Below are 257021 nucleotides of genomic sequence, written 5' to 3' on the forward strand. Positions count from 1 at the left end.
ACCCTATTCCTACATTCTTCATGTCATATAAACTGACAAAATAAGTTTGTGCATTCCCGTAACTCAACTCAGTGAGCAATCCTAGACATACTAGAAACAAACCTCCCCAGAAGCGTTCTGACAACTCAAGAAACTGCACAACCAAGTCTGCAAGCTGGGTGACAGTTCCAAGCACAGATCAATTAGCCATGAAAGCTGAGCAAAAAAATCATGTTTCCAATCAGTGGGGTCCCAGAGCAGCACTCTGGCAGAGGCAGCTGGAAAGAAACACCTACATACCATCTTTTCATGTCCATATCTTGGAAAAAAGGCTTACTTAGCAGCAGTGAGGAGAGCTGAGGCCTTTCAAGTTCATTAACAGCATTTTTTAAACAATGAAGGATATTGCAGAGCAGGTGAGGTGGGTGACAACACAGTTTCAAGAGTAAGTTGGGATGTTTTTAAAGGGAGTTTATGAGATGTGATGAATGCTGCAGCAGAGAGGTGGATTCTGTGATCCAATGAGTCACTTCCAGTCTCACATTCCTGTTCTGCAGGCAGAGATTGGGAAAGTATAGAGAAAATAACAGTAGCAACTTACAGCAAGACCACAGCTGTTCACTGCCTTGGTCAGAATCAAACTTAAATACAAAATAAAAGAAACCTGCTTTTCAGGTTACCCTGGCAGATAAAAAGGGAAAACTGGTTGGCTAAAATCACACCATATAAAATGGGACATAGGCTCACCAAGTCTGCTGGTGGTTACATTAAGTAAAACTCATAACTGAATAAAAAAATAAAATTGTCTCTATCTGCTCTCATCAAACCTGATGTGGAGAAGCCAACAGTATAAACTGATTATTCTGCCATACTCGCTTATTTCCTGCTTTAATTGCTTTTGCTTTTTCCTAGGCAAATACATCAATAGATAGAATACTTTTAAGAAAGGAAAAAACCAGTATCAATGAAAGCACACTGGTGTTGCAGAGGAGACTTCTATTTAAACAACACATCCCTCTATATCCATTGAAGTGAAGCAACAGAAGGATTACACAGACTGTGCCACCAGAGCATTATTTTATCTCAGTGAAAGGGGAAAGGGAAAAAGGAGAGTATTTACAAATGAACATACTGTTCTTAGAACCCTGAAGGAACACTTTCCAAGGTCTATCTAACAAATACTCCCTGGGAGGGACAGAAATCTCTGCATGCCAGTGAGGGAGCTTGCACAATGGGGTTTCAGTCTCACCTGCCCCCATCAATCCTGTCTGGTACAGCCAGTAGGATAAAATGCAAAAAGGAGGAATGCAAATTTCTTCAGTCCCGGTGCTCAGACAACAAGGAAAAGGTTCTTATCAGCCAGTATCCAAAATAACCCAAGGTCAGATTTCCTGGAACCTGGCTGCAGAGGGCACACATTTGAGTGTACAACCCTCTGCCATTCTCGTATCTCCTGGTTCTCTCCAGGTTCCTGATTTACGTCTCCCACCTGCTGGGTAATCATACACCCCAGCAGCAAGATTTGTCCCATGGATTGCTGTTTTCAACATCAGGATTGTTGAAGTTCCAAATCTCAGGTGACTATTCCAGTTGCCTGGGACAGAATTGTGCAGTCTTGCTTGGCGCATGTTTTGAAAGGATTTTGCATCTCATCCTTTCAGCAGTCGGGTGAAAAATTTCTTGAGCATCTGGGATGACATGTATTTGGGGTTTTACACTTAGTCAAAAAGATATTTATCCAACAGATGGAAACATGACAAACTAGTCTCTAAAGTAAGCATGTCTTCTGAAAATCTCATGCCTGAGTCAATATCCGTAGCTGGCAGGAGACTGTTACAATTTCAAAAGTGTCATTGCACACAAGTGAGAAAATGTCAGAATCAATCCTCCCTCTTCTTTATATAAAAAATCTGTTGATAACCTAGGAAACATATGAGTAATCTGAGTAATTGAGAAAAATCTAACACATTAGAGGAGTTATTTATACACAGGATGAGTCAAATTTACATTTGTTTTATGTACTGTAATACATTAATCCAAGCTTTGAAAAATCCTCAATAGGGCCTGATCTACAACTAAAATCTTTTGCCATTCTAGAAAGGCTGGCTAAAAGGATGACCAAAAAAAAAAAAATCACAGCCCTGCTTAGTAGTTTTATGCAGTAATTCACTCCTAAAGACATAAATGTATTTAAGGAAAGGAAATTGCTTTTGAGTTTATTTTATTGAGCTGTAGAGGCAAAAGAATTATCTGTTTAAGTTGCTTTTATGTAAGTGGGAATTGTCAACGGCAGCACAGAAAACTTCAGTAGGAAACAAACTAAACACTGGGCTCAATCTAAACAACACATTTAACACTGGTCATCTTTGATATTTACTTCCAGATCTGAACTTTGCAGGCAGAGTATTTACCTAACTAGTAAGAGGTGGTACAGCTGTGTTTGTATTAGCAGGCACAAATATTACCTTGATTTCCTTTACTTCCATCACATATTGTGCCATCAGAGTTACAGAGAACTGAAAAACATTCGGGCACATAGACATAACAAACTAGGTTTTTTTCCTAGTAAAAAACTAGTGACCCTAGCATTTTGATTGCACAACTTATCACAAGCCAAAGGAAAAAGAAGATGTGACATTTCATCCTGAAGAGCCCTTTGTCAACAATTATTCACTAAGGCAAAGTTCAGGAAAAATTGCTTTCTACTTCCTTACTGATAACATTTATGAAAATTATCAATTAGAGTTTAAGAGTATCTTTAAAGCTTTTGTTCTGCTTCAAGGGACTTCACAGATTATCTGTACATAAAATACTAAGCAAATCAGAAAGAATAATCTCTGTGAATTACCAGAAATTACTTGTCTTTACTCTTTGCACTTGTTTTTTTGTTGTTTCGGGGGAGTTTTAAATTTATTTAAATATGTACTGCTACCTTCTAGAATAGAAATTCATGAAAATGTTCTTGTCAAGACTTCATAAGCATGATCATGCACTTGGAAATCAATTATTTCTGTAATACCTAATTTTTGGTAAAGTAACTTTCACTCTTGTGCAAGACCTTCAACTTGACAGATGTCAAATATCAACTCAAAGGAAAACAAACTAACTAACTAGTCAGATCATAACCTTATGAAACTAGAGAAGTTACACTCAAGCACTAATAGTTCTTCCCCAGGAAACTCTCTCTGAGTTCTACTGGTCTTCTCGGTGAATAATTTTTGTAAAGTTGAGTATTTTTGCAGTCAGACCTCAGTACATAATGTTATACTTTCTTCCTTGCTGCTATCTCAAAAAAAAAGGTGCTTTCAACCTGCATAGTGCACTTACTCATTGCTCATAAATTGGCACATCACAGAGAATTGTTATTCTTCTCCTCCATTTGTATCCAAAATTTGAAAGTAACCTCTGATTCACCATCAGACACACTGAGGAGCTATCACAGGTGTCATGTACCTCAGCAGAACTAATTCACCATCTTTACAGGGCTGCTGATAGATGTTTCAGCCTTAAATGTGTATTGACAGCCACCATTTTTCAAAAGACTTCAGAAGAAACACACTTCTAAGCTTCATTTCAATCAATAATAATGACCAAAGATTACACTGGCAAAAGTGCTGTGTAGTTATTTGTTCTCCTAGGTCTCAAATCAGCCAGCATTAAAATTCCTGACCCTCTCTGTTGCAGGTGTCTTGTGAAAGGTTGGAGGAGAGAAACAGAATTTTGGTATTTTTCAGTGAGGTTTTTTTTTTTTTAACCATAGTTGCTCAGCTGCTGAATACATATAAACATGCAGAAAGATCCAGAAAATAAGATTGAGAGTTGAAGAGAATACAAAAACCTGCAGGGAATTAATTAGTTCTTACATATGCCATTGCCTTTTTTCCTAAAAAAAAGGCCAGACCCTGAGGCACCAAGTAGCACTTACTATTCAAGCAATGGTTAGAATTACTTAGGCCCTAAATATTATTAAAAAGTAGATGTTCACAATAAGATATCAAACCTCAAAAGATCAGGGGCCAGAGAGTTTTTGAATGTGTTACACTACAGCATACTCCTTTTTCCCAAATAAGAGGCTGAGATGCTCATAGACACCCAGCAAAATTTAAAAACATCTCCAACTCAAATAAATTAAATGCTGCTCACCACATGAACTTAAAACCAGCAGCATGAAGAAAGGAGTTCCCAGCTCCAAGGCTTCTGCTGAGCTCTGAAAACATATTGGTTCTCTTAGCAAACTCTCTCAATGCTATAGCTCCTAGCCCCATGCTAACTCTGCTGCCAGCCTTTTATAATCTGCAATCACAGGTTGCCAAAACCTGCTTTACTCTGGCAAGACTCCCACTGGCCACCACATGTGCTGATGTAGTGCTGAAGGAAGTATCACATGTGGAACAACAATATAAAGTGGTTCAGAAAGGGGGAAAGAAAGTTTGGGTTAAAAGAATGCTTACTTTACATGTATTTTTTAAAACACAGCTTTTCAGTTATGGATTGACTTCTTTTATTAAAGGCCAACAATATTAATGTGTGAAGCTACATAAATGCTGCAGCTCTCATGATAAGGCTTGTAAAAGCTTTGGCACAAATTTCTACATGGCTCATTACCTCTGCTCACCTGACCACTTACCTATTTTAAGTAAAGTCTATGTAAAACGTGCCATGGCCTCTGGCTTTGTGTTTTCACCTTGGTGTTATATACTTACGTTACTAGTTTCCACTGAGAGCCATACCAAACACAAGTGCAATACAGCATTGTGCAGACAGTTGTTTAAACAGAGTTTGAATACTAAGATGTAGAGTTGGATTTCATCCTCCTTTGTAGTCCATTTTTAGACTACCTCATGAAAATGAATGCATTCATCACTTAGAGCAAGTCCTGCTTCATCTGAATGAAGCAGCAGAATCAGCCTCCTCATCTCGTCTTTCCTCACGGGCTTCCGTGCTACAACTCCTGTAAACAATCACAGTCTCAGAAGACAAGCCTTGGCAAGAAAGCCGTAATTCTACTACTTTCACAAGCGTTTGAATTATATAACCTTCTTCAGTTCCACCATTATTACAGGACTATCATATTTCTCTGTATTCACTGCTGTGTTATTTTACAGTACTGACTCAGAAGAATAAAGGCAGCAATAGTATTGTCCACAACTAATGCTATGGGATTAAGCATTTTACTGGATTTCATGCAAGGTCTTCAGTTTATCAGTTCTCATTTTATGAAGAATAGGAATATTTGAAATCACGGAATCTCTCTCAGTTGTAGCTCTAGAAAAAGGTAAATAGTGAAGGCTTTGAAACAGTAAAATCACATATATGGAAGACACACTTCTGTCCATGAACTATGTTAGTTATGAAACAGAATGTCATCACTTATCAGGTGAGTCCTTTGTTATTAACAAGTAGCTTCTCTTGTGAACACCTTTATGTTCTATCATGTTTCCCTCTCTCTCAACCTAGTCCAGAGAATTTATATTGGAATATTTTTTTAAGCATCGGTGGATATAGAGAGAATTTGTTTTCAAAGGGCAGAAGGTACTAATTCCCTACAGTCTGGTAGAACATGTTTACTTTTCAAACCATCCAATCAATGGATACATCTTCATAAATCTGTAAGTTTACATCAGGAATATGCTTTTAAAGGGAATCTCCTGTTCATTCGATCTTACCTTACTTTGTTTCAACCAGCACAAGTCAGAGAGTACAACCAGATACTTCCAAAAGACACAAAGCTGAAAGATGCACTCTACAGACTCTGTAGAGCATCTCCTGTGCCCCAGCTATTACTGGACTTTCAGTTCACAGGAGCAAACTGGAGCTAGTTCAAAGCACATTCCCTACTTTCCACCCACTCACATGCAGTGTGGACATCAGGTTCTTGGCACCAAAGGCAAACTGGCTCTAACTTCACAGCACTACTTGCAAATGCAGGCATGGACAATATTAGCTCAAGGTGGTGGGTAGGCTGGAGCCAAATTTTGCACGGCAGGATGTATTTCCTTCTTGCATCTCAGCTTTCCTATTAATAAAACTTCCTTTGATTAAATCATTTTAAAAATAGATCTTTTTGTTTGCCTAGGAGGAATGGAGCAAGTTAGATTCACCTATGTCAGGAAGCTCAGGATGGAAAGTTGAAGTTGTAGCAACCACAGCCCGTTATCTGCATGTACAAAGATGAATGTACTGAATGTGTGGGCTACGTAGTTCCTTTTATCACATTTCGAGTCTGCTATCATGCTTATCCTGTGAATCCAGCACACTTTCCCTGAAGTCTGAAAGCCTCTGTTATTTATTTCAGCCTGTTTTGTGGCAAGCAACTTCATGTCTCCACTGAAGCACTTAAAAAAAAATATGCAGATTTGGAAATCACAGCTAAATTAGTGAGAGAGAACTAGGAATATAATAGATTTTAAAAATGCATTTATTTAGTCTGGTTATGAACTCACAACTGAAATAGGTTTTGCTATTTTTGAAGCACTATTGTAGAAAGGCTGTGGAGGGTGGATGAACTAGCTCTCTTAGAAGATCTGTTTTTTGAAAAGAACCTGATTTTTCTGTCCAAAAAATGAAAAATAAATGTACTGAATAGAATAGTTCAGTTGGAAGGGACCAACAATGATCATCTAGTCCAACTGCCTGACCACGCAGATACAAGTTTTTATAATCAAGAAATTTAGTGATGTATGTTAAGAAAGTTGTCCTAGAAGAAACCAAAACCTACAGTATTTCTTTCAGCAAAAACAAGCTAACTTCATAAAAATATAGGATTTTCTTAAAGGCATAAAATAAAAAAAACATTAACATTGCAGGTACTATTTCTAATTACTTAATAACTTACCATTTTCATGCTTCCATCTGTAACATCTTAAAGAATTAGATACTTTGCAACAAAAATCTCACAAGTAAACAAAAGGACTGGCTAGAATCAGTAAAAGAAAATAACTAGTGTATAAGTATAATACAATATTATATCAAGAATAATATTTATAGTAGATACAGCTTGGTCAGACATAGTGTTGAGGACATGGTTTAGTAACTTAGTGGTGAACACTGTGGTGGTGCTTGGACTTGGGGATCTTTTGGAGGTCTTTCCCAACCACAATGATTCTGTTGGGACTTCAAGTTGTAACTGAGCAAACAATACCAAACATAATAGCTTCATTTTGTGGATATTGGACAGCTTAGTAGATTCCTAATGGGAGGATGTGCAAGCCTCTCTTTAACCTGAAAGCTCTTTGGTGGCTTACAGGGAATACTCCTGTGCTGTTTGTCTGATTTACATCAGAGATGCAGATCACTGCAACCTGCACTGCCTGTCACCTTTGCAGTTAAAAGAGAGGCTAATTGTTTAATCTAAGAGCGAGATACCATTTCCTCTTTAGAAGTGCTCTCTTCACTTTAAATTGGCAGAAAGGAAGGGAGAAACTTATTCTATTTCCATTTGTTGTGTGTCCTCTGCTGCACAGTCTGCTTTTTTGTGCACCTGATGTAAGCTGAGCACAGGCTGCCATGTGAGCCAGACTGAGCGACCAGTGCCACCAGTATGCCCAGTGCCCGCTGGGCCCCAGCAGCGCTGCTTCCCTCAGGAACAAGGACCAAGTCTCTCACTGCACAAACACCTGTGTTCATCCATACTTCAGCAGGGCTTCAGCATCTGCCTTCCCATCTCCTACATCCTTGGCACCGCCAAAACACAAAGTATGGGGCAGAGCTACAGCTTTCCTCCATTCCCTCAACTGTACTTGCCAGATTGCCTCAGTCCCTAAATACAGCAAGTGAGGCTGAGGAGGTGAGAAAAGCAGTGGTGCCACGTGGGAACCATAAATAATAGCAGTGCTATGACAGCAAAGCAGAAAAGAGAGTTTAAACCCTCCCTTCACCTGAAGCCCCATTCCATGGGATCACCCACAGCATGCGATCATTTCTATTTTTAAATGCAGTATTTTCTAACATGAGTCAGTTACCAATCTATTTCTGATCTGAACAGGAAGGACAGCGGAACATCCTTAATCACAGCTGAACCAAAATTAGAACAGAAAAATGGATCAGTTCAGCTCCTTTATTTATACTAACCAACTTTAGGTGTACCCATATGAGAATATATACACATAAACTCCTTTTGCAGATCCTCAGTAGATGATCAGAAGCTGGTTTAAAGAGAAATTAAAAATGCAGAATTGGGTATTGGAAGGAGCCTGTTCCCTCCAAGGCTTTTACTTGGAAAGCTGTGATTCAGCCAGCCAAGTCACCATCTAAGAGGTGGTGACAGCAGCGTGTCTAAGCAATGCCTGCAAGAGTCACCTCTCGGTCGCTCTTTGCTCAGCACTTGTCAGGCCATAGCCAAAACACCCTTGACTGGAATTCTGTGTCCATTCTTGGCACTCAGCATAGGAGAGAGAAAGAACACAACAAGGCCCTGAACCTTGGGGATTAACCATGCCTGGAGCAGGACTGTGAACTAGACAACATCCACACGCCCCTTTCTGACCTTAATTCTACACTCCTGAGATTCCCACACCAAACGTATGTTAAAAACACATCATGAACTGGTTAAAAAGCAATCTAAAATAGTTTAAAAAAAAAAGGTCATGCCAATGTGTGACATCAGAAGTTGTCTTCTCCATGGCAGAACAGCGATACTCTAGCAACAAAAATAATGTTGAAGAAAATAAGAAAAAAATGCTTAGTAACAAGACAGTGATGTTACAGAGAGCATATTGTTAGAAGATCACCAAAATACACTGGATGGCACTGGAAATGCAATCAAGCACCAAGATGGCAAATAAGAATTCAATAAATTATTAAATGTATAAGCTTTGTAAAAACTGCAGAAAGACTGCTGTCACTACAATCTGCTGAAGCCCTGCTGCTGGTTTTCACATAAGTGCTCTATCTCATAATTCCTTTGGAAAACTTGCAAGCAGAGAATCACAGTAATCAAAATCTTACAGAGGCATTAATTGAATTAAGGAAATATCCTGATGTAAAAAAATTGCAGTGATTAATACGTAAACCCCTGTATTTTTAGTCATCCAAAAGAAAGAAGTAACTTTCAGGACCAAGGCTGCCCTTAAAGCTAGTTGCATGTGAGGGAAACTCACCTAAAAAGGGGGAGGGGAGAATCTGTGCGTTTTTCCAAGCTGTTTTGACTATTAACAACTCCGTTTCAAGATAAATTCAATATGGGTAAGATATGCAGCATGTTTACCTTTGACATTTACAGCTGCACTTAGGTAATTTTATAGATGTATGTATAGATAAACAGAGGGTCAGGCATGGATACAGCAAACTACTTCATACAGAGATGGAGATTTGTCATTTAGTTGCCTAGCAATAAGATCTGACTCCTGGAAGCTAAAAAATACTGATTAGAAAACAGAATTATTTAATATATCGAATGCATCACACAAAAAGGAACATAAGGCGATTGAAGAAAGGAAAATGTTAGGCCAGAAAAACCAAATTCTATTCAGTGAAATCTATCCAGGAAATAGATGATACTAAGAAACTGCAATATTTACATTAAAGAAAGCCTCAGTCTGTTCATTCTGTCAGTACTTTTCACCATTATTCCTTTAGCAGAAAGTCTAATTCCATCTCGGGTAATGGATCTGACTTTTGAATTGCTGTGTTGAACTTTGTCCAGCCTCCTCAATAGTGTTTCAAAGCAGAAGACAGAGAGAGAGATCTTTTTAAAAATTGAATGAACATGATGGCATTCCTCTTCCTGGAAAACACAGCATTGTACTAATGGAAAGTTTGATGACATTGTCTACAGTGGTGGAGAGGCAAAAGTCCACATTTGTATTTTACTTTTTACAAAGAGCTTTAAAACTGCACTGATGCCTTTTAGCACATTTGTAAGGTCTCTCTCAGTTCTTTCAGTGTAACAAATGTTTTTCTTTCAGTACTTCAGCAGTGGAACAGGAAGATCACAAGCCAAGGATGGGTAGCCTACCACAAGTCCAGCACAGATCAGGAGTACCCACGTCTTGGATCAGTACTAGTATTGGTCTTTCCCCCTTATAGTCTAAATTTAAATAGATTAGTCTACAATAAAACTGGGGAAACAGAGGCCACTGGATAGTATTCCAGCATTATAAGCGGCATGGGCTTGTAATGCACTACTCAGGCATTATTTAAATTGAAAAAAGAACATGACTCCTCTTTCTGCTATTTCCAACCTTTCTTTAAAACATTCTCCTTTAACTTAGCCTTTAAAACAGTACCTCCCAAATCTGCTCCTGCTGGAGCTGTCACTTAATAGTATTCCATCTGCTTGAGACAGAAAGTCATAAAACTTCTCTCATGTCCTGTTACATCAGCATAAATCTAGAGTAACTCCCCAGACTTCCTGTGTGACGCACTTGCTTGGGGCTTGCCTCCACAAGGAAGTAAACATAAAGGAAAACTCGCCTCAATCAGAGCCCAGTACCAACCCTGGCTCAGTCCTGGTAGAAACATTCTTACCAGACAGAAAAGAAAAGCAACTTTTCCCACTCTGGATATGGGTTAAACTACTTAGAACAAGGACAATCCTAGTAAAATCCAAAGGTGTAATCACATTCCATAATGAAGTGCTTTATAAAAACGAAGTTTCAGGATCAGAAGCAGCATGTCTTCCATCCAGTCAAAAATATCCTGCTTCTTGAACTTTCCCTAATTCAGTTTAGAGGTACTCTTAGATACTGGACACAGCTTTGCACTTTGGCATGAAAATACCTTTCACTGTCTATAACATACATTTTTACAGAATGGTCAATAACCTGGTACTTAAAAAGCACTCATTTTTCCATGAAGACAATGACTTCATTTCTTAATCTTCCTTTCCCAGTCGCAAAGGCTATCACACAGACTAATTAACTACATCTTAATTTGGTCTTGTACTGTGTCTCCTTTGTCCTTGTTACAGCAGTGTTAACACCCCTAAATGGGACATAAGTTATATTTACTACATGAAAGGTTGTATTAAGATGGCAATTTACATTAATGTTTCTTTCTGTGTTGGTCAGACACTATAACAATAGGAACGACACAAATATCTAGAAAAGCAAAAGCAGACAAAAATGAGGGACACACAAGTGAAGATTCTGATGTGTGAATCATGGTAAGTTTTTCAACCAGGCCTAATTTACTGAGATGCAAATCCATTAGTAGTTTCATTACAGTATTCTCTGAATAATAATAATAATAATAATAATAATAATAATAATTGACAGACTTCTAATAATTTAATCACATATGTGACCACCACCTACATGCTTTAAAAGCTAAGAAACAACAGTATTTATTTATTTGCACACATTCCTTAGAAGGCACTTGCTCTTTACAAAGACCTACCTGTCAAGAAAGAACAGACAGTCTGGGATGAAAATCCTTGCTTCTAAGCTTTCCCACACAGATATACAACCCAGAATAATCTGGCACTAGGGAAAGTCCATGTGGTCAACAGAAAAAATCATCATCTCACAGAAAAAAACTGTAGAGGGAGTAGGGACACAGAGTTGTCTTTGATCTCTTGTTGATTCTCACAAGTTTTGTACACATTCTGTGCTATAAACACTGATTTCAGTGAGTTTCTGAAAAATGACAAATTGGACAGAAACCTCAAAGGTGAAAGTAATTAATTTTCTCATTTGGAGCCATGTGGTCAGCTTTTCATCTATTCTGATATCCTAAGTAGAGAATCCAACTTTTACTTTTTTTTCCCTATGTCATAAGAAATAATAGCTTGAGCTATTGATTTAAATTATATGCACTGTAATTTGAACTCTGCTCTTCACTCCGTTTTTTTTTGTTTTGATCTCTTTTGACAAGTCACGAGAAAAGTAATATATGAGGTTTGAACTCTTAATTCATTGTGAAAGTAGTGTACCATCTACCCCACTTTGTATTTCTATGTCTTAAACAATATTCAAAGATCTGCTCTCAATTACATAGCAAAGATCATACCTAATTTGTAAGATGAATTGAAAGGAACTGGTATTTATGAATGTATGAACCAAAATACTTCATGTTCTCAACCAAGATTCAGTAATCCTGGTTGTTTACGGATACTCCAGTGTGGAGAATAAGAAAAGGAGATGCTCTGGTAAGTATTTATATATTCTGTATGAAGTGTGACTACTCTTTTTTATCTTTTTATCTAAATTATAACCAGCAAATAGCCAAGAAACTGTCTTATCAAATAAATTCCATAATAAAATATAGATTACACATATATGTAGCTCAAAACATGTTCTGTTTTGGCCTAATAGCAAAGGTTATCAAGCAAAATGCACCATAAATTCTCACAGTATTGCAAGCAAGGCAGTATTGCCACTCCTTCTTCAATTGGACATCAGTTTGGTGTGTACTGCTTTAGGTAGTCTTATCCTCTTCCTTTTTTACCACCCAAACTATAAACCTTGCTTTCACTGACTACTTCTAAAATTCCTTTCAAAAATTAGTAACTATAAGGCCTGCACAAATCCTGCAACTCAATAACGACCAAAAAAAAGACATTTTGGTGCAAGAGCATTTTGTATAGTTTTATCTACAGGTTTGTCCTACTGTATCTACTCCTTTACTAAGTAACCATACTTAGAATTGCGCTAAATCATGTGTTGTACTCTCTCACTGTAAGCAGGAAATATCCATCCCACTCTCTGTGTTTGTTGTCCTGTAACACAAGATGTTGTCCTCTGAATTCTCCCTCTCAAAAAACACACCCTAAAAGCAAGATTCAATATTATAGTAGTCTGACCATAGTTTTTTAGATTACAGTTAATTCAAGCAGTTAGCTGTAATAGGTTGTAAGACCCCACAGAAGAGCTGGCATCATGTGAGGCCAGATCACTGACTGACATCAAAAGGGGCCAACGGTGTTCTCAGTTCTCTTCCTTCAGGCAGCCCCAAGTTGCATTAGTAGTGATTTCTTTTCAAAAGCTCAATGGCAGCAGGTCTTAGAGGGGACAACAGAAGTGACAAGTTTGCATCTTGTAGAAGATCAAATGGCTTGAAACATCAGTGCCAACCCTTTTCAGATCAGCTCTAACAAGCCTGAGAAGTGAAACTTCTGACATCAGTTTTGTTTACTTTCCGGTAAAGTTTCTAGCTGCAAATCCCTCTTTTGAATCCTGAGGTTCACTGATTCTGAGGTCTTGCTGCCCTAGAGTATAAACGCTGAAGTGTTTTGTTGGGTGTTTTTGGGTTTTTTTTCCCTTGCTAGTTGGCTAACCCCCAAAAAAACAATTAATGTCTCTCAGTAATATTTACAGAGATTTTCACATCTGTAAACATAAATACCATGGTGATGTTCTGCATTTTCTTAAAGAAGCCCGATGACTTCTTTTAGATTCTTTCTACTTAAATCATGCAAACCAATGAAATAACAGCTGAAATAATAATTGACTGAACAAATTTTCCATACCAACTAGGATGTGTTTTCTGTTGAATTATTCTTGGTATTGATACAGACTTGTGACGTGTGAAACCCTACTGTCCTGCAAAGATTTGTGGAAAGAGACCACTATCAGAGTGGAAGAAGCCATTAATGAATTTAATATATCAGCAACACAAATATCAGCTGTCCAAATTCTGTGTCTTATCCAGAATTTCTGTGGATCTGGGAAGTCACTGACATGCATATTAATTACAATTTCTTTTAAAAGACTTTTTGTTCTTATTTCTGTTGAGAAGTGACAACAATCTCCAGCAAGTGGAGAGTTAGATTTCCTCTTCCACTGGCACTGAACTAGATAAGATTACACTCAAAGGTTTAGAGGGTCTAGGAAACTTTGATAAGAAGAGAGAAGGGACCTCAGAAGCATCCAAAATGTAGCTGCTAGAAGGTAAAATACCTGCCCAGGTGTGCTGGGGTTTTTGCCTGTATTCTATCTGATGTTTCTGTAGCAGTTATGATACAATTTGGGCAGGATGAAGCTTGTAACAGATAAAATCTGTCTTCCATAACTTGGCTTCTACTGCTTTGCAACTTTTGTGAACACAATACAGAAAGAACTGTTAGAAGGGAGTGCTCTGCACCCAGAGTTCACTCCAGTCAATGAACTTGGAGTGTGACTGTTCTTGGCACCTTTCTTGGCCCTGCCTGTTCACGCTGTGCTGCTGCTCACAGTTCATAGTACAAAGCAATTGTCAGTCCCTTTTAAGTCTTCTTAAAGAAAGGATCTTTCCTGTGAGCGACCCTCTTGGCAATGCATCATCTGTAGATACAGTGGTGTGTTACACAGGGACAGTATAATGTTGGTTGGTCACACGATAGATAATCTCCTTCCATTATACAATCTAGCTTTGTATGAGCTCTTCCTCAGCCTGTCAGCTGGTGTGACTACACCTGTTGCTACCAAACTTCATGAAAAGTGAAACTGAGAAATACAGCCTAGAGTACTGAAAAAGGATGAGAGTTTCATGAAGATTCACAGAATGTAGCTATTGTTTTACTCCACTTTAAAGGCAGCTTTAGTCCTTATTTACCTATATGAGATGAACTGCTCTGCTTAAGTCCTCTGTTGTTTCTGTGTAGGAATACACAGGAAGTTATCTTGATCGTCTTTTTAAATGACCAATTAAACTGCTTTATTTCTAACTGGACATTCTTACTGCTCAAAATTAATTTGGTTTAACGGTTTTTGTAATTTATTTAGAAAGTACTTTAATAATTTAATTTAAGACTCCTGGCTGAAAGTATCCAAGTTCTAATTTCAATTAATCCATAAACTCTCTGTGGTTGGATTCATCTTCCAGAGTGTTCTTCTGCTGACACATCCTCATCCTTGTACTTTTTCTGTTTGTTACACTGCTATCATGGTTCTATATCTGTTTTACTGAAGGACATAATGTGAGTATATTTACCATATGGTTGCTGGGAGCAAGATGAATGTGGAGCTGACTAAGAATGTATTTATTACTTAAGAAAATCAGAGCCAAGGAAGAGAAGGACAAGTGTAAAGAACTCCAGAAAGCTTTCACCAAGGTAACTGAGGATGGAAATACCCATTGGCAGGAATAGTTTTAAAACATCATTTGTGTATGTTTTGGCTTCTCTGGGTACTTTAACCCCTTACAGGAGTGAGAATATGAGCTTGGCTGAGGTTTTCTAGTGCAGCTTCTAACTTCCAAAGGCGGACAAACCAAACTGTCTCTTTTAATCAGAGCAAGCTTTAAATTGAAATTACTGACTCCTCTTTTTCTTAAGCTTTTCTACCAGTTATTTAGGAAACAACCATAATAAACGTGTTATCTACTAATGGAACCAGATGAAAATCAGGACTTGAAGCCAGCACCCTATAGCTGTGCTCTCAGCTAACTCTCTGAGAGCTACTGCATTCAATAAATGAGTCAATAAATTATACAATATGGATAAAATGCTGAGTTAAATTAATCCCTGATAAAACTGACCTTAAGTCAGTGGTTATGTCCTTTAGTGTCTGTTTAGGGCCTAACAGAGTTCCATTGCTAAAAACACAATGTTAGGAGTTTGTAGAAGGAATTGAAGCTTTTGGTTAGCTCAAGAGTGGGGTTTATGTCTCCTCAGTACTTCAATCCCAGGAGGCTCAGCTCTTGCAGTATCTGAAAAATGCTTAACCCAGAAATTACCTGTAGAACTTACCCTGTATAACCTCTTGTCAATTCAAGCCAATATTGTCTCAGTCTAGGGACCCAGCTACTCACATGTGAAACAAACGTGTCTGTGGGCAGAGGAGGTAACTCGGATTCACGGCATGTGGGACTTCTGCTTCAGACACACAGCATATAAATGCTAAGCCTGAAAGCCTCACAAAATTAGTATCATTTCAGTAAATCCTTTATGTTAACCAGAATAACTACCTAGGATGAAATTATGCTTATTTATATTGTTTCCACTTTTAAAAAAAACCCCAACAACAACCACAACTCAGCAAAACCCAAAGCAAGCAAACCCTAAATTTAAACAAATGAAAAGAAAAAAAAACAGAGACAAACCCACTTCCTTTTTACCAAGGAAATCCGGGAAAAGAACACTCCAGCTTCTTCTGCTGCTAATTCTTCTGCTTACAGGTATTTTACAATAAGCACACATGCAGCTGAACTCCCCCATAACCTGATATTCATCTTGCAACCCTTCCTAAGATCGCCCCCCAACCAGAACACAGCGATTCCCACAGCTCCATGTGAGGCTGCAAAGCCATACCAGCTCAGAAACTTGCAAAAGAACTAGGTTTTCAGAATCTTTTCAGACCTTCCATTTTTACTCAAAATTTCACAAGTGCGAACCCAGAGAAATGGGATCATGCTATTCAAATACATCTCTGAAGTCTTTTTTACCTTTTGTTAATGATTATCCATCCATTCCCTGTTCGTTAAACTTGTGAAGCTGGCTAACAGGAAATAATTCTGTGGTGCTGAAATGGCTTGTATTGCCTCAGAGAATGAATTCTTTTCAATCCACAGAACACATTAAACATTTTCATAGAATCGTAGAATACTTTGGGTTGGAAGGGACCTTTAAAGCTCACCTAGTCCAACCCCCCTGCAATGAGCAGGGACATCTTCAACTAAACCAGGTTGCTCAGGGCCTTGTCCGACCTGACCTTGAGTGTTTCCAGGGATGGGGCATCCACCACCTCTCTGGGAAACCTGTGCCACTGTTTCACTACCCACATGGTAAAGAAATTCTTCCTTATACCTGGCCTGAATCTGCCCTCTTTTAGTTTAAAATTATTGTTCCTTATCCTATTGCTACAGGCCCTATTAAAAAGTCTGTCCCCATCTTTCTTCAAAGTGCCCTTCAAGCCACATTAAGCCCTCCCCGAAGTCTTCTGCAGGATGAACAACCTCAACTCTCTCAGCCTGTTCTCATTGGAGAGGTGCTCCATCCCTCTGATCATTTTTGTGGCCCTCCTCTGGACAACTGAATTTTTCCTGTATGACACAAAGTCATGCCACATGAAGCCAGAAGTACCTACTGGTTAATAAAAGCTATTTTCAAAGTCAGATGCAGCCTTCTTTTTTTTTTTTTTTTAAACATTTAACAGTCTTGCAATGTTTGTCCTGACTTAGGTCATGTTCTAGTAGTGGCTTTGGTTCTCCCATCTCTCTTCCCAAAATGCCTCCTTTATGCAATTTCTTTAAAAACAAGAGAGATTTCACCAAAATAGGGAAAAAATTACAGCTGCACTCGAGCAGCTGCACTTGCTTTAAATGGATTAGGGACTAAAGAATGACAATATAAAATTAATCTACAGAAAAGCAAAACAATTTTAACATACCCTAAGTAGGCTGGATTTAATAAAGGGAACCATAGATCAAACAATGGAAATGCTGTTTATTGTAATCTAATGGTTTAATGTTCTTGAACATATTTAAAAATACAGGTTTGTAATAACATGCTTATATGTACAAGTAATCATCTTTTTTTAATTAAAGAAAGGTTTTGAACTTTTCAAATGGGTAACAAGGGAAAGCAGAAGAACTTCACTGCCTTCCAAACGTTAATTTGGATTTGTAACTATTTGCCTGATTTTCCTGGGTTTTTGCTTCCTCCTAAGGACTGAAAAGGCAAAGTAGCTTTTCCTCGTCCTTTTTCTAGCTCAAGTGGATCTTTGATCCCTAAATAACAGAAAATGTGGTCCTTACAGAAACCTAACAGAGAAAGAATGCTCCCTTTTTTTCATTAATAGAAATTATATTAATGGCAAACCACTGATAACTATTATGCCTGAGTATTACCTTAAATTGCAAGTAGCCATGCTGTGTTTCTGCCCATGGCAAAGTAAGGCAAACAGCAAGGAGTAGCTCCCTATATCCAGCGAAAGCCCTTTGCTACAAGTAGATAAATGTGTATGAACGTTCTGTGGTGAACTCCTTCTGTTCCTTCACCCACAAACCATGACACAGCATCTTCTGTACTGAAAAAGATAATACAAAATTAGTTTGGTAAGATCATGTGCAGCATTTCAATAATAGTAATTTCCCATCCATGCTTCTGAGTTCATCAATAATACACATTTTTTAAGGAGTAGTGCAATGCGGCTATAGGACATTCTGATGATCTTCCAACTCAACTAACTGTACTGTGTGTTCAGCTGCAGTGCGTGTTTCTGAATATGATAAGTATTCCATATAGAAGATGATTGCCACAAAACCACTTAAGCAGGCAGATTACAATGGAATCGAGCCAATACATCCTAAAACTAGTACAAGGATTATTACTTCTTAAACATCATACAATTAAACCACAGGACTCACTAAAACATGCCACTGGAGGGCCTAAAAGCTGTCAAAATTAAACATGAACATAGAAAATCAAAATTCTAATAACTATAAAAATTACAAATTATGGACGTGCTTTAAGGTAACTCAGACGTGAGCTGGCAGTGGTTAGGAGAAAGAAAAGCTCTTCTCCTGGCAAATAATGAAAATTATAAATTTGAAATCTTTCCTACTTTATTGTAAGGCTGGTGCTAACCAATGCCAGAAACAGAACACTGCAGCACAGCACACTCACTCTGCTGAGCTAAGGACCATGAACAGATCTGTCATTTTAGAAGACTAGAGAACGTGAAAATTTTGCAGCTTATGTATTTCACTGAACTGGACCTGATGAGCAGACAGTCACTGCTGGGTTTATTTTTTGGTTGGTTTGTTGTCCTAAACCATTCTGGGAATACACATGCAATCTTCCTCTTTGCAAGTTATGATGATTATGCATTAGTACAATTATTATCAGCTAAAAATATCCCCTGTTCTAAATAGGCCTGTGAAAGCAAAGCAAGCTGTGCTGCTATGGGCACTGCCTTGCTTCCCTCACGGCATGTACAAACATTCCCTGGTGAAATCTCACTATCTCTGACACTTGACTATTCCAGGCAGTTTTCACTGGCTAACTCTCAAGTCACACCCCAAGTTATCTTTCCAGACTTCTGAGGGAGAACCACCGTAAGAGTCCTGTGCAATTGTAACTGCCAGACGTATTGTTACACTTGAGAAATCCAGCAAGTCTTCTGAGTCTTAAATTGGGAATCAGGAGGTGGATTTTTTACATATATATTTTTTAGTATGTCTGGTTCTGAGCAGCAGGAATCCAGCTGGTGAGTTAAGGTACTGGATGCAGCATTTCAGAAGACAACAGAATGAAAGCAAAATAATTTATTAGATAAAAGACTCAGTGAAATCTACTGCAAACGATTTTCCAAAGAAAGGGAAAAGAGAAGGGACCTCCCAGGTGGTTAAAAGTCCACCACTGTCTAGAAGGGTTGGAATGCTCTTGCCTCAGTAAGTATTGTTAAATCAGTGTCACTCAAAGTCACCTCTACAGATATTCAGAATTTTAATACCAATACTCTGCAAATTAAAATCCTGTAGAGAACAACCACAAAGCCTTCTGCAATACTTTGACACCATCCACACTATATTGTACAATTTAAGCGCATACCAAATATATTATTAGTACATTTCTCCAAGAGACAATGCAAACAATTCCTATAAAAGTGAATCTGCACAGTATGAATAGGTTCACTGTTAAGAACATTCTGCCTCAGTAGAAGTGCCAAAAAAAATGTTTAAACATGTAAGCGTATCTTTCAGTTTGGGTTTTGCTTTTTTTTCTTCTTTCCCCAGGCCTTTTATTCTACAGTACAGCTCTCCTTGAGACAGGCTTCTATCACAGGAAAAACGAAATGAGTACATTTCACATTTGGTTAAATGTGTGCGCCAGCTCCTTCATTCATTGGGTGGGTCAGGATGGCTTTGGAGAAAAATAAGGCTCCCCTGAAAAGGCACAGGCTAAAAAACTGTTTGGAAAATAAGAAGGTGCAGGAGGTGATTACGTTGGAGAAATTAACATGGAATAAACTAGGGTGTGAATTGCCAATGAATTACTTACTCTGCAGTAATTACTCTCTACATGGATGCTTCGGCTCACATTATCTGCATGTCCACATTGCATTAATGGGGCGCTCTGAATAAAGCCAGCCCAGCCAGCCCCACGGCCAGCAGGGGATGAGGTGCAGGATGCACTGGGGTGGGGCGGTGCAGCGCCACACTGCCCCAGCCACTCTGTCACCAGCACTGTCTGGAACCCCCACCCAGCAGGACCCAGCTTTGGAATCACTGCAAGGCAGCCTATTACACTGGGTAAGTCGTGGTGATTCCAGCGTGGAAACAGTAAGGGAAAGCTCCCTGTCCTGAAATCTCCTTTCGCTCATTTTGTGGGCTGTTTTCATAGGAGCCTGTCCAGGTTCTGAGCTCTCCCATATGTGCAGCGAGGGGCATCTCTCTTCCCCTCAGCCAGATGCTGCATCTGTGCAGCAACTCCTGCTCCTGTGCCACACTGCCTGCAAGGCAGAGGGTTCCTCAGGACACTTGACAGACATCTCTTCTCCAAATAACCAGTGGCAGTGCACTCAGGCTGGAATTATGTATTGATTCTGCAAGTTCAGACTCGCAGAAACAAATCCAGAACTACCACTATGCCAATTGGAAACCACCTGATTTGAATTAAAGCATCACTGGTGTCCAGCACAAGTGGAAGAGAGAAAGGGGCAAAATACAAAGCGGGTGTAGAATTTGGACAAATCACAAAGGGGACTGATGGATGCAAGGTGGTGCTGCAACTGGGAGCCATAAAATTACTTTTTGGTTTTTTGGTGGTTTTTTTTGTTTGTTTGTTGTTTGTTTGGGGGAGGCTGTGGGGGCTTTTTGTTGGTAAAGTCAAGGGCACAGACTGGAAGAAATACTTTAGGTAAATTTGTTACTGAATAATCAAACAAACAATTGGGCTACTACATTCTCAGACATGAATAATGGTGTCTTCCACACCAAGAAGCGAAGGAATTTAAGGAGAAGGTGAGGTGTATAAAATAGAAGGCATTTCACAATCTTTTTTGTCCTCTGCATTACAGTTCACTGCCTTCATCAATTGTACTTGTGCAGCAGGTCTCTGAGGCTGACAAAGTGTGGCACATGTGAAGGGATGCTATGAGCAGCCAAGCACAGAAACTTCCTTGGTTCCCACCTGCTAAAGTCAGTGTGAACTATGGAACACCATATATCCTGCTGAATCCTTCAGCATTGAGTCCTAAAAAAACAACCACAGCTTTAAGAAAACATTGCTATTCTCTTACTGACCAAATGTGGGGGGATTTTCTGTTGTTATGGTAAAAAGTAGTTTACAGTATGCTTTAAAATAAACAATGAAAGGTGACACTTCGTCACTATGTACCTACTGTATTTGGGAGGTTTCCCACCCTGCCATCTTCCCTTCCTGCCCCTTCCCCCCCCCATATATATAAATTCTTAATTTTCACTTACAGTTTAATGGTATTGGAATGCTTATGCTGGAAACACTGAATGAGAATATTCTGCCATCCAATGCAAAGCAAAATCCCTGCTTTCACTTCCATTTTTAAGATTTGCAAGTAATTTTTATTGCTTTTTACTCTGAAAATGTTCAATAACATTAATCGGTTTTAACATTGGTTTAAATCTTGTTGACTTTGCTGTTTCCTCTGTGCCTATTGTCACCTCCTTTCAAGCTGGATTCCATGGATTTCAATGGAGCTCTGCACAGTTCTGTTCTTGCAGATTTACTCGTGAGGTCCAAGCTCTTGCAGTAGTGTGGTTATTGTTACATGTGGCAAAGTGTCATTATATAAAAGTTCTGGTATGACAAGTACTTGTCACAGTTGTGTCACCTTTATTCAACAAGCATGCGCTCTAAACTTGCTTTCAGGTAGTTTGCTTGTTTGTTTGAGATTTTCCATAACACAATCCAGTGAGTAAACTGTGCTTAATGCTTACAGGTATGAGAGGAGGAAACCTACCTTGAACAAGCTTCATCCCAGATACGATGCAACATAAGAACTCCTACATGACAGCCCCCTTTCGGCCTTACATAACCCTTGGGACATAGTGGCACGCTGTGTTGAAAGCATTAGGAATGAGGCTGGCTTTGGGAAACTGGAAGTTATGCAGGATCATGTGTTTGGACTTGCCATCTGCACAGTTCAGGAGTTACTACATGGATCACTTTCTCCCAGTCATCTGCACCGTGAGTCACACAAACTGCAAGCGGAAGGCGGATGTGTGAACAAAGCAGATGTGGGTGTTTGTGGGACTTCTCCTCACCTTTCCAGTGCCCTTGTTTTCTGACCTGCCCCATCCAGGGCAACTACGCTTGGGAGGCCAGGGTGGCAGCCACTTCAGCCACCACCTGGGATGGAGACCGGGCTGTTAAAGGATAAAAGCCCTCACGGGTGAGTCTCTGGAAGTCTCCATGACTCAAACTTCCACCTACAGCGGAAAGCCTGGCCATCTTTGTTTTGTTTAACTGAGCAGGAGCAGGAACACCCCACAAGCTGAGTGCTTACCATGGTAAACATAAATGTCTCTCCCGAGCCCTGGTTGTGCGAGAAGTGCCTGCAGCCCCGGACAGGCCGGTTCACGGCCAAAAGCACATGCAGAGAAATAGTTTCCAAAACCCAAAAGCAAACCTGAAACTGGATCCGTCCACACAGGCTCCTGGAGCTGACACGGCAATACCTCCTCCTCCGGGTCTGATTGCAAGCCCAAGGCTACCGTTTGCTGTCGCCTCATTTTTTTACCTCAGCCAAATCCGAAATGTGGTCTGACAGAGGGGGCTTAAATAAATCTATTAAATAAATGTTTTAAACACCAAACTAACAAAAATCTTACGAACATCTATATTACCATATATATATTAAACTATCCTTCTGTGAACGTGCCTGAAGCTCGCACGGCAGAACCCCGGCACTGGAGCTCTGTGAGGGCTGCAGCTCGGCAGCGAACGGCGCGGGGACGCGGCGGCCAAGCGGCCGCCATGAAGCGGCTGCGCCACTTGCGCAGGCCCCCATACCCTGCGCGGCGGCACCAGAGGCCTCCAGCGTAGCGGCGTTCGTGAATACCGGTGCTGCACTGCGGCGGCAGCACGGCGCAACCAAACCGCCTCCCTCCGCCGCCCACCCCGGTTCTGGCACCGCCCCTTTCCTCGGCTGCGATTGGCAGGGCGGGTGGAGCGCTCGGCAGCGATTGGTGGGTGCTGGCGGGAGGTGGGGTAGGTTGCGTGAAGGGTGATAAAGTTAGTGGGGCTGCCGAGGAGCGCCCGAGACGCGGCGGCGGTGGTCGGCGCTCTATGGAGGTGGCGGGGGGAGGCGTCGGGCCGGTGCTGCTGCTGCTGTGGTGACTCGGAGACTCGCCCTGTCCCGCGCGCTCCCCCCTTCCCCTCCCCAGCCCCGGTCCCCGGCTCCCTTCCCCTCCCCCCCCTTCTCTTGCCTTTTCCCCTGCCCTTGGTAGCCGCCGGGACCCGGGGAAGCTGACAAGGCCTTAGGGAAGGTGAGAAATGCGGGAGTGGCGGGAGAAACGCGGGTCTGGGGCTGGGAGTGAGCGGGTACTGTTGTAGCTGCAGCTTAAAATGGCGGCTGCCCGGAGTGGCCGCCATTTTCTTGTCGGCTGCTTGTCTGTTGCTCCCGCACAAAATGGCGGCCCGGGCCGGCGGCCGCTCCAGCTGCCGGCTTTGCGAGCCCCGCCGCTGCTGAGCGAAGGGCTGGAGCAGCTCGGCGGCCCCCGCCGGGCGCGGAGGGGAGGCTGAGCGGCAGCTTTACTGGTTAGAGCGAGGGAGATGGGATCGGGCAGTGCCGGTCCTTACGGGCGATACGTTTAGGGGCTGCAATATGGTGGTCTGGCCGCGGTCTGCGGGCGCCTGCACTGTCCCCCAGGCTTCCCTTGGAGGGAGTAGGTGCGGTACACGTAGCGGTCTGAGCATCCGTATTGCTGGTGGGGAGGTGACGAGAAGATTTAAAAAAAAAAAAAAAATATTATATTATTCATTGCTTTCCCCTCGCGGGAGGGAGAGCGGGCGCCGAGGCGCCGCGTCAGCCGGCAGCAGCCTCGCCCACGTTTCCTGTTTGGGGGCTCGGGCGCCGCGGTGCGGGGCGATACCGCCAGCTTCCCCCTCACGCCTCCCCGGGCGGCGCGGGGTGGCCGGCGCTCCGCCGTGGTGCGGGGGAGCGGGTCCCGCCCGGCGCCCTGGCGGAGAACAAAGAGCCGGGTGGGTGCGGGCAGCGGGCGGCGCCCGCCGGGCGGGGCGGGGGGGGCGGCGGCGCCGCGCGGAGCCTGCGGGGGGCGCCCTCCGCGGCCGAGCCTTTTGTTCGCCGGCGCCGCCATGTTGTCCCCGCTCCTCGTGCCCGCGCCGGGCGGACGGCGGACACTCGTCGCGCTCGGCTCTGGGAGGGCTCCGAGCGCATCCGGGACACTCCCTCCCCAAGGCGTTTCTGTCCCCGTGATCGCCTTTCTGCTACGTGAGCATTGCAGTGGGGTTCTTTCTGCGAGCTGAAAGTTGAGGTGGTGGGTGGACGGCACCTTTTTTCATTACTGGGTAGCTTAGTACGCCATTTGGACGGAGAATACACGCCTTATAGTACATTAAGTGTGCGTTTTGTCGTCTGATGCTTTTCGCTTCAGAATTCGGCTGCTTCGTCGTGCTGTTCTAAATCATAGTTTCTAAGTCACGTCAATAAAGGACTCATTGTGCTGTATACTCAGAAAAAAGTACTTTCGTTTTTTTGTGCAAGTACTCCTGGCTTTTGGGTAAACTTGAGTGTTTTGCTCAGTCCGTGATTACTTTACCTCTTTCCCCTCACCCCCTCTGGAAAATATGGCTATGATTATAAAATCGGCCTTTCTGCGACTGTCCCAAGTATTGCATGAATGAAAGTTTTCTTACTTTATAAAAAGTTCAGTGTTGGAGGGTTCTTATTCTCAAACAAACATTTGTACTTTTTAAAATAAGATGCTGTGGCTGATAGCAAAACAGCTGTAATATGAATGCTTGGTTTGTCTTTCTAGGTTTTGTTTTTCCCTACCCCGTCAATTTAATTTTATTCTTTTGAAGATTCTTCGTTGTCAAGCCGCCAAAGTGGAGAGTGCGATTGCAGAAGGGGGTGCTTCTCGTTTCAGGTACCAGTGCCTATTGTTTGTTTAATGAGCAGTTAGCAATGGAAAGTCTCCTTTGACAAGGACTTTAATTAGTGTCATGTTTATACTAAACCCGAGATATTTGAAGGCATTGAGTGTTTGAACTTACCCAGGGTTCCATGGTTGTTTTTAACAGTGCTTCTTCAGGCGGAGGAGGTGGTAGGGGTGCACCTCAGCACTATCCCAAGACTGCCAGCAACAGGTGTGTCATCTCACTCTTTGAGTTTGCATGATTTCAAAGTCAGAACATGCTTGATGGTAAACGCAGAACTGAAAATAGGGTAGCTTTTAAGTTGTACAATGAGTACATATTGAGTTAAAGACCTTTAAATGTATTCCAGTCTGTGCTCTGTAAAGTGTACCTCATGGGTGGTAGGTGGTGTATGGGCTTGTTGATGTATTTAACTTAAAATGTGTAGAGAGTTTCTTTGGGTGCCTGGGGTTGTTGTTCAGTGAGTACTTTCCTGTGCAGCAGTGTTGGTGGGGCAATTGTGCGCTCTTAACAAAGGAAGGAATAGAATTGGTCTGAGTAAGGCAGCACTGAAAGGTTAAAAGGGCAGTTCTTTAAATCACTTGTTTCTGGTTGAACAACCATATTCTTCAAAATTTTACAGCGAGTTCCTGGGGAAAACCCCAGGGCAAAACGCTCAGAAATGGATTCCTTCACGAAGCACTAGACGAGATGACGACTCCGCAAACGACAAAGAACGACATGATGCAATCTTCAGGAAAGTAAGAGGGTAAGTTCTTCATAAAATTACTGACTTCTTTCCTTACTGTTTTCATTAGCAATGTGTAGCTAAGAAATGGGCTGGAGGAAAGGGAGATGTGGGTCTTGAGTTTGGGGGAGGTGTGTCCTTTAGCAAGGAACCAACCTGATAATCTAGCAGCAGCAAATGCTTAAGGTAATTCCTGTAAGCAGATTAGTGATACTTCACATTCTGAAGATCTCAAAAAACCCAGTTAAATGGAAAATTACACTTGCAGTTTTTAATAGACTTAAAAAGTAAAGATAAGTTGAGTCTAAAGTGACATGTAGCGTGCTTACAATATCTGTATATTGTGTTTTTGGTTTTTGTTCCTCTTTAGCATACTAAATAAGCTTACTCCTGAGAAGTTTGACAAGCTATGCCTTGAGCTCCTCAATGTGGGTGTAGAATCTAAGCTCATCCTAAAAGGGGTCATACTGCTGGTAAGCTTGCTGCATATCTTTTAACTACAATTTTCTTGCAAGGGGTTGGTTGGTTTTGATGGGATACAGAAGTAGCATGGATAATGCTTTTGTGTGTTTGGATTATCCAACACCACCTCCCACCCGTGCTTTCTGTGTGAAAAAGGATCTCCTGGGGAAGAAGTAGGTTTAATGCTTGAACTTTCTCATTTGAAATCTCCACGATCACTAAATGTGACTGGGGATTCTATGATTTATTTTTTTAATAATCTAAGATGCTAATTAGTGGTCTTATTTGCTTGCACTCCCCACTTGCCCCTTCTTTTCCTGAGGACCAAGCCTCATGGTTTTGGAAAGGCTACCACTGGTGACCTCTTGGGACACTGATGTAACTGTTACATCACTTTTTTTTAATCTGAGATCAGATTGGTGATACTAACTTTAGTGTTGTGATGATAAACTTGGGTTTTGTTGGCCAAGGATTACAGAGGCTCTTCAGTAGCATGCAATAGCTTTTGTCCTTTGCTTCAGCATTAAGACTGGTGCTGGATCACACTATTTTGGTATTTGATTTAGCAGAAAATGGGATGTTTTAGATGAGAATAGTAATAATCCATTCTGTGTCTTGCAACTCATTTTCCTAGTAACCTTTGCACCCTACTGCTGCCTTACTCAATGTGAATCTCTGCAGATCGTAGACAAAGCCCTTGAAGAGCCCAAGTATAGCTCGCTGTACGCTCAACTATGTCTGCGACTGGCAGAAGATGCACCCAACTTTGATGGCCCATCAGCAGAGAGTCATCCAGGACAGAAGCAAAGCACAGTGAGTACACCTCTCAATCTGGAGTGGTAAATTTTGCTTGCATGTGTAGCTGACCTGAGTAGCTGAATTATTTTCTTTGTTCTCTTTCCGTAGACATTCAGACGCCTCCTAATATCTAAACTTCAAGATGAATTTGAAAACCGAACCAGAAATGTTGATAGTAAGTTCTAAAACCACTTTAAATGCAGAATCTATTTGTCATCTTTTCCCACAGCCATGTAAAACAGGCTTCTTTGTTTTCCAGTCTATGATAAGCATGATGGTCCCCTCCTCCCTGAGGAGGAGGAACAGAGAGCCATTGCCAAGATCAAGATGCTGGGGAACATCAAATTCATTGGAGAACTTGGCAAGCTTGATCTTATTCATGAATCTATCCTTCATAAGTGCATCAAAACAGTGAGTATTTTAGATTGGGTGGGGGCTAGGAGCAAAACAAAACTTAAAAACGAAAAAAAAGTGCAAATGTTTATGCTACTTTAGGAGCATAAAATGCCACAAAAATATTTCCTGACGATTGCTTACCCTCTACTGTTATGTTTTGGCATGATTGAACAAAGTTGATTTTTACTTCTTAAAGCCATAGGAATTGCCTCCAAGGGAAAATGTAGTTTGGCCTAGATGTGTGCTGTAGGTGCTTGAAAGTACACACTCTTAAGAATTGGCAGTACTTAATTTTTAAGTCTATTTGCCTTCAGAGCAAAATGATGTTTTTGTATTTGTCAGTGTACAAAGTTAGTTGCTTTTTATAAGTCATCTTTTATAAAATTTTTAAATCCTAAATTTCCCCTTTAATATTTCAGCTTTTGGAAAAGAAGAAGAGAGTTCAACTCAAAGATATGGGGGAGGATTTGGAGTGCCTCTGTCAGATAATGAGGACAGTGGGACCTAGATTAGATCATGCGAAAGCCAAGGTATGTGCCTATCCAGTGCAGTCATTAACCTAATTAAATTATGTGGCTGAGACTTCTGATGGCCTGAACCTTCTGTATTCAGTATTCATAAGTACAAAACAGAGGTTTGGGTTTTTTACCAGAGAAAAGAGTGCCAAGTATGGCTCCTACACCAATTCTCTCAATAGGAAAAGGAGCCAATATTGGAAAGTTTTACACTTCTCCCAGGACGTAGTTAAGGGTCATCAGGCAGTCACAAAAGTGAGACTGCTGTTTCCCTACAAGCTGTTTGAAAAGATGTGCTGAGGAACTATTCTTAGCACAGCTAGGTGATTTGAGAGATGGGGAGTTTGGAATGTTAAGCTTAAAATGAATGAGAATTTGGGCTGTGTTGCTTATCTCTGCCTCAGATGTCTTAATGCATTAGATCTTTAATTCTGTCATCAAGGAGATGAGATGGCAGGAAAGGGCAGCTTGTTGTATTGTTTAATTTCGGATGTCTTGAGTAAAAACACTCAAGGCACTGACAGAAATACCCTAACTTGTACCTTCTGTTCCCCCAGTCCTTAATGGATCAGTACTTTGCCCGTATGCGCTCCTTGATGTCAAGTAAGGAATTGCCAGCAAGGATTCGTTTCCTGCTGCAGGTATGATCATAAAATGGTTTCCCTTCTGCTTTCTTCTTGCAAAATTGTCTTGAACGCTTTCCTAATATCCTGTTCTGATCCAAGGATACTGTGGAGTTGAGAGAACACAACTGGGTTCCTCGCAAAGCTTTTCTTGACAATGGACCAAAGACTATCAATCAAATCCGTCAAGATGCAGTAAAAGTAAGTGTTGCATCTAAGGTCCAGAGCCTGGCTTGGTGCTGTGCACTTGGGAGTAGTTTTCACACAGTGTGATGGTTGGGTTAAGGGTTAAAACCAGGTGGACTTCAGTAGTTGGGGGCTAAAAGCTTGGCTTTCTCAGGGACTGTTACTTAAAGCTGACCAAAATTATAATTCCTGTTTTAAAGGATCTGGGAGTTTTTATTCCTGCTCCTATGTCTCAAGGGATGAGAAGCGACTTCTTTCTGGAGGGACCCTTTATGCCACCCAGGATGAAACTTGACAGGGACCCACTCGGAGGGCTTGCTGATATGTTTGGACAAATGCCAGGTATAGACACTGCAGGGGTGATGGGATGGCTGTAACTGCTGTGCTGAACAAGAACTAAAAGTGTCATTTGTCTCCTTGCTAATCCAGGTAGCGGAATTGGTACTGGTCCAGGAGTTATTCAGGATAGATTTTCACCCACCATGGGACGCCATCGTTCAAACCAGCTCTTCAATGGCCATGGGGGTCACCTCATGCCTTCTGCTCAATCCCAGTTTGGAGACCTAGGCAAATCTTTTCTGAAAAGTCAGGTAAGGAAGATGTTCACATACTGACTTCAGCTTGTTTAGAAGCTCTTCCTGAGATGCGTATGTTATGGATTGTAGACTGCTTATGTTGAAAGACCTATTCAGATTTGATTCTGGTAACTGATGCTCAGCTGATACAAAAATTCTAAACCACTTTTTAAATTGTACAAAAGATGCAAGAAGTACACTTTTTGGTTTTTTTTTTAACTGCAAGGAAAAGGTGCATGTGGCTTTGGTGGGTCAGAACGGTGTGTTTTATTTAAAAGATAGCCCTGTTTTTAGGGATAGATGCTATTCTCCCACCACCCCTGCTCCTTCTTTCTCCCTTCCTGGCAAATAGAATCTTTGTTCCTCTGGTCCCTCTGGTACTACCATATGATGTACGCCACTCCATCATCTGCACTTCTTTCTCTATATCTCCCTTTCTGAAATAGGGGCAAAGCCAACTCTACCATACCCAGAATCAGGGACTCTTATCCCAGCAACAAGGACAGTCGAAGGATATGCCACCTCGGTTTTCTAAGAAAGGACAGCTTAATGCAGATGAGGTACATGACCTGCCTACATTACTTACAGCCTATTCTAAATATTGCCCAATGATTATAGCAAGACGCGTTATTATGAGGACTAATGCTGGAACTCTTTCTCCTCCTCCTCCTCCTCCTTCTTTGTCCCTTCCTCTTTCACCTTTTACCCCCCTCACTTTCTATAGGGTATCCAGCGTCCTATGAGCAAGACTGAGATATGAGGGCAATTCTTTGGGGTGTCCCTTCCTTCCCACACACTTCCAAGAGCACTACTCTGACATCAGTTCCCATGCATCCTATTGATAATAATACATTTAATTAAAACTTCAGAAAATCCTGAACTTTAGAAACCCTGAAGTGCTGGACCAGGTTAATTTTTTTTTGTTTGTTCTCTTTTGTTTAGAACTGGCTAATACACAAAATTTCAAATGCAGAGTAAATTGCATTGTGATTTTGAGTGTTAACCAGACTTGTATCCTTGATTTCTGAGCAATTTGGTAGAGTTTTATCTTGGCTGTAAAATAAATCAGCAAACATGCTGATTATCTTCTTGGGTCTCTAACATACTGCATCTAAAAGGAGCATTTCCAGGTTTTTATACCAATTGAACTAAATGCCAGTAACTTGCTTTTGGGGGAATTTCAGAACACATGTGGCTTAATCTGTATTTAAGTATTGTAGAAATGGAGTCACGCTTCAGTGAGATCAGTTGGAGAGAGTCCATGGCTGTGTATTGTTGGTCAGAATACTTGAAACAGTTTTTTTCTGACTTACTGTTTACAGATTAGCCTGAGACCTGCTCAGTCTTTCCTAATGAATAAAAACCAAGTGCCAAAGCTTCAGCCCCAGATAACTATGATTCCTCCCAGTGCTCAACCACCACGCACTCAGACACCGCCTTTGGGACAGGTAAGTACAAAAAATTCCTGTATATTGTTGGCTATACTTACCTGTTTGTGCTTGGAAAACTTAGTTTCTATTGTGGGAGGGGAGAGAGAAGTCTTTGATTGCACAGAGCAGTACTGGGGAAAAGAATGTGTGAAAACAGTTTCATCTGCTTTTGTATGTGTAGTATGGTTAAACTTGATATAAGCAAAGGTAGATGTGCTGCAAAGAAACAAATTCTGGTCTCTTTTTCAGCCGCCTCAACTTGGTCTTAAAACAAATCCACCACTTATACAAGAGAAGCCTGCAAAGACCACCAAGAAACCACCTCCTTCTAAGGAAGAGCTACTTAAACAAACTGTAAGTTAGTGTGCAGTAGTGAGTGTTACAGCTTTGGATGTGCTCTTCAAAAAGAACGCTTAGCTCTACTTCTTTCCTCTCTAGGAGGCTGTTGTGACTGAGTATCTGAACAATGGAAATGCTAATGATGCTGTCAATACTGTGAGAGAAATGAGAGCTCCGAAACACTTCATTCCTGAGATGCTGAGCAAAGTAATCCTTCAGTCCCTAGATAGATCAGATGAGGACAAAGAGAAAGCAAGTACTTTGATCAGCTTGCTCAAGCAGGAGGGAATAGCCACCAGTGACAACTTCATGCAGGTACTGTGGTCTGATAATGTTGCACTCCTTGTTTCTTGGCTCTTCATGGGGTGTAGCTGCTTGTAAGGGCAGTGTGCAAGTATTTTTTTAAGTCCTGTTGATCTGAGGAGGTAAAAATAGTATATGAACCTGTGAAGGGCATAAGAAGCAACGAAAGGAAGGAATGTAGTATTTGGGGAATTGGAACCTGGGATCCTCTTTGCAGGTGAATACAGAAAATGTACTATGAGTATTATGTTGCACAGGAACAAAATTACTGGAGAATTTCAGCTTGTTGTGTATACTGTTCCTTAGGCGTTCCTGAATGTATTGGACCAGTGTCCCAAACTGGAGGTGGATATCCCATTGGTGAAATCCTACTTAGCACAGTTTGCAGCCCGTGCCATTATTTCAGACCTGGTGAGCATTTCCGAACTGGCTCAACCACTGGAAAGCGGCACCCACTTCCCTCTCTTCCTGCTCTGCCTTCAGCAGTTAGCTAAGTTACAAGACCGTGAATGGCTAACAGAATTGTTCCAACAAAGCAAAGTGAATATGCAGAAAATGTTACCAGGTAAGAGTTGCCACAGAGCTCTTCTGTCACCTGATCTTAGAGTAAACAAAATGTTGTTCTAGTTTATGCCAGAGTGAAATAACCTGCAGGGTTACCTGGGTGGAATCAGCTGTCATTATTGTTAGGAAATGGTGTTGCTTAAGGGATGGCTGGAGCCATGAACATCACTTAAAGCTCTTGACGAGCACAAGCACTTACATGTGTCTTCATTTCCTTGTCAGAAATTGACCAGAACAAGGATCGCATGCTGGAGATCTTGGAAGGGAAGGGGCTTAGCTTCTTGTTCCCACTTCTGAAACTGGAGAAGGAACTGCTAAAGCAAATAAAATCAGATCCATCCCCTCAAGCCATCTATAAGTGGATTAAAGATAACATTTCACCCAAGCTTCATGTAGATAAGGGATTTGTGAATATATTGATGACCAGGTGAGATGCTGTTTTGATTTCTTTTAGGTACTTGTTTGGTTAAGCTACCAGTAAGGCACTTACTCTGTAAAGGCTGAAATGTAGCTCTACAGACATCTGAGATGCAGTACACGGGGAGACAGATTGTTCTGAGTGAACCTTCTCTGTTAAAATCCTGTTGTATTTGAGAAGAAAAGCAAGTCTCCAGGCTTGTATCAGTGTGGAGTAGTGTTTTGTTTGGGAAAAAGTCTAGACCCGTGTGTTTCTCTAAAATGCAGAGCCATAATAGGCAAAACAATTTCTGTGGTGTGCTGTCAGCCACAATACAAATCCCTGTGCATGCTCCTGACTGCAGGTGCAAGCAGGAGGATATTGGTGGTGATAGCTATTTGAATTTGAAGTGTAAAGTGCTTGATGTCTTCGTTTACAGAACTTAGCTTGGCTTTTCTGTTGTCCAGTTTCTTGCAGTATATTTCTAGTGAAGTAAACCCACCCAGTGACGAATCAGATTCTTCATCTGCTCCATCTAAAGAGCAGCTTGAGCAGGAAAAACAGCTGCTTCTTTCCTTCAAGCCGGTGATGCAGAAGTTCCTCCATGACCACGTTGATCTGCAAGTGAGTGCTTTATATGCACTCCAGGTGCACTGCTACAACAATAATTTTCCAAAAGGTAAGTGCATTGAGGTCTTACATGAATTGGCTTGTCAGTGCATTTCTTAGTGTCCAGTAAGCTGTTGAGAAGGTTACGGAGCTAACCAAGCTTAAATTTGCTTTGATAGGCATGTTACTGCGCTTCTTTGTTCATTTCTATGACATGGAGATTATTGAAGAAGAAGCCTTCTTGGCATGGAAAGAAGACATTACTCAAGAGTTTCCAGGGAAAGGCAAAGCTTTATTCCAGGTAAATGTGCTAACACTAGAGACCTGTTTTTTGTTATTTCTGCTGCACTGGAGTGTTTGAGAAGATTTTCAAAGTGTCTAATACTTAAAAATACCTAGAAACTTCTTGGAATATTTCACTAGGAAGGAGTTCAAAGCAAGGTGAACTGAATCTTGCCTATTAACTGTAGGCCTACGTGTAGTGCAAGTGTGGCTGAAAGGTTTTTTAAAATGAGTTGGGGGGGAAGATGAATGTTCTGCAGAGGTACCTAATGGGGAAACAATTCCTGCTCCCTTAAACCAGTTTTGTGTAACTGCAGGTAAACCAGTGGTTAACCTGGCTGGAAACTGCTGAAGAAGAAGAATCTGAAGAAGAAGCTGACTAAAGAACCAGCCAAAGCCTTAACTTGTGCAAACATACTGTTGCTATGATGTAACTGCATTTGACCTAACCACTGCGAAAATTCATTCCGCTGTAATGTTTCACAATATTTAAAGCAGAAGTATGTCAGTAGGATATTCTCTGCAAAAGGTTTTTGTAGTATGTCTTAATAGTCTACAATAAAAATATTTTAGAGTATCTTTAATGTTTAGATAACAGTGTATTAGCAGCATGCAATAATTACATCATAAGTTCTCGAGCAGAAGCAGTCTGTTGCAAGGGTCTTTGCTGCCATTTATCATAGGCTGTTTTTAAGTTAGAAAACTGAATAGCAACACTGAATACTGTAGAAATGCACTTTGCTCAGTGTAATACTTGAGTTGTTGCAATATTTGATTATCCATTTGGTTGTTACAGAGAATCCTTAACTGTAATCGATGGTTGTTGCCGTAATAGTATATTTGCCTGTATTTCTACCTCTAGTAATGGGCTTTATGTGCTAGGTTTTAATATCCTTGAGCCTGGGCAAGTGCACAAGTCTTTTTTTAAAAGGAACAGTTTACTTGCACAAAAACTGATCGGCTGAAGAGATGGTTTAATGCCCTTTGGAAGAGGTTTTTGTGGGTGTGAAACATGACATGGTGAGAAATTTGAATTGGTCCCTCTTATAGTACTGAAATTAAGTCTACTTAATTTATCAAGACATGTTCATGCCCTGATTTTATATACTTGTATCTATCAATAAACATTGTGATACTTGACTTGTTTCTGAATGTCTCCCAGTAGAAAAGCTTTGGCTGGCGACTTGTTTACTTAAGAAAGGAAACATCAGTGGGAGTTGCCTTAGGTTGCAACCATCCTGAAATTTTTTTTACACTCCTTGTCTGGATATGCAGATGGATTCTAAATAAGCTCACAGACAAGATTAGACACTACAGATGTGTTGTGATAGGAGGAAAATGATGGAATTCTGCTGAAGAAGTGGTAGGGGTTTGCCTTGTGGTCCAATGTATGCTTTATCAGTGAGTATGTGCTTTTGACTTGGTAATGCTTTGAGCTTCCCCCAGGCCACGTGCATGTTTCTGAATCAAGTGGCACTGTCTGTTAGCTGCCTGTTTCTCAAATCAAATTGGCAAAAAAAGTCCCTACAAAAGAGTTGAATGATGTTGCATTGTACAGGCTTGAAATGTCATCTATTAAATACTCAAAATACCTTACTTGCTAGAACCTTGTCCCCAGTGAGTTTTTTTGTCCTCGTTGATACTCAAGACTTGACCTGTTGAAAGGTGATGCATTTGTAATGGCAAAAAGGGTAGTGGCTCCTGGACTGGAGCTTTGTAGCCTATAAACTTATGCACCACAGGAGGTAAAGAAGTGGAGCCCAGAAAAAGGACTAGAGCTGATAACAAGGCTTGCTTTGAGGAAAGGAGTAGTTGGAGTTGGCATGGAGCATCTTGTAATGCTGCTGGAAAAGCAGGTCATAGTTTTCTTTGAAGGGCTCTCTAACTCCGGTCACAGCTCTGGCCTCCTGAGTGTTTGTGAGCCATGGTCTGGCAGGGAGTTCTGCAAATGCATTTGGGAACTTCGGGACAGTGTGGAGTCCAGGAAATCCAGGTACTGTGCTCTGCAAGCCAAGTGACATCAAGGGTATTTAACTGGAATTGCTGGCAAAATTCCATAGCCCCACCTCTGCATTTCAGAAATGGGGTGTATTCAGCAGTGTGAGGGAGAGCCAGAATACTGGTGTGGGGTTCAGAAAGACAGGAATGCTCCAGCTGCAGTTCAGTGGCTCGAAGTTGAGAGCTGGCTGTGTGATGGAGCTGCAACATGTGCAGAGAGATGTCACTGCTAGAACCACAGGGGAGCAGAGTTCACTCCTCACTCCATGTGCAGGCTCAGGTGCATGGCTGCTATAGTCCTTAAGGTTCTGCACTTCAATACTCAACAGGATGCAGGAATACAAGTACAGTTAGAGGGTTCATTTAATCCTAATTAATTCAAAGTTCTGTTCCAGAATTGCATTTTTGAGTGTAATAAGGTGCTGTGAAGTGAAACTTAACCATTGTTTCACTAATAGTGTTGGTGTTTCTCCCAGTTTGTTAGTTTATCCTTAAACTTCCCTGTTACTGCTGGTTGGTTTAGTGGTGTGGGGTGCTGTAATGCTACTTTTGTGTATCTGGTAATCTGTATCTGAAGCACATGCTGCACTTTGCAGTGCATGGGAGCAGAGGGAACATGGGGAGGACCCACACCTCAGGAATGACAGTGGTTTCCAACTCAGTTTGTACCAGAGGTGAGAGGACCAGGTAGAAGGATGTGCAAGTAAAAATTCCCATTCAAAACTTAAAAATAGATCCAGAACCTGCAGCTAAGCTTTTCTGCCACATTTTGGAGAAGGCTGAGCTGGCAGCTCTGGGCTCCTTGAACAGAGTCACTAAAGCCTTGTATTGCCCAGTCTAACATGTCCTTACCACAGCCTTACATACCTGTGCATGGAGGCTTTGCTGCTTGGCTTGTTTCTGACTAACCACTGTGTTTGGAACTCTGGTAGAGAAAGCTATAGAAAGAATGACTAAAAATGGAGAACAGGACATGAACAGTAGAAAATGCCACTAAAATGTGAAATGAGTATCACAGGACTTGGAAAAACCTTGTGCAGTGTGAACAGGCCTGGGTTCTTCAAACTGGTATGAAAATGGTGCTTTACTGCCTTGTGCACAGAGTGGTGTCTCCATTGCTGAGGAGAAGTGGTAGCATCTTCATGATCTTTAACTGCTGCTGAGGTTATTAAGTGCTCAATTGCAGAGCTTGTGGCTAATCTGGAGCAGGGGATGGCTGTTGTGTTGGTCTCACTTCTGTGTTCCTGTTGACTATGAGTGGCATTGTACTTCAAATGTAAACAGAGTGCTCAATTCTACATAGTAAAGTCACAGTCAAAATTAAACCACTCTAACTGATAAATGAGAATGGCTTTTATTAATATTAATTTTGTTAAGTATTAGGTATACTGCCAGGAGCATTGGAAGAAACAGCATATTGCACACAATTCTTACCAGTTACAGTTCCCATCCCAGAGCCCTGCCCCTGTCAGGTGTGGGTTGGTTTTTGAAAAGGACCTGTCATGGTGAATTCTCACCTGCTCCTAGGCAGTGCCAGAGTTGGACAGGTGCTGCCTTGTCACTGATCATAGCAGTAGGGCACCAGCTCCTCTCCAAGCTGCAGTGGTGCTTAGGTATGAAATCTGAGAATTCCAGGGCTGTATCCTGATCACAAATCCTGGAAAAGGTCATCTACTTCCAACTGCCCAGTGATGGGCAGGGACACCTCCCAAGAGCCCAGCTTGCTCTAAGTTTCTTTGAGCCTGGCCTTGAACACTTCTAGGGATGGGGCAACCACAGGTTCTCTGGGCAACCTGTTTGGTGTCTGCCACCTTCATAGTAAAGAATTTCTTCCTTTTATCTCACCCAAGCTCAGTTTGAAGCCATTCCCCCTTGTCCTGTCAGTACCTGCCCTTGTAAGAAGTCCCTCTTCAATTCTCTTGTAGAAGAACCTTACACAGGCTCAACAACCCCAACTTCAGCCCCTCCTCCTGGGAGGGATGTTCCAAATCACCTGATCAGTTCCGAAAACTCAAAACATCTTCATAACTCCTGTGCAGTTCTGTTTCTTGGGGAACAGTGAGTGCAGGAAGAAGCCTTATGGTGTGTGGGGAAAAAGAGGAGGCTGGATCCAGAATAAAATTTTTGAGAGTGACTTATCTAACCTGCTTTTTTAGCAGATGGAAGCTTTCCTCTGAATGCTATTTGGACTTGGAGTGCTTTGTCCCTAGAGCAGTGAGTAAATCCAAACAATTTGATCATTTCAGCACACTCCTGAACTGTAGAAATTCAGAGCACAGCTGAACCATGAATTATCATGGCTTATGTTGCAATCCAGGCAAGCAATTGCAGAGACTGATTTAAAAAAGTCTATTGCTAATTCATGCTTGTTCTCAAAAGTGAATTCCCAGGGTGGTGAGCTTGTGCTTACAGGTACCTGAGAAACCTCCATTTATTAACTGTGGTTGCTGCAGTGTTTGCCTCAACTGCTGCTCAGCTCCAGCCTTGTCCTGGTAAGGTGTGTGCAGAGGCTTGGGGCATGTGGCACCACTCATGTCATAAGTACTCCCCTAAATTTGGGAGGAGGTCAATACTTTGAAAGCTGATAAGTTAGCCATGGTGCATCTCCTACATAAAATGATTTGAATGAATAGGGGAAGTGACAAGAGTGTGATACTAGTGGCAGAATGGGTCAAAGTGTCACACAAAGGTGGTGGCTTTTTCCCTCACCTCACATAAATTGCCATATCTTGTAACTTTATTATTGTTCCTTTTTATCTCCAATGATGTTGGCCAGAGCACACATGTGGCAAGTCCTCTTGCCCAGCAGGCAGATCCAGGCTCAATTCAGGGGCACAGCTCTGTGCCTGGAACAATTGTATCTCCATGCATTGTATCTGCAACAGCAGAACAGAAACAGAAGCTGGGGCTGTGAGCTGTGCTGGGTCCCAGCAAAGGGAAAAGCTGCCCAGCACAGCTACAGTTGCAGACATCAGGGTGTAACATTAATTTAGAGGAGACTGTATCAGTATGGCTTTGAGGTTTTTTTATAGCAGGGTGGTTCTACATCCAACACAAGATACCCAAAAAAAGCTTGCTGTTACTTCAGAAATAGCTGCATTTGTTTTTCAGCAAGATACAAACCAGTTACTGTATCTGCCTGGATCTGCCCCCCCCTCCTGGCATTCCCGAATAAGCTTCACTTCTAAAAGACCAAGAATTTTCTCAAACAGGTTCAGGCCTTTCCCTCTGATGGTCAGGGACTAAGACTCTTTAGGGGTAGGAGTTCCTTGAATAATGTGCCTTTTAAGTGGTGCTGTAAAGGACACAGGCTTGCCTGGGTTTGATTTGGGGAGCCCACAGCCCTTTCCTTTAAGGGAGGGTAGCTGGAGACCAGTGAACTGTTATTTTTAATGAGTTGACGAAGCAGCCATGGCAACAGTTACACTTGGCACGGATACATGGCTGGAGTGAGGAAAGCAGCCAGCTGAGGGGATTTTTATCTTTAAATATTTTGCAGTTTAGAACAACATCAATCTTGCATTTAGTTTTTGTTTATGTTAGCAGTAGAAGTGCCTGAAGGATCTGATGTGTGAAGCCTTCCCAGAATTTTAGTATCTAAGAAGCTATGCAAAAACAAGTTTGTGAAAGGAAAAGGGATCTTTAACTGGTTTGATAAAGTGTGGAGGAGTTTATAGAGCTTGTTCTGTTAGAAAGTGGATGCTTTTCTTTTTGGTCAGACAGAGTGAAATTTGAGAAGTGGAAGTACATAGAGTTAAAACTGAAAGACAGGTGAAGGCTTGATCTGCATTTCTTTAGGGATTTTGTTTAACCCTTTAAGAAATGATTGCATGTTCTTTCAGATGTCAGGGACAGCTGCCTCCACAGCAGAGTAACAAACAAGGCTCCAGGCATGTGCACCAGGCCAGCTTTGTGTTCCTTCCCACTTCCTTCCCAGAGGCGTAAAGCAGGGGAAGGATTACAGCCTTGGGTTTTTCTATAGGTACATATATACACACATACATGTTATGTGTATTCCCATTTATTTTTATTCCTTTTGTTCCTTGTGGAGAAATGCCATTCAGTTACTCGATTATTTTAAGCTTAGGCTGTTAATATTTCTGAGTAACAGTAGAAGCATTAGTGCTAATCCTCCTTCCCAATATTGACAACAAAACAGGAACTGGCCTGGGGTTCAGCTGCCATGTTAACCTTAAAGAGCCTTGGCAGGGCTCTCTGAGTTCCAGACAAAGAACATTTTTAAAGTCAAGAGAGCCCCAGCCAGGCTGTGGGGAAGAGGGCCTGCATGACACAGCCCTGAGAGGCAGGGTAGGTGCACTGCTTTTAGGCTGTACATAACTGATTACTCACTTGATCAACACAGCAGTTTCATTTCCTGCTCCAGTGAATGTGTCCATGGTGACCTCCAATTTCCCATAGTTTTCCATCTATAGAATTGCTGTAATTTAATTTGCAAGACCATCAATTATTTAGCTGTGATGAAAGGCCCTTCACAAATTCAATTAGATAAATATCTCAGTAGATTTCCCATGCAGGTAGGGGCCATAATGCAGTAAAACCCCAGCACACACCTGCAGCAGGTGGAACCTGCAGAGGCCCACTGGAGTCAGTGGGAGTGCACTGATTGTGGCAGTCCAGGGGCTGGAATGGCTCTGACAAAAGCCATCAGTTATGAGTACAGAGCATGCTATTCTATCAGCAATTCTTGTGGAATTCTTGCCAGTGCAACTTCCATAGTAATTTTCATAAAGGACTGAAGAACAATTCAGGAATAATTTAATATTTAACATAATCTCAAAGACTCTACACACTTAAACTGGTTTGTAAGGGAAAATGTCATTGATTCAAACTCTTCCTTCCCCTCTTGCTTTAGAAACAGGCAGCTCCTTGGATCAAACAATATAAATCTAGGTAATCCTGTTATTTCTGACATCACATAAGCTTTGGATTTAATCTTTAAATAAGGAACATAAAAGGCACTATGGATTGAGTTGAATCTTGGTACTACACCCATTACCTGTACAGTAAAACACACACCCAGCAGCTAAGTTAGACACTAGAGCCATAGAAAGATGGGGATGGGATTCCTGCAGAACGTGGTGCAGGCACTGGAACAGCTCAGGCTGAGCCTTCTGGCCCCCAGCACGTGCACCACAGAGAAAGAGTCTCCCTGCACTGCAACACCATAAACACTCTGCTGTCTGTGTGTACTCACCCAGCACCTCCAGGAGCTCCCAGTTGCCAGATGTTGTTTGCTAGGCACTTTCACGGCTCCACAAAAAGTAAGCCTTAGTTTGGCTGACACTGAATAAAGCTTGCTGTTGACATTTGCTGAAATAGCAGATCTAAAGTACAATTTGGGGGAAAAAACTTAAAATGTAATCAAAAAATCTCCTAAAAGCACAATTAAGAAGGGAACTGGTAGATGAATGCCAGCTGTATTCATACCTCTTCTCAGTAATCTCCTTCTCAGTTCCTCACTGTGATAAAGGTTCATGTAAACTTGATCCTACTGGATTGGTCTAGGGAGGAGAGAGGGGAAAATTACACCTGAAGTGGAAAATAATTCAAGCGAATAAAAAAGAAAACATCTGAGCTTCTGTGGTGCTGGGTGGGATTCCTCTTACTTAACTATCCAAATGCTGGGTGTCTAGACATCCATGCACTCCTGGGGCAACAGACAGGAACAGGTTCCTCAGAGTGACTCATTCCTCCTACCTCACATAGTTACCTTGGGATGGGATCATTTGCCCCGTGGGGATGCCAGGCCACCTCTACAAGGTGTCTAGACTGCTAATTTTGAGATGTCTGAAGATAAATAAAATTCACCTAAATCACTTGGCCCTGTAAACACTGAAATAAAATGTGCCAGTGTTGCTAGAGGAAAATTTAAGAAAGTGATTGATCCAGCCCTAACTTTCTTTTTTTTTTTTTTTTTTTGATGACAGTATGGGATGGATGCAATTTGGAAGTCAACACAGGAATTTTCTCTACACAGCACTTACAGCAACCCATTTAATTAGAATTTCAAATTTAGATATGTGACCTGTAGGATCTGATGCAGGAAATACATAGATCTGTATGGGAAAAAACCAAACTAGCAATATACATAATGAAAATCTCAGGCATAATGTCCCTCAAGGTCTCTGAAATCATTATTTTATTAATACCACCTTTCAAATGCTCATTTTATAAATTTGGTAATCATAATTTACAGATTTATTTTGTCTTTTTGTTTTTCCTTCTTGATTTTTCTGCTTCTGGAGACTCTGGGAGTTTCTCCAAAACACTGCATTTCTGCACCTCTAACCCACATTCCTTCACCTTCTCTTCTTTGCCCTGTTCAAGGGTGTCAGCCCCACTTCCCTACAGCCTCTTCAGCTGCTGCAGCCCTGAATTGCTGAGACAGCTCTCTCTGAGCCCAGGGGAGACAATTATTGTGGAATTTAGAACCACCACTAAGGAAAATAAATGCACACGTGCTTCTCCACACATCACCCTGTACATGTGCTACCTCCCTCCTCATTTTCCACCCTAACCATTCAAGGATGTGAGATGAGTCCACCAAAACCTAAATCCAGAATGTTTGAATTAGAAATCTTGACACACAGTAAATTCTGGTTTGTTTTTCCTTGCTTTTCCAGTGTTGTATCCCTGAGGCACTTCCCTTCAGACATCCAGACTTTTCACTGCAGCCACAAAGGCTGAACAATTAAAACAACAAACAGCCAAACAAAAAAAACCCCAACCCAACCAAAGACAATAAAACAAAACAAAAATCCCCCAAAACACTGAGGAGTGTTAGTTCCCATCATTCTTGCAGGTGAGGCTTAGAGAAGGCAGCAGGTAAAACAAGAATCAGGATCAAAGAAGGTGGAAATACTGAATACAGAACTTGATGCTCTGCTGCTCAGAGACAACTGTATTAATCAAAAGTAACTCCTGTGAAGCAGACAGTAGGTAAAGAAGCCCTGTAATCTGACAAAATTCACTAGATTTATTAATATATCGATACCTTTTATTTCAGAAACTTGCTTTGCTTTAAATTTAGAGTTTTCCTCCCCTGATTCTCTCAGCTGGATTTTTAGCTTATCCTTTTCATGTTCTACATGACTGTTGTCCAAGATAACTCTCCATTATTCTGTGCAGTCCCAGCTCGCCTTCAAAATAATCCTTTTCCACTTGACACTAATCATGGCTGTAATTCCTTTAACTGAAGTGACAAGAACAGTCCCTTTTACATCTCTCAAATTCACAGCTCAATCTGAAGTAATAGAGCAGCATTTTAGTTGTCAGATTAATGTTACCGACTGCCTTTGTTAAAAATAGAAATTAAAAAAATCACCAAATAAAAAGTTTCTAACCATTATTCCCAAGATTAGGTGTGGATTTAGCACATTTGCTACCAGGGGCTAAAGCAGCACCCATTGCCTCTCAAGGCACAGCAGTTCACAGGGAAAGGAAGAAGCACAGCCAGGATGTGGCTTCCACTGCCCTTCTCTGCCCCTGCTCTCAGCTGAATTCTGCTCACACTGTTGATTTTTAAGTTGACTTTGTTTTCTGGGCCCATAAGCCACTTAGAGCATCCACAAGAAAGTATATTCCATGTGTTGATCCAAATGGCCATCTCCCTCAGAGAGATGCAAATCAGAAGGACTTCTGCTTCAGGAAAAGCTGGCTATGGAATAACCAGCTCTGCTGCAGCCGTTCTCCTGTAGCCCAAAGTTATACCACTGGCCCATTTTAGTCATGTTAGAGTCACTAATTCTTAAAAAGAGGTCACAGAAATGCATCTTCCTAACTATTAATTGAAGCAATGTCTGCATTTGTAGCAATTAACAGTTGAGACAGCTGACCTGGGAGTTCACAGCAAAAACCATCACAACTGGGCATTAAACTAAACCCAAGTGGAAGGCAGGAGGAAGGATGCTAAATATTAGAGTAAGACCATAAATCTAGGGAGATACAATCACTGCAATGCACCTAAAGCAGGTCTGATTCTCTGACTGGGACATCTGTGAGCCTGCAGGTTTGCCTAGTGAAGCATTTCCAGAAAATCCACATAACGTGGAGTTTGAGAGGGATTTTCGTGGCTTTTTGGTTCTGCATCCCTCACTCACCCCTCACTGCCACCCCCAGTGATTGGTCTGTGGTTGTTTTGGGTTTTTTAAACAAATCATCACAGGAAGTTTTCCCAAACAAAACAAATGCATGTGATTATTTGGCAACCTCAGTGATTGAGCAACTTTAACCACAGCCTCTGCTGAAGCCCTCCAGGAGATATTGATTAATTGCCTACAAAAAGTACTCAGTGAAAGCAAAGCAGCTTCATAGCAGTTTAATTTGGACAGGAATTGAATCAAGGCATGCCTGGCCAAAACCCAGCTCTTCAATGTTGGGATCAACAAGGATGGTCAGCTTTTAGCAATAAATGTTTAATTCTGTAAGACAATTCTGGCCCTAATTTGTTTGCAAGTCATACTCTTGGCCAGCACTTCAACCTTTCTAATAGTAAAATTATGTGTTTATAGTCTTCTTTATTTAAATTAAACCATTCAAAACCAAATGCAGATCTTTTTCACTGGACTTCGTATTATGAAGGATGAGAAAGAGGCTGTGGTTCTCTTACTAATCAAGCAGCTATGTTTGTAATTTTTTTAATCAAGGTACAATTTATGCTCCAAAGACCTTGCAGATCAGACAAAAATTCGCTCCAGCTCAGTAAGAAATCATCCTGCCCAAAGCAGCTTCGTGTCAGTGCTACATGAAATGCAGTCCTGATGTACAATCTGGATCCCACATCCTCCCCCACTCCCTTGCCTACCATGTTTTCTTACACATTTCCTAAAGGCAACATTGATGGCAAAAATGTATGAAAACCCTGAGAAATACAACATCACTTCAGCTGGAATACATCAACAGGACATTCTGCAAAAGTACAGCTGAAGGGAACTGCTGCTGTTTGGAGGCAATTTAGGCCAGGATGCAGAACAATTTAAAAGTTGCAATTCCTTTTCACTGAGAACCATTTCTATGCAAATATTATAGATACCACCACCCTCTCACGTAGAGCTTGCACTGCAGCCAGCTGAGGTGAGTCTTCTAGGATCACAGCACAGTCTGATTGGACTGGACAAATCCTTTTAGATCCTTGTGGTTTTTATGTTACATTTTTAATCTTTTTAATGTATATTTCACTTGATTTTACTGTTACAATTTCCACTCTCCAGTTTTACATTTGGATGGATCAGTAGTTCTTCCATTCGCACTGAATAAAATGTCCTTTCCCTGCACTGTTTAAAGGCAACAGAAATTGAAACACTCATGGGCAAGGCAAGTGTCTCTTGGGGCATTAATTAGAGATAAGCGAGTGCAGAGCAAAAAAACCAACACAGAAGATCCAAGATAGAAATATAGAGACCCAAATAATTAAGGATCAGGACTATAAATAATATCTATCAAAGCACTGATCTGACAAATCATTGATTTTCTTTCCTTCCTTGCCCCTCCCAGTAATACCATTCTGTTTATATGGCACCTCCTAATTACCTCATAGCCAGAACTCGTCTACTGCCTGGATAAACCTTGAGCAGCCCAGACTGCAGAAGGAAATGAGGAACACCCTAAGAGTTAGGGGTTCAGACTCCTGCAGTCCATGCCAATTCCCCTGATGCAGTGACCATAAAACAGAACAGCTGCATGAAGATGAAATTGGCTGGATGGACACTGACTAAAACCATCACCTTGAATTTGTGCGTGAACATGCTGTGTTCCTGCAAACCCAAACGAGACCTAATTCCTCTCTCCTTTTTAGTATTAGTAAATAGCTGCTGACAATAATTCTTCCTCTCCAGCTGGTCTGGGACAGCTTCCCACAAGAAAAAAGAATGTTACCTTTTGGTTAGATGGATTCCCATGAGAATAGGAATAATTTAGCACAGCATAACAGATACAGACAGTTTAGAGCAGTTCAAACTCTATTGAAAGCTGGAACAAAGCAGTTACCTGTCTTTAGAGAGGAGATGGATGAAGAGATGTTTCATGTTCTCTGAGGCATCTTCAGAACTGGTAGTAACTGTCACCAGCTCAAAGCAAGACTGGTATTTATTAGTATTTATCAGTATTAGCTCTGCCTAAAGGAGTCTGTGGTTCAGCACTGTCTGTACAGCCAGAACCTTCACGTGCAAAGGTGAGAAGATTCCAAAACCAGTTTCCTCTAATGGAGTTGTGGAACCAGACAGAGGGAATACAGCATTGCATGAGATTCTTCTCAAATTGCAACCTCCTCTGTCCTATAGAATGAGCAGCCAGAAAAGATGGGCTCTCTACTACTGCCTGCGTGTCCTAAATCAGAAAGTCACTTCTGAATTAGCAAATACAGTCTGGAACATTCTGGCTGAGACCTGTATGTCACTGAAGATAGACTGTGCAACCAACTCAACTGCACCTTTGACAGGAGGCCCTAAGAATCAGAGTGGGCCCACAGTATTCCTGAAAGAGTCCAAGAATGTTTTAGATATTCCTCAATGTGTCCAAGAATACTAAAGCTGTTGCAATTAGCATATGGGATTTGCATATGAGAGAGGCAAGAGAGCAGATTCATGTGCTAAGAACTCTGAAGGGTTCAAAAACATTTAAAGACACAGAACCTTGCTCGGAGCCTTCCAAGGCAACTGAAAACACCCCTGAAGTCACTGCCACTAACACTCACTCACAGGTACCTAAAACCTTGTTTCTTCAGCTAAAGCTGGGTATTTGTATCTTAATCAGAAAAGGCTGGGTGGGAAGGTATGAAAGTCTTATGTGCTATTGAGCCAAACAGCACTTCTGAAATTCAGGCAACACCATAACAATGTTGGGGGCATCTCCAAACAGGGAGACACACAAACACATGTAGGATAAGGATGACACATATTTAGAAGCAGCAATAGGGACTCTTCAGCACTGATCCTTTCAAATGGAGCTGAAAGAGACAGGTAAACCCCATCAAGAGTACCAATATGACACAGTTTGCAGGCCAAATACTTCGCCAGTGCCATGCTCTGGAGATTGCAGAGAAAGTAGCTTTGGCCTCAGGGCAAAGGAAGAATTAAAAAGAGAAGGAAAACAACCCAGAGGCACTTAAAGAACAATGTGGCTATGATGAGCATTCTTAATCTCTCCAATAGTTATGAACCAAAGGTAAAAAAGATATTACAAGCTGCCTGACTACACAACTGTACCTTCTATTGGAGCTGCCAATTCTAGAAAATTCTGAAGTTTCAAGTATTTCTAGTATAGAAGTACAAAGCTTGAGCAGATGTGGACCAAAATTCACAGACAGGATGGAAATACTACACGTTTTCAGCACACTGACCTTGAATTTCTCTCCTAAGTATTCCCATTTTTGGTATTCCCTTTGATTCTGTCTCCAAATCCTCTTCTGTAGAGCAATTAGTGTTTAGACAAATAACAAAATACTATTACTAGGAGTAAGTACTACTAGCTATGAGAATAATGAGCATTCAGTTACACACCCTTTTTCACATCCATTTTGCCAACTTGTTTTGTTGCTCATATTAATACTGAATTTATTCTTGCTGACTGCTGCTCCAGCTGTAGGAATTTTTCCAGGTAACTTCTGAACTCCAGATTTATTGACTGTAAAGTAACTACCACTATTGAACAAGGGGGTCATCACAGCACTATATCATAGGAACAAAAAAACTGCAAAACAAAGTAGGGAGGAAAAAAGTAGGGAGCAAACTTTTTCCAGAAAGCCTGCAAGTCTTAATAGAAGATGTCAACAGTATTAATTAACCCCCAATATAAGTTTAAAACTTTGCTGCAACAAACACTGCTCTAAGCAGTGAAATGTTTAACGTGGAAAGCAACTTATTCCCAGGCAGTGGCACTTCCTTAGAGAAAGAACTGATAAAATTTTAGCTGTCATGCTCCTACCATAGGTCTTGCCTTGTCCAAACCCTTCCTTGGCTGCTCATTCCCAGATATATTCCTTGCTTCTATGTGGATAGAGTACTGTGGTTTTCAGACTTAAATTAGCAGAAGTGGACATTTACAAAGAGAATGATCAATTTACATACAGATGCTTTGTCATTCAGCAGTGACAGCTACTCCTTCCCACCAAGTATTGACCTGGAAAAGCTTCTGAAAGAGAAAATTGAGTAGGTGGATTAAAAAAACAAAAACTAAAAAACACATGCCCCAAGGAACTCCCCCCTTACCTCCCCCCAAAAAAACCTCCCCCCAAAACCAGCAATTTTTTTTTTTTTTTTTTTTTTGTCAAGCTACATTTGAAATGTTCTGTGAAAGGCCAAATCTACAAATTTCAGGAATGAGAGCAAATTCTACATGACCTTTTCCTGTTGTATTCTGGAGAAGATGTGCTGCTCACATGTGAGGAGAGAAAAGTGTTGAGCTGCAACAGAGCTCACCAGGAAACACTTCCTACAGTCATGGAACTGTGGATTGAATGATACAATCCACATCGTGCAACTGTGGATGCAAAACACAAACTAGGAATAAACCACGTCTCCAGCAAGGCAGTGTTACACTTCTAACTCGCTGTATTTTATCCAGGAATAGATTACTGCTAAAAATAAAGGAATTTAATAGCTGCAAGCCAACCACACCTACTTCAGAAGGCAAGGAATGCTGCCAAAAGAGAATTACGGCAATGTTATTCCACCATTGCACTTTCAAAAAACAAGCATTAGAAAATATGAATTAAGCTAAAACACAGCTTTCTCTCCAATTACAGCAACACGTGACTTTTTATATAACCTTAATCCTCCCATTAACTCTCCTCCTCAAAGGAAAGAAAAAAGAAAATCTGACTTCTGGTTTTTGGCGGGTTTTTGATTCCTCATTTGCTCCATAAAAGCAGAGGAACAGCGAAGCAAAAGCATCCCTTGTTCCCTTTCTGTCCCTGTTGATCGGCCTCTTGTACATCACACAGTTCAAGCTGTCTTAAGTCATAACCTCTCCTTACACAACTCCTTTCTGTGGCGAGCACAAAAAATACCTCTCAACACAAGAGATGTCTGAAAACCCCTATTATTTTACACTTACTGAAGCTATTTCTCTCCAGTTGGATATTTGGTCTGAAGACCCACTCAGCACTTCATCTAGAACTAACTTTAGCCTACACAAAATTTTCTGTACATACAGCATCAAACAAGACCTTCAGACGTTTCACAAAGAAGACAGAATTAGAAACATGACAGAGAAAGCTATGAAAGAGATGTATTTCAGGCAGAAAAAAGTTTCTGAGATCCCATAGTAAGTGCTGTACATCTTTTTCCTTCCTATTGTTAAGAGCTGGCTACTCTCACACCTGCCACTGCTGGCCATACTCCGTTTGTTTCACCTTACATGGATTAGTTTTCCTTAGTTGCATCCATCTCCTCACACTTCTCCATAGCCTCATAAATGAAGCTGTGTGACATCAAGCACACCCACCTCAGCTATCCACTGCTTCCCTGTGGTTCTGGGTCATGATTCAACTTTGTTCTGACCCAACAAACAACATGAGAGTTGTTCTTCTACTCTGATGCTAAATTTTAGGTAAGACCACAGACAGAAACTTGATACCAAACTGAGCCACAAAGAGAGACATCTCAAGTGTTCTGCATTCTGCTGTCTGCTATGGTTACCAGCAGCCCATAAACACATGAACAAACCCATCCACAGTGAGAACAGCTCATGCTCACAGCAAACCAGAAATAGCAGCATGGGAAACTTCACTTTCAGTTAGTGCTTCAAGTGAACTATCAGTAGTGACAATCCAGGCTTCCTAAAAACAAGGCAACACAGTTTAGGCCATACAGTCTATTGGAACTGGTAGCAATACACTGTCAAGACCTACAAAATCTTCTCTTAGCAAATGCTTGACACAGGCTTGATGAACATTGAAAAAAAGAAAAAGATTTCCTTGGACTGGTACAAACTACTGATTTTTTTCAGAACCACAGAGAGAAATCAGATTTAGTCTACAGCACAGCAATTTTTCATTGTTATTCCTGAACACGTTATGTGAAAGGACTTAGTTCCCAAAGCCATGTATGTACAATACAGTTAGGACCACCTCCTCAAAACAGATTCTGTTGTCAAATTTAGTGTTCTCAGATATTCTGCTTGTACCTTTTAAGGAGTAAAATAAATCACTCCAAGCAAATAAGCAAGAACATTTTATTGTGACACTTGCAGCTTTACCTTTTCAAGTAATACAGAGTTCTCCCAAATGTCTTCACTAGCCAATTTAAATATTTCACCTACATCCGCATCACTAGTTTATAAAATTTCTCTAAGATCTGCATCTTTTCAACTGATTTAACACAAAAACAGAAGCAAAAGAACAAACTCTCGAAAACATAAAAGAGTTACATCGTGGCACATTTATTCTTTAGTAGAAAGTAAGAAAAACCTCCCTACTGACCTTTACTCCAAGTGAGGAAAAAGATAAATATCCACAGCTCTTTGTCCCATCTGGTAGGATTTTAAGATCCATCTATGCATGTATAATCACAGAACACAGTTTTAGCCACACTGAACCACCTAAGCAGATTTTATGTTCCATAGTTTTTAACATGCATTCCGTCCTCGGCGTGCTGACTACAGGACAGAGATTCTGTGTACCTACAGTGGTTTCAAATTAAAAATACACCGTAAGCCAACTTAGAGAAACATCCATTAGTAACTAATAGAAAGAATCACAAGAAGGTCTCACAACAGTTTACTAAAACATTAAGGTTCTTTAAATCACAGTTTTCAAATATAAAAATTCTATTTCCCCTATAACTGAGATCTATTTACACGAACATTTTTAAAAGATGGGCTGTAACTCAGCTCTAATCGCTGTCATCTGAGCCCCCTTCAGAGCCCTCATCATTGGATGCCTCTGGTTCAGACTCGTTCCCAGAAGCTCTGGCAGAGCCCTCGTGGTCAGAGCCTCTCTCGGAGTCTCTGTCGGACTCGGCGCTGCGCGAAGCCGGGCGCGATTCGTTCTCGGAGCCGCCGGAGCCGCGACTCCTCCCCGACTGCACCGACTCATTGTCGGACTGCTCCGACTCCGAGCGCCGCCTCTTCCTCGGGGACCTGTCGCTGTCAGACTCCTCCTCGGATGCGCGGGCACTGCCCCTGCGGGGACTGCCTGCCTCGCTGCCAGACTTGTTCCTGTTATCAGAATCGCTATCAGAAACAATGCGCTTGCTGTGCTGCTGCTCCCCGTCGTCTGAGTCACTGTTGCTATTTCGAGCGTGTCTGTGGGGAAAAGAAGGTATTAAAAGGTGCTCCTTTAACTTAAAAATAAAGCAAGACACCAGGATTTGGGTAATGCTGGAGTTAGAAGAATGAGTGGAATTAATTTGCACTGGGATGTTGTCAGTACAATGAAAGACTTCTCATTATCTTTGTGTTATCTCATTAACACTGCATTTTCTCTTGAAGGCATGCATTGAAACTCTAACCTCATACAAAGTTAATTAAGGTTCTTACCCATCATCAGCAATTTTGAGTTTGTCCTCATCAGAAGAATCATCACTTGATGAAATGATGGCTTTTGATTTGATCTTTCCTTTCATTGAAGGAGGCAGACGTTCTGGTTTGGGCTGTATAGGGGGAAAACAAAGGGCTGCTTGTTCATGTGGCACACGGCCCAAACGTAGAAACACATTCAGAAAACCAGACAGGCTTTTAAAAAATTTTCCATTTACTATCACTTAATTCTAGATGGCTTTGGAAATATCCTTTTCATCCTTGAAGCAGCAATAGCAACAGGGGAGAAGGATAAAAATAAGCTCTAGGGCCAGTTGGCTCCAAGAGGTTTTGCTGTAATTTTCAACACTAATAAATCTCTCTTGACCAGGGTAATGCTGAACTCCAAATGCATATTTAAAAAGTGATGCAGTTATTCAGGGTTTAACTTACAGCCTTCTTCTTCTCTGCTTTGGGTGGACGTCGCTTCTTAGGCCGTGGGCCATTTTCGTGTTCTTCATCATCACTCCCCTCTTCTGCCTTCTGGGGTCTTGAACACAAACACATTTTATATGGCATAAAGCACAATACTGCAAAAACGCCTTAAAACACACAAAAACACCAGTCTCAAGAAATGTCCAGTTCATCAAGTGTTACTCCTACTTCTTTTGCAGAGTGGTTGTTTAAGTTTTATAATGTGTAATGTGTAAGTAAAAAATAATCATGTGACCTCTTGATAAGAGTTTGTTTTTAAACTGTTACAAAAGACTGCAGAGAATTTACTTAAAAGTCCTACTATTGCTCAGGGACTAATATTAAATGAACATTAATTAATAACTAATTAATTAAAGTATCAGCTACCTCCTCCTTTTCTTCTTCTTCCTCTCACCCTCCTCTTCTTCCCCATCTTGTTCACTGCCACTGCCCTTCCTCTTCTTTTTCTTTCTAGAGATGGGCAGATCTTCATCACTGTCATCATTGACAAACTCATCAAACTCCCCTGCTCCTTTTTTGGAACGCTGTAAGAAACACAGACAACACAACATATTATTCACATCCCAGTCACAAAACTACCAGGAAACACTTCAAAATAGAAATTTAACTGAACATGTTTTGGAAGAGATGACAATGCAGACCTTCTAGAGACTATGGCAAAGTTGGCACAAGATGGATATAATTTAGAAACTGATTCCAGATTGGCACACAATAAGCTAATATTCTGTTATTTTAACAATTGAACACATTTTAGTGATGCAACCATGCTCAGAACTTTTAAGTATTAGTTTCCAATTTTGACATTTTAAAACTGTATTAAAACTGTGCAATTTTACTCAGTAGAGCCTAGGAGCTAGAAATTAAAAACCTGTGCTCCTGCAAGAGACCAGATATCAAAAGGGAAAAATTAAGGAGGTTTAAAAGGAAAGAAAAAAAACAAACAGAAAAAAGAGATTAAAAAATTCTGTTCTACCCTGCCTCCACCACCACCACGTTTTTTCTCCTTTGATCCTTCTACTTCACCAGTAAACATCAGAATATTCTTGGTCTTCTCCACATATTGAGCTCTTTGTTCCAGAAGTTTCTTCTGCTCCTCTTTTTCTCTCAGGCGCTTCTCTTCCTGAAACACCAAGGAAGCCAACCATTACCATTGTATTTGCAGCATCACAATGATTATAACAGCAGGCACAGAAATTATTTGCTGTCAGGAGACTGGAAAATTGCTTTTTGATGCGCTGTGTCACAGCAGAAGGTGCACATGGCAAAAAAAAAGTTTTCCACAAGCCCATAGTAGAATAGGTAAAAGTCTGATGGCAAAACTTCTGGCACATCTATTTTATTTAATCATACAGCTGAAAATCTATTTCTGAGGCTATGGGGAAGAAAGAGTATCACCTGTTAGCTGTAATATTTTCAGCTAGCACTTACTATGACTAAGAAAAACAGCTACTAGGGACCACCCCAGAGCAGGAGGAGCACACATATTGTCAGTGTGTCAGTACACTTATAAAATGCAATCAACAGAATTTAGTAGAATAAAACCTGCTCTTTCAGCAGTTTCTGGCGAAGCAGCTCCTTTTCCTGCTCCTGCTTTGCACGCAGCTCCCTCTCCTCCTCATCCTGCTTGCGTGCCCGAGCCACGTGATACTGGGCCTGGCTCAGTAAGTCAGAGCACTGCCTGCAAAATCCAAGGTTCTCAGGTAAGGCAAGGTGACAAACACAAAAAGAAATGCTTTTATAAAGGGCCTGCATCACTACACCACGTTCATATGCCCAATAAACTGAAAAAAAGCTACTTGAAATAGCACAGAGAGGAGCAGTGGAGATTTTTGAGTAAATTAATGCATTTTTAGTAAGCTAATTTATCTTGCAATGTATCATTTCAGAACATATTGCTTCACACTTCACATTCAGCCAATTCACATACAGAAAACCCACACATGAACATAAAAGGAATCGTGCCAACCAATTTGGACAGGTTCAGAAGTAGGGTTAATAAGAGCTTGTATTTAATCACAACACCCTAGCAAACCTAATCAGAAAGGTAAGGCAAAATTCAAGCTTAAAATACCCAATTGTGTAAGAATTAAGGTTGCATAAAGTGTCCAAGCCACATGAAACATTAGAGCAAGGTGCTTTCAACACCCTCTTAGCTGATGTCAAAATGACATTTCTTTTAATATTGAAATTTTCTTCTCTGCACAAAGTGCTTCACTGATACCCATTTCAGATGTACAGGGCAGGATGGCCAACACATGGTATTTGTACAGGGCTGTGGAAATCTTACAAGAATGCACACTAAGTGAAACACAGGAAAAGAATGGAACAGTAATAGGGAGTAACCCTGCACTTGTATTTCTACTGTTCTAACAACCTGACAGCTGAAATTTTTGAATCTAGTTTTAATACAAAATAACAAGACAAAAATATTCCACTTAGTATCTGAATGAAGGATTTGCTTGTGAGCTGGGGGTTTTTCTTTACCTGGCTTCTGTAGCAGCAAGTGCCAAGTCAAATCTCATCTTATCACCTACTTTACTCAAGTAACTGAAGTACCTGGAGGAAATCACAAGAAACTCAAGTAAGCAAATATGGCATTACTTATGTATTTTTTGCAATTTTGCCTTTAAACAAAGCATTTAGTACTGAATTACAAACCTGTAAAACTCAACCAGTTTCCTCTGTGCCACCACCTTTCAATACAACAGTTAAAAAGTGCATTCACAGTTCTCCAAATTTAAAACATTCTAAAGCCACTCTGGAAAGGAAAAATTCTAAAGAGAGTTCTGAGATTTCATTTGCTGGCTCCTACCAGTAAGTACATTGCTGACCCCAGCAGATTGATTTCTTATCTGTCATAGATTACATGCTTGAATTCAGCATAAGAGAAAGAAGGAAAACTTGTTTTTCAAAAATCCTTTCAGAGCAGCCTCCTTGACCTAGTGGACCAGCCCTTGTGAATACAACAAACTTCCAGGTAGATCAGTAAGCTATGATGATCAGTGCTTTGGAAAGTTTCTCCCATTTAAAAGACAATTACTTCTAACTTTCAAGATTGCCACAGTTTCTTCCCATATACCCTCAGACACATTTCCAATGAAGTGTTTTCGTGCTAGACTCAAATTCTTGTGTATATGAACAAAATAATTCCTCTCTCAAGGTCTAGACTATGGAGAGTATTTTCCCAAAAGTTTTAGTTAATAGGTAAAAATAAATTCATGCAACTTCTTCAAGACAATAAATAACAAGCTTCTCACTAAATATAAGTTTGAACTTCTATCCTCAACATAACAGCAGAGCTAAGAATGCACAAAGCATGCACCAGCTACCCCAGCAATACCTAGGAGCAGAATAAATGGCTGAAAGCTCTGTTCAAGGATTAATCACACTGGTGATTAATCACACTAGTGTCTGCACAAAACTTTATATTATGTTTTTTTAAACAGAACTAAAATATCTCAAATGCACTTAAGAAACTGCTTCTGTTCTTAAGCTGTGACAGTACTTGGGCTTTACTTACCAAAAGCAGGGCGAAATTAGTTTTAAGGGACTGCCAGTCATTAATTATGCTTATGTAAGATAAACTGATTTGCTTTTAAGCCCCATAGATTGTTTTGAAAGAAGTCATAAAATAGTATTCAAGTTGTAGAATAATTGTCAACATTTTTTCAACTGTGCATTTCTGGGAAGAAGAGCATCTTGGTCACCACAATAACGAAACGCTTTGAGAAGCACATATTGGCTCCTGGTCAAACAAAACTGGCTCTGGAGCAAAGTCTGAACACAGAGCTTTGTCAGGCCCAATCTTTTGTTTTTCTACTAGAAACTCTGGAGTAACACAGTGCTTTGTAGGAGATGATTGCTCTACTAATCAGATTTGTGCTCAATACTGCAAATACACTGTAAGGGGACAACCAAATAGATTACAATGATTAGAAATAAATGATCTTTACCTGTGGGCAAGCTCCAGTTCTTTCACAGCATTAAGCACTTCCTTCAGATTGCTTTTTTCATCTTTCAGGACAGAGGTAGCAAGTCTTTGCAGCACTAAAGCCACATTAAACATGAGAACTGTATCGCTTGGAGCCACATGCCTGGCCTGGAAAAAAACGTGTTTTTAAAAGAAGCTACAACATGATACAGAAATGACATACAGAGAATAAACACTGTCATTTCAATCCCAGACCACCAAATTTAAAGAAACACAAATTAACCAATTTAACAGTAATTTTATTCTGTGATACATGATGTTCCAGATCCATACCTTTAACAAAGTTTGTTTGCATTCCTGCAATTTGCCACATTTGAACAGTGCCCGGGCCAAATATAACAACACTTCAGTGTTTTGATGCTTATAGAACTTTCTGAGGCAGTTCTCATACTGAAAGAAAAGAAAAAAAAAATCAAAGTAAGAGGTGATAGTGGTTTGCTGTTTCAGTTAGCTAACTCCAGCAAATGTTTCAATTCCTAAAAAGCATGACTGCTAATATGCCTTTTGTTTTTTAAAGAAGTGTGTTATGCTACATGGGTGCCTCCTTTTCATTGATCAGAACACTCTCATATTCCATAGCAAGTACCTGCTTTTTTCTAGAAACTGGCTACAGCCCAAAAGGCTCTGTAGGTCTTAAATACAAAAGAATACCTTTTAAAGTACCATCTACTGCAACAAAGTCCAACCAACATGACTCATTTTAAGACCACTCAAATATTCTCCACAGTACAGGGGGAATAAAAGATCTATTTTCTTTATTCATACAAGATGTTTTACCAATTGAAATACATTTAATATAGTAATTCCATATATCGGATGTAATTAGTTAAAACAAAAAATCCGGACTTCGCATATGACAACAACATCAAATTTGTTCTGTCCACCCAGCTGAGGACCTTGGCCATGCAAAGGGGTATTAGTTTCTCTAAAGAGACTTGTTACTTTAAGTTTTGTGGGTCTAGAATTAAAGGTTTAAAAGTTACCAAATTCATCTTTTTCAGTAACAAGCACCTTCTGTTCGACACTTTTCTCAAGGAATCCTTCACCCTAAGTCTCCAAAATAGCAAGGAATACAAAGTAAGTTTTATTTCCAGCTCAAGTACAGAAAACTGCCCTGAACTGTAACACCTGAGGTTGCTACTCTTGGATCTCACTGTGCTGTGAGCACCCAGTTTTCACTCACCTTCAGCATCAGAGTTTTGTGTTTAGCTCAGGCCTGCCTCAGATTTGTATGCTTTAGGGTAGAGAACTCAGTAGGATAATTATTGTGGCTGCAGTAAGCTGGGCTAGTAAATTCAATTTGTCTCCCTTTGAGTCCAGTATCATGTATCACACTGTGACTGCATAGCAGAACCCAGGGAACAATAAAACACTTCAGTAAACAAACACATTTCTAATAACATCTTTTCTTATATAAATCAGCAAATGAGTGAAATATTTTTTCTCCCAAATGGATAGGTGAAAGTGACACCCACTTCCCCACTGTAATTCACTGCTTAAACAATTGCTAAAATTAGATTTTCATTAGGCTTTTTGTCAATAAAAACAGACAAAGTGCTAAGAAAACAACAGACCCCATTCAAGCACAACAGAGTGAATGTGATTGTGTTGCCAAAGCTTGCTAACAAATAGTTCACTGGAGGACAGTGACTACTGAGCTCCTGATCATGTAAGAAAGGCCCAGTAACACTTCTTTATTAAGCATCACAAAAGCTTCAGAATAGCTCTGAATGAAGCATTTTTGAGCCTCAGTAAGGACTCAAATGACACAAGTTTGTTCTTAGTTTCTGTCCTGTTCAACATATGCTGTATTTTTAAGCTTATTTGTAAGCTTTTGATCAGCTAATTGAGTCAATTTACTCAGAATAGGTTGACACTTGAACATTTACTTGCTTGGGCAGGTCAGGTCAAACTAGCTGACCTCAACAGATTTCTTCCAACATGAATTACTTTGTGATTTTAACTGTGGTGAGTGAAATGATGGCCCAGTCAGCTGTTAAGCAGCTCTGGTTGTTATTCATGTGATCATTTACAAGAACAAAAATATGAACTGCTGCTATTAAAAAAAAAAAATCCCAGCAGCAAATTGTATTTACTTACTTTGGAAACATCTGAATGTAAAATCACATACTGTAACTACACTGACTGAAATCCCTCTGACTAATAATTTATTCCACAACCAAAATTCTAACCCTGCTACCAAAATAAAGTATAAAAGTTGATAGGTTGCTTTGTCACTCCTCACACATATTTGTCAGTCTGTTATTAAATCTAGACTTGACAGCCAAGAGCTTATTAAAAATAGACCTAGAACTTGTTAAAATACTGCTCAGAAATTTTCCCAGCTGCTCTGACAACAGAGGAACATCTAGAAGTCATGTAAACCAACGCAGGATGTAGTTCATTGTGGAGATGTTACCATCTGCACAGCACTGATGTACTGCTTCTGCTCTACGTAGATATGTGCCAAATTCAGCCACACATCACTGATATCTGCTGTTGCCTCTCTCACTTGGGCAAAAACATCACGAGCTTCACGGAAATATCCTTTATGTGCCAAGACAGCTCCTGAGGGGAGAGGAACATGTACAATGTGAGCTCCCAGGTTCATGCACTGTGCACTCCTACCACAGAAAAGTCAATACTGCCTCAATAAAGTGCCCCCTCCAAAACTGACACAGCTGCCATTGCCTGGGCTCCACTCTACAGTGCTCAGGCCCTGAAAAACAATTTTATATTAAAGCATGGAACATAAGAATATGATCACCTCTGAAGGAAAACTAGAGTCTAATATTCACCTATGCCATTAGCAGCATACAAATTCTTTGGGTCATTTCTGAGGACTTGCTTGTAGATGGCTAATGCACGGTCTTGGTGACGTTTCTCCTGCAGAGAGAAATGCCCCAATTCATCACTCACTTCTACAGTGGGGTATTAAAAGATCTACACAGAGGTTTTATGAACTGGAAGATGCTAAACAGATATGAAGAAGAGGCTCTGAATAGCTAACAACATACAGAAAATAAACAAACAAACCCACACACAGGGCAGAGAGATGCCCATTACCTTTTCTCTGTCTCTTGTGGGTTGATGGAGAGTCTGCAACCAGACATTGCCAAGAGCCAGCATGGAATAAGTATCATTTTGTGTGGAGGGCTGCTTCAATATTCTTTCAAATTTCTTCTGTCCTGGACCCCACTCTTGTTTAGCCAAATGAAGATTGCCAATCAGAGACCAAGCATCTGGATGGTCCTAAATAAAAATTCACTGTAAGTTACAAAAGCACTTCTCCTTTTCAAGGTTACTTTTCCAAGTATAAATGTTACTCTTCTTAAATATAATTCCATATTCAAAAGAACCCCAAACAAAAAAACCACAGAGAGTAGATCTGGCAGATCTCTCTTCTTTCCCTAGTTTATGTGAACAAACAAAATAAATATATAAAAAAAGGAAAATTGAAATTGAAGTTAACTTACTATTTAGTGTTTTAATATTAAACACTTATGGGGTTACAAACCTGGTTTATTTGAAGTGCTTCTTTAAACCAGTCAGAAGCCTCATAAAAATTCCCTTTATCCCTGGCCATAGCTCCCAAGCGCAAATAGCCTGAAAATAAAAATAGAAAATAAAATAAAAATCAGGGAACTGGTTAAAGTCATCTTGAACAAAGAAAATATTGTCCATGTATGAATTTCAAAAGCAATCTTTCCCTTGACCAGTTAAAGACAGGAAACACTAAGACACCTTTCATATTCTATTCACAACGAGAAATATGATGTGAAGAGAAACTTGCACCCACAATGGCCATACAAAAACTGCAGGTTTTGAATAGTTAAAGTATTGTGGATGTGTTAAATTGGCTTCATAAGTTAAGAACAACTGAAAAACCACAAAGAAATAAGGATCCATCAGTTACATAATTCTCCTCCCTCCACTTTAGACAGCTCCCCCATCTCCACAAGCTTTGGGAAGGTATCAGCAGGTGACAACAGAAAACAAGCAGGGAAAAGGCTACAGATGAGGCTGGGGCATGATGTGTGCTGCAGCTTGTGGCAAATAGCACAGGTCAGCCCCAAAACTACTGTGAAAACAAGGGAAGACAGACATAAGGAGAGCAGAAGACACTGTCAACCAGAAGATTGTTGGTATTGTAAGGACGACTGTGGAACTGAAACACCAAATGTTTCTTACAATCAACGTAATTTGGATGTTCTCTCAAAATGTTCTTATAGAGCTTTTCCGCTTCATGAAATTCACACATGGCCTCATAGAGCCTGGCAAGGTTGTAGGATGTTGTCACAGAGATGGCATTGTAGTAATGCTCATCGTGCTCAGCCTCTGCTTTTGCACGATCCAGCGACGCCAAAAAGTATTTCTGAAGTACAGAAAGAAAAGAGGAATGAAGCACTCCAAAATATTCTCAAAGAGAAACTTCTGTTTGATCAAGAAACTCCATTCAAACTGTGAGTAACTGTATACCTTTGCTTCTCCTAGGTTTCCCAGCCTGAAGTGCAGAGCACCCACATTATTCAGGATCTCTGGAGGGACATCAGCCTGTACTTTCTCCTGCAGAATGCGTGTGGCTGTTCCATAGGCTGACAGAGCACCCTTTGGAAAGAAACAAACAGAAAGTGGATGAAAGAAAGAAGAGAATGACCTCTAAATGCTCTTATGAAAAGCACATTTATAATTCACCAAGTGTGTATTAATAATACCTGTATATCAGTCTGCTCTAGAATTTGGGCTAGCTCAATCCATGCCTCTACATCATCAGGATACTGCTCTGTGACTTTCTTTAAATGCCCCTGAAAAACAGCAGAAAATAATTACGCCACTTCAAAGGCACACAGCCTTCTTAAATAAATGGAAATAAAAGAAAGAGTGAAGGCATTAACCTTATCTCTAGAAAGATACACCATACTGCAGAAGCAAATGTCCTAAACATTTACACAGTAATAAATCTGCATTAATTTCCTTCCTTCATTATTCTCTTTTTCTGTAGAAGAGAAAACCTGCTTCCAGTCTCAGAAGCAAAAACTAGTACACCAATATGAGAAACTAGAGAAGTGATGTGTAATATTCTTTGCATTTATTTACCCAACATTAGGTTTATAACACCTTTCATTTTAAAAAAGCGTTACAGTCCTTCCAGATAAGCCAAGACAAGTGTTTTCTGAAAATCACCAGCTGATTTGCTGTCTTCAGGAAATCATGAGCTAACTTCCCATCTTCAGAGAATTTTATATATATATGGGAAGAATTCTGCCCTTTTCATGTAGTAAATAGAGACATGAGGCTGGAGCGTCTCTAAACTCCTGGACATGCTTTACCTAGAGCTCAGCATAGTCTCAGCTCTGTCCAAAAGTTGTGACTCTTCACAGAAAGGAAGATCCCTCATGACAACCCATATGAAATATTCCATATCTACAGCCACCTAACCCTGGGTTTTAACTTAAGGAACTGTCTGATTTCAAGTCTGATTTCTACTCTTGCATGTAAACACATGATGGTGGCAGAAGGAAAACTCACCTTTGCAATATCCCGTTTCTCCTGATCTTCTGAAGCTGCATAAAGAGATCCAAGGATTTTCATAGTCTCATAATTGTTAGGATAGGCTTTCAAAACTTTTTCAAAGCATTGTGAAGCATTCTCTTTGTCCCCTCGATAAATGTACATTTGACCCAATCCAAAAAATGGAAGTACGAAAGAAGATGAGGCAAACTGAGTGGCCTGGTAATAATACTGGAAAGCTTGATCATAATCTTCCTAATTAAAAGGAATTAAATGAAGAACAGTCAGTGTTTTTAAAGGCAACGATTGCATGACCTTTTATAACAGAGACTTTTTTAAAGTGTGAGCTCAAAGGGGACTTTTAAAAACTGCCCTACCTGCACATGAAAAGACCTCGCCAGCTGGTAACAGCTCTCTGCCTGCATCGCTTCCACTTCTGTGTTATGGAAAGCATGAAGAGCCAGGTGTTGTACTTTACCATAGTCCTGAAAAAAAAAAAAAAAAAGGAAGTTAAATGAAATCAACTTCCTTCTTCACTTTATTATGGTCAAGTGATTTATGATTTAAACATGGATAGCTGGAAAATATAACAAAGCTTTAGTCACGGCACTGACTAAATAACAACAGATTTAGTTTTAGCTGTTACTGTTCTTTTCTCTATTTCATATTTTAAAGCATGGGAGAGTGAGGAGAGGGAAAAACAAACAAACAAAAGCCCCAAACCAAACTAACCAACCAACCATAAAAAAAAATCCCAAACATCAAAAACTCAAAAATCCTTCAGGGCACAAAGGTGACTTTGAGTTAAGAAGTAAGTGTACCTTTTCTTGGTTTTCTTGAGAAAGGTTTATACAAAATTCAGGCCAAAAACCTCACACTTGTCCATCTAGATTAACAGATATTAGGCACCTGATGAAATGAGTTTGAATCTAACACCAGAATTCTTGCTGTTCAGAATTTATCAAGTACTTAACTGTAAAATTTCAGAGATCTCTTACCTTCTTGAAAAAGAAGTGATTAGCCAAGTGATTCAACACCATTGGATTACTGGGATCAATTGTGTAAGCCCTAGAGAGGAGTTGAACACCATTCTTGATGGAATCAGCCTAAATGAAACATTGACAGGTATCAGCCACACCTCAATATCTGTATCTTATTACTATCTTCAAAACCATTTTTCAGTCTAGGCTCCTGCAGGATTTCTGACACCACCACACTGAGCTCACAGAAAAAACTAAGTTCAGCTACCAGCCTTCTTCCTGCAGCATACAGGCGGGAAATAGGAAATGAAGCTACCACACAGGGATGGAAAAGAGCAGAGCAGGACTTTCTAGGGAAAAAAAAAGCAAAAAAACCCCAAAGACTTAGTCCTGATGTCCTTTGCCAAGTCATATTCACAGCCTGACGGCCTTCCTTCTGTTCCTTCTATTGTTCAGTGTCCCCAGCGCCTGTTTGGTTTAGGTTATGATGTTCTACCCAATTCATTCAGCAGTGGAATGAAGATATTTTCATGTTCAAATTCTGAACAACAACTTCAGATCTCATTTTAAAGAAATGATAGAAGTTTGCAGTGCTTACGTAAGAACATCATTGCACCAACTTAACTCTTTTGTAAAGAAACTTTACACTTTAAAGAAAGCTTCCCATGGGTAAAAATGGGACTTACCTACAAGTTCCAATCCAGAACTGATAAAATAATTGCTCTTTATTTAGGACACCCATGAGACCTGTATCACAAGCATGCCAGCTTAATCTGTACTTATTTCTGAACAGAAATACCAAAAATGGTATCTAGAAACCATCTAACATCTGTGCTTTACTTTGTAATTATGATGAACAGAAAGCTGTCTTATTGGACAGATTAGGTTTCAAGAGGTTAAAACATAACATGAAGGCAGCTAAAAAACCAACTTCTGTTTGAACAGGTACAATCTTTCCAGGCCTAGCATAACAATATACCTGGATTAGGAGATACTGAATCATTCCTGCCTTAATTTTCAAAGGTAAATGTGTTTTAATAATCACACTATGCATTTGTCCAAGTTCTCCAATAATCTGAGTCTTATGTCCAACTTCAACCAAATTCAGTAGAGGGATAGAGGTCCCAAAGCTCCTAAGTGCTTTCATAAAAGAAAACCAGAGATCAGACAGACCTCAGCAAGTACAGTGTGATCTCAACCCTGATCTGACATCATAACATCTTCTAGGAGGAAGAAACATTAGAAATATCTAAGCACAGAAAAGATGCCAATTAGTTTGATACTCAGAGAGACTCTTTTCCCCAGTGTTCTTCCCTCCCTGTGTCAACTCTTCAATGTTATCCTAACTTGGAAATAAAAGCTGTGAAAACAGTTTAAAGTAAAGCACAGATGATGTATTTCTTAGAAAGAACACAAAACATCTTTGAGCAGCTCAGCTTTCAATCACAGCTTTTTGAAGCTTCAGGTGCGTGGGCTCATCCCTTGACTTCAGCTAAAAGATCTTCAGGAAAAAAAAAAGGAAGATACCAGATTCCATCAATTTCTCATCTGTGGAATTTATTAAAATTTGACTTTAGAGTATTTTTGACTCTCTCTGTAGTTTTACAAAAAAACCTCTTATGCCCACTTTTTTTAGTTTCTTCATGGAAGTCTTAACAGTTATTTTTTTTGTCCCCATGAAGTAGTAATCCAAGAATTTTTCAGACATTCTGTGCTAACAAAAGATCTTTCTAGGGAACTATAGATTGCAACACACTAAATTTTGGCCACATACGATTATGTAAAAATTTAATTTTTGAACACTTAAAGGTCTCATCCTCCACTGATAATACCTGAGATGGTTAATCCATGCTAAGGAAGTTATGATCCCAACTAAGCTATATTTTCTTATGTATTTTTCTAGTGATACATCATCTAGAAAAGTGGATCACCACTTAATTGTAGTTTTATCAGCCCAGTTAAAATTTCTTCTTGCCTCCTCTTTGGTTTACCATGCAGCATGCATGCCTGAATATAACTTTGAAACTTGTTTGAAAACTTGTTCTTAACTCCTAAACTTTTAAAAAACTTGTTCTAACCTCCTGCGACTGTGTCTTATACCTTGACCTTCCTTCACATATCTCACCATGGATTTTTATTATTTTAAGTAAAATAGTTAACCTAGCACTGTTTTTCTGTACCTAACTCCTCTGTAAATAACAGAATTGAGTATTTTTAACAACAGAAGAAATTCAGAGTGTGCTGCTCACACCACAAGCACGTATCTGTAATATCATTCAATAGTAGCACAGACTTAAAATTATTTAACTATAAAAGTTATTATCCATTTTAAAACTAGACTATCTTTGAAAGGATAAAAGTTTAGCTTTTTTTAGCTAGAAGGAAGTAAACTGAGCATGGATTCTTGCTAAGTCAGACCCACCTCCTTATTATTGAGTTCCAGAACAGCCAGTCCAACCAAGGCCCCGACGCATTTGGAATTCAGCTCCAGAGCCCTGCTGAAGGCCAAGCGAGCTTTTTCCAGCTTGTTCAGTTTCACAAAGCAGTGGCCCATTCCCAGTCGAACCTCGGCTAGAGAACAACATGACACCATTCAGAACCCCAAAGTTTCAACTTTATGCCTTTTTTTCCCAGCCTGGAGTGAAAGCAGAATTTTTAATAGTTTCTTAAAGCCTCTAAAGCCATTTAACAATTTGCTGTTTTTCAAGGCAGCAGCCCATGCTTGGCTGACCACAAAATGAACGTGAATGTATTAGTAAGACTTTATTTCTTCATAAACCCCAGAACACTGATCTATCTCCCACAGACTCCACTGCCAAACAAATAAAAAATTACTTTTATGGGAATGTATTAGAAAACAATAGAGAAAAGCATTAAAAAATTGCCAGATGGAAGGGTTGGAAATTTCTTAGGCAGGTTAAGTTCAGCCCAAACTAAGAGGCCTTCAGAAAACACAGATGCACAAACAAGTTAGCTGGCATTTCTCCTCAAATGATCAACTGATTCACATGCTGTTTATCATCCTCCAACTTCCACGACCACGTACATATGGACTAATACAGAAAATTCATATCATATTGCCCTTTCGGTGTGCTCGTGATCTAAGAGTACAGAGAATTTATAAACAACAGTTTCAAATCTGTGTCTGTAAAAAAGCAGGGAGCAAAGGAAAGATGTTTGTTGAAAAGTAAGGCTTTTGTAGCATTCATTCTTACGGTAAAGCAGACCCTAGAACATACATCAACTTTGCAATAAACCTTTTTTCAGAAAGATTATGGCAAAGTGTATCACATCTCTCATAAGACTTCCAAGTATTTATGATTCTAATGTAAATACCTGGAATTAATGTATTTATATCCCATGTACCACTTTTACAGCCATTAGCAATTGCTTTCCAAGATTTTTGCATAGAGAAAATAATACAACACCGGGAACATTCACGTCGTGCACTATAGGCAGAATTCTACTTTTTATGTCTTGTTTCATTATTGCTACGTCATTTCTGAAGCCTTATTCCAAGAGCTCAGAGAGAGAGAAATTCTGCAAGAGCCTTGAACAGTTCCCTCCCTCCCCATACCACTTTAACTTCTCTTACACACAAAATTCTCATTTTCCAGTATCTTTTTAAAGGCTAATGCTTTGAAAAAACCCCAGTATTTTCCTAAACACAACTTCCTTCTCTAACAATTAAGAAATATTTCAAGTCAATGAATGCCTAAATCCCCCTATAATGAGGGCTGGGGTTCTTTTGATAGATATAGACCACAAAAATGCCCATTGAATTTGAATTAGGAAGACCTGAGTTAGTTTGCAAGCAGAGCAAATACTTCCAGTAGCAGATACTGTCTGTCTTACCTGGGCAGCCTGGATTGGTACGCAGTGCTTTCTTGTAGTAGGCAAGGGCTCCTCTATAATCCTTCTTGTTAAAAGAAATGCATGCCTTACCTATTAGAACATAACAGGAATAAAACCAAAGAGTTATAAACCAGAAGCTCAAGTATTACTTGGTAAACTTGTGCTGCGCCCATTTTCAAAAGCTACAGTTAAAAACTAACAGAAAATTCAATCAACGACAACTTTTATTACCTTTGATGATGTCAAATATACGAAAAAAGCAAACATGAAAATACATGAAATTTACATTTTCATATTTTTCTGCACAAACTTAATTCCTTACTGGTCCAGAGGAAAGACACTTACTAAGACTAGTGAACAACTTAAATTTCAAGTGTTACAGTCTGTTAACTCCTCACTAGTGGTAACTTCACCCTTAACAGAGTGTACAGCTTCATTGCCATCATCAGGGAAGCATAAATAACTGGACTGAATATATGCCCATGGGCCTCAGAAGATGCCAATTAGCATTACACTTTTCCTAGCTCTTCCACCTATGTGTACTTTCCAAATTTGAATTAGTCTGGCATGTGTGTCTTGATCACATTCTCTCTACACACACACTCTTAAGCACATAATTCATTCTCAAACTCAACCACAGAGACCAGGTTTTTACAAATATCCATAAACTCATACCAAGAAGGGCAGGAATATTATTTGGAGACTGGTTGAGCACGAAGTGGAATTGTGCATCGGCTTGGTCCATCTTATCACCTTCAAGCAGACAAAAGCAGGCTCTTCCCAACAAGTGATTCTAGACAAGGAAAAGAATTTGCAATACGTTTATCTTTACAAAATAGGAAGTTTGGACTTCATGGAAGATTAACTGCCTTATAATGCTTTTTAGAATTAAATTATTAAATTATTTCTCTTAGATTTATCAAGCAAGAGAATACCAATCCTTCCTTCCCAACCTCCAAAGTTGACTGAAGTAGTTCTATCAAGCATGCCAAGCTAGAGATAATTACTCCTGGTGGCAGCAGACACATTTCAGATACAAGTTTTGCTTACATGTGACTTTAAAGCCTGAGCAGTTGCTGTCTTCCCATTAGTGAATCAATACTTGTTTTCTTTACAAAAACTAATTTACAAAAATGGGTTTTTGATCAGATAGCAGTTTTACCTGATCATACATGATGATTTTGTCAGCCATAGTGTACAGCAGGGTAGCCTGGGTAATGAGCTCCTTCTTGTTGTCTTTGTTCTTCTCCTTCCGAGCCTGCTGTACATAGTAGGCTGCCAGTGTGTCCAGACATGTCATCTGATCTTTCTCGTGGTCTCTGTAGTCCAGGTTGCCATCGATGCGGGCAGCTTCCAGCAGCTTCACAAAGTCTTCTGTTTTGCCTTGCTTGTAGTATTCCAGCTATAAAACATACAGTTTTAGTGGACACCACCCCAGTGAGTACAGAACATAGCAAGTTGGTGCTTTAGATATCACACAAACTCTTTCTCCAGGATGTAGCGATAAATCAGAAATATATGTAGGGATAGCTGGAGAAAGGTATTCTGATAATGCCAAATATTTTTCTGTCCTAGAATCATTGAATGACCTGGGTTGGAAGGGACCTTGAAGATCATCTCATTCCAACCCCCCTGCCATGGGCAGGGACACCTTCCACCAGGCCAGGTTGCTCAAAGGCCCATCCAACCTGCCCTTGAACACTTCCAGGGGTGACATCTTCTAAAGACAACTTGTGCCAGTGCCTCACCACTTTAAACACAAGTTTTTGAGCTATTTATAAGTGAAGAATCCACTGGTCTTCACCTGAACTTCTTTGACTTTCTGAAATTTAACTGTACTTTCCACAGTAGAGATACTGCCCCCTCCGTTTTTATGAAGCACGTAAGCAAAGCCACAAACCAGGAAAACTATGGACTGAGGGGAAAATAACCTTAGAAAGCAAGCCTCAAGAGGCATTGTTTCAGGAACAAGAGATGAAATTAAAATCCTAATATGCATATGCCAATCAGAAACATCAATGACTGCATGACCCCATAAGGTTCCTGTTCAGAATTCAGTTATCACTGGTCATAAGAATAAGGAAGTAGAAATTATGATTTATGTGAATACAATACTCAAATATACAGTTTGTATCTATACTGACCGCTAGGGCAATCCATATGTGCAGCTGGGTGTGTTCCTGTTTGAGTATACTTATAACTTCATCACCCTCGGGCAACTGATCGAAGTCAAGCTCGATAACCTAGGACCAAACAACACAGATAATCTTTTCACAAAGGATTAAAAACATTGTCTGTCATTGAGCTCAAAGGAAGCTGGACATGTCAGAGCACAAAACATAAATAATTACTTGTGTTTTAACAAGGTTATGGACAAAGAAAGAAGAGATAATGTATTGCATTCTGTACATCACAAAAGCAACAGTCTCTCTTTAGAGTAAAAGACGACCCAATGTTTGGGATACCAGACAGGGAGAATAAGCAGAGATCCTAATTCAACTTCTTTCACTATGGACTTCACACTCAGAATCAGCTAATAATCAACTTGACTGCACACTGCTGAATTTCTACAAATTTTCCTACAGCTAAGACAGAGATTTAGTTTAGAGTCAAAATCTTCCAAGTCATCAGATGTCAGAAAATCAATACCTCAGACTTATCTCAAGAGTCCTGAAATTTTGGAAAGTCATCTTTATGCCCTAGGAAATTAAGAGACTATTGAAGCAGGTAAATTTCTGAATATTCACAGCTGTAGACATGACCAGCAAATGACATCAACAACTTTTCATTGTTCAAGCATTGTTTTGTGAGTACTATTCTCCCACGTTGATCTAATCTTGTGATATTATAAAATGAGTAAAAAGGAACAGGTAGTCCCCAGATGAGATATTTGGGAACACAATTTAACTGCTTGTTAGTTCACCTTACTCAGTCATGCTGCCTTTAATAATTAGTCACCAGCGTTACAAGTTAATTTTACAGCAAGAAAGAGGCGCAGCTGTCATACCCTGATTACCAATGCTGGGACTCCTCTATAGGCTGAGTTAGAGCAATCCAGTTTATAAAGGCTTATAGTTTTGACTATGCAAAACTTTAGAGTACCAGCAAAAATATTTCTGCTTAGCTATTGCTCATTTTAGTTTTGAGTTTGTCTTGCACAGTACCTCCTCTTTGACAGATAATGGCCCTCATCTACCAACTAAAATAGTTATTAATGAGAAATAGATATTATCAACACAGCAAATAAACATGGGAGTAAAAAAAGGGCAGGGGAGAGAGGAGAGGTATTTTATAGCGTTCTTTAGTGATTAATTCAAAACTTTGGGATCCAAGTAGTCCTAGCCTGAACAGCAGCACCAAGATCACTATTCATGCTGACACCTAGCACAGAAATTTGTCACAGAAGAAAAAGCCCTTGAACATGTAAACTCCATAGAATAACATACAGTAATTTTGTGAGACTTAAGAACTCAATGGCAGCCATATAGAAATTTGTTTCCCTATATATATTTGTGCATACATGAATGCCTGTGGGTACAGGTATATATGTATACATGCATGCATATATGTACGATATGTGTGTGTATATATAAGAGTAGGGATACGGATGATCACAGAGAATATTCTTCAACGTGTAAGCAGTGTATTTCAACACCTTACTCAGCTACGCTATTAATTTAGTATCTGCTACGAAATGATTTAACGTCAAACTTTGTTAAACGCTGCAAATTTCCAGATGCTTCTCCTGAATCTTTCTAACCTCGGCTTGTGACAGTGTACCTTAAATAAAGGAAAGTTAAGTAAGTTCCTAGACCCACGGTGAAATAACTTTACAGAGCGGGTCCGCTGCCCTGCCTGTGTCTATGCGCTGCTTGAGGGACACGAAAAAACCCTGACACACCAAAGTACGGCGAGAATGTGGCCGGACACGCACCTGTGACCCCGGCACGGGGGCTGGGAGCGACACTCGCGCCCCGAGCCCGGGGCACAACCACGGGCGGCAGCAGCGACCGCCCGCGCCCCGGCACGGATCGCCCTCCCTGCCCCTCCCCGCCGCCTCCCCGCGCCCGACTCGCCTCGTCGGTGTCCCGGAGCGGGATCTCGATGGAGCCCCGCGACATCCTGGCGACAGCGCTGCCGGACCCGCCACTCGCCGGGCCGGGGCCGCCGCGCGCACTTCCCCTCACGGCAGCGCCCGACCCGGACGTGCTCGGGAACGGGGCGGAGCGGGCCGGGCCCGCCCCCGGGGCGGTGTGAGGGCAGGGCGCCCTTGTTCCGACACACATCACGCAGCTACCCGCGGGAGTACGCCCGTATACATCTCTAGAACACCAAAAGGCAACGCTGAGTGTTTGTGTGTGCGCAGTAGATTTGCCTGGGTGCTCCCTCGTCTTTGGAGCACGACTCCCTCAGGTGGCGCCTCTCCTCACGACATCTCAAAATCATCAAAAGATTTCCAAATAAATGCGTTAAAACGTGCGGATTTTCCCCATACTTGAGGGAAACCAATGTGTAAATCCAAATTAATGTTACACGACTAGCTCAGCTGGTGTAATACTGTTGATGCGTATTTATAATTTTTCAGCCAGAGCCGGGCCAGCTGTTTTCCAGTTAGGTGAGTGTTTTTAATGACAAATACTGAATCTGATAACATTGGAGCCTGGTCTGTGTGCTGTGTGAGGGATTCAGCCACACGGAGATGCAAAGTAAAAAAGGAATTACACAACTGGGCTCCTAAATTGTGTTTTTCCAATTATGATGGCAGACACATAGCATATTTGGATCAAACACAGCAAGCACAGTAACCTATGACGCACCTAGGTCATTTTTGCAGTTGTACCAAGGGAAAAAAGAGGACTAAAAGATCTGTCATGTTTCTACTGAGATGATTAAAAAAAACACCAAACCTGTGACATTATTTACACAGCCTAATAAATCCTAAAGCAAACATGATTTTGTCCTATAGCCATCACCCACAGAATACACAATTTTGAATTAATTGATAGTCACAACTATAAGGCATTAAATTAGTTAATTTTATTTTTAAAATAAGTATGAATTACTATAGCATTATTCTAGTGTTATAATGACACGGGAGGTTGGTGTCATTATAGTGGTAATGACTAGATGACTTGGAGTGTTGCCTGTTTTGTGAAGCCAGAGTAAGTAGGATGTTTAATTATTTAACATTTTGAATGTGAACTTCAGATTTTTATTTATGCAGTAATTATTCAGAACTGAGTTACCTGCTCCAGTGCATTGTAACAAATATTTCTCCTATTCTTTGAGTAGAGTTGTTCCATAAATACCTTTTGTAGAGAAACATGGCAGGAAAGCACAGTGATGTTGAAATTTATAGGAGGGAGAATGCATTTTTTTCATTAAAAACATGCCAGAACCAATGTTATGCAAAGCCAGGTGCTAATTAATAGAGTTCCTAAGCCTAATTTTCTGATTTATAGGCTGATTTTTCAGAAATAAACCACTTTTTTAGATATTTTAGTTAATGCCAAAGCTATTTGGACTGAAAAAGGCAGCCTATTCCTGAGGTATTTGTTCACCAGTGTCTGTAGAAAACTAGATTTCCTCATGGACAGAAAACTAGTTTTAATGAAAGATTTTATAGGGCCAGACCTTAAGAATATTAAGACAAAGTTAAAGAGGGAAAACAATTCTTTCTTCCTGGTACAAACCTGCTACACACATTTTAAATAGCTTAAAATTTTATTACTATACTATTGGCTTTTATATTGTTTAGAGCAGGAAGACTCCTTTTTTCCCCCCATATACACTCATAACAATGAGTCACTATTGGCTATATAAAATCTCTTTAGTATGTAAATTATTGTTCTAGTGAAAAGAGATTTTATTTTCACTTTATGAGTGCTTAGGGACATTTCAAGAGAAGAGGCTTGTTTTATCCTGCTGTCTTTTCTTTTTATTTCACTGGATTTTATTACTGTGTAAATTTAAATTACTACTTTTAAGCTTGGATTGTTAAGAAGATCTTGTTAAACAAGAAATACTTACATGAATAAAGATACAGCAAATTGAACTTTCACTTATCGTATATGTTATATACAGTAAAAAACAATCTCTGAAAACTTCATTACCACATGGAATAATAAGCCTTTTCCAGGAATGAAAATTGAGCTTAACAAAGCTACTTTAATAACATAATAAAAAAAGACCTCTACCTACCTGACCACTACTCTTTACAAGTAAATTACCATTTATGCTTCAGGTGCATGTCCTTAAATAAACAAGCCCCAATTGGAAACAGCTGAGTGGTCAGAGCAGGATATTTTAGTAGCAAAATATCTTTATATTTGATTTTTAGGAGAAAAACTTTGGCTGTAGGTAGGGTAGTGGTAGAATGCACTGGAGGGGGGAGGCTGGCCAGTACCATCAGAACTCATTGATGTACTCTAGGCCCTGGCACAACATGTGTATGTTGAAAAGGTAGTAAGCAGGTTTAGTAAACTGCTGGGCTGGTTAGTTTAAAAAGTGCTAAAAATGGGTTTAATGAGTGTAAATTTTCCTATTAGGTAGTTTAATATTGTGCTGGTTCCAGAGGCTACTGTGTTAGCTGTGTATCTCAAACTTGTTACTTTAAGGAGTTAGGATGTTCTGTCCTGCTGGTAAGGAATGCTGAAGTAGGCCATATTAAATGGATTTTGAGCAATGTTATGGGTTTTCTTTTCCTACAAAACAGTATGAAGTGTAACAAACCAGAGCTGTAAGAATGGATGATTCCTCTAATTTATGTTAATGTTTCACTGGAAGGTGTTGTGTTTTGGCAGACCAAGAAATATTTTGTATAGCTATGAAAAGCTGAAACTTTTATGCTGGATAAAAGGATTAGGAACTTTTGGTACTGCTTTTTGTTCATGTTTCTTCAAATGATTGTGCTTCCCTTATTTTATGTGATAAATATAATTATGTTCTCCTGAGTTAGATGGTCACCTAAATCTACAGAATTGTTTGGTTTTTGTTAGGTTTTGCACAGATAGGCATCTACCACCTCTGTAGTGCATTTAGTAGGTATAAAAGTGTGGTTTAAAAAAATTAATCAGAGAAACAGTCCAGTCGTGGGTTTAGAAAACCCTAGAGAGGCAGCTGTAAGGTGCAGGAGACTTTTGTTCTGTCCCCTGTGGGGCTAGAGGGAAATGAATAGTGCCATAAAAAGTTAGCAGTACCACTGCAATTCTATGGAGTTAGTTTTCTTAATGCTTAAATCCTCCTCAACTTTCTAAATATAAAGCTGTCCGTGCAAGTACAGTATCATTATTGCCACCTTCTGGCAAGCACAAGGATGATTCCTATTCACAGTCACTATCCAGCGTACTGTTTACAGAGGATTTGGGCTCACACTCTGGAGTTCAGTATTTTCTCTGGTTATAGCTTTGCATTTTCCTATTGAGTCATCTTTTTATCTGTGGCTTAGTGTTTTCCAACATGTCAAACGTGTTACTTGTCCCATGAAGATGTGATTGATAAACACTGAGTTGTTCAATCATAGATTTTATTTCAATGATAAGCATCACATATACAAAGAGTTACTGGGCAAAGGCCAATTTTTCTCCCCCTTGCCTTTCTCTTCCTGGTGAAGGCTGTTTTTAGGGATTATGCATCAGCATTACAGGTTCAAAATGCATGTCAGCAATTAGTAGGACAAGTGAGGATTACACAAAAGGCTGTAGAGGTATCAGATGACATTGCAGTGCTGAAATGTAAAGAACGAAGGTATCACTGATTTTTAGTATAGAATGTTTGCTCAGAAAATTTAGTGTCTTTAAGACTTTAAACAGAGTTACACCTAGAGAGAGATATTATTTTTTTATTAATTTACTTATGATGACTTCAGGATTTTTGCCATTCTGTATCCTCTCTCTTTTAGAAATACTTGGTTTACAAAAGCTCACACTTGATCAGAGGAAAACTGAAACGGAACAAAAGTTTGGGGTGGAGACTACACTGATAATTCCATGCCAAAGCTTTCTTCCAAGAGGACTTTTGAGTTCTGATACCACGTTCTTTGAAATGAACAGTACATTTCTAACACATTAAATTATATTAATGCTTCAATGGAAATACTAGTAGCTAACCCAAGAACATTGAGATCTCGTGTCTTCATCATCCTCTAGTCTTTTTGATAAAATTAGCATACCGGAAATGTTGAGGGTTTTTTGACAGGTACTTGGCCATAAAATGTTGGCATTTGATAATGACTGTTGTTTTTCATAAAATGCTTAGAATAAAATACTTTCCCAATTCAATAAAATGTTACTTTTGTACTGAAAATGGAAAGAAAAGACTACAGAATAAATGTAGAAATCAGTGTCTTCTTATAGTATAATGGTACTTTTGAAAATGTTAGAAAGTAGGGGAGGAACTTCATCTTACTTAAAATAGATGTTCTTTGTGTTATATCCCTATTAAAACAATTCTTTGCATTCTGAAATCTGTGCATGCTCTCTAAAACCCAAGTTTTTAACAGAAAGCTTAAGGAAGGGAAAATACATTATAGAAGCAAGGACTTGAGTGCAGAAGTCAGTTCCAAAAATAACAGAGAACACTTGTGCTGATTCTCAGGAAGGATGAAGCCTGAGAACCAGCCTGAAGATGAAGAAAGCTTTTGGGAATATGTCAACAAATCTTTCTCTGTTTCCTGGAGGTGACTGGTTGTTCTAACATCCTTTTCATTAATGTGATTTATAATATAAACTATATACTGACTTCCATGCATAGGAATTAAATAGAAAAAAACCCTGATTTTCATGTATTTAACATCCAAAATACTTTATCTGGTAATTTAGTTTTTTCTATGTCTCCTTTATTTTTTTTCTCTTACAGAACTCTTTCTACTTTCATTTAAGCACTGAAAGGGACAATGTTTAAACAGATCAACATCCTTACTTTTTTTGGGCAGAGCTCTATCCTGCCAGATGAGATTGGAATGGTCTGTTCAATAGCCTATGAATGCAAATATTCACTGATCTAGATAAAAACCAGTAAAGTTGATATGAATCTGTTTTGCATCAATCAGAAATCTGCTGGAAATATAAAGCCTATTTCTAACATTCCTGAAAACATGGAGAGCAAAAACCCAAGTCTGCGTGAGCACAAGGATGAATGTCCTGGATGTTGCCACCATCCTGGATGGGTAGGATTTATATTTTAATTCATTAATGCTTTGGATTTCCTGCCTGTGTAGATGTTCTGAATAGGTAAAGTTTAAGGTGTAAACAGGAGGCCCCACCTGTCTTTTTAATAGTTTTTTTGAGTAAACCCTTAAAATTATTAAAAACTTACTCCCCAACCTTTTAAGATTTTTTTTTTAATTGGTCAGTATATTTTGTATACATTTAAAATAATAAACTGTAAGTAACCTAACTCTTCTATCTATTTACCTACTCATGAACTGAGATTTCATGGATGTTTCCCTTTACCTTATTGGAAGCACTGCTGGAATACATAGCTATAGCTTGACTAATATTTACTCATAACCACAGCATTAATTATCAGAGATGCTGGGACTTTATTAAGGTTTACTTTATGTTCTCATCAGTGTGTTTACTTTTAATTTTGCTCGTCCCCAGTGTTTCATTAACATTTCTTACTTTTCAGATAGAAGTCATTAATTTTTCTTGGACACACTAATAACTTCTGATCCAGGGGAAAAGACACTAAATCTTTATATGGGAGAGAAAAAGAGTAATTATAATTTCTTTCCCCCTCGAGATGGAAACTAATATTCTACTGGATCTAATTACAAGTTGTAAAGTAGGAATATTATATATAATTTATTTCATCCTAGGAAGAAAATGTGCACTTTTAAAACTTGGCCTTTATGCCAATGATTCTATGTCATGTCTTAACATGCATCTTGCTAATAATGCAAAACTATTTTTTATCATCTTACATTGTGGATGAAAAACATTAATCAGATTACTTTAAAACTCCAGTGTAATAGCACACTGTGTATCTAGCTATTAATTTAAGAAATGTCTGTTTTGTGTTTCTGCCTAGCGCCTGATGTGTTTATATCCACATTTTGCTTGGGAGGCCAGGGACATTTTGTTCAGTGATTTGAGAAGTGATGTGGATGGATGCCATGCTTGAAGCCTGTTTTCGTATCTCCTATCAACACGTGAGTTTGCAATTAACTTGATCTGTGCAAGTAGAGCCATTGATTCTGGACTAAGCAGAAGCCTGGCAATCTTCTTGAATTAAGGCCTCACATTGGAAGAGAACCAGGAAATGTTATCAGCCAGAAGCAAAAGTTATTTTAAGATGCAAGGAGGTACTCTAAAGAATGTTTCACTAGATCATTTGGAACCTATTTCCACATGTTGCTTGGGGTAGATGTTCTTGCTCAACTTCTAAAGCCATGTGGCAAGGGAAGAGGTACTCTGAGGAATGGTCACTAGATCATTTGGAGCCTATTTCCAGGTATTGCTCTGCGTAGATATTCTTGCTCAACGTCTAAAGCCATGTGGCAAGGGGATAATGGTGGTGTGTGAGCAGCAAGAAGTATTAATTTAAAAGTAATTTAACTGAGAACCTGTTAAATGCATCTTCCCAGAAGCAGGTAACCACACTTAAAGAAAAAAATGTACAGCTGTGGGTTTTCAGGGATTCCTTTCCCCTTCTCACAGCATCTTCTAGAACTGCTATTCCCTGATAAGTCATGGTGGTTATACTGGGAGATGTTGGCTTTAGTATTCTTGATCCATGTGGTTAATGGAATCTAGGCACAGCAGTAGCAAGCTACTACACTAGAAATGCTGTCTTTGAACTGCCTGGAAATTCTGGGATTTGTGCTTAATAGAACAATATCTACCATCTCCAAAGTGAGTAAGATGGAATAATGTAAGGAAGGAAATCATTGTCTCTCAGTAAGGTGCATACGGACGTGTGCCTGGAGTTCTGAGCTGATTTCATTTGCCAAAGCAGTCAGGTACTGTTAGTGCCTTGTAGCCCTTGCTGCTGGAGCTGCCATCCATGCTTCAGGATGTTTATAAATAAAACCATTCCTAGCTGCAAGCTCAGCCTGCGATGTAAAGTCGTGTTTTTGCTGGCTTGCACATTTAGCACTAAGAGAGCTACTGCTGGAACTCAGTCAAGAATTCTGTTGGTTCAGAAGTCAGTAAAGAAACTCTCAAGACTATGTTGCCTCTGCAAGTATGAGTAAAAGTTTATTTATACCAGTCAAGTGACTATACATGCATACAGATCAGACCATTCAAATGAAGAGAGGTACAGCTTTCACACTTGACTCCTTCTTGTTATCTCACTGGGCTCTCCTTTGCACCTTAGCAGATTATTTCGTAATTTCAGGGTGCACGTATGGTAATTCATAATTTGCTGGAAACACAAAACTTCTAAGAGAAACACCTTTAACTAGTTAATAACTAATCATTGTTTAGGCATAATTCCTTTGTGTTAATCAAATATAATACAATTCAAGCAACAAACCAGATTCATCCATTTTTACTCAGATGTTCTTCTAATATTGAGTCACTTTTTAACAGTGCCAAGGGTCATTGTGTTTTCTAATATAATCTTAAAGAAACAGGTCTCTTTCTTAATTTATCTGTGTATTTTGTGCAGTAGCTGTACCTAAGGAATACAATACTGATAATCATCTGTTTGAAACTGTAGTGATGGAAACCTTTCAACCCTTGTGGTGATCAGTTTCATTGCTTAACTTTGCTGTTGGATTTTTTTCAGAAAGTTTGGCCTGAATTTCCCTTGCTGTTCTGTCCCATTCATCAGTACACAGAAAAAGATGGGGGTTTACCTTTCTTTAGTGTAATTTTTATTTTCCATGGGCATGTAAACAGACCATTTCTTTGCAAGCAGATGTTTATGGAAGGTATTTAAACACTGTGAAGGATACATGAAATCCTTGAATTCATGTACGTGTGAATGGCAGTGTCATTTCTGCAAATATTTTTCCCAATATCTTACCTCTGTTATGAAAATACTTGTATAACTTGCCCTCAGAAAAGTTCAATCATGGTGATTGCTAATAGGCTATTATTCCTGATTAACTAGGGAATACAGTCAGTTTAGCAGGAATTCTTGCTGGCCATTGAGGCTGTAGGAATACAAAAGAAAAAATAGCTGGTTTTAGCAATGATGTCTAAAATAAGAGAAAACACTTCTGCAGAGCACTTCAAAGCTTGGAAATTAGTCTAAAAATTGGAAAAAGGAATAATTTTGCCTAGAAATTAAATTTAAGTACACTGAAAATTTTAAAGGGAGAACTTTGACTCTCTTTTGCAAACCTTTATAGCAGTTTTAATAAAATTTAATTCTCACACAACTGAGAAACTTCTAAAATAGCCAGTCATAATCCTGACAAGTATTTGGAGAAGCTGCCTTTCTGTTGTTTATTGAAATGTTTGTTTTGTGTATACATCCCTTTTAACTGTGTCTTAAAAACCATTTCGATGTTGCCCTCCTAAATACACTCTGCCAAGGCTGATGACAATAAATTACACCAAAATCCTCTCCTTACTAGGGATTATAATAATTATTTTTTTTTCTATCACTTGCACAGTTTTGTATATGTAAAACTACAGCTCAGACGGCTGAAGATGAATGGTTGCTAATTCTGATATTCCAGGTTTGAGAGGTTTCTCTATCATATCCTTTTAAATCTCCTTCAAGTTACCTGCATGCACCTTCTGTTTCTGTAGCAGGGAAGGCTGATAGTTCTTTTTGGAGGTTTTTATGTGTTCTGGGTAGGATTTTTCTGTATCTCTGAAGGCTGCTGTGAAGTATCCTGAATTTTAATGGCAGAGGGAGAAGAGAGGTGCTTTGACCTTAAATATCCAGACAGTTTCCAAACTGACCTGGTAAAGGTGCTGATCACTTACATTCTCTGCCCTATGCTGACTGAAAATGAAACAAGAACGTTCTGCAATTTTCCTTCCTTCATTTGCAGGAAAAGTGTTAACACATTCCCATAACATACCCTCACAATTTTTCCATGCAAAGAGCCAAGCAGGAAAACATCAGCAGGGGGCACTATTGAGTTATAAATAGAATAATAACACATTGACGTTAAAAAAAAAAAAAAAAAAGAGGTGTTGCCATGTATTTTCAGTTTCCATTCATCGAATCACAGCATAGTTTACAATGAAAGGGGCTCTGGGGGTCATTGGGCCAATCACTGCCTCAGCGAGCCAAATTCAAAGTTAGATACAATTAATATGGCCATGATAATGTGTGTCTATGTTGTTGGATCGTCTGTAACAAGCTGCAATCAGATTCAGTTTTTCTCCGAACCACTTTTGTAGCCGTTTGTGAGGCTGGATGCAGAGCATGCCCAGAGCTGAAGCATAGTTATTTCGTATGACTAGAAAAAAATTGTGTAACCGTTTCTGTTTCCAAAGCCAATAAATAGGGTTTTTTTTAAATGACTGCTCCTCAGCTTTAATAATGATAGGCAAGCATAACAAAATACCTTAGTTCTATGAGTATCTTGTTTGTTACTTTTGTAAGGCAAGATTGACCAGCATGGCAATATCAATGTAGATGCTGTTGAAGCAGCATATGGTTGATTGATGGGGTTTTTTTTAAATTATGGTTTCTATAGTATTTCTTACTCCTTAGTACGATTTTATTTCTTTCCAACTACTTTACTGGGGAGCTGAGGTAGACAGCAGCAGGAAGAATTTACAAAAGTGAATACTGCTCTCATGTTTTAAACCTTTTTTCCAAAAGGTGTTGTATTGAATGTGTGGATAGATTTATAGAAAGCAGAGGCTTCTCCGAATCAGTGAGTTTTATTAAGGAATTTTTTTCTTGTTTTAATATAAACACAGTCCTAGCCTGTCATCATGACTTGAATTAATTCCAGTTCCTTTTTTCAATCTAGTTGCTTATATTAGCTAAAATTTTATTGGCTGAAATGGTAAACTGTTGAATTTTGTAGGATACAGCATTTTCCTTTAGCTTATCCAATTCTGCAGTGCTTTTCAAGTGTTTTTGTGACGAAATTGTAGACTTCCAAGCTGAGGAACAAATGTCTGTTATAAAATACTAAACACAGTGCTACTTTAGGGAGTTTACTGACACTCATGTCACATTAAAGAACTTCTGATACTTCCTGAAACCACTGGGATGCACTAATAATTTGTATAATGGCCTTAAAGCAAATGTTTCACTACTGTCTTCAGTCTGAGAAGCAATGCTGTTACATCTCTGTCTAGTTTTCACCCTTTTCTTTGGACTAACTGTTAGTTACAATATTTATTCATACAAAATAATGTGATTTGACATATTAAGTAGGACTACTAAAAAGGGTAACATCTCTTTTTTTAAATTCTCTTTTCACTCTAAGAGAAGTGAATGTTTTAGGTATTGTTATAGTAACACAAATGTTTGCCTATCCCTGTGAATTTCAAACTAGAACAGCTCCTAAAGATATTGTTAGCCTCTTAAAAGCACTTTCCCTTCTCAATTAAATCAACTGTATTTGAATGCTGGTTAGCTAAAATTTTAGCTCCTCTCAGATGCTGAGCTGCCCCTTTAACACAAGCAGTGGGGTTAGTGAAATGTCAGTTTAGATTCCTGGCAGCTCTCCAAACAAATTAGTTTTAACAGGCAAATGGCCTCGTGAGCCACAGGCAGTTATGAGTGTTGCTGTGTGCTATCCTTGCAGGATTCAATACCAGCTGGTGTGGAATTCCCTGGAGGTTAGAGAGGGCTGCAGGGGCTGAGGTGGAACTGCTCTGTTATCAGCACCCAGCAGAGCCAGGGTATGGTGAGTGTTTTGATTGTGGTCAGAACTTGGGCAGGAATTACGTGCTCTCCAGTGCCTCCGGTTCCTGGAGCAGCACCAGCCGGATCTTTCTGTCACTGTTAAAGTGTCTTCTTGGTGTAACAGTTGGAGGCAGCTCCAAACGAGCAGGCAGGATATGTTGATCACTGAAAAGTAGTTTTTATCTTTGATGAATGGGAATGTTTGCCATGTAGGAAGAATACAAATTCAGAAAATATACTCCCAACTAGAATGGTATTTAAAAAAACCCAACAAAACAATACTTTTAAAAGTTCTGCAATATTCCTAGTTTCAAAATGCTGAAGATCTCTTTATTTTTCGTTTAGGTGGCATCAGCAAAGCTTTTATTTTTTTCTATTTTATTTCAAGACTAAAGATTGCTATTAAACACAGCTGAGTAATACAAGCTGTCAAACAGAGGTAGGCATGACCATCTGTGAAGGTAATGTGATGGCTGAGTGTGGTGGAAGATGGTGGTATGGAGGTAAGAAAGTGCTTGTGTAGTGAGTTTTGAATGATGTGGAAGATTTGGGGCACACTTTAAATCAGTTTAGGACAACTGCTAATGACAACACCGTCTTTTCTGAATGCTGCCCCAGACTGTAGAATGGGCTTTAAACAACAAAAATTCACAGCTGGGTGGTCACAGCAGTGCCAGTGTGGGAAGGGCTCCTACTGTAAACCTGTATATCTCCTGCAGAAAATGTAGCTCAAAAGGGGTACAGGGGAGAATGATGAGGGACTGACCAAACCTTAAAAATGTGGAAGTTATGAATGGCCTTTGTTTAAAGGGTTGCTCTTGCCTCCCGGTGGTGACCACCACTGTAAACAGCAGCACATGTGGCATTCCTGCTGGCAGTGCTGCTTGCAGTGAGTGTTTGGAGTGTTCTTGGTGAAAAGGAATTCAAAGTCACTCATTGGATCATCCAGCCACTAAAAGGTGAGATACATGAAATTATGTGGGAATAAGCTGAGTTACACCCAGCAGACTGCAAAAGGCACAGATTCCTAGTGCTTTCAAGAGAAAGGTACTACACCTACAAAGCAGTAAGTAGTGATTTTAGTCACGACTTTGTGATGTCAATGTTACCCTGACCGATTAAAATCAAGCACATAGCACTACAGATCCTTCATGTAACATCCTGTGTTTTAGTGTTCCTCTTCCTCCCCCCACTACAAACCCTAGCACATTGCCGTCAAATGGCTGCCAAGCAATTTTGGACTTGCATAATGAGATTCTATTGTGTATACTCTTAAAAAAAAAGGTAGATATTGCACATCATTGTCTAGTTTTATAAGACAAGTTTTACTTCGCCTTCGTAGCAAATTAGAGTGGAGTTTTGTGATTTTCTTCTGTTACCATAATATTGTAAAGTTGCAATTCTTTGCTGACTTTTACCATCAGGATGACCAGTTGCTCTCTTGCTTAGTTTATATTCTGTTGCTATTCTAATGGGATGAGTGAAGAGAAGAGGATATTGTTTATTTTTACTTTCCTCTGTAGGGCTTTGGTTTGTGACACTTCGCTGTGAAATTATCCATATGTTTCCTTAAGAATTTTCAAGGAAGACTTAAGTTTGCTATTACACCAAAGAAGGATGACATCCAAGGTGCTGCTCTTGTTTTGGCAACCTGAATTTAGTTCCAAAAAATCTGTTTAAAATAAAATCAGTGGGATTTATGTCAAGGTTGTTTAAATGCTTTGTACATTGTGGAACAAGTTAGAATGAATTTAAAATCCTTCATTTCCCCAAATTTATTCTGAGCCTCTAAAGAAAAAAGAAAAGGTGATGGAAGGGAATTTCTTATAAACACTTGTAGGGGCACTTATAAACAGTGTTTCTTGAATTCCTGAAATTGAAAACAATTGTGTGTAGTGCATCTTCCCAAATCCATGCAGCTAATCATCTATAATGAATTTTCTAAAAGCAAGCAGATATGATCAGTATCATAAGAGGAGCTTTACAAGGATGGTCTACCTCTGATCTGGAAACAAAATTGGTAGGAATTTCCCATTTCTTTTCGAAAGACTGGCAATGGTTATAGTGGATTATCTATGGGTTCTCTTACTAGGGATATGTGGACAGAGCAACTGTATAATGGAAGGAAACAAGCCTTTTGCCTTTCATTCATTCATTCATTTATTCGTTCATTCAACTGTTTTTAAGAAATAATAATTTGCTTTTATGGCTATATTTTCAAAAGGAAGGCCAATGGCATCTTGGCCTGTATCAGCAGTAGTGTGGCCAGCAGGACCATGGTGGTGATTGTCCCCTGGTACTTGACACTGGTGTGGCCATAACTCAAGTGCGGTGTTTGGTTCTGGGCCCCTCACCCTAAGAAAGACATTGAGGGGCTGCAGCGAGTCCAGAGAAGGGAAATGGAGCTGGGAAAGTGTCTGGAGATTCCCATGAGGAGAGGCTGGGGGTGTTCAGCCTAGAGAAAAGGAAGCTCAGAGGGACCTTATCACTCTTTACAATGACCTGAAAGGCCAGGTGGGGGTCAGTCTCTTCTCCCAGACAACCAGTGACAGGACAAGAGGAAATGGCCTCAAACTGCACCAGGGAAGGTTCAGGCTGGACATCAGGAATTTCTTCACAGAAGGGGTTGTTAAGCAGTGGGATGGGCTTCTCAGAGAGGTGGTGGAGTCACCGTCCCTGGAGGTGTTCAAGAAAAGAGTGGGTGTGGCAGTTAGTGCTCTGGTCTAGTTGACACAGTGGTGAGCAGTAAAAGGTTGTTCCTGATGATCTTGGGGGTCTTTTCTGATGTTAATGGTTCTATGATTCTGTGCTCCATACAGTGTGTATGTAAAATGTTATATGTAATGGAAAGGGTTAATATTTTGGAGGCAAGATTAGGAATACAAGATGCTTTACAGTCTGAGTGAGAAGAGGGCTTACATGGGATTTAAATGCTGTTGACTGTATGGCAACTTACTGCAGCCCCTGAAATTTAAATGCACACATGAACTAAGCTGGATGCTCAATAAGCAGCAATGTCAATGTTGTCTTACTGTGACTGCAAAAATACTAAGATTTTTATTACCATATTCACAAGCTTTTGTCAACTTTGTACAATTCTTGCATACAATGTTATATGCAGTGCTGCAAGTGTATTCATTTGTAAAATACAAACCTACTACTGAGCAGATGAGGGGGAGAAAACCACCAGGAAATCGATGAAATTCTGTGCTGTTTGTTTAGATGTTGCACCTTCTTGTTATGCTTATGAACCGCTAAGCAGTTTGTTAAATCCATTTACAAATGCAAGACTTTTTACTTGAGGGTGGCTGTGAGCCAAGGCCTGTGCTGGAGGGTAGGAAGTGACAAGCAGCTGCCTCTTCTGGTTAGAAGCTGGAGCCGGCAGTATGGAATAGAGTGTGGTGGCATCTCTTGGAGTGTGTGTCTGGACCATGTTTATCCCCTCCTTAGGTCAGGTCTGAGGAATGAGGCTGACTGTGGTTGAAGAAATGCAGCTTCTTAAAATGAGTTTGTGTCCCAGATGCAGAAGGTTTGGAAGAAAGGGACAACAAATCCGTAACAGCGTGGAAGGGGGAGTCTGGTTTGCTGTGGGCAGGCAAAACACAGGAAATGATACCTCATATATGTGAGTGATGGAGGTGGTGAGGAAAGCCTCTGAACTGTTATGGTCCAGGGAATTATGTACTGTTGTAGATCACAGTGCAAAGCACTTTCAAGGTGTTTACATATAAATAAAATTGTTTTCAAACGTATTGAGGTGGGACTTGCAAGATCAAAAACTTCTGACAGCACACAGTGAAAAATCGTAATGCTTCCATGAAAGCTTAAGGCCAGGCCAACTTATTAATCTTTACAAAAAGAAGCTTACAGCAATTATGTCTTAGTAGACTGAAATGTATGAAAAAAGAAGGCATTCAGAGAGCAAGAGAAGTGCTGGCCTACCTGAAGGCTCATCTGTGTCCCTCTAACCTACCATTTAGTGTAATAAAATATCTCCTGTATAGGAAATGGAGTACAAGTCCAAAATACCAGCAGGTCTAGTAAAGCTGACTGTGTTCTCTGTAGGGAAAAACATCTCGAATTCTCATTAATCATAGAATGGTTTGAGTTGAAAGGGACCTTAAAGATCACGTAATTCCAATCCTCAAGGATATTTGTCAGACAAGGATTTTAAGATGATGAGAGCACCTGGCAGCACAGCTAGAGCAATGTGTGCAGGCAATTGCTGTGGGTGAAGCAACAGATGCTCAGAGAAGAAGCTATTTGTGACAATAGCAACTTACAATATAATTAAGTGATGCATGCAGAGAAGTAGAATTACAGCTGAGAAGTTCTGAAGATTGTTGCTTTCCAAATACCACAAGGTACATGAAAGACATCAGTTTATCCATTTAGAAGCTTCTGTGACCTTTTGGGTACATTATATGACTTGGCCATAGGAATACTCAAAAAAAAGGGAGTAACTTTTAAAATCATAATTGACGAACAAGCCTGGTCCTCTGACTGCTGTTGAGTCTCATTTTCCTTTTGCTGGGTGTTCAGCAGTTGTTTAATTCTCACAATTCAACAAACAAACAAAACCAAAACAAACAAACCCCACCAACACACACAGGAAAATTACGTAGAATTTTGAAAAATTGCAGTAAGATTAAATTCCAATTTTTTTTAATTTTTTTTTTTTTTTTTTTGGTAAAGACAATTTTTAAAGCTTCTGTGTGGAATTCACTGGTTTAGAGTTGAAACTAAGTTTTAGTGAACTAAGCATTTGTGAATGGAGCCTATCATAATGGGATAAGTAAACACATCTTAATAATTTCATACTTAGCTCTTTCGCTGCCACTGCTGCCTCCTGTCCTCCCACCCCTTGCAGACTTCCTGACACTGCCACTTAGCAGGGTACTAATGAATGAGCCAAAAGACCTTTGTCTTCGCACTCTTCCATTGGCTGCATTTGGGTTTCAGTGATGAAACCCAGAGAGGAAACAAAACTCAAGAGCTCAACAGTCTGGCAAGAGTGCTGCAAAGCATCAGATGTATAAGGAATCCTATTACACTCAAGTTTTCCTGAGACAGTTCTTTCCAGACAAGTTGGGAGGGGTGGAGTGGAGCATGTTGTGTGGTTGGATTTCTTGGTTTGATTTTTTTTTTTTTTTTTAAATCTGAATTTGAACTGCAAAATCTGTAGCATGTTTGAACTTGAGCTCTTGTAACTCAATGTAAAACAGCAGTGTAAGGATTTTTCTGTGTATCAAAACAGTAGAGAAGGACAGCAATTAGAATTAAATGGGATTTTTGAAATCAGATACTGTTAGTTTATAACAAAGAAGGTTGATTTCTTTGTTTCTTCCTGTTTGGTTTGGGTTTTTTGTTATGGCATAAATATTTTTGTTGGTTTTGTTTTCCCAGGAAGTAATTATAGCTGTGTTTTCTTGCTGTTTTAACAGGATAATATTTCTCCTGGTCGTAGCTAGCATGGATGACTTTTTTATGGCAATACAATCATGTTACAGCAAGTGTAATGAAAATCCGTAGTGATGACAATGGTATTTGAGACAGTTTATTTGTAGCTGATAAAACACACTTTTACACTTATATTTTAGTTGTCCTTGCACGGGTATCTATTCACACAATAGAACACAAATGTGCTTCTGTTTTTCTAAAGGAAGCAGTTTGCTAGATAAAAACCATCTCAAGCAGCAAAGGGAGAAACTTAATGAACTGTTTAACTGCACTATTTTTTATGAGGGGAAAATGAGTCATAACTAAGGCAAGGGGAGAAAGAAATGCTGCACACAATAGCTGATAATAATTACAAAAAGTACAATGCTGATCTGGGGATCTGGCTGTTGAGAATAATACATTTAATAGCAACATTCCTTGCTAAATTCATCAGAATGAGTGTCAAAATATTTAATTGGGAATGCAGGCATTCCTTCTTGAAAAAATCATCCTGAAAGACCTTTTCACTGTGGACTGTGCATAAGGCTGGGAACAGGACAGTCATGTTCATGTCATCGGTCCCTTGAGGCTCTGCCCAGCTCTTGCTAAAACCAATGGCAAAATTTTTGCTGGCATCACTGAAGGGGATGGGGCCTCAGATATGTGCATTTTCCCCGTGAAGGTGGATAAATAACACTTACCTTCTTTTTTCCAGTGAAGTCTGAGCAGACTTACCTACATCCAAAAATGTCAGTTGTGAAATTTCTAAGTATCATTATTTTTTCTTCCTTTCTTCTTCTTCTGCTTCACCTGCAAGAGACCTACATCCAGTCAGGATCCATGTGTCTCTGTCTGTTCCTGGTGTAAATTTACACTGATTTCATTTAAATGTAGGATTACCCCCATTACATGTCAGCACATACAAAATTTGAACTTTCCTCCATATAAATTTATTACTTTCTCCTTAATTTTACAGAAGTTGTATGTTAGTGTTTGGTAGTGAAAACTGGATATTTACTTTCAAAGGGCAATGTCGAAAGGGAAAAAATTAAGATATACTTGCTCTTTCCTGTTCTGGCACATAAGGTGATCATAACAATGCTTTTGATGGAAAAATACTGTTAGGACAGATATACATACATGATAAATTACATGGTCTGAATTTTGATGGAGATGGCTTTTTGTTCTCCTCAGTTTTGCTTCTATTTAACATAAAGGGAAGCAATGCAAGCTTGTTCTTCAGTCATTTTCAGGAAAAAAATAGAACTTTGTTGTCGTTGCTTTTTTTCATAAACAAATCCAAACAACTTCGATAAATAATGGAGGGAGAAGGAGGAACAGGCAGAGTGCTAACTTATGATCATACTCACCCATCTGTGTTCTGTGACAGTGTTCCTTATTTAATTAACAGCAGGGCACAAAGATCATAACATTGTTGTTCCTGACATTATCAAATTAATGCTTTTTCTGTTCTGAAGAGCTGGCAGTCTAAAAACGCTCCCTCTTGATATATTTAGTCAGTAAGAATAAGTTGAGAGAAATTGACCTAAATAATATTATTAAGCAGATAGCTTTGCCAAGTGAAGCTGGTTTAAATATTTAAAAAAATGGAGATGCATTGTCAAAGGGACACAGATATTTGCTTCAGTCTCCAGAAAACTCTTTATGCATGACTTTGTACACAAATACCTAGAGGGTAAGGACTTCAGTAGTGCTGGATTAAGTCTAATCAACTACAATATAACAAATAGGTCATTGGAAAAAACCCTGTAAGGTAGCAAAGGTCTCATTCTAGATGTAAAATAAGCAGTTTTATGTTTCAGGGAGAAGGAAGATACTGTAAGAAGACACTTTTAATGAAAAGCTTATTGATTGTTCTATTTATGCAGCAAAAAAGATCTCAAAATACAGCTGTAATCTTGAAAAAATCAAATTTAACAAAGGATTTGTCAGAGCAATGTAGAAGAAAAGCAGAAAATCCCATTATTACTGAGACTGTGATGAATTAGAATAATTTTTCTGCCATCTTTTCAGGCCATGTGAACTTTAGTTTTCAAAATAAATCCAAATCCAAACTGAAGTGTCATATCTATTTCATACCAGGTAAAAACATTTAAGAGAAGTATTTAAAGCAGTAGAAGGAAAACTGCAGACTCAGCTCTAAAGGCTTCAAAGAGCTCAGCTGTGACTTTCTGATAGTGAAAAACTTAGGGAGGTTTCCAGAATGCCTGATGAAGGTCAAAATCCTTTCCAAGCAGTGATGAAGGAGAGCAGATCTTCAGCAGGTAGAATGTAGAAACAATGTAGAAATAAGTCTTCCACATAAACATTAGCAGATAAATATGTAAATATGTAGGACTTTAAGTATACTAAATAAGAATGATGCATCCAGTGAAATGGACAGAAGATGTTTCGTTTTCCTCATTGAAGCCATGATATGTTAAGGAAGCAAACAACTTTATGAATACATTTGGAAATTACTGATGTGCTGAGATGTTTTGAGCAGAGCACTCATGAAATTTAAGTAATTTGAAACTTGTATAAAGACTTCTATGTAAAACAAGTAGAGGAAAAGATTCTTTGAATAGGAGTACTTCTGTCCTGTCTTAGCAGGAATAAAAGATTGCTACTTCTTAACTATATTATGACATGTGAGTCATTATGAAACCTGCTTTTGTTCAGGTGAGAAAGGCAATAATTTTACCTTGGCAATGATTCCTTCAACTTTAAGCAGGCAGAAGAGTTGTCACAGATAGTGCATGCTACTGGTAATAACTGTATCCCCCACAAACTTAAAGCAAAACCTATTTTTAAAGTAGTCAAGGGCTTTATGGTTAGGTCCTCAGAAAATTTTATTTAGAAGGCTTTTTTCGCTTAAAGCCTCTTAAGCAGATGTTAACTGGTGCAGTTGCAAACTTGTGTTTATATGTTGTGTAGTTTATATTGGTGCCCTGAGTTTTAGAAACAATTACAACTAAAAGCCACTCTTCTGGCATCGTGCTGTCACCCATTGCCAAAGATACGTTTGTTTCCAGTGCTTTGGATTTGTATTATCCCTGTTTAAAAGGAAAGAGTGAATAACTTCTATAAGCCTTCAGAAATCTCTGTTCATGTCTCATGGCACTTGCTGGGCCTCTACCCGTGTTTCTCCCAGTCTTTCCCAGCCCTGTCTGTCCCTGGGAATCTTCTTAAGCAATTGAAATTTTAAGTTTTGGGGGAAATGAATGGAATAATTACATGTGGCTTCCTGGTTCTGGTTTTGCTTAATTCTTCGTGCATCATGGCAAAAGAGAAGCTCTGTTAATCACATTGGTGTCTTCCAAAACATCTCAGCCCAACATTTTTCTTCCCTAACCTTTCAGCTGGATAGGATTTACACAGCTGACCTTCTCACCTTTAAAAGAAAGTCTTTACTTGGGATTCTGGCACAAGTGCTAAGTATTTAAATGAGTGCTTGTATTACTTTTGGATCATTGTCCTCTGAAGCATGAGTAAACCTGGGAAGTAAAATCAATAGAAGGCAGAAGCACATAATAACAGAGTTTACAAAAACCAAAGCAAACACCACAATCCAGCTGATAGACAGGACTCATATTTCTGTTCTCAGTAGGTGTATTTTCAGAAATTACACTTGTTAAAAACACTTTCTTCATCAAGTCTTTCGGTTTCGTTTGAATTAAAGGCAGTCTGCAGGTAAGTGGGACCAGCTCTTGTTTTCACACTGTAAACAAAGGACATGTTTATCAGCACTTGTGTTTTTCACTGTACATTTTTCATACTGTGGAATTTTCAAAGCGTTTGCTGCTGTAAAATTCGGCTCATTTTGAAAGAAGAGCTCTAGAATTAACTGATTGTCCTGGTGGAGGCATAAATGGGGTGCAAAGTAAATTTCATGTGATTTTCTCATTATTTTCCTGAGTATGTTTTCAGTAAAATCGGCTTGCAACAAGTGTAAATGATAAATGAGTGTTCTGCTTTCTCTCTGCCTTGCAAGAAAAATGTAACAATATAGTACAGTTTTAATGTGTGAAGCACACTAATACAGTGCATTTTAGCAAGAACTTTAGACTTCTAGGATAACTTTTCATTGTATGCTCAGGTATCCAGTTTCCCTTTATCTTAAAATGAAGCTTCCATGTGTATGGTGTTGTTCACAGCAACTACACCCAATCTGTTCACTCACTTTGGATCTGTGGAAAAAACCAATATATTAGCACGTGGAATGGTTTGACCATTGGAAGAGCACTGTATAAGAAACAGGCAGCCTTCAGATATGCTTCAGTCAGTGCTCCTTTTGTGTATAGCAAACTTTTAGCCCCCTGGGGATAGATTTGCTAAGCATCAAACCAATTTCTCACATTTTCTGATAGAAGTCACATTTCTGAGTTTAACAGAGAGCAGACTTTGAATTGGAAAAATAGTTATCTAATTAAAAGCTGAAAATCGTGATTCAGGAAAGTGGAAAGTTAGTTATTCTGAGCAAAATAGTCAGAAAGCTGAGGAAAAGGAAATAAAGATAGATGAAACAATGAAGAATTATGTAAATCAAGAAATTGAATGCTGTTTGGGATGGCAGACAATTTTAGAGAAACAATTCAGGATCAGAACTCTTAATCATGTTTTTTTCAGCTAAATATATGAGGGATAGATGAGGAGAAAGGTATGGCTTTGAAGACATCTGGACTTGAATTACTTAGTGCACTGACATTGTAGCTGTCCCATCCCTTAGAAGATTTTTTTTTTTTTTAATGTGTTTAACTGCTTATTTGGAGATATTCAGTTATTTAAGGACTATATGATGTGGTATGGATGGTATAAGCCAAAAAGCCAGGTGTTGTAGAGCTTAGGCTCCTTGTTTCTGGCTCTGAACCCACACAGACTACATATAAAGTCTCTAAAATCATCTTTTGTGGTCAGAAATGTTTGGACATTGGGTAGGAAGGCTGAAGAGCACATGGCAGCAACTCTCAAGGCTCACTCAGCAGTTGTCACAGGTCAGCTGCTGGAAACAGTGAAGTATGTGCTCACCCACAGCTAAACAGATACTGAAACTGAACAGATTCTGCCATGTGGGGTAAAACTGCTCTGCTTCAACCTCAGAGAGGTACCACTGATCTTTCATCATTCATTAAACTATAATAAAACTCATGTATAACACCTTTTTCTGTGAACCAAGTCTTTGGGAGAAGTTTAAAATGTCCTAAGAATCAATGAATAATGTTTTCATATAAGATTATGGCAGATTGAATTTCGAACCAATTCTCAGATGCCTTTGTCATTCAGCTGATGTAATGGCTGCTTGATTTCCTTTTTTAGTTGCTTGCTACTTCAAAGCACTTTATTGCTCTGTTCTAAAAATTCCATTAATTTATCTGTTGCTGCCTTTTATAGTCTGAAAAGAATGTCAGGCTTGCTGTGAGAAATGCAAGTACTGCAGGGAGGTGATGAAGCAGTAACTGCTCTCCTAAAGACTCAGCTGCATGCTCAGTCTTTTCTCAGGATTGCTTTTGGAAGTGCTCAAGGCAGAGCAACCTGTAAAACAATAGGCAGATGTTCTTCAGTTTCAAGTGTACACACAGGCCAGAGCTGATTGCTGCTGGTTGGAGCTCTCATCCAAGTGAGGTTTAGTAGAGGAATGTAGTGGTAGAAGACTGGAAACTGCTGCTTGTGGTTTGTTAGTGTTTGTGTTTTCTCCTCCTTTTTTCATGAAGTAGAAAGAAAATAGCCTTTGCATCTTGAATTTACTATTCAAGTCTAATTTATTGAATATACACTTGACTCTAATAACAGAAGTCAATCATCTTAGTAGTGTGGATACTGCCTGAAACCTCTGGGCACCACTCTTGAAGTGCCTTCTTTTTATCCATTGCTTTCTTCTTTATAACAATGCCACCAAAATACTCTGTATTACATCAACGGTTTAGGAGAACCTTGATAGAAGTTAGCTTTCATTTAATATGTGATCATTGGTCACAGTGACTTTAATCACTGACTCTGACAGCTGAAAGTTTTCACTGGTGTTTGCCTGGTATTTGAAATGCTGAAGAAAAGTAATCTTTCCTGGACTGGAAGTTTATGCTCCCTTGTTTTTGGAATTTCAACAGTAGTTGGAAAGTTCATTAAGTAATGCTCATTATTTTTGTGCTTCAGGGGCTGCTATGTAGATTTAGTTAACTGTAGTTAAAGAATTTAAATATTTTGTGCACACTCAACATAACCTTGTGTAACACACTCATATTTAGTATGAATTTAATAACTAATTTTTTTAACATTTCAGTGCAGGCTCTATTATATGTGTTAGTAGCCTCTATGAAGATAGCTCATAGAATCACAGAATCCTTTGGGTTGGAAGGGACATTAAAGATCATCTAATCCCAACTCCGTGCTGTGGGCAGGGACATCTCCCACTAGACCATGTAACTCAGATCCCCATCCAGGCTGGCCTTGAGAATCAGGGATGGGGAATCCACAACATCTCTGGGCAACCTGCTCCAGTGCCTCATTGCCCTTACAGTAAAACATTCCTTCCTAATACCTAATCTAAACCTACCCTCATTCATCTTAAGAGAAAATTAAAAAATCTTCAAGTACTTTAAAAGCTGAATTAAAATTAGCCTTGTAAAACTATAAAAAGAATCATTCAGCTTCCATCTATTCCTTTTTACTAGGCCATTGTAGTCTCTTTAGATGAGACATCTCAGCCATTTCAAGCAATCCTTGTATTTACAGAGATGAAATGGTGTGAGCTGTTCTGAATCTGTAGCAAAAACTGTTCTCCTTCGTGATTCATAATGAAAATATTCTTGCCCTTTCCAAATGCTAAAAGGGCATCCTCTGTGCAGAAGCTAATAAAAATGTATTTTGTTTCTGTTCACATGTTGTGTTTTGTCCACTTGGGCATCAAGAGATGTGTGTGTGTGTGTGTGTGTGTGTGTGTGTGCTTTTCTCTTCTGCTGTAAGCATGGAAAACGCTTTCAGGATTTCCTGGTCTTGTATCTTCAGTTTCAGCACAGTAATTGGGCAGTAGAAAGTGAGCTGGCAGTGATTGAGCATGTAATCAAACAGGGGAAAATCTTTTTGCTTTTTTGGCAAGGTAAAATGAATTTTGAAAAGGAAAAGAGAATTAGTGTGTGGACAGATGTGGACAGACTGTTCCAAAGCTATGCTTTGTCTGTGATTCCATAAGAAAAATCAGCACTGTGCATCTTTGTGTATCTGCAGGGCTCTGGTTTGTACATATCTGAAAGCCAAATTTATTCTTATGCAAGACCTGTAGTGTTAGGCTAGTCTCTTAAGCAGGCAAAATATAGTTAAGGGAACACAATCTGCTTCACCTTGTGCATTTAAACCTATTTTAATTTGATAGTTACAGGGATGAAGGTAAGCTTGGGAAACGGAATGAGGACCCAATCTTCTCAAAAGAGGGATTTAGTTTCTTCCTTTCCACCTTACTTCCTGAAGAGTTTCCCTGGGGTGTTTGACTTTGCTTAAATGGATCATTGTGGGAAGACCAGCAACCTTAGATATAAACAGTGAGAACAGAAATTTCCTCTCCGTTAATCAAGTTGCTACATTTTAGGAAGAGAAGAGGATAGTTGTAACAGGTTAGAATTGACGGTAAACGTGGGGTGATACAGTGCAAGGAAACATAAAGTATTTATGTAGGTTACCGGCTCTGTTGTGCCTGTCACCTTAAAGCCTGTTTCTTACCAGAAAGAACAGTATTTCTTCTAGTGTTTCTTTGCAGACAGTGAGGTCATTGCATGGTATCTAAGGCTGAGAATTAAATCTTAGAGATAATGAGTTTGAATGTAAATATGTTACATTTATGCATCCAAAAACCAAAATGCAAGATGCTTTTTTTTTTTTTTTTTGCTTTGTACAACAGTCAGTTTGAGGTCTGATTTGACCAAGATATCTAGATGGACAATTGTTCATTTGTACTTTGCTGCAGAGTAGCATGCTGCCTCGTTTTCCCTGTCAGAGGAATGGTGTCACTGCTGAAATCTTCAGAGCAGTTGCTCACATGACCACTGAAATAAAGGGAATCCAAAAGCTCTTCATTACTGAACTCATGCCTCATGGTATGGTTTAATAGAAGTTTGGCTTCTGCAGGGGGATTAGGCTGTGCAGTTGCAGAAGAGTGGAAGCCAAGGTTTTGACTTATGGTATTAGGAATCTATTAAAATGAATGAGTGGACATGATGAGGATGGTAATGCATTGAATGGTTTTATTGGGGCACGGAATTTAATCCTTTTAGCCTTTATACAGAAAGTACAAAGCTTGACAGGGTTATTAGTGAAGTATTAATGAAATCCACCAAACTATGCAGATGTCTGCAAAGTATAACATACAAAACAGTAGAGTTAATTTTTGAAGTTCTCGGGAAGATAGTGCTGTGAAAGAGAAGGCTAAATGGGCAATGGCAAACAAAATTAAAGGCTCTGTGGCTTAGAGACAGACAACATCTCACTTCACTACATCTAGCAGATTTTTGACCATCGCTTCCCAAATGAGTAAGTCTGGCCTATCAAGTGGGATGATAAAAAGAGATGGATGCTGGATCTAGTAATTTTAATTACCTGGATTTGTTCCATTGAAATGTGGTTGCCAGGATATTGTTGCCTGAGTTATATAGAAGACATGCAGATGCTATATTCTTGCTTGTACAGAGGATGAAAACATTTTTGCAAAGTTTTCCCATTTGAACATTTCTCATGCAATTCAAAAATCCTGTTTAATAGGCATATCCATACTTGAAGCGTTGCATTATCTCCGCTTCATAACGTGAACAGAGAAGTTACTCGGGATGTGAGGAATCCATCTTAGATGAAAGAAACAAGAGAGACTTCAGTAAGGTAAGAGATTGAATTTGAGACGGATATTTTCCTTTAATTTCTGGTTTTATACTTGTATAAATCAGTGTGTTCAGATCAACTGAGCATACTGCTCCACCAGTCTCACTTTTATAGGCTAATATCGGATTATAAAAGGACTAACTTGGAGTAGGATAATTCAGGCTGCTTATTCAGATGTCTTGCCTTGCAAGAGTACATAAAAACATGGCCCCTGCTCGCCATAGGCTGGAGTGTGACATATCAGTACTAAAGCAGCACTAGCCCAGCAAAGGCAGCACAGAGCTAATTAAATTATTGTAATGCCCAGACTGTCTTCAATATCTCACTTAAAGATGGCTTAGCTCTATTTGTTGTAGAGCATTAGGACTGCACAGGTTTAGAGGAGGACTTTTTAAAAAGTCAGTTAATGACTTTTGAGTTTGTAGGGAAAAGAATAAAGTGGTTCCTGCAGGATAAACATGCAGTTATCCCAGAAAAAACAGCACATGGGTTCAAAAGCTAATAGGCTTTAAAAAGAACCATCTTAATTCTTCAGTTTAGTTCTTCCTTCCCTTTCTTAAAATTGCATATATAGATTATTTGAATGTAGAACATGTCTGGGTTTCTTTAATCATCTCTGAATGATCAGAAAGGGCATAAAACAAATCTTCAGGGCAGATAATGTTTGTTTTAGGGGATACACATTTGGGTCTGATTTCAGTGATTTTAGATTTTCCCTGGCTTGTAATTAATTCTCATGTTGCTGAAGGCTTTTTGGGGTGTTGTTTCTGGTTTTGTTTTGGTTTTTTTTTTCCTTTCCTTAAATGTTTCATCAGCAAAACATTCCATAATTGTGTTTGCTAAATATTTTAACTTGTATTAACATATCACACTTCCTAATAACTTCAGGTCCTTTCCTGAGAACAATGTTTGCTTAACATTCCTCCTTTGCAATCGTCATTCTACCATGGATTTGCAAACAACCCTTCTTCCCCACTTCTTGTTCCTGTGCCTTGCAAGAGTTAAATTCTTCTAATGGTCAGAAGAATTGCTCTAAAGTTCCTGTGACTTGGCTAAGAAGTAACATCTATCAGCCTTGGTGACAGCACGGGTGACAGCTCCCAGTTTCCTGTCTGATTACAATTAAGTTTTACTGAAGATTTTATCCACCCACTTTAAAGAAGTTGTTTAGCAAAAAATATTTTTTAAAAAAGTACTTGTTATACCACATCTTAATTAATTTATAAGAACAGTATTCCTGACAAAGTATTAGAAAGCTTCCTCATAAGAGCAAAGCATATGGAATGCTGTGGATTGTAGGTTGGTCTAGATAAGAAGAGGAGCAGAACATGAAAACTATAAGTAAAATCTTACAATTTTTATTTCTCTGCAGCTGGATAGAGTCCCAGTCACCCATTATATAACTAAATTTACTCATGATGACAAATGTTACCAACATGTCCAAGCAAACTAAGGTGCACACAAAAGGCAAGGCAATTTTACCACACTGAGAAGGGACACAAGGTAGTCTGTGGTAAGCACACCTGATATAGGATTATATTTTGTCCAAGGGCATCATTAGATTTCTGACTGAAGTGTTAAAAATTGGATAGTAAAATGTCAATTAACTGTTAAGTCACTCTTTGAAGGAAAATAATCCTAAGCTTTATCTGAGAAAATCCTGGAACTTTTCAAATAGTGCTTCTATTTTGTTAAATTCTCTTGTTTACATGGCACTGATCTGGTAAGGGAATAATTTTGTTTTTCTATAGTGCAAGCATAGTTTGGTTTTAATCATGAAGAAGTTTACATATTTTCCTTCTTGGCCTGAGAAATAAATTGGAATTCCCTGTATGTTTTAGCAAACAATAGATACTTGGACAAGGTTCCTCACAATTTAATGCTTATAAGGCTTTAAACATACGCTCTGCTTTCAAATTGTTCCATAAATGTGATCACACACTTGCTGCTCAGGCTTTTGTTAGGCTCCTGAGCCCACAGGGCTTGCCTGCAGTCAGTTTCCAAGGATTTTGGTATGCACTGACACGCTTTCCTCTTTTGGCTCTGTCATTTTCCCTCTGCTGCTGCTTCACAGTAGTAGAAATCTAAATCCCAGCTGTTTGGAAACATCCTAAATGTTTGGGGTTTGTCTTGTTTGAGGACAAGTAACTGACTAAGAGATTCCTCACATTACTCTATAGATACTTTGTTTCAAGGCTACAGTTCAAATCTTCCAAAAATGATAGACTACAAGAAACAATAGTTTTCAGGGAGTCTTAAAACAACATGAAGCTTTATTTAATGACAGGAAAAATACCCAATTTCAACTACAACAACAAAAAAAGCTTCCTTTTCCTGTGTCTTCTCTCATTTGCCTGACACAGTCTGGGGGTTGAAAGATGTTCATGAATCTGTCATTATTTTTGTCTTCTAAACTATGAAGTTCATCCAACTTAGTACAATTTATACTGACTAGGTTTTCGCTGCTCACCTTGCCTGTTTCTTATTGTTTTCCTTTTTCCAGCTTTGGGAAGCTTGTGCTAGTCTCATCTTTGTTTCTGTGGATTCAGTCATGACTAATGACTTCTTCCCAAGGGACTCCATCTCCTTTTTTTCCTCCTGTTTAAGGATGACTCCCAGACACCATCCCTAAGAAGGATAATAGTAGCAGCTCTTTCTAACTCTGGCCAATATTCTTAATACTCTATTTTTGCAGTCAGAGCAGTAGAGAAATTTCAGCCTTCTCCAATGTTCCTAGCTTGGTGAATATATCTACTCTAGTAGCAGAAAAAAGCCCCTTGTTCTGTGAATCCAGCAATTTTCATAGTGATACTATTGTACAAACTCTTAATATGCACATATACATATAACAATTCCCAAAATTATTACCTATTCCATTGACTTCCACTTAAGTTGCATGTGTACACATGGTTTGTGGTGAAAAATTCAACATCAGTCCAGTTGGATTCCTGTTGGTAAGATGGCTTAGTGCCACAAATCAAAGGAATGCTGATAGAATTTCATATGTAAGATTCAAATCAGTACACTGACTTTTGCAGTTTTTCTTGCCTCCTCCTGATGTCAGGTCATTTAACAATTTAATCACCTAACCACTTGTGTAAACAACTGTTTGTTACCTCTTTTATATGATGGTGAGCTTCTTTCCTGTGAAGAGCAGCAGCCTTTGCATAGAGAGCTTAAAAACCTATTTATATAGCTTTATCTAGCTCTATTTAATGCATCCTTATCAAAGGAAAAGGATGAAGTTATTCTGAGCATTGACTTAGCTGTATCTATTTACTGATGTCTATAGATTGTAAAACTGTATGGTGTTTGTCCATGCTCATTTAAGATTTGAATGTCTAAATTTTTAAGATGACAGGCTGATACTATGAGATTTTGCATCTTAACTTTTTATAATTGCCTGATATAAAATAGTTGTGCATATTCTCTACTCCAGCTGAAATAACTTCTCTGTATTGAGTTGTCCTATTGACTGAATTGCTTCCAATTCATGCTGATCTTTCCCAATTATTTTCTTTTTGGTGAAGGTTTTCAGAGCTTTGTTTCAGTTGGATGTAAACTCAGTCACTGTAAGAAACCATGCATGAAAAGAGAAACCTAAATTAAAGGGGTTTTTAAAATGTATTTTGGGCTACAAAATGTCCAAAGTGAAACACATTTGAATCTATTGGGAAAAACATATTAGCCAGACGCAGCATTCCATTTTTCTTTTCCAAAGAAAGTAAAACAGGGGTAGCTGTGTAATCAAATACCAATAAACATTTTGATGTGATCAGACTTTGAGGAGAAGATAAGAAAACACAACAATCCAGAACAGATTCATGGGTACAAGGCTTAGCAGCCCTGCTAGTTTTTAAAGACTAAAACTGGAATAAAACCAAGTAAGTGTAAGAAATGGAAATGTAAAGAGCATGTCTTTGAATAAAACAGAATGAGCATAGTAGTTTGGGGGATTTTTAGGAGGCGTCAAAGTAGGATAAAAAGCGAGTTTTAAATTATCAGAAAGTACTAGGCAACTGTGCATTTCCCCAGAGAGGGATCAAATGCCAGAGTGAACAAGCAGCACTTTGAAGCCCAGGATTTCAATGTGCTGTCTGAGCAGCTTTTTATGGGGTTCTCTGGACCACAATTTAAAAAATGATAATTGCTTTTATTCAAAATTGCAACTGCATGGTTTTCCAAGAGGACTAAGAATTCCAAGGAAGGGATTGCTAACTTAGTGGCCATTTTAAACAAAAAATCAGCAGCTTCCCTCAAAGAACACATAATTGAATTGCATTGTACCCTAGCCAGGCTTCAGAGAGAAGGGAAAACAGAAACCAGGAGTTTTAAGATTTGACTGACAAGTTGATTTTGAACAGGATGCAGGCAGCTAGGAAAAGGACATGGCTTTTCTGGAAAAAAGAGACAGCACCTAAACCACTGTGAAGTCATGTGATTAACTCAGAAACAGTGGAAGCATTTCTAGGGAAAAGGAATGCTGACAGTCATTTTTCCTAACTGAAGCAATCCTCTGCAAATGCAACCAGTGCTGTCAGTCAAGAGAGCATGATGAAGCAATGCTGAATAGTTTCCTTCTTTCCCCTGGTAAAAGCTATGCAGCTTCTTCTAGGGAAACCATTCATCTGGGAAAATCTTCTTCACTGTCATGTCCATCACTGTGTGGAGGAATGGAGCATGGGTTTTTGTCCATGCTGTGTTTACATTCCTTATAGTTCAATGCTCAGGGGTTCTGAGCACGTGCTTGTGGGTGAATCCCACTTAGGGTGGAAGGAAGCAGCTTTAGAAGCCAAGCTGCTGCCAGCAGTTCTCATCCTTCTGATAAAAGCCCAGATGTTCTAATGAACATCTGTGGGACAGAAGGTAAAAAGTGGAGGGACTTACAACCTGCCATGTTTGATCTTTGTTATAAAAGTAGAACAGCTGTTTCCATTCTGTTCCAACCTCAGTGGAGGGAGAAGGAGGGAACGCGAACTCTCTGCCATCCTGGGACTGCAGGAGTATTGGGGCATCTGTTAACATTGGTATCTTACTCTACAACATCCAGCTGGAGCAGAATAATATGGCACTCTCAGATGCAGCAGTTATAAATCACACTGGCAATTTCTTCTCTTGCTAAACTTCACTACAGCGGCAGCATCAGAATGTAAAATGACTGGATTCAAGGCTAATTAACTTCTTTAATGTTTAGTCAAGCTCTCAGTTCAAGGATCACCACATCTCACCCAGGTTACAGGATTCTCAAACATTATTTATATCTCTAAATAATATTGGAGTTGTTTAGGTTTTGTCTTGGATTTTTTTTTTCTGTTATGGTAGTAGGCGAAAGAAAGGTCTGAAGCTGTTGTGGATGAAGATTCTCTGTTTTAAACAAAGCAAATACTATCTCAAAAAGCAGAATCACTTGCTCTGGTGATTACAACACAGAACTGATGAGTGTTTCATTGCCTTGTTGCAGTATGACTTGATTCAACTTGGAATACACACTTCCTACTAATGGCATGTCAGTCCCTCATTTTGTCTATGCTGTGTTCAGAATATCACAAGGTGACATTAATTTTTATGTAAATATATATATAGGCTAGGGTATCTGTTTATTTGATTTTTTGGTGTTGAATTTCTTTGTATAAGACTGCTGTTAAGCTTAAATTTTCTTTTAAAAGAACAGCTTTTTTAATTCTATGAATAAGTCTATGAAAAATAGAAAATATTGGTTACAATTAAAACAAACAAAATTCCCTGATTTTGCTGGCATTTTTGAACAACATACATCTTTTAAAACTAGGAGATTCACCTTGAGGAGAATCTTAGGAAGAGAACATCCAGAAAAATAGGTCACTGGCTTCTCATTAATAAACACCCACCGGGAAAATATGATCAGAGTGAAGTACAGGAACAAATGTAAAGAGGAGGTTTTAGGCTTTAGATCTGAGGTGAAAAAGAGACAATCTAGTTCAGAGGGAAGGATGAAAAAGGGAGTGTGGAAGGAGCAGGTAGAGAAAACATAATTTTAGTGTCTCATGTTGATAATGGTATATCTTTCCAACAAATCATAAAACTGTGTTTTAGGCAGTTCTGGAGGCATGGCAGAAATGCTTTAAGGGCTATCTGGCAAAATTTCCCACTGAAATGCATCCTGTTAAACAGTGGTAAGGAACGAAGCACCAACAGCTACTTCTGTGTGAAGCTACAAAATGTAAAATGAATTATTCTATTAATCCCAGCTTTGCAAAGGTTCAAGGCAGACAAACATTTAGCTACATGCATATGGTGATACTGACTGTGCATAATCAATTCATGTTGTTTTCTGAAACTGCAAAACTCTTCACATGTGCTCACTAGAAATGTGTTATTTGAGACTTTTTAAAAAATTAAAAATTGGATACTTCCAAAGGGACAAGCAAAAATTGTGGTTGTAGTTCCAAATTCAATCCTTTTTCTGTAGAACATCAAGTAGCTTCTTTAAAATGTTCTTAAAATGTTCTTATATATATTCAGTATATATAACAAATTAAGGATCACACTTCTGGCGTATCTCAAATATCTGAAACTGCAAAGGTGCACTGTTAAAATTCAAAGTGACAGACAATTTTATCTACAGAAATTCCTACTGATACTATGTTTTTTTCCTTTTTAAAATGTACTACCTTAAAATCCTGCAATGTCCCATCCAATGAACCCATCCAATGAACCCTGCAACAGTCTGGCAGCAGCAGTCATCCAGTCAACAAAAATGTATGATAAAGCTTTTCTCTAAAATTCTACTGGTAAAGGTTTCTATCTGTATTTTGGGAAACTTTAGAATAAATGGCAGCATAAAATTGCAGCATTGAAAGTAAGTATTAAAATCAGTCTCTGATCAGGATTTATACTTATCTTTATTTTTTGCTGTAGGAATGGAGGCCACTTACAGTGTACCTAATAAAATCTTCCCACATTGCTTCCTCAGAAATTTATTTTTACCAAGTGGTAAATGTACCCTTCACCCGGAAAATAATTCTTCAAATCTAGGGCTGTTAATTGAGTCTGCAAACATTCTGGATCAGTATGAGTAGGGGATATGCTGGTATCAAGTTTCACTTGAGATTAGCAACTTTTAATGATGAATTCAGCAAGGGAATGCCATCTTAAATCCTTAAAAAATGTCTGTCTTGCATCCTTTTCCTAGAAATCATAAGTATATTCTTGCAATATTTTAATTTCTCTTGCACTAGACTGGAATATGGCAGGAAGTCCAAATTCAATATGAATTCTGTGGTCAGGAAGAAATATAACATTTACTGGTTTGGCCTAGATTAATGTGCAGTACCAGTCTCCTTCACTTGTGCTTCAGATTACCAGAGTATGCTATTATATGTCTGTACATCCATGTGGAAGGAGAAGCCTACAATCCTTTGGAATTCTCTTAATTCTTCCTTTCTGTGTAATTTCCCACAACCAAGGTGAGATGCAGCTTAGTCATAGTAATTATTAACCTCTTCAGCTTTCTAAGAAGATTCCCAGAAAAGTAATTTTAAAACTTAATCCGTTCTCTTTTTCTGGAATCCTGCTATTATAGACTCCATTTTAACCCCTCACCCCCACCACCCCCAAAATCAAAACAGAAAATGAGCTCTGATGGGAGAAGCTCTGTATGGATGATTATTTACCCAATGGCTATGACTGTGTCAAATCTTCTGGAATATTTTCTTTGTTTCAACTTTTCTTCTTTTTTTTCTCTTCCCTCCCCCGCCCCCCGCCCCTTCCCCCTTCCAATATAAAAACTACCAGTGCTTTTCTTTTTTTTAATTGGATGATCTTCCCAGAAGGTTTTTCCCTGGAACACAGGACAATCATCTAACAAGGTATTTGAAGTATTGCTTGTAGGCATGCTAAGGTTTCAATTGGTATTAACAGAAACTAAAGCTCAACCTCAGAAAACAGTTAATTAGACTAAGTGAAATGCATCCATGACCTTGGAAGACTCTATGTGTGCTAAAAAATACTTGATATATTTAGCTTCTTGGCAGGCTAGGTTTTAAGGGCATGGAAACAGAGTAGCTTCCTTGCCCACAAAGGTTTAAATTTCTGATACTATTTTGCTTTCCCGTAAGTTATTATAAACATCCTAATTTGGTGCTTTATTGGAACCTCGTTTTTAAAACCACTTTCTTAAAGGGAGGAGAAAAAAGAAAGACATGAATATGGGAAAAGAAAATATAATGATTGCTGTAAATGCTTTGAGTAATATTTGTCCAGAAGGACTTGGGCATTTAAACTGTGTTTGTCAGTTTGGATCATTTTATTGATCATCTGGCAATGAAAGCTGGAAAGCAGATTGACATTTTGTTTCTTGGCCCCTGCCTGTTTCTCATATAGAGATTATTAGCTGGCTATTCTGGGACTGAGGAAAACATTAGCTTTCTATAAATAAAATGACTCGTGGCTTGATGAGGAGGGGTTTTGCAGGCACTTTGAGTCCTTCACCCTAAAGTCTCACATCTTTCCATGTAACATGCACTGGTTTACAGGATCATCTGTACCTCAAATATGACACCAAAGCAAACTTTATTTCTGTTGTTGTCAATAGAGATGTTTTCTTTAAGATGACTGGGCTCTAGCAAACCTCTCCATACCTCTTTCTGCAGGCTCTGCAACTGCATGTTCTTTATTTTAGCATTTCTGATTCATGGGAAGAGCTCTTCTGCTGGAGCAAATTGGAAGCAAATTCCCTGCCATTCAGAAGACTCATCTAGAAAAGTTGCTGCATAAACATAATTAAAAGTTAATAAAGTTTTGTTACATTTTTGCATAAATGATCGAACATAGCTGGCTGGCAAAGTGAATATTGGCTAATACCACCCTTTTGATCCAGCACACGTTTTAGTTCAGTTTTTGGGGTTGCATTAAGGATTCAATATTCTGCAGAATGAGTCCCAGATGGGAAAATCTTATTGCATGTTTTGCCTTGGATTTTTTTTTGGTTTAATGTATTAGCTTACCAGAACTGTTCTTGGTTTGGTTTTTTTTTTTTTCCTCTTGTCTGGATGAAGCTGGCAGATAAGAATTGCATACATAAATGAGATTTGCATAATGGGTGCCAGCAGATGAGATAATGTGACTTCACTTTTGTGTGCACTTTGATGGTAGCAACATATAAGCCAGAAAACCCATTGAAAATACAAATCTGATGCAGGACTAAATATTTAAATTTGAAAAAATGTTCTGTGCAGGAAAACAAAGGGACACACCACAACTTTGGCATAAACTTTAACTCAGCTAACTAGTTCTTCCATGCAGTTGAGAAATAAGATGATGAGAATAATTCAATAATCAAAATTGTCAATGCTCGTAGTTATTTGTGAGGTGGACCTGAGATGGACAGAGATGCCTTCTAGGTGTGATGCAACTGAAGTTTTAACTGATAAAAATACTTTAGAGATGCTTTTAAAATGGAACATGAAAACTCGTGTCCAAGAACTCCAGTTTTAAGTGCAAATGTTATCACTTCTGCTGCAAATTTTCAGCCTGTCTGATGAATAATCTTTATACTTTAGCCACTGGATAAAAAGTAGAGCATGTAATTGTGACTTGCCATTATGGATGGCTATTAAATATGCACAGGAAGGATAATAAACAACATTTTAATGTGAAGTATCTTTAAGTCCTGAAGCATAAAATCTTCAATAGTAATAATAATAATAATATTAATAACAACAACAACAATAATAATGATAATAATAAAAAGTAAATCTTAATAAATATGAGAATTCTCAAAAGCTCAAATGAAGATACCTTCAACTATTTCTACACAAATATTCTGTTTGAGTTAAAGTTCTTATCTCCCAGACTGCCCAGTTAAAGCCAAAACTAGAAAAAACAAAGATTGTGGCAAGATCACTTTTCTGCTGTTGCTCAGACAAAGCTTGTGCTTGAAAATGGTTGTGCTCCAAAAATGAAATTCATGTACGAATCTTACCTTTGCTTCAGCCTGAGAGGCAGAACTCTCCATTGCTTCAGTATGGCAAGGATTTTAGTGCTTGTCATTAGTGCTGGTTTTCATCTCCTCAAAGGCACAAGTAAAAATCTTTGAACGTGAGGAGCCCAACCCATGAAACTTAACGTTGCTACCTTAAATTTGCTACTCCTGCACTGCTGCTTTCATAGGTCACAGAGCTGTGAAAATCAAGAAAACTGGAAGTTAACTGGTGGGATGGGGGCACACACATCCCATAATCACCAAGCCATATGTAACTGCAGAAAACTGCATCTAGCTACTCTGAAATACTTCAGAATACTTATAAAAAATGATTTCATGCTATCCCAGGAGTATACAATACTCTAATACTGGCAACATAAATATGTTGTGTTATTGGGGAGTGGCCAGCCATCTGTATTAGAATGTTTTTTAAAAAAAAGGTATCATCAGATCTTAAAAAACAAACCAAACAAATGATTTTATATGGTACATGTTACTATGCCTTCTTTATAGAATTTTAACAATCTAGTGAAGATAATTAAATTTTAGTTGCTGATACATCCTCATTCAATAATTTAGATTTTAGCTAGCAGCTTTCACCTGTGTTTGGCCTGAAATCATTCACATTAAACAAATCTCTGGGCAAAGGATCTGCCAAAGCTATAGAACAGAATATACAGAGCAGTTTCAGGAGCAGAAGACTGAGGGAAGCTTTGTTTTCCACCTCTTGTGAGTACCTCCAGGATCCTTCTGTGTCCCATAAATCCTACCTAGACAGCAGGGGTCATGTTTGTGTGGTGCAAGTGGAGGGGCCAAACAAAACAAAACTGAAAGTCTGCCACTATAGGTTCTCCCCAAAGTAGGGGCAGTAGCTTAAATCTGCTTTACAAGCACTGGTTTCATCAGCTCTCTGGGAACTTGAAAATATTGTGAGGCTTTCGTTACTTTAACAAATTTTGGCTAAATTTGGCCAAGAGTGGTTGTAGGATGCTAGACCAATAAACAAGCAACTTCAGCAAAAAGTTTTATTTCCCAGAGGACAATAATGCTAAAAGACAGTAAACAACTTCTTCTTGCCCAAACTGGGCTCAAAGCAGTTGTTGCTCTGAAAGGGATGAAAGCAGATTTAACAGAAACACAACTTCTGTTGTAGACAAATGAAACATTTGACACTTGCAGCCTAAAAATTCTGAGGTAATAAAACTGAAAAATGATGAATTACAGATGAGAGTAAAAATTCTGTAGCTGCAGTTAGCTGGATGGAAGAATGAAACCATGCTGAGTCACGAGAGGCTATTTCAGAACTTGAGTTTGTGGGTAATGAAGTAGTAATTCAAGAAGATGAAAGGAAAGGAGGTATGCTAAAATGCTTTGTCAGAGTCAGTAATGATGTAAAGGACTGTAAGTGGACAAAGGACATCACTACCTGAAAAGATACTGGAAAAACCTAGCTACTCCCATTATGTGGGGAACAAGCTTAAACACAAATGTTAGAGAAGGTTTTCAGAACCATTTTTTTACTATGTTGATTTTTGGAACTAAGAATGCCTTAAGTGCAGATTAACAGACTTTCTAATACAAGCTGGAATCTGACGTGGCACCAAGACCAGGACTGTGCTACGTTTCCATCAACGCATCTTTGCCCACTTCTCCTACAAGCCATGCATCAGTCCCCTATGGGCTGTGCTTTCCAAGTCAAATAATGAAATCCTTACTTTCTTTTGTCTGATCTGTTTCTGCCTTACTGCTCTTATCAGCCACTGTCAAAAGGAAGTTAATTTAGTATAGTTTGCTGCTTTCTCTTAAAACAGCCCTAATATATCCCCTCAAAACTTACTACCCAATACTTTTATATGCAATCTGCTGCATTTTTTTAGCATTACCCACCTTCTTTTTTCTTGTCTCTACTTCAGTTGTGAAGGGATTTTTGGACAGGGTTTGGCTTTCTTACATTTCAGAACTTCCCAGCACCTGGCATTAGAGAATTCTCCATTAGGATCTGTAAATGTAACTGTAATATTCATAAATAAATAGTCTGAAGTAGCTAAAGGGCTGAAGTAAAATCTCTGTCAATTTTAGAGCTGAGAGCTCTGAATCACATGCATGTGATTCCTCTGTAGGTACCTGAATGTACTGTGGTAAATGTTTTGGGTTTCTTTTCCGTCTTCAAGCCTCATTTGTAGCTACATTCTCTCATGGGATACGAGCAAATTCTGTGGACTTCATTGGGAATTATTCCTACTCTGCAAGTGGAGAGCAGAGCCCATGACTGGACTGAAGCCAGCGTTCTTTAGAAGTTCACATGCCTTCTATTTGCTCTCTAATTTAGTCTCCTTCTGACCAAACAAAGGGAGGGGGAGAGGAATGAAAAATAGTAGCATCTGTGTCAGTAAAAAATTTGAAGAGTTAACATAACATGATGTAAACTGTTTCATCTGTTCTTCCTACTTGCCTATTTTAATCAGAAATTAGTAAGTAGAGCTTATATTCACTGAACTTGAAGAATGCTAATGGGATGTCTGCATCATGTTGTACCCAGAGTACTTATGCCAGAACAGGAAAGCCTTTAATTCTGTAATTCTCTGAGGCAAGAAAAGCTTTCTGAAGAGTTACTTTAAATTTAAACTCTCATTCTAATGTTAGGCAGCCTGTTGGATCTCCGAGTTAAAAATTGCTTCAGCTTTAGTTACTAGAGCCAGATGTAACATTGACCTTAAATGGTAAAAGCTCCCAAGAGTGAAAGAGAGGCTGGCCCGAGGGGAAAAAGAGGAATAACTGAAGTTTTAGGTAAGTAATCTCTATAACCAGGAATAAGCTCTTTTTCAGCCGTGAAACAGAACGGAACCATATTTCCTCCTTAAAGGTACAGTACCTTGTTGTTATGATAACGAGGAGCTGGTTCTTTACCTCTTCTCCCCCATCCTCTTCAAATTCTACCTCTTTGTCAGATTTTAGCTGCTTAAAAACTGGGTGTAGTCAATAAAATCTCGTTCTTCTTGCAAACTGGTTGGGGCTATACAAGAATGAAAAAGAAAAAGCTGTGTTAATTATACTGAGACCTGATTAATAAAGGTACGTAGTCAGTAATTCGAGGCAACCTGATTCACAGATACTGTCATCTGTATTGTGCTAAGTCAGAGAGAGTCTTAGTTAGGATCAATACATGTTACAGAGAAACAGATAAGTTTTCTCTCTCTCTCTCTTTTTTTTTTTTTAATTGTATGACTTTCCTTCCCTCATGCTTTTAACAATGCTGGAGGGGTTCATGTTGGTGGATTACCTACTTGTCTGGAACTTATCTTTTAAAAAGGCATTTCCAGAGCCATTTCTTTATACAGTCTGTGTTTGGGTTTAATCCTGTTAGATGTAAATTAAGACCACAAAGTTGTGTTTAATTGAAATGCTGTACAGAGAAAATCAAACATCTTCAAATGTTAAAACATGTTTCCTTTAGTATAGAAAAATCTCATTATTTGGTTTTCCTGATATTTTGGTTTTCGGTTTTATCTATGCTATTTGGGAGGTACCCTGCACTAAAGTGTATTTCATTTTCTTGGCAAATTAAAACACATTTTTGTCTTACTAATGTGTATGTTAAGGTCTTTTGCTCCAGACAGCAGGATGTAAACAACATGAAAGAATGAGGTCAGTGCAAGGAAGTGATAGCTGAAATTGAAGACTTAGGTTTCTGTTACTAACTCACATTAGTAACAACTTGTGTTAGTGAGTTGATTTTTCAAATCTGCATAGCACGACTTCAGCTGGTGAAAAATTCTCTGCAATCAGTAGTGAATTTCCATCTCTGCAGAGTGATTAGAGCATAGTGTTTAGTTTCTGCTATACAAAGATTGGATGAATTCAGAGTTCTGAGTGTAGACAGTGTTCTTGTGAGTGCTGACAGTTACTGCACTTATATTTCATATGGTAGGTGTTGTGTACTCTTTAGTGAAAGTTTACTTCATCCAACTTCAAGAGACTGTGATAAATGAATCTTACTTGTTAAAGCATTTCAGACCTTGTTGCAAAACTTGTAATAGCTTTCCTTTTATTTTTCTCTGGACTATCATTAGTGAACACCTCAGTACTTTAAGATTACACTTCTAGCTGACCTTCATGTTTTAAATCAACAATTACATCCCAGATCAACAATTATACCCCACTTGGAGCTTAATAATCAAATGATACAACTCATAGAAATCTAAGTTTATTAAAATAGTGGAAATTAAGAATCAGTCCAGTATATTACATGCTGAATACTGAGGGTCCTTGCTCATATAATATTCTTGTATTTCTGGCCTCCAAAGACCCTTGTTCTGATTTGTTGGTCTTGAATGCGTTACTTTACTTGTGATGTTTTATGCAACCCTTCAGCTTGTGCAAGGATGTATAACTTTAGATGGTATTCTAGAAGGTGCTTAAGTTTCCATAACTTATTTTTAACAGTGCATAAGGGCTGGAATAACTAGTCTGTGTCTAACTCATCCAAGTCTGAACCAAGTATATATTTCTAATATATGATATAGCACTTCAACAGCTATTGTTCTTATTCCATACAATTCTTTTTTATTTTGTAACTTATAATATATAATAAAGTACCTATGTGTAAATTGTTCTTCAGTAAAGATATTATGATGACAAAAGTGTAATTTAATAAAAAATGTACAAGTTGCTTATTTGTGCATAGTGAATATTGTGTTAACATCAGCGCTGATAAGTACCTAGGATTTTAATTGTATTTAACTTTTAGAAATCCATCTGCTTCACATTCTTCTGGATTAAGTTCTAAATTGTCTGTGGACATGAAACCTGTACACCTCCCTACCTCCTATATTTTTATATGTCAGGGTCAGTTTTCATAACTATAGTCCTATTTATCTGGGACCAAAACACTGGAAATTAAGAATTATCTAACAGCCAGATTCATAACTCCAGTGTTTAGCCCCAGCCTCTTCCATCCTCTTTTCAATCAGTCTGCTTCCTGACAGCTTTTCAGGATAGTTTGGTGTCAAATAACTTTTTGAAAAGTTACTTAAGACAGACTATGGCAAGTGAGGTATAGGGAGTTGGTACTGGGAGAGACCGATGTGAAAGCTTCTCCTTTCAAGGGTTGACATATATGTTCATCACACAGAGTTCTTCTGCCTCATCTATTTGCTGTTCTTAGAGAAGAGTGTAAGTCCAGGAAAAAGATGCATCAAATGGCTTGTGAGTAGAAGGGGAAAGAAAATCCTTGCTGTTTCAAGGTTTGTGGGCTGTTTAAAGGTCTGGGGGATTTGTGGGCAGAGAGATCTCTTCACTGTCTTAACTTGCAGCCTTCCTGTAAACTAAGCAGAAGAATTTCCTTGTGCTGTGCTCTCTGTGCTTCCTTTGAAAAGTGGGTCAAAGAGATGTTTTGGATCTCAGTATCACTGACAGAAAGGAAATCTGAGTGGGTGATGGATCTCTGTAGGCTTCTAAACTAGTGACTCAAGACATGAATTACTGCTTATGTGTAGAGCTGTTGTGGAGAGCTAAGACTGTGACTGTTATGGTAGTGCTTTGAAATAATAACTCAGTTTCCCTCCCTGGAAAGTAGGTCCTAAGGATTCTGAAAAGGAGAGGGGTTTGTTATTTAGAGCAAGAGGGTCTGTAACCCCAGGTTTTGATGGAGAGTTTGGGCTCTAACAGCATCTCTGGATTTAATCCTCTAATCTACATAGGTAGATGTAATGGGTATTTTGCTTTTTATTTCTGTTCCTTTAGGTTAATTTCAATGTGTCTATCGTTAGTTTTAAAATCTCAAAAAATAATTTGAGAATTAAATTTTACTTAGGAATTGCCAAATTTATTAAATATCTAAAAGATTGAAACAACAAAACCAATACCAAAGTCCACACACCCCCCTATTTCATAGCTGAAATTGAGAATGCCTTACCATCTGCTAGAACTTTCACCTGTCCTTAAAACGTGCAAAACACAAAGTCTTTAGGTATCACAAGTAATCAGGGACCTGTAGACATCTGTAGAGATCTGTGGGTTTGGACAAGTAAGGCCTGTAGAATATGATCTTTCTTTATGCCAACGCAAATTGCAGGGAGAGGGGAGGATGAGAGGAGCAGGGAGGGAAGCATGCAAACCTACCAGCTGATGTAAGTCAAGTGAATCTGTAAACCTGAAAGTCTTTTCCCCAGCTAAAACCTATTCTGTTGTGTTTTGTCATGGTGCACATTCATACTTTAGAACCGCTGCTGTCCCCTAATTTACATGTAAATATGCCTGGTGATTGTCCCAAGAGAGCTGCTATCTCTTGGCTCTAAAACACAGTCCGCTGGACTAGTTACTGTGATTTGTGCAAAGAGCAAAGGGGTTGAAAAGTTGATACAACAAACAGTGCTGGTGGGGAAAGCCTTTTATGTAGGAGTTGCACACTCTTTTCTTACCCATTGTAATGAGTTGCATCCTGGAAATGAATGCATGATAGAAATTCTGGGCTGGCGGGGCAAGTACAGCAATTGCTTTGGGGTAGGGACTTGCCTTCTGAGTAAAATTATTGCTGTTTATATAATTCTGCAGAATGTTTTGTAAGGCTGAAGTTATACATGGGGAATTTGGCTCCGAGCCTTTGCTTTTCAAATCATCAGCAAAGTTTCCATTGCCAGTTGAGGCACTTAGTGAGTACCACAAAGGTAAAGACTCTGTCAGTTGGGACAGTCCAAGTAGAAGAAGCAGGTCTATTTTCACCCATCTTGTTTTGGACTTAATTTGTACTAACAAATTACAAGATCTGCAAAATGATGTATTTTTCTGAAATTTTGAAAAAGAAAAATCCTCTATTTCATTTTTAAATATTCTTCGAGTTTCTCTGAGATGTCTCTTTTAGAAGGAGGTGCATTTATGCAGGTAGTGGAATATAATAAGGTCTCATATATCAATTGATGTTTCCTGTTAAAACTTCCAAACTTGTGCTGAACTGTGCTGTAACTGCTGAACAGAAAAATTAAAATTAAAGTGTCTGGCCATAAGTTGAAGGAGAGCTTGTGGAGAGGAAGGGAAATAATTTGACAATGTATGAAAATTGCTTCCCAATTTCAGTTGCTGTATCTCCCAACTTTTTCTTTATAAGTAGCAAATGAAAGTGTCTGACCTCTGGGCTCGTGAAAATACAGTAACATGATTAGGGGCCTAGTTGGAGTGGGGGTGGAGTTTGTCCCAGGAGGAGGTGCTAAGTCAGGCTGATGTTCTACACATCACCTCAGACTGGAAAAGCCTTGGAAGCAAACCTATCCATTGTGCCTGGATCCCTTATGCCAGTGTAGTGGTGTCCATCATCCAGACTTCTCTGAGGGCCGTTGCAGTTTAAAACTTACTCCTATTCTTTGACAGATACAGTTATCAGCATTGCTCTAAAAGCTGGTTTTAGTAAGTGCAATAGTCCGTGGAGCAGACTGTCATAAACCAAGCAGATTTATCATAATTCCCAAGTATCTTAGGAATCTGAAGCAAGATTAGGAAAGCTAGAAAACTACTCAATGCATTAAGTAAAAATATCTGTAAGGGACAGGAGGAAGAATTTGTGGGATATATTCTAAAACCTCAGCATGTAAAACTCAGTTTTTATCTGCATGTTGAGCTTTTGGGATCTGTTTGAAATCTCTTCTGCATTAAACACAGCATTAAAATGTCCCTTCCAAAACTCATATATTATGTGCTAATGGAGTAGAGTCACTGGAGTATTAACAACCTTGTACCCTTATAAGAAGCTCTTGATATTTCCTGTTGGATTAATTTTTTTGAAAGACTTTGACATTTCTTGTTTAACAGATTTTAAATGTTTTCCTTGGTAAAATGGCAGACATCAATCATCTCACTCTCTACAAGGCTGACATAAAGTTGTAACAGAAAGGTGAATAATACCTAAAGATCCCTCAGGAAATCTGTCCCTGTTGCTGTTTGATATTTCCCTGTCTAGTAATGTGTTCAGAAATTTAAATACAGAGTGGTGATTTTACCAATCACTTTAGAAATTATGCAAAAATTAAGGACCCAGAGGAAAAATACTGCACACAAGAAAAGTAGCCTGGGCTACATTGGGAGGAGTATGGCCAGCAGGTTGAGAGAGGTGATCCTGCCCCTCTACTCAGCCATACCTGGAGTGCTGTGTCCAGTTCTGGGCTCCTCAGTACAAGAAAAGCAAGGAGCTACTGGAGAGGGTCCAGCAGAGGCCACAAAAATCATGAGGGGTGTGGAGCATCTCTCTAATGAGGAAAGACTGCAGGAGCTGGGCCTGGTTAGTCCAGAGAAGAGAAGAAAGACTGAGAGGGGATCTCATTAATGCTTATAAATATCTCAAAGGCAGGTGCCAAGAGGATGGTGCCAGACTCTTCAGTGGTGCCCAGTGACAGGATGAGGAACAATGGCCATAAACTGAAACACAGGAAGTTCCACCTCAACATGAGAAAGAGCTTCTTTACATTGAGGGTGTCAGAGCACTGGGACAGGCTTTCCAGTGAGATCGTGGAGTCTCTCTGGATACATTCAAAACCCACCTGAATGTGTGCCTGTGTCACTGCTTCAGTTGACTCTGCTTTGGTTGGGAGGTTGGACTGGATGATCTCCAGAGATCCCTCCTAGCCCTAATTATTCTGTGATTCTTATTATGAAAATGATGAGTTGTATTTCCTTAAACCATCTAGCAGGTCAAACTCCCTTCTTGTAAATCACTGTTGCTGTTTGGATTGTGTGGAGCTTTGCTCATGTGCATGAGCTAAGTGTCTGTCTCAGCGGATTTTGATCCCTCCTGGGAATCTGGCTCCGCTTAATATGAAGACAATTTCCCCTTTTCTGTTTCTTAATAGGCAAAGATCAGAGTTGATGGACATTTTTCCCTTCAGAGCAGGACTTGGTGAATTTCTTGTACAGCTTTTTACAAAACAGGCACAGATCCACCAAGTTTTTCACCTGATTTTATTCTGAGGTAGTAGTTGCTGATATGCTTTGTCAGAACAAAGTCTCTTAAACTCACAACAAAAACCTTGCAACTCGCGATATATCTTACACTCACCTGTCAGGTTATATGATTCAGAAATTGTGAAGCTGGGAGGTTTTTGCTTCCTTTTGAAGGTGGGGTACTGTACAATCATCCTGTGTACTTATCTTCTGAGCATCTGCTTGGAAAATAAAACAACGTGCCATTTTGACATCCAAGAAAGTGCTATAAAAAGTCTGTTGCTATGTTTAAATGCCTACACTCCGTTGCTATAGCAATAAAAATATCAGAAATGATGTACGAATTGCCACAGTGCATTACCAGTCCTTTCCTGGACAGGGAGATTGTGGGACTGAGAATGTGACCGAGGTGCTCAGTGTATTGGAGATCAGAGTTGCCCCATAGTTCCAGGTGCCCTGTGGTGTCACCTGAGAGCAGAATATGTCCTAAGTGTGTGAATCCCAAAGCGGCTGGGTCAAACGGGACAGTTGGATCCATACTTAATTCTGTTGCTTCTTCATGACTTACATGTTGAATATTTAGACCAAGTTCCCATTTCTCTGCAAGACAAGCTGCTGAAAATGTTGACCTTTCTCTAAATTCCTTCAGTCCCATGATAGCAAGTGTGAAAATCAGTTTACAGACTGTATCAGCCTGTGTAGATTTTTCCTCCCTGTAATATCACAGTGGTCAGTGTGAAATGCCCTTGTTCCTGAGGCAGTTATGGGAACCCTGCTATTCAAAAGAAAAGAAATGAAATAGTAGCTAATGGAATCTTTAACATCTCTCTGGGGCTCAAAGCCTTGAACATTCAGTTGCTTCTCAAAGAGAGCAGGAAATTCAACTTCCTCCATAAAACATAGCGAGCAGAGGAAGGCATGTTATTTTGGCAACTGTAAGTTTGGTTATGGAATTGAATTATTTCCTCAGAAATTTCTATGGCGTGTTCTCTTGTCTCCCGAGGAGTGTTAGAGGAAAGACTTGGAGAAATTGGAGCCTTGTTTGACAGCAAAATAACTGGTTCTCTTTATTCCAGTTAGCTTGAAGAATCCTCAAGGTTCAGATGAGGTTGGCTCAAATTGCAGAACAGGGTGCAGGTCAGTATGCATATGCTGATCCATAGCAATCACATAATTGTTTCAAGTATTTTCTTTAACATACTCTTAGAAGTCCAGTTGAGAGGTCTGATATCAAGAATGTATCAGTGGTAGAAATACATATTTTAAATTTTTGTTTCAGCTGTTAGTTATTGATTAATGCTCTCATTCAAGGGTGTTATAAACATGTAAATGAAGTGATTCTTAGAGGCAACTATGATACCCTGTAGTTTGAAGGCACACTTAAATTATGCAGTACCTCCAAGTACCTTTGGGCTTTTTTATTTTTGTAAAAAGACTGAATAAACTACTGCCATGTACATGGATCATAGCTTTTCTCAAAATAAGGGTTGCAATGTTACATACATAGTTGCACCCCTCTCATTTCTACTAGCTTGTATTTGCAATCTCATTACAGTATTTTTCTATAATGAATCTTGAACATATTTGGGATTTAATTGTAATGTTTCAATTTTGGTTTTAAGTACTGAAAAATGTGACAATTTGTGGCTTTACAGCTGCACAAACTCCCATGAGTGTGGAAGCGTTTCTCTCTCTAAACCTCTATGGGGATTCTTTGTTTACTTTCCTTCTCAGCTCTTCCACAAGGAGCACTGGACAATCACCTGAGTTTATCCTTAAACAAAAATGTCAACAGCACTGACTGTGGGTTTGGTTTGTTGGTTGTTGATTGGTTTCAGGTATTTTTTTACAGATCTAATAGGGGAGTCCAAATGTTAGAGCCATAAATATTTATTGATACTTGTTTATTCAAGTCCTGTGTAATTAAAATTCCAAAGGTTATCCTTTTGTGTCAAGCTAGGGAGATGCTTCTGTGGCTGCACATAACGTGCCTGTAAAACCAGCACATCTGTGCTTCATTTACAATATTGTAGCTTTTACTTTTGAGAATATGTGGTCACATGAATAACCTAATTGGGGAAAGGGAGAAGAGAACAGAGGAGATGTGTGGAACTTAAAAACTGTTGCTTTTATTTTTCATGACACTGTCAAATACTTGAAACAAAGAGACCTGATTTCCCTTAGTACTGTGTCTATAACGCCCTCACCACAGTTGTTACGACATCAGTTTATTCTATATTTCTAAGATATCCTTTATAGTCTCTATTTCGGATGCTGTACATCTGAACTTGCATCTGCCGTGGAAATACAAACTGCCTGATATCTGCCAGCTTCTGCATCAGCTTGGCTTAAAACTCATCACCAGCTTATGGTAGTGCAGGGGGAGGAGGGAGAGCTGAACAGACAACATAGCCACGTAAGTTTTTTTCTAGAGAAAAAGTATTATATGGCTAATGATGAGACATGTTTCTCATTATATGTTGTCCACTTCTTTAAGTGTTAGCTATGCATTTATTCTTTCAAAAATCTATTTTTGGTATTGTTTTCCTTGGAATAAAAATTATGCTGCTTTTCTGGTTGTCAGCCAACTGTCTTTTCCCCTTCTTCCCTGCCCTCCCTTCATTCCCCCCCAGTACCCTTTGAACTTGTCCAACTTGTTGAATTTGGCAGGAGAGGACTGCAGAAGCATTATGCTCCTACGAGTGAAAATCAGTGGTGTGGTAAGAGAGGAGAGACCCAGCTTAGTGCTGCTAAGAGTAAAGGCTCCACTGTGAGCTGAAATTATCACTGATTCTGCTTGATCTGCCAGCTGGCAACCTGGCATGTGCAAAGCTTAAAACCAGGCACAGCAAATGCTGTCTCTTGGGTCTCCAGACTGGCAGGAGACTAGGAGACAACTAAGCTTGCTGTGAGGGAGATAAGACACAAAATCATCAAAATAAAATACCCAAAGAACAGGTTTTGATAATTCAGCTGCTTAGAAACAGCTTATTTCTTAATGTAGGGAGACACAGGTTACAAAATGCTCTATTTGTGCACTGCTATCTTTATTTTGGAAAAATTTCATAAATGTCTGTGAAACAGATTGTGAAAGCTGCAGGCTGATAACTCCTGTGATTTCACACCAAGTTCTAATAGTTGGTGGCAGTCCATATGTTTGTCTGCTTTCCAAAGTGGAGCAGAGCACTATTCGTTTGTAACACAGACCCTCATCTCTTTTGCAGGTTTTTCCATCAAGGCCGCAATGCCTAAGAGGAAAAGATCTGAGGTTTCTGAAGTCTTTGGGAACAGGCTATAGGCTCTGCTCAGCCTGCTCTTTAGGCATGTCAGTCAGGTTCATGGGAATGTTGTCAGTGGACAGGTTCTTCCCATGGCAAGCAAATGTCAGCCATCTGGCTAGAGGCAGCCATTCTAATTAGACTTTCCTTATGCAACAGATGTTTTGAAGTTCAGCCAGGGAGAGGAAAGTAATACCAGAGACTGCAGCCCTTATCTGCTTTCTGGTCATTTAAAGGAGGCAATTGGGGCTCAGGATTCTCTTCCCTGAAAATTTCCTTGCATCTGAAGCAGTTTCTCCACCAATTATGTCCCTTTGTGTATGTTCAAGGTCATTAGGCGAGCTCTAAGGCTGACAAAACTCCAGGAGTTCCACATCATGGACACTGCTCACTTGAACTCACTACTTTACATACCCTTTAAATCACCTGTCATAGGTTTAGGTGTTTGGGTTTTTAATATATAGCGAAATACTGGCCTCTTTCTTGGAAGATTACTCAGAATATGCAGATATTTGGTTTATGGATGAGGAGTATTTTTGTTCTTTTCCTTGGTTTTTTTTTAAGTAACATTGGGAAAACCAGCAACACTAAACAGATGCCCACAGAATGAGAGATAGTGATCCTGTTAAAGAACTCCCCCCCGTCTTCAGCTCACTTCAGAAATTTCTAGAGATCCTTTTTGTTGAAGTAAACTTCAGTAAAAAATGGCAGAATGTGATCTCATTTGATCTTAAACAAACTGACTGCATACTCTGTTTCTGTTACTCACTGATTTGTTATTCTGTGATTATTTGAAAGAAATTAATCTGTAGTAACATCCTGTTCTCTTTCTTTGCCTGATCATCTCTTTGGAAGGAGTTGTTCATTTCGCTTGAACTAACAAAAAATCCCGTCCTTTTCGATCTAGATAGTACTAAATTTGTTTCTTTATGTTTAAAACAGGAAGCTCCTGCCTACAGCATTCCAGCCATCAGCCTGCTGAATCTTCATTATCCTTTCTTCACCTGTGCTGCAGGGCACTATGCTGACCATGAGAATTCCAGACCTTAAATTCCTCTGATAGGTAATAAGCTTTCTGGTTGCATTTTAAATTTTACTTCTGTTATTTGAAACAGTTGGGCTAATTTCTCATTAGTGGGTCTCATCCAGTGCAGTGATGAGGAGCCCTGTATATAGGAGAGTTGCACAGGTCACTTGTTATTCTGACAATTTTTAACACATTTCAGTTTTGGGGTTTTTTTTGGTTTTTTTTTTGTGTTGATTATCCTATATGTTGCCCATTTTCTAGTTTTTGAATTAAATGCTGCTTTATAAACAATTTTAATTAAACTGTTCAGTAAAAATTATGGATGGGGTCATAGGTAAGAAGATATGAAACCCTAAGAAAATGTTTCTGGAAGATAAAAATAATTGTTGGATTGCCAAATTAATATCCAGAAAGCTGTATCTTTGTCCATAACTATCAAACATTATTCCACTGAATTGGATGCTCCCCCTAGATGGATGTTCATAAAACTCAGGATGGAACTGTGCATTCTTGGTGACTGGAAGTGCAATGTGGTTGGGGTATGTGAGAAAAGTGAGATTTAGTTCAGAAGTGCAAGAGATGAGACAGTTGCTATTAGATAACACAGTGAGTTTTACTACAGTGAATTTAATCATTTGGATCCAGCCTGAAGCAGCATTTATCCCACAGTACCAACATCTGATAAACGGTTCAGGTGAAGAAGCAAGACCCAGTGGCCAGTTTCACTTAAGTGCATTGGGGAGTGATCATTTCTTCTTCACAGTATAAATCTTTGCTCTATTGGCAAGTGTTTGCTAGAAAGTGGTGAAGAATTACACTCATAGTGTTTTGAATGTTCTGAGGTTCTTAAATAGATCTTTTGAAAAACAAAATGCAAAAAAAAAAAATCATCTTTCCCAAAATATTTGTAGGATATAGTGAAAGATGTGTTGTTATACAGTGAAGAACCAGATCTCTTGAAGAGGTCAGAACTGAACTGTTGTATCCCTCACTTTCTTAAGCACGTGGTTCCATTATTTTCTGCTGCATTTGTGCGATGAAATAATGATTTAAATGGGTGAAATTTCAATGTTCTGGCCAGTTAAAAAGATGGAATAATGCACTAGTGCAAAGCATATTCAGCATGTTTTCAATGTTTGGACCTTCCTCAGGAATATTTACCCATCATAGTAAGGGCTGCAGCTGGGTAGCTTTGTGAGAGTCAGTTGAATGAGTAACTTCTGCCTGTCTTTGCAGAGTAAGCTGACTAGAAAAGTTGTGTGACTTTGTAATGCCCGACTTGTGGGTTGGTGTAGTTGAAGAAATACAAATGAAGACAGAGTATTAACTTAATGAGTGAACTAAATAAAATTCCATTACTCCACCCTGCTTCAAAAAATGAAGAAAATTAAATCTTAATGCCAAAAGCACTAATATTGTGTAATTGGTAACTCTAACGTTGAATATTCATGAAGCTCTGCAGTATGTTCACTTAAGGAACTGATTGTAATTAAAACAAGCTGTGTGATTAAAATTTGCTTTTTGCTTCACCTCAGTACAAAATCACACTTAACACATATTTAGAATTGAAGTGGGTTTTTTCTTTCGTCTGTATGATAGAAAAGTGTGGTGCCATTAACTCAGGTTGGCAAATAAATTGTTATGGAAAGTACTGTAGTTGCCCTGTTTGTTTATCTTCTAGATTCCACTGTTTCTTCAGAAAATAATTTCTGATTTAACTGGATAATGAGAATTTTAGGAAAAAAATCATAGCTGGCTCTGACTTTAAATTTAAATATTTCCTTTAACAAAAGCACATAAATGGCATGTTCAGTTAGTAACTTTATCCTCTTTGTTCTGTAAAAGTATACTTTTTTTGTTTTCAACAAGGTCAAAAACATAATACTTGGAGGGAACACTTAGAAAATTAATTTGTAGGTCATCTTTAAGTGCCATGGAAATTAAAATAAACATTGTTTTATTGTTCTAACTAAGAAACATTAACAACAACAAAAAAGTTTGTGTTGGAAAAAAATATTTACATGCCTTAGAAACATGTTCAACACAATTTGACATCATCTTATTTGCAGAGATCAAACAGTATCATTGGTATTAATTTATCTTTAGATAGATTTAAATTATTTTTTGCATAGATTTAGGCATATATTTTGTTTGTTAAACTAGCTTGGCAATTGTTATTTGTTTGTAGTCAGTTGTTAGGTATAAAGAAGAAATTAAGGGAAGGTGTGAAAAAAGATGAGTAGAACATACATTAAATGTTTCTAGAAAACCTAGAAACTCTAGTTCTAAGTTCTATCTTTCTATTTCTCTCTTATTTCTTTTGATCTGTGAGGAAAAACATTGGGAAGATGATTTCCTAATTACTGCAGCCTGGGATTTGGATAAAAGAGAACATTAATAAAGAGAATTAAGATTTTAATTCTTAAGGATTTAATTTCTTAGCCAATATAATTAAGAAGTAAGAGAAGGATAGAAGTTGTCTCTCTTCAGCTCACTATTCCTTCCACTGTCTCAAGCAATTTTTTTAGAAGGTAACCTGAAGTCACTTCAGGAAAGGCCATTATTTGAAAAAAGGTTAATTTTAACCTAACAAAGTTTGTCTCCCTGGGCTTCCCTGTAGTCATCTGAGAAGAGAGAGGTTCCTGCAGAATGCAATTCAGAGAGCCTAAATGAAATTCCTGATTTTAGGACAGGAACTTAAGTTGATTCAAAAACAAACAAAAAACCCAACCCAACCAACCAAACAGAAAACTTCAGGAGACAGATGGCCTTAGGCTAAAGTGGGTCCTCAGAAAAGGCTTTATACATATTGTCCTGCCTCTCAGTCTGTTGCAGGCATGTGGTATTGTTAATAATATAGTATTGAAGATGATGTACAGAATGAAATAGGTCTAGGCTCTTCTTCTTCTCTTGATCCTTCCCTGCAGAGAACATCAACTTTGGTGTTACTGGTTTTGGTAGGAGCACTTGAAAGAAATCTCAGATCAGCATTTAGCAACTGTATCCAGCCACATGCAAACTGATGAATCTTTGAATGAAAACGGCAATTCCAGCTGACAAGTAAAAGCAGCATTTGCATTGTCCATGAGACAACAATTGCTTCCTTGGCTTACCAAGTTTTGATTGCTTTATATCAACTCTAATAACTATAATAGGACTAATGCAAAGGTGGTGTTCAGGTTAACTGAATTGATGAAGAGACACAAGTAAACTAGATAAAGTTTCATAATGGGTAACAAATCAATGCCTAAGGTAAAACTGAGCTTGAGAGCTTCAACAGGAAGAGGGATGCTGAGGTGAAGTTTTGGAGTTTGGGTGTTGGAAGAACTGTTTTACATGTTCCTTTACTTATCTGTACACCCAGGATTTGATATAGGAAACTTTACTGGCCTAGTCCTGTCCTGCAAGCCATAAAATGGGAGGACAAGGTGTGACCTGATAAAGGCATAATAGCATTGCAGCAAAACAGCACAGGGAAAACTTGCAGGTTTAGAGGCAAACAAAATGTACAGTTTGTCTCTTCAAAGTAGAGACTAAAAGCTTTGATTGGAAGTTTATCTCTTTCTGTAGTGAGTGGAAGCTTCGATTGTGCTTTGTGGAAAAGAAAGCAGATTTCTTACAAAGTTTGCTAGACAAGAATTAAATGTAGTTTGTTTTGATTGTGTGCATCTATGATGGAGAATCCAGCAATAGTGAGTGAAAACCTAGAATGATGTATGTATTATCTCCTTGTTGTTAAAGCAACCTTATTGTGGAATTTCTGTTATAGATTCATGTACTAGGTTGAAACCTACAAACCAAACCATGGCAATTCAGTTTGCTAGGTACACAAGGGAAATAACACTTCCAGTGTGAAATAACTTTTAGAGTTGTGAAGTCAAGTGGCCTTTTTCAAATTTTTAATATCTCAAGAGAGAAGACCATTCACTGTATCTTAGACCAGTCTTATATTTGGTTTTTTACATTTCTTTGCCTAATAAAACCTGATGTTTATACTGGCTGAACTAGTAAGAAATACTAGCAAGAAATGGAGAAAAAGAAGAGATACTTCAAGCCCCTATCCCAGAAAACAGATTTATTCCTACTGCTATATATTCTGTGAGAGAAAACCAGTGGGAGTGCAAGAGCATCTTAAGACATTCCCCCAGTTTGTACCATTGATTTAAGCCGAGATTATTCTCGTGGTTTTTCTGACTCAGCCACACGTGAGGCTTTTGGACCAGGAGTGTAGGCAGTGCTGTACAGCTGAATGTATGTGACAGGGAGAGGTGTCATCTCAAAATAAAAAAGACACATTTTTGCCATGAGAAAAATCATTCACTGGAACAGCCTCCCCAGGGATGTGGTAGTGTCCCCATTGCTGGAGGTTTTCAAGATACAGTAAGACAGGATCTTCAATAATCTCATCCAGGGTCCCTTTCCCACAAAGGGTTGGGCAGGTTGATCTTTCAAGGTCCCTTTCAACCTGGGCTGTTCTGTGATTCAGTGATAGTAAGTAGGAAAAAGATGGAGAACAGCAATAATACTTTGTAAAGTAAATAAAACATTGTAAAATAAGAGGTGTGTAAACCTTCATGCCAGTCTCAGCTTCTTGATTTTCTGGGAGAGGAAGTTTCTATCTTGGTTTGCACCTATGTCTTCTATTAAAAGGTATTGAAGTAAAATGCGATTTTCTTCACACAGCCATAAAATTGGGAATGTCATTTTGTGTGTGTGCAAGCAAATGTGCCTGTATGTGTAAGACTGCAAAGTTTGAAAAGTTCTGCTTTACTGTCATTTCTCCTGTGAAATTGAATTCTTTCTGTATGATGCATCTTAAAGAACTGAAAACACTTTCAGGGGCCTGCCACCCAAATAGCCTCTTAAAAACATCTGAAGATCTAAAACATGACAAAGCAGGGAGATGCCAGACATTCTTCAGCCTGAGATATGTTTACTTCTTCAAGGAAGCTGCTTAGGAATCCAGCACAGTATTGTCCTGGATCTTAATCCTGGCTGTGATCTTAGCATGTACTGTTTGTATTAACTAGAAAAATATAAAAAAAGTCCTTTCTCCCATTGCTTTCTTCTGCCTGTTGTTCTGTCCATCTCTGTCTTTGCATTGCCAATTACTCATGATGGACAAAAAGGCACTTTTCCTTTGTTTACTTTGTCTCAATCAATTTCTTTTAGAAACTGAAGCTGCTTCCACCAGTGAACATAAGGGCTGCACATCCAGGTCTTGCAAACCATTCATCTGATCCCACATAAGGATCATGTTCATGCTATTCCAAAAGCAGAAACCTTCGTTAGCACTCACTGTTTTCAACCATCTGCAGCTCAGGCCTTTCCAGGTCCAGGAGCTGTACAGGATTATCACTGTACCTCTCTTCTAAATGCATCTAATCTCTGTTTGAACTGAATTATTGTGTCCCAGTTCTTTTACAACTTCCTTTAGTAACAAAATCAATTATTTAATTGTATACTGTTGTGAAGGGACTTCTTTTCTACTCAAACCATTGCTTAATAACTGCTTTTGACATCCTTATCCATATGTACCGTGAGCAATTGTGGGCAAATAATTAGTAGACCATCTTCTTCAGTCTATTCATCCTTTTCTAATCTGTTTCTATCCAGAAGTGTCTTTTTTGCATGGAAACCATTTGCAATTTCTGATCACTCTTTCTCCTAGGAACCATTTATTTGGTTTTAAGTTGTTGGGGTTTGTTGTTGGGGTTTTACTGGGGGGGGGGGGGGGGGGGGGGGGGAGGTGGTGTTCTTGTTTTGTTTGGGGTTTTGGGTTTTTTGAGATGTGACTAGAACTGTTTTAAAGTTTTGAGCTCATATTCTATGCTGTTTTCAGCTTTTTACTAGTAAATATTAACATTTTTGCCTTTTTGGCTGCTGCTGAATGCTGTTTTCAGAGAACTATTCAAAATTACTCTGCTCTCTTACCTGACTTGTAAAACACAATGATGGACTCTTATTTAGCTAAGTGTATTCTACATTTGTTTTTTTCCCATGTGCATTGATTTGCCTTTTTCACCTGACATTTTATTATTCAGGTGCTCAGTATCCCATAAACTACCTTGGCTGTCTTTAGATCTGATTTTCCCATCTTGTCTTTAATCATGTGTACAGATCCACTTTTCCAGATTCTTCATGACTATGTTGAACACCTCTACCTGTGGAAGTGTAATCTCTGCAGCACACAGAGCAACTTCTGTCCTTTATTTTCTTCCTTCAGTTACAAGAGGTATTTCTCTTTTGTCCTGTTAGAGCAGTTTCCTTAAGATGCTTGGTAAAAAATTTTGACAAAACCTCTCTTTGAAAAATACATGTGCCTGTATTAAAATGCATGTTGATTTCTGTAAAGGAATTTAATGAAATAGCAAAGTTTAGATTGCTGGACAGTCCTGTATTAATTTATCATTCTTGTATCTGGATCTATTTAGTAATAAAATATTACACTGATTTCTTATCTAGGACAGTTATTATCTAAAAGTTAGGAACTAGGATGGAAGTGATAACAAAATTATAAAGCAGTAAGTCCCTCAAATCATTGTTTTGTTTGGGCAGAAAAACAAAGCAGCTCAAGGTCAACATCAAAATATTGAAGGAGGTGTTTGGAAAGAATGGGTATCCTTCATACTGTGTGCCTTTATCTCAGTCTCTTTAAGGCTTTTTATTTGCCTTCCACTACCTTAGGTAGATAATGCACAGCTTTTTGTCTCGGCATTTGCCAGAATGTTGTCCAGAGGCACTCTAAAACTCCAAAACCTTGATTAACAATAAAACTTTTGAAGAATTGGTATTTTAGCATCTCTTCTATTAAAGATTAGTTTTATCTATGTAGATCTGTGGTACTGTTAAAATTACAATGAGCTCCTATATCTTCTTTAAAGAGGTATTTTCTAAATACTTTACCTGGTTTTGTATTTTTTATTTCGTAATATATTATAGCACTGAATCTTTTTCATTCCACAATTTTCTACAACCATTTTAAAGTTTTAATGTTGGGTCCCATTACTTTAATGCAACCTTGTTCATTTTATTTGATATAAAGAAAGAAAAAAAAGTTCAGGTAATAAATCCTAATGTATGCAGACTGCATACTTATTGTATACAAATTGTTTCTAAATAGGCAAATACAGCATGCCATTTTGATTCATCATATATAGAGTTATAAAATTAGCATAACTAGATACACATCACAATTTCTTAGTAATGACAATAGCAATACTGAGTTTTGGCATAGCTGATAAAGTGTAGTGAAAGAGAGCTAAGGTCCATTTAGCTCAGTATCAAGATACAGCTGATGCTCCTTTCCCACTTTGTCTCCTCGCTCCTCTTCCAGGAGATATCAGACTCTCAGCAGCTGCAATGGAACAGGAGATATTGTACAAACTCAGTCATTTGCCCCAGGGCTGAACTGCTGGTTGTGAACTGAGGGACTGAGCTGCAATTCTGTGCCTTATTCACTGCTCTTACTGCAGACAGGGAGTGCCCTGAAAAAAAACAGACAACAATTGCAGTAGGTCTGCTATTTCTGTGGCAAATCTTGACCCGTGGCATGTCCTGGAGTTTTTTCAAAGTCTCATAGAATATGAGTAACTCTGCTCCTTTTATGCCCTTCTCACATCCCCTATTTTCATTTTAGGTTTTGAGGTAAAAATGTCAAAAGTAGTATATAAAATGTAACCCCCAAAGCACAGAATTCTCTTTGCCTGCAGAAGTAGTTCTCTGGTATAAGCTCATCTCTTTCCTAGGGCCTCCATGCGCACAACACTGCTAAAACCATACCAAATTAGTGTGGATTTTTTTAGATGTTGATGAGATGAGATTGTGCATAAAGCTGGTACAGTATTTTTTTGGATCAGCTCCTGGATATAATCAGGAATGGAATGGTGTTGGCTAAATAATTTTATCAGGGAAAGATTTTGACAAAGGACATGAGGAACATTTTGCTACATTTGGCTTGTGCTATTCCAGAAGAGCAGAGCTGTTGTTTTCCTCAAAGCTTTTTTCTGAACTGTCTACTTACCCAGAAAAATGCAGGGTTTTGGTACAGTATGTGCCAGTCAATGCATAAAAAATTCCTTTTTTGTTATGATAGCTTTGATTTTTGTTATTAAATTTCCTAGTCCTGGGTTTTGAGGAACAATCACTGAAAATGGCAGAGATAAGGTTAGCAAACTATGTTTTCTCAGAGTGTTGTATATGGTAGCCCTCTAAAAGAAAATGAGAAATTACCTTTCTTACCATGTTTTCTAGAAGATGCAAGCCAATAAGGATAGTTTCCCAATTAGAATGCAAATTGTAAAGCTCCTGAATCTAGAATTTAACAAGCAGCCAAAAAAGGCCTCCTTTTCTTCCTGCTGAGAAGAGTTTAAGAGGAATTATGTACTTCATTCGCTTAAATCATCAAAGGTAAGCTTTGATGTTGCACATTTGGAAATGCTGACTTCAGTCTAGTCCATATGCAGAATACATCTGTATTTCCTTAAAGTGAGGAAACCAGAAGTAGATGGTTAAATTCTCCTTCAGGTCCCCAGTGTGAATACCTGGAAGACAAAGTCAAATGGAATGGTTTTGGTGCTTTTGAAGTGGGTGGTGTAAGAGAACATTTAATTCTTTACTTTTAAGGATGCCTGAAAAATAAAACGTTGACTTGTCTTTTTTTTGCTTTTTAGCATTACTATGTGCTCCCAGTCCTGAGATTCTGTGGGTAGAAACTTTGTATGATGTAGTGGAAAGGCAGCTCTGGAGTTGGTTTGGGTTTGTTTGGTTGGGTTTTTTTGGTACTAGCAATAATCCTTTGTTCCTCATTTTGGATTCTGATGGCGTGCAGAACTTCCAGAACACAGGAAATGGGGTCTTGCTTCTCTTTTCTCACAAACAACTGCTTGCTTTCATTTTCAGACCATCCTTTCTGCAAGTCAGCAAATCTTTTTTCTGAAGTGATAAACTAGTATGCTTTCTCCCTTTTCCCCATATTAAAATAAAGAGCTCAGTTTGAATTTTCCTGAAGCTACCTCATCTGTATGCCAAATAAGGACAAAAAAAGGCAAATTATTTACCCTGTAGTTTTGACCATGGATTCTTGACTGCAGCCAGTGGGAAGTCTCCTTCTGGCCACACAGAGTTCAGGCCGAGTAGCTGATTTGGGGATCTAAGAGCAGGAGAGAACCATGACACTTCTCAAGTCAGAGATGCAGCCAGAGATTACCTGAGAGAGGCTTGCAAGTGCTACCTGAGGTTAAGTCTCTCTCTTGGGATACTGGTATTTTCAAGCTAGGAACAGTAGGCAGAACACTAATCAGATGAAGCATCTGTGTAGTCAGTCAGTTGTACTGGTAATATGATGCACTGCTCTGCTAAAAGTTTCAGTCAGAACTCAGCTGTCCTCAGTCTTTTGATTTCAAGGCTTTGTTTGTGTTGGGAGTTTGGAACATGCACCAATTCAGATCAGAAATCTGAGCAAAGTATGAAAAGCCACTGTGTGGGCTGCTTGCAAAAGGCTTAATCTCACAAAGTTCACCAAATGTTATTTATGACTGAAGTTTATCTCAGTGATGTGGCTGTGTTATAAAATAACCTTTTAAAGAATGCAAATCAGTATTTTACTCTGTAAGATATAAGAACAGCCATGTCATGAGCATGCCTGGTGAAAGAGTCTCTGTATGATGTGTGCAATTTGGGGTATTTATTTTACCTCTGTCTTAATTACTACATCATCCTGTCTAATGCAACACCTTTGCAGCCCTCAAAACTGCTTCAGTAAGCCCAATTAGCAAAAGAGGGACTCTGAGGAATTTGTTGCTGATTCAGCATGTGCCTCATTGGTGGGTCATCCAATCCAATATATTGCTGACTTGGCCAGTAAAGTGCACGTGGCATATCTTTGCTAAATGCATCAGTAGCAAGGTGATCTTGCTGTCTCTGAATATTGTGGGTCTTAGCTTTTAAATACCAGTACAAAAAAACCCAAAAAAATTTTTAAAAAATCAAGCTTCATCCAAGCTACTGAAAGTCTGCCTTTACATAGTACATAAGTTGAACTGTGCTGTAAATATGCTGCCTCTTCCTATCACACCTTCTAAAAATTAAATTTAAATTAAAAACGACATCATTTGTGAATGCTTACTGTAAGAACTTCATACTGTGAAAATAACACTGTGTGACTACATCTGAAGGGTTCTTGTCAGGGTATTTCTAATGTGGTCCCAGAAACGTACTGTCAGTAGCAAGGAATAACACAGCACACAGAAAGCTGCAGATGATTCAGCAATACAGGCAGAAGACCTTCTGCAAGTTGTGTTTGCAGAATCTTGTATTGCATTAATAGATCTTTTGAGAAAGAAAGGGCTTTTGGCTCCAATTCTGCATTGACATCACACCTCAATCACACACTGAGGACTTCCTCCCCCACTCCACCTCTTTGGAGGATACTGAAATTGAACAATCATCCTTTGCATATTATTATTATTGTTATTATTATTATTATTGCTGTTGCTGTTCCTGTTGTGTCTATTTTTAGAGCTAGATATTGATAAGAGAAATTAGTCTTGCTGCTGGCTTCAAAATTGTGTCTGTTTCCAGGAAAAAAGCTTAAAAGGTGGCATTACAAGATGTTACTGCTTTTTCACACTTCTACATCATATGCTGGCAGGAAGGAAGAGGTGACATGATGAGCTTTGCTTTTTCACAGATGACTAGGCCTGCAGATTTAATGTGTACTCTAGGAATAAAATTGGACTTTTTCTAGCAAAAGCAACAATACTTGTGAGCTAATATGCAGCATCCCTAGATCCAAGTTGGGACATTATAACCTGGATGAGTGAACTACCAGATGTGTGGAAAAAATTAAGCAGTCAAAGTCCACACAATGGCTGTTTATTTGAATAAGTTGATATTCTAGTTATTCTTGTCCTGGTATACATCAATATTTGAAAAAAAATAGGTAGACTAGGATCCATAATTCTTTTCTCATAAAAAGGACGTGAACACACATTCATGCTCTTTCAACGTGTGTTCAGTTTTGCAATGCAAAAATAGGTGTCCATGTATCACTAAAGTATGCAAATGTGAATCTGATTGTGTCCAGGAAGCATAAAGTGGGAATAAAATGCTTGTTTTGCTGCTTTGCCATTTATCTGTGTAAGATGGAAAGCCAAGTATAATCTCCCTGCTTAAAAGCCCACAATTGCATTCTAAATCCCAAAGAAAGCTATTTATTGTTGGTTTGTTCAACAAAGTATGCCCTCTGGGATTACCCTTTGTGATTGGGAAAGAAAGAATTTTGTTTAATTTCTTCATTTGGAAAATTTTTTGCTCGATGAGTAACAAGACTCCTGGGTCACTAAGCAATAGTGTTTGACCCTGATTGCCTTCAACTTATTTGTGTTCCTAAGTCAGGCCTTTGGTAGCTGTTTTTTCCAAATTATGCAGTTGATATCCTGCTGCCCTGCAAAGCAGAATAATTTATAGAATGTTTTTATGTAGAAATTGCTTTCAGAAATTTTACTTCATGTAGAAACCTTAAGGTTTTTCTTAAAAAAGGATGAATAGACACCAAGGAACACTATTTTTTTTCCTGTAATCTTATTGGTCTCCCCTCCACACAAACATATTTGTTCTCTTTTTACATTGACTAAGAATATAGTCAAGTGGCAATTTCAGAAAATATCGTCTCAAGCTCCCACCTCTGCCTACACCATAGACAAAAATAAATGTGTAACTAGAATGTGATGTATAATACATGCAGCCCAGACAGCAGAAACATATCCAGGTTTCTCCAAATATGTGAGAAGGAGTAGAAGAAAGAAACCCAAGTGGCTCTGTGACTGAATACATGATGCTCATTTAGGCAAAGCCTGTGGAGTGGTATCATTATCTCCTGGTGCTTTGAATGGTACAATTTCTGTTGGGTGAGTTATCAGTGCAAAGGCCCTCCATCAGAGGGGTCCTTCAGCACCACGCAACAAAGAGCAGCACTGCCTCCTGAATGAGTTTTCTTTGAAATAGTAAGTTGTCTAGGAGGAGGAAGAGAGCAACATTTTTTACTCGCATATAATTTGTTGTTGTTATTGTTATTTTATCCTATTTAAGGTCACTGCCTTATGTTGTAACAGGCTTTTTTCCAGGTACTTCCTAGCTCTGGGTTTCTTTTGAACCACCCTCCTGAAAGCCACTTAGTGTACTGTTCTCCCACTCTTATCTTCACACTTTCTTATATGCTGTTCCTTATGCTTAGAAATCCTTATTCTCCATGCCAAATATCCTCCCACTCTATATTCACATTCTTCCTTTAAACTGCATTTCCTTAAAGTCTATCAAAAATAATCTGCAAGTTAAGAAATATAGCAACTACGCCTTGAGATCTGACAGTCTTCTGATCATCAGATTTGCCGCTGTTGGCTGAATTCTTTAACTTATGCATAATACTGAATAAATCAGGGATTCATTTTTCCTTAATATCACATGTACTGTCTTTATCACTATTTTAAATCTTACTTTTAAAATTTTAATTTTATTTTTAAATACCCCAAAGTTCATCCCAACTGGTTTCCTAGAGGCCACCTAGCTGAACAGTGCTTCTTGTTGGCTTGTTCTTGCTTTTCTAGCTGAAAGTCCACCAATGGATAAAAAAATGAGGTCAGTAAGACATCCTTCTCATAAGAGAGCTGAGTCCAGTATCTTAGGTACAGATTTAACCAGATAAAATTACCATTTTGGAGTTCTGTCTCAAGAATATTTGTTCAAAGAAAAGCCCCAGAATGAATAAAAACTACAAATGAACCAGAACTTTTTCTTTTTTCTGAACTTGTATGCAATTCTTAAAACCATTTGTTTTCACAGGGAGTTAGTGCTGCTTATAACCTCCTTTCCTTACATTCTTTTTAGTGCTAGATAAAAAAAAGCCCTGAAAAGAAAAATTTGCATCCAAAACAGAGTAATTTATAAAAGTTTGATTTAGGCAACATTAACTCCTACCTGCCCCCTCCCCACCCACCCACCAAAAAAAAAGTGGAATTGGGAAATTTTCAGGCTGCCTAAAATAGGCTTACCTTAAAAGAAATACCTTTTTTTAAAATCTGGGTCTACTAGTCTAAAATGCTTGTGAAATACTGCTTCTCAGTGTTTCTAAAATATGTACATTCTTCATCTGTTTGCTGATTGTCTGCAGCATAAAATTCAGCCTAGGATTCTTGCAAGGAAAAAAACAGGGGTTTTAAGCCACTCCTCCAGATGCTTTGCTGCAAGAGAAGTAAATCTAATCACTGACTGCTAACAAAACATAAACTGTAAAAACATTGCTAAAACAAATGAAGCTTTACAGGAAAAAAAAGTGCTATTTTCAAACACAGTTATGATCTTTTAATAAGTCTGAAATTTCCATTTAGCTATGTCAAAGTGATTGCCTGTGAGCAAAATCAGGTCCAATTGCTTTTTCTCTTAATGTATCAAGGAAAAGCTAAAGCTGGGACCAGAATGGATCCTTCAGGAGTTAAATACAGAACTCTCAGAAAACATTTTCCACTAAACTCTTTCAGAGTTAGTTTTCAGATTTCTTTAAACTCTGATGTAAATTTTTTAATTCATAACCAAACCAAATGCCTTGCTGGTCTTGTTGGACCAGCATCACCTTTCACCTCCAAACTTGGTTTTCAAGTCTCACCAGAGTCATGACTACCCATTACTGGAGATATTCTCCCAGGATGCAAATCAGGCTGGACATGCATCAAAACATTTAGTTTCCACCTGACCTAGCTTTTCCTTTCTCTCACTCAAGCAGGTTATTGAAAACCATGCAGTTTTCTGTGTTCCTGAGCTATGAGGAAAACAGGAAGCAGAAAAGGAGATTCTTTCCTGTCATGCTGTTCTGTAAATCAAGTCCTACGTGTGTAGCTTGTAGTTCAAAGGAAGTCTGCAACCACTGAGTTTGAGGGAAGGTTTTTAGAGGTTTTATTTTCCTTCAGCTTTTGCTAGTTTCTTCCTTTAAAATATTTTTGGGACAGAATTATTCACATTTATCCCTTGTCTCTGAGGCTACAACCTGGAAGTGTTCTGATTGTCAAGAAGTATTACTTGAGTGGCTCAGGAATTAATCTCAATGCTCAGGAATTAATCTCAGAATGAGAACAGATCCTTTGAATTCACACAGTGGTTGCATATACACTTTGCATGCCCCAGTGGAATTGTTCTGTATCCTATAAAGAGAAACACCACTTTTTCTTCCACATTTTGCCTTGTACAGTTGTATGGATGTTTGTGTGGGTAGGACTCGGGTCATTAAGGTTATCACAGAGGTCCCCTGTATTACTCCTGGGGCTATGACTCTGTGGTTCAGTGAACTGGCTGAAGCAGGATCTTAGTATCTTGCAAACTTGAGTAGTTAACATGAAAAACCACTCTTTTGTAAGTGATGAAAAATGAGATACAGTAGGAAACTACTAGTCGATTTTTTTCCTGTGTTGCAGACAATAGAGAAAATGTCTTCCAATTTCCATGTAGGACCTTTTGTCACATAGGGCAAGAATGTACATGAGTCAGCTTTAGTTGTGGGGTTTTTTTTCCTTTTCCCAGTGAATGTTCCTATTATACAAAGATCTTGGAGTCCTAATGCAAAATTTCAAAGTATTTCTATTAGGATATTCTGGATCTGGTTTTAGGGGGTTTGTTTATTTTGTTGTCTTGTAGTTTGAGGTTTTAAAAAATTTTGGTGATGGCTAATGTATGCCAACACACTGTATTTTAAGCTGTAATCATGCTTTTTCTTTGAAAACACTTCTGTGGTACAAACATAAGAAAAACACCCTGTTTTGCTCAGACTTTGTTTGAAGTTTACTGGGTTTAAATACTTCAAAAGCTGCAAAACCTAACCCAAATGTTATGTGAATCCCATATGTTTTTACAGCTATAAAAAAAGGAGTGCAAAAAGATACCTTTCTATTATGACAATGTTTGACAACCACTTTGCAGGGCAACAAAGAAAAATTTACAAAAGCCACTCAGAATTGTGCAGTTCAGCTGCGTCCATGAGTAAGCAACTCCCGTTGTTGACAAATGAGAGTTGCTTGACTTGACCTCAGGCAGCACAAGGTCAAGAAATATTAATAAAATGCTTTCTTAACTGTTTATTTCTGCTTTTTTTTGTGTACTCTTGCTGTGATATGACAGAGCATTTAGGGTCAAGTGCCAAGTTATCAGTGGAGATGGAGTAAAGCACCTTTCTCTGAGCCTTCTCTGACACGGACTCAGCCGTGACTCAGCCAGGGGAAGTTAACTGATTATACTTAACTTTCTCTACTATGGTAAAATGAGTTGCAGAGAGAACACACTGAAAGCCAAGGGCCTCTAAATACTTTTCCCTTTTATGGAATAGAGCTCCCAGATCTCCATTTCCTGGAGATTGTAGTCTAAGCCTACACAGTGGTAAAAGAAAGTTCTGTGCATTCACTGATCTATATCTGACTACAAATTTGAGCTCAGGGGATCATTTTTTTCCTAACTATTTTAAGTAGTACGTTTATAATAACAGAACAAAATGTTAAAAAGCACTCCATCCTCTCTTTTATTTCTTTTTCATACTTTTTTTCTTTAGATTATCTCCTCTTAGTGTGGGAATGAGCAGAATTTGGTGAATAGGTCAGGTAATTTGTTTGTGTTTTTTCAACTCATTTTGTAGGTGCACAAGGCTCGTGCAGACTGAGATTGTGGATCTTCACCCACATCCACTCTACCTGTGACCTGTGAGTTAATCTCTACAAGCATTTAATTTTAAAATATAATTTTGAAGCTCTTGCAACTTCTGATAGAATGGAGTTTTGGGGGAGATAATTTACTTTGATAAAACACTACAATAATGTCATGACATCCTTTGATAAGATAGAGGCAGGCCAGACAGAGTTTGATCAATGAAGAAAAAAACGAAATAGAAATAATAGGATCTTGAAATTATCTCAGTGCCTAAGATACTAATATATGCTCATGCACCTTGACTGTTTTTAAAGTGCAGGTGTATTTTTTTGTCTCTCCTTTCAGTGTCTTTGGGGCCAATAATTACAGGTGTTTCAGTTGGTACCTCAATGTATTGTTAACGTATCATTTCCTTCTTTGACTGAAACATGTTTGTGCTTGTGGAAATGAGATAAAGCTGGCAGAGCTAATGATTCCAAAGGCTATTCAGCTGGCAGGTGAGCCAGGCTTAGAACCAGGCTAGTCATGTTCTCCACACTCTAGCTCAGGGTTTCTTAAGGCTGTCAGCTGGTTTTGTACACAGAGGTGTGAATTTCTGTAAACTCCAAGGCTACACTCTTCCCTAATTCTCTGCTGAAAAAGAAAAAATGTACCTTCCAGTGACAGAAATTTTCCAAGGACATTTCTTTATTTTCTATCTACATTTTTGACATCCAGGTAAGCTCCTCTAATTCTTGTAGAGTGTTCTCACAAAGCCCCCTATTTCTATGCATTTTGATGCCACGTGACATTTACTGGTGCTGTTTTTGTTGCCCAACTAAAAAGGCATAAAGTCACTTCAGCAGTGATGGAAGAACATTTATTCACTAATATTTAAGTTTCCATGATTTCTAAACCTTTGCCTTTCCTGCCAGTACCAGAAGGCAGTAATTGATCAGAAGATGGCAGAACTCCTTGCAGAGTGTGGTATATCCATTTGCATTTACAAAATGTGATGTTTGTGCTGGGTAAGCATCATAAAATCTTTAATAAATCTGGACTACTGATTTTAAGAACACTGCAGAGGTTAAAATAAGCTTTTAGACTGAAAAATTAATAATTTGGGAGTTCCAAATCATATGGTTTATTAACTCAACTACATCCTTATACTGAAATACCAATATGTAGTAGCCCTCACTTGGGCAGTGTACTGGACTGCAGCTGTGCAGTTGAGGTGTGCAAAGATGGTATTTGTTTTAAGAAGCTTAAGAATATGAATAATTATGTGCAAGCTTTCACTGCTCCAATACAGTCCTCAGCACTGGGGTTTTCTGGAGTGGTATCAGGAAAAAATGGAAAGTCAGAAGAAGAAATTTTCCTACTGATCAGCACAGAGATTTGAAGCTTATTCCTATTTTCAAGATAGCTCTGTAAGGAAATCAGAGTAGGGTTATAATTGTGTCAGAGACAGCCTGAACTCAGTCCACTCCAAATCTGGGGGTTGTTAAGGTGGCATAAGTTCATCTTTCTACCCTCCATTTTCCCTTGGCTGTACTTTCTGTGCTGCATCTCTAGGACATCACTGCTCAGGATTTGTCCCTTTCTATTCTTAGACAAGCCGGCTGATTTGTTTCTTTTTCTTTTGAAGTTTTTTTGCTTTTTAAATCTGAAAAATGAGCAGAAACTCAATGTGCTTAATAGCTCTTTCTTGTTTCAAGATAACTTGCATTACTTTTTTAAGTTTAGTATGTACAAAGGACTCAGCTAAAACTGGGAATAAACCACTTTGGTGCAATAGCTTCTACAATTCCATGTAGGACTGCAAACATGCTTTGGCCATGACTCGAAGCATTCCTGATTTTTCAGGCCCAGCATTCTGTTGGGTTGAATGTATCAGAACCATAATAAATTCATAAGGCAAACACTAAGAGGAATTAGATAAACAGCCAGATTTATATATCTTCTCTTTTTTCTTGTTGTTGTTTTTTATTTGAATTTGAGTTCTTGCAAACTCAAATTTGCATAGGATGCCAGGATTTTGTTACAGAGATGAAAAGCAAGTCCATGTCACTTTTTTTAGTTACCTTGCTTCCATCTCATCTTCATGTTTTGCTAATAGTTGGTGGCTGTTGTTTGATACAAAAATATTTAATTGTTGAAGTACACAGATGTTCAGTGTTACTGCTATCTGTCTAATCTCTGTGGGGTTATTCACATACATGTACTCATAAATACCTGTTTTCCATCATATTAGGAACTTTAAATATGTTTTGCCTTAATAACCATTTTTTAAGCTTTTTATTCATAGGAAGTTTCCTAATAAAAGCATGGGTCTTAGCTGCTTCTGTAGTCCAAATTTTTCACACATTTTGTAGGTTTTGCAACACAGATTTTTTTCTGTGAGAGCTGAGGTGAGGCACTTGTCACTACTGAGACTGCTTCAGTATTTCTTGTGAATGTTTTTGCCTCTTTTTCCTTTTTTTTTTAAAGCAACAGATGTATTTTGACAAATGTAATTGGCAACATCAATAAACCGACATGTTCCTGAATACATTTCTTTGCCCGCCCCTGAAATGGAAGGGAGAACTGTAGCAGGTTAATTACAATGCAGTAGTCAGCAGTCCCTAGTGCAGGCACCAGGTGATCTCAGCTCTGTGTGTGTGACCTGCAGGCACCGCCGGGGAGTGCAGTGATGAGGACACTGATGTATTGATGAGGACAGTTCCCTGATCCCTGGGCAGGTGCCAACAGTAAGTATTGCAACCCATCCACTGCCACTCTAAGGACTGATTTGTGCTTTGCGCTGCTGATCCTCAGACTTTGGTACAGGCTTTCATGCTGATGTTATCCTTGTGAATGCTGTGCCTCCCCTTGATACTAATAATGAGAATTTTTCAGCTAATAGGGAGTGATTTTTTTTTTCCCTCTTTGGGCATCTCTGCTATTTTGCTTCAGAAGTGTCTTGCACCCTGTTGTCTTGTGCAGAGGTGCACCAAGTCTTTGCACAATTCACCTTAGTCTGGCTCTTGCTCAAAGGAAGAGTGCCACCCTCTGGGGTTCCAGTTTTGGTCCTCTGAGATCTGAGATCATGCTCTGTAGCATTAAGACTATTAGTTACTAAAAGGCATATTATGGAAGAGATGACTGAGAAGGGACCTCAGCAAAGTCTGTAATATCTGAAGGGATGTGCCAGAGGATGGATCCAGACTCTGCTTGGTGGTGCTGAGCAATAGGACAAGAGGCAAGGGCAAAAACTGATGCACAGCAAGTTCCACCTGAACATGAGGAAAAACTTCTTCACAGTGCAAGTGACCGTGCATTGGAACAGATTGTCTGGAGAGGGTGTGGAGTCTCCCTCACTCGAGTATTCAAGAACTTTCTGGATGCAATCCTGTTCCACGTGCTCTAGGATGATCCTGCTTGAGCAGGCAGGTTGGACCAGATGACCACCTGTGGGCCCTTCCAGCCTTAGCCATTCTGTTGTTCTGTGATATCCAGGATGCTGTTTACTTCTTAGAGGATATTTAGAGAAGGTAGTTTGGTCACATCATAGTGACAAAATGAAAATCTGTAAAATGGAGGAAAGAGATGGAAATAGCAACAAGAACGGAAGGTTGTCTATTTTGAATCCATTTGCTAAGTTATACTTGACCTTGAAAGCTTTAGTTAATAAAACAGAAGATAGCATTTTTAATTTTAAACCTTAATACTGCTTGTTATTGTAAAGTGATCTCAGTTTTTGAGCATAGAGTTTTAAACGGATTTGATTTGTATTTTTGGCATCTAACCCAGCCTGCAGATCACGAGGCCTCCCAGCGCTTATGCCTTCAGGCTAACTTGAAACAGATACTCCCAGCAGTGCATGGTCCTCTTAGTCCACATTGCAGCTCCACGTGCTTCACGCTGCCCACCATGCCAACCTTACCTGAAGACAAGGGACAAGCAAAAGAGGCCCAGCACAACAGTTCTCCTCCAGCCAAAGTAAGCTCTCTTACTTACAGAGGTGTTTCTGACACTTGCTGGAAACCTGAGGCTGAAACCTGCTTGTGTATGTTTAGGGGTTTATGAAACTATATCCAATTGTTGCTCTGTATTAATGTGTTTTGCTTAATTGATGAAGCCATGAATGATCCTCCAGTTGATATTCTTAGAGTTCCTCAAATATTTTATAGCCTAAGGGATGACAGCTTAAATTGCTCAAGCAGTTGTTTATCATTTTGATCTGGAGGCTTATAAATGGTTCAGAACAGACAGACATATATCAAAGCTGTCCAAAAATGTCCTTTCTGATGTTATTAAAGAAAACTTTAAACTTTGAGAACAGAACTTGGGCTTGTACTTCAACAACTACTGTTACTTTTACAGATATAGAAGATGTTATGCAATTTGTGTGTGTGAGAAAGAGGGAAGTGGGCTTTTTTGGTCTGTAGTCTTTCCCAGTGCTTTATTTGCCACAGCAGTAGCTGAACATACACTGGAACTATGCAGAGGGCAAGTGGGTGCTCCCCAGGCATATTCATCAGTTTGCCTCAAATTGCTGTGGCCTCTAAATGTTTTTACACGTTTTCTTTCCAGATAAATATAAAAAATCAATAAGAGATGGGCCTTCCCCCATTTCAATAATCTATATCACAGATAAAAAGTAACTTTATGTTTTAATTAACTGGGTTTGGATTTTTTTTTGTTAGCTTAGCTGAAGTAAAGAACCTCACTGTGATTAAGAAATCACAGATTATCCAAACCATTCATTTGTATGCAAACTGATGTAAAGAAAGAGAGGATTTATAGTCTGGCACATCCTCAGTTAAAGATGTGACACTGTCATTGGGTTTGAGGACACTGCATTCCACACTTTAGGTGAAAACATCCGCTACTTTAACATTGTTGGAAAATATTGTCAGCAATGAGCTCTGCACTGATTTGTCATGTCTTCCATCTAAACTGCACAGGGTGCTGAGTGTTAATTTCCTGCCTTGAGATAAACACCCCAGTTGGATAAAAGTTCATCAAAACTACCATCTGATAATATATATTAGCTCAAGAATGTTTTATTGGAGTTTTTAAACTCACCTATGTGAAAAGTATTTTAGTACAAAAGACTTGCTGTGTAAAACATACCCAAAGAGAAAAACATGAAAATCTGGCAGACATCAGTGATTCTAATCCTGAATGTGCTTGTCAAATGGGAGAAAATTTCCAACCTCCTAATATAAAAGCATTACATTTTTAATACATTTTCCAGGCCTTTTAGAGGTAGATCTTAAGTGAACTATGGTAATGTGATAGTTCATGAATCAGTTCACTGTGCAAAATGCTTAATTTTTTAGATGATTATTTTTAGGCAGAAAGTAGCAGTGGAGGGATTTTAACCAACACACTGATCACAGGCCTACTTAAGTTAAGGTTTGGCAGTAGCCAATGTTGTGAAAATTTGATCTTGTTCATAGCTGGTGTTGCTCTGGGCTCTTGCTGCAGATCAAGTTCTACAGCATGACTGTAAGTCACTCTAAGTAAAATGCTTATTATCATGAGATAAGGGCTTGCAAGCAATGAGAGGGCATCAGAGGGAACTAACAACTGGTGGATTTGTTTTCTGCCATTCAACAAAATTTTCCAAGTCTGGAATCTCATCTCACCTAAAGTGCTGTCTGGTGTCTAACAATTTCCTCATTCTATTTCAGGAGAGTCTTTCCTACCTTTTCCCTGCATGCCCAAATGCACACAGATTGCAAAACAGTTCTGACAAAAAGAAAGTGAACCTTACATCACATGTCTCTTTCTGCATGCTTCAAGTACCTTTTACATGATAGGGAGACCTGGGTTCTATGTCTCAAATTCATTTTGAAAAAACAAATGTGGGTTTTCATTTCAGTATTTCTTACATCAGCCTGTGTTTTTCTGAAATTTAGTCCAGACTTTTAATTAATATCTAAGAATATGGCCAGGGTGGCAGAGGAGGTTTTTTCCTTTTTTATTTTTTTCTCCAGTGCTTTAAAGAATCCAGGTGTTAGACAGCCATCTGACTGTCTGGCATGGTAGGTCTTTCAGCAGAGTATTTTTGTATTCCTCCCCCCCCACCTTGCCCCATCCCATTAATGTAAAAATCCATCCAAATTTAGCTGGATTATAAAACTTTCAAAAGCACATTCTCTGTATGCTTGGTGAGGGCCTGGTAGAACTTAACAGCCAGAATGTCTGCAGGTTCTATCTCCACTCTGAGAATCACTGATCCTCTTGGCTATTCTGTTATGGGCCAAACCTTCTGTGCCACCCTCTCAGCGCTGCACACGGCTCCCTGCAAGTCTAGATGGCTCCTGGTCAGCAGGATGATGCTCCTTGTGCAGCAGTTCCCACCTGAGCCATAGAGGTGGAGTCAGTTTTACCCCACGTTTTTGTGGGGGGAGGGCTTGGGACAAAAAGGAAGCAAAGACTTGGGTAGCAGGGAACCACTGGTAGTAGGAGATGAGGCAGCTGTTGGGAATAGCTGAGGAGCAGATGGGTCTGGAAGCTACCAAGGGAGCACAGTTAAAGGCCCACAAATGGGAGGGTGATGGAAATCTTCTGTGTCATCTCTGTGCAGCTGTACAACTGTGAGGCAGCTTAAGCTTCCTTTAAAGCTTCTCTTCCAAGACCTGTGTAGAGCAGCCTGAGCATTCTCAGTCTGTAACAATTCCTTTTGACTGGAGCCAGCTGGCCCTGCAAAGAGCTTCCTGCTCTGGCTCTTCCTGCCCCTCTCCTGGACAGTGTAGGTTGGGACAACAGGGGCCATGAGGTTTCACTTGTGTAGATGCTGACCTCCTGTAGCTGCTGACCAGGATTAATGTTTTCAACCTGACCTGAACTAGCCTTGGCTCCAGCATCTCTTTTTTTCTTCTTTTTATTTTTTCTTTTTAATGAGCTGTTTTTAGTCCTAAAATGGGCTTGAGTGACTTCAAGGCTGCTGTTACATCATTCAAAAGTTTTTACTTTTTGGCAGTCGTGAGATTAGTATAAGCACTGTGTATGTGTATTCAGCTGCTTTGCCCTACAAGCAGGTCAGTCACCTGAAGTTTTGTCATTGACAAAATATATTGTTACTTTTTAACATTTTCAAGGATATTACTAAAAATTGCTTTCAAGCTATTGTTACTTGTACACTTGAATCACATATGCTTTGGCATTCCAACATTTCCAGTATTACAAGGATATTTTTCTTAAATTTAGATCTTCACAGTGCTTTCTTGGCATGTTCCCCAACCTGCTCTCCTGAGACTGACAAGGTGAACTTGCCAAGGAACGTCATATGAGAATTATGAGCATAGAAGTGTGGAGCTGCATGAAAATTTTTTATTTTAGTAAAAAAAATATGCTATTTACAGTAGAATCAAGAAACCTAAATCAGGGGTCCAAATCAAGGCATATTTCATTGCCTTTGAGAGGTAGAAGGGTTATGCTATGTATTTTGATATTATACCATTTTCCAAGTACTTCCAGAATTCTTTGAATTGATCAGAAAACACTTTATTTCAACAAGAAAAAAATGCAGCACTGTGAGAGATGTTGCAAGGAGTTCTATGGTAAATGATAGAAATTAGCTGTCAAGTAAGTGTCAGCTTCCTTATGGAATGGGATAGAATGGTTTAGGATGGAAGGCACCTTAAAGATCATCCAGTTCCAACTGCCATGCTATGGACAGGGACACCTTCCACTAGACCAGGTTGCTCAGAGCTCCACCCAACCTGGCCTTGAACACTTCCAGGATCTAAAATTGACTTGCTAAACCGTGATTTATTACATGCTTCATTCTATAAATACCTCAGTTAGTGCTATTGCAACAGCTTTTTCTTACCTGCCTTACAAATTTCCTGTGAAATTTTGGGATGTAGTTTCAAGAAAATTGTAGACTCCAAATAATAAACTAAAACAAAACACTTTTGTATACCAGTGCCTAGTAGAAGCAATTAGGATTTGAGAATTTACAAATTATTCTTTAAATTTTACAAGTCGATCGACAGCAGTCCACTGCCACTGCTTGAAGCTTTCCCTCCAGCTGGTTTTTGGTTTTAATCTGAATACTGTACTTGGGGTAGAAGTAATCATTTTCTTACCACATATGAGAGATCCACAGTACTTAGGCCAACTTGATGCATCTCCATTTGTGATATCACACAGGAAACTGATTCCTTTTCTTCAGCTGAATGGTGTTGTTATGCAGAAGGTGTGGGATTAAGTTCTTGAGGCAAGGTTTCATATTTTTTAAGTAGGCAAGCACACATTAATATTCAGTGTCAGCTTGCCAGTTTCTTTTATCACTTAAAAATTGTATTTTATTCTATTAAATATTGAAATTATATTTTCTAAAAATATATTTCTAAGTAATTTGAGGGAAAACCATGTGGAACTCTTAACAAGATAGCTCAAATTTATTTTCTGGGGTTTTGGGTGTCATGTGTACACTTAGTACTGTGTTTATTCAAGCTTTCATTATATATTAGTATCATTTGGAAGGTTTGTGTGCTTAATTTAGCCCTGTTATACAGAGTTGCTTTTCACTCCTGCATTCGGCTCATAAATGCACTGAACTCTTGTACATGTACTTCACTAGAGGAATGGTTTTCTGTGTGAAAAACCAGTGTCTGCCTTTTTAAAGCTTTTTCATTAGCTCCATGCTTACTGAATTTAGCTTGCATTAAAACTTTTGAAAGAAAACAGATATTCCAGGTGTCCATTATCTCTTTTGATTAATGTAAGTATAGACTGCTAATTCACATTTGTTTTGTCAAATTAGAGCTAATTCTCTCTTATTTCAGTCGCATTCTTTTTTAGGTAAGTTGAGCAATACACATTGTTTTCCACACAGAGAGTCAATGTTCAGTGGCTTGAATTTCTATTTAATTACATTTTTATGTTTGTCACAAACCATTCAGGACACGGCTGTTGAAGGGACAACATGCAGCACACCTTCCATTGTTCTTCCAGAGAATGCTGTTACGCCAGATGTAGAAATTGATAAAAATCTGGTTAACAGGTACTGTATAATGCATTAGCAATCCATCCATAAATTTGACAGGCTGTGTTTCTAAAACATTGCTCTGAAATATGTTGTGTGAAAACATTATTGCTCTATCTCTGTGATTTGGTCATATTGCCTTTGCATTTTGAGGATGGTGTTCGAGGTGCAGGGTGGGGGAACAGGAATATAATTGAGACTAAAAGAGTAGAGTTACATAGAATACTGAGCCTGACAACCCAACTCATTGAGTTGGACAACTGAAATGTCTAATTTGAATACTGTAATACAATGAGTTTTGAAGCAGTTTTGGGCCCGTTCACATAGATGGGACAAGAATACCACCTTGAGGTTAAGCATATGTGAAAGTAAGTTGTTGAATAGAAAGAGCAATCCTGTTTGAAGTTGAAAACTTCAGTTTTGAGTTGAACTAAGGTTATTATATTTATTCTGATAAAGCATACTTCCCAGGCTTTTTAATTTTATTGAGCTGCCACTAAACTTAAAATATGGGGAAAAAACATATCAGAAAATATATATCATAAATCTATCATTTGCTGGCATTTTTTAAAGTGTACTCCTCCAAATTTCAAGATTAGTTTAGAGTCAGAATTTAAATGCAGCCCTTTAAAAGAAATATTATTTGCAGGATCAGCATTTAAATTTCTGCAGTTGTTTGAGACTTTTACCCAATTTGCTATTTAGAAAGATCCCATGGCAGTGTCAATGTGAGAGCCTAAGGAATTATTTCAGCCATAAAGTTTAGTTTAAGAAGCTGTAACAGTTTACAAAGACTAATTTTTAAAAATTAATAAAATAATTTTTTTCTATATACCATTCTTACATGATTTTGAAGTCATGGTAATAACCTAAAGAAATGTAGAGTTTTTTCTGAGAAACCAGGTTCACAGTAGATGAGGCTAATAGCAAATTTTAGAACTCCTTTGTGAGAACAGTTTCTGCAATTTTCCTTCTTTCTTCAATCTCCTCCATTTTTGAGTTGTTTGGAGATGAGAGGAACAGCAATAAATGCTTTTTGTCCTCATTTTTTAATCAAAGTGCTTTCTTTTTAATATTAATTTTTTTATAGGCAGTTAGGGCCTTTTTTTTTTTTGATGCCATATTCCATAATTTTTGTTCATCCATTTTTCTCTCTAGGCCTCGGAGTCCTCATAGGAGACATTCTAACCGTGCCACCAGGAATTCAACAAGTTCACTGACTTCTGTTGGTAAGGAGTGATTATTCATTTCAACTAGGATGTTTTCTCAGATATTCAGTAAAGACCTAACTAGAGAGTCTGACTATATTGACTGCAGTTTTCCCCTGTGCATACTGTGTAATGCATGCACAGGGAGTACTGCTGGGGTGTGGAATTGTGCTCCTGAGTTTGTAAGTGGACTGCATACAGACCAATTCAGAGAAATACACACATTGCTGCTTTCAGAAAGATGTTGATTGGTGCATTAGCTTCACATTTTCAGAAGGCTCAACATACACATGCTTTAATTTCTTGTAGAATACGAAATACTGTTCAGTAATACTGGTTTAGCTACACTTGAGCTTAGCTGCTTAAGGAAAGTAGAACTTACCATGCTTTACAAATCTTCTTAAGGGCAGAGGGAAAGTGTCATGGAAGGTCTGTCTCTCAAACTTCCAACACACAAATGTGAGTTTAAACCAAAACAGATATTTCACTGAAAATAGATTGCTTTAGAATATTTGATCAAGGAGTATGGTTTTTGACATCCTTGAAATTGAACTAAATGGAAGGAAATTAAAGCCAAAGCACTCCTCCCCCCCACCCAAAAATCAATCAAAAACGCATAGTGAAACAACTCCACACCCACAAACTAAAAACCCTTGAGTTTTTGCTGCTTACTTATGCCCTTAGCTTTTCTGAAAACTGATGGTTCTGTAATGGCTCTTGTCAGATTTCAAAGTATTTTTCTTTTATTACCTGATGGCTTTCCTCCTCCTCATACAAGCTGTTCTTTGGATGCTCATAAAAGCCATTTATACTGACTCACACAGAAAGGGCCTTTCTGACAACTGACTGCCCTCTTTCTTTACCGTAGGCTGGAGAATTGCAAAAATTGGTGCTCAAAGTATACTGTTTTCAACCAATTTGAAAGCCAGAGATTAATAAATTGTTAAATTAATTGTTAAAACTATTGTGCATAAATCTTTGGTGGTTGAATTTGTAGGTTCTTAACCTTGAAAAACTGAACATGCAAATTCCATGGAAAAACTAAGTCTACAACAGAAATGCCATGACTGTTAGTTGAGATGGATCTAAAGGCACTTTTATTTAGAAATGAGAAAAACTGTATTGGAGACACAGCTGGAAAAGCCAGTTTCACATATTCAGAGCATTTTTGATCATAGTGATTAATCTAAGTGGGTTATCTGTGGTTTTCAGGACTTGCTCTAAACTTGAGATTGTAACAACATTAGAAATGAGCAGACATTAATTTTTGTTACATGCAAGCTCAAAGCTAAATTTATAGGTGTAAATTTACAGGTTTGTTTTGTACTTATTACTCTGACGTGCCACAATATACCTGGATATGGGAGGTGCAGCTCCAATTCTGATATTTTCTACACAGACAACAGCGGTCATGTGATTGATCTGGTAAATGATCCACTACCAGATGTCAAAATATCAGAGGAAGACAAAAAGAAGAACCTTGAATTGTTAGAAGAAGCAAAGAAAGTGAGCGAGAGGTTCCTAACACGCAGAGGCAGAAAGTCAAGAAGCAGCCTCCCAGAGTCACCCACAGGTAAGGGCAGATCCTGAAAACCAGATTTTATATTCTCCTTCAAACATCTGTAAAGGCAAACATCACCTGTAATCTATACATTGCTGCTGTTTACAAACACTTTGTTAATTTGAAGGTCAGAATCCCTCTTGTCCTCCTCACAGTTTGACATGAAACAGAAATGACCTATCCCTGTATTTAGATGAGTCAGGATAAAATGGTGTAAAGTTTTTAAGTGCCTGAATGTCCCATTGCAAACAGTGTAACAAGGAAGCATGAATTATTCCCGCTGAAAAGTGAAAAATAGTCACAATTTGTTGTTTAAATGAAATTTTAGTGACAAGATTCATCCTACTGAAAAAGCATTCCCTGCAGACACAATTACACTGCCTCTTATTCTGAACATGGCCATAAACTAAGCTAAATGGACTGGATCATCCTTTAAAAACAGCAGAATAAAATGTTTTGTTCTGGACTGTCAATTGAAATTATAATTCCCTTCATATGAAAACTGGAACAAAATGCCATTTTACCATGAAATACGACTTTCATTTTGCTTTGAAATGCCAGTTCAAACAAAGTTCTGTTTTAAAATTGAGCTGATGCTTTCTGGAGGGGAAAAAAGCCCCCATTACTATACATCACCTCCTTTTATTCCTAAATTCCTCCTGAATCTTCTCTTGTGTTGCATCTCCTCAGTGCTTGCACTATCAGAAAACTGAGGAGAACAAAGATTCCCTGTATCAATAGAAATTTATCCATTTTTGACAACTGTAAGACATGAAACATACTCTGAACTCCTAATTGCCAAGTACAACCTGGCAATTAAAATGGCTTGTCAGGTTCTGGACAAACATGACTGCTGACTATGATATTGATGTTTTAATCTCATCTGAATTCTAAAAATACAGAAGATACAAGCCTAGAAAGTAAAATTACCTTTTTGTTTTGTTTTTGTCTTTGTTCTGATGAAGCAGTTTCCCCTACTCTTAGTCCTAAAGTTTCACCCGTAGCATCTCGGAGCAACTCTCTCACTCTTCCATCAGGTAAAATGATCATAGAATCATTAAGGGAGGAAAAGACTTCTAAGATCATCAAATCCAATCATTTGCAGGCTCAAACTTTAACTTATAAGAGCTCACCAAAAATGTATTTCTTTACTATTTCTCAAGAGGAGTAGATTTAAGCATATAGTCCTGAATATGATATAGCCCATGAATGCATACAAAATATATTTTTGCATATAGATATTTTTATTATATTTTTATTCTTGTGGTGCTGCGGGGTCACTTGTTTTAGTTTTTTAATTTTATTGATAACGAAGTTTTGAGAGGCTTTAATCATGTCTCACTTACTATACATTTGATGGGTTTTTTCCTTTTTAATAGTATTTTTGACATTTGAATTTTTGTCCTTCATGTATTATGGGGAGCTGTGCACATATGTGTTTGTTAATGCTATAGTAGTAAAAACTTTGAGCAAAATATCAGGATATGCCCTAATTCTGAGTGTGTCTTTCAGGGTCTGAGGCATGCACAACCACTAGTGTTGAGTCAGTATCTCCAGGGCAGGTAAGAGCTGAACAGTCTGTGCAATAACCTGGTTATTAAAGTACTATATTATAATATGCTGCCCTTTCATTCCCTGATAAAAATTGGAGTACCATTTTATATACCAAAATTGGATTACTGGTATTTTCTCTGTACAGCAAGGGACTAATAAATGTTTACTCTGACGACAAAAATCCATGAGGTAACAAGAACTGAAAGATCATAAAGATCTGTTAAGTGTAGAAAATAGAAAAAGATCCAACATAACCCTAATCGCTGAAAAAACGAATCCCTAAAGTTATTTCATAAATAAATACTACAAGCAATGTAAAACTTAAGAGATTCAGAGTTCAGCCATTAATATTTATATCTAACATGTGCAGCATAGATGTGAAAGATAACCTTGTAAGGCAATTTTTTCTTCATTTTCTTGCTAGAATAACAGAATTGTGAAAGAGGATGACAGGCAAACTGCAGAGGTAAGTGTTTCACATTAAGAGCTGAACAAAGTGTGCTGGTTTGTCTTAGCACATGTATGACTTATGGATGGGACTAAAAATGCTGGAAGTCTGTTCACTGAGTGAAAAGAAAAATTACACTGCTCTAAGAAATTATGAAGCACCTTCAAAAGTAGTGGAGGACAGTGGGCTTGCAGCTGTCTTTCCATCCTATCATGCACCCTGCTCTAGCTCAATTAAAATCAATATACTGAATAACTTCATAAGTAAAGTAAAAGTATCTACTGTAGCCATTTTAGTTTACACCAGTGTTTTTTTGTCCTTCCATTACGTTAGGATGCTAAGGAACTTGGCTTTAGGTGGATTGCTATAATGGACTCTGGAATGGGAGAGGTTAACTCAAACATTCAGAGAGGAGATTCCCAATTCAGTATTCTTCAAGTGCCTTTTAAAAATTATTTCTCTTGTCAACAGCACATATTCAAAAGCAAATGTCACTGAAAAGGAAATGGCTTTTTACAATGAAAATCTGTCCTTGGGCTGGGGAAAAGAGGAATCTGGACTTGCTTCTGTGTTTCATGTGTTTCCCTGTACTTTCAGAATGCTGCAAAAGGATTAATTGATCGAAGGCAGAATGATCAAAGAAAGATTTCTCAGGGAAGATTGGTTCCTCGTTCTGCTGGCATTGAAAACTCCAAAGAGAAGCACTCAGACCAAAAGGAAAACTTTGATCCACGTAAACATATGGATACTTTACCTAAATGCTCCCCTTCAGCTGGCGATGGTGGCAGAATGTCTCTTAATACTTGCATGAATGTTTGTGAAAATGAACTTGGAAAATCATTCCTCAAGAAAGGAAAAGAAAATGATGTTCCTTTAAGAACCCATCTACCAGGACCAGGAATAGGAAATATGGACTCAAAGCTAAAAATTCCTGTTTCAGAAATGAGGGACCATAAAATTCCATGTAAACCAGAATTTAAACTGTATGGACTGCGTCCTCCTCTGTTACGGGCTGTATCCTGGGATAGCTTGGAGCCTGGACAGAAAGAGAAAGCCCCTTTAAAATTACCATCTGAGGAAGATAAAAGCTTTGTTGGTAATAAATCCAGCAATCAGTTAAAAGCATTCAAAGACCTTCAAATCCAAGTTCAGCCAGTTCGAATGCAGAAGCTGACAAAACTCAGAGAGGTAAGTCCTGGTCACCAGTTCTATCCTGTTTTAAAAAGTCATTTTCATACCCTACTCAACTTCCAACATGTTCAGCATTATTTTTATCACTGCAAGAAACATACAGTGATAAAATGGGAAACAGTTTCGGCATAATCAATACAGAATTGTATCATGTTTGTCCTTTGCAATTTTACTAAATTGTAACCTGTAAGTAAATTCCAAGGAGTTATTTTATTTCTTAGTTCTCTTCAAATATGCATCAAGTGCACTGTGGTACTTCGATGTGTACATATGCATGTGCTCTTGCATGTTTCCATTTGCAAGAGCTCAGAGGACAGGAAATGGGTTTGTAATGATCGGTTGATTATTGAACCTTCTCAGAAAATATCTCAGTGTGTCCAGAGCTGTAAAACTGGGCATCTCTGAGAGCAAGGGCAGGTAGAGCATACCCAGACTCACAGTTCCTAATTCTAACATGCTGCAAATGTGTCAGCTTCTAAAAGAATAGACTTGGACTGCAATATTTATTAACTAATATGTTGTTAAATAATTTTCTAAATGATTAGTAAAAGTTAAGAATTAAGCCATAAGAAAAAAAGCAGGAATTTAGTGAAATTATAAACCACCAAAAGAAAGCAGTGAACATGTCTCTATTACTAATAATGACTTTTGAAAGAAAGAAAAAAAAAAAGAAGTAGCAGGTACTTTCCTGAACAGCCTAATAAGGACATTTTCCTTGACCCCCAGTAGTGAATACAGGGCTGACAAGCGAGGACCTCCAATTCTGCACTTTGGTTAATTCATTCCAATTGTATTGTTTGGGAATGGCAGCTTAGTTATTAATCTTTTCCTGTTTATATAACACATATATTCTTAGTGTGTATGAACTGGAATTTTGATTACAGAGACCCTTGAGCCATATAATTACAGAAGAAATTCTTTACCGTGAGGGTGGTGAGGCCCTGGCACAGGTTGCCCAGGGAAGCCGTGGATGCCCCCATTCCTGGCTGTGTTCAAGGCCAGGCTGGATGGGACTCTGAGACTGAGATAGTGAAAGGTGTCTCTGCCCATGGCAGGGGATTTGTAACCAGATGATCTTTAAGGTCCCTTTCAACCCAAGACATTCTATAATTCTTTAATTCTATAATTTTGAATGACATAGAAGCTGTTAAGCACAAATAAGAGAATCAAAAAATTATTGCAACATGATCTATAATTCCAGTTAGTTAAGATTTGAGCTCTGTCTCCAGTAGGAATTATCTACTCATAAACAAAAGCAGGTATTTGTTTAAGCATATGTGAGAATATGAAAGAAAATGAGGAGATGATAAAAGGAGAAATAAGACAACAAAGTTTAATCCTAGAGTCCATTTTTCCATACCTATAAGGAACAGAGGTAGAACACAGCAACAGTGAAGCATTAACTTGCAGCTGTAGCATCCCAAGCTCTGGTCTTAATAAAGTCAAAGTGGAAAAGTCTCATATATAGGATTTTCTGAATTTTTTCTATTATCTGGGATACTTAGTTATTACTGTGGCTACATCCAAAATTGCTTTTTTCATTGTCAGTTACTAAATCTCTCACTTACCAAAACTCTATTTATCTACTTGAATAAGGAGCACATTTTGAAAATCTCTGTTTGTATGACCAGGAATTTTTCTAAATAATGCCTTTATGAAATTTGAAAGATGTTATATTCTAGAATGTGTGTGAATTTATGAGTATCCATGTTACTTAGCATCTGACTGTAACGTAATGTAAATATCTCTATTATGCTTATTAACTAAAGTAAATGTTATATTTAGTGTTTATGTGGCAGGGATATTTGAGATTTGTAGTTCAGTTACTTAGAAATGTTACTGGTTTTCTTCACAGGAGCATATTTTGATGAGAAATCAAAATTTGGTTGGACTTAAACTTCCTGAACTTAGTGAAGCAGCGGAACAGGAAAAAGGTGCAGTATCATAAAAGCTGGAAGAAGTGTTTGTTATATACTGATTTTTATAACTGACTATTATGTGGGGGTGAGGAGAAAAAGTGAAAAAAGTCTTTTACTTCAATTGCAATAATAGTTGAAGCAGCCATGGAGAACAGTAATAAATGATGAACAAGAGAGACCAATACTGGGCAGTACCTCAATTTCTTGATGATTAGAACCAAGAAGATACTGTAGGAATTATTATAACCAGGGGAAAAGATGCACATGTGGAATGGAGTCTGGTTTGTACCTAATACTTGTAGGACTGAAGTTTCAGTAACTTTCTGTAAAAGCATTTCAGCAGTGATGGATTGAATGGATGTAACTTCTGCAAGATATTATGGTCATAAGGGTGAATTTGATCCCTGGGAGTATAAATAAGAGATGGGATGCTTTATTCCTGCTTTTTTATTTTAGTATATGTGTGGCAAGTATTGAAATGGCATTTTCACTTCTGGCCCACATTTCCATGTCAATGTGAATAAGAAAAAGTAAGGCCAGAGAAGAGTCATAAATGTGTTTGAAGGATTGGAAAAATATGCCTCACAATAAGTGGGATTTTTTAACCTCAGTTTCTGTGATTTTTAAGGAAAAATAAAGGAAAACGCTTTTTTAAGGAAAAGGCTTAAAACTCCACATAAATGAGGAAAAATAAATCTGCCACCAAATGTTTTTTACAATCTAACACAGGCAAAAAAGACTTGATGTAGCTGCATCTAAAAATTCAGAATAAAAATTAAGATAAAGATATAAACCTGAGGACAATTCAACATGTGGAAGAATTAAATAGCAGTAGTGCTTAGCTAAAATACTTAAGCCAAATATATCAACCTAAAATACTTAAACCAAAATATATATTTGTTTGTAAGTAGTTAAGTCAGAATTTGTTCAGTGTGACATTAACTGAAATGGAGATGGTTGCTATGAAAGGAGCTGAAACTGACTGTCCAAGATTTAATCCAAAGACAATTTCAATTTCTCTTAATACTGTTCATTTTACTAATTCATGTATTTGCACTGGAACTAGCTCATTGGGCCTTAAAGTTCCTGTTACACTGAGAGATTGTTGAGATATTACATTTCATGTTATGTCTGGAAACAGACTCATCTTCAGTCTGAATGAATCAAGATTAAAAGAGACTTCTTGTCCTCTATATTTAATGATTACATCTTTGGATTCTTAGATATGATAATATTATTTCTGTCACTCTGCCAATATGTAATTTCCCAGAAATTATTTAGCAGGTTCTGTTTGAAAGTGTAAAGGAGTTGCCATTTTACCAGCCTGTTACATAATTTTCGCAGGTTTGAAAATCTTGAGGAAAACATTATTAAAAGCTAAGCATTATTTTATCCAGCTTCTTGACATGGATCTCATGAGTATCACAACCTTTTTATAGTCCAGTAAGTTATCTAAATGGTAGCCAGAACATTAAGGGTCAACTCTGTCCTCAGTGGGGAAAACAAGCAAGGGGTCAAATTCTTAGTTAATTTGTTAGGGAGACCTACTTCCTTACATTGTCATAAAAACCACATTTTCAACTGGAGTAGTAACTTTGCTTAAAAAATAGGAAATAGCCAGATGCTTCATTATTACTGTTATGCATTCAATGTACTATCTCCATCATGGTTTTAATCAATCACAAGTTACTGTCACCGTCTAAGTAAACAAACTCTGCATCTACACAAGTTTAGGTAAGTGGAATGCATTAAATCTGGAAACACTGTGGTGTCAGGCTGCATTTTATGGGGACACACATGACTGTTCTTAAGTAAATACTGGAATTTTTTAATATAAAGCAAATGCACAGAACTAAAATGTAGCTGGAAAGAATCTCCTTTTCTGTCTTTCATGTTAATGCTCTCCAGATTTACACACTAATTACATGGCAAGTCTGAGTCCTTCTGTTAAACTTATAAACAGGAGAACTATACAAAGATTCCTTCCCAAGTGAGAGATTCAGACTGGGGAATCTGCCTTTTCTACAGGAGAGTCCTTCATTAAATTCTGGCAGGATAGAAGGAGATAAAGGAACGAATATTTGTAAAATTAAATAAAATGAAAATACAGAAGCTGAGTAACATGAGTTAAAAAAAAAAAGTTAGCCATTTCTTGGTCCTTATGAAAGTGACAGAATCAGAGAATGTAAGTATAATCTTTATGTCCTGTTTCAATGAACATAGAGTGCAAACAGGTACAGGATGTAATTTACAACAATAAATGGTGCAAAAAATCTGTAGTATAGTACATTATACTAGACTTCATCTTGGCCGGTGGCACTTAAAGCCTTAGAAAATGACAGTATTCTATTACAAAATCTCAGCTAAAAATTTCCAGAAAGGAATGCATGACTCTTCAAGTAACATAATTGTTTTTAATCTGAAAATGTCTTTAGGCCCTTCACCTCTCCCTTCCCCCACTGAAGAGGAAGAGACAAAGAACAGCTCTGATGTCATGCCCAGCATTCCTGATGTGCTGCTGCGAAAACTGCGAGTGCACAAATCACTTCCAGGAAGGTAAAAGCTCATTAGAAGGGGAAACACATCATTGAGGAGAAGGCACACCAATGGTTTCCAGTCAACTTCCTTACGGAGTTCCATTCATAGGGACACAAATTGTTGCATCTTAGAATGTGCAACACAAATTTTCTGAAAACTTTTGGGGAATGAACCAAAATATATATTTTACTTCTAGTAACTAGCCAACTTTTAATATTAGTTTGTGAGTTCTACATAAAAAGTCTTAAACCTTAATTGCGTCCTACAAGTAGATTTTTATACAGATTTTTCCACTCCTGGTTTCCAGGATTGCTGCTGCAGATATGAACTCATACTGAAAATATTAATATTTCTCTCCCCCATAAAAATAATCAGGCCAGATGATGCTTTCCAATGGTAGAATTTGAGTGTGTAAGAAGTCTGCAATTTTTCTGCAGGTGACAACTTTTCAGGGAAATGGAGTTTATTCTGCAAATGTAGTTGAAGGACTCACTTGTGAATTCATTGATTTGGACTTTCCAAGACATTAAAACAATCCCAAATTTTTCAGCCAAAAATCATTCCTTCATTCACCCACATGGTTTTGTACCAAAACCACCAGAGCTTCAGTCATCTGAAGCAGCCAATAAGGGTACTCTGTGCAGACTAAATAAATATCTAACATTTATTATGAAGGAATTTTTATATACATTAGTTTATATAAATGGATGCATGAGGTGGAGAACTTCTGAGAGACCATTGCTTGATTGTAATCAATACTGAAAAGTAGTGGAAAACTCATAAAACTCAAACATATATTTTGTTGTTGTTTTCAATTAAATATTAGAATAGCTTTGTTTTAAGAGACAAAACTCATAAACATGTGAATTTCTTGCTTTTATTTCTAGCTCCCCGCCGCTCACTGAAAAAGAAGTTGAGGTAAGTATGTTCTTAAGCTCATTGTTTCAGACATATTCTCCAATTTTAAGTGGTTATTTTAAGTCTAAGGGTGGTTATTATAATCCTCATTCTAATGGGATGATTAATAATGGAGTGATTTTTTTTTCCCCCAAATATATTTCTCATTAAAAAAAACCTATATTGCACTCCATCAAAATAACAATTTTGTGAAATATGAGCAATAGAAATTGTAAAATGACAGGATAGGAATAAGCAAAACATTTATTTGTGTTTTTCATAATGAAATACTCATTCACTTTGGAAATAATTTTAATATACTTAAAGTAGTAAAAAAATTGAGATTAAATGAGACCAGAAACTAAATAATTTAAATTGAATTTTTATTGGACAATATGAGCTTTGGGGCAGTTTTATAATAATATCCTGCTGTTAGTTTACATAATTTTTACTTTCTCAGTTCAAGCCAATAATTTTGTTTGCAGGTTGCTCTTTAGCTTGCAGGCTTTGTTTCTTCTATTTTTTGTAATGATCTTTATTTACAATGCTGCAGTCTACTGGAGCTGTTGGTGCCTTGTGCTTTGCAAGGTATTAATCCTAAGAAATAATGAGTCTGGTAGAGAAAGAAACGATCTTTAAAAGCAGGGTGCAAGAGAATAAAAATGTTAGCACTTAATCTTTTGCTGGCTTCAGGGGTAGGCATTTATCCCTTATGTAAAACAATGCTCATGGTGAGCTCATCCCTGGGCTTCCTCTGCACAGACTATGTGTTTAAAAACCTTGGGGACCCTTGGAGGAAGTCCAGCTAGAAAACAGATCCATTGTGATTCTGATGCTTCTGGTAGGCTGCTTCCTTCATTATGTCTCTGCCCTACAGAGCTCCCAGAAAAACATGCAGGAAAAGAGGCAGCAATGCATTTATTTGTATTTTAGTGGAAGTAAATAGCAGTGATTTTTCAAAGAAAATTAATTTAAAAAAATATTTCCAATTTTCTGTTTCAATACTTATTTAAGCAGCAAAGTTTGCTAAACACATATCTTATTCATAAGTTGTTATTGAAAATTATATTATGGTGAGACTTATTGGAAAATGCCTTTTTTAAATCCAAACAGAATGTATTTGTACAACTCTCCTTGGCCTTTAGAAATGATAGTTATACATTGGAATCTAGAATTCACCAGGCAGAGAGGGAGAGAAATCTTACTGAAGAGAATGCTGAGAAGGAACTGGAAAACTTTAAAGCTGCCATTACGGTAAGGAAACAATGGGAATTCTTTTCCTGAGCTCTAGTGTACATGAAAGTGCACACACATTGCAAATATGTTTCACTGTTGTAAATTCAGCCCCAAAGTTTCATTTTCTGCTGCTCAAACTCCTTGCCATGAGCTGCCTACTACTCTAAAAGAGAGAGGGCATATTCTGCCAGAGTGGGCCAGCATTGCTGGAAATGCCTAGAGGATGCTTCCCTGGAATTTGCTGTTCAGTCCTTGAAATAAGCCTGTGAATGCTAAGAGCATTCAAAACTGCAGTTTGAGCACTGACCCATCCTCTCCTGGGCAAGCCTTCTTTGGCAATAAATTTGAGGAGTCCAGATATGAGAGATACCAAAATGTTCTGAAACCTGAGTCCTGAGATCTGTGACTTGAAAGGCCTCTTGACTGCGATACTAGAAGGCACGATATGTGAAAAGAAACAGCAAGGAGTACTTAAGGAATACATACAATCTCAGGAACAGGTTTTGGGCCTGAGTATGCTTTCCTTCCAGTTGTCCCTGTTGTTCCTTTACAGCAGTAGTTTTCAGTCTTTCCTGCCAGCTTTCTGTGGATTTTCTAACTGAAATGACTAAAATATTGCTAAAATGTGTCAACTTACGTGCTGTGCATGTTTTCATGCATAAAGTTAGACACCAGGCTGATAAATGAAATAGCTTCAGACCCAGTGTTCATTATTTCAAGAAGGTGCTGCCATTCTTATGAGAAATAGTGGGGAGAATATATGATTCTCCCATTTACTTTATCAAGCACATCATCAGATAAGAAAATACACAATTGAAGAAAGATTGTGATCTTCACATCTTTTCACCTGGAATTCCAAATCTCCATTTTCAAATTAATTGTTTCTGGAAAACAAAATAAAAAGTTCTGAATATTTTGCTGATCTTCCCTCTGTTCCCTGTGTAAAAAGCAAGCTGAAACAGCCTATTAAATCTCAGGGTTTTCAGACTGAAAAAAGTCTGCTAAATTTGCCATGTATTTCTGTTAAGAATCCGTAATTAGGCACCAGGGATCATGTTGCCAGGATGGGATGGATGTGATTAGGATTTTCTTCCTTTAAGCAGTTCACACGCCACAGCCTGGCTTTTGCAAGCGTTTTCACAAAATTTATAACAAAGTGGAAACGCCTTTCCTATGAAAGCTTTTGTTCTGGACAATGGAATAAACTAACAAGCAATTAAAAGCAGTGGTGGCTTCTGTAAAATCTCTATCATATTAGACCTAGACTTGTTCCAATCTCATTGAGAGCTTATCTTCATTTCTGGAGGAGAGGCTCATGTTTTATGGCTCAATGACAGTTTTACCAGTCTTTCTGATTTTTTAAATCAGTCTTGTTATAATTGATGTGTTATTCAAAGACCTAACTTCAAGAGAAAGCTGGTCTACATGAACTTCTGATTTGCTTGAGAAAATAAGCAGGTTACAATTGCCAAGAAAAAAAGGAAAATCTGAAATTCTGTGCATGACTTTTCTTAAACATATTCCCTTATGCCTTTTTGCTCCTTGCAGTCAAATTTTGGTTGCAATTTATTATCAAAGTAGCTTTGCAATTCTTGAGACTATAATGTCTTATTTTCCAAGTAAGTGAAGTATCATGGAACTGAAAGAACATGCATGGCCTTGATACCTTGTACCCAGAGAATTAAAATGTCCTTTGTTCCTGAGCAATCATTTTTAAGTGCTAGTTGAAATGAACTTAGCATTTGTAGAGTTCATGGGTGGCAAGACATGTTTCGCTGTAAATTTCAGAAGGGAAAATCTTGCAGCTGTGCTAAGCCCACTCTAACTCCTCAAACTGTGTGCTGCAGTTTGCAGTGAAGGACAGGGCAGCAGCACTCTGGTCTGTCTATGGTGGCAGTGCTGGCATCCCTCGGGGGCTAATCTCTCCCTGTGGAGTTCTGCCTGGACATTTCTACCCCATTTTGGGGCTCTGGCCACTCCATTTGAACTAAAGACATGCTGATAAAGCTGCTGTATTTTTGCTTCAGTCTTCAGCTCACCTGTGGCACCACTATGAGCACAGGGAAGCCTACCAGAAGCTCCTGGAGGACATCGCAGTGCTGCGGCGTTTGGCTGCCAGGCTTTCCAGCCGTGCCGAGATGGTTGGAGCTGTTCGCCAGGTGAGGGCATCCTGGTGTTTAACTGTGTCCTGGATCCATGTGGTCACTCTTTTCCAGCCAGGGCTAGAGGTTACATTCACCCTCTGAGTTTTATTTGCCATTTTGACAGATTAAAGACGTCTGTTGTAGTGTCAGGTAACACACTAGTGCAGCCTGGAAATAGAATTCCAGCAGAAGAAGACTGCCCATTAAGCTATCCAACATCTGCACAATGGGAGCACATATTTTATTCAGAACTACAGCTGCAGCACAAGAAACTGATTTCAAATCAGTGCAGCACAAACAAGAAAACTTTCTGGGTCAAAAATCTCATCTAATTCAGTCACCTAACTTTGGCAATAGATCAGTCAATTACAAAGACTGTGAGAACAAAGTGAGTATAAATCAGAACACAGCAATACCCTCCCAGATTCAAGAATGTTCCCTCTGCCTTCTAAAGTAACCAGATTGATGCCAGTGACTAAGACCTTTGAGGGTTTGAAAACAAACGTGGCTCACCACATAACTAATCAGACAGGCACACAGGCAGGGTGTATGGGTATATGACTAAATAAATTATGATTTTCTGTGAAATACGTATGAATGCGCATTTTTTTCTAACTAGTTTAGGAATTTTCAGTCATGGAGGCACCAATACTTCTTGAAGAACAACTATTCCAGATTTAGCCCTGTCAAGGACCATACACATAGAGGCAAATGATGTGTTGGAGATGTGTAGAGGTTACCTGGATATTTCCTTCTTTTCTTCCTTAGGAGAAGCGTATGTCAAAGGCAACAGAAGTAATGATGCAGTACGTGGAAAATCTGAAAAGGACATATGAAAAGGATCATGCTGAATTAATGGAGTTCAAGAAACTTGCCAATCAGAATTCTAGCAGAAGCTATGGTGCATCTGGTAAGGAAAAATAAAAATTTAAGGGTTTGTCTTGCCTCTAATTCAGAGAGATGTTGGTGCTATTAATGATTAAAAGTAAAGTATCATGAAACCTGTTCATGAAGCTCTGATCTACAGAAGCAGATCTTAAAAAGTTACAGAAATAAGTTAAAATGTTTCATATGAGCCATACTTAATGCTATAATACAGTAATTTGAAATCACTACCACTTCCCAAATTCTGAAGAGATCCAGTCATATTTTCTCATGGCCTCTTGCACATCCATGTACACTGCACAATTTTATTGCAACTACCTTTTAGGTCCAGATGATGGCAAAATTTCATTATCAAAAACATTTTTTCTTTTTGCAACCTTTTCTTGCCTTTGCTGTAAACTAAAATATGAGGATTTTCCTTTGCAAGTACTTGTATATGGAGGCCAATAGTGGGCTTTTTGTCTGATTCAGTGAAAATGGTAATGATTCGATTTTTTGGAATTATTTCAAATTTCTTGTGCAAAACCCACTCACCCTTCAAGAGTCCCATTTGGCTGTGCACAAATAGGAAGGAGAATGGAGGTTGACTGTGGACTATCGTGCCTTGAATGAAGTGACTCCACCACTGAGCGCTGCTGTGCCCGACATGTTGGAGCTCCAGTACGAGCTGGAGTCCAAAGCAGCAAAGTGGTATGCCACTATTGACTGCCAATGCATTTTCCTCCATTCCTCTGGCAGCAGATTGCAGGACAAGGTGTAATTGAGAAGAGAACTGTCACCCCAGGACAATGTGTAACTGAGAAGAGGACTGTATGACAAATAAATACATGGTCACTACAGACCTTGTATGAATACAGTGCATCTGAGTTTGAAATACAAGCAGGGGCCTATTAATATTATTTAGAGATACTGATATAGTCTAAGACTGTTCTTTATCTTTGTTTCTATGCAGAAGATGGGGTTCCTCGTTCATCTAGATCCATGTCTCTCACTGTTGGAAAGGTATTTCTATGATATAAAGAAAATGAACATTTTATGTAGTGAAATTTCTTTGTCTACATACACTCAGTTCTTAAGGCTGTGCTCAAAACAGTCCTGGTAAATTCTCAATATTGTTCATGCAGTTTAGTGCATATGCTTTGCAATTTTGGATACATGATTTAGTATGACTTTGTGCAGTTATAGTAGAGCCTGATGTGAAACTCCAGTGTTTTATTTCTGCAAAACTTCTGAGTGTTGGAGATCAAGTCTATCGCAAAACTTGCTAAAACAACCAGTGATTTGGGAGGCATGAATCCCAGTATGACCATGATGAAATTTGGTGATCATGGGCATTATACTCAATCTACTGTTTCTTTTCATATTTTTATTTGTTTGGGTTGTAGTTCTTCAGGTTTAGTTTATTCCTGCCACCTCTGAGTGTTGGATATAAAGAATTACAGCACAGAACATGCTGAGGGCAAGACAGGGTTTCAGAATAAGAACCCCATAAGTTGAAGCAGAGGTCTCAAAAAAAGACTAAATTTAAGTTTAAGGGACAAGTCCAAATAATAAACAGGAGGGGAAAAAGCCCCAAACACTAGAATGGACTGCCTACTGTGCCTGCAGACTTCCCTATGTAGTTTTTCAGGAGCACATTAATTAAAACTGTCATTAATGAATAGGTATGGTTGGTTTCATCTAGAACCAGGATCATGGAGTGACTCCTAAGTATTCACTAAACCTGTGTTTAACTCCTTTCCTGTAAAGCTGTCTAGAGCAGAATCTTAGAAGTGTTTGGATATGCACTAAAACAAAGCTGTTAGATGCTGTAAGTGTTTTGATGTTTTTATTCAGTTGGAAGCATAGATTTTATATAGATTTTATGGGATGAAGCATTTGGCTACTTACCAAATGACAGCAAAAATTTACATAATCTGTACTTGAGCTGGAATATATTGTTACAGTTAGCATGTGTTTGTCATAGAAAGAATTTTTATGGTCTTTGGGAAATATAAGCAGTGTTGCATGATGCTATCTAACAACTCAGGGGTGGGGGATAGGGGGCTGCTCTTTTGTGGAAGGAATGGATGTTTTTTGTTCAGCAAATTATAATTAGTAGGGTTGCATGTAAATAATATATCATAGTGGCTACAGCATATCATAATGGGTACAGAGCAAGGCAAGAGTTTAATGTGTGACTTCATTATTTTCCAGTCATTGTGACACTAGCACTTTCCCCAGTATCATTATGCATCTGCATTAACCAAAGATAAAGGCCTATGATAAGAGCTGACAGCATAAACTCAGAACATTTCTGTTATGTGATTTACACTGCTGGGCTTTCAATATGGAGGGAAAAGAGCAGCATCCCCGTGCCACACCTCCTTTCACATTAAGCACTTGCCATACCAGACAATATGAGAGGAATTTCTGTGGAAAACTGCAGCCTAACAGCCTTTTATCTTACTTTAGCTCCCAACTCTCTTTTTCCCAAGGACCTACATGTTTGCCCCACAGATTAATCCAGAGTTTTTCTTCAGTCTGTCTTGTTGTATGATAGAATAAAAGAATTGTTGTTTCTCCCAGAATATGCCTAGGAGAAGAGTCAGTGTTGCAGTCGTTCCTAAGTTTAACTCCTTGAACATTCCTGGTCAGTCACCAACAGCTTCACCTATACCTTCAATGCCATCCCTGGTAAGTAAACCCCCCATTTTAAAGATACCAGGTTTTGTCTAAACCACTTTTCCATAGGGCCAAGCCATAGTTACTAAAAAATGGAAGCCTTTTCATTGGTTTAACTTGTTTTGACTCCATCCTAGTAAAGGGGACGGACAGAGGTAATTCCTATTGTGTAAGGGACATGTGCCTTCACAATATATCTTAGTAAATTATTCTTTTGGAAACAGCTGAATAGGGCAGGTTGCTGATTCAGAGGCATTACACATTAGTGAGGCAATTTGCCTTTTGATCTAAAGTAACATACAAGAAAAAAGTTGTGAAAATAGTTGTCCACTGAAGGCGGGAAATTTTAGCTAGAAGCTGCAGAACATGCCTGGACTGCTGCTCTTCACTGCCAAAAGTTCACTGAACAGAAATAAATGTAATTAATGTAGAGAAATGTATGTGGTACAAATTTAGAGGTTCTGTGATGATCTGGGATCACTGGAGCTATCAGCCTCTGTGTTGAATTTTTGTTTGTAAAACTTTAATAAATTAAATGAGACTCTAACCTGAACATAATAAATCCATACAAATGTTTTCTGGAGAAAAACTGCAAGGCATGCTCACTGTTCAGAGATGAGTTAAGATGGAACATAACCTTAAAGTTATGCAGTTTTCTGTTAAAAATATAGGATTATTTAAATGAGGGTTTTGCTGAGAAGCTAAATCAGTTTTACCTGTAAGAAAAGCATCTGTTTGTGCAATTTATTTATTATGTACTCAGAGTTAATTGTTTCAGGAACCAGGTGTGTTTGTTTGCCATGGTTTATTATGAATTATTTTTGTTTAAAATTTGCCATTGAAAACTCAGCTAATAAATTAATGTTCTTAGCATAATAGGAGAGGAGCAATAGGATAATTTTACTGTTCAGTGATCAATATGTGAAGGAGAAAGAATTTTCTGGGGAAAAATAAACAGGCCAGAAGGGAATGTCAGAGAAAATTCGTAGTGTGCAAGTCCATTGTTCCCTGTGGTTAATGGGAGCAATGTGGAAGCACCATATTAAAGATACTTGCTCATGAGTGTGAGAAAGAAACCTAACAGCACACTGCCTTTGTCCTTTTATTGAACACTCATTTGAAATTAATTGATGAATTTTAATTGTTATTTAACTATTTAGTCATGAATGTTAACTAATTAATGGATGTAACATTTATTGCTGTGTTTTACTTACAGTCTGAATCACCCAGTAATGGAAGGAGCAACCTGACATCCACTCCTGCTCTGCCAGCACTTCTAGAAAAGTGAGTTTTGCCTAGGTCATCTCATTACCTATTAAATGCTAATACTAAAAGATAATTTAAAGAATCATATTTTTAAATACTATTATATTACTACTCTTCATTAGAATGCTTTACACATGCAAATTAAAGGTTTTAGACTGTGTAGATCACTACAGAATATTGAATTTCATGTATTTTAAATTAGTGCTGAGGCAGGGCAAAATTTATCTGATGTCTTTGTTTTACCTCTGTGCTTTACTAAGAATGTAAGTATGCAACAACTGGGAAAACAAAAATGGCGAACTACAGAACTGGTTGCTACTATTCAAAAGAACTCTGCAAGATCTAGACCATCTTTTAAACTGGACAGAAATTCTGTGAGAAAAAAACAACAACCAAAAAATCTTATCAATATTTGCATCTAAGAAAACAAATCATGGTACCAAGTAACAGAGGCAGAACTTGAAATTCAAGTTTGAGCATAAGTGTGTGTGCATGGGCCAGATGGTCTAATAGTGTAGAATTACCTTGTCCAACAGTTTTGTATGTGTAAGCACTTCAAGCTTATAGTCATGGCTTATTTAAAGTCCAAGTGAAGATAATGTCTACTGTTAATATGACTTTGTGAGAGAAAATCCATTACCCACAGACAGTGTCAATCAGGTTGAATTATTCAGCCATCATTGCAGTGCCAGAAAAATAAGGCCTGCAAAAAGAGTGAGATTTCAGAAGTTGAAATGGGATCCACTGTTGAGCTTATTAAACCTTGAGTTTGATAGATCTGCTAAGATATGTCTCAATCACTTAAACTCTCTGTCCCAGATCAAATAAATGACAGGAGAGCACTGCAGGAAGAGAGCAATATAAAACAGCTTATCTTGAGGCTAAATGCTCAAAACTTTTACTTGAGAAAAGTTCTAGTGAGAAAAGTGAGGTATGTGTATTTTTTCTAACATGTGCATCAGTTCAACATATAAAGTCAGCAGAGGAGAATACTTAAAAGGCAAATAAAACCAATGTTTTGTTGAATTAGTATTTGGTATTATTTCTATTATGTTCTTCTTATGTAGCAGATTACAATTTCTAAGATGATTTTTAGAAAGTTGAGGGAAATGTTTTCATGAATAGCAAATAAATGTCATGGATGATCCAGGAAACAAAGGCTCTCTTTTTTTATTTTTAAAAGAAGAATAAAAATGCAATTTTTCTTTCCTTAGAAACATAATAATTACTGTTCTTAAATCACAGCATCCTGAAACTAATATTTTTCTTCGTGTTTAATTTTTTTTCTTTTGAAAGACATTTCATTTCTCTGATGTGCATTAAAAAAGACAAATCACGACTCATGAAATTGCAGTATACTCCAAACACAACACATTTCTGTGATGTTATTTTCTATTTGTCTGCTTCTTTTGTCTTAGCAGTGGGAAATCAAATGGAGAGCCTGACTGTGAAACCTCAACTTCTGTGGTGACACAGAGTGGGTTGGAAGAGATCAGTCCTGAAATGAAAGCCAAGATAGAAGAGGAAGCATATAACAAGGGGTGGGAATATTTTTTGTGAACTAGATCTGTAAATATGTGCTACCAGATGAGGACATATGTTTTTAAAATTTAATTTAAAATACAGTAGTCATGTTGTCGGTGTCACAAAGTGCTTTACAGCATGTTTTGGGGCAATTAACAACTTTGGGATCTGTTTCTGAATGTCAAGCAAAGAATTTTGTATTATGTGAAGAGCGAGACAGAAATTTTGATCCTCTCCTGCAGAATCCAACATGCCATCTGTCTTTAGGATTGATTTGCATTTATTCTCCAGGAAAAAAAGTATCTAGAGGATATTGAAAATGATGGAAAATTATAGAGAAATATTTACTGACTCCTTTTCAATAGACAGAAGTTGTTCTCTGCTGAGGACTACAACTTCTTTTTCTTGTTCAAAATGATAAATTTGGCCTTAGCTGTAGTATAATCCCCTGTTAGGGAAGGGTGGCTGTCTGTGTGCCTTACTCATGGTCTTCAGCTAATTTTTACTCTTGTTTGAGTGCTGCAACGCTGCTACTTGTGCTTTATTACATATAACAAAACATAAAGCTAATTTTTCATTAAATAAGATCATGCTTTTACAACATCCAAGACTAAGAAATAAACATTTTGTCTAATAAAGATATCAGGAAGCCTTGAAGAAAACCAAAGAACTTCAGGAACTGAAGGAAGAAGATGAAGAGACACCCAAAGAAAGTCATGATGAACATGAAGAAAGTGAAAATGAAGATGAGATAAAAAATCTGAAAAGCAGGTGAGGCAGTGGTGTAATATATCCATAAAAGAGGGGCCACTTTTTCTCTTTGTGGTACCCAACCAAATGTTTTATACTCTCATTTTGGCATGTTTTCCTCCAGTATAGGGAAGCATATTTGAAATAGCAGTATTTACACAGAAAGGCATATTCTGTGACAAAGTAGTTGCAAAATACAAAACTTTTGATTTTGATGTTTCAGCTAAAGCTGTACGCTGACATCAAGATGCTTCATCTTGATGGGGTTTGCTTCTGCTTTGAGGTAAAAGAATGCTCCATAAAAGTTCTTTAGATGCCAAAAGGCATCTCTCTGTGGATATGCACTGTCTCATGACAGTTGTAATTCAGGAATCTGAATTTGTGCCGTGTGTCATTGCTGTCACTAGAGTGACATTGCATCCATCTGTACCCAGTGCTCTCTGTCTGTACAATGCAGAGGAACTGAATGCTGGCCAAAGCAAGTAATATGTCCAATCCCAGGTTAAGGCAGGGATCTTTACTTGATCCAGAAGAATTCATCTCCATTCCATAACCATTATAGCTATAAACAGCTGTTGATTTGAGATTTCAGCCGTGTTCAGAGAGCAGCCATCTCATTAGTCATGGAAAGATCATTATTGGAAAGAAATGTTTACCACATATTCCAATGTTTAATTTAGTTGCTCAAGCTACGAACAGTGCAGAATTTTGCATGATATCCAGCTCTGAGATTTGCCAGCTGACAGGTGGGAGAAATAGGAGTCATGTTTACAGTCTCCAGCTGTCTCACAAATATTTCTCATATAGACTAGTTGGAGTTGGAATATCTGAGTGTACAGCTCTTCATAAAGGAACTTTACAATTTGATTCTTCTTTGACAAGGTATTTATATTGGGGAAAAAAGATGATGTACCACCTATGACACCTTTCCAATTGAAAAGCTTAAGATACTAAATTTGCATCTGATTACTGTATAACATTTTTCTTTTCATTTTACAGCAGACTTGAAGTCGTCGTTAATTATTTATATATCCTGTACCCCAAACTGTGCAAACACTGGAATGTGTTGTGGCTTGTAGTGGCTGCAATAGTCGTTTTTGCTGTGGTGTTGGGAATCTACCATTCCTACAACTCCTGCGATGAAAAGTCAGAGGCACCTGAAGGGAAGGCCAGCTGTTCTGCTGCCCATCAGTATTCCTGGTGGAACTCAGGATTCCGACAGGAGCAACGAACGGAATAATAAAGGAGCAACCACGCCCTTATGGTCCCTGAGCAAGTTTGTGTAGTAGAGCACCGTTGTTAAAGGTAGTGCTTAGTCATCCCTATGGCTGTTACACGTGATCCCTTAAGTGAGTTACTCTACACCACCAGGTTTGGGATACATGGTGAGCATACCTTGCCAGGAAGCCATTCTGATAAATACTCCTGTCTGTCCTCTTATTGTAAAGGATTCGTACAAATAAAGTAGTGTTGAATCATGGTAAGGTTGTGGCAGTAATCAGCAACAAGCAAGACATTTAAAAGAACAATTTGCACAGGACATTGACATTTTGAAGACTATCATAAAACCTGCATTTGCAGTTAGTGCTTTATTTTGTATTTCCCGAATTTATTGTTGATTGTTGAAGTACTAATTGCATTTAAGTCCTTTGGGTTTTAAGAGGCTAATTAATTTCCTTATTCATTATTATTGGGTAGAAATAGAAACTCTTCCATGGAAGAATATAATTATATTCTAAGACCAAATTCCTTGCTGCTAAAATAATTTTATAAGAGGAATTATCTATGTGATTATTTAAATGGAATGCTAAGTACATGCATAAATATGGTTTATGATATACTTTAAGAATGGGACCACCACCTTTTTTAAAATGGGATACTCAACAGAACCTAAAATGGTCTCTAGGTGGCACAGTTAATATCATCCAATAAGTCTGGGAATGTCTGATATATAAAAATTTGCAAAAATTTTACCTATGCTACTCAGAGTCATTGGTGGTTACAGCCAAAAGTGGTAGCTGCCTGGAAGGGTCCATGTGCTGCCCAAGCCCAAAATACAACAGTCTTGGACATGGGAAGCAATCTTCAATTCTTTATTAAAAAAAGAAAAAAGAAAACAAAAGCTCTTCAAACCTCTGTATAGAGGTGTTCACACGAAATGGACTCTGCCCTACTGCTAACACTGGAAATAGGTGTTGTTTGAGATCTGCAGCAGGAGCACAGTTCTGAGAACAGCCAGAGCCCAACCAGTGCCTACATGGATCAGGCCATGGAAGCAGTGAGGGCTTAGGAGAGCTCACTGCCGGTTTTCAGTAGTTCATTTTCAGAATCTGATGCCAAGACCAAAACTGACCTGATACACTTCCAAAGCTGAACTACCACATCAGGATAGATCAATCTTTTGCCCAGATTTTTTGCCAGTTCTGCCAGTTTGGCAGTTGTGAGTTCTTACACAAGAATGTGAATGTCACTGCAGGTGTGCCATTTGTACCCGCTGAGTGTCACTTCTGAGTGAAGGTGAAGCATGTTTATTTTTCCATAGCTACAGCCACAATAGCAAACCCAGTGTGACATTTGATTGCACTCCCATCCTTCATTCTCCTGGCATTTTCTGATTGAGAAATGAGTCTGTTTTCCAGCTGAAGGATAAGAGTGTTATGAAGTACTGTAATTTCAGTTCTGATGCAGTCAATATTGTCCTGCCTTCTTTTGGTGGAAACACTGAACCTCAAGCTAACTGTCAAAGAAAACAGGCTTCTAAGTCAGTCAGAAATTTAATTCACGTACCTGGCACTAGTACCAAGTATCCTGCTGGTGAATCTTCGTTGGCCACATGTTTCTTAGGAGATGTTTATATGGAGAAAGAAAAAAAAGATTAAAAAAAAGAGCAGACCACTAACACCTTTATTTGTTTTGTTTTTTTTTTCTTTTGGGTGTGGGGAAGGGAGTCTCTACCCAATTAGGAGGTTTTCTTTTTCTAATTTAAAGTATATATTATTGAGGATTAGTGTGCTTAAGGAAGTTTAAAAAGGATAATGGGGAAGTGTGATTTGGTCTAAAATTGCAATTGGTAAAGAATAAGACAGGAGAAGGTTTCTTGCAAACTACTTGGAATCTGTTTGGTCAGTTAGAATTTCTGACTGTGAAGAACTACTGTGATATTTCATGTACTTTCAGTATTTAAAGAAACCTGTCAGTTGTTTCTTGAATACTTCTTTACTACAATTAGCTTCTTTAACTTAATATTCTTTACAAATAACATTGATAACTTAATAATAAGACAATAAAGATTGAAGGTAAATAGTCCTAATCAGATTTCTCTATGCCAAGAATTATGGCACGTATTTATGTGATGGTGGAATGTTGGGCTGCACTGAAGAAAAATAATTAACAGTGCCTGTAATGGAATTAATTTGTTTTTATTTTCATCTGCACTGTTGTGAGTCCAACAACTTATTTTAAGTACACATAGAAAGTTATTGATATCAACATGACCCTCTAATTGCTTAATTTTAAGCATGTGAAGAGGTTTTATTAGTCAGTGAGTGAATCTCCATCCTCTCTTGAAATTCAGCACACTGGCTTTTTGTGGAATTAGTGCGCAAGGGACAAGACCCATAAGTAGTTGTACTGATTTGAACTGAACTACTTGCATGTCTGATGCAAGCATAATTTAGCCCCAAATGAACTGAAAGAGGCAAGAGATTTTAATGGGGGTGCAAAAATGAAGATAAAGTTTATTAAAAAAAACTGTTCTTTTTATAACTACTTTGAGCAAACTGCCCACAAAAAATAACAAATCACAATGACTAACAGCACACTAAATAGCTATGCTTATGTTTTTCAGTTATTTAATTAAAACACCTTTTGTTTAATAGGAAACTAGATTAAGCTCAAAAACTATTCTAAATATAATTTTATCTATTGGATATTAGTTTGCTTTATCTGGAAAACAAAAAGCCAAACAACCTCTTCTGTGTTCAAAGATCACATCAGATAACAAGAAACAGACCTATTATTTATGCTATTAACACTGAAATAGTTTTCTTGAGGTGCAATATTTATTTTTATGCTTTAACATGACACATTTATGGTTTCTCCTGCACAGCACAAATGTTTCTAGCGAAAGGAACTTCAAAAGGGCACTATTTTTGTGTATCATATTTAAATTTGTAATATTGTAAGATTTTGCACAAGTGTGCTGGTATTGTACTGTATAGTATCACATACTTGAGTTTTGAAATAAAATTATGGTTTCAAAGTGCTCAGTGTTTTTACCTTAAAGATTTGGGGTGGTCTGTCTGCATATTGATGGCCATGTCCTCATGAAGTAAGTCCTCCCTTGTCTACACTGTTACATGTTCCAAGGATCTTGCTCTTAGTCTTCCAGTTCTTCAGGAAAATGGTCCAGAAGAAGAGAACAAACTCCTGTGTCAATGGAGGAAGTGTTTGTAAGCAGGGTCACCCCAGCCATGCCCTAGAAACCAGCTGAGAGAGGAAGCTGAAACATCGTGCAAAGAGTTGAGCTCCTGCTTCAGAGGGAGGCCGCGCGTCACGCAGGAGGATGAACATGGGAAGCCACAAGGGAAATCTGTAAGCAAAGGATTCTGGGCAAAAGGTTCGGAGTCTTTATTTGCTTCGTGTCCTTGTAGACTTGGGAGGTCTGGGAAGCCTGGGTCTTGTGGGGAGCAGTCTTGCCAGAGCAGCAGGTAGGAGTCAATGCTCAACTTCTGAATCTCTGATGGTCTCTGTCAGGGGACAGACTCTGGGACATCAACAACCTGGAAAGGAATTACTGTTTCCATGAAAAAACCCTGATATTTGTATTTTCTGTGTGATTTTTTATTATTATTATTTGTTTTCTCTACTGTTGTTCAAGTTTCAAGGTTCCTTTTGAAATGATTGTAGAGAACAGTTATGTGTGTTCTGCCTTATCAAAAGTTTTCTGTTTAGCAACCCTCATCAGCATTTTAAAACATGCTGACATAAAAGGCTGGGAATTTTTAATATAGGTTACAATAAGTATTTAGGTCAAAGACTAATTAATCATTCAGTATAGATCTGCTTTTTTTGCCACAGTAATTATGAAGAAGACACACCAAAAGGGTAAAGACCTTTCGTACTGTTACAGTCCAGATAAGTGATCTTCTATACAGTTTTGGAACAGCTGAACTACAAAAAGGAAGAAATAGACAAAAAACAAAGTTATTTCAGTCTCACTTTGTCATTCTAAAATTCTTTTCTCCCCCTCCTAATCTGTAAGACCTTGTGAGAGAGCTTATATTATTGTTTGGTGTTGTGAAGGTGTTTATCTCATTTTTACAGCTAAAAATCCTACTAAGCATCAAGAGTTTGATTAAAGGAACTTTGCCACAGTGAGGATAGTAGGCACAAAGTGTTAAGACCCGGCAGGACAATTAGCATGCAATTTTAAAATGTCAGAAACCCTATTAATTAGTTTTCATGGTAGGAAACACTTAGCAGTTCAAGGTAAGCATTTTCAATGACAAGATTTTGTTTAATGCTCTCAGTATTTTACAGCCACAGTCTATAGTCCATGAGAGCTACAGAATAACTATTTGTTTCAGCTTCTACCTTGTAAATGCAAGTGAATCCTCTTACAACCTCCTTCAAGTGAGAGCTCAGTCTGATTACAGTATCTGACATTGCAATGGCTTTGTAGAGGCAGGTAAGTACAGCACAATAAGGGAGGGAATAGAAACTGGAGCTAAAAATTTGTCTAAAGATCTCAACAAGTTTTACCAAGTTCTGTTCCAAACCACAGCCCAAACACAATCCAATTTTCATTTTATCATTGCTAATGGAGACATGATTTCACTGACCCCCAGCATTCTCCTCAGGCCTTGTAGGTGCCTGTCTGTCTTACAGAACACCATCTAATAACTGTGTTACATGCTGCTGCAGGAGATGTGCCTGTGCCCAGTTAACAGTTAATGCTACCTCATATCTTAACTGGTGACCTTCTAAATGCAAACCAGTTTAAAGAGGTAGCTACTGCTACACTTGTGTTTACAGGACTCCGAAAACAGCCTGGAGACAGAGGACATCTAAAAGTTTGCTGAATCACAAATGGAACATGATGAAACAAAATCATCCTGTTGCAAGAAAAAAAACCAAACAAACGGAGACCATTCTGAACTGTATAAGCAGGTAGAGCAATTTATTAATTAGTCCTTGGCATTGGCAAGGTGCCAATGGAGCCAGGGGGTGAAGCAGCAGGGGTTTCTTAGCTGAAAGAAAACTAGGAGCAGAGACGTAACTCTTTAAAAACATAAAATACTTGCAAAACATAAGGGAAGAAACCTATCTTCTGTGTCCATTGCCAGCAGGAATAGAAGTGATAGGTTTATACCAGGGTATGGCTAAGACAAGTTACAGTAGGGAATACCTTTGAACAGTAAAGAGCAGTGAGGCACTGAACTAGAACGTTAGAGGAAATGTTAGGAATCTGTCACTGGAAATCTTTGAGAACAGTTTAGGCAAACATCTGTCAGGAATAACATAGATACAGCAGACATGACTGACACTAAAGGAATTAGCTCATCTCTTGAACTCCATTCCTGTTCTGTGTTTATTGGAACCTCTGAAAAAAAAAAAATCTTTGCTAAGACTTCCTGAAGATTTTCTAAGTTATAGCTGTGAGGATCATCTGTGTTTTGAATCAATCCATGGGAAACATTCTTTGCTGGAAGTTCACAAAAGGCAGCAGTGATGGCACTGGCTGCGACCTCTGTACCTACAGTCTCACAAGGAATCCCATTTACAGTAGTGTATCTCCAAATCTCCTCAAAATTAGGTTTCATATGACCTCTGTGTTATGGGAACTATTTTTGCATTTGAACTCTAAGGGAAAAAAAAAGACAAATAGGATAGTGGGGAATGGATGCCATTCCAATTCCAATAAAAAAAAAGAAAAATCTTGTGTGGCATATTGTGGTACAATAGAAGATTTGTTTTATTTACCAGATGAACAGGCAACATGAATAATGATCTGTTCATCAGTAAAACAGGAAAAAATAGCAAAAGAAAAACTTCTTTCAAAGTGTTTACTGACTTAGCAGTCTAACAGCCTTATCTCCCTTCCTCAGCCATGTTTCTGAATCAGCAGTAGTGAAATTTTCCAGCAATCCCTACATGAAAGCGAGAGGAAGGGGTGATTAGGGATTTCCGGTCCGTGACCTCGCCCTGGAGTGGGACAGTCAACGCATTGGCTCTGACATTCTTTCTATGAAGCAGTGCAGTGACAGCTGAAGTTGCTTTCCAGAAGTCATCTCATCATCTGACAGCATCCAACCCCTTGCCTTTCCTTAGCACAGGAGACAAATCACCTTGAATTTCCTAATTTTCTGAGTTTTCCAAGCTGGTGGCAATGGCAACTTATTTTGGAGTTACCTCAGCAGTGTTTTTCATCTGGGTTATGACATTCCTGGCTCAAAATTACTTTGTAACAGGTATGTAAAGTTCCACTTTTTAAAGTCTTTAAAACAGTAGCTGGATTTACAAACCAAAATGTGGGGAAGGAGAGCGTGTAAATGTGTTTCTGGCAGAGGAAACCACAGGGCTTTGAGAATACAGTGCAACAAAACCTGGCATATAGGGAAACTTTCATTGTTGGTGTAATTCAATTGCTGAAAATGCTGAAGCCTTTTTATCTAAATGCCACAGAACTGCTTATTTTAAAGATCTGGTATCACATGTAGGATTAAGCTCAGATCTATTGAAATGTAACTTTATTTTGTATTATTTTAAATACCAGAGCAAACAATTTTGTACAATCCTCAGAGAGCAAAACATGAGACCAGTTCTCTTTCAAATTCCATTATCAACTTGACACAATCCATCCTAATTGCAGCAGCTGCTAAGATACCTGCAGATACTCAGTGTATATCAGAAGCCTCCAGATGCTTCACTGCAATTCTCAAGGAGCTAATGCTTGTTCTATTTATGTTAAAACATATACAGTTTTCGCAGACAATTGGTTTTCTCACCTACTGAAAGAGTTCTGGACTAAGTTAGGTGCTCAAGTCCTGTTGAAATTCCACAGGATTGGAGTACCTAACAACTGTAGTGTCCTCCAGCAAAATCAACACTGTACAATTTTCACTGGGGAAATGGAGAGCTTGCAGCTGTTTGGATGCCCCTTAGCTCCCCTCCAAGGGAGTACTCTCTCTTGGGATACCTTCTCCTGCACCCTTGTAGCTCCAAGGGCTCCAGTTAAGCTCAAGGCTGATCTCCAGCTGTGTCTTGAAGCTGTTTTGTGGCGTGTCCTGTCCCCTCCTGTAGTGATCTGCTGACTGGGCTTCACGCAGGGACTCTGGATTTAGGCTGTAGGTAGCCTTGTCCCCAGGATGGACTTCAGGCATATGTAGAACCATCTCCTGCTGAGCCCAAATGGGCTTTCTGGATGTCTGACTCGTTGTCTTGGTCTCTCTGGGGCTGCCAGTGAAACCTGCCTCTGTCACCACCGTGGTGCTGTTCAGGTGCTGTGGGACTGTGCCCTGGTTGGTGAGGGCACTGCCCTGCCTGTACCCTCTGCTCCTGGCCCCTTTCCCTGTGGAACAGCCTCATTCTTGCTGCTCTCTGACACCAGCAGCCAAAGGAAACTCTCTCTAATAAATCAGAGTGAAGTTTAGCAGCAGGCAAAGAGAAAAACAACCACTCTGCAAAAAAAGCAAAAAGGGAACTAATACACAACAAGGCCAATACCCATAGCTTACAAAAACTGAACAATTTTCTTCCTGTTCTATGGCAATTCTGTCTTGCTGTGAGATTCTTCTGTCTAGGTCTTCCCACTTATTTCAGTAAACCAAATTTTTAACCCAACACCAAAATACTGAGCAGAATGTGCCAGTACTAGATTACCTAAATAGAGCAGAGCTTAAAGCACAGCTATGTGCAGCTTGTGGACCAAAAGGGATAATGTGCTTCTGAAGGACTAGTCTGTCTCCTGTACGAACTCAGTCATCTTTAGAGCAGAGTTCAGAGGTGACTTAAGAAGTGATGAAAAGACTTGAAGAGGGTACTGTTCTCTTTCTGGATTCCTTCCTCACACTGTGAAATTCATAACTTTTACAAAATGTATATTTTACATCACTGTTTTGTTTCAAAAGGCTTAGCAGATTTTAAGATGCAACTTTTGACCATATCCTAGAGTCACTTTTCTTATAATTTACAAGTTAATTTTCTGGTACTGAATTCCTATATTATTCTGTGTATCTACCATGAAATACACACGTGAAAATATTTTTCCTGGAATTGAATGACTAAAGACTGTAGCAGTTCACAAGTACCTAGGTAATTTCTAAGACTTCATTAAATTCCTTTCATTCAGCTGCTCAGCTTTATTTGAAATTCATGAAGTTGGTCATTGAGAAGCTTTCTTTCTCAACATTATGATTTTTTAAAGTTTTATTGGCTCACATCTGAAGATAGGGAAATACTAGACTAAATAAGGTAGACTTGATATCTTTGATAACTGCACACAGACCTTCATTGATGGCCGGTTTGGACAAATTTGGAGGAAAATATCCTCTGATAGAAGGCAGGTTACAAGCAGCCCTCCCCCACCAGGTTCGGGAAAAAATGAATTTTCCTCCAAGGAAAGTGAAAGAGATAAAAATATTTATTTAACAAACACGCAGAAAAAGGATAATAATGCTAAATAATAAAACCTCTCACTGTGGAGAGAAAAACCTGGGAAAATTTCAGAGTCCTTCCGTAGGTAGCTTCTCCCTTCCTTCTCGGAGCTGGGATGGGGTGGGCCCTCCTCCAGGACCAAGGCCTCAGTGGAAAGTCCTCCCGATGTATTCTGATGTTGAAACTGTCCAGCAGAGAAGAAGGGGAAAAAATGAAGTCCCAGGAAAACAAAAGTTTAACTCTCTGTCTCCCTCTGGAGAAAAAGAAAGCCGAAAGCTGGCTGGAAAGCTAGCAGTGCCTCCCCCCGCTCCTCTCTCTCACCACAGCAGAACGCAGAGAGGTTTTATCTGTGTCCTTGAAAACAGACTGTAAAGTGCTTTGAAAGTTTTGCTGTTTTTTTTTCTCTCCCCCCCTCAGGCTCAGTTTAAAGGCATAGAAAGGCACAAAATTAATTTCTGGACATAGGGCAGCGATATGGGATACACATCATAAAGTCACCCCAAGAAAATTGAGCAACAGGGCTCCTCTGCATCCCCCTTCAATGTGCTTGGGCTTGACTTATGTTCAGGTCAGGGCTGGATGCAGCCGCAGTTTGTCTGTGGGGACTGCTCAGGTATTCAGTGGCTTTCCCTCTCTGCTGAGATAAATCCACCTGATTCAATGATCACTCTACAAAAAAGTCCAATTAAACTAAATGTAAAGACAGCAGAGATGGATCCTTTTCCAAAAGCCATTTCCAGCCCCACCACATCCAGTGGGAGCAGGAGCTAAAAGCCTGCCTGTTTTTTTACTGCTCCACACAAGCTTAATCACCTTTTATCCCCTTCTCATCACATGAGTAGCTTGGCTGCCAGTTCTATCTTTTCATTCATAAAATTCAGTTTCATTTGTCTTGTTAAGGAGTCATAGGGTGGATTTGGAGGCATCACTTCATCCTCCCTTGAGAGTTTGTGGATTGTCTGTATTCTGAAGCATAGATTTTATGAAGTATTCATTAGTGTACACACCTACTGAACACAGTCTGACAAACATATTGAGTAAGGTAGTCAGATAACCACCTGTGGCTGGTGGTTATCTGACCTGTCTGCCATGAAATGCTGAAATGTTTCATTTAACAGGGCAATTACTGTATATAACCCAAAAAGAAAAAAATCCTTTTTTTCCAGTAAATGCTCCTAGTAAAATATGGAGGCAAAACAGTAATATCCTTTCTCCTTATTCAAATCCTGAATTTTGTCCTATGCCCTTGACACAGCTGAGAAAGAAGAGCAGGTGTAACCTGGCTATGGACTTGCTGGTGCAGGTGTCATAAAGAGTGTGCCAGCTGTGGCTGTCTAAAAAGCTGGATGAACTGCATGGAAAAGTATCATAAATTCACCTGGCCTAGCTCCTCTTTTCCTGCTCTCTGCCAAACACAGTAAATGGAACACTTGACAGTAGCTGGGGGAGGGAAGCATCATGCCAAGCTAGGGAAAAAAAAAGAAAAAAGAGTTTAGGAGGAATAAGGAACATCAGGAATTATAAAATCTTTATATTTTCTTATTGATACATTAATTCAATGAAAAATTATGTCAAATACCTTTGATATTATATACCTTACCATCTTGATAAGAAGGGTGTAATGACAGAATCAATGCCTTGGTGCATTTGCTAGCTTTAATTTATTTTAAAAAAGAAAAGAAAGGAAAAAGGCTGTATGTAAATTTAGTCTAATGACAGTCAAACCTCTTGAAATTCCAGACTATAGTGTTAAAAAAATATGTTCTATTTTTAAAATGTCTTCTATGCTAGAAATTAGTTTTCTACTATCCTCAAGCTATAAACTTTAAAAAATTTTCAATTCAGTTGAATGTGATCTTAAATCCTTCATGAGGAAAAAATGCTAATATTCAAATATTAACCTTGACTATTTTATGGCTTGATTACAGGTTCCATTCATTCATCTTGCAGGATCAAGGGTATAGGAATTTATCTTGATCAGAAAGCTAATTTCTCAGAAGCAAGTAATGGATGTAATCAACTCAGTCTACAGCTGGCAAGTAAACAGCAAGTTGAAGAGGCTCTGAAGCACGGCTTTGAAACGTGCATGTATGTGCCACCATTTAGTGGCCCACCACCTTTAGTGAACAGCTTCACACACAGCTGAGGCTGGTGATAAATCTCATACTAAAAGCACTGCTTTTTATGCTTTTTATTGTAGCTTCGGATGGGTGAAAGAGGGATTCGTTGTTATTCCTCGGATAACATCCAACCAGAAATGTGGTCGGGGAAAAACTGGAATAGTTCAATGGAATGCTGGCAAGGATAAAACATTTAATCTCTACTGCTTCAATTCCTCAGGTATGCAAGCATGACAACTACATTTTGTGTGTGTTTTGGTTCATATAGGTTTTTTTAAATCCTCATGAAAAAATCATAATGGGTGAGTTCCTATAATTCGTTGACCCTTTCTCCCCAGTCCAAACATTGTCAAGCTGTTCTTAGCTCAGAAGCTTCCAAGAAATACAAAAGGTGAATTCTGTAAATCCCAATTAATAATTTGGTGCTGCCATGAAAGCTCTCGAGGAAGGGTTGCTTTTACCATTCTGTAATGTTGACACAACACTCTTAATATGTTCTGATTATTTGGGCATGATAATTTAAAAGAGAGTGAATTTAATCTTTAATCTTGTCTGTGTGTGGTGTGTCTGTTCTCCCAAAAATGCCAAGAGTGGGGTACTTTGGGAAAACTGGATTTTTTTTTTTTTTTTTTATAAAGGGAAATGTATCCATTAAGCTAAATTAAATTATAAACCAGAACTGCCAAGAGACCATAAAACCAATTAGATTCCAATCTATAATGAGTAAAATCCAACAGCTCTCTTTAATATGCATCATCCTAGGTGTGAAAAGACCTGTCCTTCCCCTCACTGACTATTTGCAGATTGAAGATCCAACAGTGGAACTTGGGCCTTGATATAAGTTAGATCTCTGCACTATAGATCAATAGAGTTTCTTAATGGCTTCTGTGGTATTAACTAAAAAAAAGTAACTAGAGATGATGTGTTCCTGATTGTGTCCCATATCTATGGTTATTATATAACAGGTATCCCAATAATTAGACCAAATAAAGGATAATTTCATTATTTATAGTCAGTCCCTAGGCTTTGCCCAATGAGTTTTAGACAACAAGAGCGAGAGAATATGTACAAAACCATGAAGGTTTTCAGGAAAGTTGTATGAACAAGGGTTGGAAAAAGCAGGAGAAAGATGGAGATGCAAGATATGCCCATGCAAAGATGTAAGGACCTGAGACCCTATCCTGGTGACTGTGAAGATTGGAGGTTCCAAAGAGACTGAGGATAAAGCTGTAGGGAGAAGGCCTGTGCAACATGGTGTTTCACTGCATGAAATTTGTGTTATTCTGCATCAAAAGTGTTGGGTAGATTGGGTAATGCTAAAGAGGCAGCAAATAATTCCAAATTACTTGCTTTGTTTTGCCTTAATTAAAAGAAAATAACTACATATATACTGTTAGAGTATGTGAATAAAGTTAAGCTTGCTCAATGGTTAGAAAACCATTTAAAAATGTATATTTCACATTGGGATGATACTGCATTCCTTTATCTTAATTTCCAAACTGTTGCCTGCTCTAGGCATTTCTTACCCAAAATATTTGTCAGAAGCTCATTTTGTCAATTTTCTTGTGCCAAAAACATTGCCAAACGCTCTTGAAAACCATAGTGGAAAAAGTGTTAAGCCCCTGCCCTTTGGCATTTCATTCTGTAAAGGTGACTGCGTCATCAGACTTCCCGTGGGGATTCAATTGGAGAACAGCACATACATCATTTGCCAGTTATTTATGTTGTAACCTGGTTGTTACTTTAGTGAAATTTTTATAGCTTTGCAGAATATAGAGTTTCACTAGCAAAGTAGAATTTCCACATTTTCACAGGAGCCTGATTCAGAACTCAGCTTTTCCAATTCACTATAAAAGTTCACTTGCACCAACATTTTTATGCAGACAACATTCACTTCTATTAAATGACTTAATTTCTGAAAATTACTTATTTTTCTTCAAACCTGAAGTTTGTTACTTCCTATCCTCTCCTCCCCACTTAGAATAAAATATCTTTATTATCTCACACTGGTGCCTGATTTATTTGAAACTTATAGGCCACGTTTTTTTTACAGGAAATCAAATTAATTTTCAAAGTATCAAGAATACAAGCTTGTATTTTGAACATACACACAATACCATGGAAATATTTTTGAATATTGAATCTGCAGTTAAGCCGTCTGCTCTGTGGGAGGTTATACTGTTGGGTTTTATATGCAGTATTACCCTAAGTAGTTTTCATGAGGAGTGGAGTCATTGGTATGGAATCATAAAATAAGTGCCACACTTGCTCAAAGGAGTTTGTAACTATGTGAGTAATGATAAAATCTGTGTAATCTAGGTTGCAACCACATGTTTGAAATGGGGATGCCTGGTTTGGGCAAAGCTTTTCTGAACAAAAAAGAAAAAATTTCCAGATGGGAAAGACTGAGGAACAATTTCAATAAGTGTGTGTGCAGTAAGTATAAAAGTGGCATCCAACACAACTTTTATGTATTTCTTTTCCCTGCTACAGATGTCCAGATTAATTCATGTCAACCAGACCCAACTACAACCACATTTCTTTCATCGAGTGCATCAAGGGACCTAACTGCATATTCAACCCCTGATTTGGCTGAGAACATTACAGCAGTGCCCACTGTGACAGTGACTGAGTCAGAAAAATTCCTGAGAAACAGATTTCGTGTCATATGTGTGACTGAAACAATCTTACCAACAGAGGGGCCTACCACACAAATGCCAGAGGAGCACTCACCCACTGACTCTCCCAAGCACACTCCCCATCTGGCCTTTAAGAATGATGCTGTTGTTTTTGGAGGTAAGGGCCTTGTGTGGCAATCATTTAATGAAAAGAGCTAATTATGTAGGAGTCAGGAGTCAAACTGTTCACTGCTGTTTGTGTTTGCTGCTCTACCATCCATTTTGATACAGCTGAACCTGGAGGCAGAATAGGAATGATACGGTTTTGCAAAACAAAGCTTATAAAGCAGAGGATTTTAAAATAGTTTTGAAGTAGAACTAAGATCTGATTTTATCCTTTTTTGATAATATTTTAATATGAAATGATAGACGTTCATTCTGGTTAATGTGATTTGGGGTAAATACATTTCTGAAAAAGTCTTGGCAAACACTCTGTTCTCAGTGTAATGGAAAACTCACCAGGTTCATAAAACCAAAAGAAGCCAAGGAAGTTTTAAGGAGACTTGTTCTCGAGATATGAGGTGTGAGTAAGCAACCCTAACACACTGCAGTGGAGAAACAGACTAAGTATGAGGAAAATCATTCTAACTAAGGATAATTAACCACAAGAATGTGTTCTCTAGGCAGGTTGCAAAAACCCTCCAATGAGCAGATTAGACAAATATTTGTCAGGGATGGCCTAAATACCAGTTTTAGTCTATCCTGAAAGAAATGAGCAGGAGTAACTCACCTTTTGATGTTCCTAAAACTTCTTCAGTTGATGTGGATGTATTCTGACACTAGACTGGTTTTAGAAGAATCCAGATTTATGCTCATGAGCCTTTAGAAAGTCAGCATTAAGTACATAAATAAAAACTCTGTGCTTATATCACTTTTATCTCCAGGTATCCCCACTGCACTTCTTGTACTGGCAATCATCTTCTTCATTATTTCAGTTGTTCTAGCAGTCTGTTATATCAAAAGGTAAGTTGCTATTATTTTTTTCTCTCTTGGAATGAGTTCACTCCTAGAGTACAATCACTGAATATTTAAAATATATACTAAAAAGCAGAGAAGTAATGATGATGACATAATAGTGTTGCACAAATTAAAAAAATCGTAAACCCAGTTTTTATGCAGATAAGTTTGTTGTTGTTGTTGCCACTCCCTGCTTTAGAAAAGGAACAAAAAAAAATTGCCTATTTTTAATTGGTCAATCATGCCTAGTGTGAAATATTTCCAAGTGTGTCAAAATAGCAACACTAAAATTTGCATCTGTTCATACATAAACCTGTTTATGCAATTTTATCCTTTTTTTTTTCTATGTCAGACTCAAGGGGAAAGTTTTTATTATTGGACTGTGATCTTGCTCAGAAAAAAATAGTTGTTGAACTCATTTGTCAAAAGTAAGGACCTTCAATACAGTGCATCATTAAATGCTACTAAAAAAGTGTGCATTTTTCATATCCTAGCACAGACAGCTTTATCATTGCGTACCACAAATCCTAAATATGCATTGTTTGTTTTTTTAAAAAATACCCAAAAATTTCTTTAGAAAGCACACTGCTTGAAAAAGCACAATGATCTAGCATGTCACTATCCTCTGTGAGACTTCTGCTTGAGTATGGTAGAGTAAGTAAATTCTAGCTGTTTGAATGATACAACCAAACTATGTCAGTATTTCTGCTTTACTATCCTTTTTTCTTTTTAAAGGTACAAGAAAACCTTACCATTTTTAAACAAGAATCAGCAAAAAGAAGCAGTTGTAACTACTGCTCTCAAAGAGACAAAATCAAATGACCAGACACCTGAGAAGGAAACACAGAATAATGGAAATAAGGTAGAAGAGTGTAAAACTAAGTCTGAGGCCACAGTAAAATGTCTAGAAGCAGAAGTTTAAAGGGAAGAATGTACAGTTGTTGATGGAAATATAAAATGAAGCACACAAAACTTAGCAGTGCTTTTAAACATAAGTGATTGTAAATATTCATATTTTCTCTATCTTTAACATATGAGAGTTGTTTTTTAATAATTACATCTCTGGCAACAAGTATTCTTGCAGAAGAACATGCTATCTTATTTACTTGAAATAAATTTTACAAATCCATATTACAGCTCATTTTTCATCTTTAATAAAGAAGCAATTAATAATATGCTATTAATGACGTGCACTACGTTAACTATTTGCTTGGAACTCAGATCAATATATAATGAAAAGGTTTTTATATCTGGCTGGAGGATGTCTGATAGCCTAATGCCTAAAATGAAATGCTGACACTGTAGTTCTTCCTCATGTAGATTAGCTTATTTCCATTCAGTAGTTGCATGCTGTTTTTAAAAATATCTGTTTACAAACAGAAAAACCAGTTCTGTTTACAAGGGAGTGAAAACTCAAAGATCCACTGTCATTCAAATGCCTGAGGAAGGGTACAAAGATGCTGATGTTTATACATATATATATATATATATATTTACAGCGATGAATAACTTTCTTAGATACCTTCATTACATCATAATTTACTGCTTTATTTATTAAAACCATTATCATTCTTCCACATCAGATACTTGACAGAGGGGGGAAAAAAAAAACCTTGAACTGTATCTCAACACTTACATTGGAGATCTTTTGTGTGTCTTTAAGTGTGGCTTTCATAATAAAGGTCTCAGGTGGTATGGGATATCTACAGTACTCCCTAAAAAATAAACCACCGTGGATATGTTTGTCTGGACAATGTATTCTCATGAAAACTGTCTCATGGTAAAAAGAACTCATATAACCTTAATGTTGCAGAAGAAATTAGTTGTTATAAAAGAACAACACTAGCAGTTTATCAAATATTTTCCTCAATAAAGAATTTAGATAACTTACCTTTATGTGTGAAGGAGGTTGTTATGCCAAAGGAAGATTTTTTCCTTCATCAAGCAGCTTGAAAAACATACTCTTAAATAATAATAATAATAATTTTAAAAATAGCAATAGAACTGCTCACCTATATTAAGTTTTCAACAGTGTAGGATATTGGGTTATGAACTTTGCTATTTTTCATTCAGATAAATTTTAAAATGCCCAGTGGTTATATATCCCAGTAGATAGTGAGTTACAGTGCATTGCTAACAGCATACTTAGAGATGTCCTTGGTTGTTTTTCGTTTTTGTGGCGGTTTTTGTTTGTTAGGGATTTTTGTGGTTTGGTTTTGGTTTTGGCTTGGGGGTTTTTTGATAGTTCAGAAATATTTTATGGCTCCAAGTGATTCAGTACTGCTCTAAAAACTGCTCATTTCAGATGTCCATTAGCAGAATTTTAGCAGAAAAACATGCAACAGAGGACAGCACTAGACACAGCCCTCCCACCCAGTTAAGCAACTCCTGTCCTTGCAAAATACCACAGGAACACCTTGTATCTCTCCTGGCATCCAGAATGAAAGTGCTCTGTGAGGAGTAGACAGCACAAGTAAGGCCATCAGGAAGGGCCACAGCCACCAGTCATGAAGGTGCCAGAATAGCAAATGGGCTTGACACAGGCAAAGGTAGAGGATTCCAGGTAGTTTGGGATTTTTCTTTTTATCTCACTTCTGCCTCTCTTTTCCAGGTTTTAGAGATTAGAAATTACCTGTTTCTCTATTCTTTTCCCTACAGCCAAGAGATAATTATAATGTTGCTTCTGTTTTAGAGCTAAATAAGGACTTTTTTCCCCCTGAAGCATTTACTTACTAAAAAATCTATCCTATCTGTTTTAATAAGATATTGCCTTAAATTGCCTCTATATTGCCTCTAAGTGTCTTATTTTATCATGTACCTTAAAAACTTAGCTTTCATCCCAACTTTTCCACTGATACCTGACCAATGCAGATGGTTTGATCTGCCCTCCATTCCTCTACACAATTTACGCCAACACCACAAGGGCTGAAGGAGCTGTTACACTGGTCTGTATGGAATAAAGGCAGCTCAAAGTACTAATCAACAAGTACTGTATTTGATATTGTCTCTATGTAGTGAGCACAACTCAGTCACATTGGAATTGGAAAGTACAGAACATTCCTGCTCATTGTTTAATGGAATTGCAAGGGATGCACTACTACAATGCAAACAGGAAACATTTATTTAAGTATCTAGACCAAGAGAGTCAAACACCAAACCCTTAACTAGAGGTAGCAGAAACTTAAGAGAAATTCTTCATTATGTTTCTGAATTTTCTCAAGTGTTGCGGTTTTTGTTTTTTTTAATGAGACCACCTCAACAGCTCTGAAGGTCCTTGATGTGCTGGAGCTGCTCAAGTACCTTGGACAAATAACTCATCCCAACAAGCAGGAGAGCACAGTCTGTACTTGTGACTTGATGGTAACACCACTCAGATTCCCACACTGAGGCTACAGATGTTTGCTGACCTTAGGCAAAAGGGGTGCTTGGCCTGCAGGAAATACAACAAGGTTTCCAGTCCAGCCCAATCCCTGTCTGGAATATAGGGATGCCTTTGTCGTGGGAAGTACGTGTGTCTATGTGTGAAAAGAAGCAGGCAGGAAGGGGAAGTACTACTCCTTTTCTCCTCTTTAAATTAAGAAAAAAAAAAGTAGAATTAAATATTGCAGCATCAGGATATGGATGACCCAGAGGATGTCCTAGGATATCTGTTTCTCAATGGCTTGTTGTCCTTTATGGGTGTTGGGGTTTTTTGTGAAAAGGTCAGTGAGCATTGACCTTTGCCACTCACATCCACCGCCCACATCCTCCCTGCAGACTGGGATTTGCACAGCAGCTGTGGCCTGGGATGATCCCACTGAGCCAGGCACTCAGATTCCATTAAGCATCATTTAGATCACTATTTAATAGATCTCATAGGAAAGAGTGAAGGCACTGGTAACCCTGAACAGTGCAGCACTGAGTGTGCATCTGCTGAGGGTGCAGCAGGGTGAAAAGTGACCTTGTTTTCATCAGTCCAGGTATTACAGAGTGTTTCTTAAAAAAACCAACTCTATACAGCACTTCTGCTGCCTGCCGGAATGGATAATAGTGTGGCCTGCAGGACCAGGGCAGTGATTGTCCCCCTGTACTGGGCACTGGTGAGGGCACACCTTGAGTGCTGTGTCCAGTTCTGGGACCCTTAGAAAGGACACTGAGGTGCTGGAGCGAGTCCAGAGAAGGGCAATGGAACTGGGGAAGGGTTGGGAGCACAAGTCTGATGAGGGAGCTGAGGGTGTTTAGCCTGGAGAAAAGGAGGCTTAGGGATGACCTTATTACTCTCTACAGCTGCCTCAAACGGGACTGTAGCCAGGTCTCTTCTCCCAGGAAAGCAGCGATAGGATGAGAGGATATATGCTGTGCCAGGGGAGGCTCAGGTTGGACATTAGCAGAAATTTCTTCACCAGAAGGATGATCAGACATCGACACAGGCTTTCCAGGGAGGTGGTGGAGTCTCCGTCCCTGGAGGTGTTTAAGGAACGCCTGGACACTCAGTGCCATGGTCTGGTTGACACAGTGGTATTCGGTCATAGGTTGGACTCGACGATCTCAAAAGCTCTTTTCCAACCTAATTGATTCTGTGATTCTATGGATATTCTGGCGGGGCCCACTGCGCTCAGCGACCACGCCACCGCCGGCTGCCCTGGGTGCAGTGGCCTTACAACCGGGACCAGGACGGAGGGAAGGACGAGGAGGGCTGCGAGCGGCCCGGCAGAGCCGCCTCGGGTCCCGCTCCCGGCCCCGCTCCCGGCCCCGCTCCCGGCCCCGCTCCCGGCCCGGCGTCCGCCGTGTCCCGGCAACGGCGCGAGCCGCGCGCTTGCGTCACCCCCCGCGCGCCGCCACCGGGCGCGCGCTTGCGCGGCGCGGGGGAGAGGCCGCGGCGCTGCGGTGCCCGTGGGGCGGCGGCGGCTCCTCCGCGGGATGTGCCGGGAATGCGGTGAGCGGGGCGGGTGGGACCCGCCCCCCGCCGCCCCTCGGCGCCGAGCGCAAGGCCCGGGCGGGGGGAAGCCGGCGGGTGCGGGCAGGGCCGGGCGGGGGGAGCGGGAAGGGCGGCTGTGACGCAGCCGGGCTGAGCGCGGCCCGTCCCGCGCCCGGCGCTGAGGGCCCGTCGGCGCCGCTCGGGGCGCTTCGTGGGTCTGGGGTGACGCGGGGCGTGTCAGGTCTTGACGGGTGACTAACAGGGAACAGTTCATAGAGCAGCAGGAAATGCCTTGTTGGAAGGGACTCAGGGATCTAAGTCCAACTCCTGGCCCTGCACAGGACACCCCCAGAGTCCCCCCATGTGCCTGAGAGTGTTGTCCAAACGCTTCTTGAGCTGTGTCAGGCTTGGTGCTGCGACCACTGCCCTGGGGAGCCTGTTCAGTGCCCGACCACCCTCTGGGTGAAGAACCTTTTTCTAATATCCAATTCTGCAGACACCCTCGCAGATATTTTTCCCCAAACTTTTCAGTGCTGGGATTTGGGTGCTGAGCTCTTCAGGCCCGCAGGCGGCACGGTGCTCCCTCAGAAGCTCGGGGGAGCACTAGCGTGGGAGATCCGGGAGGAGGGGTCTGGAGGGTGACAGGTTGTGCTGTTGATAGGCAGTGCCTGACGTGTGTGGCCTGGGCGTGTGCTCATCAAACACGCCCCAGAGAGCGGGCCGGGACGCGACTGGAGCCTTATTGGGGAGAAGAGTGGCTGGAGGGGGAGCACATGTGGGAATTGAAATGGGTCACAATTCCCACCATAAACTGGAAGCTTACTGTGGTGAAATAGCATAGTACTTCAGTATGCTCTGACCGGAGCTCGCTTGGTGTCCTGTGTTTTACTTACACCGTGGTGAGATCTCAGTAGCTGTAAATTTGTTCTGGGTGGGTTTAAGCCCAAGTGCTGCTACGGGTACCTGCAGGGCAAAGTGCTGCTTCTCTGTGATGTTTCATCAGGAGTTTGTAACGCAGTTACTATCAGATTGCTCTGTGTTTCAGTTTAGGTGGATGTTCTGCAGTTCACTTGCCCTTGCACACCTATATCTGTAGAGGTCTTAAAAGGGCATGACACAAGTAGTTTGCTTTACAAACAGTGAACTCTGCAAAGAGGCATTTTGGGGGAAGTGAAATGTAGAGGCATCAAGGGGAGTAAGTGGATAAAGACTTAAAGACTTGGAGGGCATGGTGTAAATCCTTAGGCAGACTTTTGGCGAAAAATATTTGAGTGTGAAGGAAATATTAACTAAGTTGGAGTTGGACACATTTGAGCAAGTCACTTCAGTAATACATCCTAAAGCTGAGTGTTTTGTGCAGATAGGGAAGTCTCTAAATTGGTTTATACTGACACAGATTCCTTGGCTTACCAGTTCCAGAATGCTGTCGGAGTTCTTTTGATCTGCCAATGTAAGTTTGATGTAAGAAAGCTGATTCCTAATGTAATGTCTATGTATAAACAGACATTGATGTGCTTATTTGCAGACATTCTGATATTCACACCCACAAATACCTAGGGTAAACAAAGATTGTCATAACTTACCATTGTCAAGATTTTTTTTTTTCCATTCCATTGGATGTATTTATATATGTGTGTGTTGGAGCTGAATCTATGTGAAAAATTACCCGTTTAACAAACGTATTGCTGTAAGCAAAATAGTGCATTTTGAGTAAGATTGTAATGCCACATTCCACGCTCTTCGAAGTGTTCTGCATTGTTTCTGATCTGACTGTTCAGGTTGTGTTACTTGTGGAATAATTGCTGTAGGCTAAAAGAAAATAAGGGAGTAGCCACTCACAAACACGTGTAACTCTCTCAAATATTTTTAGCAGAGACTCTACAAGTGAATGAGAACTTCTCCCTACAGAACTGAGGTGAAGAACTTCACCATGGGTCAACAGATTTCAAACCACACACAAACTGTAATTAACAAGTTGCCAGAAAAAGTAGCAAAGCATGCCTCTTTGGTTCAAGAAAGTGGTTTCCTAACCTATGAAGAGTTTCTGGGAAGAGTAGCTGAACTCAATGATATGTAAGCCTTACTTTGCTTCTTTCTTTTTTTTCATGTTTTGCAGAGACCTTGTATGCAATATATTATTCTGTGCTGGCTAAGCCAGAACTCAACCCATGATTTTGAAATGTTTCCTTCATTTCTCGATGTTTCTCTAATGGTTGTAATTATGCTTCAAAACCAAAGCCTTTTCTCCTCCTTAAATTCACTTTTCTCCAATACTCTTCTTCCAGCAAGTTTTGCTCTCTCTTAGGAGTTCACAAGAGGTGGTTAAGCATCATCTTTTTGTTAGTGTCACCTGTGTCTCTTAGCTTCTCCCTTCCACATGAAGATGCAATGCTGCTTCCTCTCTGCCTGTCACTTTGGACAGGAGGGAGCAATAGGAGCCTGGTAGGGACAGCAGAGCTACACGAGGAGGGTGGCACCTCAGACAGAACTGTTTGTGACCATCCCTGCCCCCTCTGCAGACATGCAAGGCTGCTCCTCATTAAGGATGAGATGTATCTTACTGTCCCAAACCAGTGACCTAGATAATCCCAAACAAAAGGCTGCTTTTTTGTCACATTTTTCATAGCCTGCCTTTTGTTTGACCAGTGCGATGACAGTAAAAGGAAATGAGCAAAAAAGCAGTGTTGTCATTTTTAGCCAGTATTTACGTTATAAAATGAGAGTGATAAAATGAAGTGGAAACACACACACATTCAATAAGGGCTTTGTAATGTTTGCTGTAACTAAAATGTGAATTTTTATTCAGTCTAGAAATTATCTTGGAGAGGGTCATACTTTTGTGAATGACCTTCAAGAACACATAGCTGTCTTCTGGGTAGATGCATAAATAGATTTTGAAGAACATAACCTGATATTTTGCCTGAGAACCTGGGCATGTATCAGTATAATTAATACTGTTATTCAAGTGGTTTCTTTTGTTCCAGTGTTTACTTAAGCCTGAATGTAATATAGCTTGTTCTGATTCTTATGGAATAGACCATTGTGTCTGTGTTCCATTAAAAAAGCAAATCTCAGGTCACCGGACACGTTCACCTGGCCACCTCATTGTTGATATATACTAACAAAAATACACGTCATTCACATATGTTGGTATTCACAGGCTTTTTTTTCCTACATACTTTTTGAGGAAGTAATCTTTTCAGATTGGACACAAGACTGTGTGATTAGTGTAATAAGCAGTGAGAGCATATATGAATTTAAATGTCTGTGAAGTACACCTGCTTGCTGGTGCTGGATCAAAAGTCTTGCACAACATTTTCTGATGTTTGCTGTGCAGTTTAAATTGAAGTGGACTGTGTATTCAATGACTTGCTAAGAAGGTCATTACTCTCTACTTTGATGCCCCTGGGCAGTATTGCTAAAATCTCTTTTAAGGATAGAGAGCAGACAAATGAGCTGTAAATAATCCCACTTGGCTGAGGCTGCTGGTCTTTGCAGGTCCAGCACATGCCGTTAAACTGATGTTGCTTTGTTTCAGTACTGCAAAATTGGCTTCTGGACAAGACAAACATCTGTTATTTGAAGTGCAACCTGGGTCTGATTCTTCTGCTTTCTGGAAGGTGATCGTTAGGATAATATGTACCAAAGTAAGTGTGAACATTTTAATTTGATGGGCAGTTTGTATGCAAAGATTTGAGGACTTGTAAAATCCAACACCCGCTACATGTATTTTGATACAGATGATGTATTCAAAGATGCTGTTGGAGATAAATTAAGTCTAAATTCTAAGTTTCTGCCAACAGCACGTTAACAAAAACATTTTTATAACTAAGTTTACAGGAGCGATGCCTTCCAGTGGAGCACTTTCAGCCCTTTAGTTACAAAATGCAGGTCATTTGTGAGGTCAAGTAATCCAGTGGTACAACAAACTGGGAACTGTAGAGTTTGATAGTAGTAGAAATTAAACAGCTCTTCCAGGCATTATTAACTGAGCTTGTGTGCCTTTACATAGTCTGATTCCTTAGAAAACCAATCTAAAAGTTCAGTGTTGTAACTTATTTGGAAGACCATGACAAAAATGTATGAAATTCGCTCCATCTGTTTAGGACATTTTCCCCTCAGTATCCTATCAGGTAAAGTTCTTTAATGATCCTGAATCCACTGAGCAGTCTTAACATGTGGTGAAACAAGCTAACCCTCAAACTTTGTTTGAAACCAACAGTTTGTAGTTTCCTGTTTACTCCTAGTTTTCATCAAGGCAGCCATTTCTGTAGGCAGTTTTAAGTTTAAATATCAAATAACTGATGATCCTGTGCTTGGTTGTAAGTTTAGCCCAGTTTTTTGGGCATTAGGTCCCTACTCAAACTTTAATCCATTTGAGTAGTGATGGCAATTGCCTTGCCCTAAAATTGTGGTGCTGCCTGTGGTGTTCCTCATGCTGTAGCAGCTGTGTGCAGTCCTGACTCTTGCTGAGGCAGACTGCAGCTTGCTAGCGGGGTGATGGGCACTTAGGAAGGAGACTGCTGCCCTACATGAGAACTTCAGTGCTTTAAAAACATTTTGAGCAATGCCAAGTTGAAATCTGATAAGTAATTGTAAACAATTCTTATATCTTAAGATAAATAAAACAAGTGGCATCGTGGAAGCTTCCAGAATCTTGAACTTATATCAGTTCACTCAACTTTATAAAGACATCACCAGTCAAGCAGCAGGAGTTCTTGCACAGAGTGATACTTCTGAAGAAGCTGCTGAGAGTTTGATGTCTCTGTCATCGTGTCAGGCCAGCTTGTGGATGGGAAGGTATTTTGATATACTTTACCTTCTGACCCCAATTGCAACATAAGCCTTTAGGGAGTTGTGCTTAAAACCTGAACCACAAATACCTGCTGATCAGAACTGCTCGCTCATGGCAGCTGCAGGCTTTGTACCATCACAAACATGAACAGACACCTTCCCTTGCACCAAGGGAGCTGCAGTGCGCTTGGGTGAAATTCTGAAATACGGTGCTACCGTGCCTTAGCTTCAGAACAACCCTTTTAGAGATCAGTTCTAATGTAAACATGGTATATGTTGAATCTCCTGAATAAGGAAACAGGAGGAAACGGAATCAGCTGCAGCTACAAATTCAGGGGGTTTGACAGTGTTTGTTTAAGCGGATTTTGTTATTGTTCCACTTAAACTTTCTCTTCCTCTTACATTTTGGCATGTGAAAGTTCCCATCTGTTGCCACTAGAAACTCATCAATTACGGTAATAATTTAACTTGTAAGACTGGAAAAATGGGAACTGTCTCACTCATGTTGACATTCTGCTTTGTTAACCAGAGGAAAAACAAAAGTCTGAGGTCAACACCTGCAATAACTTCAGTTCAAACTGAATATAACAGCAAATCACCTTTTCCCTGTGTGGAAATGTTGCTGCTACCAGTAATTCCTTACTTTTCACTTCCTGAATAAGTTCAGGGTTCTAACTCAGTTTTAAGTGAGGTAGAGCTAGGTTTTACAAAAAAAGGTAGTAAATGGTAGAGTTCTCTGTGTTAACCAGCAAAGAGCTGGCAGCCAGGTATTTTAATAAAACGAGCTGAGTGTCAGCTCTTGAAGTGAGAAAGGGGTCAGCTGAGTTGTCACTCCACAGAGCCCACAGGTTTTTCTAAGTCAGTGGATTGCAGAAGGTATTATTTTCATTAAATTAAATTAATTTCCTGGAAATTGGGAACATGTTTGAGAAAGAACAGGAAAATTGCTTTCCCAAGGTTATACCAGAACACATGTTTTTCTGGAAATGGTCTTTTGCTTCAAACAAACAAGCCAAACAAAGATACTTAGGCAAAACAGCTTTGTATATTGCTAAAGTCAGTGAGGAAGATACAAGGTTTCCTATGTGAGTTTCTTTTTCAGTTTTCAGTCTTGGAGACAAGGCAGATGAGCACCCTTCATGTTTGTAAATTTCATCATTTGAGGCAGTATTAATCACAAATAAAAAGAGTATACTTTGCTAGTATGATGAGCTTGTGTCTTAGCCAAGTTTTACAAGTTGCTAAGGAAAATACAGGCTGAAGCACCTTCAAGTATTCTACACCAATGAAATCTTCTGTTTATTTTTCTATGATAATCATCCATTTGCCTAAATTGTTCTCACCTTTAGACATTTTTCAGCTCTGAAAAGTTAGCCCTCACTATCTAAAAATAGTGAGTGTTATCTGTTAAATTCTTCTGAACTTTTTCCACTATTCCTGAGCTATTTCCACGATTTCTCTACAACATCCACTTCCTATTCAGAGCATTCAAAATATGCCTGAGTGATTTATGCTTTCTGATAATGAAGGGACAAGCATTTCCTTAGTCTGACACTCCTTTATTTTACTCTTTCTTCAGGAACTTGGTCCTGTGACTAAAGCTTACTTAGCACTAACTATATAAATTGGCCTTGTATGATTGCTTGTATAGACACCAGCAAATCTCAAAAACTCAAGTGCTTTTAGAGGTTAGTTCTCAGAATTGCATGGGGGAAGAAAATGAAAGGGAATAGGTCCAAAGAACATGGTGAGCTACACAAAAGATAGGCTTCTTGGAAACTGTTGTCCTCATTGTATGCAAATTGCCATCTATAAAAAAAAAAAATCTGTCATTTTAAAGTAACTTCTCCAAAAGCAAATTGAAAAGGAAACCCCAAGGACCGACTGAGAAATGAAACAAAGGCATGTTGACTTCTGTCCAGTAGCTGCCTAATCTGTACAGTTAAAAAATACTCTGTGTTTGACAAGCTCCCTTAGATGCCTAAGCTAAAATGGTCTGGTCAATAGTCGTTAAGGTGGACTGACTCTCCTGAAATGCCATTTTTTCTAGAATGCTATCTCTGTTCCTCAAGTCAGAACAGGGATCCTCAAATCAGGATTTTTGGAAACCCAAGTATTTCTGAAGACTTCCTTGGTTGTTTTGGAAGTGAGCTGTGACTATAAAATTGAGAACTTTACATGTCTGGTTAGGCCAGTGAAAGCTGAGGGTTCTCTGCACCTTTTCACACTTGAGAAATTTTGATGGTGCAAGTATTTGAGATAGTACTGCTAAGAACATGAGATACAGATATCTCTTATTTGGGAAGAAGATACAAAATGTCAGTGTCTGTCTTGGGTAGTGAGATAATTTTTAAACTTCCCCACCAACAGGAACACCTGGGAGTTTAACTGGAAAAGCTGTGGTACCAGCTTGAGAGTCCTAATTTGATGAGCAATTATGTGGAAGGTATTGCAAGCTAAAATCAGCCTTTTCAATCTAATGAGCAGTTCAGTTGATGCCACGTGAAATGAGTGAACATGCGTTCTGCTGGTGATCCTCTTGCCATGCATGTTTTTGTCTAGGATATAAACCAGCACACAGAAATTTGACAAAGTTCATTGTGAACTAGTTCAGCCTGACGTGCAGTGACAGGAAGGCAGGTTCTTTCCCTGCCTTTAATGTAAACAGTGTTTCTGTTCTTTTGCTCAGTCATGTGATATGAAGCAGTTACAACTCCTCACACTTCCTTGTTGATATGAAAAGGGATTTACAGAACCCTTTGCAACACCAAAAGCACCTGACACAAAAAATAAATGCCCGTTCTGGCTTAGTTTAGTTCACGTACTGCTGACATAGGATGGGATGCCTTAAGATTCATTCACGGATTAAAAGCACAGGTGTTTCTTTCTGGCCATCACTAATTATTATGAAAAATGTAGTAACTGGTGTAGTTACTGGGGCATAACTATCAAACATCTGGAAGAAAACAGTGTCTTCTTTTCTGCAGGGTTAAACAGCTGACAGATGAAGAGGAATGTTGCATCTGCATGGATGGGCGTGCTGATCTAATCCTGCCGTGTGCTCACAGTTTCTGCCAGAAATGCATTGATAAATGGTAATACAGACTAAAGGATATTAATTATTTTATAGTATGCAGAGGTTATCTGACAGTTTGGTTTGACAGATTCCATGACTGCCATATAATTTAATGTCTGAAGATATTTCCAAGCTAATGTACATATGATACATAACAAGCCTGAGTAAAATCAGACTGCAGCAAAAGGAAAGCAGGAAGTTTTGTAAAAAGAGATGTAAAAGAGCTCTTCAGCATTTGTTTTGTAATTTCTTACATCTTTTTATTCTTCTAAAATTAATTAAATTTTAGTCATGCTCAAAAACTCGAGAAGGTGGTATATGCAGACACTGGCATGTTATGCTTCACAAAATCTCATTTAAGGCTTGTTAAGACTATGCAAATATGAAGGCAAGTTGGACTGTCACTTACTTGGGAAATAACTAGCAGAGGGATTTTTTTCCATATGTTGTGCTTTCACTTCAAATAAATAGCATACAATTTACTGATTTAAATATATCAGACTCTTCCAGAAAGATATTTCTTCTCAATGGCAGCACCTTCAAATTTATGTGTAACATGTACCTTGCAATGTTCAGCTTCACAGCAAACTGAACACCTTTTCAGCTTCTGCATCTCTGATACACCAGGTGTTGGAAAAGTGGGAGAGAAAAATTGCTTTGTGGAGGAGCATAGTTCTTGTCTGACCATACAGGCCTACAAGGATTAGGGAAGTGTCCTGGCAGTCTGGCATTAGGGGACACAGACCTGCTCTGTTAAAGGCTTTATTTTGGCTAGTTAATGCAAATGGTTTTACACATAATTTGTGTGCAAGAATTTGTTTTGTGGCTTTTTGAAAGACTTACCAAGGAAGTTGCTCTTGTAACAAACACTGGGCTTCCACAAGGAAAAACCATAGTAAAAAATCACTGGATCTTAGAATGTTATGAGTAATTTCTCTCTTCTGGGAAAATATCTTGACGTCTGTTGGCAAGACAGGCCTTAGTTTAGTGACTGTGGTGGAGAGTGGGTTATATGCTGCTTTGGCTGATGAATCAGCTGAACTCTTCACTAAGTTCCAGTTACACCATGCTTTTTTTTTTGTCTGTAATTTTTAAGGTTCATCTCCTCTTAATTTAGGCATAACAGAGGCTCCCAGCTCAAACATAATTGTTTGGGATCCCCAAGATGGTGGAGAGGGATGGGACTCTGAGGGACCAGTTCTAAACTTCAGTTGGCTGTATGACTCAGGAAAAGGGCTCCTTCTTCTCTTTATCTAGGAAGCCTATGGAGACTGGTTTCTAAGGACCTCAGCTGAATTCCTGAAGATTGGAAGAATTAATTTAGACAGTGAATTTCCATTTAAACTTTCTGGCCAGGTAGCCAGATGCATACTGTCTGAACTGAGCAAATGATTAGGAGGAACAGGATTCCAGATTTTCACTCAAAAGAATGGAGCTCCATTCAGAAGTCTTCCTCACAAAGAAAGATGTTTTTAAACAAACAAAATAGATAGGTGGTCTGATCCAGTTGTGATCATTCTTGAAGTTCTCAGTGAGTTGGGTTTTGTTTGGGTTTTGTTTGTTTGGGGGCTCTTTTGACATTTTCTGGCCAGCAAGAGACCATCAGTGAAAACGACTCATTTCTGTGCCTTCCTAACAGGAGTGACCGCCACAGAAACTGTCCTGTGTGCCGCCGGCAGGTGACCGGGGCAGGAGATTCCTGGGTGGTGTCAGAGGCCCCCACAGAAGATGACATTGCCACTTACATCCTTAACATGGTGGATGAGGCGGGGCAGCCCCACAGACCCTGACCCTGCCCACCAGGCTGATCATGGCAGAACCACTTGAAGCTTTGGTTTTCCCGACCGTCTGGTTTTACCTCTCCTTGCCGTTCTTCCACAGTCTGTCCTTTCCTTCTCCTCTTGGCTGCCGTGAGTCTGCGCTGCTCTTCTAAAGCACAGGGTATCTGAGCAAGTCTCTGTGTGTGCAGTCTTCGTTATTAAACTGTTCTTGCAGCAAACTCTTTGATCATTAACAAAGTTTACTTCAACAACAGCGTTTGATATTAACAGTTCAACTACTCGATGAAGCAATTTATAACAGCACAACTACAACTGCAAACTGCTGTTTGAGCATCACAGTGTACTGCAACAGAGATGAACCATGGCAGATGGCTTGACCTCACAGTTCCTACCCTTAAAAGCAGTCCCTTATTCACAACTAATGTGAATAAAGATGATGAGTTAGCACTAGTGGTTATTAATTTGAAATTTTGCTGTTGAAACTTGAAGATGTCCCACTGCCTGTTCTTCAGTAGGAAGTTACTGCTGCTCTTAGTGTTTACAGATACTTAATCTGATCTGTTATGACTTTTAGTATTAATTATTTTAAATCTGTTTTGGAGAGTGTAGGCAGGTCTGTAAATGTACTTGTGCACTTCCCCTTATTCTTCTAACAAGACTTATCTCTTAGAATATTTTTTAAAATATGATATTTAGCATAGTCTTATTAGCTGGGAGACATTAAACAGTTTCGTACACAATCAAAAGCAGTAAATCAGCTTCTCGGTAGTTTTTGATAAAGAACAGCTAAAATTATTTCTAAACATGGGGTGTATCTGAAGAGAATGCCTTTATTTGAATTAGCACTTAAGGTGTAGTTTAGTCTGATGCTGTGGTTTTATCTGTTCCTCTTGAGTTTTGGAAGTGATGAGATCAGAGTTAAAAGGTGTATGAAGAATTACAAGTGATAATCTAAGTAAGGGTGCTCTACTTTATATCTACAAGTGCAATATGCTTTTATGTAGCAGAGAGAAACTTCTTCAACAATAATGTTGCTTGCAGCAAGATATGCATGTGACAGCTTGGGATAAGAGGTATCGCAGCTGGAGTGCAACAATATTTTGTGGCTAGCAGAATAAAATCTTTAAAGAGCTGAGTTTAGACAGTCTAAAATTGTTAGTATTCAGGAAACCCATCTTAAGCCTCTCGTGCATAAATAGTGTTATGGAAATGAATGGCTACTGTAGAGAATTAATTTTTTTTTATACATATATATATTAACAAACACTACTTTTTCTCACTCAGTAACATCAAGTTAAAATATTCAAGTGTAGCATTTGAGGGAATATCAGCATAAATCTTGCTTACTGTAAGGCTGCATTTTTCCTTACCATACCTGTTAAAATTCCATGATGCCATAAGGCTTAAGTCCTTCTGTCACAGACAGGTTCTGTACTAAAAGGCATGTGCACATGTAGATATGCATATTTAGGTTATTTTTCTTGATTGGCTACCAAATAATTTAATTAGATCTTGAAAATTTCTGTATCATACATCAATTTGCTAAAGAATGTGCACAACATATGGCACCCATTTGAGCTTGGCTTGTGACACTGTTGTCAAGTTTATCATGGGTTTTAAGAGAGAGAAGCAATGTACTCTTCATGTGTCTGTCATTTGAGAGCCAGTATGGCTTAGTGTGTAAATCTGTATTTAACTATGGAAAAATCCTTTTAGGAGTGTATATAGCTTAGAACTCTTTTTTTTTTTTTTTTTTTTTTTTTCCCCCTCTTTCTTAAGCCATTGATAGCAATGAGATATTCCTCAGTAAATATATGGAGTGTTTGGTTGCATAAAGGAGGTTATTGTTTGGGCTGAAAATTATTGCTGGCCCAGGATTTTCCACTAAAACGTGCAAATATTCCTAATCATGCACCAGTTTGGTTTCTTTTTGCTTTTTGAGCTTGCATTAGTCCATGTTCAGAACTTTCAAATAACCTTTGAATTTTTTAAACTTTTTATATCACTGGAACAGAAAGAACATCTAAATGAAAGCTTCAAGCTAACTTTATTTTTCAAGTACTTCAGGAATTATACTTCTGAACTGAGATTTTATAAGTTGACTTTCTGCTGAGAACTTACATGAACTTCTTAAAATGTAATTTTATAATGATGCAAACAGATTGTTAATTGCAGCATAATGACAATTACAATATAAACTAATGCAAAAATTATTTAAATAGTGAAAAAGTAAACTTTGTATTCTGTACAGCTTTTTTAAATTAAGTTGCTGTAATTCACACTGCTGTGATGTAGATACTGTAATGTGTGCCTTGTAAAATATACGTACTGTATGTTATTTGGAGAAATAGATACATTAACACTGAAAAACTAGTAATTTGGTACTGGTTGGTATTAGTCTGAAGTGCAATGTTTAGCAAACAATTTTGGAAAAGGAAAAGGAATTCATTGACATGGACATGGCAATGAGTTGCAGAAGCTAGACCTTGAAAATGTGAATTACTGCAAACAGCTGTTGGCGGGGGGCATTAGAACAAATTAACTTTCTTGTGTTAAGTGAACATTTCTTACAGGTTTAATGTGAAATTGTAATTTAAACATTAGAGATCTTATTAATAGCTAAGAACATTCCACTATATTAAACTCTGTGTATGAATTGTGCAATAAAGTTACTTTGGAAGAAATGTCAGAGTTCTTTTAAGTTTAAGGAATTTCTTGGCTTTAGTACCACAGAAGTCTGAAAACTGAGTTTTGATCCAAATACAATTGCACTGTAGAGGTGGTGTGGTTTAAAGTGTGGCACTGTGAGTCAGAGCTCTCTTAAAGTGTGGTATCAACAAGGTACCTTAATGCAGCTCTGCAAAGAAAAAAACCTGGCTCTGATTTGACCTCTTCTAGGTACACAAATAAATTGGAACCTTCTGCAGTGATGGGAAAAATTAAACAACTCTAATTCTTAAAAGGTCAGTATTGAGGAGCAGGTTTGTTCAGGGAAAAGATTTTTATATTCAGAGAAGTGTGCTACACTTTTTCCCCAAGTTACTTCATCACATTTGTGATGGTATTTTAAAGTTTAAGAATGCTAAGGTTTGGAATATTTTTTCTTAATTTTTCCTGTTTTTAAATAGGAATTGAAGTATGTCATTAATGTAACTGTTTCCTCTGTCTAGTTACTTGGCTTATCTGTTTGGATCTTTGGAAGCCAAGGGAGAAATGGGAGAGGAATTCATTAACAGATGAGGAAATTAGAATGGATAAAATGACCAGTTGACAGGCACAGCAGGAGGTAGGTGTACCAGAGCAATTAGCAAACCTTTGTATTTACTAGGTTTCAAGTTTGAGCCCCATATCAATGTAATGGGCATGGTTCTTTTTTTCTTGGGAAATGGTGTATTTAACTTCCTTTTCTTTCCTTTAAAGAAAATTCTATAACTAATTAGAAAGGTTTTCTAATCCATACTCTTTCCAGTTCTGGAAACCCGGACAACCACTGAGATCTCTGTGTATGGGTTTCAACTGAGCTGTTCAGTCCCACCCCTGTAGAGCTGGATGTGCCAAATCCATTCTTTTTGGAAGGAACATCGTGGCTGTGGTTCTTTGTGATTTGCATCCAGCTGAATCCTGGAAGAACAGCCCCCTCAGGAAGCCCTAAGGATGTTTGATATAAGTAGGAGCTGTATGTTAACCTGGCTGGCCTTAATCCTTACACTGCATATACATAATGCTTTAATTTTGTATTCACACACACTCTGTAATGGAAGTAATGTGACAGTAATTAAGTATTTTCTTTGGTTTTCTGTTGTTAAATCATCCTTGAAGTTAACTTGCCAAAGATTTTATCCTTACCTGTTTTGAGTGGGTGAACAGAATTCTGCTTTATGAGTGTCTTGAACATGAGTCATTTCAAAACTGAATTTTTGTTAACTGTCCTTTCTTCAGATGTTTGATTCCAAGGCCTAGAATTTATCATACAGCAATACTCTTTAAGGACTGAGAACTTTCCTGCTGGGATGTGCCACTGCAATTAGGCTGGATGGGGCTGTGTGCTTTTCCAGTAACTGCAGTGTGCGATCACCAGGTAACGTTCTGCTGTGAGCCAGCAATGTTACATCTGTGAGGGATGGGACAACACAGCTGCCAAGATGTTCATTAGCAGATCTTTACTTACCTCACTAACCCATCAAAACTCAAATAGAAAACACTGGGCATGGGGTTTTTAGGTTTATATTAAAAGGAATTATCAGTTTTGTGAACTTGGATAGAATTTTGCACAGTGTGTGTCTGCTGGAATGAAGAATTTAATCCAATAAATGATTAAATGAGCACTCTTCTTTGGTTCAAAGTGCTGTTTAAAAATGCAAGGTGTTTCCACAAAGTAAGCTTAAAGTAGTGGGAAACCTGCACTTCGGAAATTTGCATGTGTAAAAAGGTAGGAATTTGGTACCAGAGTCTGTGCTTCCATGCTGATGTGGTTCTGACCCATTTTAATAGATCTTCAAAAACTACTTTTTATGTGAGACAGTCCCTGTTAGTCATGGTCAATGATTAATGAATTAGTGGTGTTGGTGTCTTGCTAGTATATGGACTGTTCTCTGTGCTGTTTAACAGTGGTGTTTAGTGCTTTCAGGGGTGTGGGGGAGAAAGGCACATTCCTCAGTTACAGATGAACCTGTACTCTTGTGCTTCACCAGTGCTGCTCGTGTACAGAAATAAAGAGTTTGTGTACTGAGATGATGATTTAATCTTCATCTAAAAATATTGACTCCCTTTCTTACTGAAGTATTTTGTGTTAAGCTTTTCCTCAAAAGTCATGGTGACTGTAGCAGGATGTCTGTGTTGATACTATTTATTTAAATCTGTAACTTGTTGGCTTCTTGGTTGGGTTTTGTCAGATAAAGCTGCTGTGCATGCCCATGGAATCACAGTACAACTTAAACGGCTCTGCCCTGAGTGTCAGGACTGCTTTCCTGCTGCCAGGCTGGGTGTCTTGACTCTCAGCTCAATGTCCAGATGAGGCTCCACGATCAGGAAGAGCTGCTGCATGCTCTGCCCTGGTGCCCAACTTGGAAGAGCAGGGAAGCAGGGTGGGCACCAAGCAACAGTGGGGACAGCAGGGCAATTTCACTTTCAGAACTTTAGGCCAGGTCTGAATGGTTTGTTTTCATTAACACTCAATTGGTTTAAGCCAGATAAGCCTTTAGCCCCTTCTCCTAAATAGTGCTTACTGTCTTCTCTATCTCCACTGGGGTTTTTTTTCAGTTTTCATGCTTTATTTAGGTTTAGTCAGTTTAATTGCACGGGGTTTTAGTTCTACTTAACTGTGGAGACTTGGAGGAGCTACAGTTTTTCTGAGAGGTACACACAAAACCGGTAACCATATTCTTTTACAGTTCATTTATTAATGTAATGTTTAATGCTTCCACAAGAGGCAGAAGATAAACATCATGTAACCCAGGCACAGAAAGAAAAAGCAGTTTCTACAGACACCTTTTCAGACTTGGATTTTAACTAGGCAAAGAGAACAGAAAGGTTTAGCCACACATAAAGAACGACAGGAGACAGTAAGGTGGCTCTGGGCTGTGAAAAAAAAACGTATTCTCCAGTAGCAGAGCAAATGCCTTAAGTTTGCTAAAGTAACAGAACAGAAATTGTTCAGGTAGATGGGGTGTAAACATCAAATAGCCATAATTAATCATTTCACATTGAAAGTATAAAATGCTTTTTAACCAACAGATTTAAGGAAGGCTTGAATAACATTTGAACCTGTCTCCTAATGAAGCCAAGAGAGAGTAGGATATTCTTCCATGCTGCAGCAGTGCTTACCCAGTTGCCACCTGCAGTGATGTTCTTCCAAGCCCTGAGTCAAACCAGCTGTGTTCTAACCAGGTTTGACCTCAGCGCAGCTGGGGGGATCAGCCACTGCCCTGTCCTGCACTGGTGTCCCTGTGTACAGCAGTGACTCATGCTGGATCTACTTCTTCATTCCAGTCACAGCCTGAGCCCACAAGGTTGCTCTGAACAGCCTCACATGGGCACAGAAGTGCAACTTAAAAAGGAGAAAACAAGGCAAAGCTTAAGAACTGAGCTTGGGATTCAGTAACATTGGTCTAATTAAAGGATGACCAGGAGAAATGTAGTAGTGGAAGCTTGAAAGGATGTCTGTTAGTATTTCCCCAAATATAATACTATAAGCCAAATTTCCCCTTAAAAGCAGCACACAAGAAAGCACAGAAAGCAGAACTTGTAGTCATGACCACTTATGTGTTACTGTGGCTATTGTTAGAATCCCAATTACTGTCCATTCACTGAATATTCAAATCCAGTTTTCTTTTTTTTTCAATAACAGCTACAGATCTATTAGAACCTGAGGTAAGGAAAGCTGAAAAGGTATTAAACATATACAAATTCGGTATAATTTTAAGGAAACTAAATAAGAAATGTGACAACAAGAGCAGCACTAATAGCGATCTTCAGGTGAAACAACCCAAGTAAAGCAAGGTTCATCGGATGGAAATACTTACAATTGAAATTCTTCATACCAAGCATGTTGCTTACTTAGCCTGGATGCAGATGTTTATCACAAACAGTGTACTGTTGGTAACAGTTTATTAGGAAGTTGTACCGATGGAAACAAGACACTTGCATTTGAGGCAGCTAAACAGTTTAAACCACTTTCTCAGACTCCTAAGCAAATGACACCAATTCTGAGACTGCATTCTATGAGCTGCTAAAGTTCCTAAAAGTGAGGCTGACAGGGGCTGCTGACACAGAACAATTTTATTCTCGTTCAGCTGGGCAGCATACCGTGGTCTCACATGATTTTTAGGGGTACAAGGAATACAAAATCTGGCACATTGCAGATATTTGGCTGGGGCACTAAAGAGCTAAAGTCAAATTCTCACCACCTGCCTGTGGCCCTGGTTTTGGATGAAAAACCTCTGCCAATTACTGCAGCTCCCTCTGCATGACACTGGGTGACTGTGATGGTGAGTGGATGGCCAGAACTCTCCCTCTTGTGCCTTAATTCCCTTGGAACAGCCTTGATTCCAGGCTGCTTCCTGACATCTTTAGGTTTAGCTCTCTCTCAGGGGGTTCTTGCAAGGCTGCACAGCTGTAGGAGGAGATAAGGAATTCCTTCTTCCCCTACTTTAGTGCCATTTCCTTGCAATCTCCATTCAGGACAGCAGGAACATTAAAAAGGTGTCCTTGTAGGTATCTCTTTAAACTGCCACAGCCTGAGGAGAGAGTCTTCAATGCCTCTATACATTTATGCCATTAATGGGTTGTTTGGTACTGGTGGTGTCACCACTGCCACTTTTGGCTGCATTTGCAAGGGAAAGTGAGACCCGAAGAGCTCTTGAAAGGAAGGCTGTAGGTGCCCAAGCTCCAGGAGAAGGGCCTGGCCTAGGAAATACAAGTGGCACAAGACATCTGATGGAGCACAACATGCAGGGTTCAAGGTCAGGTGAGACTTGATGGGCCAGTATCAGTTACTTTGTTTTTATGCATTAATGCTGAATGCCTGTCTGAAGAAGCCCAGCATCCCTATGCAGGATATTAGAGAGCCATGGGTCTAACCCTGGGCTCAGACCCTGCCTTAGGGACTGTAGGCCTTTGAATTGAGTACTGCAGTGCTGGACTCACAGGCATCCACACCCTCTGCTGCCCCTGGCCTCGAGTCTTTTTTGGTGTGAAACTCTGTGCAGCTTCTACAATACAAAGATGCCATCATATTATTACCTTTAATCCTCTCTGAAGGAGTAGTACTGTGTCATAAGGATGATGAAATACAAAGAAGATTGAACGTGATAAATACTCCAGTAGCTGTACTGTACTAAGCACTTCCTCCTAAATAAATAGTTTAACATAACATACCATGATTTGAAATGACAGATTTCAAGTGGGCTGGCTTCTGTAAAAATAGACAGCTTGACTTCCCATTCAGCTGTAGTCGACTAAAATACAGACTAAAACAAATGTGTAAAAATATGTCAGAAGTAGGACCAGAATCAGGTCTGGCATTTCTACCACTGATTCATAAGAACACTTCCCTTTTTCAAGTAAAAAATTTCTCTTTATACGCAACCAGAATTATCTGCATAAATTTCTAAGTAATTTGAATGGGCATATCCACATATTCCCATTACAAAGCAATAAAAAAAGTGTTCTCAACTTTCAAGGCAAAATATTAAAGATATAATTAGACTCATTACAATGTTTTATAGTGATTTTGACACCATTTTTTCCACTTGCTAGATTAAAAAGCATTTGTTTGCTCTTCTTCACTGACACACTACATAACAACAGGAATTAATTAGTCATTGAACAAGATTACCCGATGTTGGTTTTTCTTGTTTTCCAATATAACTGCTGAAGCATTGAGTTAAAAACTGTGTCAGAACACCTTCCAGAATAAAAGGGTAGCCTCAAAATTCTGCACCCCATAGAAACTGCTAATGAATAAAGGGTTAAACTTAAAAGTGTTAAAAGCCATGACTGGTACTGAGACTTGCAGGACCAAACCAGGTGGGCGTGTGCTGTCAGCTTCTGCAGGATCCTCAGGTGCACAGCACAGATTCATTACAGATATTCTCTCTGGTTTCCCAGGCTACACTGCAGGGCACAGTTAAGACAGTATGAAACAAATAGTACATAATTCTGAGTTTGCATTTAGTATTTACAGCAATCTTAAAAAGCCTAATGTTCGTAGAAACCAAAATGTTTGCAACGAGAATAATGAAGTAACAGGTGATGGCAAATGCTGTTTACCTTCCACATATACTCCCTTTGTCTCTGTACTGTTCAGCTATGTCTTGGTAGCATCAAAGACAGATGATTTGATGTCAATTTGCATTTTATCCTGCTCAGGAGGGACATGTTCTGGTTTCTCTGAGTTTGTAACTACTTGGACAGAGTAGAAATATCTTCTGTTCTCATGGCATCAGCCAGGAAGCTGAGTTCATTGCACAGAGTCTCGTACCTGAAGGCCATCCGGATCTGGGCAACATTTGTCTTTCGAATGTCATTTCCCTCAGGCCCTTCCTTGCAATAATTCACCCCTAGGAATTTCTGTTTTTCCTGTGAATGGGATTAAACATGAAAAGGAAGAAGTCAGTTCAACTATTTTGATTTATTGCAGAAATAAGTGTTTGTTAGTTGAATGAGTCCAGTACAAGTGAAAAGAGCAGTTTCAACCAGCTGGCCATTGAACTCTTCCTCAGAGTCTTAACCAGTTTAGGAGATTTTAAGGCCAAAGTTTATCCATACAATCACTCAAAACTGCACTCAGTCTGGCTTGCTAAAACCCTCTATGTTAGTGTTCAGCCTTCCTTGCTACATCTTGCATGTGAGAGGGCAAAAAGAGGCTTAGGTCTCTTTTGTCAGTTAAATGTTGCACAAGAGGAAAATGAGTAGTTGTCCCTAGGAAATATTGGAAGAAACAACAGAATATACTCATGAAGGCCCTTCACATACCAGTTCCTTCGAAGAATTGTTCAAAAGTGACATAGAAGAGAGGATGATCTAAAGTAAGTCCTAGAGAAAGCTCTGGCTGTATAGAATTTTAAAGCCAAAAGGGAATTTAATCTGACTGCCTATCTAAACAAGAATATTTTCTGTAGTACTCCCTTTTAAGCAAAAACATGTCTTGCTTATGCCAGGCTGTTTATTTTTACTTAATGCTAAGACACGATGTAGAAAATCACTGGCAGAGGGATATCACCAAAATAATTAAGTTTGTAACTGGAAGGAGAGCTGAGAATAAACAGGCATCTGGTGTCTCTACGTATTTTGAGAATTCCAAAACAAAGCTAATGGGGAAAAGTAACGTTAGTACTTTACTTGTAATGTAAGACTGCATAGCAGATAGTTTTGACTATTTCTGGAAAAGAGGACAGGGATGTGCACAAATACGTCACTAAGCATCTGCTATTCAGTATTCAGACTACTGACTTCTGGGTTCCTACTTGCCCTAATATTCACAAAAGAGGTTTTCCAGACATACTTACCTTATCTGACAATCCGCTCTGTAGAACGCTGTTTCTTGCTATTTCACACAAGTCACAGGTACTTAGTTTCCACACCTGAGCTGCAATAGCATATTCTTCCATGAGAGCTTCCTGCAGCCCCAAAATACATTTAATATTAAATTATATGTAAATAAGATATAAATGGGGATATGTACTCATTACTAATTAAGGAATTTATACATGCTCTTTAGACAGCTGTGAAAAATTAGAAGTTTAAAACTTTAAAAATCACAATCACTATGAAAAGAATTGTTTATTTCCAATTTCCCAAGGACTACTGGTTAATAATTAATAAGGCACTGGGTATCCAGTTAGCTTAGTCTAAGAAATTGCAGCCTGCAGTCCAGATCCTTGGAGGCATTTCCTAGGCAACTGCAAAGGAGCCCCCAGGGTACACAAACACACTGGAGCACGCAGTTGTAAAGCTTGAGTGAATGTGCACATGGACAGGTAGCAGGGCAATTTCTTGCTCTGGCCCTCCAGCATCAGGCGGGTGGGTGTGGCCCCAGCGGGCTGTCCCAGAGGAGGATCCTCCACACTCCATGTGACTGCATCCATGCTCCAGCCAGCAGCAGCTCCGTGTCCCGGCCAGCAGCCAGCCCGGGGCAAGGCCAGCAGAGCTCGGCTTGTCCTGGGACACGCAGCTGAGCAATGGATGGGCCCCTCTGGGCACAGCATGGCTCAAATCGGTGCCAGCCACAAACGAGGGCATCACAGCCAGTGACCAGGCACTCCTGTCCTACCAGGCCACCCAAGGGCAGGAATCTGTTTCAGCTCACTGGGCAAGCAGCTCATATGTCATCTTGAGATTCCACATCGTGTTTTTGTAATGTACTTCCCCAGACTTATTAGAGTAAGGAAACTGGACTTTCCTGGCACTCTAGAGGATTGTTTATGAAGGCTCAAACCTCCCTTCAGCCTCATCCTTCATTTTATACTTCAACAGCCAACACTGGAGAGGCAAGAGTACAAAAGAAACATAATTAGGAAATCAGACATTTCCTTCCGAAGCCTAACAGTGAGTAGTAGACAGAGAATGAGGAGGGAGAATGAATGAAGTGACTGAAAGACATGACACTATGTCCTAAGCAATGAAATAAAACAGCTTTCAGGTCAGTCTGGACCCGTGTGGTGCTGTTGCCAAATTCAAAGCCAGGGCTTTTTGCAATTCCTACCTTTGTATAATGAAACTGCATAGGATCATCTGTGGAGAGGGAGATGTGCAGTCCCTTATGGAGAAATTCCCGTAGTGGATTTTTTGAGTACTCCAGGAATAGGCTGTTGTTACTAAGTGGGGACATAGCAATGGGTATTTGTGCAAGATAATAAAGATACTGGAGGACAGGGCTCTGCAAAACAAAACACAGTCAGCATTTAATGGTAATACGGGATAATGAAAAAGAGCAGGATTTCCCTTGGATAAAATGGAAACAGCACTACAGAGGGAAGACTAAGACCAAAAAATTAGGTTGATATTAAACCATGACTTCTCTACAAAATATTTTAAAAGTCTGAATTTTAAATCTTACTGATGTTTATAAAAATAATTTACGTTCTTAAATATAGGTGTCATCTTTATAAAAATAAGGTGACTAATATTACTGTAGATTAGTAAGTATATATGATCATTATGGGCACTGCATTTGATACCAGCTGCATACCTTCACAGAAAACAGGTGGGCAAGAACTGCTAAGCAATTTTTTATTTCCAAAGCTGCAGTCCAATAGGTAAATTTTAGGAGCAAAAGGAGTTTTAATTTATGAGAAGTCATGTGTTGCTGTTGTACATAATAGAAATGATCTGTGATCGCCTCATCTTTATTACTATTTTGCCTTAGCCAACCTGTGAACCTAACAAGTACCTTTATTATTGTTACTATTATTAGAACCTGCTATGCCATCTTATCACACCAGGCCACGCAGGAGACAGCGAAGAGGAGAATTCTTTGGTCACACTCTGCTTTACTGCTACTCTGTCTGGGTCTAATTTTGGGAATTACTACTTGTGAGCATAGTATCAGACATGATTTTAGACAAATTTTTTCTTTGTTCTTGGTTATATTGAAAAATACAGAGAATTTTCCAGCATTAACCAGAAAAATCTCACTTATAAGGGAACTCCTGAAAGATTACAGGGAACTAAGTACAAGTCTGCCACCCACTGACCAATTATTTTAATTATGAAACATGAAACAGTGCCCTGCAGATGGGGTTGAGTGATGGTTCTTATTAACTGATGTGACAGGAATTGTAACATTTGTTCTGTCATAACAATTGAGTTCTGTCTAAAATATTGTTGTGTCAAACAGCTATGTTGCATTTCTTGATCAAAATAATCAAACCCTTAAAGAACTTCTGAATGAACCCTGAAGTACAGAAATGCCAGTCTGAGAAAATGACCTTTATCCCCACAGAGAAAAAATGAGAGCTTTCCTTAAGCTCTTCTGGGACTAAACCAGGGAGTAGTAACAAGTAGCTCTGCTTGGAGTACCAAAAACAGGTGCTGCCAGGTCTTTGACATATCTGAACATATCTGATCTTCCCCGTGAAGACAAAGCTGTCTTTTTGTAGCTTAAGAATAGGAAGTTCAGTTGAGCTTATTTATTTCATTGAATCATTAAATAATTTGGTTTGGAAAGGGCCTTAAAGATCATCTGGTTCCAACCCCCAGCCATGGGCAGGGACATCTTTCACTAGACCAGGTGGCTCAAAGCTGCATCCAACCTGGCCTTGAACACTTCCAGTGATGGGACATCCGCAGCTTCTGGGCAACCTGTGCCAGTGCCTCACCACCCTCACAGTAAAGAATTTCTTCCCAATATCTAATCTAAACCTACCCTCTTTCAACTCTCCCTTGTTCTGTCACTACGTGCCCTTGCAAAAAGCCCCTCTCCAGCTCTCTTGTAACCCCCGTTTAGGTACTGGAAGGTGCTAGAAAGTCTCCCTGGAGCCTCCACTTTTCCAGGATGCACAACCCCAATGCTCTCAGCCTTTCCTCACAGGAGAGGTGCTTCACCAGAAGTGCTCATGGCCTCCTCTGGACTCCCTCCAACACCCCAACGTGTTCTGGTGTTGGGGTGGTCTGGCTGGAGTTTCTGACCAAACTGAAGAGTTACTTGTGCCTTGCTAAGAAAGTGAATTAATGGGGCAGCCCAAAATTAATTTTGGGCTGCTCAGATAAAAGTCAGTTTGGTGCCTGCAGCTCGAACCAGTGACAGATGTCTGAGCACACAATGATTAGTTTAGGAGCAACCAAGCAATACCTTCTTCAGGAGCAATCCATGAGAGATGTTGTCTGCTGTCAGAAAGGCAGAAACAAGGTGTGTGATAGACCCAGCTTCTCCACAGTGAGGTCGAAACAGGAAAGTGCACATGCCTCTTTCCCTGAGGAGATAAAAAGCAAGTTACTCTGAAAAAAAGGCACTGTTCTTTATCTCTTTGGTATATAACTGTCATTAATATGTGAATTTAAAAAGAAGAAAATCAAGTTACACATTCTCCTACAGTTTGATGTGACATCTAATCAGGCCTACCTGTCGTGGGCTGCTGTCAAAAGGGCGCGTCCCGCTACCGAACCCCCTTCTACCACCAGACATATTTGTATCTTCTTTCCTCCCCCAGAACACCTCATTCAGCAATTGTCACCCCACTGGGTGAAGAGCTACTGAATGGATTTAAGTGGAGTGAACTGACAGATGGAAAATTCAGTAAACCCATGCAACATGTGGCTGCAGAATTCCTGGTTCAAAATGAGGAAGGGGAAGCACGTTGCCAAGAGTTAGCTAACAGTACTAGTGTGATGAGAGCCTGCCATCTAACCAGGGTAAGTGTAGCATAAAACCACACCCTCAGAAGCAGGAATGTTAGTTACTACACCAGAGTTAACACTGTAATTTCTAGAATTATATTATCATCTACATTAAAAGTGATGCTGGGTTTGAGGTTATAATGGACCCTGTTACTCAGTTCAGAAAAATGTCCCACAAGTATCTGGAGATGTTTAAAACACAATTTCAACATGGAGTGCTAAAATATAAGGCAATTCTAGGGTGGAAATTTAGTAACATTTCTCCTGATGTGAGGATGTAATCCATCCTCATTAATATTACAAAAAATATAAAACAGTCTTGTCAGGGCTGTGTTGACTCAAGTACTCAGTATGATTAACAGGGTGAACAGGGTAACACAGTTGTAGTGACTCATTGGTGAATTCTGTCAGTATCTCACTTAGCTGTAAAGAATATTTAATGATTATCTGGAGGCATTTTAATACAGTGGTTGAAATGATCTCGAGGTAAAAAAGAAATGCATTAGTGCTGGCAGAATCTGTCCTTGGAATAGAAAAAGCATGTAGACTGCAGAGAATGTAAAGGAAGTCAGGAGAACGGGATGACTTATCTGCTGTAGAGTGTCCTTTCCATTATAGAATTAAAACTAACAACTATGCCTGTTTGTTACACATACAAGGTAATTTAAGGTGGGTGTTTGTATTATGAATTTTGATCAAATAGGATGATAGAGACGTTAATGCCTGAAGTAGCAGTGGGAGAAAAGAAATAACATTCCAAATGTTAACTTGGATAAAAGTGTAAAATTACAAATCTGTGCACGTTCTATAAGAAAATCCCAAAACGTTTTCTAAATAACTAAAATAACCTAAATAACTAAATGAACCAAATCCTTGAGGGTAGGTGATGACACTGTCTTATCAACAGATAACCTCACTGTGCCTCAGCTGGAGTCAGTTGTGCAGGTCACTCAATGATCAGCTGCAAATTTAGCAACATAACCTGACGTTGAATTTCAGCCTTCCTGAGACTGATGCCAAAATCTGCTTTGACAGTCTGATGTCACATAACTCCCTGCATGACTTGCCCAGATGCTGGTCTCAAATGTAGTAAAACTGAGTGAGTCAATAAGCCTGCCAAAGGAAGTTAGCTGGATGTGCAGCTTGTAATTGTGTCCTACTTGGTCTGCCTCTGAATGCAGCAGCCCCCAAGGCAGTGGGTCACAACAGAACTTTGTGTCTCTGAAATATACAGGAGATAGCAAGCCACCAAGAGGCAGGTACACTGTACTTGGAAATGCACTGTGAAGCCAAGCAAAGGTCAGTAAGTGAGTTCTGTGGGGTTCCTTCTTATGTTTTGTTTGATACATGCAGCTTTAAGGAGTTAAAAAACCCCAAAATACACACAAATACCAAACCAAGATACTAATCTGATGCCTCTACAATTTCTGAATATTTCATTTGAACTAATTCTGTAGTTATTTTTTTCAAAATATCTCAAGTGACAACTCTTTAAATAATTCAAAATAACCCTTGTTTCAGAAGATCTGTAATCTAGACACTGACTTAGTCTGAGAGCAAGATACTGATTTTCTGGGAGCAATATCTACTTACCTCCTAAGGTTGTTTAGCAACATGATGTTCACATACATATAATACAAATAATAGCTATATGGGGGATTCTTCTCACTGGTCCACAGGTCAGGGTTAAGGCTCTTGTCAGAGAACATATGGCCACTGTGTTTGGATTCATCATCAACACTGTCAAAGCCAGTCACCTGGTGCGATAGGAAATTCACAGCAGTTAGGGTTTTCTAGAAGCAAACTTCAGTGTTACTCTTGCTTCAGGACTTGCTTGACAAAGTATCCAGTCCCTCTTCCATTGTTTCCCTCCGTACCCTAGCAGTCCTGCTGCTTTGCATCCCTTCTTCTGAGACAAACAGGAAGCCCAGGTGCACAAAAGCCTTCAGGCTCTCGCGGGGGCTTACAGAGCTGCAAGATTCCCTAAGATCCAGACTGTAATCCTTTGAACTCATCTGTTGTCTTTGATAAACAGCTGAAAGCAAGAGGTTCCCAGCAAACCTCAGAGTTCTGCTTCGGGGCACACTCAGAAATGGCTGTGTTAACCTTGTCCCAGCAGCTACATCCCCACTTCTCTCCTGAGATCCATCAGGATCTAAACAATGCATCCTCTCAGCTGCCTCCTTCTTGGAGGCCAGTCCAGAAGCAGCTCAAAGTACCCATCCTGGCTGATGATGCACAAGAGCATGCAAACATTTTTGGTCATTAATGAAAGCACAAATAAATAGGTGCTGAGCTGCTGAGGAAACAAAGAGCTTATCTGACAATAGGACCTCAGTCAGACTTTTATTAAATTGTATGTCAGGGCTTTGAAACAATTGTATGTCAGGGCTTTGAAGCAATCTATGGAGAAGGAAGCATTTTTGGTGTCTGGGAACAGCTGTGGACCAAATAAAATATGAGTACTAGAGGATCTATTTCATGTGAGACAGAAAACCCAAACATACTTACATATTTGAGGAATAGGTGCAATTCTTTGTGGTCTTTGGGGTTGATTGTTGCTTCAAACAAAGGTACAAAGATGTTCTCCAACATCTTCCCAAAACTAGGCAGAATATTTTTAGACCTAAATATGTCACTGAAGGGGAAAAATAGACACGTTCTTTAATAAGCTTGTATTGTCCTTCACTTCTGTACTTTCTGTTACTTGTGTACATTCTAGAGCTTCAGTTCCACCAGGATTCAGAAATTTCAAAGTTTCTGTCAGGGCAGATTGTCTCTGTGCTCTGTTTCCGGTACTGCCTAGCACTCTGCTTCATCCAGGCTCTGCTGAAGCTCTCACATGCTCCAAAAATAGAGACAGCATGCAGGGGTAGATGCTGCCTCAGAGCAGTGACCCTTTCCCCTTGCAGACATCCACGTACTAACAGGAGATAAGGAACTACCTCTTGTGAAAGGTTATGTTTCCTAAAGTTGTAACTACTCCAAAGGAAAGTAGAATGCTACGCTTTAGTGAGCCTTTCAAAAAAAAGGGATGGTACTTCCATGTGCCACTAAGTGCATGACTTGTTCAAAGTGCTGAGTGTCCATGCATGTAAGAAATTGCTACATAAGAAATTAGAGAAACTTTCTCCCCAGTGAAAAGCACACTCTGGGGGGTATATGTGACTGTGACAGCTCCTTCTCTACTGATACTCCTACTGTGATATTTCAAAACATGAAGCTCAGCTATTAAGTCTGACAAAATTATCAGGGGAGACTGTATTACAACACACAGTATTGGAAACAAAGAAATGAAGTCCCAAAGGATGCTTAAAAACTAAGAACTGATAAGGATTCAAGCTGGGAAATCATGAAGCTTGGGTTGTTTCCAAGTTCACTGTCATTTAGTCACTAATCTTGATGATAACAGTTTTACAGAGCATTTTCTACTCCTTCATGGAATTCAGGAGTTGATTTATTTTCATTACTAAATTGTATTTTAACTTGCCTTTGAATGCAGCTTGATTTCACCCAGTTGTAATTTTTGGTTTCAGACTTACAAATAATTCACAGTAGTTTTGAATAGCTTCATAAAGAGTAGATTCAATCCCCATCTCCTGTCTTCCACCCCCAGACTGTCAGAACTGCACCAATGGTAAAAAATAAATCTCCCAAGCTATTGCTTATAAATAGAACTACAAGACAGCTAATAAGCCATCTAAATATTATCAGAAATTAAGTCATTGGTATGATTTCAAACTATTAGGATTACCAAGAGTTCCTGATTACTTACTAGATTCTGGGAACCTGAATTATCCAGCGCATATTAGGGGAATAAACTTTATGCTTAATGAACCATTTTGCCAAGTTCAGCCATTCATCTGGAGACCGTCCATAAATGGATAAGCGGGGTTCTGTGTACTGGTACTTACTTTCTTCTAGTTCACGGGCTACTTCCTAGTAAGTAATAAATATATTTGCTTTAATATGGATACTAAGATCATTTACAGCTAGAAATATATTTATCATTGCATTTTCCTCAGAGCAGACGTAACTGTATTGGCACCCTTTAAAGATAAAGGGCATCTCTTGTCTTTCAATCCATTGTTTTATTTTAGGCATCTAAATATTCTCCTAGCAAGCTATCTCCAATATGTGTGTATAACTTAACTGTATATATAACTGGCAATAACTCTAACACCTCCTTTTAGAGGACAATGTTCTTGTGCAGTCATTACTAACACCTCTGTCCGACCTAAGTTTAAGATTGATAAATCAGAATTAGACTATTTAAACTAGAGCAAATGTCTACATAAAATATGCAGAACGATGGAGAATCTGACCCAGAATCTGTGGTAGCAAGCAATTTTACAGCAATTAATTTTAGACAATACTTCTGTATATTCAAGAAGAGCTGACATCTACTACATCACAAAAACTACGAATTTTTTTGTTCTAAGAAATTAATTTGAAGCCTGTTGCATGCATGTGCAGATGCAGATTTATGCAGAGGCACTGCCCTAGCTCCTCCTTCCCTAGCAACTCCCAGTAGCCAACTAAATCCTAACAAAATACTAAACCAGTGAAGTGAATTGACCCTCATCTGCTCTCCATTAGTTTGAAACTGCCCACAACTCAGCTCTGAACTCATATACAGCTTATGTGTATGTTTCTAACTTTTAAAACTATTCAGAAAGCTGCAGGGGCTGGCTTAGCAGAGGTTTCCTCTGAGGAATTGCTGGAGCAAGCCCAATACTTGGAATCACTTAACCATAGTGTAAGCTCTAAATACAATTAGGACATCACAAATCTATTACAAACCTTCATTTCTCTACAGCTGGAAAAGCTTGAAACTTATTTACCTTGACCATACGAGCAAAATATTCACCACCAATATAGTTCTCAGTCTTCAAATACAAGTCCCTCAGCTCACTGGCACCAACTGGATTGTACTTGGAATTGAATTTGTCAAATCGATGAAATGTTTGACGCCCCTGGAGGAGGGAAAAAACCCAAATAACCATGGTTTTAAGAACACACAATAGTTTATAAATTACATTGCCTAGCAATAAAAGGCACAGAAAAGAAAAATCCTGTGGTAGCTTCTTTCAAACATGCACTGTAATGCATGAAGTCAAATTCTGATTTTAGTAAGTTATCATGCAAACATTGTAGAAATTAGAATTTTGCACTTGGAAAACTTAGCTTTTTTCCCATTTGTTTTGTCATTTCACTAGACTTACTGCATGGACATCTAAAGAGTCTACAGTGAGGTCATAGGGGTCCATGTGAAGGCTTTCGAAGACTTGCTTTAAAGTCATCTTCTTGCCTTTTTTCTCTGCAACAATCCTGTCGGGCTCCGTTTGATAGGTGTGCTTAATAAACCTCAGTAAGTGCTTCTGGTTCATGCAGGCAGCAGCATGGATATGAGTGTCCACCTGAAATCAAAAGGTTTTTCCTGCTTATCATCCATCTACATAAACTTAATTAGCAAAGTATCTATGTCACTGACAACAGGGACTAAAGCCTTCTAGAATATTCCTTAAGTAACAAGTGGATTAGTGCCTAAGCAAATCAAAATGTTTCAGAACGCTGAGATTTTGATTTTAGTGGAATTATTCAATAAGCAGAACTGTAAGTAAAGTAGCCCTCAATTAGTAGTTTCCTATTTAAATAGGAAAATTTTCAACACGATACATTCAAAGTACCAATCACTGACCCTGGGTTCAGATTAAATTTGATACTTCCTTAAAGGAGGCTCTGATCTATTGGTATCCTTTTACTTCATTAATGAATCAACAATGCCTCTCTAGTTATAGACTGTGGTTATAACTATCATCACTGGCTGAAGGGCCTTGGAATTCTCAGCCATTTCCAAAAGCAGAATTCATTTCTGTATTTCAACCATGTGAAACATCTTAGGTCAGCCATCAGAACTGAACAATATACACAAGAGATTTTTGTCACCATTTTTTCCAAGTTTAATTATAATACAGCAACTCATAATGCTGACAGACTTTTCAGATCTCTTTTCTTAGATCTCTTCACACACTAAGGGAAGTGCAAATTCACAGAAGGGCTGAGAGTACTCCTTCAGGTTTTGTCGGAAAAAAAAACAAGAAACAAATGGTTTCCACAGGTGTGGTTTGTTTTTGCTCAGAAGCTTGCACTGCTACCTGAGCAGCCTCTATTGAACACAATCCAAAGAAACAACTCATGAGACCTGGAGGGTGGGTTGTCATTTAAGTTTTCCCTTCAGTATGTGTAAGTAGTTAGTAACACTAAAAAACCTTCTCAGATAAACCAAATACTCTGATAAGCCAGCTATAAGGAGCCTCTGAACCTCAGTGTCTGCAAAGACTCTCATCCAAGACTCCTCTGTCCAGGAAACTGCAAACATGGACGCGTACAAAGTGAGCCCAATGCGTTCCCCTTTATGCAGTGACTCTGCAGTTCCACATTCCCCCAACAGAACTAACCAACATCCTTACCTGCTTTTAAGGATCAGCAGGAAACAGATCACAGAGCACAGTAAGCCACCCTCCTGCAGTGTAAACCTGGGTTTATGCCATGCCATACAGGCCACAGGAATGCCACTGCTTCACTTGCCACCTGGAGTCATTTTATTTGCATGTTATATATACACAAGTTGTTGCAGCCTCTCCCTGTGAATGTCAGCAGCATAACTGGAGACCAGGATATGAGACTGAATCCTAAACACTTAAGTGTTAATCACTGCCTAAGTCAAATATACCAGACACATTAAAGCTAAATGAAAAAGCAAGAAACATATTGCTGTCTCAAAGTACAGAATATGAAGTACATTATTAATGCACAGCAGGAAATACTGCTGTGTATAAACAGTAAAAACACTTCCACTTAACATATTATCACCCTCTTCAGCATACTTGTATAGTTACTTGAACCCAAGTGCATTTTATACACATGCTTACTCAGGTTAATAAACATCCTCTGGTTTAGGCACAAATGTTGTTTACTGTAAACTCTTCCTGGAACAGTGAAATACTACTAGGCTCGGTCACCTTGTATGGGAGAGTGAACTAACAGTTAACAGATGCCCTATAGGCTCTAAATATTCACAAAAGGCAAGTCACAAGCAGAGAATACAGGTATAAGGACCCTGAGTAAGTGTAGTTAGTTGAATTTCAGAATGCAGTGGTTCCAGTAGTGGCTCAGCTACTGGAATTAATGAGTCTTGAAAAAAGTCAGAACAAAGCAAGACACAGCACTTCCTTTATGCAAATCAACATGAATTCACTGCTGTTAGGAGGACAAGGACAGAAAGCAAGGAGGCTTTTTGTTTCTTTTGTTTGCTTGTGTGCAAGGATCACATTGCTTTTAAAATCCTGCTTCCTGTTGAGAAATAATTCTCTGGAGTGTGCTTTTGCTGTTCAGTGAGCTCCTGTGACATCTTCTCCAGTCCCCACAAACACATCACACACAGCCCTAGAGCTGAGCTAACCATGGTAGGTTTATTCTGAGAACTAAGATCTGCTTTATTTTTTTTTTTTTTAAAACCCCCTCCTCCTTCAACCTAAACCTATCTGCCAGAAGTTGAGAGACCTTTCTGGAATCTCCTTCATGCTTTTTCCAGAGAATATTCACTACTTTAGCTACCTTTTTTTACTACCCAGTAAATAATCTGACCTTTAAGCAAGCAGCAATTTCAGTAACAAAAAGTCATAAAAGACCCAAGTCTAAAGTCATAAGAATATCACACAGCTTTTCTTCTTTATTGTTTTTTAGCAGAACTACAACTTTTTGGAATGCTTTAAGGACTTGAGCTTTGAGCTACCCTAGCACATAGTTAGTGTGTATGCTCTTGTACATTTTTACCATGCAGGATGTAATCCTGACTAAAAGAAGCATCTGGACACAGAACCCTTAGACAGAGCTTAGGTGGGCTAATTAGGTTAGGCAGATTATTGTCATTCTTGTTGTTATTATTATGTTAAATGTTATCATGCTAAAAGATTGTTACTAATTTCATTGTTATTTAGTATGAAAGGCTTCTACTAAAACAGTTTGAACAGACTGAATTCATATAAGGGTGACAAATACCCCCTTTGCCTCCTTCCTTCCTCCAAAATAGACAAAGCCACTCCCAGTTTAAGATGTTACTATTTTGTTCTTCATACAATACATGAAATAAGCTGACACTTTTCTGGACCATGAGTAACACACCCCTACCACAAGGTTTATTTGTTTCTATTTGCAAACATACTGCTTGCACTTTCAAATTCACTATAGTGCCATTCCAGCCCAGTTTCTCCTTAGTGGAAAAAAAAACCTGTCTGCACTGCCTTAACCAAATTTCCTGTTGCACTGCACCCCTCCCCCAGCAGAAAACCTTTCACTCAAGGTCACATTAATCTTCAATGGAAAGAAAAACAGAATGACTGACAGAAGCCTGTCTTGGAACACAATATTATACCTTCAGTGAACTCACCCTTTTAACAAATGGAAACAACTGTTTACAAAAAGGTTAAATTATTGTAATTCCATCATTCAAGCGATGGTGGACATCAGCTTTCTTGCACTTAAAGGATGTAGAATTCCCTTCACTCAGCAATTCTCCATGTAACAAACCTAAGCTTTCTTTCTCTGCACATTCTCAGTTCAGACTATTCCATTCCCTTCTTCACTGACCTGACCACCCTGTGCTTCTCTCTGCAGGCTTTGGGGTGAAATCTTGTCCTTCTCAGGCAAGGTGGTTACATCTGTGTACAATTTACAGCTTGAAGGAGTTGCCATTGTCCTCCACATCTAACCAGCACCAGCTTCCCTCAACCACTCTGCCTCCTCTCTTATCTTCCTGCATTCCTTCTCTTTCCTTCCACTGTTGCTCAGATATCCACAAAACATCCATCTCAGATCTATTTTATGGACGCTTATCTGTGCATATCAGAGACAGTGTTGCACCAAATTAGGCATATGAGCTAGATTCAGAGTGATAAGTGATACATAAGCAAAAAAGAAATGCCAAGGCCAGCCCTTTTAATAACACAGAACTTTCCCAGGGCATGGATTAGGAGCATCCACAGCTGTGAACTACCATATTTTCTAAACACATACACTTTAACTTGTAAATACTTCTAACCCAAGAGCTCTGGGCTGCATGAACTTGACACTGAATCCTCTGCAGGCTTTACTTCAATGCTGAATTGAAGGGAAATCATTCCTCATCCCACTGCTAGATTCCCTGCTCGTCAGTACATTCATACTGCATCAGCTTTTCTGATAGGATGCAAAGCTTAATACAATGTGATTGATTTTCTCCTTGCAGTTCTTTAACAGGCATGAGGCAGAAGCACAAAATGCTCTGTCCTAGGGTAGTGCAGGAATGCTCCTGGCAGCAGAAATAGTCCCTATAGCTGTGCAGAGCTCCTTGGGAGCTTGTCTAATTCATATTTATGCCATGCAGAGCAACCCAGAAACCAGGGGAGATGAGATGAGGATCCCTGTGTATCCAGCTTCTTGTTTGGCTGCAGAATCCAATCCCAGAGGCTTGAATTCACACAAACACAGAAATACACTGCTGTGAAGAGAAACAAATGTCTTTTTCTGTTCTTTTAACTACTAAAGGAAAGGAGAGAAGAAAAGCTTTCTTTATGGTCTCTACAGAAATTTTGCATTATAATGATTGATGCCTTTACACCTGATTATATTTTGTGCTCACTTGCAAGACTGAGGATAGAGACAAGAATTTGCCTCAGCATCTCTGCAAGGCAGGAGGGGAGAAGCAGCACTCACAGTGCTTTGAAAGCTCAACAGCCAGCTTTGCTGCCAGTTTAACAGTGGCAAGGCACCATTCCATGTCATGCTGAAGGGGCTTTCCCTTTGGATCTCATGCTAACCCATAAGTCTTCCCATTCACTGTCATTTTGGTTTATATGATGAAACAATTCCATTACAAAGTCAGTAAGTAGCTACTGGGGGAAATAAATGAAACATTAAAAACAAAACAAAACAAACTTAGAATGAATCAAAGCTCAGAGAGGTTAAAGCATGGGTTCACCGCTCCCTCACAAGGCTTGTAATCAAATGTTTAAAAAGCAGACATCTGCTAATTGCATTCAGTATTTTGTGAGATCTATAGAATTTAGTAGCATTTAAACCCACTCTAACTTCCCTTCTTACAAGTGCAACCAGTGGTATTTCAACTCTGTGGTCTTAAAAATCAGATAGAATTTACTTCCTTTTCGTCTAACCAATAATTAAAAAAGAAATCAGTTGCAACGCCCTAATCCAGTGGATGTCACAGCAGCAGCCAGCTATTGCAGGAGAGCATTCAGCAGGGCTGTGAATGCAGAAACTGCATTATTCCATGCACAGTTTCCCACACAAGGCTGGGTGCCTGGGCTAGTGAGCCTGCAGGCAGGGGAATGTGATGTGTAAAAGTCACTGCTAGGACATACCCTCAGGTCTGGTTTGCTGACACACTGAAATAGTGGCTACAGGAAGAAAGAATACCCAAAGAGGCTTAGGCTGTGATTTTTTCCTCTTTAGAAACTGTATCAAAGCTATTTGCAGTGAAGGACATCTGCCACAGCAGTACATGGATATACATTACAAAGGTAGCAACTATATGTTGGGTAAAAAAAACCTCTTGCCTTCACCTTAGAAAAAAACCCAAAACTGTCTGCTCTGAATTATCTGAGGTTGTTGGGCACAGAGGTCTATGGGAAGCCCTCCTCAAACAAACCTCACATACAGGACAGGACACCCTGGTACACAAAGGTTAAAACTCAGTTCTCAGTTTGTGTGCCATAGAGCTAAACTCTTGTTCCTTAATTTCATCCTTCATGCAGGCAGTGTTGTGTGGGGAATGTGTGTTGCCTGCACTTTGCTGTGCATCAGCTGGAGGATGTGAGGAACCCTGCTGATGGCAGGGTCAAGAATTTCCTCTAACATTAGTCTTTTCCTACACAGACATTTGTTCACCTCCTGTGGAGAGCCAAGGGGAGCCAGCCATGCTGTCTTACCACCTGTGGATTCTTGTCTGTCCAGAGAAATACCTGTGTCCTTAGTAAAGGGCAATTTTCCAGGTCCAGCTTGATCAGTGCAAAATATATCTTGGGCTGCATTCCGGTTAAGTTCAATATACAAGATATAAAAATGCACATCCCTTATTTAAGATAAGCCTTTTCTTGGGTTTTAAGAAATAGATGAGCTCATTGGAGGATAACTCATATTAAATATGGAAAAAAGTGGGGAAGGGGGCAGCAGACAGGGGAAAACCAGTAATGTTTGGTCGTCATGCCAGCAATTAATCCTGGCCAGCTTTCTAGTGTACCTTTCTAAATGCAGCAATATACGTTCACTGACTGACCTTGCCACTACATTCATATCTGTTCTAATTTTGGCATTTTCCATCCGTTACTTTGGCTCTTTCATATAAGCACATTGTACCACGACCTCCACACTTGTGTCTGAGGGATGTGATACACAACTGCACCAACAGCCCTTTGGGAAGGTGAATCCTGTTCCTTGCTTTCCTTGTGAGCAGTAAGCATTTCCTAGGACTGCCTTAACAGGGAGACATCCTGAAAACACAGGCTGAGAAGTGTTGCTTCAAATGTTTCAGTGTTTTCTTAGGGAGGAAGCGCTTCAGGGAAGTTACAGTTCCAAACATTACTTGGGTTAGCAAGACTGAGAAAGCAAGATTATTTGGGGGCTTACAGGAACTGTATCTACAGTGCAGTTTACTCTCCAGAGTGCTTCAGAAAATACTACTTGTGGGCCTGCTTCATTAAAGTACTTTAAGCAAAATTAACTCTGTGCAGCAAGAATTGTTTCAAGCAGTATCTGGCAGTAGGAATGGTCTCTGGCAGAGAAGAGCTCCTGCTCTCCGGAATGTGCTTGTTGCCAGAGGGGAAGCAATGCACATTTTTGGCTTTTGAACAACATGAATCCTTTTGCAGAGTGGCTTATTCAACAGCAGGTAATTAAAACATAATTAAGATATGGCCAGAGACATTGAGCATTTGCTTTTAGATCAAAAGCTAAACTTAACAAGTACAATCCTGTTAATTACAACTTCTCAGTAATCAAACTGATGGTGGTAGTCACCCGATCCACACCTCTGCATGTCTCAGTCACCATGTGTTTTATTATTCAAGTCTCTGTCAGCTACTGAAGTGTTTTTTCTGAATGTGGCACGTAGCAAATATCTTTCCAGGGTTATGCAAGAAAACTGTCAGGTTGGGAGCTGAGTCTCTGCCATTTGAGTGAATTAGCTGACAGATCCTCCCATCCATACATTTAACAGTTGGAAGGGTGAAATCCATTAGAATTTACCTGACAACTCATCTGCTTCGATCCTCATGATGGACACTGCGACAGCCAAACACTTATTTTGGACAGTTTATTACCACAACAGTAGCAAACATTCAGTAGCCAGCAAACACACTGGGCATTGCAGGGAAAAGCCAAGAGGACTTTTTGATGAACTAGTGCTCACCAAAAGGTAACGAGAAGGATTAGTAAACCCTGAAGTTACAAAATAAGGATTACCTCTTACAGTTGCATAGGGAAACAATGCAAAATGTACCTGAGGTGGTTAAAAACACCAGCAACAATTGTGAGGAAATCTCACCTATCAAAATAAAGCAGTACCTCTGGTAACTTCCTCTCCACTTTAGAAAAGGGAAGCAAATGAAGCAGCCTAACACTGTTGCTTTCATGCTTTGAAGAGAACACAGCTCCCTTGGGTGTGAGTATGTCAGGAAATTAAATCAGCTCCTTGATTCCCTTACCTGTCCTCTTAATTATAGCCCAGTGTATTTCAGAGGGAGCCAAGACTGCAATTCAGATAATCTTTTTACTTAATAGATCACAGACTTTTTTTATCAGATACTGATGGCAGCATGAACCCTCAGTTTAGTTTCTGTGGGAGGTCTTTTGACACGTATTTAAACATATATTTTCAGTATGAAGTGCAAGTATCATCTAAAATCTATACAGCTGTTCCTACTACAATCTAGTAGGACTTACCTACGTGAAAGCAGAAAAATGCCCTTGAATGTCTTTGAGTTCATTAAAATTAATTAAACCTCCATATGGATATTTTTATTCATAATCCACGTGAGCTTCATTTGATTAACTCTGTTTCACTCCTTTAAAGCAATCTACACACAATTAAGCCCCTTTGATTCTGAATAAGTAAACAAATTAGTTTAGCATAATCCACTTAACCCACGCACATTCAAGTTAATTTTCCTGGAGAGCTCCCATGTAGAAAAATGCCAACATTCTTAAAATAACTTAATTCAGTTGAGTGGTAGGCACACACTACTTCATGCATATCATCTACACCTCCCATAAGAAAAACAAAATTGCTGGAACTCCTACTAAAAACAGTGTCATGCCTTTAATCCTTCTCACACTTACCTTTCTCACATTATAAAAGTCTCGATGGGGATTACTCTTTAGTTCTTTAAATTCTGACATTTCATTTAACATCTCATGTAAGCTAAATTTAGATTCCAAAAAGTTAAGCCTCCGATGACAATATGTTTTTCTGTAAAAGAACACACAAAAATGAACTGTAACTTAAAACTAGTTGTATTTCAAATTCAAAAAGAACATCAAAGTTGTCACAGTAAAAACAAAGTTGGGAGGTTTTATGAGGTCCAAGACAAACCCATTCTCTTTATCCTACTGGTTAACAATATGTAAGCCAATTTCAGATCAATATTATTAGTGAAATCTCAAACAGAACTCTACACAACCATGTTATGTCCTTCAACTTGTCATCAGTGTACCTGTGCATAAGCTGCAGTCCTTTTAGTAATAATGACCAAAGCATGAAACCTATAATCAAATGTGATGTCAACTGTGACTTCTCTAAAAGGGTACCTCCAACAGAACAACATTCTCATATGTAACAGAAACAACTTGTCATCCAGCCTTACTCATTAAGAATTTTTTTTAAATATCCTCCAAATTTATTTGCTTTTTCAGTTAAATGTGAGAAGCCAAGAAAAGATCCAATATGCTTTCATTTTTCATGCCCTGAGAACACATATATTGTGTAGAAATACTTTTTTCCAAAATAATTTCTTGTGCCCTCTTTAGAAAATAATGCTTTTTTGTTCCTGCTTGCCTACTTCAGAGCTCAATCTTCACTTTCATCTTCTGTCATGTTTCTCCTTCTATTTTTAACCAATGACATGGTTTTTCTCTTCACCATCTGTCAATTCTTATTGACTCTACAATGTTTTAGTAGCACTGTTAATGTAATAACCTTCTTTTTCCTGCTTTATTGTTGCCAATCTCTCCTCATTAGGACACAAATCCCATTATGGTTTTGGAAGTCTATTTCAAACCCAGTCTCACAGTACCCAATACTGATCAAGACCTGTTTGCCCACTGCAGGAAGTCTCTGTTGGGTCATACTATTATCTGAAAGACCAAAAGCCTGACAAGTACGGGTGAGATTTCATCAGTTTTCAACAGCAGTTTTCAACAGCAAAGATTAAAGAACAGTGGCTCTTGATCTCTGAGCAGCCCCACATGTGATGGGCATAAATGACAGGAAAGCACTTGCTGCAAACAGGGAAACAATACCCTAAGGACTTTCTGCAACAGGACTGTGGAAAAGACCTTTTTTTTTTGGGTTGTGCATATTTATCAGAGAGTGCAGAAGAGCCTGCAAAAGCTTACTCTGAATTAGTGAAAGGAGCAGGGGACTGACCTACATTCACCGAGGTGCTGAGTGTTCTAACGTGTCCTACCAAGGCCCTGCTTTCTTAGGGCTTCCTGGTACAACTATGAATTCTAAGGTTTAAATTAAAGCTGCAAAAGGGGCTTTCACGTGACTAGTTTCAAGTTTTCCTCCTTGTCCTTTTATCTTCTCATTACCCATCTCTTGGAATATAATGCACTGTAACTGGAATGCATTCACGCACTGCTGACTGTAACCAAAGCCTGCTAGAGCTGGCACTGATTTGGAGCTGATAATGCTGGCAGAAGCACAGGGGTTTGCTCCTGAGAAAGGGCTTAGGGAATGGGCCAGGCTTGTTTTGCCACAGGCTCTGCCACTGTCACTGCACAAGGCAGACAGACTGACACAGGTGTGAGACAGACTCACAGGGGAAAGAATGCACCAGGTGGGGCTAACTGGGCACACTGTCAGCGATGATCTCTCCCAGGCAGGAGCACCAGCAATGCAGTGCTGGCACACAGGGCAAATAGCTCAGAAGAACAGTCTGGGTTCCTGCTTAGTTCCATCATAGAGTGGATTCTTTTCCTTTCCTGGTGCTGAGGCCGTGAGAGATGGCGCTGTTTCCAATCCTCAGCTAGGGAAGTAAACTTAAAAACTGGATGCACATGCTTTCATCATGCACTAGGCAAGGACATTGCATTGTCATGAGTGTCAGTGACTGTATCAGTTGTTACATTTCTAGTTTTTAGAGACTTCCAAGGAATTTGGTGGTTCTGGGAAATTTCAGACATTTTGATTGTGCATGCATGGGTCAGTTTTGCAGCATATGTGCAATTAATTCACATCTGGAACAAATCAGACTGAATATTTATGTTGCTGATCTGATCTGTATGCTCTGCATATGCAGGGTTTTTGTTCATGCAACAGAGAACAGACATGAAGGAATTTCAGACAACTGTTCAAAAACCTCTAGTTCAGCATAGGCCAAAAGAAAACTTTAAAAAAAAAGGTGACATTCAAGTTTCAGTTCCCATGCTTCAAGAAGTTTGGGTTAGATTTGATTTGAACAGTAACAGTTGGCCAATTCCTCGATTTTTTGTGTTAACTCCTTATTTTGCCATGGTTGATGCAAAGAAACCAAAGAAATGAAAGGTAGCCATAGGTGGCATTGTATTTTTTCCTTTTAAGATTTCTCATGATGCATTAATGCTTGAGAAAGGCAAAACAAAACATTACTGTAGAACAGGTATGCTGAGGAATTAAATATCCCAGAAGTGAGAAGTACTAAGCTACAGGTAAACAGCAGCCTGAAGGGGCACAGAATAACAAAGGAGGAACATACGTTGGGCCATCTGCAATGAGAGCAAGAACGTGGCTCAGGTCAAGGGTGTAGGTCTGCAGGTCAGGATATGGCAAACTCCGAGGCTCATTGAGCTCCATCATCTCTTTGTTATCATAAACAAAGGGAATGCCACCTTTTAGCTTGATAACATAATCCAAATTGTCTGGAGCATCATCAAGATTATAAGGATCTTCATTTTCTTCTGGGGGTGAATGGAAATCTGAAAACAAATTTGCATTACAGTTAGAAGAAATAACTTACACAAAAGGCAAAATAATTACAAAAAGGAAGTTCTGCTTCTGTAAAGTTCAATTTCTAACAGGTCTCAGTACTTTCATTAAAATCACATTCAGTTACTGTAAAAGATCTGCTGTTCCAACAAAGCCTTATTCTGACAGGCTTTAGCTGCAGCCCTCCTCTAAACTACGTGCCTACCTTAATTCAAAGGCTGTATGTTAATAGAGTTCTCTGAACCAATGCATACATATTTAATACTATTCTTTATTAACGTGTGATGGAACAAGTTTGAAAATGAGTTTGCAGAAGTATTTAAATGGTTGAAGTACAGCTGAGATTTTTTAACAGTAAAATAATTGTTGACTTCATACCCACCTTCGTTATTTTCTTTTCACCTTCTGACTCACTGTAGCAATTTTGGAAGTTGGTTTGGAAGAGCCAGTTGGTTTTGCTGTGTTTTGATTGGAGTTTTTTTAGTTTGTAGGGCTTGGTTTGTTTGTGTTTGATTCTCTGTGGTGAGGGTTTTGTTTGACATTATTTTAATAAAACATTTGTTTATGTTTAACTGCTTTTGAATAGAAGCAAGGAGCATGAAGGCAAAGATAGTACAACACAACTCCAGTTTATCCCTTGGCCTTCTGATCATGAACAAAATCATAAAGCACCAGAAGCACAGCTGGGATTTGTTCAGTACAGTTGTGTAAAGCCTTTACAAAGTAACACAGTTTTTCCCTAAGAATCAGGTAATGACACATACTTCTAGGAGATTTAGCTTATGTGAACACTCAAACATTGTCACTCCTGTTGTGAACATTCATCCCTTCTTTTACAAGATCTTACTAATGCAACCAGTGCAAAATAAGTCCTGACTGCATTTATGTCAACTGAACTACATTCGTTTGGCTCAGTCTTATCAGAGATTTCTTCTTTTACCTGTTCAGGTAAGCCACGACAGAAAAGTAATTAACCAGTCCTTTTATTCACCTAGAGTGAATCAACTGATACCAACATTATCTCTAATAGTCATAACTATCTAGCTCAAACTTGTGCTAATTAAGACACTGTGTAACAAGACTTCATTTTTTGTGTCGCAAGTTTAAAATCATAACTGTAGAAATGCTATTAAGCTAATAATAGCTTGGAAATAATGCCCTGGCAGCTGTTCCAAAATATATTCCCTGTCTTGAATATTCAGTATGCTGTCCTCTTTACACTCTTCCTGGAAAACAAACACTTGAAAACACATTTAGTCACCCTCTTTCAACCACTGAGCGAGAGAGAGGGTAATTTAAAATGTCACTTCAAGGCTGAAAATAAGTTGTCAACAACATGGACACATCTACAATGGCCCATCAGTACAGACCGAAGGTTGCTCCTCACAGCCTAATCCAGAAATGAGCAGTGCAAACAGTTTAATGCACAAGCAAAGCTTTCAAGACACAACCCACCTAAGTGACAAAAATAATTTGTGACATACATAGTGGGGGAATATGTTCACCCTAATAAGCCTTGTTGAGAGATCACAGTTTATTTACCCAGGCAGAATGCCCAGCAAATATGACTCTACAGCTTCCAGTCTTGACCTGGCAAGCGTAGCCTGCCTGTGAAATTCCTGACTCAGGGCGTGCTAACTGGCATGTCTATATCATGCTTCAATTTATGATGTAGATGAGCTCATCATCCCTTTTAGTTCCATATGCCAAGATGAGGAGGAATGAATTTTCACTTTAAACCATAGCCATACAGCTTTTTCCTGGGGGAGCACAAGAATGCTACTTAACATCCCATTTGCTTAGGAAATAAAGTAATCAATGAGTCTAGTCTTGGTTTTTAGGTTTTGACAGCTTCAAAGTGCCAGATTAGACACAAGATTTATAACTTAGGTCCATCAGTGATTCTCCACTCAATAACAGAATAAATTACAAAGACAGTCAGAAGAGATCATCACAAAAATACAACTTCCCTTTACTACAGTAGTGCATGGGTTTAATTCTGTATTTTAAAATAGTGTTTAAATTTTTTAGAATGTAATTGAGTATTTTAAAAAGGATATTCACCTGGATGCACTTCATCTTCAACCTTCCATTTTTGATCCCGCATGCTGCACAGGTACTGAGAGGTTGTTCTCGGGAAGCGATGGTAGGCAAGACGTGAGTACTTCTCTCGAATGAGAAGAGCTTTCACCAGGCTCTTGGCAGCTTGTTCATAGTCATCAACTGTAACCTGGAAGGAAAACCTGGATAAATACTGGCAAAAATAGCAGTTCTAGCAACAAACCAAATCCACACCAGTAACAAGGAGACTGAATTTCCAGAAATATAAATGTATGGGGCTTGACCATAAGGATCTTGTCCAAGGAGTCAAGAAGCCAGTGGCAGAAGCAGAACCCCAATACATTATACAAACGAAACACACACGAATGTTTTTATCCTACCATGTATTACCTATTTATTGAACATCTGATTATGTTTTTATCCAATTTACTATTATAAAGAGTATAAAACAGCATGGCCTTGACTTTTAACTGTTTTACAAATCCCTGTGTTCACAAAGCGATTTAGAGTTTGTTGCAGAGAACCATCATATTGTCATTTTACACTTCATGTACTTATATGGGACCTTTTTTACACCCTCTAGATACAGAAAGTGGGAAAACAATGGTTTCTTACCCCTGCACAGTAGTCCCCACTAATTGAAACTCTCTGGAATTCTGGTACATCATATGGCACTTGGACTGGCACAAAAGCACTTGGAAGAACTGGCGTTGCAGGAGACAGGACGGGATTGGCCGGTGGTGCTTTCCATTCCTGAGGTGGAATTTGTAATGACAAAGACTGGGATCTAATCATCTTGAAACTTTTCTTCCTATGAATTCATGGTATAAAACATAAAATAAGCCATGGTATAAAACACTAAATACACTGGAAAACTGATTACAGCAAAGAAGTCACCCCCTAGGAAATTTTACAAATGAAATCTCTCATACCAGAGAAAAAATGTTGGTCAGAAAGTACCTGTGCTTTTAGCTTTTCTCTATTGACATTTCACATGGTCTACACTACACACAATTGCATGTACCCTCCACGTGAGTCCAATATGCCATAATTTATTTACAATCACTCTAAGATGCCCTAAGGTTTTTGTTTCGCTTCTTACAAATTCAGTTTCAGGAAGTCACTGTGTAGAAGGAAGAGGTGATCACTGTGCTCACTTTAGTAAGGGTTGATTTTTAGAGACAGACAGCATCAGAATTTGTGAAGGATCAGACAGAAACAAGCAACTGTTACATACGGAAATTGCTGTAAGTTATGCTGCTACACACGCTTCTCATTCTTCCCAAAACTTTCAAGACTTAAAACTCATCTAGTTGTCAGACAAGACTAGGCAACAAAATTTCACACACCACCATTCAGTTCAACTTGTAATGAAAAGGAGGAGCACCTAGTTATTCCTTAGGCAGTGTTTGATGACTTGAGCAGAAGGCTGATGTTGGTTACCAGAGTGATATCACAGCATGGCTTTGATAAGGAGTCTGTTCCTCCCCACAGGAGGAACACACAAATTTAAAAATGCTGCCTTTTCTCCTCAATGCTGTGATAGATGTGCACCTCAGATAAGCCAGCTAAGAAAGAATGCTGTCTTTCTCAGGGAAGTAATTGTAATACCTCAAGCGGAATTTTGGAATCTCTCTAAAGATGGAATTAATTTTCCTTACTCTGTTTAAATGTGCTTAAATGTATTTTAAATATTCATCTACTATACAAATCCTATGTTATAAACTACCTGTGATATCAATTTCTTTTGCACAGTGGAAATAGTCCCTAATTTTGTAAGTTAGATACCAAAACCTTGAAATGTTGGTAAGAATCACTAACAAAGAAAAAGGAACACTGGAACATTTTCTGGAAGCTGCATATTACTTCTGTGGTATTCTTAAGATGAGGAACATGCAGCGCTAGTACAATTAACACTCAAATTCCCTCCTCTCAAGTATTTGTAGCCACCTTGGAAATCAGCATCAGTTTTGAAAGGCAGCATTGGATCAACTGCAACTGGAAACAGCACAAGTTGTACCTGTGTCACTGTCACTGAAGTACCCTGCAGGACAGGGATGAACACTTGTTCTGTTCCCACATGTAAACAACATACCTGTAATACCTCTCCCTGTACAAAACCTGAGATTGAGTTTATTTCTGTGAGACCAATTTTCCAAATTAAATGTGAAACACACTAGTTTAGGAGGAAATATATACCAAACATTTGTTTGACTGCAAACATCTGGTTTTCCCTTCTGTGCCTGTTTATATCTATGAACATGCCAACTGGGAAACCCACTTGCACAATTCCAAACACAAAGTCTCAGCTTGTATCATCAGTGAGTCATACCTTAATTTAACTAAATTGACTCTTCTCCCTTCTGTTCCAGAAACATGATTCCAAGTGTTGCCCAACTGCCTCTCTGCAGCTAACCAGGTACGTGTGTTTAGCTATCACTTTCAAAGGCCTTCTTGTCTGCCTGCTTTTTGAAGAGTCTGTACACGTCCAACCCATTTGGTGTCAGGCTGCTGCTGAGTTCATGTGACTCCAGAAACAGCCCAGCAGTCCTGTGAAGGCAAGACACTGGAACAGCCTGACATCAGGGAAGTCTGCCTCTCTTACAGGGAAAGAAAAAAAAATCACAAACCAAAGCAAATTTGGCTTCATTAAAGCCCTGGGTAAACCAAAGGTAGAATGCAATTTTTTTTTTTTTAACGTGCACTTTTATGGCTGACAGTGGTTAGATTTTATCTCTGTGAGTAAAGGAAACCTACAAATAACCTCATTATGCCAATACCACTTTTCACCTTACCCCTTGATCTTAAATATAAATTCTTTGCTTTCATCTATTTTTGCAGAGACTAAAAAAAGGATCATGCCACTGTCATTTTTCTCTGTGTTAAAATTTTCTGTTTCTCTTAATGAAACTAGAAAAAGAGGGGGAGTGTTTATTTTTCTGACTCTTCTTACATTAAAGAGTCTTAGGGTTGTGTTCATTTCTACCCAGCTATGCTGTTTATTAAACTTGCATAAGCAATATCTGTGCTATTGCTGGGAACACAGCTGAGATGACCTCACCAATCCAAGCTCCCTGGGGCCCATCCCCATACCTCCTGCACAGGACAGAAGGACACCACATAGGTGGCCCTGGTACCTGCTGCTGACTTTTCTCCTGAAGTAGTAATTTGCCAGGCATTTCAGTTGTAACTCAAACTCATTTCAAAAACTATTTTCCACTAAGAAAGCAACTAGAGAACAAACCTTTTAGCTGTTTCCACAGACTGCTGTTCTGCCAGCTCCTTCTGCAGCTCCCTCTCCTTGGCCTCCTTCTGCCCAATAGGGCAGTCTTCAGGCACGGTGAAGAGTGACAATGCATCTTTGCTGTCTTCTTCTCGCAGAACTTTGGCAAACACCTTCTCTGCCAGGAGCCGCACGTGCTCATCAACCTCCGAAATGTTCAGCTTGGGAAACTGCCGGGGCATCTCGCCTGATAAGGAGCACAGTTGATAAAGTTAGAGCTACAGGAAGAGTGAAGATATGCAAGAGACTGGGGGTTTTTCCATGGAATGCCTATCAAAATTCAGAGCTTGGAGCAAAAGCAGAAGAAAGTAGAACAGCTCTGCAGGATTTAAACTAGCATGCAGTACACAAGAACCACAGAGCAGCTCTACTTTTGGAGCCATGCTAATTTGTGCATCGGGAACCTCTTGGTATACCCACAAAAATTCCTAAGCAACTTATGTAGAGATTTACCAGGAGATTCCACTTGCATAGTCAGACAGACAGTTATTTGTGATACAATGGATACTCAGCTGTGGGTCCTTGCACTGAGCATGGAAATCACATTCACTCAGTTGCTTGCCTTCTTCCTCGCTCAGTGACTTCAAACCAACAGGCAAGTTAAAAAAGAAGTACATTTGTACATTTCCACCTTACCCCATCCCTTCCACAAATCAGAAAGTCACAGAACTTCTGTGAAGTGAAATGGTTGTACAACAGGAGCAAAGACAGTATAGTTAACTCAGTGACTCTTCTAATTGTTTTCAGTAGTTCATATCAGACTTCTGAATGCATGTGGGAAGCAGATAGGTCATGGACTTACATTTCTACATGGCATTTAAATATTACTTTTCAAAAAGAATATGTTTTACGTTTTACATTTTTAGGTAGCTAGCCTTTCATCACTAAATATTTCTGTTTTGTTCTAGCATCACTACTAAAATGCTATCTATATTGTTTCTTCTGTATTTTCCTGGCTTTACTTTTATTCCATTTCCATACAATTCACAATGTGCATTTTAGCATAACTGGAAGCATTCCAGAGGGAAAAAACACAGTGCTGATAAGCTACTGACCAGCATTATTTGTTGTGTACTATAAAGCTTTCTGAATGCCTTCAGTATGATGGAGTTTGTAACAAATAAGATTAAATTCTTATTACATAAGTTAAAAATAGCTGCGAACATGTCACAGCAAATGGATCCAAGCACTGCCAGAATGTGAAGTCTGGGTCCAAAACTGGCATTTCAGAATCCTTTTTGGTTAGAAAAATGCAAACATATTTTGTGATATAGTATTAATTTAAATAACGACATATCCTGGAAGTCAGCATGGAGCACGGCAGTTTTTTATCACTTCAGCCATAACTTATCAGGGCCCCCATTACAATTTTGCTGTAGGAATGCTGCAGGTTTCACATGTTGATACGTGATCCTTTTGATATGTGATCCTGTTGTTTCCAGCCTAAAAGACTCTAATTAACGTCTGCCTGTTTTCACAGTTGCTTTGAGAACATTTTTGGTTTTATTCTAAAAGCAAATATAGTATGAAAAGGTGACAAGAGTTAAATTGGACCATAACATGGCAATTTAGTGTTCCCCTACATTACTTTGCATTCTTATTTTATAAGAACCCATTCACATCCCAGTAGAAAAACTCTCTGGTTTTAAAGAACTGTGGATTTGACTGTGCTGTTTTCTGCCAAGAAAGTATCTGTTTTGCAATTAGTATTAATTCTTCAAAAAAATCAAGTATAACTACAGAAGAAGTTTAAAAATACATATATGTTTAGCTGAGTAATTCAGTGACAATGCACTACCATGTCTTAGCATCCAAACTTAGGTTTGGTTTCTCAATTTCAACCCCCAAGGAAATCATGGAAGTCTGTCCCCTGACCTCGAAGAACACAGCTGTCAGCAGCAGTGCCTGCCACATGTACAGCTGCAAGCAGCAAGGGCCTTTTGAGCCACTTCAGCCAGGCAAAACCTCCCTTTATCCTTACTCAACTACAGTAAGAGTGCTAACAATACTAGTACAATGTGAAACAATAATGGTTTTTCTGCTGCTAAATCAGCAATTAAAATATTCTCAGCACTAGCATTAAAAAAATATCAATTAGTTGTATCTTTATCATTGGCTGAGCATTTTCCTAGTTTAAATTAACTTTTTCCCAGAGAATTGTGATCAGAAACAGAAATGCAGTAAGAAACACACAGCATGAGAAACCATGCTATATTTTATATCCTTACAATAAGATAGTAAAGAGACAGAAAGTATAGATGTAAGTATAATCCTATACTGACACCAAAGTTGTTTTCTTTCTTACAGAACCCAAGCTCGTGTTCTTCACTCAAGCGTGAGACAATAAGGCACAGAACACTTTGAAACGTAGGTACACCCACATCACAGCTAGCTCATGGCACTGAAATGAGCCTAATAAACCTAAAACAGTCATGAGGCACCTCATGCAATACTCGAGCAAGCTGTGCCATCCTGAACTGGAAGAGACTCTTGTATCCAGTATCCTTCTATTGAAGTGCTGCCCTTTGCCCAAGGTGAGCAACAACTAGACATTTTGATGGGATGGGGAAGGATATGAATGCTACCCAGTAAGTGCTCTCTTCCTAAATATCTCAATCTCAAAGAAAGGCTGCTTTGGTTGCTCTTTAGGTCTGCACCTTTGCAAAAGAAAAGAAAGCTATATCTCTTGAAACATGCTACCTTAAAAAAAAAAAAAAAAAAAATTACTTAAGAAGCAATTACCGATCAGGCATTTAATGGTCTTGAATCTATAGCGAGCACATGCTATGAAAACCAGAGTCGCCTCCGAGCCCCGCAGATGCCCAGCCGGCAGCGCCGCATCCCAGCGCGGCGAGCAGGTGGGGCCGGGCCCGCGGGCACTGCCGCCGCAGGAGCCCCGCACGGCTCCGGCCCAAGGTCACCGCCAGCGCCCCGGGCCAGCCCGGCGCGGCACTTACCGAGCGCCCCGGGGAGAGCCATGCTGGGGCAGGGCCGGGCCGCCACCGGCCGGAGAGACGCTGCCGGGAGCCGCCGGCGGAGGAGGCGGCGGGGGGGGGAGGAGCCGCTCCCGCCAGCTGCCGCCGCTCCCTGCTGCCGCATCCACCCGCCGGCCGCCCGGTACCGCAGTGCCGCGCCGCCCCTGCCCGGCCCTTTATGGCCCGCGGGCGGAGGAGCCCGCTCGCCGCGCCCCCGGCCCCGCCGGACCGCCCGGCTAGCCCCGGGGCGGCTGCATCGCGGCCGGGGCGCCTCCGCGGCGGGCGCAGCCCGCGGGGCGGGGGGGCTGCGCTGGCCTGTCCTGCCCCGGCCGGGCCCCGCCCCGGCGCGGGGGGCGAGCGGGGCGCTCTGTCCGTACCTCTGTGAGGGCCGGCGCTGTCGCTCCGGGGTCGCGGCGCTGCGGGCGCCCGGTGCACCTGTGACGGGGGACGGGCAGCGCCTCCCCCGCCGGACCGCGGTCTCAGCGGCAGCCGGAGCAGCGAGGAAAGTGTGGCCCCTTCCCTTTCCCCTTCCCCGTCGGCGGCTTGAAGGCAGAAGTCGCGCTGTCACATGGCCCCCGGCCGGCGCGGCAGGGAGGGAGGGAAGGAAGAAAGAGAGGGAGGGAACCCAGCCCGCCTTGATTCGCCTCAGCGCTGCCGCCTCCCACGAGCGCGTCGTTCAAAACTCCTCGAAAAGCGCTTTAACGTAGCAAACTTCGGTTCGAAACCACAAAGTCATGAGGCCAGTGCAGAATGACAGCCGGTAAGTGTGCTGGCAATGTGTCCCTCTCAAAAGAGTTTTCAACAGCGTCTGCCCTTCAGTGTAGCAACGCGGTCCAGGTGCTCGTCTGTATTAAAAAAATAAACAAACCCCCGAGAAATTTTCCGGCTAAATAGGCCAAGGCAAATAAGTGAGGCTCGAACCCAGCGTGACTCAGCAGGAATGAGGATATTAACGTGTAAAATAATTTGACCTAATTCTGAGAGATTCTGGGCCCTGAAGCTGAAAGTTCTAGGGACGTTTTTGGTAAGTTTCGGTTACAATACTCGGAGTCTAACCTGAAGACATTTAGATGTAAAAGTATCTTTACAATGGAGGGAAGCACTGGGAATGCACGTGAGTGAAGGTAGTTGGTGTAAAAAGCAGTTAAAGATAGATGTCCCAAAACATCAGGGATCAGGTAGTCCTGTGTCTCCCCAGTATGGTAGGCATAGAAATGCTCCATGCATAAATCTCAGGGGATTTTGGCTTCAGAAATTCCTTTACTTCACACAGCTAGTGAAGAAATGGAGTGAAAATAAAGGAGTTGTCCATCCTAAATCCGAGTCGCAAAGAAGACCGGATATTTTGACTCTTAGACAACTGTCAGCACAGTCACCCTCATTTGCTCATGAAAAAGGCTAAGAATTATGGCCACAGCTGTTGTATGAGGCATGTAGCAATTCAAAGCATTCAAAAATGAGCCAACCATAATAAAAAAATATTTTAAAACAATATTAATACTACAAAAATAGGCATTGTTTCTCAGCTTGGAAAAAAGACTTATGCTGTGTGTACGTGCTTTTCTCACAGTAATTGTGAATATCTTCATCAGCTGCTGCTGGCAACACCCTGACAAAATATCTGCCACCCAGAAAACCACATACTGTAAGTGTCTGTACCTCTGACTCACAGCTGCCCTGCCCATTTGATATGTGAGTAAAGCACACCTGTTGCTGCTGGCCACTCACTACACCCCTCGATTCCTAATCTGTTAGTGCTGCTTCCTTCCTTTTTCCCAGCCACCTGCCTGAACTTGTTCAAACTTGCCTGCTATCATGGCAGTATTCCTGAAGTTTAAGCTTGATGTACATCAAATCATAGTTGTGCCCTGCCTGCTGGATTCAGGTATCCCACGGCCTCTTGGTTTTCTCTTCTCAGCTTGGCCCATGAGTCTTGCCTCAGCACTTGATTTAATCTCTTCTGTGGGATGCAAGAGCCTGGCAAGAGTTCCCTCTCGTGCTGACTTTGTGCCAACCGCAGTGCAAAAATAACGGTCTGGAAGATAACTGTGTTCCTCAGCTTTCTTACACACAAACGGGCAGCACCGGGCGCCCCGAGCAAAGAGAGAGAACGTTGCAGTGTGAGCTCACGTGTTAGCATAGCCAGAGAATTCACACAGAAAGGACACCTTAAAAATGCCTTAGCCAAGAAAGGGCTTCTGTGAGCACTGAAGTGCAAACCCCTAAGGGTGTAGGACACAGGGCACTTGTTATAGCAACCATGAGTATTTAAGTAAGCCTTCCTTTTGTAACAAATTGGAAAACTTCAAAAGCAAAATGAGATCATAGCTTAGTAAATGCATCTGTAGTAATTGAAGCATTAAGAAAATACTATTGCAAGATCTGTAATAAGAGCAGGGTGGCTTGTAAGAATAGGGTAATGGTAATAAATTAACAAGAGAATACTTCAAGTCCTCTGGCATTTTGCAGAACCAATTATTATGGTCAGTTATTTAAGAGCATACATTTGAATAGTGGGTCTAGTTTCCTGTCCCATCTCTACTCTCATAATGAACAATTCACATGTATCCTTGGAGAATGGCAGTAACATTGAGCTGACAGTGAAATAGCTTATTTTCAACACAGATGTTGTTGTACTCTTCCATTGGCACCTACACTGCCAGTCAGCACCTTGTCTGCCCCATGAGGAAGCCTGTCTGCCAGTCCTGTTTGTAGGTAGGTTATGCTTTTACACGCCACACACTGAAAGTAGTGCAAGTGTCTCCAGAGTTATTTTAAATGTTGGGATTCTCATTGTAAAATGTCAGTACTTTCTGAAGCCACCTGGGTGTTAGTTCACTTGTGTTGTGTAGCAAGCCCTGGTTCGCTCAGGTAAATTTTGCACTGTGTAAAAATGTATTTATTTTAATCTTGCTATACAAGAAAAAGTTATCCACTTCTTTTTACCAAGTTACAATTGATCACATTTATTTATATTATTATTTTTTAAATGTGTATTTCTATTATGTCTTCAACTTGCTTTAAGGGTCTTACTTTAGAGACTACTCTTTTGGTGACAGTAGTAAACTCATGATTATTTCAGTGCACATGGTATTTTCTCTTTTGCAGTCAGTCTATTTTAACAAGAGGAAATGTAATAAAGCTTTAAATGTCAACTTTTACAGAGGAATGGAACAAAACAGTAAAAAACGCCTAAATATACATCTGTATTATTAACAATTATTTTTAGGAACAGACAAATCTTGTCTGGGAGATGATTACTGCTGGAATGCATATTCATCAAAATGGTCTCTCATATTCACTTGTAATTGTTTCAGCTGTTGTAAGAGACTGCTTTCATTTGAGTAGTGCCTTAAAAGCTAATGGAGTTTGAATTCATTTTGTAAATAGATTCATACAACTGCCTGTGATATTGATAACAACAAAACAACTAATGGATCAAATGAAATATTTCAATCTATAAAGCACCCATTAGTGGCACCCAAGCAATATTAGTGTCTGCTTTTCTGATCTTCTGTCAATTCAGTTAGTGATATGCTTGGCACACATGGATTTACTTACTGATATTCCAACAGAAAAAAACCTCAAAGTTAAATGAAGTTATCTCCAAAAGTCAGAGGGGAGGTTTGTGCCAAATGTGAAATGCAGTTGAATTGCATATCAAATACTTATCAAATACTCTTCACTATAAAGGAAGAATTATTCCTTTTTTAAACAAAATAATATAGCAAATTATAATAATTCGGAAATGGAGAAAATTGCTCCACTGAATGATTGAAATGATACAGAGCAAATCATATCTCAGTTTTATAAAGTCAACAAATCAAAAAGCATCATATTTCTTGTCCACTGCTTTTCAAAAAGCCTGTAGAAATTAATTGGGCATATGAGTATTCAGTTCTGTAATTGAATTAGAGCAGTTGAGAACTCTTGGTACAGATGATTTGGTCTTTCTCAGTATTGAATTAAAGAGGAATTTGTAAATCTAGAAGTCTGGCTCCTACTCTAAATAAAAGCAACAAATTTCCTATGTTTTGGAGATTGTTCAAGGCCATTTGGAGAAAGTGGGATGTGAGATGAGAACTAGGAGGAGAAATTTTGATTAGACCAAGTTTTTCATAAACTTCATCTTGAGTAGTTGGAATATGTACATATAAGATACTACTAGGCTTGTATGAAATGCAAAATGTTTTTGAATGATTTGTACTGACATTAGAACTGAGAGTTCTAGGTGTGGAATCCAGTTCCTTGGGAGTTTTCAGCCAAGTGACATTCTCTTTTCTGAGAGGACACCTGTGAATATAATTGTCCTGTAGTATGTTATTATAAAATAAAATACACAGAGTGTGCAAATATAAACCGGTTTGTTTAAAACCAGAAATGGAAGTGAGAACCATAGAAATTGCAAAAGGATGTGACTGTTCAGTCACTGCTTTAAAAATAAACTGGGAAAATACCTGTACAGTCCTAATAATTGGAGTCTGAAACAACATAAAAGTTTTCCATGAGTTTATAAATAGAATATACTGTAATATTTTGTTGCACAAGAAAGGTTTACAAGCAAAATGGGACTCTTTGGTGTGTTTGGAATTGTAAGTCATCATGTGGATATTTGGAAAAATTTCTTTCCAGCCAGCTGGCGAATTCTTTGCTGGCATCTGCTAACTGCCTTTGTCACAACAGCCATGTAAAATGCTGGTTTAAAACCAGTTTGTCTCAAACCTACTTAGCTTGGACTTAGCAAGTAGCTACCCCAGATGGAAGACTGCCTTTCTCTGACTTTATACATAATTTATCTGAAATTCTGGAACTGTTCAAAGAAGGAGAGATCTGAATGCATCATAAAAACCTGTATGTGTAGCTGAATGACCTTAAATCTGATTTATAAAACAGAATTTTCTGAAAGTTACATATCCAATCTGTTATGTGCAATGTAGTAGAAATAGTTTTTAACCACAACTCTGATGTACAATTCTCTTTTACTCAGCTTTGTTTTATGAGGAATTTTATTTGCTCGGAATGCACATAAAATAAAATATTCAGCAAGCAACAGTCTAATAAATTAGACACTGCCAGTGCATGATAAATAATAAAACAGTATAATTACAGCTCACAGAGGAGAACTTTGTGGTCTCTTTTGGAGACCCCTAAAATGAAAATATTCTGAATTTGGTGATTTCTGAAAAAATCAGTACTGAAATTTAACCTTTATGTTTAGAATTAATTTACATATTAAGTTTCTAGGGAAATGCACATAGTTCTGTTAAGTGCTACTCAGTTCTGCGTTTGTATTATTACTGGCCATTATGTTTCTGTAATCATTTGTGATGGGGGTTTGCACCTGGGTTCTTTGGCCCTCACTTTGGAAGTTTCCTTCCCAAGTAACAGGTATTTATGGGATGCAGATGGAGCACGTAACTGCCCAGGAAGTGGGAAATGCAAGGTGTGGTTTAGACGTGACTTTACACAAAGGTCACGTAACCTTAAATAAACCCTGGGCTAGGTGTCGCTGCACTGCAGCCTTCCCTGTCCCCAGATTATCCCCCATTTTCTCTTTGTTTTACAAGTGTGTTTTCCAAGTCTCTCCTTTCACAAGTGTCAGTGAAACTGCAACCTCCTACCCGGGAGTTCATTTGTACATGGGGATTCCTAGTGACCATTTACAGCCCAAATAAACCTTCTGTGTGATCCTTGTGTGGCGCTCAGCAGGCAGTTTGCAAGCAATTCAGCAGAGAATTTTCTTATTCTCCTGTAGAAAATTAAATTTTCACTGGGAGTGGGAATTGTTTTATTATTTTTATCCAGTCTGTCTGTGTAAAATCGCTATGGCCCGGCCTGTCTTGTATTTATGTTTTCACTGTCAGGGTGGCCAAATGTTGGAATGGGCTGCCCAGGGATGTGGCGGAGTCCCCATCCTGGAGGTGTTCAAGGTGCATCTGGATCTGGGTGATGTGGGTTAGTCACTTAGGGGTTACAGGGGCTTGGTGGGGGACTGGATCATCCCCAAGGTCTCTTCCAAACTTGATGATTCCATGATTCTATATGAAAAAACTACTTTAAAAACTCCTGTCTTCTTTCCATAAAGCCCACCTAACCCATCAGCTACGGGAATCTGCAGTCTGTAACATCTCCCATCTTTTTTATTTCTTTTCCTTTAGGCAGGAACAGCGCCTTTCCTTTCTGGAGGGGCGGGCAGTGCCGGGTGCGCCCTGCGCTCCGCTCCGCCGGTGCCGCCGGTGCCGCCGGTGCCGCCGGTGCCGCCGGTGCCGCCGGTGCCGCCCTCCCCGCTCCGGGGCCGGGGCCGGGGCCGGGGCCGGGGTTATGTAAAGAGCCGAGTTACGCAAGGAATGCAGATATCCCCTTACGTAACCTCCCGCCCCTGTCGGAGCCTTCCCTGTTCGTGCCGGCGCAGCCTATACATTAACGGAGGGAAAAGCGTTGCGGTGTTGGGGCATCTCTCTCTCCAGCTCTACAGTGACCTGTTTGCTGCGGTGGCTCTTTCCACTCGGGTTTCGTGAAAGTCCCGCCTCTTCCTTGATCTGCAGGACATTCCCTTCCATTAAAATAAATAGCACACGTATCTAAGTCATAGTTGTGCCCTTTTCTGGGTCTAGGAAAGACTTTACTAATTCCCAGTTATTGCACGGAGTGAAGTTAATCCACCGTGGACAAAGGGAAATTACAAAGTTCTGTGTACCTCGAGCTCTGTGGTTAAGCTGCTGCCACAATTGAAGGAACTGATTCTGATGCCTGTGTCCAGAGACAGATTTCCAAGTCACTTAAGTGCCAACAGGGCAAGAAAAAAGAGCCTCATAGCTCAGAACTCTGTCTTTAGCAGATATTAGGGAAGATCGCAGAGATGGTGGGGCCTGTTCTGTTTGCTTGTCCCCTCATACGCAGGCAGAGCATCATCAGGTGATGAACACGTGGCATACTTTTATGGAGCAGTAGATGCTGTCAGGGCTTCTGTGCTTGATGCCTTACTCAATTCTCTCTATACTGATTTCTGATCCTGCAACTTTCCACACCTTTCCTGTTAGATTTAGTGACCCTGATGAGTTGGGGGTGAGTGGTTTGTTTGGGGTTTTGTTGGTTGGTTGGTTTTATGTTGATTTGGGGTTTTTCTGCCTTTTCCTTAGCCTTTTTTCTCCATGGAAAGGCCTTGAATTCCATGGACACCTTGAAGGATTGGTGTAAAGGAGTGCTCTGCTCAGGGCTTTGCTCTGGTTCTCTACTGAGTCATTTTTGACCATATAGCTTCATAACCCTTTCCTTTTTCATGTGTTCCTAAAGCCCAGGATCTGTGGGGAGGGTCTCTGTATGTAATAAACTCATTGCTGGATCATGTAGTGGAAAAGAAGGGATTTCCAACGGGAGCAGCTCCAACATGAACAAATCCCTTTGAGACTCAGGTAGTCAATAAAGGCTGGAGCAGATGGCAGAAGGTGTGAAAAGGAAGGTGACCTGCTAGATTAGTCAGTGTTTGAGTGGCTTATTCCTGTCATCTCCTGTACAATAAGCTTATAGCAGGGACGCAGCCAGTCTTCTCAGAGCTAAAGTGGAAGAAAAGAAGAGGTGTTGAACTCAGTGCCTGCCTTCCCTAATATTTAATTTCTGAGCTACAACAACCTTTTGTTTACAAAACAGAAATATCAGAGGAGTCTAGAACTTAAATGAGTGGATAAATAAAAAATAAACCATCACGTTGGTGTTTCTTCAACTTTGTTTTTTCAGATCAATGTACTTTTTCTTCAAAACTCATAAGAATGAAGTACAAATTTTAGACTTATATGTGCTACCCTAAAACAATGGGAGAATGGTAAATTTGCTGTATTGAAACATTCATTTAGTAATCTGTACTGAAACTGGATATTTGCTAAAAGAGCAAGAGTAAACTTCACATATATTCTATCTCTTTGCTTTTCCAGATGTGCTTTAACAGTTCATAATGTGCTGAAACTGTTCAGGGATAATCCCTCAAGGTAACTTTTCAGCATTTTGCAGTGCAGTAGGAAGGAATGGGTGCTTCCATGACTTTTCCTTGTGCCAGTGTGACACAGATGGGTGCAAAAGGTCAGAAGAGCATACCAACAGCTTAAAACCACTTTTGCCAATTTTCTCCATGCCAGGGGCCAGAATCCATAGCCTTCATTTTTCCATCCTTAGGCACCACACAGGCATCCTGTGGACACAATTAGCTGTGAAAATTCAGTATAGTACAGTGGAGAAACTAAAAGGCTTTTTGTCCCTTGCACTAGCTATCAGTTCCATGTTGGTCACAGGCTGATGACAATTTTTTTTAATTCTTTTTTTTTTTTTTTTAGTAGGAGTAGTATCTATGACTGTCAGTGGAACACAGCTCTGAATGGTATTCTCAAAACTCTGTGCAAGCTTGGGAAATGATGCATTTAAAAAGCCAATGGAGCCATCTAGTGTTTAAAATTCACAATTTCATGGGGTTTTGACTTTTGTTCGCAAGAGCAACATCTTGGTATTAACAGTCAGAGGGAAAACAGCTCATAGTGCTCCATATTAATCCCTGATAGCTCTTGATTCTTACAAAACGTACAGTTATGGGTGCCAGAATTGTTAAATTGTATGTGGAAATTTCTATTACTTCACTAGAGACTCCCAAGTCTAGACAAAAGGTTTTCTTGCCTTTATCCTCAACCACTTTCATATATCATAATTTCCAGTTATGTGTTTTCATTTCTGCTTGGCATTTAGATCCCTCCAATAGCTGGGCTGCTCCCTTGCCTGCTGCTTCCGGGCATAGATTTAATCAGTTTTCCTCTGTAGCATGACCTTCCTTCTGTGAGCTGTCCTTCTGACAGGCTGGCATATCAAACCTGATGCAGTGCTCTGGAGTTGGTCAGAAAGCTGGGAAGAGGCCACATTGCATGTTTCATACTTTTTCCCTTAAAATCCTGCAGCAAGCTTCACTGGCTGTTATCTTCTCCCCCCAGCAATAAGTGTGCCAGCGTGCACACAAGACACGCACACAATTTACACTGATTTTTTTTCCTCATAATTTCTTGTGCTGAGCTCAGATTTAATTGCTCTGCATTTGTCATCCACTGTCCTTTCCCCCCTTACATATTTATGTTGTCATTTTCTGCATCTGTGGATAACTTCTAGTGACAAAGAAACATGATTTTTATAGTTATTGTTTAAATAATTGGGCTGGCTTTATTCTCCTAATGTAACTTGCAAAGTGAGTGCAGATCAACTACTCAACAAAAAGGCAAAAGAGAATTTTGCTGCCCTATGGAGAAAAAACTGGAGTCAAAGCAGAGACTGAGCCAACCTATCAGCTTCTGCTGGTATGGCAGATGTAGGACAGAGGACAGAAGGTGTCACACCAGGAACAGCCACTGATGTTTCTGAGACAAACCACCTCTTCCTGGGTCCATGACAGAAATCAGTGTCCCATAATCATTCTTCTTTTCTTCTTCTTCTTTTTTTCTTCCTGTCCAAGTCCAGTCTAATCACATAGATTGGCTAGACATCATTCAGTGATTAATATAAATCCTAATGTCCATTTAGCAATCTAAAATATGTATAATTCAAAGGTAGGGCAGGCTTTGGACATGGGAGCTGATCTGACCTAGCTTTGGAAGTTTGAAAGATAGTGGCTAAATTTAAGCTGATGTTCTAAGATTTTCTGTAGTCAGTAAGAAGAAGCAAATGCTGTCCAAAAAGCTGGTTTATTTTGATCTCCACATAGGTGCCTAGGAATGCTGGAGTCAATCCCACATGGCCAGCAGTAACTACTGAAAATCAGTTGCTTACCAGGAATCTCAGAGTGAGTCAGAGTTATTGTAGTTCTTTTGGAAGCTACTTCTGGATGGCCATCTTAGGCAGGAGGGGCATGATTCTAAGAATCTCTTAACAGCTGGACTCCTTTTAGAGGTTGCCCAGTGTGCTCAGGAAAGGAAACTGAGTCTTGTGCTTTATAAACCTGTTTTGATTATTATTGGTGGTTCTTCTGCCTGCTATACATTTTAAGTTTTTAAAACCAGAATTTCTTCAGTGAAAATATTACCAAAAGTCAAAATTAAGGTTCTGATAATACCACAGTGCACTACTGCTGTATTGTATTTACTGAATCCCTTCAAAGGGACTATCATATTATCACTATGACCTCAAAAAAATGTTAGTCTTGTTTAATCATTAGAACAAAGAGCTGGAGGCCAGAAAGTTCGTAATACAGCAGTTAGGGACAGAGGAGAGCCAACGTTGTGGTTCATAGAGAAGAGACCAGAAAAGACCTGTCTGAGTCAGTGGAGTTTCCATTTTCCCCAGTTGATGTAGTGCACAAACCCATGATATATCCAGTTTCTGCAGACTTAAAGTTTACATTAAAGCAGGTTCTGTGCCAAGCTGCCCTGTTTACAAAGCTTCTGTCTGCACAAGGAAATCGACTGATGCAGCTCTCATGGCATAAAGTATTTCTGAGCTTTTCTAAAAGCTGCAACTAGTTATTTAAGAGCAGCTATTGTGGAATAGCTTATGCTACGGTGGTTACACCCATCACCTTCCCTGGAGAGAAGAAAATCCATTACAATATTCTACACATGAACTCATTGTAAACTTTTGCAGCATTTTCTTCAGGACTCCACAAATAGGCAACTTGAAATAACATTCTGAATGACATTAGTTGTCTTTGAACAGTTAACCCTAAAATCTAATGGCATGACTTGGAATGCTTAACAAAACTTTGATTGGAGGCAATTAGAATTAAGCATGAGAAGAAAGAGGAGTTATTAGAGGGAGTAAAACTCCAAAGGAAAGGGAATGAATAGCAACAAAAGGAAAACTGTAGAGGAGAAAATCAAAGTGCAGAATTTACAGTGAAAGTCAAGATGGGAATGTTTCCTCAACTGTTAAATGATGGTGGTTGTAAGCCTGAGTGAGGTACAGCAGTACAAAAGGATAGGATTATCCTCTGGATCTTAATGCCTGTATCCACTGATACCAGTGTGCAGCTTACTGGTTTAAGTGCATCACATAGTCCTAAATTCACACAAGCAGTCAATAAACATGGAATCTGGCCTTCTCTGCAGAATGACTTTTCACATCCTCAATGCCAAGGCAATGTTTCCCTGTTGCATGCCCATGTTTGTTCTGCCAGCCTTTTCACTGCTTGTTTCTCTGATTCCCAATATGTCAAAGCCCAACTCTGACATTTCACTCGGAGGATCTTTTAGAAGAACTGGGTTTTTGGATCTGTTTTGAACTGGACAGAGCAACTTGCTGTTTGTTTCCCTCCCTGTGGCAGACACTTCTGTCCTCTAAGCAGACTTAAATACTGTGACAGATTGAAGGAAAAGTGTGTTGTTTCCAGATGTGTGGCAGGAGCTGTGGAGCAGGGGCAATGACAAGGACCTGTGCTGGGCAACAGGAAAGGACAGAACAGGGCAGCAGAGCCTCCTCTCTCAGACCTGCCCCGAGATACTGTCTGAGGTGGTGAACCCCAGCATGTCAGCTTCCCACACCATTCACAGACAGGTTTTTCAATCTTCAATCCTTGCAGGATCAGGAGCTAAAGAAGTGTTGTTTCTTTTATTTTCATAATTCAGGAGCTGATAAAAGGTTACCTTGGTCAAAAAATTATAATCATAGTTGTGATATTTGAGGGAATGTTATCTACGTAATGGAAATCTTTTGCCCTGTTTTAATGTTCAGGTATTTTTTTAATACCTGTACATGAATGTGTATCCACATCTGCTAGAAAAGCCTTTCTGTCTGAGATTAGGAGTGAAAGGGAGTATCTTTGTTTCAAATCTTAGTTTGACCAAGCAATTAGACAAGGAAGTTAGATGAATGTTTTACTCCAAATGTTTCTTCAGGAGAGCAAAACTTCAAAAAACTGGAAACATGGGACAGGAAGTCTGAATTGGCTGCAGGAAGGGAGACCGGAGCAAGTGGACTGGACAGGAGAGCCTCTACGTGGAGCTTTCAGAGCAGGGTTCTAGACAACTCCAGGCAATGTGGTATCTACTTGTAACAAGTGATTTAGGATGTGTCAGGAAAATACACACTGTATTTCCTGGTTATCCAGATGAAGAGCAGTAAAGTGCTACAAGTGACATGAAATCCAGTGCAGCAGTTTGGGGGGCACACATTGGTGCAGTTTGAACAGATCCATGCACCAAGGGTGAGTAGATTGCTCCACAAATAATTCCTTTGTGTGAAGTTATCACAACATAAGGAATTTCTAATATTGTGGAAAGAGGGGAAAATAAGAACTGAGGGCAGGAGGGGGAAAGCAGCAAATTCAAATGAGAAGCTTGTGTGCTATTTAACAGTATGTGTGATTAATAGGTGTCAAGGAAAGTGCTGATTTTCTACCTCTTGATGTTCTCACTTCAAAGCAGTGTACTTTTCTGGAAGCAATGCTTCAGCTGAACAGAGCTGTGGATCTCAGCATAGTAATAAATGGGCAAAATGTAATCACTTTCCCAAACAGGAGTTAAACTCAGAGAGCTGTTGTTTCATCCTGCCCTTAAATTCTCTCAATCTGTGAAATTTCTTAGACAGTTTTGACTTCCTTATCCTAGATTTCATATTGCTTCTTTCTGCATGTAGTTTAATGTTCTAAATTCATGCCTGAAGGCCAGAGGTGCCTTTTTTTTTCTTGTTGTTTGAACACTAACTTGAAGGCTGAAAACATTCCTGTTTTTCCAAATCTGGAAAAATACAGAATGGTCATATTACCAAAGGGAGAGAGAGGAGGGGGGGAAAAAAAGAAAAGGAATACTGTGTACCCAACAAAATAGAGGCAAGAATGCAGGAATGTAAATGTGTTACAGGCTGTTATTAGGATTTTGGATGCAAAAATAAAACTTAGTAAAGGCTGAAGATTTGAAAAGGCATAATGCAATCCAATTTATTTAGACTAGAAATTGCCCTCCCTAGATTGCTAAGGTGACAGGAAAAATTATGAAAAGAAGATAATCATATTTGTTTTAAGTCTGGCAGTTTCCACTGAAATGCCTGTCTCTCTATAATAGTTTTTTTGAAGGAAGTGCCTTGGGGAATTACCAGAAAAATGATCTTTATTAAGTGTTCATGGCCATCTGAACTATCCACCCATCCAGTATAAATGTGTTCTGGCAAAACAAGTGTTTGTGTTGCCATGGCCTTTCCCATGATGTTATTTTCTTAAGCAAAAGCATTTTTCTAGCTGAGATCTTAACAAGGACACAGGCAGGGCGCCATGATTCAGTCCTTGAAGAGAAAAATAATGATTTGGAAGGAATGGTGAGGGAAAAAGATGGTCTCAGAGGGGGTAGAACACAAGACCTAGATATCTGGTGTTTCTTTTGCCCAACAGAAGCAGTGATTCCTTCCACTAATCACCCCTGTTCTGCAGGAGAGCAGTGCAGCCTCCACCAGCCCTGCAAAAATGCTGATGAGCCCAGTGCTGAGATTCTCCTGAGGCATCCTCAGGTTAGGGGAAATCTTGCTTAAAAATATCAGCTCAGTTATTATTTGCTGAGCAAATCACACACCTCAGATACAGGCTTCCAAAAATCAGGTCATAGGGCCTTGTGCTGTGCACAGATACAGGGATTCTGCACAAAAATATGTTCCCAAGGTCTATGTGGATCCATGTGTTGTATTTGCAAGGTTTTAACTGTTCTATATGCTTGGGTTTGGGGTTTCTCTCTGCCTTTGTCCTGCAAAATCACTTTGGGAAGGTCCTGCCTGAGGGTTTCACATTGGTTTCTGTTCTCTACTGAATACCTCTGCAAATGAAAGTGATGGTGAGTTTTACTTTGTTTATGGATTTATACTCTGGGTTTAGATTAATATCAAAGTGTTCTAGCATAAAAACTGGTGAGCAGATCTCATAAGCATTGAACAACATTATTATGAAGTCATAATGACTAAAGCAAAACTAATGGGTGCTTGCATAAAGTGCACAAGGACAAGGCAGGTGTTGAGTCACCCTTTCTCTGTATATCTTCCCAAATTCCAGTAATCATCACTTTCTGAGGCAGAGGTCATCTCTGAATCCGTCTGCCTCCCTTTTTCCAAGGGCCACAAATTCCTTTCAGAATGAATAAAACTCAAGAAAGGAAGAACAGCAGGACCAAAGGCTGGGGCTTAGCTCTTGCAGGGTTTTGATGCGATTTGGGCTTCTTCCTTCCTTCAGCTCCTGTGAGACACCTCTCTCAAACTGCTTTCATACCCCTGTAGCTCCACAAGTCACATCAGAATATTGATCTCAACAGAAAATGTGAAGGGAATAAGGTCCAGAAATGCTGAATGGACCTTACAGAAATGCTGTAGGTCCAAATCCAGTTAAGTGTCTATTTGTAGAAGAGACCACATTATAAAAAAAAAAAAGACAAAAAACCAAAACTAACAAGCAACGAAAAATAAAAATAGAGTAGGCATGTAAAAATACAATAGGCAGGGTCATCTTATTCCCCCAAAATTAATTTTCTTTGTAACACAAACCACATCATGAGAGGGTGAGTCCACATCTCACTGATACCTGAACACAACACCATTTTAGCAAACAGATCAATTACAGAACTATGGCAAAACAAACAAAGCAACATGGATCATTTTATTTGCCATTAGATGAAATTAATTAGTGTGACACTAAGGCAGCAAATAGTATTTGATATAAGGAGTAGAATCTGCTAGAACTTTGCTCCAGAAAGTGTTTAATGTGTTCTCCTGACTACTGAGACCCATTCAATCTCATGCTCCTGCATTGAAATGACTTTTAGAAATCCCAGGAAGAGAGCTCTGCTCCATCCTCTGGGACGCAATTCCTCAGCCTACCACTTCACAATAAGTTCTTCCTGTTCAGCTCAACACTTACCTGCCATCACACTGATATTGCTGAGGTATCTTCAATAACACATACTTGTCATCTTTCATATCCATACTCACTGGAAAAAAGTCACAAGATATCTAGTCTAAAATCCACAGAAAGAACATGAGGAACATGAGGTAAATCCAGTTTGCTTTATGCAATTAATTCCAGTGAAATTAGAAGGCTATTTAGGGGAGGGAAACAAACTTGCAGCATTACATAGCACCAGTCATATCTTTTTTTTTAATACAACCTTTTGAAATTAGATTAGAGAGAAAATTCCAAGTTAAAATTGACTCAATTAAGTCTCCTGCTCTTGCATTTCAAGAGGGATATGTCTGATGCATGAAGCAATAATGGAGCTGCGTGATGTGGGATGTCTCTGGCTCATGACTAAATCCTAAGTGGATTTAGTTGTCACAGTGTGGTGCAGGGAGCTTGCAAGCTCCATTCAGCATGAAAAGGGTTGACCTGGATAGTGACTCTGGGACAGAGGGAAAGGGAATGAGCTGCAGGGGATGACAAAGCTGCCAGGAGAGCAGCAAAGATCACCCAGAATATAACATCACTTAAAAGGAGGCATTTCTAAGTTGATGCTGACAGGAATTCAGAGATGTGGGCGAACCAAAAAAAAGATCTAGAGGCTGGAGATAGCCTCTAAATTGAGTTTACTGGTGCTTATCTGCTGCCACAAACAGTGATAGTAATTTATAGGTGTGCCCCAGTTGTCAGGAAAAATGAGTTAAAATAACCTATGAAAAATGAAAGCCTGTAAAATACTCCACCTTCAACAAAATGCTGGAGAACATAATGTAATTGCAATTTACTTCCAAATATGTACTTTATTATTATGAAAATTAATAATACATTTAATTAATATGGAATTATTGGGAATGACATTTTACTGAGGAAGTAATGATGAATTTCTGAATATTAGACATAAATTAAGTGGTTCATATGATAAAGCATCTTAGATGCTTAGCTTTTGAAAGCATTTAGAATTGTCCCAGTTTCTTTACTGGTAAATAATTTATTTAATGAAATACTTTAAAACTGTTCTTCCATAACTTGCGGAGAACACACCAGTTCTCAATCCAGCTCATGTCCACTCATCCAGTCTCCACTTCCTGAGTTTGCCTATGAGGATGTTGTGAGAGACAGTGTCAAAAGCCTTGCTGAAGTCAAGGTAGACAAAATCCACTGCTCTCCCCTCATCCCTCCAGGCAGTTATCTCATCGTAGAAGGCAGTCAGGTTGGTCAAGCATGATTTACCCATAGTGAATCTACCTGATTCCACCTTCTTGTCTTCCCTCTGGATGGAGATGGCCTCCAGAATGAGGCACTCTGTCTTCTTTCCAGGGACTGAGGTGAGGATGACTGGCTGGTTGTTCCCTGAGTCCTCCCTCTTGCCCTTTTTGAAGACTGGGGTGACATTTCTTCCAGTCCTCAGACACCTCTTCTGATCACGGCACCTTTCAAAGATGATCATGGGTGGCCTCACTATGAGGTCTGCCAGCTCTCAGCTCTTGTAGATGCATCCCATCAGGGCCCATGGATTTTTGGATGTCAAGTTTGTTTAGGTGCTCTCTTACCCAATCCTCCTTGAGAAAGGGAGGGTCTTCCTTCCAATATTCCTTTACCCTGGTCTCAATATTCTATGAACTTTGCAGTTTAAATCAAAATTTAAAATTTAAATTAGTGAAAACTCTCTAACTTCGCAATGTTGTGTTGTTCCCAATATGCATGTGGCATCAGTCAGACCCCCAGTTCCCTTCATATTTCCAAATAAGATATGTGAGTCTAAGTTTGGATTAACATTTGATCCAGAACCTCATTTATTATGTAAATGAACAGTAAGATAACTCTTTTGCTTAGGACTTGAGGATGGGCAGTGGGAGATGTGGGTTCTAATTTACAGCCTGACTATTAATTGTGAAAAAGCTGTTAAGAACCAACATTTCTTTGACATCTTGCTGGTTTATCTGTCAATTAATTAGCTGTCCTTTAAGGTCTACTATCATGGCCCTTCTGATGCAAGCCAAATTGCAGTAGTCCAGTTGTATATCTGTTATGTTTTAGATGAGAATGATATGGTAAGGTATTTCACTTTTAATTAGCAATTGAACAGCATAAATGCATTTTTTCACTGCTTTTGAAGTGCCAATGTGTGTTGTAGATAGCCTAAGAATGACTGTCATCATTGGTCTGTCACAGGGAGGTATTATTCATGTCCCAAATCTTTGGAAGAATTAAGTTCTCTGTTCAGATTTATAAACAATAAGTTGTTAATTTCTTGCATGGAAACTAAGACAGCTGATAACACCCAGTAGTGACATAGTGGGATTCAGCTTGCAAGGAGGGGCCTTCCCAATACCTATGACTTGCTTCTTCCAAAGATCTTCACGTCTACTGTAGGGACAGTTGAACTGCATGAAAAACTGGTCCCAAATCACCACATTCTATAACACAGAATCAGTGTTTTTATAGTGGAACAGCTTAGAAACCACAGAATCATAGAATGACTTAAGTTGAGAAGGTACCTTAAAGATCATCTGGTTCCAACCCCTCACCATGGGCAGGGACAATTTTCTCTAGACCAGGTTACTCGGAGCTCCACCCAGCCTGGCCTTGAATGCTTGCAAGGATGGATGGATTATTCCATTTTCCTCTTGTGGGATGGATTATTCCATTTCACTGTTGTGGTAAAGAGCAAAGGACAATCCTAGAGACAGGCAGCTGAAGGCCACCATCAGTTGAATCTGCCAACTGCTGAATGTAGTGACTCCCTGCTTTCCAGGGAGTGGCTGGGCGTGGCCTTCTGTTGGGAAGTAGAGAATAAATCTTTTGATTTTCCTTTGCACACAGCCTTTGGTTTTGCTTTAAGTTGCCTTTACCTTGATCCACAAGTTCTGTCCTGTCTTATTTTCTCCTCCTCTGTCATGATGAGGAGACGAGCAATAGAATGACTTGGTGGGCACCTGGATGCCAGACAAAGTCAAACTCCTGCATTATCTGATAGATTTTTTGGAAATGTTGTGATGGATTTTATTTTGGTTGGATGCATTTTTATACCTGCAAAGATTGTGATAATGCCAAGAAATGGAAGAGCATTCTTGTCCAAATTCTGTGTTTTTCTCTGTGTTTGAAGGACTGAACAACATTTGCCAAACTATTCAGTTGTTGGTCAAAAGTTGGAGGAGCTACCAGAACATGCTCCTCTAATACTTATTGAACTACATGATTTCAAGCATCCTGTTGTCAGGGTTTAAAATAGTGCTAAGGTCTCTAAATCTCTGGTATAATCCACAAATTAACTAATTGTGAATCTAATCAGTTACAGAAAGAGATCAACTATCGTAGAACACTGTGGCCCCTCATTCATGTTACTCAGAAGATGTTTGTGGCAAGTGATTGATGATTTCAGACTCCTAGAAAGAATTTGAGAACACGAGTCACAGATATCTAGCACAGTGGTGAAATAGGTGAAGGGGATGTTTCTTTGGGTTTTTTTTAGTTATTTTTGCCCTAAACCAAATTAGCTATCAAGGTGTTACCAGTTTTGTAAAACAATGAAACCTCTTGTTCTGCTCTCTGGGATTTCCCGCATGAATGGAAAACAAAGAGCATGGGCTTGGACACTGGAACATTCAGAAAGGGGACCGAGGCCAGTGCAAGCATCTGCTCCTTTCAGGAGGTTATGATGTGGTCATAAGACTTGGAGATTGGTTTGAGTTCCCATACTAGCTAAGAGACAGCAATTATAAAATTAAGCCACTCAAGGTCATGTCAGTGTTGGTAGGCACTAGACAGCCCCGCTGCTTGGTGCTGGGCCTTCTGCAGAGCCTGCCTTGGGAGATATCCCAAGGATACCCACGGAGTATGAAAGAAGCAATCAGCCAAGAAAAGCAGGAAAAAGCGTTCTTCTGAAGTGGGGGAAGGGATGCTGTTTGTTTTCTGATTTTAATCTGCAGAAGTCCAAGAAAGGGAACCAAAAAATTAAAGAGTGGGAGGACTGAACTGGAGGGGAGGAGAGTGAAAGTATCTTTTTACATCAAGAATAGCCAGAGCAGACCACTGTTTAAACCTTGGAACTTCATTATTCTTGGTCCAGCTGGCAGTCTGTTAGAAGAATCCTCCTGACTCCTGGCTATACAGATTTTGGAGAAATGCAGGTTTTCCCATTTCCACTCTTGCAAGAGTAACAGTCTCCTTGCCAGAAACACCAACATGGGGAAAGCTACGTATCTGGAACTCTGTCCTAGAGTAAGGTCAGAGAGAGCTCAGCTGCTGCTTCAGGAGCCCAGAGGGGACATCCAGGACAAGGCCAAGAAGAGTCTGTCAGTGTTGGTGTTAAAGACAGGTAACCAACTGCACTGTCTGTGTTCACAGAGATTCCCTCAAAGTGCCCTGTTAGCCAAAGCCTCTGCTGTAATGTACAAGTCAGAATTCCAAAGGGTAACTGCTCTTTGCCAGGAGAAACTGGTTTCTGCTTCCTGCAGAGCTTTCAGAAGCAGAACATAAGCGTGTCACCGGAGCCACAGGAAGCGTGTGGTTTGCCCTGCCTGGCAGCCCCTGAAAACCTGCATCTTCCCTGATGCTTTTTGCCTAAGTGTTTGAAAGCACGTCACTGAAAGGTGCTTGCAGGCAATAGACACTTCTCTTTACTGCTTCAATAAAAATGTCCATCCTGGCAAAACACAGTGAGACAAACTGTGATTCTCCCTGAAGAAGGAGGACTAGCCATGGGCTTTTTCCAGTGGTCAGTGACAAGGGGAGCAGAGATTACAGCTCTCAAGGTAAAGTGTTTGCATCTTCCTTGACACAGCTGATCCAGGCTAAAGTGTGCCTTGATATGCTGTGAGACCAGGAAGTCTTTCTCTCTATTGTCTGTATTCTTTTCAGTGCCTTGTAGTAACCAAAAAGACAGGCAAGAGATCCATCCAATGGCATATGATAGAGAGAAAGAGAAATGTGGGGCAGAAGGTGGCACTTTTCTGGAGAAGAACTGCAGACTGGGGGCGGGGGGGGGGCGCGGGGGGGATAAACTGAGCTTGATTTTGTTACTCGTGTTGAGTTGAGCAACGTAAACCACAAGCCTATAACTTTTAAATATAATACTCTCTATTGTAATATAAAACAGTCTTTATGAACTCTCTTTCAAGGCATTTTGAATTTTGAAGTCTTCTGCCCAAGCAAGGGCATGTCTGCATGCACTACCTAACCTATTTAACCATGCATATATACAACTCTTTAAAGAATTGTATATAGAGGGGAACTAACCAAAATAGTAAAAACAGTCCTCAAAACTTAACACAATAGATTCAAACTTGATGCATTTCTCATTTTCTTAAATTTCCAACCAGCTTTTTTCCAAAGTAAGACAGTAACATCTTGACACTGCCATACACATGCAGATTTCATTTGGAATTTTCAAAGGTCAGTGCAGAGCAACTGTGTACTTTGGAAATCCATTTAGGGGCACAGATACTATTTTTAGATAGTAAACAAATGAAGATGGACTTTTATGCCTCTAGCTGAACATTCCACAAACTTACAGAGAAGTCCACACCTAAATATGTCTGATACTAAATATTGTGGTGTTCTGGGATTCTATGTATTTTATCACTTCTTGGATACATTTATTTAATTCTTATTATCAATAAAAGGTGTCCTTAGTCATATATGTCATTTCCCAACTACTTAGATCTTCTGGATTAGGCATTGTTGTCCATAGTGTGTGCTATTACTTGCATTTATTTTTCTGGACAGCTTTTATTGAACAAGGAACCTGTATTGTTATGTGAAGTGTACACAACACAGTAGTACAAGGAACAAGAAACAATGTCACCAAGTCCAGTAAGAGTAAGGTTTTGCTAAAAGAAGCAACTTAATTCAGGGAGAGAGATGTCCCACAAGCTCACAGACTGTGCCATCACACCAGCTCATCTTTCTGATTCTGTAGTTTGTGAAACATTTTGTCAAGCGCAGCTGTATTGAAGATTGGTATCTCAATCCCTAGGTTATCTGTGTAGCCACATTCTTCATAGGTGGCAGTGGGGCAGGAAAGTAATTGTAATTTAGCACTTGGAAAATTGGCACACACTTTTATGTCAGCTTCCCTTTTTAGCTAAATGCTGTTTCAAAACTCTTCCAAGTTAGACATGAATAAAAATATCTCAAAGATTGGAGGTACTTTCCAGACAGGAGTCCACAAAACCAAAAATCCTGCTCTATCTCTGCCCAGGACAAGCACTGTTTAAATATTCCAGGCATTTTCACAACAGTTGGAGTTGCAGAAAATCTGTGGTGAACATAGACCATAATCTTTCTAATGGCATTTTAAATTTGTTGAGCGCTCTGGCAGTGAGCCAGTTGTCTGACAATGTAATGGGGGTAGGTCAGAATGACCTAGACACATGCAGAGAAACCATTACCTTCTCAAGGCATTCTGCTTGGGATTATCATTCTGGAACCTACAACAAGGAATGCCATAGCAGTGAATTTAGGAGGGAACACCTGGGCTAATGAGTGCTACAAATAAGACAAAAACCCTCTGCTCTAAGGGATCTGATATATTTACTTTTATCTCTTGTTTCTGTGACACTAAATGTTTGAGAGAAGTCCCAGGAAATCCAGAACAAAACACTACATGTGTCATGGTAAGCAAAAATATTTTTCTCTTCCTCTTGATTCCAAGGCTGTGAGCTAAATCAGGATGTTTGCTTTCCTTTGCCATCCACTTCTAACACATAAATAAAACAACCACTCCTCTGTTGCAGTGTGTCTGAGGTAGCTGTAATCACCCTGTCAACTGACAGTAATTGGTATTTGCTTCAGTCAGCTTTAAAGTCATGCTAATTAAAACTGATATTCCTACTCACATATTGAAAGAAACCAGTATCTGGAGGCAAGATCATCTGGGGAAATTTTTAATAAATCCTCAGGCACCAATGTCTGCCTCCCTCAGAACTGTCAGCAGTGGCCTCCATGTTCCAAAAGAACATTTTGTCATATTGTCATGGTTTCACCCCAGCCAGCCACCAAGCTCTAAGCACTCACTCACTCAGTCAGTCACTCACTCTCCCATGGGATCAGGGAGAAAATCAGAAGGGGAAAGGCTGGAAAACTCATGGGGTTGAAATAAAGACAGTTTAATAGGGAAAGCAAAAGCCATGCACAGAAGCAAAGCAAAACAAGGAATTAATCCACTTTAATCCTGTGGGCAGGCAGATGTTCAGCCATCTCCAGGAGAGCAGGGTCCCCTCACAGTAACGGTGACTTGGGGAGGCAAATGCCGTCGCTCCAAATGTCTCCCCCCTTCCTTCTTCTTCCCCCACTTTATATACTGAGCATGATGCCATGCAACATGAAATATCCTTTGGTCAGTTGGGGTCAGTTGTCCTGAGCTGTGTCCCCTGCCAACTTCTTGTGCGCCCACCACTCCCTCCCCAGTGTGGCCGTACAAAAAGCAGGAAAGGCCTTGGCTCTGTGCAGGCCCTGCTCAGCAGTAACAAAAGTACCTCTATATTATCAGCTTTGTATTCAGCTCAAATCCAAAACACAGCCCCATTCCAGCCACTGTGCAGAAAATTACCTCAGTCAGCCCCAAAGCAGCACACATCTTCTCTAGGCTCTTGTATTCACCATGTGCATCAATGATTCTACCACTAGGACAAGGAAAACTTATTATGCTGTGTAGCAAACCAGCACATATTGATGGCCAAGACTGTGTGAAAGCCAAAGATGCTTACTATTTTTTCTGAAGTTTCCTTTCTTCAGTTCTTCAGTGGAGCACCTTCTTGAGTGTGCATACCATCCCCAGAGACCTGTAGAACAGGGAATAGAGAACACAGAAAGAGGAGGAAGAACTAGGGAATTACAGTGTGCAATTCCTCAGGTGTGGGCTTTAGTCAGGACATTGGGATCAGTACCAAATGCCCAATAAACTCTTTAATTATGGCATGGTTTAACACTGTCTGGAGGTACCTTCAGCAGTGTGTGGCAATCCTTGTTAAGCTGGTTAGTTATGGAGTCAGCAGGAAGTGCTCACCTTGGAGCCCCAGCACGCTGCTGGCTGTGCTGGTTCAGCTGGGTGCTGGCCAGCCAGTCACTCGCTGACTACTGATGTTGGATAAAAGGAGACTGGAGCCAGAGGCTGCAGAACAATAGGATGTCCTTGTTCTGTAGCCTCTGTAAAGGCTTCAAGGTGGTTCAGAATGGAGCAGAATAGTTTTCAGAGGATGCCTTGCAGTTTCATAAGATGTTACATGCTTTCCCTTACAAAAACGTGAAATAGCTGCCAGGAAAACTGAAATAAAGAACTTGAAAATCAGATTAAATAGATACCAGTGAATTTTCCAGGACTCTTCCATCCTTCATTTTCTAACTTGTTAATACAAATGCTCTGCAAGAAGTAGGTCAATGCTAACAAGAAAGTTTCAGTGTTTGCATCTTGTCCAGTTTTAACTAATGCTATGTTATTTCATCAGTGTTTTTTATAAACCACTGATAAAACTAAAGATGTACTTGCTTCAACATCCTCCGTAAGATGTTGCCAAATTCACATTAAATATATACAAAGATTTTGTGACTAAAGATACATGTGCATCATTTTATGTATGTTATCATTTGACAGCGTTGTCATAAAATGCTATTTTTAGTGCCACTGTTGTCTCCTTTAGTAATTTTATTTTTTGTTATTCTGGCAAATGCATAACTTGTCTGAAAATATACAGAGAACCACGAAAATTGTAGGTTCCAAATGACAATAAGAGCTACAAGTTGTCATGATTAATCCAGATTTACAGCATGAATGTTAGCTTTTTCATTACTCTGTAGTATAGGACCATACAAAGAAAATAAACTTATTATGTTGGTGTCAGACGTTTTGACAGCTTAGTAGACATCACATTCCTATTTTCTTTCCCGTCTCATATGGCACTGCTGTCTTCCATACCATTTAGTAGTTGCATAATTGTTCCCTTTCAAGCATACAAACAATGAGGTCAACTTGAGTCATGTCAAATAACTGGAGCAAATACCACATATGAAACCATTTAAGATAACAAGTCATGTAATCGCATATATTACCCCTTGCCTGGATTTTCTGGATCATGCTAGAAGTGTGTTAGAATGCACAAAAGCAACAGAGCTCACCAACTGGCTGTTTTGCCTATGACAAGCAACTAATGAGCAGTTTATTTCAAAATATTTGATACAGACAAGCTAGAATTCAAAGTTACCTTCCTCTACATCATCACACTTCTTCTTTACTCTGACCTTTTCAAGGCAAAACCTGTGTTCTCCTGCAGGAAAAAAAATATGACAGGGATGAAGGTTTAATTTTATTTTAGTGGTTTTAATAACATTCAGCTATGTTGCATTTTAGAGCTGCCTAATTATCAGATGTAACATCTGGGATACAGTATCTATCAGACTGCATTTTATCCAAGCTGGGCACAGATACAAGAAAGTGTTATTTGTATTTATTAACTGGAACATAGAGAGAAAGGTCAACACTTTCCATATTCATCCTTCATCAGCAGAGAGGCTGGTGAGAAAGCAGGGTAAAAGTAAAACCCCTTAATCAACAAAAACGTGTGCCTTCAAAAATATGCAAGACACATGAAAGCAAAGAAGCAGCTTCTTACCTGTGCATTTTTTTCTTTTA

General features: G+C 39.2%; 6 protein-coding genes, 1 long non-coding RNA gene and 1 other non-coding gene across 38 annotated transcripts; 5 read left to right on the forward strand and 3 right to left on the reverse strand.

Moving 5' to 3' along the window:
- Positions 1–17280: 17280 nt before the first annotated feature.
- LOC138111266 (uncharacterized) lies at positions 17281–22874 on the reverse strand. 3 transcript variants are annotated; one of them, XR_011151301.1, is made up of 4 exons: positions 22666–22874; positions 22449–22595; positions 20972–21034; positions 17281–17864 (listed from the first exon to the last, which is right to left on the reverse strand). It is a non-coding gene; the product is annotated as an uncharacterized lncRNA (long non-coding RNA). The 3 variants fall into 3 exon arrangements; XR_011151300.1 differs by lacking the exon at positions 20972–21034 and having other exon boundaries at positions 22449–22606; positions 22701–22874; XR_011151299.1 differs by lacking the exon at positions 20972–21034.
- Positions 22875–23107: 233 nt separating this feature from the next.
- On the forward strand, positions 23108–34286 carry EIF4G2 (eukaryotic translation initiation factor 4 gamma 2). Its single transcript, XM_069016170.1, has 23 exons — positions 23108–23137; positions 23269–23307; positions 24866–24930; positions 25085–25150; positions 25563–25688; positions 26038–26140; positions 26811–26942; positions 27036–27102; positions 27187–27338; positions 27743–27853; positions 28396–28479; positions 28564–28662; positions 28848–28989; positions 29077–29237; positions 29669–29782; positions 30545–30670; positions 30902–31006; positions 31091–31306; positions 31601–31859; positions 32081–32285; positions 32723–32934; positions 33044–33165; positions 33464–34286. The coding sequence occupies exons 1-23, from the start codon at positions 23108–23110 to the stop codon at positions 33527–33529; spliced, it is 2802 nt and encodes a 933-aa protein (XP_068872271.1). The 3' UTR covers positions 33530–34286.
- LOC138112136 (small nucleolar RNA SNORD97) lies at positions 29824–29988 on the forward strand. The gene has a single exon (XR_011151567.1). It is a non-coding gene; the product is annotated as a small nucleolar RNA SNORD97 (small nucleolar RNA).
- A 15034-nt stretch (positions 34287–49320) lies between the features above and the next one.
- On the reverse strand, positions 49321–69650 carry CTR9 (CTR9 homolog, Paf1/RNA polymerase II complex component). The gene is made up of 25 exons (XM_069016714.1): positions 69527–69650; positions 67595–67693; positions 66613–66852; positions 66126–66243; positions 65451–65540; positions 64018–64166; positions 61614–61721; positions 60993–61100; positions 60634–60870; positions 59820–59909; positions 59584–59712; positions 59296–59479; positions 58622–58710; positions 58171–58356; positions 57903–57990; positions 57524–57672; positions 55378–55494; positions 55067–55212; positions 53598–53669; positions 52656–52791; positions 52087–52233; positions 51480–51637; positions 51072–51168; positions 50640–50752; positions 49321–50405 (listed from the first exon to the last, which is right to left on the reverse strand). Exons 1-25 carry the CDS (start codon positions 69569–69571, stop codon positions 49994–49996), a joined length of 3507 nt encoding a protein of 1168 aa, XP_068872815.1. The 5' UTR covers positions 69572–69650; the 3' UTR covers positions 49321–49993.
- A 394-nt stretch (positions 69651–70044) lies between these two features.
- IRAG1 (inositol 1,4,5-triphosphate receptor associated 1) lies at positions 70045–168418 on the forward strand. 19 transcript variants are annotated; one of them, XM_069016719.1, is made up of 31 exons: positions 71798–71912; positions 71999–72091; positions 74046–74127; positions 74307–74412; positions 74500–74616; positions 75483–75603; positions 94416–94529; positions 117636–117756; positions 133391–133454; positions 136052–136130; positions 137173–137361; positions 142287–142387; positions 143528–143598; positions 144977–145150; positions 146104–146175; positions 146651–146700; positions 147117–147158; positions 147738–148328; positions 150187–150265; positions 152686–152806; positions 153676–153706; positions 154799–154939; positions 156949–157080; positions 157834–157975; positions 158903–158952; positions 160519–160626; positions 161831–161898; positions 163299–163421; positions 164044–164175; positions 164962–165036; positions 165154–168418. In XM_069016719.1, exons 11-31 carry the CDS (start codon positions 137293–137295, stop codon positions 165392–165394), a joined length of 2613 nt encoding a protein of 870 aa, XP_068872820.1. In that variant the 5' UTR covers positions 71798–71912; positions 71999–72091; positions 74046–74127; positions 74307–74412; positions 74500–74616; positions 75483–75603; positions 94416–94529; positions 117636–117756; positions 133391–133454; positions 136052–136130; positions 137173–137292; the 3' UTR covers positions 165395–168418. The 19 variants fall into 19 exon arrangements, with proteins under 19 accessions (XP_068872826.1, XP_068872821.1, XP_068872820.1 ...); XM_069016716.1 differs by lacking the exon at positions 74307–74412; XM_069016731.1 differs by lacking the exon at positions 74307–74412 and having other exon boundaries at positions 163302–163421.
- A 699-nt stretch (positions 168419–169117) lies between these two features.
- On the forward strand, positions 169118–181430 carry LYVE1 (lymphatic vessel endothelial hyaluronan receptor 1). 2 transcript variants are annotated; one of them, XM_069016736.1, is made up of 7 exons: positions 169118–170325; positions 171264–171626; positions 175740–175899; positions 176012–176151; positions 178425–178727; positions 179494–179572; positions 180302–181430. In XM_069016736.1, the coding sequence occupies exons 2-7, from the start codon at positions 171545–171547 to the stop codon at positions 180486–180488; spliced, it is 951 nt and encodes a 316-aa protein (XP_068872837.1). In that variant the 5' UTR covers positions 169118–170325; positions 171264–171544; the 3' UTR covers positions 180489–181430. The 2 variants fall into 2 exon arrangements, with proteins under 2 accessions (XP_068872837.1, XP_068872839.1); XM_069016738.1 differs by lacking the exon at positions 169118–170325 and having other exon boundaries at positions 171204–171626.
- Positions 181431–184393: 2963 nt separating this feature from the next.
- RNF141 (ring finger protein 141) lies at positions 184394–198439 on the forward strand. Of its 8 annotated transcripts, none has more exons than XM_069016740.1 (7): positions 184394–184481; positions 185877–185913; positions 186334–186536; positions 188002–188110; positions 189082–189263; positions 192245–192352; positions 193973–198439. In XM_069016740.1, the coding sequence occupies exons 3-7, from the start codon at positions 186352–186354 to the stop codon at positions 194121–194123; spliced, it is 735 nt and encodes a 244-aa protein (XP_068872841.1). In that variant the 5' UTR covers positions 184394–184481; positions 185877–185913; positions 186334–186351; the 3' UTR covers positions 194124–198439. The 8 variants fall into 8 exon arrangements, 6 of the variants coding, with proteins under 6 accessions (XP_068872841.1, XP_068872844.1, XP_068872843.1 ...); XM_069016743.1 differs by having other exon boundaries at positions 186337–186536; XM_069016739.1 differs by having other exon boundaries at positions 184412–184481; positions 185824–185913.
- A 1054-nt stretch (positions 198440–199493) lies between these two features.
- Positions 199494–233014, reverse strand: AMPD3 (adenosine monophosphate deaminase 3). Of its 3 annotated transcripts, none has more exons than XM_069016747.1 (15): positions 232890–233014; positions 229499–229724; positions 226870–227065; positions 226258–226423; positions 223964–224183; positions 221346–221475; positions 213176–213370; positions 212795–212926; positions 211726–211889; positions 210462–210588; positions 209544–209707; positions 207406–207526; positions 205318–205491; positions 204122–204232; positions 199494–203192 (listed from the first exon to the last, which is right to left on the reverse strand). In XM_069016747.1, exons 2-15 carry the CDS (start codon positions 229717–229719, stop codon positions 203016–203018), a joined length of 2298 nt encoding a protein of 765 aa, XP_068872848.1. In that variant the 5' UTR covers positions 229720–229724; positions 232890–233014; the 3' UTR covers positions 199494–203015. The 3 variants fall into 3 exon arrangements, with proteins under 3 accessions (XP_068872848.1, XP_068872846.1, XP_068872849.1); XM_069016745.1 differs by lacking the exon at positions 232890–233014 and adding an exon at positions 232495–232722; XM_069016748.1 differs by lacking the exons at positions 199494–203192; positions 232890–233014 and adding exons at positions 205011–205094; positions 232495–232722 and having other exon boundaries at positions 204149–204228.
- Positions 233015–257021: the final 24007 nt, after the last annotated feature.

The sequence above is a fragment of the Aphelocoma coerulescens genome, chromosome 5, assembly GCF_041296385.1.
Source record: "Aphelocoma coerulescens isolate FSJ_1873_10779 chromosome 5, UR_Acoe_1.0, whole genome shotgun sequence".
Taxonomy (NCBI): Eukaryota; Metazoa; Chordata; class Aves; order Passeriformes; family Corvidae; genus Aphelocoma; species Aphelocoma coerulescens.

Excerpts from the sequence above, each read along its gene's own strand:
- EIF4G2 (XM_069016170.1), top strand. The coding sequence starts at position 23,108 with ATGGAGGTGGCGGGGGGAGGCGTCGGGCCG. Across the intron at positions 28,663-28,847 it reads TCCGTCAAGATGCAGTAAAA|GATCTGGGAGTTTTTATTCC; the intron begins GTAAGTGTTGCA and ends CCTGTTTTAAAG. Across the intron at positions 32,286-32,722 it reads GTGAATATATTGATGACCAG|TTTCTTGCAGTATATTTCTA; the intron begins GTGAGATGCTGT and ends TCTGTTGTCCAG.
- CTR9 (XM_069016714.1), bottom strand. The coding sequence starts at position 69,571 with ATGTCGCGGGGCTCCATCGAGATCCCGCTCCGGGACACCGACGAG. Across the intron at positions 58,357-58,621 it reads AAGCACTTCAAATAAACCAG|GACCATCCAGATGCTTGGTC; the intron begins GTTTGTAACCCC and ends ATTTTTATTTAG. Across the intron at positions 50,753-51,071 it reads AAGCAGAGAAGAAGAAGGCT|CCCAAACCAGAACGTCTGCC; the intron begins GTAAGTTAAACC and ends CCCCCTATACAG.
- IRAG1 (XM_069016725.1), top strand. The coding sequence starts at position 137,293 with ATGCCAACCTTACCTGAAGACAAGGGACAAGCAAAAGAGGCCCAGCAC. Across the intron at positions 145,151-146,103 it reads CCTCCCAGAGTCACCCACAG|CAGTTTCCCCTACTCTTAGT; the intron begins GTAAGGGCAGAT and ends GTTCTGATGAAG. Across the intron at positions 157,976-158,902 it reads CAGAAGCTATGGTGCATCTG|AAGATGGGGTTCCTCGTTCA; the intron begins GTAAGGAAAAAT and ends GTTTCTATGCAG.
- LYVE1 (XM_069016736.1), top strand. The coding sequence starts at position 171,545 with ATGGCAACTTATTTTGGAGTTACCTCAGCAGTGTTTTTCATCTGGGTT. Across the intron at positions 171,627-175,739 it reads TCAAAATTACTTTGTAACAG|GTTCCATTCATTCATCTTGC; the intron begins GTATGTAAAGTT and ends GCTTGATTACAG. Across the intron at positions 176,152-178,424 it reads CTACTGCTTCAATTCCTCAG|ATGTCCAGATTAATTCATGT; the intron begins GTATGCAAGCAT and ends TCCCTGCTACAG.
- RNF141 (XM_069016740.1), top strand. The coding sequence starts at position 186,352 with ATGAGAACTTCTCCCTACAGAACTGAGGTGAAGAACTTCACCATGGGT. Across the intron at positions 186,537-188,001 it reads GTAGCTGAACTCAATGATAT|TACTGCAAAATTGGCTTCTG; the intron begins GTAAGCCTTACT and ends GCTTTGTTTCAG. Across the intron at positions 192,353-193,972 it reads CAGAAATGCATTGATAAATG|GAGTGACCGCCACAGAAACT; the intron begins GTAATACAGACT and ends CCTTCCTAACAG.
- AMPD3 (XM_069016745.1), bottom strand. The coding sequence starts at position 232,636 with ATGCGGCAGCAGGGAGCGGCGGCAGCTGGCGGGAGCGGCTCCTCCCCC. Across the intron at positions 211,890-212,794 it reads ATTTTGCTCGTATGGTCAAG|GAAGTAGCCCGTGAACTAGA; the intron begins GTAAATAAGTTT and ends ATTACTTACTAG. Across the intron at positions 210,589-211,725 it reads ATTCAGGTTCCCAGAATCTA|TGACATATTTAGGTCTAAAA; the intron begins GTAAGTAATCAG and ends TTTCCCCTTCAG.